Genomic DNA, 269,857 nt, shown 5'->3' with positions numbered 1-269,857 from the left:
AAACCACATTTCAGTGCATGTTACTGGTGGCAGTAGTAGTATCTTTAAGGCAAACTTGTGAATTGGAGAGAATGCTTGTGTAAAAGCAAATATTAACTTTAGAGCCTTTCCTCACAGGTTTTTCATACTTACATTGAGATTAGGAATACAGTGTATTTACTCTGTTCATCTTCTGTGGTCGATGTTATGGTAGATAACATAATACAAATGGTTGATTTCTTACACATTTACTTTATGCAATATTCTTCCTTTAGAGAGGATTGAATTTTCATTGTGCTCCGTTTAGTTACCTAAATATATACATCCAATGTCATTTGATGCACTTTAGCACACCTTACACATTTGCAACAGGCTGGAAATTATGGCATATGACCTGTGATCGTCTGGAGTGGCAACTGGACACCAGGCAAGATAGCCTAGATCATCTCAAATGATGCTAGACCAAAAGAAGCCCCTTTGACTATAATGGTAGCTGAGATACTTCCCTCACATGTCTGCATCTAATCTTGAACAAAGTCCACTGTTGGTGTCTAATCTAAACTAACCTTCAAGGTTCCCTGTAGTGGAGATATGTTTCCTTCCATCTGTTATAAACACACATCCAAGGGTGAGATTAATTGTTTTGTGGAGGTGCTGGTCTCCTTTCATTGACTTTAGAAGGAGCTTTGATTACTAGTTCAAACTTCTCACTTTGGATAGCTAGGCTGGAATTTATCATGCCTAATTTGGGATGTCTCCAGTGTAGGTGTTTGCACGTGACTTTTTCTAAATTCCCACTGTAGTCCATGGAGTTCTAGGAAATTATTTTATCTTGAAACAATCATCTTTATTGGTCAGGGGAACTGATCAACAGGACTCGCTGACAGTATCTTCATTGACTGTAACAGAGATCAGGCAGCTCATGTGGACACATTTCAGGCAAAGATAGGTGATCTCAATGCGATAATTAGTGTACCAACAGATCATATTTGCACAGTTCATAAAATAAGAGATGATTTTCCATTTTCTTTTCAAACTCAGCTCAAATTCAAAATTGATTTCTTCTTTTTCAGGTAACACATTGTAACAGTGACTGTACAGAGCAGATTACAATCTGGGTTATACCCCACAGCATCATAGTAATTTACACAATGTGGTCTGCATTATCTCTAAATCAGATTAGGGATCTGTGTGCAAACACACAGTCAATGAAGTTATTTTATTATTAGATCTGAAATGCACATTACTTTTAGTAGCGCTGTTCAGGGGAGAGGTAAATCCATGTCAGGTATTGAAACAGGAAAAGGAGGAATTCAAGTTGCTATTAGATTCTAGTTTGGGTTTTCTGACCTGGCTATTATGAAAAATATTTCTGTAGTAATGTTAATTTGTACAGCCAATATACTGCTCCTGAAGCCAGGAAGATGTATTAAACATCACCCTTATGTTGCTATACTTACAGAAAAACATCAAAGAACCACAGTATTTTAAATATTTTATTTGCTTGCCCAAAGTCTATGTAAAGTACAGAAAGTAACAGATGTGATGATTCTTCTAGCTTCTTTCATGTTCTTCAGATAATTTCTGATAATCTCTGAAGTTCAGTACCCTAGGACTCATAGAGTAGCAGCCTGATGAAAGCTGAAAACTTTCTGAGGAGGGGTAAGAAAGAGATGTGACAAATTTAACCTAGTGGTAGATAATAAAAATATTGTAGCTAAAAGTAACAATCATTAATATGTAGGTTTTACTTGCAACATAATTTTGCAAGTCTGACACGGTTTTGATATGTATTGTCTTTCCTCGTGACTTCCACACCAAGGTACTGAACACAGAACTAATACACATGTCTACAGGCAAAACCTCCCCCAGAGTAAATGAGTTTCAAGAGTCTGGGAAACTTGCAGGAAAGGACATCAAGTTTGCTTCATTGACAATCCTGCTTTTTCTGACTTCTATGAGTACTCAAAATTGTGACTCGAAAGTCAAAATTTGTTGCCTGACTTGTAGATGAACTAGTATTAGAAATAAATTTATTGACTTCCATTTATCACTTGATGACACAAGTCAGAATAGAGTCCAGAATTTGGATCAAATTCCCATTATTGTTTTAGCTCCATAAAACAAATCTAAACATTGTTACACTTGCTTGGTCACAAAAGTGATCAGTTATAATTCTGCATACTCATGCGAAGAAGATTTGAAATTTTTATGAAGTCATTTTACAAATTATCTCTGCACATTAAAAATTAAAGATCACTTTTAAGAATACTTGTGCTGGTACCTCCTCAACTATCCTCAATGAAGCTTACATGAGTAACAGAGTAGAAACATAGAATCATAGAATGCTAAGGGTCATAAGGGATCTTAAAGATCATCTAGTTCCAACCCCCCTGCCATGGGCAGGGACACCTTCCACTAGACCAGGTTGCTCAAAGCCTCATCCAACCTGGCCTTGAACACTTCCAGGGAGCTGACATCCACAACTTCTCTGGGAAACCTGTTCCAGTGTCTCACCACCCTCATAGTAAAGAATTTCTTCCTAATATCTAATGTAAATCTACCCTCTTTCAGTTTAAAGCCATTACCCCTTGTCCTATCACTACACTCCGTAATAAAGAGTCCCTCCCCATCTTTCCTGTAGGCCCCCTTTAAGTAGTGGAAGGCTGCAAAAAGGTCTCCCCTCAGCCTTCTCTTCTCTAGGCTAAACAACCCCAACTCTCTCAGCCTGTCCTCATAGGGGAGGTGCTCCAGCCCCCTGATCATCTTTGTGGCCCTCCTCTGGACCTGCTTGAGCAGGTTCATGTCTTTCTTATGTGGAGGCCCCAGAGCTGAACACAGTACTTGAACACAGTAATGCATTGTTCAAAGAAAGAAGTGTTCCAAAATTTGATCCTTCCTCACAAATGACAGAAATTTTTTGGAACAGTGCTAAATTATTAGGTGTGGATTCTGCCACCACCACATTTCCTGAGTGGGATCCTGATCTGTATGGTGTCTGCAAAGCCAATGGAGCTATTTAGTGCACCAGGTACTGTTACTTATTGAGTCCTGTTGTACAGAGAATAACGCACATCTGTTAAAGTAAGTTGTTATACCATGTATTATTACAAAGCATTGCATTTGAGTTGACCTGGAGATCAATCAAATTCATAAAATTTGTATTAATTTAGGTGACTAAATGCAGTTCTTGCATGGTGAAACCTCTTTATGTAGCAACATTTTCTTTTTCCATATAGTAATGTATCCATCTACCTACATCAAAAGCCTTAAATTAATTTTCTCCCTCTCTTATTACAACTCAAAATCCATTTTCCCTCAATTTACATTTGAAGAAAAAATTATAAGTGCAATATAAAATGTAACTAACCATCAGGGTAAATAAGTGATATGCTTATAACATGATTTGAACGTATACTCAGGAAGAACATATCAGCTCTGTGCAGATTTATGCATCTTTGAGGAAATTATTATTTCCTTTATATAAAAGTATTTATACCAGCATATAAGATATAGACACTTTAAGAAAAAGGAAGAAGAAAGTCAGATAGACCCTGTGTTCTGCACAAGGTAACTAGTGAAGGCAAAACCAGGGCCTCAGGGACAAAGTGTGTTTCCAGAAAATTTGGAGTGTTTTCAAGCATTTAATGTTATCTTGATTAAAAAGTGTTGTGTTTTCTGTTTATTAAAAGAAATTAATGTATTCCAGAATTGTTCTTACAACAGAACTCTGATTAGAAAAAAGCTTACCCTTATGTAGATGGGTGAAGACCACTTGTAAATTCTGTTTCAGTAAAGAGGGAAGTGGAGGTGTGGTAAAGTCTAAATGAGACTGAAGCGATGCATTAGCCTTATTCTGTCTCTCTGTGCAAGTGAAAATTTCACTCTCAAGGAAGAATTAAAACTCAGAATTCAATCCTATTACTGTTGACTTCAGTGAGATCAGGTTTTCACATCAAATTATTGGCTGAATAGAACAATTCTGTCTGGCTCATTCTCAGAGGCAGAAATACACTTCTGTCTCTCCACTTTTTCCTTTAAGAATACATTTAGATAAAAGATGATTACTTTTATTTCCCAATTGTATTTTTTAAAAAAATGCACAAGTCTGCGAATTTCACGATGAATAAATATCTACAGAAGATTGTATATATATCTTAATATGTATATAACACAATTTTGGTCATCTGAACAATTTCTTGCATTTAAAGGCATTTACAGATTCAATGGAAAATGTGGAAGAAAATTTATTTTCAGTCATCTATTGATATGATGCTATTTTAACTGGATCTTGCACACCTAGTCTATAATAATAAATCAACATTTTGCCTCAAGTTATAATGAGCATGCAAAGAGACCGCTATGGATGTCAGTTGTAGAACACATAACTGATTCCTGTTCATCCTTTTTTTAGTAACACCTCGAGCTGTAGTAAGAAAAAAATTACTAAAAACATTTTTTAAATCTATATTTTTATAAATATTTTTGTGGCATAAACTTACTCTGGGGTAAGAACCACATTAAATCCATTGCCAAAAAACGGATACTCTGAATTTAACAACTGGAGTTGGAGGTTGAAACCACAAAGAATGTGACCCACTGTGTCTCCAACTGGACCTGGTCACAGAGTTGGGACTGTCACATTCACTAACTGTAGAGACTTTTGTGTTCAGCCCTGAAGCCTTTAGTCCTTGGGGACAGCTGGGAAGGTCCTATGGATATATTATTGGTGTCCACTCACAGAACAAGTTAATCTCCTGTCATTGTGCAGGCACAACTCCAAATAGTTCAATGGCTTCACAATGAAGCCTTGAAATTGCTGTATAAAGAATCATTCTTTGGGAGAATAAAGAACAGCTAGCCAAGGTAACAGCATTTTTAAAATCATATTTTATGTCTGAAATACATACCAACTAATTTTACTCTTCTGTAAATTTATGGAGATTCCCTTCTACCTACAGTTATGTGATTAAATCAACTAAATGTGTGCCAACTGAAATTATAGGCAGTGGCAAGTGAGGTCCATTGATGCCAGATGTGTTATTTTAATTACAAACTAATGAACAGTGAGTTTTTGTCCTTAGAAAAGAAAAAAGAATAAAACCACCACCAACAAAAAAAGCCTGTGAAAGCAAGCCATGTGACCATAACTTTAAATTGCTTCACAAAGAAGCCTTGTGGCAGATCACCTGTTCGCATTGTTTAGTGTAAATGTAACCATTTCATCCTGGAAAAAAAAACTCAAAAGGCCTTGCAAAATTCAGAAAAATAAAATAATATTATCCTGTTCCAAGACAAAAGATACGCTACTGCAGAAACGTGCACTTTGCAATTCCTAACTTTCAGCAGTCCCCATGAGACACTGAAGACACACACAGAATAACATGAGAGCAAAATGTGGAAGATGATTGCACAACAATCTCCAGACATGGAGAATTTCAGTTCTTCTTATTTTGTCCACAAACCAGAGCTTACCTGATTACTGTGAACACAAAAGAAGTACATGAATATGCCAGGCCCAGGAAAGACTCTGGAAATCCAAGTTTTTGCTGCAGCTGCTGCTGTCGAGGATGGTTTATGGGAGGATAAGACCATAGCTATTGCTAATAGGAATGTTTCTCTAACAGATAATGTCACTGTCTCCTCCTTCTCATCCTGTGCTGACAGCAAATTTCCAGGGCTCTATTTTTTGGCTCTTCACTGCATTGCATTTGTACTTCTTTCTCATGCTGCTCCCTTTTTCTTGTCAGGAGCAGCTTGGTCCAGCCTTGTTTCCCCAGCCTTTAGAACTATTTGCTTACACGGCTAAAGAGCCTTAAGCTATCTCTACAGCTGACAAAAAAAGCTTTTCCAGGTAGAACAACCTCTCTCACAGCCTGTTGCTTTCTATGTCAGTACTTTTTCTGTTTTTGAACAATTACTACCAAAAAGGAAAAAAACCCTCACAACCATTTTTAAGAGTTTTTAAAATAAAGACTACCTCTAATTTGACATGTTCATATCTGTGCAGTAATGAGTATATGAGTAGCTGTAAATTTTCTCTCACAATCTCAGTAATACTGTCAGAATCCCAGAATCATAGCTTAGGTTGGGAGGGACCTCCAGAGGTCATCTTGTCCAATCCCCTGCTCAAAACAGATGTAAATAGGTCAGGTTGTTCAGGACCATGCTCAGTCAGCTTTGAATACCTCCAAGGATGGAGACTACACAGCCTCTCTGGACATCCTACACCAATATTTGGTCACCCTCTTGGTATATTTTTTTCCCCTAATATCTATTCGGAATCGCCTGTATTGCAACTTGCTCCTATTGCCTCCCATCCTATCACTATGCACCTTCAAGAAGACTCTAGCTCTGTCATCCTCTGATCAGGTAGTTGTAGATAGCAGTAAGGTCTGCCCTTCAGCTTCTCTTCTCCAAGCTGAACAAATCCAGCTTTCTCAGCTTTTCCTCATATGGCCTGTGCTCCAGGTCCTTGACCAGCTTGGTGGCCTCTACTGGACTCGCTCTAGTGTATCAGTACCTATCTTGCACTGGAGAGCCCAGAACAGTACTCCAGATGTGGTCTTAAAAGCACTGCATAAAGTGGAAGGATCACTTCCCTTGACCTGTGGTGACTTTGGTGAATGGTGACTTGGTGACTTTTCTTAATGCAGCCCCCTACTGCAAGCACCTGTTGCTGGCTCATGGTCAACTTCTTGTCCACAAGGACCCTCATGTCCTTTTCTGCAGAGCTGCTTCCTAGATGGTTGCACCACAGCCTGTAGCGTTACATGATGTTATTCTATCCTAAGTGCAGTATCTTGCTCTTACTGAACTTCATGATGTTCCTTGCAACCCATTTCTTCAGCCTGTCCAGGTCCCTCTGAGTAGCAGTCCTGCCCTTCAGGATATTGACTGCTTTCTCCAATTTGGTGTTGTCCACAAGCTTGCTAAGGATGCATTCTGTCCCATCACCTGGGTTGTTACTAAAGACTTCAAGCAGCATTGGTCCCATTATTGAGCCTTGAGGGACCCCATTAGTTACTAACCATTAGCTGGACTTTGCACCACTGATCACAGCTCTTCAGGTCCACCAGTTGAGCCAATTCTCCACCCATCTTTCTGTCCACTTATACAGCCCTTATCTTACAAATTCAGTGATAAGGAGATTATGAGAGATTGTGTCAAAGGCCTTGCTAAAATCAAGGTGTACAACATCCACTGCCCTCCCTTGGCCACAGCACCAGTCACCTTGTCATAGAAAGCAATGAGGATGCGCAGGCATGATTTCCACTTGGTAAACCTATGCTGGCTGATCTTAATCACCTTCTTGTCTTTCATGAATTTAGAAATTACTTCTGAGTGGATTTGCCCCACCACCTTCCTGGAGACTGAGGTGAGATTGACCAGCCTGTAGTCCCCTAGATCCCCCTTCTCAGCCTTCTTAAAGATGTTGTGACACTTGCCTTTTTCCAGTTATGAGGAGCCTCCCCAGTTGCCATGACATTTCAAAAATTATGCAGTGTGTCATCACAATGTCATTAGCGAGCTCCCGCAACCCCCTTAGATGCATCCCATCTGGTCCCATGGACTTGTGTATGCACAAGAGGCTGAAGTGATCCCTAACTCTTTCTTCCTCTACTGTGGGTACTGGTTTACTCCCACGCATCCTGCTAGAAGGCTCAGGGACGTGGGATGCCTGAGGACAAGCTTTACCACTGAAAACTGAGACAAAAAACGCATTGAGTACTTCAGGCTTTTCCTTGTAGCTTCTCCCTAGGTTCCCTGCCCCACTGACAAATGGGCTCCCACACTCCTTACCTTTCCTTTTTATACCAATGTATTTATAGAGACCTTCCTTGTTGCTCTTCACCTTGCTCCTTCCTGGACTATGTACCGTGTGAAGGAGATTATTGCACAGATTCAATTCCAATCTCTGTGCTCCAGAGTCTGAGAAGCCTTTCCCTTTCCATTCTATTTCCAGCAGCCTGCCATTGGAACTGGGAGAAGTAGGCACTGTTTTCTATGGCTTCCTATAGTGAGAAAGGTTAGGTGGCACAGGATATTCTTGATGATCCAAATTGAATGCATAGCCCAGTAGGAGAGAGACTGTATTGGCAAGTCATCTAGTATTCCTTGACAATGACATTTTGATCAAATGCTAGAGCGTGTTGAGAAGTAAATCTTTCTGTGAAGAAATGAATCAAAAAGAAAGATCAGGCTTTGGGTTTCTTTCATTTTATATTTCAATCCCAATCTAGGGACTTCTAAAAGATATTTTTGACATTGAAAATATTATTATCATATCTTGCACTTTTCATTACTCTCAAGCAGAACTTCACCGAAAGCCCATTTCATCAACCTGGTTGAAGCAGTTATGTGTCTTAACGTTAAAGCATCCTTGTCAAAAGTTGTTCTTAGCCATAGTAACTGCTGCAAACCTTTTTTCTATTTCCTTTATAATTCACTTTGTTTAAAATGCAGGGAACCAGAAATATTTATATGAAGTATATGCAATATATATAATTTTAAAAATACAAGATAGATTTTCCATGTTGTAATGTATTCACCAACCCCACATGCCTTAGTTTATATATGAAAATTCATAAAGCCAAGAGCCAGTGATCCCAATGCTTTTCAAATAGTAAGCCCTAATTCAGTCTTTAATCAACTGCAACCTTTTTGTCATGCTTTAATTGTTATGTCATTGGAAATCAATGTAAATTTTGTGTTCAAAGGGCTAGATTCCTGCAAGGGTTAATTAGTCTTAGTCCAGCACTTTACACAATAGCACAGCAGGAAGTAGGAATTTCAAGCAACATTACATCATTAAACATAGTGCATCAAAAGATTTTTTTCCCTTTGCTCTGAAGTGGCACTAATCTTAAATTGGGTGTCACTGCAATACCATGAAAGCCTGTTCTGCTGCTAAATTTCAAGCAGACATTTAGTATTTTAGAGTATTTTATATAATTATGTCATGGATGGAGTGAGCGTGCACTTCACTCGCAAAAGAGAAGTAAAAATATAGTTTATTGATACAGAATAGGGAGTTAAAGTTCAATGTGACAGTGTTTTAACAAGATTTGATGGCAAGGTACACTTGATTATTTACTGCATAGAGGACAGGGTCAGACAAAACTGTCAGGGAGACCCTCCCGCTGCATCATGAGGTTCAGAAAGGACGCCCTTGCTTTCTAAAGTCCTTCTCAGAGAGGAGTCTAGGTGCGGCTGGATCCAGTCCTAGTCCCAGACTTGGTCAGCGGTTTATGTCTGAAGGATGATATGTGCGCAATCAATCCTTTGTATCACTTAGCTAAGATTTCAAAGTTTAGCATGCTATTAGTCACTTACCAAGGATCTGTTGCAGCAAGAAATCTCTCAGCCTCGAGGAGGAACCTTGAGAGGTGTCCACACTCAAGGGGAGATCCTGGTGTGCAGCCCGCTGCCGTGCAGGAGAGCTCAACGGGCCCTGGGCTGTCCACTATTTAAGGAGCAAGATGATTGACTTATGGTCATATTTGCATATCAGCAAGGGGTTTAGATTCCTGCTTCAGGCAGCCCTTGGCTACTTTGTTGCCCTCCGTCCTCAAGGTCCAGCATAAGCTGGATGCAGCTATCGGGATGACTCCCACTGATGGTTATTGCTTGTGCAGGGAGCAGGGGGGGACCACACCGCCACAAATTAGCAGGCACGAACTATCAAAAAGATACCACAGTGACTGAACTGGATACTCTTGGGCCATTGGTTACAATGCCCAGCTTTCAGCTGGAAATACAAAAAGTGAATACAATGGCTCTAATAGCCCTCTCTGGTGTATATCATCAATTGATATGGCATTCAAGTCATCTGTATTAAAGGAGATTCTGCATATGGGGTTTTTTTCCCAGATTTGTTTGCGTGGAGAACAATTTAAAAAAAAACAAAAAACAAAACTTAACATGACAATGTCCCATATAGAGACACCATCTTTCAAATGCATTACATGCAAGGAACCAGGTGGCCTCAAGTACCATTTCTTAGGGGAAAAAGTATACAGATCCTGGAGTTTTATGCTCCATCTCATTCTCTAGCTATTTTTCAAAAAGATACACTTGCTTGTTGAACAACTTCTGCTATCATCTTAACTTTTCCTATGCAAAACAAAATTGCATGGATTGAACTGAAACCTATGAATCAAAAATTGTGTTATTTGAAACAATTTGATGTGCTACTGATGCATTTAGTTCTGCGTCCCCCACACTCCACCCCAGAGGACCACAATTTTGTTACAACAAGGCTTTCATCCCATGCCCTTTTCAGTCTGACCGATTCTCCCTCATGTGTTCATTTTCTTGGAACTAGGAAAGGATTTTACAGGAAATTTGAATGTGGGTCTCTCAGCTAAATGTAATTAAAAAACATATCAGAAACAGTGATGTCTTCTTCATAGCTTGAAATCTGAAGTTACAGAAATTGCCAAAGATCATGAATGCAAACCATGATCCATTCTGTCTTTAGTCCAGTACGCAGCAAATAGGAGAGGGGGAATTTTTGTTGCTGTTGTTCTTATTAAATAATACATCTGTGTTACTCAGATTCCTTCCAGGAAGGCTCTCTCTAATGAAAAGAGTGGTTAAATGTCTCATAATTTTTATTTGTGACATATGAATAAAGATCATAAAAGGTGTCTCTACAGCCATGGAATTAAATCCATAGTATGGGAACCTCCTAGATGTCACACACCATCCACATGCGATTACTTGCGTACACTGAATACTGTCCAGAGCAGTAGAAAACTCTATTAGCATAACAAGTCCTACATGGCTCACTGAAAATGAAACCCAGGTAAGCAGATTTTCTGCCTTTGCTTTTTTTCATTGATCTCTACAGATTTGCTGACACTACAAATCCTACTGCCTTAGAGAGCAGAGATCCAAGTAAAAGGTCAAATTATGCTGGCTATGAGGATGAATTTGTTGTGAGCTGCTGTAAGATAAATGGTCAAATGAAAGACATATTTCTGCTCCTCAGAGTAATGAGACTCTGCTTCTGGAAATGGCCTCTGTTCCCATCACATTCACAAATATAGGCACCTTGGAGTCTCTATGAACTTCTCACACCCTCCTCTGGGAGACAAGCAGATGTCTACAAAACCAGGTTGCTCAGAAAATGGTTAAGTAGGCTCAGAATTCCTCAATGGCTATGTCAGCAATATTTACTGTCCTCCTGCTCTAGTGCTGCCACTAACATTTGTATCATGAGATTGGATGCTAAAGAAAAAACCTAACTATCATGAGATACGTGATAAAACCACGAGTGTTAGAAACAATCAGAATAAAATGGGAGTATTTTGTTTCTTTTTTTTCTAGATGATATTTCTTATAAGTAGTTTGAATGGGATGCCTTATAGTTTAATGACACAAAGCTAAAACATGCAGTATTTTCCTTGGCTCCATGGAAAACTCAAGGTAGGGAGTATTGGTTTGATGTCTTACAAGTGTTAGTATTCCCAGCTTAGTGAAGACCTCCTCATGATCAAGGTAAGGGCAAGAAGTCAACACTTCAGCCAGCTTTCACTTCTGGCTTCCTAGATTTGCTCTGCTGAGGTGCTGGGCTCTGCTCCCACCCAAACCCTAAAGGCACTCCGTAACCTCAGGCATTTATGGGCCACACTGAAGCAGCTGAAGAGAGGATGGCTCCACAACGTGTGGTTCCATGTTCCTCATGATTCAAAGGAACTTGAATCTTTTTGGGAGCTGTGGTCCCCACTTGGTCCTATACTGCCCATACATATGGGTGAAGGAAGATGTAGCATGCAAAGCTGCTGTAAGAGTTTAGTATGGTAGCAGCATATACATAAAGATAGCTAATAAATATCAGCTACAGATATATATGGACATATAATAGCATACATAGACATACAAGTTCCTTGGAGTTGTTATGCCATAAAAGACTCAACATAAGCAGGATGGGATTAAACTGTTATTTATCCAGTTGCAAAACCACTGTGAGCCTTTAGGAGGGATACAATTAAGAAAGCAAGACATACTAGCTGTGTTGGAAGGTCTGACCTTAGATCTTTAACTTGTCCCATACCGTGGAAAAATCTCACTTGAAATTTCCCACTCCATCCTGTAATCCTATTTTCTCAAATTTAGGATAAAATGATCACTTACATTGGCAGAAATGGGATAAAGGGATGAACAGTTCTATAACACAAATGACATTTTACCCTATTTTATCTCTCAACAAGAGCACATGGAAAGTATCTTTTTTTTTTCCACTGGAAACACAAAGATACCAAAGTACACTTGTAGTCACGAAGGTAAAAAACTAAGTTTCTTTCATTCTTCCCCTAAACATCACTGCCTATTTATATTTTAAAAAACATCATAGGTATTAACAATATGTACTTTAAATTTTATAGGGCTTTTTGTATTAAGAAATTAGTTATTTCTTTAGAAGTTCTGTATTATAAAAAGTGTGTGTGCATTTGGAGGGTAAGCATAATCCTCTCTCATTAGGCCATAAGTAGTTAACACATCCTTTGTTTCCAAGTGGCTGACAGCTCACCTGTCTGTTGCCTTTAAGCAGTTTCTTCCTAGTGTCAATTGGATAAATTGTAACACATAGTATTTAAAAATGAAGAAAAATTATTTTGGAAAATATCTTAAAAGAAAACACTCGTCAAGCAGGTTTTTTATCACCTCATACTTAATGTATGGCTTCTTTTGCCTTTAGACATGCTGATGACAGACCTCTTAATCTGTGGTGTGAAGCACCAGAAAAAGAAGAAGCAGGCACACAAGTGATGTTTAGGAAAGCAGGATAAAATATTGTTCATATTGTTCATATTTCTTCTCTGCTATATGAGATCTGACAGCAGTAAGGACTGAATCATTTCCTATGGTTCTTCAGAGACATTAGCTGCTGGAAGGATAATGGCTCTCTCTTCATGCAGAGACAAATGCTACAGATTTGACTGAGGATCCTCTAGTAACTCAAGTGTTAAACTAGCTTATTTTGAAAGGATGAGTAAACTAAGCCTAAGAGATCTTTTTCAGATGCTCTCATTCAAGGTAACTATTGCATAGCTTGTTATGGAGCCCCTGTAATTCTTCGTCATAGCTCTTTTCATTTATATTTACTGGATTGTCATAGGCTGCAAGATTGACCTTATGAGTTTCAAAAGCCCATGATTCTTTCTTTGAAGATGCAAGTACCCTTTGTAAAAACTTCACATCCTCAACTTTGAAGTTCAGCAGCAGTCTACTATTTTTACACTTCATTTAAATGTTAATACATTATTTTCTAAACTTCAAGCTTCTAAAATGCTGCATGATTTCCAGACTTCACGATGAAGGTTTTCATGTTGGAATGACATTTCCTCTAGTTTATACTGAAAGAAGTCTCCATAGTTACATAGAGAAAAGAGGAAGACAAGGGTTTCAGCAGAAGAAAATATACCTGTGGTCACAGCTGAGTTGTTAACTGATTAGCTACACTGAAATAGAGGCCAGTCATTCTCAGGTTGCATTTAGTGTTTATGAAAGGCACTTGGAAAAGACCATTTAAATCATCCATGCAGCCACAAAACAGGCTAGAAGCCTCATCCCATGCTGTATAAGTAATATCAATCTATCGGTACAGTTGATGTATTTACGCAAGACACTTGTACAGTTTCCAGACCCAGGTAGGTCCAAACTGCCAATGGTACTGGTAACAGTGATGCTGCCTTTTGGTGTAGGAGGGAGTCTCCACACTACAGATTTCATTTTTCAGTAGGGTAGCAGTAATCATACATGGCTACTATATGGCATCTGTTCTGCTGCAAGTATACGTGCTAAGTAAATAAAAGGCAAGCAAAACCATCCTGGGATTTCATCCTGTCATGGTAAAATGGGAAGGAGGTCTTTTGACCAGAGTGGAATCAAGTAAAAATCTTCAGGAGCTCAAAGGTAATATAAAAAAAAAATCACCTGCCAATTCCTTTCATTATTTTCTATTTCCTTCAGTCAGTGAATCCACACAATTTTGTCTCTGTTTTCCTGAAACAGTAGGAGATGTATGGAAGATCTAGCTACACTTGGCGTTTCTCCCTATATTCAGGGCTCAGCTACAAGGGCACAATGGTTATTGTTACTACACAGACTTCATCCAAAAGACTGGATTCTGGACCATCCATGAGCACAAGGTGCTTTTAGATTTGCCTGATTCTGTGAATAAGGCTGTCATATGAGCATCCACCAGACAGCATGTTAATGTCTTTTTGCTAGTGGATTAAGCCACCTATCAGGCATATTAAGCCACCAAGCTCATCAAGGCATGTAGGGTCCTGCAGATATCCTGGTGGCACCTCATAGTTGCCACAAGGCCACATTTGTAAGCTGCATGATGAGTTTCTGGATAGTCCTCAAGATGCAGTGAGTAGGTTCACTGGTTTTAGCTTGATTTTGGTTCACCTATGCTCCGTCATCTTAACAGGCTCCTGATATTAAATATCAGGTACAGTCTTCCTCCATAGATGAGTAGAAACTCCAGGGAAATAGATAATTCTAGAATCATGTTGGTAGAAATCCATAATAAACAAACACTACCAATCCAGTAGGATCAAACCTATTTTTGCCTTTCTTTCATCTTAATTTTCAGTTTTTAAACTCATGGGCACATATACTCATCTTTAATCTTAAATTGAGGGTATTTCACAGGCTAAATGATATATCAGTTTCATGAAGGTGACTGGGTTTCCTTTCAGATTAAAGTACTATTTACTATGATCAGTGTTGTGGTTTAAACCCAGCCAGCAACTAAGCACCACACAGCCGCTCGCTCACCCTCCCCCTGCCCAGTGGGATGCAGGAGAGGATTGGAATTAAAAAAGTAAAACCCATGGGTTGAGATAAAGACAGTTTAATAGGACAGCAGAAGAAGAGAAAGTAATATAATAATAATAATAATAATAATAATAATAATAATAATAATGTACAAAACAAGTGATGCACAAAGCAATTGCTCACCACCCACGAACCGATGCCCAGCCCGTCCCCGAGCATCAGTTGCTGCCCCCAGGCCACCTCCGCCAGTTTCTATACTGAGCATGATGCCATATGGTATGGAATAGCCCTTGGGCCAGTTGGGGTCAGCTGTCCTGGCTGTGCCCCCTCCCAGCTTCTTGTGCACCTGGCAGAGCATGGGAAGCTGAAAAGTCCTTGACCAGTGTAAACACTGCTTAGCAACAACCAAAACATCAGCGTGTTATCAATATTATTCTCATACTAAAATCCAAAACACAGCACTATACCAGCTACTAGGAAGAAAATTAACTTTGTCCCAGCTGAAACCAGGACACATGCATTAGAATATAGCCTCAGATATCTCAGGTTATTCAAAACAGCATTAAATACCTATTTTTAGGCAACTGGATGATATCTTGGTTATCTACTGTAGGGTGAGCTGAACTGGTGTACAGATTCCTCTGTGTAATAAGACCTTGGACACCCAGATCACATGCAGATATCTACATAAAACCCCCTAAAGTGAGATGTCTCAAGACTGATATCTTACCCTTTCCATAGAGAGTAATAATTTTGCTTCAGGCCCTTGTAGCTAGAAAGGACCTATTCTATGAAACTGGGATGAGAAGCAAGTCAGGTTATACGTGGTTTTAGCTTATTGCAGTTGGACTTGTCCATCAGCACATAAGTGGCTGAAAAATACCAGGAATATTGCTTTGAATAATCACCCAAACTGTTGTCTGATGATGTATCTCCAGATGCATGTGTGTGGTGACAGAGGCCATGCCGTACAGGGCATGATTTCCAAGTCTTGTGGTATTGGAGCAAGTTGGCTTCAACACTGAGCACTTGGGAGTCACCCTTTATGCTTCGCAGGGGCTTGTAGAGAGCATTTCTCTCCCAGATGGTGTGAGTGCAGCCCTCCTCTAGAAAGGATTTTTATGGTACTAATTGCAAAGTGCAGGAGAGCATGGCCTATAGCAAACTGCACCTATGTCTGACAGAAATGAAGAAACCTATGAGCGACTAAGTAGGTGTTTTGGTAATTATGGGTTCAGCTCTCTTTCCTGATGTCCTGGTTTCAGCTGGGATGGAGTTAATGTTCTTCCCAGTAGCTGGTATAGTGCTTTGTTTTGGATTTAGGATGAGAATAATGTTGATAACACAGTATAGAAACTGGGGGAGTTGGCCGGGGGGCAGCGATCGCTGCTCGGGGATGGGCTGGGCATCCGTCAGCAGGTGGTGAGCGGTCGTATCACTGGTTTTTTCTCCCTTGGGTTTTGTTCCTCTCTCTTTCTCTTGTTGTTTTCCTTCTCATTACAATTCATTATTATTATTACTATTATTTTGTTCCAATTATTAAACTGTTCTTATCTCACCCCACGAGGTTTCTTACTTTTGCTTTTCCGATTCTCTCCCCCATTCCACCGGGGGGGAGTGAGCGAGCAGCTGCATGGTGCTTAGCTGCCGGCTGGGGCTAAACCACCGCAGCATGTATGACAAAGGGCCTGTGGGAAATGTGTACGTTTCTGGAGAAACCCTAGGGCATTTCAGATCATTTAAAATGCCTTTGCATAGGTTGGTCAATTGGGCCCCTCATGTCTGGTCAGCCAATTTGCTTTCAGTCCTCTGTGGGTTTTATGGGGACCTCTCATAGATGTGAGCTTAGACACTTGGCTCATATATGAAAATTTTCATTTTGATGTTTTAATTTAGAACTGAACCCTACTGCTATTGACTTCAGCTGATGTCATATCTGATCCCACCAAATTGTCAGGTATCAGATCTGATCCCACTGAAGTGTCAGCACCATACGCAGCCCTGAAAACAAGGGGTTAAGCAACAGCAAATTTTCTGGTGGGCAAGAGGGACTGATGGACAGGCAGCAAGACCCCTCCTAGGGCTGTTTCCTTTAATCAAAAACAGCAACAAAACCAAAACAAAAACTCATCAGAGGGGTAATTTTTGCACAGGAGTAATAGGGAGGTCTAGTCATTATAAGCAGAATTACAGAGCCCTCTGCAAGGTAGTCATTATAAGCAGAATTACAGAGCCCTCTGGAAGGTAATTAAATGTTTCTGACATACTGTGCAGTTGTAATTGAGGTCTGCTGGGGCAAAAAGGCTTTGAGCAGTTATTATTTACTCACTAATTTAGAAAGGTCCTTTTTATTTACAACCATTTGGGTTTATTAAGTAACTACATAGAATATTTATAGTATCTGCAGTCTGTTCACTATTCGTTTGGAAACAAATACAGCACATCCACAGCAGGTAAGTTAAAACCCTGTATTATGTCATCAGGATGGAGGCAAGAGCCTTTTACACAGCATTTAGAGACACTCCCACACAGATCTGAATCATACTGTGTGCGAAGATGTGGGCAGCTCTCCCTGTTGCCTCTCTCTCGCTGACTCAGAGGGGCTGCTCACCCCCAGAACAAGGAGGATTTTCTGCAGGGAATCTAGCAAGGAATCAAGCTAAGTCAGGTAGGCAGCTGATATGTAAAAATCAATGGAAATGTTTAGAGTTTTAAAGCTTTGCAACGTTCATAATGAAAGAATTACTTTCATTAATTAGCAACATTATGTAGCTTTGCAAGGTAAATAATGAAAGACTGACACCAAAGAGCACCTCGAATTTACCCTGCTGTCATGTAGTGGGCTGCGGAGATTTGGAAAGCGATGGGTAACTCCACAGGCCATGGACCACTTAGCTCTGAGCATCGTCTCTACATCCCTCAAAACTGGGTCTGTTCTATACAGTGTTTTCAAATTTCTCTATATTCCTAAATCACCACTTTTCTTGGAGAAAGCAGTTCAGATAATGAGTAGTTTGACAGCTTCATTTTACACAAACATCTTTAATGCAAACACCTAGCAGTAAAACAACTACATTTAATAAGTGAATGACTTAATTAAATGACTTTCATTAAATAAATTTATTAAATTTAATTAAAAATAATTGACAACAATAATTATGTCTGATGTAATTTAAAGCATGTCAGTGAGTTTTCTGTCTTTTTCTTACGAAAGGACCTCAAACCTCTAAAACGTTTTCCAGCAAAACCATGGACCCCTACAAAACCAATTAGGCTAACTGAAAACTGGGGTTTTTTTGTCTGTAGTCACCAGTTTAGAAGTCTGTACTCACCAGTGATGCAGAGACCTCAGGCTGAAAAATCACATCCAAAAGAGAAACAATTCCCAAGGTTGAGAAACACAACACAGGCTAAAAGCTTAATAAATTTAACTCAGGTGTCAGTGATGGGTAGAGCTGATCTGTGGAGGACTTGACACATAATTCAATAAAACGTCAGCACTCTAAGGAAGAAAAAAGAATGGTTCCAAAAATAACCAAACGAAATACCTCCACTCTTATCAAGAAGGGAACTATCTTAAAGTTGGGCATGAGGTTTATATCACTGATGTTCTCCCTTTAAGCTGCCTGTTAGGCTAGATTAAATCCCAACAACCACTCAATCCTGACTTTTCCATAATTTATAGCTCCAAGTTAATTTGCTGTGTATTCACTTGCTGTGTATTCAATACCAGGCTCTTTTCCCCAGAAGTTAACTTGTGTTAACTTGCTGTGTATTCAATACCAGGCTCTTTTCCCCAGAAGTCTATATATATATATTACCTGTATGCAAAATACCATAAGATTAGTGTCACACATCCTGCCTTTGGCTGTGGCTTTGGATGAAACTTTTTCTGTCCCTGGCCTATGCCCAACGGCTGGTCGCTGCTCTTCACATCCATCGGCATAACTGTCCATGTAATTGCTTCCTAGCAGAATTCATTCAATACAATTAGGACTACAAGAGATCTACTTTAAACTGTTTAAGAGAAGGTAGATCATGTCTAATGAATTGGATTAGGTAGCAGTTCCACAAGCACTTATGCTGGCAGATCAAAGGTTCAGAGTCAGCATCAGTAGCTCAATGAAGAATGATGCAAGTGAAGCTCTACAAGGCGCTGGAGACATCTGACCTCAGATGGCAGACAACATGGAGAATCTTTCTTTGTATACAGATAACTAACATGGTATGAAATCACACAGGACAATCTGCTTTTAGTCTCCTTTGTTAGGAGTAAGAACTTGAAGAAGGAGAATTGGAGTGATTTGGATTGTGATTCCACACAGCAGGAAGAACCAACATCCTTCCAGGTGCCTTCCAGACAGGCTGGACTGCTTGGGCTTGGTAGCAACCTGTCCTCCAACCAGGCACCTCTGCCTGAGACTAGGAAGTGTAGAAGCAGGTAAACAAAATATTATTACATGCTGTTGAAACATCTTCACAGTTGCCAAAGGGACTGGCTTGGACTCAGCCTTCGGTAAAAGTATGAGTTCAATTTCCTTTTTATTTCAGGGATTTGAGGAAAAGAAAGAAAAATAATGTTTATGCAAATTTAGAAAAACTCAGCTTAGAGTGCAGCCCACAGCTCTGATAGCATTTCTTCTTCTCTGCTGTTTCCTTAGAAAAGCTAGGAGGTACCAGAATATGTCTTCAGACTCTTGTTCTTCTCCTTTACTTCTGAGATATCTAACCAAGAACAAGCTCTGCTAGTAAGCAGTAGGTGGTATGTGTTTTCTGACAGAGTAAAGCTAAATCTTCCAACATTAAGTAGGTAGACTTCAGAAGTCTAATAGTAACAGTTTCAAGAGACAAGAGTCCAGCCACAAGGTCAGGACTGAAAAGGTGATGTCACTACATCAAAGTCTGAGGGCTCAAATTTGCACTCGTATAGTTCAGCCTGTCCAGTCAAATGTCAACACAGAGGGACAGTTCCTGCTATTTATCTGTCTGTCTTTTAAGAAATTAGTGATTGCTGTATAAGTGCTTGGCTACAATGATTAAATGCACACAGGGATTCTTGGAGGTGGTCTTGCTAAATCATTGTCTCATAGATGAGTCTCAAATTAGAGCAATGCTGAAGAAGTGATAAAAAACAATAGAGCTTCCTACCACATCATTTGTTAGAAAGAGATGTGAAACTGATAAACTCTGAGGAATGACTGGCCAGATCATCCCTTACACTTTTTGCAGGGAGCTAAGATCCACCTAGCTGAAGACTTTATACTCAGTCCACACAGGCAAAAGCCACTTGTAATTTTTATATAGGGTCTGACAGAAAATCAGATCAAAGGAAGGACTGGGGCTGGAAGTAAACTGGATTCAGGCTAAGAAGATTAAAATTACCTGCCAGCAACAGAGCTCAGATGTTGGTGGTCACTCAACCAGCCAATACTGAACTTAGAACAGAGAAAGGGAGTAAGGAAGAAGGAATTACATTTGTGGCCCTGTGGATTTATCATGATGTTAAGAAGGACCCAGGAAATTCTCAGCTGAGCTTTGCTTCTTGCCTGGGTGGCTAACTGGAGCGAAAATATGCTCTACTGGCTTTCATTTCCATGTCCTCTTCACTGCTTGTCATGTGTCGGGGGAGCTCTTTCCAACTGCTCCTGACTCTCTTAGGGGTTAGGCTCTACAAGCTGAACTCCATCCCTTCACTGTGTATGCAGCACTTTGTCAAACAAAATACTCGCCCAAAGCACTGATGGGCAACAAAAGCATCTATATGGCAACACAGACATGTCTGCGTTAAGTTTAGATTTCCAATCTGCTGTGATGTTCTTCACCAGGCAAAATGATGGTTTATTAAACTATTTCTTTGAATAAGTTTTACACAGTTGAAATGGATTTTAATAATAATTCTTACTTTTTCTCATGTATTTTCTTTTTGAGAGAGGTGATTCTCACCCTCTACTCCGTTCTCATGAGCTCACCTGGAGTACTGCATCCAGCTCTGGGGTCCCCAACACAGGAAAGACATGGACCTGTTAAAGCAGGTACACAGGAGGGCCACAAAAATGATCAGAGGGATGGAACACCTCTCCTGTGAAGACAGGCTGAGAGAGTTGGTTTTGTTCAGCCTGAAGAAGAGAAGGATCTGGGGAGACCTTTTTGCAGCCTTTCAGTATTTAAAGAGGGCTTATAAGAAAGCAGGAGAGACTTTTTGTCAGAGCCTGTAAGTGATAGGACAAGGGGTGGCATTTTTAAACTAAAAGAGGGTAGATTTAGACTAGGTATAAGGAAAAATTATTTACAATGACGGTGGTGAGACATTGGAACAGGTTGTACAGAGAATTTGTGGATGCCCCATCACTGGAAGTGTTCACGGTCAGGTTGGATGGGGCTTTGAGTAACCTGATGCAGTGAAAGATGTCCCTGCCCATGGCAAGGGGGTTGAACTAGATGATCTTTAAAGGTCCCTTCCAACCCAGATTATTCCACGGTTCTGTGATTCTTTTCCCTATTTAGGGATAAATTTACCAGATTTTGACAACCCAGGAACACTGTATGTTAGACTCCAAAGTGACAATCCTGAGTTTCATTACTCTGGAGTGGTTTCTTCTCATCGGACCGGAAGGGCTATCAATATCAAACGGCTTTTATCTCCACACCCAATGGCTCACTGACTAATAGTCCTCTCACCCTACATAAGAGGACTGCAGTAATTTTTTGAAGAATAACATCACAGCTTTGAAACTACTGCATAAGTTTCCAAACCATGGAGATCTTCATGTGGATACTACTTTTAGAATCACTCAGTTAATAATTATGGGAGGAAGCTTGCAGACCACTTGTCAACCACTGGAGAACGAGCACTATGTTTTTGCAGAGGCTCAAAATGAAGCATGTCCCATGAGTAACTTCTGGTGTTGTCATTCCCAACTCAGAAGCCTTCACAGTGCTGGACAGTGGGCACCACTCTATTGGATGATTATCAGTCCCTTAGCCAAATTTATTATACTTTGCATCTACTTTTTACTATTTGGCTAAAGCAAAATGAAAACAAAAGCTTGCCATTATAAATAAACTGTAGGGAAGGAATCATGAATCTCTTCAGTTGACTTCTCTGTATGTGGAAAACATTCATAAAGCTATAGCTGTCTAAAACAACACAAAAATATCATATGCCATCACATCCTAAAGTACTCCAAATCTTCTTTTCCCTTGTATTACACATGGGAACCAAATAAAACTTTCTCCAGATCAAGCTGCCTGCTAGGCCTTCCCATGGGGATACCCCACCTCTCAACCAGATTATTGTCGTACTTTTTGTGTTCTTTAGACTATCAGATATCTTATACATCAGCACATCCAAAGGTGACATTTCAGGTCACCTCTGCAAAGGGATGCAATTACATATTTTGATGTGCAGTAAAAAAACCCTGCTGTCAGATAAGAGACTGAAAATATAGAGTTGTATGATATCAGGTGCTGATTTAGAAACAGAGAATGGACCAGCAGATAGTGTGAGAGGAAGGAAAAAATAAAGGCTATTATTTCAAGTGTTCTATGTCAGGGCACATACAAGGCTTCTCTACAGTTCAAGGATATCAGTCTCTTTCAAGAATCAGGCACTCTGCTTTTCCCAAAAAAACCTCACCACCGTACTTTTGGATCAAACTATGTGCTTTATAAATAATTTTCCCCATTGACCATCTCATGGGTTCTTCATGTCTTTTTTTTATTATATGAGCAATATCATTTCTTGGTTTGCAGTCAAAAAACTTCTGGTATTGCAATAAAAAGCAGCCAATTTCAGTCCACAACAGAAAGCTGTTGACATACTATCTAATGCTGCAGTTACTGAACTTTACTAAAGACTAATTTACTCCATGATGTATCTGATGCAACAAAACTGTTGTTTGATGGAGTGCTGCTTGTGTACTTCTGTCCTGTCTTGTTTAGCTGCTACATATTAAATATCAGCCAGACTTTCAAACTACCTTCCAGAGTAAAAAGTCTCATTTTGCCCCGACCATCGAGAGGTGCTCTCAGTAGGGAACTAACAGCTTACCAGCAGTGAAGCAAATTTGGTCAAATCAGCTTCTCACTTGCTGCTGTTCACCAGGGAGAAAGGTATGGGCTGAGATCTTCCAGCTGCATTGAATACTTCTCTTTTTCATTCTTCATCTGGATATGGGAGGGATTGGGCTGTAAATCATCTTTATCATGTGGCCCAGACCAGACTGTACACAAAGCTTCCAAAACATAGTAAGACAAGTCTTTGCTCACAAATGAGCACACTGGACACAAAGGAGGTTTATAGACAAAAGGTTGTAATCAAATGATATACTTTCGGGCTGAACTGTTAGTGGTATAATTGAAAACAAAAGAGCCTCAGCTCTTATTTGCCTCTTTGGCACCAAGCTAAAGACAGACCTCAGGTCTTGAACCAGGCTCAAAGAGCAAATATGTACTTGGTCTGAAGGTCGGCTCTGGCTTAGAGATGGAGACACTGGCCTGAAAAGCTGCAAGATGCCATGGCTCTGAACTTTGCAGACTCTCAAGGACAGCACACGTGAGCTGGATACACTTGCTAAACAGAGGAACAAGAGAAGCTGCAGACCTACAGGGGACAATGACTGCTCTTCTTTCCCTGTTCTGACACAGAGGTGATGAGTGGCTGTCGTGGTTTAACCCCAGCTGGCAACTAAGCCTCACACAGCCGCTCGCTCACTCCCCCCGCTGGGATGGGGGAGAGAATCAGAAGAGTAAAAGTGAGAAAACTCATGGGTTGAGATAAAGACAGTTTAATAGGTAAAGCAAAAGCCACACACGCAAGCAAAGCAAAGCAAGGAATTCATTCACTCCTTCCCATGGGCAGGCAGGTGTTCAGCCATCTCCAGGAAAGGAGGGCTCCATCACGTGTAACGGTGACTTGGGAAGACAAATGCCATCACTCCAAATGTCCCCCCTTCCTTCTTCTTCCCCAGCTTTATATACTGAGCATGACGCCATATGGTATGGAATAGCCCTTTGGCCAGTTGGGGTCAGCTGTCCTGGCTGTGTCCCCTTCCAGCTTCTTCTGCACCTGGCAGAGCACAGGAAGCTGAAAAGTCCTTGACCAGTGCAGCAACAACTAAAACATCTCTGTATTATCAACGCTGTTTTCAGCACAAATCCAAAACATAGCCCCATACCAGCCACTATAAAGAAAATTAACTCTATCTCAGCTGAAACCAGGACAGTGGCTGTGAGTTTTTATAGCAAAACAAAACACAAAAATAAATGGCATTTTTCACCCAGCATTTACATCCTTCTGTTAGGACCATCCTGACAAGCTTTGAAACTTGTCTTATTTTTGTGACTGCTTGGCCTTTACGAGGTTTTGTTCTTCAGTTGTCATGGCACTTAAGGGGTCTAGTCTAGAGAGAGTGAGGTGCTGTAGTACAAACACACTGCAAAAAGAGGGTCTTGTCCTACAGAGCTCACTGTTAAATTAATTTCTGAGAAAAGGAGCTAATAATCACTTACTATGCTTACATTTTTTCTTCTTTGGGCTTTTACATTATTAAAACAGGATAGTGTCTTTATTCATTTTAGTAAGTTATCAGAAAAATGCATTAACCTGAAATTAACCTGAAAGCCCATAACAATTGGGTAGAAAAGCTTTCCACAATGCAACAAAACCAATGCTGAAAGAGAAGGTAACAGTGACAGCAGCAATTTGACTGGAACCAAGAGTCATGCAAAGGGCAGAAAATATAGCCAGGGAGCTGCGGCTGCCGGTAGCTGGAAACATCAGAAACAGTCTGTCGTGGTTTAGCCCCAGCCAGCAACTAAGCACCACACAGCCGCTCGCTCACTCCCCCCTGGTGGGATGGGGGAGAGAATCGGAAGAGCAAAAGTAAGAAAACTCGAGGGTTGAGATAAAGACAGTTTAATAGGGAAAGCAAAAGCCGCGCACGCAAGCAAAGCAAAGCAAGGAATTCATTCACTACTTCCCATGGGCAGGCAGGTGTTCAGCCATCTCCAGGAAAGCAGGGCTCCATGACGCGTAATGGTTACTTGGGAAGACAAATGCCATCACTCCAAATGTCCCCCCTTCCTTCTTCTTCCCCAGCTTTATATACTGAGCATGATGTCATGTGGTATGGAATAGCCCTTTGGTCAGTTTGGATCAACTGTCCTGGCTGTGTCCCCTCCCAGCTTCTTCTGCACCTGGCAGAGCATGGGAAGCTGAAAAGTCCTTGACTAGTGCAGCAACAACTAAAACATCTCTGTATTATCAACACTGTTTTCAGCACAAATCCAAAACATAGCCCCATACCAGCCACTCTAAAGAAAATTAACTCAATCTCAGCTGAAACCAGGACACAGTCACATCATCTTGATAAACATCTCACTGTTTAATAAAGTGCCAGTTCAATTTTAGAAACGTAAGTTTGTCTCCTGTTATCACTCAGCATGCAACAAAAATAGTCCTTACCTCACTGTACATGGCATTATAAATTTATCAGTGTTTTTATATTACATCTCCAGTACTTGTTTACAACTCTGATTTCAGAGAAGTTGTGTATCTTACTTTTTATATCTGGTCACATTCCTAGACTGCCAACAATGAATGCTGTTGCTTATCACTATAAAAATAGTTGTGATCATCCAAAGAATGCTCTTTTCACTCCTAACTATAAAAAAAATTAGAGGCATGATTGAAATTTGGAGAATAATATTTTTTATGAAATTTCCAGCAGCTTTGATGAGGTTGAGTTAGCATAAGAACATCTCCCTCTCTTTAAGTACTTCACAAGCACCTATACTGCTAAAACCAGTATTTTCCTACGCAGTCTGAATGATTCTGTTCAGGTGCTGAGAAAAGGGGAGATTTTTCAGACTCCACAATTTAGGAATCTCAGTACTTAAGGACAAAGGGAGTAAATGTTGTTTGTTATGTCTCATAACTGGGACATTCATTTAAGAGTCTAAATATGAAAGTAAAATTTAAATAACCAGACCAAACCAGTCAGTGTGTACATCAGATTCTTAAAGGATTGATTCTCAGTAACATCTCAAAGAACTTAGGGAACATATGTCTGAAAGACGTAAGCCTGGCCCTCTAAATCCAGTCCTTTGTTATCCCACATGCCTTCTCATATGCCTTTCATAATGACATATGTGATCTTTAAATAAGTTGGGAGTTTGTCCCTGTGACTCATATTTGAAGGCTTTTGTAGAACTGGTGGTGAGAAGCCCTCCCATGCAGACCCTATGACACTCACTAATTTCTAAGAATTTGTTGTGTTTGGTGGCATTGTTCAGTCAACAGCAGAACTGGAAAAAGAGTCTTCAGATCATTTTGATTTTTGAAAATGCTGAGATGTTTTACTCTATTGCTGATTTGGATTGTCTTACTTAATCCTCTTACTCCAGCTGAAGCAAGTTGGGGAAGTCTTTTTGAAAATTCCAGCTTTGAACTTTAAAAATCTGATTGTAAATGCATAGAAGGCTGACTATCCTGAAGTGGTCAAATCATGTAGCAAACTATTAAGAAAATTTGCTAACCTACATTCCTTTAGGTACATATATTAAAGATCTTTTCTGGTTCTATAAGCTCAGCTTCACTCTGTGATAGCTCTTTGCCTATTAGCTATGGAGCAAGAGTTGTTTTGCTCTACCTTGCACACTTATTCCTCATTAATGACTTTGTGCTGAAAAGGCAAAACTAGAAAATGCTATATCCACTTTTAAAAACTAAAGCATTGGGAGGTAAGCAGTTTATGAAAGTCAGATAGAAAAAAAGACTAGAACAGAGGAGTCTTGATTTCTTTTTATAGGAGAAAGCATCCCCAGTGCTTTCAGATAAGCCAAGGCCCCACTGCAAGTGTTGTACATTCACACAACTGCACAGCCTGTCATTTTTAATTAACTCACAACTTGTTTTGCTCAGAGGCTAGTGACTGCTAGGGACCTCGGAGCCCCATTGTGCTCTGACACTATCCACACACAGCACTGTCTGACCTGCAAAACTTGCGTCTAAAGGCTGACAGCAGGTGGAAGAAAAACAAGATTATAATCTCCCTTTCATAAACAGGAACCAGGGTTCAGGAAAGAGCAAGCGTTTTGCTCAAAGTGGTGCAAAGTTGCTGCAAAACTAGGAAGTGAACATGGATTTCCAAAGCTGTAGGCTACCATCTGAGAGCTGGAGTCAAGGGGAATCTAACCTTTGAAAAGCAAATCCCAGTAATTTAGTTAGGTCCCCTGTTACTGAGTAATATGAAATAATTGTGATACTTGATATAACAGTACAAACTGTACCCACCTTGAAATGTCAGATATCACAAATCAGAGCTTGGCATATGGAGGTTTTAGTATTCTGCTTCAGAGACACATCCATACTGCAGTCAATGTATAGGCCACAACAGAGACAGCTTTGCACTAGGTACTGCAGGCACTGGAATTTTGAGGACCACATTTATTCTTAAACAAATCAAGAGTTTGATTAAAATAACAAAACAAACCAACAACAAAAAACCCCACAGCAAATACAGAAAGTGTGTAAATAGCAGTCTGTTTTGAACTCCATGTTGCAAGCACTGTATGGCTACCACCACCTGAGATAGCTATTTCACAGCTAACTCAGGCATACATATCTCCACAGATATACCTTTAGACTGCTCTGCATGCCAAAGCTACACTAGTAAGGATATCTTATTCTTTCCTGTTTATGCTGTTCCAGTTTGTATAAATAACCAAACCCTCAGCACAACAGGCAAAGAAGTTCCCTACATATAGTGGTTAAAGAAATCATCTATGATGTGAGAAACCTCCTCACCTCCTCAGGCCAACAGCTTCCTATTCCTTTTTTTTCATATCTAAAAAGAGCATCTGAACCATCTGTCACCAGTACCCTGACAGGTGGAGAGGGAGCTGATTGCTGGCACCAAGACGTCTCCTGTTATATGGATGGAGTTAACATATGGTAAGGTTTACAGCTTGATCACAAGTTTCCTATACTTGATGTATGAGCTTGAGCTCAGTTACTAGATATTAAATTCACAAGGGAGCACTTAAATCCACAAGAGAGCAATCCAAAATGAGAACAGTCATTAGACCATATCTATATTCTGCATATAGTTTTAGCCCCACTGGTGCAAGAAACACATCAATAAACTGGAGCAAGGTCAGCAGGGGGCCATGAAGATGATGAGGGCTGGAGCACTTGACCTGCAAGGAGAAGCTAGGGGAGCTGGGCTTGTTCAGCCTAGAGCAGAGACAGATTCAGGTGGACCTAACAGAAGCACTCCAGTATCTACAAGGTGTATATTTGACATCTCTCTCATCAAGATTAAGAGTGATAATTTTTCAACAAAATTAGGGGAACAGTACAGTACTTGAGGAGACAGTACAGTACTTGAGATGCCTAATTATTCTACTATATTCTTTCTAGTCTCTGCCTAAAAGTGTCCAGCAGGCAGAAATTTACAGTTGGATTAGAAATACTAAAGACACAGAACTAAAAGACTGAGACTTAACTCTGCTTGCTGTTCAGAAGGAAAGACGGCTCCAGACAGCCTCATAGTGCAGGAATTACAACTCGAGGCACAAATCTCTATGCTCTGTTGGCTGCAGGTAAAAGTGGTGTATGGTTTGGCTGAATACAGTTACTTGGACTGAACTTATAGAAAACCAGGCAAATTATGCAAGATGTGCCCCAGCATATGTGAATCCTCTTGACCTGACAGATGTTGAGATAGGTTTGATATAAATGAAGACCACATTCAAGACAAAAGCGAATCAAGGAATAAGGACGGGCACACCTTCCTTTTCCCCACTGCCTCTAGAAAAGGTCACAGCTATATCGGCATCTCCACTTGGCACCAAACATATCACAGAATCACGGCATGGCAGAGGTGGGAAAGGACCTCTCAGGTTGCTCAGGACACCAAGTCAGGTTTTGAATATCTCCAAGGATGGAGATTACTGTAAATTTCAGTGCTTGCCACCATCTAGTCAGTCTATCGGCCTCAGGTGGGCTCACAGTGCTGGGATTCCCGAGGACATTTTGCATCAGTGCCCCACTCTTTTATTCTGTGGTGGAACCAAAATCCCCCGGTCCCCAAGGGACTGAGGATGGGGCTCTGCCAGTCCAAATCAGCCAGCTGCAGCTTGCAAAGCCAGGGTCTACTCACTGCAAATAAGATCATGAAGTTTTACAAGGAAAGAAAGAGAAACAAAATAAATCTTTGCATTCTTCTCCATTCTCCCTGTGGGCAAGTGTTAAATCAATATCTTAATTAGCTGTAATATGTCACTCGCTCTTACTTCCTTTCAAAACAATTGCTTAATTTCCTTATCACAGGCAGTGGGGGAGGGGGGCCAGCAGAGCCAGCTCTTTGTATAAGGATGGGTAACTTACACTGTGAGTAAAGATAGTTCTTGATTACTTTGACCTTTCATCATTATAAGTTTGCTTAATATTGTAATTAAAATATGTGCTTCATTTAACCAAGAATGTGATAAAAAGTAATTCCTTCAGGGGTATTTTTATACACCAGAGATGACTGAGAATTCAGTGAATGAGTGATTTTCCTTTTTCTTTTCTGTATCCTCTTTTTTCAATGTATTTTAATTTCAACTCGTGAGAACTATAAAGTTAGGCCAAACCTCAAATTATTACATCCTTCTGGGATCATCATTTGGGATAGATAAGCCACTAACACTTAAAGAAGGTGTGAAGGAAGAGGATGAATCAGGGCATCAAAAAAATGCTCCACTGTTTGAGTAAGGGAGGCAAATCCAGTACAATAACTGAAGGAGCCTGAGATATGCCAAGATAAACTTAGTATCCTGACCGCTTGTCTAAAAATTAAAAAATCACCTTCTGAAATAATCTTTTAACCAGTGCTGGAGATTTGCTTTTCATTACATTCATCAGGGTAAAGATTTGTCTGAATGTTCAGAAATTCTCTTAATTCCCCTTCCGATATATTACATTACCTCATGCGTGCAAAAAGCTAAAGTAAGGAACCCACTGTTAGCTGCTTGTCCCAATCCTTCTTTCCTAAACATACACTTCCACAAAATTGTCTAGGGATGTGGAAATGCAAATTGGAGACTTTCCTCTGTTCCTTTCTTACATCCTTTTTTTTTTTCCCCAAACAACATCATTTTTTGGCTTTGCAGGCAGCAAGTTCCACAAAGAAATGACCTTATCTGTTTTTGAGGCAGATGAGCAGGACCAGTAATCAATGTGTTGAAATCATGTGAGTTGAGCATAAGATCAAGCATCCTTATTCTTTGTCTAAATAGAGCTACACAATTTTTTTGAGTTTACTTTGAAGTACTGTGTCAGCATGGCCCCATAAAGGAAAACCCTGCTAAAGCAAGAGATTAACAAATGGTAGTTTTATCTGAAATGACCAGACACAGACAGAAATAATTTATGTACCTATGTAGAGAGACATGAAATGGTAAATTACCCTGCTCGTGCCACCCCGCTCTTTTTATTTAGAATGTGGTGAGTTTAAGTGTCTCAATTCTAAAACTGTGTTATAAAGCAGAGGAACCACACTTAGGAGCTTGTGAAGTTTATCAGCAAAGCATAAAGCATTACCTAATCCCCAAGAAGAGCATGTATGTCTTCTCTAATTATATTGCTTTAAACGCATACAAGTCAAGTGTGTGCCTTGCTTTGCAAGAGGCATTCTCCTTGGCAGCAGACGAAATTGCCCCAGCCTTTATTCTGGCACCTCCACTCCTTTGCACTAAGGCCTTCTGACTAATTTTGTGCTGCAAACCTCTGCTTGCTATTTCTAGTAAATCACTGCATTTTCATTCTCCTTTTCCAAAGCAGAGCAGTGTGAGTAAACCAGTACTTCTCACTACTAGAAGCATGATGTATCTAACACCAAATATTAATTAAATATTAAACCCTGTGGAAAGAAGGTCCCTAAAGCAAATTGATTCTTAAAAATGGGTCTGTTTATCTTAGTGAGACCAGACAAAATTGTTCAACCAGCAAACCTCACCAAGACGTTTGTCAAATATGAAGCCTCCTGACAATACTCACCCTCATGAGTGGTGAAATAAAGTTATTTTTAATGGCAATAAATTATTTTTAAATGGAAGAAAATGTCAAATAATCTTTTCTTTAGACAATGTCAGTATAGTGCAAAGCTACTGGCCATGTAAGAGATTGCATGGAGTACAATGCAAACTACTATTTTAAATCAGTCTCTTGCCAGGAAAAGAGTGACTGGTTATTTGTATTAGCCTCACTGCAAGGCTAGCAGGAATCTCAGCTGGACCCAGTTTGTAAAGTGGGGAAAAGCATGTTATGGCATGGTCTGAGTTAGTTGTACACATTTTCCAAAATAAAGACAGTCAAGCTAGAGCTGGCTTCAGAAATCCTGTGGAATTGAATAGACATAAGACTGTGTTCTAAGGGAGGAATTCTTTCCTGCAGAGCCTTGAACAGACAGTGATGTCCCATAAGTAGCACAGGTTTTCTTGAAGACCAAACCATTCAGTAAGAAATTAGATGCCTTCAATGAAGGCAGACTCCAGACCCTACAGTGATGACAACTGCACGGTCTCGGTGTGCTCATAGGCTGCTTTGTAGGGTGAGCAATACCTGAAGACCATAGGAGGAACATGCTGACTGACACAGTGGTCCCCGTTGTCTTCTGGCACACAACAGCCACACAGAGGCCAAGGGATGGCCCTGAAGTAGGTGGGTCAGTAAGAGTCATGCTCTTACAGAAACGAATATTACCTATGGCGAGGGAGATGGGAAGTTTCTTCCTCTGAACAGAGCATTAGTGTGATCCAAGGAGCATTAGTGGGATCCAAGCCAGCTTACATTTATTTGAAGTGAAGGTGATTGTTAGTTTACTTTGGAATTACCTATAGGATTATCTATAGGTGTGTAGCAGTACTGTGCCTTATGATTACATAAGGAAAGGTACCCGAGCCTCTAGGGTTTTGATCATACCTTGGTTTTCCTCAGTAACTAAATCCAAAATCCCCTCTGGTTTTCTTGGTTCCTTTATTTAGTTAGTTTATTTCTTTGTTCAAATTTATAGACAAATAATAAAGCTGCCTTGCTGGTGCTCTAGGAACTTTGTACATTAAAAATAGAACACATGAATGCAGCAAACAGACGGAGCAACCTCCCAAAACACAGATTGATATCCCAAATCCTGATAACTATTCTCTTCCCAAAAGCCAGAAAAAGATATAGGTTTTTCATATGTCCTGTTTCAAATCAGAAGTTGAAGTGATTTGGCAAGTTTTCAGACCTAACTCAGAAAATGCAAGTGTACAAAGCCCAGAAGGAATCTGTAGAACATCAACTATAGAAACGAGCGCAAAAGGTAAACTTTGAAGTGGGAAAATATGAGACCTTCACATTTTAGGGACATTCATATTTTCATATTATTTGAGACTTTCTGACCAACATAGTTCCCCACAGAAAATTGTTTAGCAAAATATTTTTTTGTAGGAAAACACTTTTTTTTCCATTTTGAAATTTCTCACTGGGAAACATTGAAATGGCTTTTTACATTTTTTATTTAAAATGTTCCTTTCAGAATTGATAGTTTTATTTTTATTTATTTTTAAAATTTTCTTCTCTCTCGTCTCCTCTTCCCCTCTTCTTTTCTTGCCAGTAAATCAAGGAATTTCCAGAAAACAGGGCATAAGAAGCCACCTGGGTTTTACTCCTCTTCCAAAGGAAGAAACACCTCACCTAAACCCCACCTGACAAATGACTATGTAACCTGGTTTTGAAGGCCTCCACATTCATGTTACCCCCAAGGTAAGCAGCATGTGCTCTCAGTTTCACGCTATGAAAGCACCAGCCTGGTGAGCTATAACACAGCCCTTGCATTATTTCAGACACATTGAATTGCAAAGGAAGATGTCATATAAGATCATGATTATGCCTTGGGCTGCAGGGGATCAGAGTAGACTCAAGACCAAGAGTTGTGAAGTGCAGACAGTGTCCATCTGCTCTAAACAAGGTTTGTCCTCAACGGTAAGGAAGCAAACCAGTGTGCGTGCTTGTCTTCAGACCCAGAGATCGGTCCTTGTCTCCTGTTTAGCAGAACAGGTATAAACTCTATGTTCCTGCATTCTTTTCCCAGCTAGTGAAGATTTCCCACTATCATAAGACTTGTGTTTTGGTTGATTGTGCTTGTTTCTCACAAAGTCTCACCCACATTCTTCATTTGGTGGCCCACTCCTGTGTCATATGTATTTTTTTTCTTTTCATCCCTACCCAGAGATTTTCAGCACTACTCACCTGCTACATTCAAGACCCCAGACCAAGCCTATGTCTTTGAAATGCAAGGAACATTTCCTTCCTTTTCTCCATGCACAGAGTATACCCTTTTATATTAATACGCCAATTATGTCAATTTTCTCACCAAGTCTATTCTATAAATTAAATCATATTCTGATCATCTGCATGAATAATTTCAGGTTCTCAGATGTATTTCCCATGTTTTTTATCTTATATACAGAAATCTAAAATGTTTGGCAGCCTACACTACAATCCCCTTTGTTACTCCTACAACCCTATAGTGAGTACATATCTTTTCTAGTTTCTTCACCTTTGTCCGAGTCAGCAAGTCAGCACTGTTTATATTCATTTGTAGTCCACTGTCCCATACTAGTCTTGGTCTTGAATTAAAACTATCCTCAATAGATTTGCAAAGCAATCTTCAAAGTTTCTCTTCCTCTTCTATTTGTTTTGGACTCTGTCATCAGTCAATGAATGACTCATGAAATATTCTTAGATGAAGCAATGAAAGCCCTCCTGACTGCACCATCTGCTCGGCCATACATTTGTCTACTGGATGCATCTTTGTCCCTTCACTGGAGGGACAGATGGGAGTCCCTAGTCCTTCACTTTTCCTGCCAGTATCTCGCAGTCACTTTGGATCAGTGTAGGATGATTAGAAGGGCTCACATGACCAAGCAGAACCATGCCTTGGCTGGTGGTCTGGATGTGCCGCAGCAACCTTCAGTGATATTTCACCTCCCAGGTACTCTCTGGCACATCTCAAGGAGTCTTTGGGCCTCTGAGCAGAAGCTATCCCCTACCTTCCTCACATGGGATTTTGTAGTCATCACAGCCTTTTGTTTTTCCCTGGAAACGCTGACAGCTCTGAATCTCCCACCTTTTGTGGTGTGCGGTTTCTGCTCCACCACAAGTGGAGATAGATATGCATTTCAGAGCTGTGTTTGTGCACACTCTCAACGGGTACCTGGAGCAGGTTCCTGTTCTCTTCAGTGGTTGAGTCTTACTCTGCTGCCAGCCCTGCTGCAGACCCTGCAGCTGCACACTTCTCTGTCCTTGAAACCTAGAATTCATGCTGTGCAGCATGCGGCACCAACTGCACCTGCAGGGGATGTCGAATTCACTATTGTTACACAGTCCGTTCAGATCCTTGTTGATTCCCCTTGACTTCCCACATTTAAACTCCAGGATCCCCTCTTGCTTAGTTTCCTGTTCCCTGGGCTGCTGGCATTCAGTTTTTCTTGCCTTGCAGGGTCCCAGTCCCTTGCTTGGTGGCTGCCGTGGTTTAAACCCAGTCAGCAACTAAGCACCACACAGCCACTCGCTCACTCTCCCCTCCACCCCCAGTGTAAAACCCGTGGGTTGAGATAAAGACAGTTTAATAGAACAGCAGAGGAAGAGAAAATAATAAAAATAATAATAATAAAAGAATGTACAAAACAACTGATGCGTAACGCAGTTGCTCACCACCCACTGACCGATGCCCAGCCCATCCCTGAGCATCAATCACTGCCCCCCGGCCAACTCTCCCAGTTTCTATACTGAGCATGACGCCATATGGTATGGAATAGCCCTTTGGCCAGTTGGGGTCAGCTGTCCTGGCTGTGCCCCCTCCCAGCTTCTTGTGCACCTGGCAGAGCATGGGAAGCTGAAAAGTCCTTGACTAGTATAAGCACTACTTGGCAACAACTCAAACATGAGTGTGTTATCAACATTATTCTCATACTAAAATCCAAAACACAGCACTATACCAGCTACTAGGAAGAAAATTAACTCTATCCCAGCCAAAACCAGGACAGTGGCATAAGTAAATCAAAGATCCTTGATCCCAAATTCCCAAGCCATAAATGCACTCACTCACTTAGGTCTCTGCCTCTTCGGGACTGCAGGCTACCCAGCTGAGCTGACTTTCAACCTGCCCTGGAAGCTGTCCCTGAGTGTGCAATGGAACAGATGACATATAAACAGATATTTTCTCCTCTTCTTCTTTATTTTACTACCATGTTATTTTTGAAATTTCTCAATTTTGGAAACAAAAAAAAAGATTCTGGTCAAAAAATAAAATTAAGCAGGTTTTTGGCATTTTGTAACTTCGCAAAATCCGGAAAGTTTTGAAAGCTGAAAATGGAACTGAAGACAAAGAAAGAAAATAAAACGTATGTTTTATTTTCTCCCTTTCTATACCTGTTCTGTCCATCCTCTTTTTTTTTTCTTTTTCTGCTTTTCTTTTCCAGAATTGGCCACTTAAATGAACAGCCTACATTTTAAGAATAGAACAGAGCTAGTCTATCGCACTTCAGTATGCACGAAATGGACATTAAAAAGAAGTATGATCACTTTAAGCTACATCATCTTTTTTTCAGCTCTCATCAATACTAATACTTTCCTGACTTCTCTGTAACCAACATCAGCCACTGCAGGTCAGAGCAGTGATGTTGTGCACTCCCAAGAAATTCCCTCAAACAAGGAGGTGCTTGCAAAATGCACTCTCTTGCAAACATTTGCAAATGCTTGCAAAATATCCCTCTCTGAGGGCTTCAAGACATAGCTCTCTGCAAAGCACATTACAGTGACTAATGGAGGCAGAAACAGCATAGATTGCAGCCACCATGGTCAGACACCTCCTTGGTGAGATGGAAATGAGAAAGTAGTGTGCCTTTGTGTGAACCCTGGGGATGCCTAGGGCAGCCAGATGACTTTCAGCCGTCTGCTCCCTGCAGGAAGAATGCTTGTTATTGTCTGCCAGGGGGAACATCTCCCCAAAAGCAGGCATCTGGCAGAGCGAGCCCCACATGGCACTGCTCACACGCATCGGCTCTGGGGACATCTTCTCCGTACACTGACTCACGGCCACCGTGGAAGTGGTGCACCCTCAGTTCTCCTCTTTCACCCCAGTTCACCTTGTTCCCCAGCACTACAGAAGAAAATGAAGACAAGCTTCATTGGCAAGGCATGATGTTTTTTAAATTATATTAACAAGGTTTGGAAACAATCACCTATAAGAAGAAATCATAAAGCATGATTCTAATGTATATATGTAAAGCAAACATGATGTTTTCCTAAATCCTTCTGTGTCCTATCTTTTCTTTCACTCATGCCACACATCAGCTCAGGTTAAGTAGTCCCATTTTTGGAGCAAATCTGCTAGTAACTGGTAATAATTGGATTAGATAATACTGATTATTTTTCCTAAATTTGTTTCTCACCATTACAGCAAAATTTTTGCAAAAAGCATTATGGGCAAGTATTGATCAAGAGGTAGAGATAAGGATCCGGACAAATCTGTGGTATCCAAAAGCTTTTGTTTGGATACCACAATTCTCCAATTTGGAGAATGATTTGAAAAAACTTACTTTAAGCATGTCTTTTACATGCTTTTCTATTGCATTTTTGTTTTCTAAGTGTTTCTTAATCTAATGGTTAGGCCTCAACTCTTACTGTCTAGATTAATAATTTTTATTTATATTAGCATTTATTACTGTTTTCCACAGCTTTATTATTAGTACCCTTTATCTTGAATTTCATTACTAACCAAAACGAAGTCTAGTAAAGAAATAAAACATGCTAACAAAAATAATCACGTTTATATTCTAACCAATAAATAAGACCTCTATAAACTTTCTAAGCAGTCAGATAACTACTGTATGTCAGCATATCTACCATGCGACTCCCTCATACAAAGCAATTTTCTTAGCCCTAATTTTTCCCAGTTTGCATTTCCAAAAAGCTGAACTTCTCAGTAAACACCCATTTGTTATAAGTGACCAGCTGAAGTTCTCAATGAATCCCAACCTTTTTTCCCCTGAAAGTACTAGACTTGGCTTCCTGCTTTGATCTGTTATGACTCTAATATAATTTCTTAAAATCCAGGCTTTACATGTTTTAAGACAGATCTCATATCACATCTGTTAACACAGAATTTGAAGCAATCTCAGACCAGGTACCAGGCACTGCTGACAGCTTTAGGGGACTGAGGGTCACCACAGGGCAGTGGTTCATTGCTATCATAGGATTATCAGGCAAGAGCTGGAAACCACACACCTCCTAGGTTGTAAAGCCTAACTAATCAAAAGTAAGCACTCTTCTTGTTGTATCTCCTCAGTTTTACGAGTCTCTCTTCTCTCTTTATGAGACTGAACAATGGCCAGGTAACCCATCGTACCTGACAGACAATAACATTGAAGAGCTCCAGAGAACCCCAATGAAGAAAAGCTGTGCTTTTCCTGAAGGACAGGAATCCCAGGTATCCGTGGCCTAGCTCAGAAAAGAGAGAAGCTGCAGAGAGCAGTGTCTTTGACAGAGTATTTATTCTGTGTTAAGGGATAAGACAATGTTGTTTGACTCTTTTTCTACCAGCTTAGCTTGCAAGTCTTCAGAGGTTAATCAAGCTACTGCCATGAAAAATCTCCCAACAGCCATCCTACAGACCAAAAGAGAGTGTGTCATGTTATGATAATCCTTTTTATAAGTGAATAAAAACATACGTATCTGAGAGAGAAGGATAGATATTGCCTTTGTAGCAAAGTGTAGCTTAGCTGCTCAGACAGCCCATGAGAAGTATTCTTTGTCCTGGTAGGCAAATCTTATGATCAAAGTGCCTTTCTAATTGTACGTGCTGACACATTCGATTTCTTTGGCTTGTTTCAAAATCCAGCTCTTTGTCTGGTGTCTAGGTTTTGGATACTAGCAGTCAACAGAATGAACTGTCTGGCCAACCCTCATGTAAAAAATCACAGATGATATCCCCCAAACACAGAGTTTTATAAATCATGAGATTTAGAAGATAACACTTGGAAGCCCTAGTTGTTTCTGCTAGGAGCCTTCCGTCTTTTAACCTTCAAGATTTACACACTAAAGTGTATGACTGAAACAAAAAGGCTCTCTTCTGCCAGTTAGGATAGGTCTGAGTGTATTTACACAAAACTAGAGATCTTCTCTTTGGATTTTCCCAAAAAAGCATTCAATAGACCCCAAAATATCATATGGAGGAAAAAAAAAAAAAGACATTATAATGATTCCCATGGACCTTCAAAGTACTTTGTGTAACAGATTATTAAGAAATGCCTATGCTTCACCTGCCAAAACATAGGGTCTCTGGATGTGATTCAACTTAAGGAGCTGGCAGACTACAAGTCTGCCACCAGAAATTATATTCAGCATCATCCTATCTTCATCAATCTATCTTAATATCAATCTATCTTAATACCTTTGTGAATGACATAGACAGTGGGATTGAGTGCAACCTCAGAAAGTTTGCAGATGACACCAAGCTGCGTGGTGCGGTTGACACACCTGAGGGATGGGATGCTCAAGAAGTGGGCCCATGTGAACCTCATGATATCCAACAAGGCCAAGTGCAAGGTCCTGCACTTGGGTCGGGGCAACCCCCAGTATCAATACAGGCTGGGGGATTAAGGGATTGAGAGCAGCCCTGAGGAGAAGGACTCGGGAGTACTGATGGATGAAAAGCTAGACATCAGCCAACAATGTGTGCTTGCAGCCCAGAAAGCCAGCATATCCTGGGCTGCATCAAAAAAAGCATGGCCAGCAGGTCAAGGGAGGTGATTCTGCCCCTCTACTCTGCTCTGGTGAGACCCCACCTGCAGTACTGCGTCCAGCTCTGGAGCCCTTGGCACAGGAAAGACAGGGACCTGTTGGAGCAGGTCCAGAGGAGGGCCACGAAAATGGTCAGAGGGACGGAACACCTCTCCTGTGAAGAAAGGCTGAGAGGGTTGGGGTTGTTCAGCCTGGAGAAGAGAAAGTTCCAGGGAGACCTTATTGCAGCCTTTCAGTACTTAAAGGGGGCCTATAAGAAAGATGGGGTCAAACATTTTAGCAGGGCCTGTTGCGATAGGACAAGGGGTAATGGTTTTAAACTAAAGGACGATAGATTCAGATTAGATATAAAGACATTTTTTACCATGAGGGTGGTGAAACACTGGCCCAGGTTGCCCAGAGAGGTGGTAGATGCCCCATCCCTGGAAACATTCAAGGTCAGGTTGGACGGGGCTCTGAGCACCCTGATCTAGTTGAAGATGTTCCTGCTCATTGCAGGGGGGTTGGACTAGATGAGCTGTAAAGGTCCCTTCCAACCCAAACTATTCTATGTTTCTATGATTCTATTATTCTTTCTCCCAAGGACATGTATCCTAGATTCTTCAAAACCAAAATGTGATTTCATGTAGTTTTCTCTTATCATGCTTGACTGGAAGTGACGTTATCTCCTTGCACATGATGCGTCTTCAAAGCAGACAATAAAATTGTCCCCTCCCTCCTGCAGTACAGCTGAGATGCTCAGATAACCTTGCACCTCAGCTTCTATCAGTCCCAAATACTGCTATCAGCGTTACTCACAAAAAGAAAAAAGTCAAATTGTCAGAAACTGCTGGCTTCTAACTCTCTGTTTTCATTGCAGGCTGCTTTTTTATACTTACTGCCAAGGTGAATGTTTGTTATGGGATTTTCCCTCACTCACTTCAAGACTGTGCTGATCATGTTCACTTCTAGCCTAGGAGTTTCTCAGCTGCACATCACAGCCCACTGCACAACAGATACCTCTGTGACCAAACATGGATAGGTAAAACTGCTCAGCCTGGATTTTCCACTCTATATCTCATTCCTTACTAGGGGCAAAAACGAAGGAGCATCCCGCACCATCAGGATCCAGGACTGGTGAGAGCTGCCAACTGTATAACATAAATCAGTAAGGGCTCCACGTCATATGGGTTTGCATTACAAAAGGTCACACCAACTTTCTGGCATTCAGAGGCATTAATCAGGACACTGAAGTGAGTGAAGCTTAGTGTTCATAGCATTAAAATCTATTCCTTTGCTCATTTTGCCAGATACTGTTCCTATCTGGCCAGGACATAAAGTCTGTCTATTCTGATTAAACCTCACAATGTACTGAAGCAAATTATTACTGGTGTTCTTGATGGAAAGCTCCTTCCAAAAAAAAATGCCTGTACACACAGATCTTACCAAGCACTCACTTGATACCAAAATTAAATGATCACAGTCACCCAACCCCATAAGTTAACCCAAAATACAGTCTCATGCAAGTGTGCCCTCCTCCCCACCCCATCATACCATGCTCTCCTTCTTCCCCTTAACCACATATGCACTTAGGTACACACATTTCAGTGACAGCTTCACCTTAAATTTAGGTATGTACAGATTTTTCCCATACCTCACACCATTTGGAGTTGATGGGACTGTACTCTCACTTTGAGGAGTAACCCTTTAGACTACAAGGCTCTAGAGAGGTGATAGTTTGTTATCTTGTGTTGATGTTATGTGTATTTCCTAGTCCCAGCACCAGAATAATAATGACAATCTCCAGTTTGCCTTCTAAATGCTATTTCCTCATTTATCCCTCTCTTTAAAAAACAAAAACAAAAACAAACACCCCCCCCCAAAAAAAAAACCAAAACAAAGACACAGGGTGAATGCTGGAAAATAGATTTGCCTCTGCCTTGCCTTCTGGGCTGTGGGTATTTTTGGCTGCCATTTGCTTGTGTGAGTCCTGGAGCTTGTCCTTGTTTACTCCATTGAAGTAGCAGCTCCAGCAGAGCTGGAGCACATCAACTCTCATTGCTGTTCCTGTGGTAAATTCTTCTCCAGCTTTCAACTCCCCTTTGGTACCCTTCATTTGGCACCTAGCTCTGTTTTCATGTTTTTTTCTTGTCAGCAAGTCTCAGACCATTAATTCCCTACAACTCACAGACATCAAACTTTCATACTGCCAGGACAGTGTCATGTCATGGAGTTCACTTTGCCTATGGATTGTCTAATGCTCCCCCAGGAGTCAATTCAATTTAACACAGTCCTGCAGTAATGGTTCACAATGATATGGATCAGATGCTTTCTTAGTGCTGGACCTCAACAAGCTGGAGAAATGGGTTGACAGGAACCTCATGAAGCGCAGCTAGGAGAAGTGCAAAGTCCTGCCCCTGGGGAGGAACAACCCCATGCGCTAATATATGCTGGGGACCACCCAGCTGGAAAGCAGCTTGGCAGAAAAGGACCTGGGGGGCCTGGTGGACACCGGGTTGAATAAGAGTCAGCAATGTGCCCTTGCTGCAAAGATGGTGAATAGTATCCTCAGCTTCATTAAACAAAATATTGCCAGGAGGTCAAGGGCAGTGATCATTCCCCTTTATTTATCACTGGTGAGGCCACACCTGGAGTACTGTGTCCAGTACTGGGCTCCTCAGTATGGGAGAGACATGGACATACTGGAGAGAGACCAGCGAAGGACCACAAGGATGATTAAGGGACTGGAGCACCTCTCCTATGAGGAAAGGCTGAGAGAGCTGTGACTGGTTAGGGGGATCTTACCAATAAGGTCTATAAATACCCGAATGGAGGCTGCAAAGAGGACGAAGCCAGGCTCTTTTCATTGACAGGATGAGACGCAATTGGTACAAATGGAAACACAGGAGGTTCCCTCTGTGTTTCATTCACCTCCTGTGAGGGTGACTGAGCACTGGCACAGGTTGCCCAGGGAGGTTGCAGAGTCTCCATCTTTGGAGATATTTAAAAAATGTCTAGACAAGGTCCTGGACAATTGGCTTTAGGTAGCCCTGCTTTGGCAGGGGGATTGGACCAGATGACCTCCAGAGGTCCCTTCCAACCTCAACCATTCTGTGATTCTGTGATTCTGTCTGAAAAGGAATAATAGCTTATTTCCCTTATATAATCTTTCAACCAGCCTAAGTGAGAGTGTCAAAATCAGGTCATCTTGTCACATTATTGGAAGCTGTAGGGGGAAGGGTGGGATCACTACATTGGGATATTGTGGGTGTTTTAGTGATTGAAAGTGAGTATTACGTGCAAATGGGATGAGGAGAATCAGGATTGCCAGGTTTTATTGCTAGTTTCACTGCTGCTTTGATAGATGAAATAGCTTAACCTCTCTGTGCCTTATTTAATCCACATGAATAATGCAGACACATTTTATTCCCTTATATAACTACCACGGGATGAGGTTTATCAATTAATGTCCTTAATACGCTTTGAGGTCATTATGTGAAAGGCATCACACATAGTACTAACATCAATTATTGAGGTGGGTATATTAACAGGAGACAGAGACTAGCAGGAGAGAAATATTAAAGACCGAATTAACTTGTGGCTTTATGGGGCTGTACAACTGGTTGACACAAATATTACTTATTAGTTAAATGTAGCCTATAGAAATGCGTATTGTACGTATGGACATTGACAAATGCAGTGCCCATTTGAACAAGGCACAGGTTGTCTCCAAACCTCAGAATAAGAAACTGAGTCAAAGCATAATTAAGGGTGTAAGATCAAAAGTCAGTCATTAGTGTTAGTTGTCTTCATTAAAACAGCCTTCCTCATGCATTCACTTCAGCTACATATTCTTCTTTCCTCTGACTAAAAATCAGCAGCACTGCTTCGAAATAAATATTTGAGCATTAAATCATTACAGACTTTTCTTAATTGAATTCTAATTTTTTGCCAGCAAGGCAATTCATTTCAAAATAGCTCAGCCAAGGACAAATTCAGTCTGTGGAAATGGAAAATAATTGGTCATGCTTGAAGAGAGTGGGAGTAAAGCAGCAACAGGTCTTTTATGTTTGACGGTTTGTAGAGAACCAGGCACCTTGGCTAAGGGGAGTATTTGCCACAAAAAGGACAAAACCAAGAAACAGCATGGAGGTGAAGAGACCACAGGAGGTAATGTCTGAAAGGGGAGCTCAACATGGTTTTGAAGCTGTGTTTGAAATACTGCAGCTAAAACTTTTTGAAATGTTCTGTCATAAAGCCAGTTTCAAACACAGCTCTAAATTATTGACACTGTGTACTAAATTACTATCAGTGTAATCTTTACTTTTTTATATTTCATTCTGTAAGAGTTCAGTTGTTGTTTTTTACCATTCGGAGAAACAGTTTGATGAAATTTGGAAGACTAAGCCTCAAAGAGAGGTAACATACAGTTAGATGTGTATGAAGGTGGAGCTATTGTCAAATGGGCAGTAGAAAAGGGAGATATGCAGGTTTGGAAAAGACTTCTAGTATCCTACCCTGCTGCTCTCTTTCAGAAGATTTTGGCTTTTCAGTTTAAGAAAACAGACAATAATAGCATTTAAACTGAATTTTTGAGACCCTGTCACAATCTTTCACATGCTTATTCCTCACTTCAGGATTCCTGCCAGGATGGCAAATCCCAAAATGTTCCGTTTTTTAACTCTTGGCAAAACTATTTGATACATGACAGGAAATCAAGACTGACCAAGTTGTTACCCCACACATAGAAGGCAGCAGTCAGAAAGCAACTGAACCATAATGACTTCTGGAGTCTCTTGGCAATGCTCTTACTGAAACTTTACATAGCAGTTAAGATAGCAATGCTTTTAGCTATTCCCCCTATAATTACCTAAAAGGAGGACACAGCCCTGCAGCCAAAGCAGCATGCATAAGAGAGGAGAGTAAGGGTTAGCATTTAAAGTTTAGCTGAACACTTCCAAAATTTCACAAACTTCTTGTTCTAATTTCCTGACCTCTATATGTTTATGTATTTTCTGTTATTGAGACTTGGGCTTTTTTAATATCAGTGATCTATTGCACTAATACAACAGTCTCCCAGAGTACCTATGACACCTGCCAATCTGGGACTAGAGAAAAATAATGAAAAAGAAGGTTTTCAGTCTAAGTAGCCTACATCTAAATAGTCTAAGAGTTATTAAATGCTGTAAATTTTTCAAGGTCCACGCATAGGAGTCTACTGACTACGCACAAATGTACTTTCATCCACTTTCAGGTCATTCGCTTATAAAGCACTGAAGATTTAAGTTCTTTTAGCTAGTTATTTTAATTTTGTCTTAAATGTGTGATGAAGGTTTGATTTAAGAAGTCTCTTGCATTGGAGACCAATCCCTCTGTGATTAAAGGCCAACAGAATATATAAATTTTTGAGCAATACAGTGTCTAATGAAGTCATGGCAGTTACAGCTGTTGTAGGTTTAACCAAAGAGTTTAATGAAGGACAGGTATTGCTTAAACTGGATTCCTGTCCAAACACGTATGTTATTCGGAAGATGCGAGTATTAAATTTTACTCAACAAAAGGGAAGGTATTCGGCCTGAGGCAGCCTGTAAGTATGTGTGTGACTGTTTATGCAACTCCTGATCAGGTTTTGGCTAACACACAGCTCTCGCTAAGGCCTGATGTATGCTGGGAGCAGCACTGTTAGGTCAAAGCAAGAGCAACACATAGGCAGGACACAGTGGCCAGGAAGGGTTAAAGATCATTATGCAGCCATTATCACCTGCAGCTCACTGTCTCCTGCAGCAATCATCCTTGCATATTGATTGTTTAGAAGTTTCTTCAGAATCCACCAACTTATGGAAATGTTATAGACCAAACTTCCAAGCTGGAAGGTATAACGACGTCAGCTTACCCAAAAAGCTTTTCCAGCAGATCCAACAGCAGTTGGACTGATGCGGCTTTTGTGCTTCCCAGTGTGATACAAGGGACACCTGCACCGTGATGGAAGAGGAAGAATGAATGCTCACTGTCAGTCAGGTAACTGTTTTGCTCACAGGCATGTGAGTTGCAAGTTAAGAGTTGCAAGTTATGAGTTAGAGACCTTGTGAGTTAGAAACCTCATGAATTAAGTGATGAAATAGTGAATTCACATGTTAGACTAGCCTGTTGGACTGAGCCTTTGTTTGAAGTATTTACTTGTTTTCTTTCCAAATGAGCTCATAAAATAAAGTTTAATTTACAGAATATATTGTCCTGTAAGTTTGAGAGACCCAAACAGACAGTGACATATGTGTTATAGGGGTTACATGCTTAAAATTAAATCCTAAAGTTAACACACCAGTTTATGTGTTATTGTAAATTTGGGCAGCCTCAGCAGTTGATAATATTTAGAACAGGTACATCGGGACTTTATGCAAATCTACTGCATTTTACAATCTGCATATAAACTATATTTAATGAGAAAGAAGGAAGTCTGCAGACAATTATCTGCAGACAATTATACCTAAGGAGGTATGCAGAACTCTGCATATCTCCTGTTATTCATACTAGCTGTATTTTAGCCTAAATAAGGATTCAAAAAGTTATTAAAAAAACCCCAATATTTATATAAGGTATTGTGCAATATTGAAATTGGCTCTTGGAAAATATTTATGGAGACACTGACCATGAAATTAATTTTCTTTTTCGGGATTTAAGAGGAATCAGAGTTGTGAATCTTCTTAGGACAGTGTGCAGGAACTGCTTACAAGTTGCTAAAACATTATGCATAAAAGACCTTAATTTAAATAATTCTATTTGGGCATATATTTTTTAAACTTGTCTTTATCTGAGTTCTGCTGTAGAGGTGCAGCCTCATACGATTTAAGAGAATTCCCTTTCCTGATCCATCCAGGGAGATCTCTTGGCTATCCCCAGGGTTTTGTCATGAGTTGGCATCATACCTCATCTCACAACCTGCCATCAACAGGATGGTGCTGAATCATCACTGCTTACTGACTAATATGTGTTGTGGTCCTTCTGGCCTAACCCATGAAGGATGAGAGGCGTGCAAGCAGCATAACCCTTTAGCTCAGGACATCATTAACTTATACCAGCAGCAGCCAAGGCCAGAACTATCATTTAGCTATGGTGCATCCAGAATTATTGCTGTCAGATGCTTTCTGCCCTGCTTTGGGCTGTCTGAGCAAGAAAGACCTCTACGGCCTTCCCAAGCTGTCCACAAAATGTGCTGTCCCATTTGATTTTCTTAATCCCTATTGCTGCTATTTAGGCTATATAGGATGGGGACACCTGGTACTTCATTTCCTCATGTTACAGACAAATTAGTTCTTAGTTGGCAAGTTAACCTGCCTTGATTATATAGTCTATGGGGAGAGATGGGATCTTCCAGTGATGCATTTGAGCACTGAAATTAGACTCTTTCTTTGAGCCACCTTTTCCATAAAGTCAATTATAAGACTTTCTCTTTAACTTTTCAAGGTTAGGAAGTTCCATAAAGTTAGACAGTTCCATACCTCGTACATATTAAAAATGTGGCATTTATTTTTTCATTTTCTGTTTGATTTTTTTATTCAAGCCCAAGTAGTGTGAAAATGCCCTTTAGAAATCTGCTTGAAACAACAGAAAAACTGTTCTGATGCACCTTGTAATTTGGCTGTTTAACAACGTGTCCTCTCTCTGGGAGTCTTGTCTTCAAAATAATGTTCCAAATTAGTGCTCCTGAACTTCAGAAAAACTACCTCCAAAAAGATAGTCATTTAATGCAAATTACCCAGTGCTAGCTGCACCATTTTTTAAGTTGGCCTTTTCAAACACAATCAGTGGGCCAGTCACCTTCAGAAGGTGATGGCACAATACATCTTAGTATCTGTTCTCCAGAACTCTGGAGTAAGCGGATGGATAGATTTCACTGAGGTAGCTTTTAAAATGTCAACAATAAATTCAAGTTATTCCCCCTTTAAACCACTTTTTCCTACTTTTTTCAGGTGCTCACTCTGCAAAGCATTCTTATGGAAAAAACTATCATCAGAGTTCAAGTAAACTTCTGGCTGTTTTGCTGGGCCTTTGCAGTTGTAGAACTGATCACAGGAAAGAGTGCATGTTAAAAGGTTTGTCTAAAAGAGATAATGGAATTCGAACAATACTGAAATGAATTTTCTGAAAAAGGACTGTCCCTTCCCAAAGACTGAATTTGTGTTTACTTGGACAGGACTCAACAAATCGGTTGAAGTATATTTGGGTTTAATTCTATCATATAAATAGCAAAGGTTAAATAAGCCAACTGTATAACCCAACACAAAGTTGTTTGCAAACTTTCATAAGGTAGGAGCCTAAGGGACCAAATGGCTCATGCATGAAGATTCAACCATCAGCTTGTTGACGGCTTCTGTAGCTGCAGCTGGGACACGTTGGATGTCTCCAAGTTGGGAAGAGAGAGCAAATAGTAGTGTATTGGGTTTATGTGGCAAGCTTTTGTGGCAAGTTACAATGGGTGTGGGCTGCAGAGGTGGATTCTGTGAGAAGATGCCAGAAGCTGCCCCCATGTCAAACAGAGACAGTTTCCGCTGGCTCCAAGACACCCATGCTGGAGCAGGCTCCTGGCAGGACCTGTGGCCCCATGGCGAGGAGTCCACACTGGAGCAGGTTTGCTGGCAGGACTTGTGACCCCGTGGGGGACCCACGCTGGAGCAGTCTGTTCTTGAAAGACTGCACCCCGTCGAAAGGACCCATGCTGGAAGCAGTTCATGAAGAACTGCAAACTGTGGGAAGGATCCACATTGGAGAAATTCATGGATGACTGTCTCCATGGGAGGGACCCCACGCTGGAGCAGGGAAAGAGCGTGAGGAGGAAGGAGTGGCAGAGATGACGTGTGATGAACTGACCGCAACCTCCATTCCCCATGCTTCTGCACCACTTGGTGGGAGGAGATAGAGAAATTGGGAGTGAAGTTGTGCCCGGGAAGAAGGGAGGGGTGGGGGAAGGTGTTTTAAGATTTGTTCTCATTTCTCATTATCCTACTTTGTTGTTAACTGGCAATAAATTAAATTAATTTCCCCAAGTCGAGTCTGTTTTGCCCGTGATGGTAATTGGTAAGTGATCTCCCTGTCCTTATCTCGACCCTTGAGCTTTTTTGCTATATTTTCTCCACCTGTTTTGTTGAGGAGGGGGAGTGATAGAGTGGCTTGGTAGGCACCTGGCAGCCAGCCAAGGTCAACCTACCACAAGCAGTTAATGTCTCTTACCAGAACAGTAGCATAAGGAGGTTTGGCATACTCACCCTGAGAAACAACCTCACGTGTACCCATGAGACTTCAGCCTGTTGTATCAAAATCACAACATTTCATTCAGCTTGGAATTTCCTCCTTTTGAGGAAGTCTGAAGAAGTAGGTGGTATAATGGTTTGGTCAGTAATCAAGAATGTTAACCCAGATAAAAAAGAAGAACAGAACTGAGGTACTGCTGTTTCCCAGCAGACTGTGTCTTCCCCTTGGAGGGACAGTGCTTTGGAGGGAATCTGTTCCTGTTTCCTCTAAGCCAAGGGCAGGCTTTTGAACAGGAGGCAGACTGGAAGCCTCCCATGGTGTACCATATCCTAACCCCAGTGATCATTAGTAGTTAAATGTATTTCTATCCTCTTCAATCCACTGCTTATTTTACATTAAAACATTAGCTAATTAGTGACTATCTTTGAACACCTGAGTTAGACTCATTAAGCTAATTTTCAATAAATCAATAACAGAGACAAAATTCCTGTTGGTTCAGGCAGGCTTTAAAAGAGGTAATTTGGGAAATGATTTTTCAAGGGTTCAATTCTAGCAATTGGGAAGAGCACAAAAAAAGTTCAGCTTCCATCAAGGCCATAGATGCTTTGATAGAAACACTGAAGTCAGATTTTCAAGGGAGTTCAGCATCCCAAATTCCCAGCCTTTCTGAAAACCTGCCTGCTTTCTTGGTACTGAAATACCTGCTGAGCACTTACTTCAGTCACTAGCTTTTAGAGGCAAAAGCTCTGAGCCATCTACCACTAGCAGGAGGGGACTGTTCACTACATATGCATTACCAAAGAGAAAACAAACAATTTTCTGAAGAAAAAAGTCATTTTAAGGAATGATTTTACATTACCTCTTCTATCTATTAGGAAAAAAGGTGGAAGGCAGGTGGAAGAAAACTACAAGGAGAAAAAATAACTCTTTAGGGAAATGCTAATACCTAACATCTGCACTGATATTTTTTCATCTAAAAGGGTGTTGTGTGTGCTACAATACTATAAATGAAAGAAATAAAATCTTGATTACTTTCATGCCTAACTGCTAAATCCCATTAGTGGGGAAAAAAATATGTTTGACTACTTTTTCTGAGGTTAAACTGCTGACCCTTTCATGCTTAATTTTCAAATTATATGGTAAAAGTCCATCATGGTCAAACGCAAAGACCCCCACTGATTCTGAGGAAATTGGTCAGGCCGCTGGTTGTTTATAAAAAATTCCCTAATAACTTACCATCAAGGAACTACCTACATACAAGCCAAAGCCCTGAAACTGGGAAGTATTCTTCTGTGCCCCAAAACAAGACATGGGCTTCGGGTGCTAGCTTCCCAAAAGTTTGGAAAGGAGGCAAGACCATAGCCCCATTTCCCTCCGTGGATTAATCCTTCACCAGTTACACCAGTAGAAGTTGTTCCAGTGGCTCTGATAGAATCACTTGTAGGAATTGTATCAGCAAGTAGAACAGAGAAATACACTTCACTGCAATGGCTGTTACTTCTGCGTTCCCCAAAGAGACACCCTGACTGAGCTGAAGTGTGACCCAAATATAGTCATGTTTCACTGAATGCCATAATCAGTGCTACTATAATTATCCAGATAGCAGGCAATTCCATTCAATCTAACATTTCATCTATGCAGTCTAGTCTAAAGCACATCTTTGCAAATGCTGAGTTTGATGCTATCCCGCTATGCTGTCCAGACAGCATTCAGAATTAAGCATGCTAATTGAAATAACAGGTGAAATTCCCAATTACTCTTAATGCCTCCTGATGATTTCTGTGGGCATGTTGTGGTTCCCTGCTGCAATTAATTGGCTAGTTGCAAGGAGATAGACACCTGAAATGGCAAGTGCTTTCCACCTTATTGTTAGCACACTGGATCATTACCATGACTTGAAAGCATTTAGATGTACAAGTAACAGGATATTACTGTCAAAACCCCAGCACAGTCACTGGCTAACATGGAAGAATATATGAGCTTTCATATTTAGGACATGGCAAAAATATCTGGTTACACAATCCTACCATATATAATGTTCCCTGATTCTGACAGTTCATCCTATCACTGATGTTTGTCAGTATTCACTGGGATAGTTCAAAGAAAGCAGTAGGATTTGCTTTGATGAGAGCTCCCAATCATCACCTGAGTCTCTTGCTGATTATCGTTAGATTTTATGCTGCTTGACAAACAGATTAGCTCTGTACATTAGAATTACTCTACACTGTTAATTAGAGAATGAATTTATTATTCTCAGAGCATCAGAAGTAACCAGTCCTATGAGTTTTTGCTCTTTTATCCCTTATAGTCCTTCTTCACCTCATTCCAGAAATAAATTTCCTTCTGAAACTTGCATTAAACCCTTAAAGTTCTACTGACATCATCCAGAGAGTACCAAGCTAGTGAAGACAGCACAATCTGGCCTGATATTTTTCTTCACTGTAGACAAAAACAAGACTACTGTTTAGTTTCTTTCATAACTTGCATACCAATAAATTATCTGTTCTTGTGTGTCCGTCCCTGAGTGATTTTATCCACCCTTTTTACTCACGTTCCCTCCCATGCTGTTGAATTATCCGACCATAACAACCTTAAAACATAAACTTGTTACCTGATGCTATGAAGTGAAACACATTCTGATAGCTATCTTAAATGGGATGCAAATGTGGTAATTAATTAGAACAAAGCAACTCTCATGTCATTAGCACTAAGACATGCTAATGATGCTAAACTTACCTTGATTGCTTGCATCAATTATCTCCTTAAGTGTCCGTGGAAACTTAAATATGAAGACTTCACGAAGAAAAAAAAATGAGAGAAAAAAACCTCCTTCGACACTTTAATTCTGTCAAAATGTACTGTTTGATGTGTTTTGTGCTTGTTATATTGGAAACACAAGGTTGAATCAAAGGATCATGATTCAGTTTCAAAATCAAGTGATCAAAAGTTAAGGAAGAGTTAAAAAAAAAAAAATCAAGTTGTCCATGCAAGGTTAGTTCTTATGTACCTTACACTAAGTCTTCAACTGGTCTCAGAGAGCTCTCCTCTGGGGATGGAAACAAGCTGTATGGTGGGAGGCTGTTGCTTGTAGGACTTGAAAGTTGTGTAGTAGATGAGACCAAGGACTTCAAGATAAAATGGGTAACATGCCCATCCCTTTCCCTGCCCCAGATAGGTCTTCTGACCTAGACATTCACTGTATCAGATCTAAGCTAACTTATTCCCTCCCCTGCTCCATCTGCATGTACTCTGCTTGGGAGGCTTTCATCCTACTTTTGTCCTTCACCCTCATTTTTCTCCCAGTCCACAGCTCACATCTTTCCCTTTGTTTTCCTTACTTCTTTTCCTCCTTGGTCCCAGCTGAGACTGCAGGAGAAGCAGACTCCCTGCTCTCATTTTTAATGTCTAGCCTGAGAGTTGCTGACCTCTATCAGTTCAGCAGTTCTTCTACTGAAGCCTTGAGGGATTTAGGAAATAGAGGGATGTAAGCAGATGAATCCCTGTTGAACTCCACTGAAAGTTTGCTGCTGAGCATGGACTGAGTAAATTCTTTTATAAAGTCCTGAAACAATTAACCAAGCACTAGCTGTGCATGCTGGAATCCCTCCATTCTGGGGCTCTCTGGGATGCACAAGCATTGGGAGATGGTTGCTCTCAGGACATAGGCTGTTGCATACAGTACCTCTTTCATGACTCCTTAGCCACTAGCTATATCTTGTCTCTTCCAACAACTTCTGTCTGCAAGGAAACTTCATTCATGTGCTTACCTCCATGGCTTGAAGCTTAAAGAAAATTAACTCACTAATGTTGTTGGTGGGATAAATATTGCTATTGCCTTTCAGCCAGAAATAGTCCTACGAAGAAAAAGTCCCAGAGATTTGCAGAGAGGGAGGTTACAGACCTCCTCAGGGTCAGGGCACAGTTTCATAGCACTTCCCTTGCACCAGTGTACAAGAGAAAGACATTTTGGAGGGAAAGTATCACTACCACAAGACATTTTTCTGGTTTGGATCCATTCAGCTTATGGACAACCCTATATCTTTTTCTAAACCCTCTTTAAGAAAACACTCTTGAGTAAAGTTAGGATACAAAGTTATTTAGGTTAAATTGGCAGTACTGAGCCACTGAGTTATTAAACATGAAATACTTCTAGACTTTTTCCTATCTCATATTTGATCTTGAACTAGAGATATAAACAGAAAAGATGCTTGAATTCCTTTCATGGACAATGGATGTCCATGAAAGCATACAGAGGAGTGAACTTCAACATTTAGCTACTAGAACTGAAAACTCCTGAAGACTGTAGGATATTCATCCCAAAGACTATACCCTTATACACAAGTTTACCTGGAAAACTGAACTCATCACAAGCCTAAATCCTTCCTCTCCTTTCCCCCGCAATTCCCCCGCCCAAAATCATTAAACAAAAGCTAGGAGAAAAAGACTGCATTTGCTCCTTATTGCTTAGCTAAATCCCTTCTTCTGTGGCACCCATCATACTGCTTTAATTCAGCAGCATTTTCCAGAGGATTAAGTGTGACATTGTCAGCTAAGGTTGACTTTTGGATTCTAAACCTACCTTTGCCACTGACTTTTTGTACAGCCCTTGCAACTTGCCTGTGACTGGACTTTTATGCTTTGCTTGCTTATTTAATTGGAGCATCTTGAACATGAGGGCTGTGAGGCTTGGCCCTTGTTCATGGATCAGGAACCTGCGTGTGCGAGTGGCGGGTGCAAATGAGGACAGGTGAGGCTGGCTTCCATAAACCTCTTTCCTCTCCATTTAAATCCAACTGCAATGTGACAAAAGAACAGGTGTCAGCTTGTTGCTTTGGTTGGAAATAATGACTTGGCAGCCAGGCATGAATGATTTTATCACCCAAAGATGCCCTCTGGAGAGCAGAAGGTGCAATTCTGCTGAAAGGACAGACTTCTACCCCTTCTACCAGGAGATGAGCAGGCTGAGGGTTGGAAGGCTGCAAATATAAAAATACTCAACTTCAAAGGCAAGATGACCACTGGGAAAAAAAGTGCTGGAGTGCTCCACTGCAACGCCCATCACCAACCAGTAACGTGAGTGCTGGGTGGGTTTCAGACTCGGGGCTTTCTAACAGTTTTCTGTGAAACATAATCACTACAGTGACAACAGCAACAAAAACCAAAGCTTTTCCTCTGTTCCTGATGAATTTATTGGGAGTTTTGAAACCTGTGCAAACAGAGCTAGGACTGTGCTTTGTGAAACACTTCTGTTACTTGAACCAAAGCCCCTGTTTCCTCAAGAGTACATTCATTTTCTTTCACACCAGGGATTGCACTGCGAGGTCCCACAGCATGTGCATTGAATGACATGTACTGCACCCTAAAAAAGCCAACCCTTTCTCTCTCCATTAACCACAAAGAGAGCAATGAATGACTAGCTCAGCTGTAGATGTCTCAATTCAGCATAATTTTACGGTTGGACTCTATCTTAATGGTCTTTTCCAACCTAAATTACTCTATGAAAACGATTCTATGACAACCAAAGTTATATTCACCAGGGATAATCACATAAAAAGCACTAAATATTCTCAGGCCCTTTGTGAGCTGTGCTCCCCTTCATGTGAGTTTTGTCTTCCCTCTTCTTTGGGTGGCTGTTTGAGATGGACTGAGTCACCACTGAACACCTTGGAATATCTTCAACAGATAGAAATAGGATTGTTGAAAACTAATTTAATTAAAAATGACAGGAACAGTGGGTTTATCTGTCTAATCTGATTTATTAGTGGTCCCTTGCCAAGTAATTTGGATGAGATTCCAACCACATGAGCACCTTCATGTGCTTATGCTCTTACAGACATTTAAGAAGAAATGGTCCTTTCTCACAGAGTTTGCAATATGAGAAAAAACTAATGAATTCACTTTCTTTCTTTTAACCCAGTTGGTCCTTTAACCCACCACTTAACGGATTAAGCATATAGTTAATTTGGGAGATCTAAAGAACAAAGAGAAAAGCAGGTTTAAGTCAAATTATCTCTGAAAAATTTTAATTTCTTCTTCTCTGGAATTACATCTAAAATTAAGGGTTTCTTATAGAGAAAATTTGTAACAGGCATGAGGTGCATGAGGAGAATGGACTGCAGAAAATGGTCAGGTTATTAATTACCATGTAACCCTGTAATATAATACTACCATTGCCACTACCAAGCCACAGGCTTTGTACTGAGCTTTTAAGGCCTCAGGAGAAGGCTGGTCAGGCTTGCTCTACCTGAGCTTTCCTTGACCTGCACAAGCTGCACAAGCTGGACAAGCTGGAGCTAGACAAAACTGGCTTTAGGGCTAACAAAGAGAACAAAGAACAAGTATTTCTAACACATGTAAAATGCACCATGTATAGTAAATTTGGATGTAATGTGGAGTTGCAGAGCAATGAAGAAAGAGTAAGGTGTAAAAGTGTGTTAGCAAACACATAAACATTGACCCTACATGGGTCCTGAAATGAGGGAGAGGAAATCACCACCATGAACATCTTACTCCTCTCAGCAAATGATTGATGCTGACAACTGGCCATGTTCCCCTTCCTTTGCCACCACCACCAAAATTAAACCATTGACCTTAAGACCCAGAGGAGCAGGGGAAGGGTGAGGCAGAAAAGGTCTAGAAACTAAGACGGGTGAGAATAATAATTTTAACTGTGTTACTATCACTATTATATTATTATTGAATCTTTTTCTGCATTAAAAGAATATTTATGTAATAATTAGATCTGGACTATTATTGATTCTTGGATTAGACTATTAAGCTTTCAATCATATGAACAATAAATTCTTGTTTTATATATAAGGTAAGTTTCTTCTGAAATCCCCGATGTCCTACGCACCCCCTACTCCTTTCTCATCCTTTGCTCCCCCAACTGCACCCTCCAACTGGTGGCCACAGTCAAAATGAACCAATGTCAAATACAGTGTTATTTCCAGTGATTTGTTCTGGGATGGTAGATAAACTTTGCAAATGCATCAGAGCAAAGGGAAGATTATTACCTGCTTTATTAATGCTGGAACCCTACTCAGTTTTACTATCTGAGCATTATTAGCATTTCAAGCCTATCTCATTCCAACAGAATGTAAAATGTAATAATAACTACCTGTGAAATTCCCATAGCTATGTCCTGACAGCAGTACAGCAGCAGCATTTTTTCTACTCTTATTTATTCCTCCTTATTATACATATGCATCTGTTCCAGTGCTCTTTTCCTGTTTATTTTAACTATAAAACTAGCCACATTTCAGGAAATGAGAGTTTTAATGCTGTTTATATCTGGAGCAGGACAGTGATCAAAATAAAAATTGTATTTTCAATGCAGACTCTCTTAAAAATTACCATTCTCCCTGTTTTCATACCTCAGTGCTTATGGCAACATGGGGAGTAAATACCACATATGCAGAAACCCAGAATTAATCCTTTAATACTTTTTCCTTACCTAAAGCGTATTTCTTACAAGCTAATTCTAGCCCAATTTACACATATACAACACTACCTTTCTTGATGTATGTGTACAGAAAGGAAAGCTGAAGGATGTAGGAAATCTAACAAGACAAAATAACTTATGAGGTGATTTGCAATACATTATTCATTTAATTAGAAAGATTAAGAGACATGATGTCTGAAACTCCTGTGCGGGGTAATTTTTTAAAACATCCACCTCAAAATAAAGAAATAATTTAAGGTGTGCAGGCTAAAGCTGTGCACTCCTGTGGGCAGAGATAATTATTTTGTTCTTTGCTTATTCAACAATTATATAGAGGTCCTAACCCATTAAAGTCTTCCTATAACCACAGTCACCACAGGACAAGCAAGTATATATAAATATATATACACACATATATATATATATATAAAATACTTCTTTCTCCTCTAGTACAGACTTATCCCAAGCTGTTGGTTTATTCTGGACTGAAGAAGGCTGCAGCCTTGCACATGATGCCAGGGATTGTCCTAAAGCATACGATCATGTTCAAGCTTCATGGCTCTGTAGTGTCCCAGTTCCATCTGAGGCTACAGCCACCTGGATCCTATTGCAGACAAATGCCACATACAGGCCAAGACATTTATTTCCAAGTTTGCAACAGGTTAATGTTTGCAATCGTTTCTTCCTTCAGTAACATTTCAAAGGTTTGTCCTCAGTCTGTGATTAGATTTTCTGAAAAAAACCCCCAAATGTTTCAGCTACCCTTTCCTTCTTAACAACTTCTTAACAACTTCTTTATTGGCAAAGCATAGGGATCAGGCATGTAAAGCATCCCCTAGGGTGCATGTTGGATTTTCAGGAACAGGATAAAAAAAATCATTATTTGTCAAAGTCATATGTTTTCACAAATATATTTTGTTTCTGGCTATCCCAGTTGGTTGTTAGACTTCCTATGGCTCACCAGCACTTGGCTAGTTCTGAGCACCCCAAGTATTGCTCAAGAAAGCTGGGGGTTAGGGTTAGTGCAGGGTCTTCATCTGACCCCAGTTCAACCTCATAGTGAATTATCCAGGGCCCTGGAGAGAAATAAAAAAAACTGGTCATATCATCATGCGATTACTCACTTTTGCACCCTGAACTCTGCTCCCCAATATATATGCTTTAAAAAAGAGCATCCCCCTACACCCTGGGAACTGCCTGAGCCCATCAAGGCAATTCGTCTAGCCCCACCACTATGCCTTCTGGTTTTTGTTGCCATGGGTCTCCCACAGGTGAGTTATTCTGACAACAGCAGGCTTTTCCTGAGCATCTACTCTGGCAGCAAGTGGGGATGTGGCCGCAGGGCAGGCAAGGGGCTAAACGCATCCAGTGGTCAGGAGTGACTGCCTGGGGAACCCAACGCACCCCAGAAACATCAGGGCTGTGGACCACATCCAGATCACCTGAAGTGTCCAGGGCACAGGGCTTTCTCTGCCACAAGAAAACGTGGTTTGTCACACCACTGCTTTACAATAAAGTTCCCAGCCTTAATCTGGTTTTGCCCCTTTATTTTAAGAATAATCATATTCTTACTTAGGAGCTGCTTCTGACAGTGTGGTGAAGGCCATAACAGAAAAGTCTGTATGAAATCACTTTCTCCAAACAAGAAGTGAAATAATTCCATTAAAATTTTAAGTCAGGAACTGAATAGGTGTTTGTCATCTAATTTCTGCTCTCCCACGCATACTTCCAGTGAAGTCAGTGAAAGTTGAGGCACCTAAAAGCTATTTTGGATTTACTTTAGTCTTCTAGTCTGTCAAGAAGGACAAAATGGGAATTCTGTACTTCTCCAATAGGACGCGATCTCATTGTAATCCACTTATTTCTGCAATTACATGTAGCTCATTAGGAGTAAGTTATTTAGCTTATTTGTTATCTCTTACCAAGAAAATCCCATTAGGCAGCTAAAGTCAAAAGTTAGCAAACAAGCAGTCAAAATAAACTCTTGTTATAACAAACCATTTGTTGTGTGCTGACTTTTAACAGTTATTCATCTTCAGACTTCATCTTCCACTCAAGATCCTTCACCCAAACTTGTATTCTCATCTGCTCAAACTTCTCCTAGCAAAATCTTTTGCAGAGTTGACACTCCAGAAGTTGTTAATCTGCTCTTTGCGGCTGACTCTCAGCTTAAGGTTATTAAAACTACAGTAACTCCTACACAGTTGTACAGTTGTTGACCCACATTGATTAGTGGTGCTGTGTTGCCTTTGATCATGGATCGCGAAAAAAGCAGTATCCTAAAATTAAAAATAGAAGGGAGGAAACAAATGGACAATGAAACAGAAGTGAAGACTGTTGCCTCTCCCTGGCAGTGGTTACACTGATGCTGACAATCACACAACTTCAGCTCCACATAACCTTTTCACCTCTTGGAGATGTGTCTGGGTGCAGTGGTTTGTGAGGCTGCTGGGCACCTCAGCATCCAGACTCAGACTCTCTGAAGGGCATTTCCCACATGCCTTGCACAGTCTTGTCCCTCTTTTTCCCAGCGTCTTGCCTTGCACCCTTACCTTCTTCTCTTGCAGCAGCTTCACACCAGAGTCATCCTCTCCTCTCACGCTGCAGGAGGATGACAAAGCCTTCCTACTGTCTCAACTTCAGGTTGTTATTTCTCCAGCTTGTTTCTACCAGTCAATCCCTACTCCATTTTTCCTGTCTAGATTTATATCATGCTTTTAAGAGATATAACAGCTAAATTAATGGCTTCAAAATCATGCCATAGATCTTCCTGAAAATAGACTTAATAGGTTTATTACAGCCTATTACCAACGGCTTTCTCTCTGGATAAGGTCAGAAAAACTGAGCATTCAATAATTTATATTCTGTTAAGGGAAAGAAACATCACTAATTAACATGTAAAGATCTCCATTAGCAGTTAGTTATTCAGGTCAGACTTCTCTACTTGGGAACTTCAGGATAAAGCATCCTGTTATCATATTTGCCCTCCTGGCTAAATTCTGGTTACCTAAGGGAAATATCTCCTGTAACTTCAACCACAAAAGGCTGGAGCTGAGTCATCTTGTCTAAACTAGTTATCCACAAGCCCTCATTGGGCAAAAGAGATATCAGAGAGCCCCAATGTAAAACAGAATGATCCTGTCTATGTTTCTCATCTGTCTTAGGATGGCTTGAGCTATTCTCTGGAGGTGCACAATATTCTGCCAATAACCTGAGCAGGAGCCCATCTTAGTCTGGATGTCTAACACCTGGAGGGCTCAAACTAGGTGAAGTTAATTGTCCCTTAGTGTACTGCATATCCTGATTAACAACGTCACATGCAATGACATCAGGACTCCTAAATTCTCCATTTCGCAACAGCATATTATGTATATAAGCTTAGTGCCACCGGACAGCCCAGTGGACTGTGCTGGAGACCAGCTATCAAGATAAGAGCAACAAAGCTGGTGAAGGGTCTGAAGAACAAGTCTTATGAGGAGCTGCTGAGGGAACTGGGGTTGTTTAGCCTGGAGAAAAGGAGGCTGAGGGGACACCTTATCACTCTCTACAACTACCTGAAAGGAGGTTGTAGCAAGGTGGGTGTCGGTCTCTTCTCCCAGGTAACAAGTGATAGGACGAGAGGAAATGGTCTCAAGTTGCGCCAGGGGAGGTTTAGATTGGATATTAGGAAAAATTTCTTTACTGAAAGGGTTATCAAGCATTGGAACAGGCGGCCCAGAGAGGTGGTGGAGTCAGCATCCCTGGAGGTATTTAAAAGACGTGTAGATGTGGCACTCCAGGACGTGGTTTAGTAGGCATGGAAGTGTTGGGTTGACAGTTGGACTAGATGATCTTAAAACTCTTTTCCAACCTTAATGATTCTATGATTCTATGATATATTCCTCCCCTTATGAGTATTCCTGTTTGCAATGACCCCTGAGCAACACCACTATCCCCATACCCTCCCTAACCCCAGTACAACTCCATACTTGCTGTAGCAGATCCCTGAGTGATGGGCACAAGTTGATGAGTTGGCTGATCATGCATGGGAAGGAATGCAACCGTTTTCCTCCCTGGGCTCTGCAGGGCTAAGGGAAGAAACTGTAAATTTATTCTTCCCTTTGCTTCCCCCACCTCCCTCTGTCCCCCCACCCTGCCTTATCATCAGCAAAAAGGACCCTGAACACACAGCGAGCAGAAATCTGCTACTACTTTTACACAACCCCTTTTCAGCAAGCTATTTTTAAGAGTGTGGTCAGGCTGTAGTGCTACTGTCATGACTGTGATGTATGACCGCACAGCACCAAGGGTGGCTAACTGCAAGGTATGCTATATACACCCAAAAGACTGATGTGTTGGCGGCAGCCAGTGCCAAAACCACCTTTTTTTTTTTTGTCACCAGAGGGATGCATTAAAGAGATTTCATCCAATTGCTCTACTCTTTGTACCAAGAAAGCAGCCACTGAAAAGCAGATTTATCTTTTTGCCTTTAAGGTTTTTTAGCATTCACAGGATAAGGCTTTGTGCCCACCTGACTTCACACATGCCATCCTATCCTGTCCCAGTACTTTTTTATGTCATTCAGGTGACACAGTTTTAGACAGGTTGCACCTCTGTCCCTGGGGTACTGGAATTCCTTCGGGCCTTGAGAGCAGTTCAGGAGCATTTTGTTTGAAAGGGCTTTTGCCACAACCTGCCTATCAACAGCTGTTCCATGAATCTGGAAGTGTTTTACAGAATAAATCAGTATCTTTGCTCCCTTTTTACACATGGGGAGGGGAAGTCATTTAGGCCCTACAGAAGCAGAACTTAGGTCCTCTGAATTCAGTGTTCTGCCCTTTTGTCCACACAAGCTCCTAATGTTAGATCAGCTTGATTTTTCTTAAGACACCAGAAAAAAGTCCCTGAGGGACTGATGCAAAGCACAAAACATATTTGCTAACATTAAGATGTATCTGAACCCTGCAGAATGTAAACCGGTAACATTTTATGGTTACTTAGTATAAATGGCAATAGGGGAATTTAGTTTAGTATAACATCATTGGACTGACTTATTGCCGAACATTATTTGCCACATGACAGAGGGAACAGCATGTTACTGAATTGATTATACCCGAGTTATCTACTAATAAAACATAAATTAAATTTGATACGAAATAGAAAGTGGTATATTTCCCATGTCACAATTGTTATGTATGTAAGCCTCAGGTAATATTTATTCTTAGAAAACATTCATTTTTTTTTCTGCTGCAATACAGTGATACATGTTAAGTGGTTCCATTTGGAAAGGTTAAATTGTTGTAGTATTATTGACATGTACTGCATAGATGTAATTTCAAAATGACCTCAATTCTGAAATTATCATTGCTCCTCTATTTTGCTGTGGGTTTGTTTTTATGTTTGGTTTTGGTTTGGTTTGGTTTGGTTTTTTAATAAGAAAAAGTTGCAAAACACTAAGCACATGAAAAAAGAAACTTTATGTTACCACCACAGAAAATATGGTCCTGGATGTGTGCATTTGCAGGAGCGGTCAGTGGGACTCTGACATTGACTGGGTCAGTATTTCTACTATGATAATAAGGAGTTTGATCAGAGATTGGAATTACACTGGCCAGGGCATGTTGTCCACATTGGACTACATTGTGTAAACAGCATAGAAAAAATATGTGCCTCCTTCCAAACGTTTCCAGTCTAAATGAAGATATTTTGCAAAGTGACAAAGATTCAACTCCTCTGCCTTCTCCTTTGAAAGCCCTATGGAAAGTAACTAACTTGGAGGTAAAAATGCCAAAAAAATCTTCATAATACAGATTGAAGAAAAGTTCTTCCTTCTTTCATTGGGCCAGAAAATGAGAAATACCTGGCTTATTTCTTCATGCAGGACTTTCACTACATTTGAAAACTTTTGCCACGGGTATTACACTATAAAACTGAGAGCACAAAGACACTGCAACAAAGTCAGTGCTGATGGAAAGCTGATATTATTTTTACCAAAATGCTAACTAAAAGGTGACTGAATATAAGAACAACCAAATTAACATCCTACCTTGAATGCAAAAAAAAAAAAAAAATCTCATCACCACCTGGCATGTGGGGAGGCAAAAGCCACGGGACAGGGGAGAGGCAGTTTTCTGTCACAGTTTTTCCCAAGAATATGGTGGTGGGAATTAATGCTGCATTGTCAAATACTGAAACAACACCCAGTAATGACAGAGAGCTTCATTATCAAACTATTAGTGAATCAATTAACAACAACCCTCTTTTTGCAAGCTATGAGGTCAGGGAAAATTGTGCACAGAGGGCTGCGAGAAACAGCCCTGAAATGGATTTTGTCATCTCCAAGGGATCCTTTCACTATTCTTGGCATGACATAATACTATTACTCCCTTCCAGAGGAGTAAGAAATATTTAAAATACTACCAAAATATTTACTATGAACTCACCTAAGGAAAAGGCCACCCATTTTATCCAGGAGGTCATGCATGAGCTGATGCTGTACAATTCCTCAGCTCTCCTTAATCAAGAACTAGTCACTATTTTACCCTCTCGTGCCTCAGAGCCTTCATGGGTGTGGCTGAAAGTTCATTTTAGTCATTCTGCCAGAGAGCCAGACTTGCTGTCTGCAGCCTCCCAAATCCGGTAGCTAAGGCTCTGCCCTCTTTCAGTCCTGCACCTACGAAATCAAACTCCAGTTGGGACGTTACCTCCACCGCCTGCCCTTTCACACCTGTGACCTTGGTGTCTTTGCACCCCTACCATCCTTGAAAATCTCTCCAGCACCCATCTGTGGATAGTTCATTTTCCTTGTGATATACCTGTGGAAAAGCCACTATTATCTCAGTTTCATCTCTGCTTGTCTTCTTTGTGCTCCAGTTGAATGAGCCACCGATTTATGAAACCCTCTGGCTGCTCAGCACTGCTGCAGTCCTGGGGGATGTGGACTATTCAGAGTAAGAAGAAACACCACCAAATTATTCACTCTTTCCCTCTTGTGCTTGGGCTTTAAACATCTGGCACGCTGCAGTAATCGTATTGTCAACCACCCTGAAGAAGATGAATCAGCCGTCCCTTTCTGCCAAATCACACTGTAAAAAAAGGAGGCGGGGGGGGAGTTAGAATTACAATAAATAAATGCTGCTACTTTTGCTTAACTTTTCATTTTAATTTTTCCTCTCTGCCCCAGAAATTAAGTTCTTACAATTATTTTGCCTTTGAGAGCAAACAATTGACTCAAATATGATTTTGTCATAAAAACAAAGGAGAAAGAGCAGAAATGTCACCAGCTTTAGAATCTGATAAACTTACAAATGCAATTACTTCTAACTGTCATAGTGATTTTCTAATTATTATTACAGGGAACTAGATTTTACTGCCTTTATGCACAAGCACAGCAAAGTGTGAGAAAAAAGTGCTCACCAGTTCTTTAAGTGTCCCATGATATGAGCTCCAAAGGAAGAAAAATCCCTACATGTCATTACCAAATCTCCTCTTCCCCAGTCTCCTCAAGAAAGCAAATGATCCCAACGACATTTGATTCCAAGGGAGCTCATTTCAAAATCTGCACTGGGGGACTAGGACTTTATCAAATGTCCTGAAGAAAAAAGATAAAAGCAAAAACTGAATAAAAAGGAAGGACACATTTGGGAGGGCCCTCCCCTCCCAAAAAAGTCTGCTGCAATAGGCAGTGACAGAAAACAAAGTAAAGCCCATTACTGAATTAACCATTACTGTTCATAACATAATGTCAGCAACTTGACAATTTTTAATAGAATCCAACCACTATTTGTAAATGTGCAGTCATACAGAATCTGTCATCTAGAAGGACCCTCTGGTTTTTATCATATTGTATACTTTGTCCATTTTGCAATACAGTGAGAGAACAAAGGCAGAAGGTGGGTCTTTCTTTTCAGAAAAGGATGGGATTTAAAAAAAATGTCTGAACAGAAAGAATATTTTGGGTATCCCTGACAGATGGCCACAGAAAGCACAGTAAGTACTCAAAGGTGTTTGTTAGTCCAAGGGTAGATCCCCATGCTTTTAGTGCTTAAAGCCAAGTATCTGTCCCCTGGAATGTGTATAGTCAGCATCTGTTACAGAGAGGAGTAAAACAAAGAAAGATCTGAACAGTTTAGGGAAATTCTGTCATTTCCACATTTGGCTTTATAAAAAACAAGAGAAAGCTACCCTCTCTTCTTTTTTTTTCACTGAATGAATTTGGAAATGTTAACTTGCATTTTGATGTGCATCATCAAAATAACCCATTTTGGAATTCACAATATTGACACTTACTGTTTGTTTCATAGGACACACTTAAATAATTGTTAGAAGTCTTTTCAATTTTAATAACATTTTTGTTTCAGCTATTGCCTTGTATAAGCTGTTCATCTGTCCTCATTGCCTCCCTAATCATATTCCCCGGGCTACTTTCAAAATATCCCCAGTGCCCTTGATAAATCTCATAGCTAGTCAGACAAAAAACAACACATTATCTATGAGTCTCCAGAGACCTATACCCAGAAATAAATAAAACAGATCCCTGGTAACAGGGATCCCCAAAGGAAATGTGCTACACAGAAATGCACTCCATTGTTTGTAAGTGATTCAAAAGTCAATGCTTCACAACATTGACTTTATTGATGTATTTAGCCATTAGAAGGACATTTTGGCTAAAAGCAATCTGAAAAGAAATGTTTCATTCTTATTTCCATATGAAAAAAAAAAATCAAAATTTAGGTTTTCCTATGGCAAACTTAAGGCAAAAAAAATCATATTTTGATCTGAATCTCTTGACTATTAATGTCAGAGTTCATGGATAACAAATGGACAATTCTGATTGTATCTTGTGGAGGGCAGCAAGATGTGTATTAGCAAATCCTTTATGATGAGTTATCTGAGTGCAAATGACCATAACTAATTATTCTTTCCTGCCCATCCTTGTATTTCTCAGAAGTCAAATAATTTCCAGCAGAAGGCCAGAAAAACCCAAATTCAGGTGAAGACTGTGACACCTGAGATATTTCTTAGGTTGAGGCTTTCCAAGGAAGAAAATTCCAGGTTTTGGATCCAGGAATGTCTAACATGCAACTTGAAGTCAAGCATCTGAGCTGGTGTAGAGGTGGCCGCTGTGCTGAGTTCCCTCTTGGCATGGAATTTTGTGGACTCTGCTCATCTAATGTGTCCTTGATGAGTGTGAGCTTTGTTTCCAGCCTCATTTCTACTGCTTGTAGAGCCCAACACTAAGAAACCTTCATCACATAGGCAACAGAGACAACAAAAACATGCAATGTAGGAAAAAAGAAGTAATGTCCTATCTTGGTAGTGTGCACTGAATCTTCACCCTGCTCTAACCTGATCCATAGCTGAAACTCCTCCTCTATATTCTTCTCTCTTTGGTAAAACTTGTATTTCAGACTTGACTTGCCAATAAGAACTCAAAGTGAGTGCAGGTCTCACTGCTGGAAAGCCCAGAATTTGAATTCAACATCAGCATAATAAATCAAGATCCCTTTGATTATAAGAGTGGAGTAGTGGAAACCAATGGTTCTTCCACCACAATTTTCGGCTTCTGTGGATAAGACAGTCATAGGTCTATATACCGGAATGATTTTTTTGTCTGTTTTAATGACTTAAAGGGAGTGTCTCTATTTTTTCTTGGGCAGATTGGTTCTGACTCTCTGAGTAATCTTGGACCAGTCATTGTAACCACTCCATGCTTCTTAATTCACTATAAACAGATACATCTCTTCCAAAACCTAAATTAACATAATGCTTTTACACTCATTTAAACTGAGTTGATGAGACTCATTAAAGGTGTAAATAGGCGGATGCCATTGAATTTTATTACTGTTTGTAGAACCTCAACTGAAAAATGCCATCTTTAACTGCAAAATATCGTCTCATTGAGATTGAGTTTCAGAAATAAATTTTTCCCCCCAAGCAGCACTATTCGTGGCAATTTTATACTTTTAAAAACACAGCAACAAAATACTAATGGTATTGCTTTTGGCTGTCTGCTCCTTCTCTCATTCATACATCATTTAGCTTCCTTTTAGGTGTTGAAAACATCAACTAATCTGTAGAAGGAGACAGCTGGTTTGAACTGATGGTTTCCTATAATACTATTTTTTTTTATTCTCTTGTGCGCCATCGTGGCACATCAATAATTTATATAGCATTTAATTATGCAATAAGGCACAAGTGGGCATATTTTCTATAGCTACTCTATGCACATCAACAAGGCCTTGTTCCCTTTAAGGCCTTGAAGCATGTATTGTAATGGACCTATAAAACTTTCCCTAGAGTACCTTATCACTCTTGCTTTATGTTCTTTTAATTTATTTTGGGGGCTTTTTTTTTTTTTGAAAAGGGAATTTTCAGGCCAAAACTAGAGAATACTCTTATCACTTTGGCTTCATCCTTTTATATAGCGAGTACATTAATAAATAACACAGTGTTGTCCTGCACTGAATTGTTTTTCTAAAAATCTTGCTCAGGCTTCACAGGAGTATACAGGAAGCGGAACATGGGATCTCAAGGTAGAAATATCAGAAGTCATTAGGTTTGTTCCTTGCTACTTTAGACAAGACACCTGTAGACGGTCCCGTTCTTGGTATTTCCTCTGTTTTCAACAGGATCCTTGGAATGCATAAGGCTGTCACTATCACGCTCTAAATCACTCCAAATCTCAGGTTTTCCCTCCTGCAGTGGGCAAGGTGTGTGTTTGCTGACTGAGAAGACTCATGTAATTCACCAGTAAGCATAAACGCTTGCATCCTGTTTGTGTGTCAAGCAATTTTTTTCTTCTCATAGCTATTCTTCCACATCTGTGAAAACAGGACAGATTCACAAAAATATCTTGAACTGAACTTTCTTTTTTTATTTAGAAGTGAATTTTTTTTTCAGAAAACATTTCCTTTGTGTTCACCAGAGGGTTTCTTTTATTAAAAAACATAGTAAATATTATGAAGCCAGTCAAAAACTTCCTATCAGTCTTCCCAACAGAAAATGTCTTCAGAAATGCAATTGCTATTCTGAGAAAATATTTATCTCTAATGAAAAGCTAAAACATTTCAAAGAAAACTGACAATAAAGATTAATCTTCTCATGTGTTTGAAGCTAAAGCTTTCCTGGAAAAAATGAAACATTTCCCAGTCAAATCCACTTGTCGTCCAACTTGCAACTCCCTTCCCCCTTGCATAGATGAAGCAGTCACCTCTTTTTGCCCATGGTTTGAGTTGTTTTCTCAACTATCATAGAAATTGCTCCCTTTTCACACCAAAATAAACATCCACAACACTAGGGCAATGCCTTTGTGACACACAAAGCATTGCTGTGGCTGTTCAGTGCTGAATTTTCACACTTAAGAGCTATTTCTCCATTAAAACTACTATGGATCCCGTTTGCCCTGACTACTTAGAGCCTCTGCTAAATCCCTCTCAGGCAAAAGTTGCTTCATGGATATCATGCATGGTCTTTTCAGGTCCACATACAACTCTCCATCCCCTGACACCGACTGAACCCTCTGTGCCAGAACACTGCAATAGAATATGCCTTGGACTGAGGTGTCCTTGTGTGCATGGTCGGTGCATGTCCTTGTGTGCATGGACAGCCAGGGACTGGTAACAGGGTCCTTTGACAGCCCCAGACATGGCATGCAATAAACCAGGGCTGCAGTCCATCAGGGATTCAAGTCAGGAGCAAAACAAGATGGGGCCAGAGACGGGGCTGGAGACAAATCTACAAAGTGGGTCAAAGAGGTCCATCTAGGTGGCAGGACCAAAGGCAGGGCCGGAGACAGGGCTACAATGTGGGTCCAAGGTGCCCATCCAGGAGATGGGGCTGGAGACAAGTCTGCAGTGTGAGTCGAAGAGGTCCATCCAGAAAAGCAGCAGAGCTGGAGACCAGCACACTTAGAACGCAGCTCTAGCACAAACTGAGGCGCCCAGCTGAGCTGAAATGGGGTCCTGCACCTGGGGACAGGCGTGAGGGGAGCCCCATGTGAGGCTGGTCAGGGCCAGTGAGGCCCATTGGTGCCCTCAGGGCCCTGATGTTAGGGATCCTCCATGCGATTTCCATTTCTGGAACTGATTTGAATGATCTTGGACTAATAAATTAACCCTCTGTGTTTCACTGTATTTTGTAAAATAAGCATAATAAAAGCTTGCACTAACTACACAGAAGGGTACTGTGAGACTAATTAACTGTGTTTCTGAAGAACTGTGATATCCTCAGGCCAAATGTATGTTATTGGCAATGTTTCTTAATCTTATAAGTGCCAATCTGAGCAATAGGCACCAAATTCTTTCCTTCCCTAGAGCCACTGAGAACAGCAGACCAAGTTCTGCTCTCATACCTGATCACATCATATTTTAACCCAAATCTCTTTGGGATTACTATTAAAATTCAGACATGTTTCAAACCTGCAAAATCTTTTAAAAAAAAAACAAACCACAACTTCCAGGGACAAAAATTGAGCTACGTTCACCTAAACACAGTATTATTCTTGGCCCAGTTTCAAGTAAGCATCCTCCTTTGCACCTGTGACACATTTTCTATGTATAAAAGTGGTACAACTAGAGGTAATAGATGAACATCTGTGATATTCAAGGAATTAAAGCAGGAGGAGCCAGCTGCAGCCAGCAGAGCAAAGCAGGAACCATAGCTCCTGGCAATTGTTTCCCATGCTGGTACCATTGCCACTGTATGACCTGCCACTTCATCTCTTCGCTCCACTTTATTTTATTTTTTTTTTGTCCTTCCTATATTCTATTTAGATGGTAAGATCTACAGAATTAGTGCCACCTACTTATGTGGGTATAATACTCTCTACAGTTGCACCCAAGTGTGCTTGGAAATGCTTAGGGTTACCATACAGCTTACTACAAGTAAGTAATGAGCATGGGAAGAAAGCAAGGGGTATGTTTACCCTGTACATATAAAATCTGTATTCTGCAGAGGGAAATCTACCCGAAACTGGAATCAGAACTCCATGAGTATGTGGAATAAGCGCAGAATGACAAAAGAAACACAGCAAGATCACCACAGAAAAGAGAGGTGAGTGCATCAGGGCTTTGCAATGCTTGGAAGGGAGGGAAGATGAATGCAAGAAGGTTTTTTTGCTTTATCAGTGATATAGTTTTATAAGAATAGGGAGAATCAGGAATACGTCAGAAGGCTACAGAGACAAAGTTTGGCCTATCACCCTGTGTACCAAGCTACAAGCCCAGCCTTGTATATCAACATACATAAGTGTAGAAGAGTTATCTGGATTCCAGGTGCATAGCAATATAATGTTATGGATCTTCCACACAGATTTTCCACAGCTGAAATTCGCAGCAAAAAAGTCCGAACTTCTTTGGAAACAATGAGTTACTTCCTAAGCCCTTGCAGAACACTGTGACAGGCTGGGTAGTAAATTGAATCCCTATTCTCCTGCTCGCACTGGGGTGTGTGCCAATTTTCTTGTTACTTCTGTGTTGTCTCCAGTATTATTTAATTAGAAAAAATTTTTGACACATGAACACATTTTGGGGAGACAAAAAAAACCCAAAAACAACAAAACTAAGCAGTTCTGCAAAGGGAGCTCCATTGATTCTGGATTAACGTTTAACATTTTAGAACTTTCTGCAAGAAGTTTCCTGTGTTATCACTATATGCAGGACACATCCCAAGCAGATGGCATTTACAGCACTTTTCAACATTTTAAGACTATTATTTGTGGAAAGTAAATTAGAAACTACATTTTATTTTCTATTGAAATACACAACAGGAAACATTTCCGAATTACTTTTGGAAGATGCAGGTCCCTATAAACACAGAGCCCTCTTTGGGACCAGTGTGTTCTAGGATGATTACTTGGCTTGTCCATCTTGTTCTTGTACTTGGCCAAACGATTAGTTTGGCAACATGAGATTTTTACGCTTTTCTTTGGGAAACTTATTGCTGTCTGACTGAATGTACAATGAAGATACGTGAATATTTAAGCTGCAACAAGAAGGTAAGAGGGTTAATGATTTTGTAAGTTGCATTTTAAAAAAGCATCTCCTTGGCCTTGATGTACAATGACATTAACTAATTGACTAAGTTAGTGAGCAAGATTTTAAAATAAAAAAGCCATATAAATGTAAATAAAAACCCTGATGTTGATTCCAATGCAGGAGAGAATTTAGAGAGGAAAAGGACATATCAGGTTCATCATCCTCACATGACAAGACATTGCAGGACACATATATTTTTAGCAATGCTATTAATAAAAGTGAAGTAAATATAAGTATCTGTCTAGAGAGAACGCAATTAAAAATAAAATTTATTTGCTTACCCATTTTTTCACCTTTATCACAATACTTGCAGTTGCCCAGTAACTGTAATGGAATGAGGGGATTAATGCCCAGTTTTCAACGATGTCCTCTTCACTGCGGGTATAGAGTTGGCACTCAGCTCTTGCTAGAGCATCTCTGGGGATCCTCAGTACAGAACTATTAAGTCCCATCACAATTCATTTTTCTAATCACTGAATCATCTTCCCAATCTCCTCTTTAAATATATACCAGATGTATTGCATTTGTCACCATGCTAAGCTGACAGGAGTGCTTTGTAACACACGTCCTTTGCCACAACTGCAGAGAGGTGGTATGTGAACCCAGATTTCTAGAAAGAAATGATCAGTGAATTAGCCATTCATATTTCTCTGCCCTAATGATATGTACCTACGATGTAGGTCAGCAAAACAATGAGCTTAATTTAAATCTCAGTGATGATATTAGGAGCATTTCCATTCACATGTCACTTGTCTTTGGGTCAGGCACTCATATATACCAGTAGAAAGCCATTCTTGTGATCTTTGTCCATGCATCTGCCCATGGACTAAGCCATCGTCAGCAGTTCACATCTCCCACTCCCCCTCATGAGACCTAGATGACAGGGAGAAGGAGGATGGGAACAGCCTCAAAACCTTGTGTTTGTGACTCAAAAAAGTCTTAAATAAAGGTATTGTCTAATCATAAGAAATTGGGCTAGGCAAGAGAATCAAATGCCAGCCCCATCTTTCCAGCCATTTTTTTTGTCAGTAATGCTTACATCTGGCTTGAGAAGTTTAGAGTGGAGAGTCACCTGAAACTGCAGGTGCCTGTATTTAAGCAGATCACCTTGGGATCCCTTTATAGCTGATGAAGAGACTGCTAAAACAGTAAAGAGGAATCCTGATTAAAAAAATCTTTTACCCATCACAGTTAAAAAGAGGGCCCAAGGTGACTAGCTTAAGCATAGACACTTGCACTGCCCATAAGAGAAGCTTAGTGAGATGCATTACACCCTTCTGTGGGCTTGAATTTCTTTCTGTTTGCCTTGAAATCCCCTTTAAAATATTGGAAAGCAAATATTTTTTTCCTGTTTAATTTGGATTATACTATATTTCAGGTTTACACGGCAGATCAATTTAATAATGTATAATTAAATTCTTATCTATATCACCATGTATAATTGTGTGTATATTATGTCAGAGAATAAAAAATTACTACAGACTCTTGATGTTTCTTGTGCTTGAGTGTCTCTTGGTAACTTCTGCAGGGGCCGCTGAATATGAGCCCTGCTGGAAAAAAAAGAAGGCAGAGCAAAGAGGAAGCAGCAAAGTGGTGAAAATACACAGCAAAAACAGACTGCTGGTGGAAGAATACAGTAGTCAGCATTGTGTGCAGTGGCACCAAACTGCACACCAGCATGTCCCACCGTGCTGAAACCAGCGGGTTTCAGCATCTTGAGATGCCAGTGCAAGCTGGATTGGCAGCTACAGCCTTGGTTATTCTATGGGCAAAACCTACTATGTCAAATGTCCTACAAAAAGGAGGCCTTTGGGGCTCAGAGAGTGAGTAGGAATGCACCCAACCACTTCTTGCAAGTCCTAATTCACAGTACACAACTATGTCTCATTTCCACTTGTGTTTGTCCTCTATGAGTGAGCTCGGTCCCTGCCACAAGGACAGCCTGTGGATGCTGAGGATGGTGCAGATTCTCTGGGGCACCATTTCAGCTCATCACAGTGGAAGAACATAGGTGCAGCTCATTTGTACAAACTTCCATAAAGACAGTATTACAAGCTCCTCTGGCAGTTGTCTCTCCTGTTCGCTCCAGTTACTTATCTCCAACCAGAAAAATCTCTTGATAATGCACAAGTCGGATCTGAGATGTTTCAAGAGAGAGTGCAGCGCATATCATGACTGATGAACTATAAAACCAGCACTGTTAAATGGATAATTGGTTTTTTTCAATTCCCTCTTTAATGTTTCTTTGTTTTCAATTTAGGCACAGCTAAATTAATTTTTATTGTGGATGAATTTATTTGAAAAATAAGAATAATTTATCAGAAGGAGATTTATTAGACTCTAACATAAGATGATCATAGCAGCAAAATTTCATATCCAAAGATCCATTAAAAAATTATGATAATCACTTTGCCATGAGTAAAGTGCCATTTGATTTGAAAGTGTGAATCATCTAAGAGACATGACTGCAACTTGAAGACATCAATAAACACTCAGAAATAAAATATAGGATACCAGAGGCTAATGAAATAATGATGTTCAAACTTTTCTTATTACTGACTGGAATGACAACGAAGGCTGTGCTGGCCATCGCAGAATGCCTTTACCAGGAAAAAAAGTCTGAACAACGAAAGCTAAAATTTTAGGGAAGGCGAGTTTAAATTAGCACACTAACTTCACTAAATCATACTAATCAACATCACTCGAGAATCACACTTCAGGTTTGTCTGCCATCTCTAGATGAAATCAAAATTATTTTTGACAGCAGTGGTAATTTGAGGAAGAATTAAAAAAAGGCTGAAATCCAAAGATGCAGAGAGGTTGTTTTGGGGCTTGCACAAGCCTTAACCTGGGATGGAAGGGTGTGAAACACTTTTTTTTTTTTTAAGCTAATGGTAGGATATGGAACACTACCAAAGCCTAAATTTGACTGAAAGCACTGGGCAGTAAGAATATTCTCCGTACCAGAAAAAGACATTTAAAAAATTATTAGGAAATATCAAGAGGCTGTTTTGTTCTGCCTTTGCTCAGCACAGTAGCTATCCAGACTATGTTATTCTTCTGAGCCTCTCATCTCTAGTTTGCAGGCATGCCTCACCTGATATTTTGCCTATAAGCCTTTTTCAGTCAGGGACAATTACATTGCTTGTCCCCACAGAACCTAGGGATGTGGGGGATAGGATCACCAAAGCCTCCCACCTTACCATCACTGGCAGCCTTGATAGGAATGCTAAAGCAAGGTGGATCCGCAGCAGATCTACCTTCTGTGTCCCTGTGTGCAGCTGCTTGCAAAGCACTCCCCAGCCCCTCCCATGAACCTATTACGACCTAATACTAAAAGCCACCAACTATGATGTGCAAAAAAAAAGCAGGCAAGATTGAAAGCATAGACAGTGCAATGACCGTGGTGAGGCAGGCTGTCCCCCTGCAGCCCATGGCGGTTAACGGTGGAGCAGATCTCCACCTGCAGCCCATGGAGGACCCCACACCAGAGCAGGTGGATGTGCCCAAAGGAGGCTGTGACCCTGTGCGAAGTCCGCGCTGGAGCAGGCTCCTGGCAGGACCCGGGGACCCGTGGAGAGAGAGGAGCCCACGCTGGAGCAGATTTGCTGGCAGGACTTGTGACCCCGTGAGGGACTAACACTGGAGAGGTCTGTTCCTGAAGGACTGCACCCCATGGAAGGGACCCACGCTGGAGCAGTTCATGAAGAACTGCAGCCCATGGGAAGGACTCATGTTGGAGCAGTTTGTGGAGGACTGTCTCCTGTGGGAGGGACCCCACGCTGGAGCAGGGGAAAAGTGTGAGGAGGAAGGAGCAGCAGAGACAACGTGTGATGAACTGACCGCAACCCCCATTCCCCGTCTGCCTGCGCTGCTGGGGGGAGGAGGTAGAGAAATAGGGAGTGAAGTTGTGCCCGGGAAGAAGGGAGGGGTGGGGGGAAGGTGTTTTAAGATTTGTTCTTATTTCTCATTATCCTACTCTGTTGTTAATTAGTAATAAATTAAACTAATTTCCCCAAGTCAAGTCTGTTTTGCCCATGATGGTAATTGCTGAGTGATATCCCTGCCCTTATCTTGATCCACAAGCCTTTGGTCATATTTTCTCCCCTGTCCAGTTAAGGAGGGGGAGTGACAGAGTGGCTTGATGGGCACTTGGCGGCCAGTCAGGGTCAACCTACCGCAGTAGGAAAAAAAAGAAAAATACTATGGAAACAGAAATGAAGAAAGACAGAAGAAAAAGACAAGGAGAAAGCAATCAGTACAAGTACAGTGAATTCAGGCCTAAGAGAGAGAATGCTTTTACGGAAAATCTAGTTGAAAAGACAGTTGTGACTTTAAGAAAAGGAAATGTTTCCTCTTGTTTGAATCTTGATATCCTGGTTTTGTCTAGGATAGAGTTAATTTTCTTCCTAGTAGCTGGTATAGTGCTGTGTTTTGGATTTTAGGATGAGAATAATATTGATAACACACTGATGATTTAGTTGTTGCTAAGTGGTGTTTACACTGGTCAAGGACTTTTCAGCTTCCCATGCTCTGCCAGGTGCACAAGAAGCTGGGAGGGCACACAGCCAAGATAGTTGATCCAAACTGGCCCAAGGGCTATTCCATACCATATGGCCTCATGCTCAGTATAGAAACTGGGGGGGAGTTGGCCGGGGGCAGCGATCGCTGCTCGGGGATGGGCTGGGCATCGGTCAGCGGGTGGTGAGCGGTCGTATCACTTGTTTTTCTCCCTGGGTTTTGTTCCTTTCTCAGTCTCTTATTGTTTTCCTTCTCATTACAATTTATTATTATTATTGTTATTGTTATTATTATTGGTATTGTTATTATTTTGTTCCAATTATTAAACTGTTCTTATCTCAATCCATGAGTTTTCTTACTTTTAATCTTCCAATTCTCTCCCCCAGCCCACCGGGGGGGAGGGTGAGCAAGCCGCTGTGTGGTGCTTAATTGCCAAGTGGGGCTAAACCACAACACTTGAATACTCAGGAGGACTACAAAGGTGTAGCGAGGTTGTGCAGGGAGAAAATTAGAAGGGCCAAAGCTGAGCTAGAGCTCAATCTGGCTACTGCTGTAAAAGACAACAAAAAATACTTCTTCAAATACATTAGCAGCAAAAGGAGAGCTAAGGAGAATCTCCAGCCCCTAGCAGACAGGGGAGGGAACACAGTGACCAAGGATGAGGAACAGGCTGAGGTACTTAATGCCTTCTTTGCCTCAGCATTAATAGTAGGGCCAGTTGTTCTCTGGGTACCCAGCCCCCTGAGTCGGAAGATAGGGATGGGGACCAGAATGGAGCCCCCATAATCCAGGGGGAAATGGTTAGTGACCTGCTGCACCACTTAGACACTCACAAGTCTATGGGGCCTGATGAGATCCACCCAAGAGTACTGAAGGAGCTGGCAGATGTGCTCACCAAGCCCCTTTCCATCATTTACCAGCAGTCCTGGCTAACTGGGGAGATCCCAGTTGACTGGAGATTAGCAAATGTGACACCCAGCTACAAGAAGGGCCGGAAGAAGGACCCGGGGAACTACAGGCCTGTCAGCCTGACCTCGGTACTGGGGAAGCTGATGGAGCAGATCATCCTGAGTGCCATCACATGGCATGTAGAGGATAACCAAGGGATCAAGCCCAGCCAGCATGGGTTCAGGAAAGGCAGGTCCTGCCTGACCAACCTGATCTCCTTCTATGACAAGGTGACCTGCCTAGTGGATGAGGGGAAGGCTGTGGATGTTGTGGATGCTATCTAGACTTCAAAGACTTCAAAGACTAGTAAAGCCTTTGACACGGTTTCCCACAGCATTCTCCTGGAGAAACTGGCTGCTCATGGCTTGGACGGGTGTACTCTTCGCTGGGTAAAGAACTGTCTGGATGGCCGGGCCCAAAGAGTGGTGGTGAATGGAGTTTACTCCAGTTGGAGGCCGGTCACAAGCGGTGTTCCCCAGGGCTCTGTTTTGAGGCCAGTTCTGTTTAATATCTTTATCAATGATCTGGACGAAGGGATCGAGTGCACCCTCAGTAAGTTTGCAGATGACACCAAGTTGTGCAGGAGTGTTGATCTGCTGGAGGGTTGGAAGGCTCTGCAGAGGGACCTGGACAGGCTGGATCGATGGGCTGAGGTCAATTGTATGAGGTTCAACAAGGCCAAGTGCAAGGTCCTGCACTTGGGTCACAACAACCCCATGCAACGCTACAGGCTTGGGGAAGAGGGCCTGGAAAGCTGCCTGGCAGAAAAGGACCTGGGGTTGTCGGTTGACAGCTGCCTGAATATGAGCCAGCAGTGTGCCCAGGTGGCCAAGAAAGCCAATGGCATCCTGGCTTGTATCAGAAATAGTGTGGCCAGCAGGACTAGGGAAGTGATCGTGCCCCTGTACTCAGCACTGGTGAGGCCACACCTCGAATCCTGTGTTCAGTTTTGGTCCCCTCACTACAAGAGAGACATTGAGGTGCTGGAGCGTGTCCAGAGAAGGGCAGCGAAGCTGGTGAAGGGTCTGGAGCACAAGTCTGATGAGGAGCGGCTGAGGGAACTGGGGTTGTTTAGCTTGGAGAAAAGGAGGCTGAGGGGAGACCTTATTGCTCTCTACAACTTCCTGAAAGGAGGTTGTAGCAAGGTGGGTGTCGGTCTCTTCTCCCAGGTAAAAAGTGATAGGACAAGAGGAAATGGCCTCAAGTTGCGCCAGGGGAGGTTTAGACTGGATATTAGGAAATTTTACTTCACTGAAACGGTGGTCAAGCATTGGAACAGGCTGCCCAGGGAAGTGGTTGAGTCGCCATCCCTGGAGGTATTTAAAAGACGTTTGGATGAGGTGCTTAGGGACATGGTTTAGTGGTGGTCTTGGTAGTGTTAGGTTTACAGCTGGACTCAATGATCTTAAATGTCTTTTCCAACCTATACGATTCTGTGATTCCGTGATTCTGGGAAACAGAGGTATGAACACTCTTGGCTAATAAATGAGGTTGAAGTTATTAAATACTTGTTTTCAGTATCAGTTCTACCTAACACGTAGAACTCAACAATGAGCAGAAGGAAGAAATAATGACATGAAAAATACGTCACTGGGTTTAAGCATTTACCCTGTGCCGTAACTCCAGTGAGAAGGTCTGTGGAAGTAAAGATTTTCCTATTTGTTTAAATGGCTTTCTGTCTGTTGCTAAATTTTATCTTGAAGCTCTAGAAAAAAAGAATTACCTTTTTTTCACTCCCGTAGGGGAAAATCTTATTAAGAGTTCATCTCTAAGGAGCAAGGTTTGCAAATGATTTTTGACGAGTACATCTGTTAGAACAATGTCAAGGAATGAGGATAGTGTCCATCTGTGTGATTAAAAACCAGCCACTGTAACACAAAGGAATGGAGGAACCCCAACAACGTAATCAAAGGAAATGGACCCCCTGAACCAGCTTCTCCCAGAGCTGTTGCAGGAGAGTGATCACTCAGATTTGGCAACTTCTAACAGTATGACAAAAGAGAGTCTTAGAATTAGGAACATCATTACAGAAGACAAAATCTGATGAATCTACAAGCAGCAAGCGCAGACCAGAGGTACTGAGATTTTCAAATAGCCACAGTTATGGATTATTAATGTTGTGCCTGTAACAGTTGCTAAGGGTGCGACTATCTGGCTTCCAACTCATGAATACTAGTAGGAATCTGTGTTCATGTCCTACATGAAATCTCACTCCCTTTCCCCTACTGGGATCACAGTCTGGCTCCAATCCTGTTTTTGTCAGCTGTCCCTGCATTTCCTTTATCAATGGGTGTCCTTACAATCCTGTTACAGTGTCCTTATGCTCTCTAGTCTATTTTGTAAAGTATGGTCCAATATCTCAATAGCATCCTTATGGGTGGATCCACCATCCTGAAGCTGAACAGTAATTGTTACACTAGGTCTGGAGTGCCTTCCAGTTTTTGTCTCCTTTATGCTAAAATGTCTTTGATATTGGACTGTGTCCAGCTGAGGCCACCATAATGGTTAGGGGACTGGAGTACATGGCATCCAAGGAGACACTGAGAGGTGGGCTTACTCATCCTTAAAAAGAGAAAGCTAACCATGGGAGGAGGATCCTGCTGTCTTAACTGCCTAACAGGACATATAGAGAAGACAGATACAGACTGTTTAAGGAGGTGCATAGTGATAAAACAAGAGACAAACAACAAGTTGGAGCATGAGAAATTCCAGATAGATAACAGGGAAAAAAAATCTCCATGAGGATGGTCAGACATTGGAACAGAAGCCCATACAGGCTGTGGAGTCTTTGTCCTTGGAAATATCCTGACTCAACCTGGCAAGGTAACCTGCCTGAAGACTGTCCCTGCTTTGAGGACTACACAACCTCCAAAGGTCCCTTCCAATTTATGTGCCTCTATGAATGGATAGGATTTCAGAAGATGGGATCCAAGCACAGGACAGGGGTTGCGGTAACCCTCCAAGTACCCAACCAGCTACTAAAATACTAGCACTGCTTTGGGAGAGCTGATATTTTGTTCAACAATTTACACCTACATAACGATCATGGGAGGCTCAGGGTTGGATGGATTATGACCAGATAATTCAGGTAATCATAATCATCCCTCTCACTCCCTGTGCACCACTTTGCTTTCTTCTATCGACTTCTCAGCACCCGTCAGCCACTTAGCTGTTCACATATTCACAGGGCCTGTCTAAAAGGGCCATTCCTTTGACTACAGACTTTAAATGCTACTGCAGTATAAATGTCACCATCTTTAATGCTACCCACAATACTGCCCACTACTGAGTCTCCTGCTGCTTTTTTACTCTGTGGCTCTTTCCATTTTTTCTGCTCTGTTTCTGGGTCTGGACCAATTCCTTCTTTAAAACTCCTTTTGAAAGGTTCAGCTTGAGAACACTATTCATTTAACTACCGACAGCAGGTTCATACCTTCAAAAGCACTGCTGCAGAGCGCAGAAAGTCACTAATGTTCCTTGACAAAAGGCCTCACAGTTTTTAAAATGACTCAAGGAAATAACTACCTTGGCTCTTTTTCTCCTCTCTCCCCAATGATTCAGATACACAAATATGTAGCTAGATGTGTGAAAAGCCATTCTGTAAACAAAATTATTTAAGCAAAAGGAAACCTGTTGCTTTGGTTTTATACAAGTTCCTGTGTCAATCCTGTGGGACAGGTTGAATTTAACCCTGCTTAAGCTTGCGTGAATGAAGACAACCCTTATTTGCTATCCGAGATGCTGTCATGAACTCTATGGAAGAAGGGTACCCCTGAATGTCCAACATGGGCTGACACACAGAATGTATCACCAACAGAGAAGCTTTCAGAGAAAAATGTACGGGACCTGGAAGGATGCAATCATCTGTGCAAACTATTCAAGGATTAAATTGATTGCTGCTCGATTAATTGGGCCAGAGAAAGGAGATAACAGGCTGGCAACTGAACACTGCTTGGAGGGATGCAAATTTCACAAAAAGGTTGGAGTACAGTGCAAAATCATTTATAACAGTGAGACAGCCTATTCCACTGGACTGCAAAATTGAAAGAGCTGAAGGAGGGTCTGAAAACTTAATGCAATGAGTTCTTGATAGCTCAGAAAGACTGATAATAAGAGAAAGGATCCAGCACCTGGTTTTAGTCAAAAAAAACAGATTCTTGTAACCTTCTTCACACTAAAAAAATTCTTATTCACAAATATTGCCACCAGGTCTTTAAGTCAGAGCTCTTTGTGGAAGGGTGGGAAGGATTTTTGGAAGCCTTTTTTGACGTCTCTTTTCAGGGGATGATTGATTCATGTCTGATGTCATACCCAGTATGACTTGGCTCTAGCTGAAATGAGCAAAAAAAATATTCTGTGATAGTTTGCTTTAAGTTTTTCCTTCCCTTATCCCCTTACAAAGCAGCATAAAGTAACACAACCTAATAACAAAGCAAAAGTACCACCTCCCTGTTGCAGAGTGTATATGGGCTGATCATTCTTGCTCCCCTCCAACAGGAGGATCTCTCCAGCAAATGGTTTCCCATCCCCATGTATCACCTGCAGGGGAAATAAAGTTTGGAACTAGCCCCAGCATCTGGCTTACAGACTGCAATGCCATCTCCTCTAGGAGAAGGAGTTCCTCCTGGTGAAGGGGGGACTTAATGTGAGAAAGCAGATTTGGAGTAAGTCAAAGCTTTAGAAAAGGAGACAGTGACTGTTTCTGGAGGCTGCTCCTCTCCCAACAGGTATATAAGAGTACCAAGAATATTTGGCATGAATTGATGGCCTTTACACTGGGTGGCTAGAGAAGCTCATACTGCTGCCTGTTCATTAGCAGTGCAGAAGAGAAGGCCCCTTTCATCAGTGATTGCAGACTTTTCACTAGAGGGAGAAGCAGTTTATGCTCCTTAAAATTGCTTATTCCTGAAGTATTTCTCATTATAAAAGGCTGCAGAGAAAATTACAATTCTGTTAATTTTTTTGCACTATGTGAGCACAAAATGAAATTATTCCCTTAATGCATTAATGTGATACCTGCAAATAAATGTGAGATAAGATCTGGGACAATACTAATGCTGCCTAAAAATCTGTGAAGCTCTGATGAGGAAATTGGGCAGACTAATGCAAAAAAAAGTAATTTGGTTCACATGCTAGAGCTAAGTCAATGTGATTTTTATTCCTTTTTCTTTTCCTTCTTTGTCCCTCCAGGGAATATTTTATTCATTATAAAATGGGGTTTTGCCAGGACCAGGTGTTATTAAGTAAAAATCCCTCATGTCTGGATAAGTGTTTTACTCACTAAGCTATTACATAAAAACTTGGTAGTGCAAATACTGCCCTTACTTTCCTGAAAGGAAGGAAATGATGTATTAGCCATATTTTAAAGGATGATAGTTGCCTAGACCCAGAGAGAGTACAGGACACATTCAGTCTCCCTGAGATAAGAAACCTAATATTCAGGGTTTAAGTGGGATTGCAAGCACATTTTTCTCCTCTGCATTGCACCTCCCTCAGCTCTGTGAATTCAACCCGGTAAGAGAGATGCTCAGTGGTGAGGGAACACCCCAGATCAGTCTCTGCAGATCTGGCTCGGACAAGACACTCAAGGTCATAGAGAAAGCCTGCAAAAAAAGCCAGGCTCCTCATCTACAAGAAGCACTTCAGAAGTACCACACTGGACTTGTTAAGATACTAAGAAGTAGGAGTCACTTTCAGCCTCTTTCAGGCCCACAGCTATTTGCAATACAGCTCTTACGTCTCCTTGTCTTCCTCTCTTTACCAGAGCCACGCTAAGGATGTTTGTAGTGCTATACCCACAAGAATTAAGGATCTATTTAACCTCTTTGCTAGGAACCTAGTGCCTAAACTCTTTAATAGTCTAAGCTCTTTAATAGCATACATGTAAGCAAAGTCACCAATTTAGGTAGCGATTCCTTGGAGGGCAGGTTGCAAACCTACTTTTCTACCAGGGTAGAGAGCAATTCAGTGTAGTAGGGCATGGGCTAAGATGCTCTCATTTTAGGGTTTTATAGGCTGGTTTTGCTCTGAGTCTCTCCTCCTTTCCAGGTAAAAACAATGCTTCCCGTTGGTGCTTGGGCACAGCCTGGCTCTCAGAATGACCAGGATTCTCCAGCCCCTGTAGAAGTTAGCAATGACTACTGGGGCATGACTCTGGTTTCTGTCACATTTTAAATTGTTAGGAGATAACTGTAAATAGCAGCAATGTGCCTTCTGCTGGCTATACAAAAATCAATGACCATTAACATTACTGATTGCATGAGAAGATGGTTTAAAAAAGTTTGCTAAATGCCCTCTTTTCCTAAAATTCTGATCACTGCTGGTGCCCTCACTGCTGCCACTTTGACAGCAGTCAGCAGCCTGTTAACACAGACACGAGCTGCAGAAGAGGAGCTGAAAATACCACTTACTTTTTAACAGCACAGTACTCCTTACCCTAATAAATACTTTTCATTTATATCATCAACAGTTTATGCTACCTGTCTGTAGTTTCAGTATTTGAAGTCAGGCAATAAAATATATGCAACTTCAGATACAAAATGCATTGCCAATGCAAACAAGATTTGACAGAGATCCTCTGGACATACTTTGATGGCTGCCTCCAGTTAAGCCTGAAGATTTTGTCCACCCTCTGAAAAGCAAAGTGATACAGAAATAACTAACCTAGGAAAGACACAAGCCAGCAAGTCCACAGGCACATAGTGCCATGAAAACCCAGACCAAAGCAAGGAGCAGATCAGATGAGAGTTGGCCCTGTGCTGTGCTGAAGATAGCTAACCCTGGTTTATCTGTCCCATGTGAGCTAAGTCAGGGTTTTATTAACCCAGGCTTCCCCACAGTACCAGCTTCATGGTCAGCATGGACCAAGTGGGGGAGTCTGCTTGCAGCCTCTGCCTTGCTGACATACTATGGAAGTGGCCAAGGAGCTTTCCAACCTACTGCCATCAGAGGTCCATCTCCCTCCAGCAGATCTATCTCCAGATTTACAAAAGAGAACGCAGAACAGAAGCCAACACCCTGATCTCATAAAAGGATGACAGAAAAGTAGAATGGGAAGAAAGAAACTCCCTCTTCCTCAACATTTGCTAAAGAAATTGGACTGTTTCTCACCTAAATGTTTCCCAAAGTCTCCTGTGAAGTGCCAGCAGTCCTCTGAGCTCAAGAGAAGTCAGTGAAACAGCTCTGCACTTAGTGGAAAAGCCATTTTGACTGAACAAGTGTATTTCCATCAAAAAAAAGTGTATTACAGAAATTGTTTAAAGTCCTCAATCTTGGGCACATAAGTAGAAAGGAGATAAAGAATGTAAGCCATTCATCATTTGTTTACAGATGCAGCCTCCCCAAAGGTCTAATTGTGCTTTAATGATAACAAATAAATATTCAGTAATGGCTCATTTACACTAGCCCTCGCAGAAGGCAGCAGTGACTAACAATGTTTTAATAAAATGTCACACACAGCTTTTCCTTCAAAATATGCCAGAGCCTGCTGAAGTCAGGGCAGTGAAGTTTATCTTACCTAAATATAGATTTCCAGATATGTTAGGTTCCACTTATAATCTATGGGGAGAAACATCCTTTCAGATCATGATTCCTCGAGCCTATTTTAGTCATCTGCTTTAGTACAAGATGCATCACTCCAACAGGGGCCTTTTCTCCCTGTGGCATATAGAGGCAGTCTCATATGACCAGCCAGATGTGGATATCTAAGTGCAGTCAAATGAATTCCACTCTCCCAGTCTTTGCATTGACTTAGCAGGCTCTGGATGAGAGGTCAAGCAATATGTTCTAGTAGGGTTAACCAGTTTTGGAGACTTCAGTCCTGAAAATACACACTGCATTGCAGTATTTCACACCTGAAATAAGCAGTGTCCTTTAGCCAAGCCACAGGCTGTTTTGCTGGAAGACATTCTTTCCTTATTGCATGCCTTATAATAGTATCAAGTTCACTGCTGGTTTTGACATGTTATATTTTTACTGAACTTTCCATTTTCTGTTTTTCTCATTTCACTTTGCCTCCTAATCCTCTTTCTGTATGATTCCCTCTACCTTTTTCAGAGTCCTGTCTTCACTGGCATAATGTTTTCTGTTCCCCTTTTCTTATTGTTTTATCTAGTATCATTATTTATTGATTTTATCAACAATCCATCTGTTTAATACACTTCTTAAACTCGTACTTTCCAAAAGCTTTGGAATAGAAAATCAGATCTATTCTTGCTCTGCAAAACACCTATTAAATGTGTTAATATATGTTATATTTCTAAACAGTACAATAGATAACTCATACACTTACAGCAGAAAATCCTTTACATTCAGACTATTTCCCATGTAAAGGTAAAACCTTTCCAAAAAATACACACCCCTAAGGGAAAATAAATTATTATCCCTTATCACTTCTATCACGTAACTTTTATTTCCTGGCTCATGTGCACACTTCCCTCAATTATTTTTGTAATACAGCTCAGCTCAGCCACTCAAAGCTCTTAGAAATCAAACCCACTTTGTTTAGTTTCTCTCCTGCTTAAGGAACAGAGATTCAGCTGAAGAACCATCCTCAAAAATAGCTTTGCAATCTTCAGAATCTTGCATATCAGCCCTAAACACAACTAATAAAAGTCCATCTGGCATCCTAATTGCTCCTTACCTCTTATCTAATGCTTGCAAACCAGCTGCAAGACTCTGTAAAACTTTGAAATATATTTCATCTCTGGTGGGATTAAAAACAATTACTAGCTTTCTGTATGCAGTACAGAATGCAGGACAAGATTGTTCCTGGCTAATTAAAGGTAGGGGCTTGGACTCGGGGACTCTGGGGAGCTCTCCACACCACGCTCTGTAGAAGACCCCCAAGCTAATTTCAGAAAGGTGCACAAACAAGTCAGCAGAGCTCTGCTGCTTCTGGGATAAATGCATACACTGTGTTTTGCCATGAAGACATGGGAGCTCACTCAATGCAAGCTCAGCTCTCTCTACCAGCAAGCTGCAGTGTACACTATAAAGCATAGCCCTAAACTGTGGCCTTTGCACTAATGTAATAAGAGCAGAGAACCCCGTATGTTTCCTGCAGCTGGATGGGCTCAAATATAGGCTCAACTATTTTCTAAAATGTTAAAACAATATCTCAAGGGTTCTCTTAGGTCATTGCTAAAGAGGATAAAGGGCCTTATTATCATCTGTGCGTTTAGGTACTTGGAGCCTGATATAGAAAAGCACTCAAGTGCCTGCATCCAGCACTGAGCATCTGACAAAACCCTCTCTCAGCAACTGCCTTCTCCTGCTGCTGGCTACAGCCTCCTTCAGATCATTTTCAGTGTGTGGACATGCAAAACCTAAGACAAATACCGAGAACCCTTAGCTTCTATAAGCCTAAGCTCCCACCCAAGCCCAGACAGGCTGTTTAGCCCTCTTACTCAGGGGATCTTCTTGTGGGCGTTCTCCAAGCACACCTACCCAACCAAGCCAACCTACCCTCATCCAAAACCCTCCAGGAGCATGCCTTCCATTTCATGCAACAGCCCAGAAACAGAACAGGGAGCTGGCAAGAGGAAGGCTTGTTCATAAATCTCCCACCTGATTTTCAACATACTTCACCTCACTACCCATTTGAGCACCCGTGCAATCAAAGTGAAAGTACCTTGAGGTCAGACCCTGAGTGCTTGCTGCTCTTGCTAGTCCGCTTCACCTAAAACACTGTCATTTGGCCACAGCGCTCAGCCATGGCAGAACACAGCCTGCAAATCAACAGGTACCAGAACAGCAAGCTGTTTGCCACGGGTATAAGAAATAGTGTGATTAGAGGGGAGGGAAGCAAGAAAAAACACGTCCATGGTGACCAGCATCTGCCTGTTGCATTTATTTGTACAACACTGTCCAAGCTTTAACTGGAATCCTATTGTTTCTGGACACAGTGTTTGAATAGCAAAACTCAGTCTCTGACCCAAAGCATTGAGACCCTTCCTTTAAACCCATGGTAAAATGTAGGTAGGCACTTAAACTGAAGAATGCAATCTTAAAAACCTGTATCAAATTTTAACCAGTGCATTTCCTTAGAAGCTTTGAGTTCACACTGACAGCCTTGAATCCTGCACAAAGCATGACAGTATTGCAAAATACCTTTAATTCAAAAATATGACCAAGGAGCGCTGCTGGAAAGAGGACAAGTGGATTTCAGCCCTTTTTGGTGCCTGAAAAGGCTCAGGCTATCCTGTGCTACCTTCCAGTGGGATTCATAAGCTTCCAGGCAAGCCTGCAGCTGCAGGCTTTTCTTCTCCTTGTAAAAGTGAGTCACTGCATCCTAGTCATAGTATATTTAGGCCATCCCTGACATATCACTGTCCAATCATTTTTTTAAATCTTTCAATGAAGTTTTTAAATTATGCCAATTTAATGATGACAACATTTCCCCATATAACTTGTGCTGATGTTTCAATCCCCTTACAGTTAAAAATCTTTTCCTAATATCTCACCTCAATGTATCCAACTGCACATTGAACCAATTCTTTCTCCCTCTGTCCCACAGTGGGGGAAATCAAACACTGCCTTCCTTATAACAAACTTATTGTATGCAGTTGTCATGTCTTTTCTTTTCAGGAATAAGCAGAGTAACCTGTTCAGCCTTCACTTCTGCTTTCTACATCTATTGTTATTGGTACCATTTTCCTACTGTCTTCTGGTTATGTATATGTTTCTTTCCAAAAATGCACATCAGTACATTAAAAACATTATGTTAAATGAGACAACACTGTCAGAGGCCAAATCAGCCAGGATAAAGATAAGAATGAGAAAAAGCAAATATGGATCAGTTGCAGACTGTGTACGTGCTGTCCAAGGAGAGCACATGCCTTCTCTGCAAAACCGTCCCATCTGCTACTCACGTTAACTCATCTCACACTGCCCCAGATCCTTTTCTTCTGGCCTAGGGCTTCACTACTTTCCCAGTTCTTTTCTGTGCATTTTATTTCCTATTTGTCTATGTACTTCCCTCAACATTCTCTTTTTTAATTTAATTTTGTAACTTTGATTTCAGACCATTTTTCTAATTAAAAGACCTGGGAATTCTAACCCTGTTCCCAACGCTGCCTACCGCCATTCCTGGGCAAGTGGCACCTGCAAATTCAAATCATCTCCTTAGGCCATAGGAAAAGATGATTAAAATTATGAAAATATTTCAGTTTGTTCCTGGACTTTTCTTAATGCCAAAAGCTGTCTATCCACCCTATAGTAACATAAGTTAGGCCATATTGCCTTCTGCAACAGGAGAGTGCCAAAATCATTTCTAAAGCTAAAATATCTAATAATGGATTCCTTCTTATTGCCTAGGCCAATTATACTGAAGGAAATTAAATTAGCTTGGTGTGACACAGATTGCTATTGACAAAATTGTGCTGTCTCTCTCTTATCTCCCTTCTCGCCTCAGAGATTTACAAATTTATCATTTAATCATCTGTACCAGTGTCTTTCAGGATTTGAAATAAGGCTGACTAGTCCATTATTCCCCAGATCCTCTTTTTCCTTTCATTTTTTAAAGACAAGAGGTATGTTTGCCTTTCTCCAGTCCTCATCTGTCCTCCATAGCATCTCAAAGGTAATCAGTAAAAGTTCTAAGATTTCTTCAACAATCCGCAAACAACAGATTTTACCAGATTAATTTGTCTAACATGTTTTACAGACGAATTTAGTATGTTTAACCTGTCTCATTACCATTGGTCCTGCTTTTTTGCTAGTTTGGGCCCTGTTCTGAACTTCACTTTGTTGATGCTGTGTTAAGGATTTAGTTGCAATTCATTCTTTGCCTGAAAACTGAAGCAAATGAGGTCTTGAACATTTCAAGCTGCATTGTGTTTTTTCTCATTTGTGTCATCTATTTAAAGCTAGTGAGCCTCTGCAGCTCTCACCCCTGCTTTAGACCCCTCCTGTCAGTCTTATTTCTAATTTGCCTTATTTTGATTAAGGCTTTTAGGGAAAGTGATGACTGAATCAGAGCAACAGCAGCATCAGCTATTTATAAGGTGCCATTTGATATTCAATCTCTCATCACCAATAAGGCACTCGGTTTGTGTTTGTATCCTCACTGGAGCTAATGTCATTTCCCAACATCTCCACCCAGGGCAAGGTCTAAAGGGTACCTCTGCAATTGCTTTACAACAGGTCTTTAAAGTATGGAGAGATGGATGGATGGAGACCCAGGTTAAAAAATTCCATCTTTTGGTCTCTGATTGAGTTCAGTATCCTAAAGGAAAATACTGCTTAATATTAAAATAATAGTTTCATGTATTTTAGCATTTCACAATAAAATGTTGCAGTGTCACTAGGGCTAATATGGCACTGAGATGTTCAGATTCCCCAAAAGATACAAAAGATGAGACAAATGGTAAAAGTAGTGCTTACCCTTCCAAGGAAAACATGGGCTGCTTTCTCTCAAGCAGGGGCAGTGGTTGCTCACAGCAAGAAATCATTGCTCATCAGAAATAAATAATTTAGAAATTATATATATATATATATATAAGTTTTGTTAAACTTATATATAGAAATGTTGCCAGGGCATCAATAGCCTAGAATTAAGATAATATCAGAGAGAAGATAAAATATGTAGCAGAAGTAGCATTCTGGCACAGTGGAGATTTCATACATCCTGTATTCAGTCTGGGAGCCACAACCTGGGTTCTTCTGAAAATTGTCCAGAGCAATAACTAAAAGTAATTCTTCTTGCAGCACCTGCTGCTATACTTTGGAAGGATAATCTGGATCTTCCAGCAGCAGATGGCTCTTCCACGGCTTCATAGTTTCTTGTTGAACCTTTGACCTTTCTGAAGATTTTCAATAACCCAGTTAAGTCTGAAGCAGAAAAAATCTAAGGCTCATGAAGAAGTTTAATCCCTCCTAATAATCCAATCTTATTACATTTACAATCCTTCTGTTGTTTTTCTTTTCAAAAACAAGGTAGTAACCTTTTGCCATCCAACCTCTTTTTTGCTTCCAAGGACTTCATAGGAGCAACATAACCATTGCTCATTTGCTGCAAAGGACCTGAATTACAAGTGTGCTGGAGCTACTCTTCTTTCCCACCCATGCAATGTATGTTCTTGAGTGCTGATCTAACTCGTGCAGTTCCACAAGCCATTGTCAACTTCTCTCAGAGTGCTGCTTCCCCTGCTGGACTAGTCGTCTCCTCCAGAGAGGAAACATTGAGTTGTTTTTGAAGATAATCATCTTCAAGTCAGTGAAAACAGTCTAAAACAGGCATGTAGCATCTCTTTCCCTCCCCTACTTGCCAAATAGAGAAAACAAGTGGGAAAAGACTTTTGGAGGGCATCTCCTTATATTCTAAAACATGGGGGCTAAGACAGGTGAGATGAAGTCCTCATCTCCCATGCCTTCGTCTTCCCTTGCCATTGGCTGTAAAATGGGCCTGGATGTCTTGCTCAAACTTGATAGTTATTTTCAGATAGCCAAAGTTAGGTGGGGTGAATGCCAAACCGGCTCCAGCAATCACCAAAGTCAACAGCAGTCTTTCCGCTGACTTCTAACAACTGATTGGCCAAACCTTGCAAGAATTTGAATTTCTGAAGAAAGTTTATGAGCAGTGTTAGGAACTGTGGGAGTAGTTAGAATAACTCATGTACCACAGGAGCTGTTCAATACCTTGCAGGAATGGCTCAGTACAAGGGTGCAGCAATAACAGGATGGCAAGTGTTGACTTGTTCTTCTGACTTGGCTGTTCTCCCACTTTGTCCTCTTGGTACAAAACTCTTGGAATCACAAATTTAAATGTATTTATTTCTTCAGTTTTACATCGACTAATTAAATGTTCCTTTCCAACTCATCACTGAAGGCCTTCAGTCTAAGGCATATACATGTGATCAAAATTATATCACTCTAGGCATTTGGCTGTTGTGTAAAAAGCTTTGTATTGCGAGCTGTGTATACTTCCCAGCCCTCTCTCTCTCCCATCAGCATTGGTTAAAAGGGAAAAGTTATGGGCATAGTACTCCTCTCTGAGCTGTTGGAGCACACAAGTTCATTCAGTTAGTCCAGCAAAGGTACAGCATTTATTTAAACTGGCCACCAGATTAGCTCTTCTCTCTGTCAGAACTGAGGGTCTAGAAATTCCCACTGACATTTCTGTTTTATACAGTGCAAAGTAGAATCATTCTCGCCTAGTTTTGTGCATTACTCACAGTTGTTTGCACTCTTTTTACACTGAATGGAGACAAACAGGTACCTTCACAGCGTTGTCTTACCCATGGATTGCATGATTTACTTTCTGAGGTGCCTGTGTCTCTCCATTGACAACAAAGGGAGGCTCGTGATTTATTTTTAAAGGGCTGCCATTAAACGAGCTGAAAATAGCTCATAAGTGGCTTCCCTGTTTACCACTGCTACTACATTGCTAGACTTTGTTGAACATATCTCAACAAGTCCTTGTGACAATCCCAGGCTGCTGCACCTCCTTATTCCATGGAACATCCCTTCCATGTCCCAAACTGACGACAAAGCTGACAACATATATGCTGTGTCAACTGGTGTGCCTTCTCATACCGCTTCTACTACATGGCCAACAATATTGCTGCAGAGCAGGAATGATATTTATCTTGACAAGGGTATGCACATGGAATCTACTTTTACTAATGACGAACTAAAGCAAAGGGCATATCTGAGACTCTGCTCAAGTTATGAGAAACTATAAATGCCTGATTTGTATCTTTTCCAATTTTTAAAAATTGAACTTTACATTTCACAAAGGAAAAATCAGGATGCGTTGATTAGAGAACTGTTAGCACCAGAGTCTTATTAATAGTAACTACAGCACAAAAGCAGAAGTTTCCAGATTTTATATAGCATTTCATTTGCTTGATGCAGATAAAGAGAAATTATTCATGAGGCAATGGAAAAAAAGATGTAGGAGGGTGAATCACATTGGAAGAATAGGAAAAAATGAAAGCGGGGGCAAAGTTTCTTGAGCATGCTGTGTCATCATCAATGAAAATTACTTTAATTGCTGTATCAGTGGAACACTATTAACTCCTGCTTGGCTGGACATAATGCATGGTGGAGGAGGGAATATTTCAGTCAAATTGAATGACAGCAATTTTTGGAGAAAGAGAATGGCTCTCCTTAATTATTTTCCAGAAGGGAACTCACTGACATCTTTACATCTATCTCTCTATTTGCAGCCAATTAGTGTGCAGTTGCACAACTGGAGCCAAACTCCTCCTGCTGCTAGCACTGCACAGCCCAATTGCCTAAGACTGAAAATAAGTGAACACAGGGAGAGCATAAGTTCTCTGGAGAATAGGTTTACTGAAACCTTTCCAGCACCTGATCTGAATCAATATCCAAAACTGGGTGGTATGTTGCAAAATCTACAATGAACCTGTGAAACCTTTCAGGATTTCTTTCTTCTCATTTGTACTATTGTGGGGCACAAAGCAGACATGTGGCATAACTCAGAAAAAAAGCCAACCCCAAATTGTCCGGTTTTCTCAATTGTCCAGTACTACGTGGATCTGGGCTACGTAACACATGTCTATGTCAAAATTCAGGTATGTAAAACCCACAGGATGCCCCAAGCACATTTCCCTTTACACCAGGCTGGAGGTCCAAGAGCAGTGCTGAGAGCAGCCCCCAGGCTGGGCGCTCCCACCACAATGCCAGGACCAGGTTCCCACTTCTTGTTTCCCCTCCTGATCCTTGCTACTCAGCGCAGTATGTCCATGGCAGATCACTTCACCATTTCACTGTGACAATACAAAGGACATCCAAACTTCTTCATACTAATATTGGGAGTGGAGTATAATGGGAAAAATATTTCTCACAAACCCTCCACACTCTCCAGCTGATAACTTGTGCCCTTCATTCATCACCTTCACTTAATGTTACAGAGCTCAGTACAGACCAGGTCACCCCAACTAACTGGCCTGTTGCAAAGTGATCCATTTCTTTGTGTTAGCCTCGGCTCATTCTCTGCTCCTACAGTCTCTAGGGCTGTCTCAGTGTGCCACATCCCAGGGTGCACTTTGGGACATGGATGAAATCTTTGTTATGTTACAGGAAAACACGGTGCCCTTGAGAAAGGTGGTCTCAATTTAAGCTCAAGATTGTGATTTGGGAGATCCTGCTGCAAACTGCCCTTTGAATGCATCATACATCTCATTGTATTTCACATCTTCTGAAGAGTCTGGAGAGTTTTGCTGAGATGTTAGTACGCAAGTACACAGTACTTCTTGCAGGATAACACCTAAGATATTTTATGCACAAGTACCTTTGCAATAACAAGAAGAAAATACTTCTGTCCGAACCTTGTTTTTAAAAGAAAATATGGATTCCAGTGAGTCTCAGGTAGCTCAACACATCATGTCCATATAGATACAATAGAGATAAACCACTTTGCATCAACTGAGCATAGGGCCCTCAGAGCCTTTGGCTTACAGGACATGAGCTGATGCATGATGCTGAAAGTGTGTCAGAAAAAAAGGTCCAGAGCTCAGTTTCAGTGTGGAGAAAGGTGCAGGCAATGCAGGGAGGAGTGGGTCTGATCGGCTGATCTTGCTTCTCCCTACTACAATGAATATCACACTTGAGATGGAGAGAGACCAAGGGAGTCCAGCTAGCCGGGACATAAAGGTACACAAAACATGAGGAGGGAAGGGAAAGGAAATTATTAACTATGATAGTTAAAAGAAACAGTATTACTTGGCCAGAAGCCTCCAGGTAATAAAGAATTACCATTTCTTAGCTAATGAGAAATTACACCTATACAACATTTGAATGAGAATGCAGACCACTGAAAGTAATTCTTCAAGAAAGGATGTCAGAAAAACTTAGGAAATGGACATCACTGGACCACATCACTGCCAAAAGAGCAGCTCTGCTGAGAAACCATCAGAAGTGGATTTACAGCAGTCCAAACTCATCCCATCTCTGATCATGGGAGGTGTTGTGCATATCTAATGATGCTTTTCTGGGGCAAGGCAGGGCTTTCTTGTTTTTTTTCACTAACTTGTAATTATTCCAAGATCTACCTATATCAAAGTTTATTAAAGAGATAGATTCAGGTCCAACAGGATGGGAAGACCCAAATCTGTGTTATTTCTCAAAGACTTTAAGTCAAAACTCATCGCAAACATAGGAGTACTCCTCTATGCAAAGGTAGTCTAATCAGTTTCCCATCTGTATCAAAGAGTGACACTGGTAAAAGACTCAGGTTCACATAAAGCAAGGAAATTAGGAGCCCTTTCTAAAACATCCCTCTAAGCAATTATTCCTTTTTTAAAGAATTTGAGGATGCTTTGAACCTAAGAGAGAAAATTCTGAAAGTTATAATCTTCAAATTTTAAGGGTCAGGAAAAAGAAAAAAAAAGAAAGAAAAAGGAAAACAAAAAGCAAGAAATCAAATAAATAAGGAAGAATGCTTACAAAAGCCTTTAAGGGGATTTTATGAGAACACCGGTCCCTTGCAAAAGAGTATAGGGCAGCCTGGGGGGGGGGGGTGTGTGTATTAATTCCAAAAGCCAGAGAAAATATATAAACTTGCGAGTGGCCTCACAAGGTCATCTGTTCTAGCAGCCTACCAAAGGAGTTCATCTTCTGATTTGTGTACTATTCTTCTAACCCTAACACTGACTATAGATTTAATAGCAGAATAAAATACTCCTCCCAGCCTGCTCCTGTATTCAGCTCACAGATCATGAACACATTCAGACATGAAAGGTCAGAATTCCTACAGGAAAGAGCTCATATTTAAAATTCCCTTATACAAATATTAATTTTATTAAGATCTGTCAAAAAAAAATAAGATCATTGAGAGCAAACAGGAAAAAGTCACAATTTATTAGTAACTTAAGTTATAATTTGAGTTGAGACTTTATTAAAAAAAAAAAATTCCTGCTCTGCAATTATCTGAGGAGCATGAACGGCCTTCTAAAAGTTCTGTGTTTTACCATATACACCTTTACTAGAGTGACAGGTCTTTTGAGATACCTCCTGTTAATCCCTGGATGCTTACTTTTCCCTATAAATTCAAGAAAAACTCCAGTACTCCCTAAATCTTTATTTTCCCAATGAATTTTCCCAAAACACTGAAACTTGCTACTTTATGCCTCAAGGATACTCAAGAGCTTCTGCAGTCTGGTAGATAGATTACCTCTGCTTCACTAGCAGCTCTACAGCTGACCTGCTTACAAATTTAAGCAAAATATTTCCTCTTGTTGTCTCTCTAGTTCCATCCTTTGTGTTTTCTGTATAGTTTAGCAGTTAGATTTGGAGGGCAGGGACCAGCCTTTCATTGCCTAACTTCTCACAACAGTTAGTGGAGCCCTGACCCATGGACTGTGTCAGCCCCAAACTGCCCCAAACCACCTCACATTGAATCTTCAACATTCAGTAGTTTCTGTTTCCAATGTTATGTTTTCTCCCTTTCCTCCTCCCCCACAAGATGTACCTAGTTTTACTTCTGCTCTCACTCCCATCTCCAACATCTCTGTCTTTGCCCAGCTCCTCTCAGTGTAGGACTTTCAATTGCATTAACACACATTCTTCTTTTCCTTCTGCATCATTACTGAAGAAATTACTTGACAACAGAAATTACAAAGATCTTTGGCTTATCACCTTGCTCGGCGAAAAATATTACCCTTAGTCCTAACCTGACCCTTCATGTCATTTTCAATCCCAGAAGAGCTCATATTCAGACTTATCTGAATTCTTTCTGAGTGTGAGTTTTTCATACACTGTATTTCATGCTCACTGCTTAATGAAATGATGTGCTGTAATCCAATAGCAAAATAAACTAGATCAATTGCTTTGCTTTCAATGACTGTCTTAGTAATTCTATGAAAAAAATCTGGCAAGATTTATTCTTTATAAACATACTCATTTTTTTCCTCATGCTTCTAAGGACCAAATCTTTTTCTTTGTTAGGCTGGTAACCTATTTCTCTATTAGGCTGGAATACCTCCATAAAAGTAAATAACATTATGCCAACTTTGCACTAGGTATTTTATCAAAGTTTCTTCCTCTTCTTTATAGCCAAGAAGTTTTGGATACTGACCTTAATCAATATTTTCCAAAAGAACATATTGACTTTTTCTTGTTTTGGAGTTTGGCTACTCATTTTGAGACATCTTGGATCTCATTTGCAAGTATATTGACACCTTTGTTTGTTAGACACACAGAAGTACTAGCAAATTTAAAAACATAGCAGCTTTCCTCCTTTCCCACTGTCCATGAAATACAAATACAGCTTCACTATTTTGCAGGTATATTATGAGGAAAAATATGCTACTGTAACTTAAGATCTCAGATACTGTGCTAGTGAAGCACATACAGGTAGACAGCTCCATAGACAATCTATTTCTCCCTCCCTTCCCTTACACTATTGAAAATTATTACACTTCATCTGTGGTTATATTACTTGTGCTAAAACAAAATATCATTTTTCATCCTTCTATACTTTGTCCTTCACAGACTCAGGATGGGTTGTTGTCCCAGAGGAAATCACTGAAATGAGGAACATGAGAAAGATTAGGTTTATGCAATACAAACCTGACTCAAAACACTATCTATCCTTTTGTGCCATGGAGGCCATGTAGGAGGGCAAAATATACACTGTAATAGCTGCGATTTTTAGTTTGTACTCATTAGGATAAGAAGCTGATATTATACCTGGTGCTTTTTCTTCCACTTTAACCAGCCATCCTGGGTCTTCTGAATCTTCCTCCTCCTCCAATTGTGAATGGCACTTCGACTCCAAAGTTACAAAAAAGTCTTCCAAACTTGAATCAAATCCAGACTAGAGGTGTTTCAGTAAATGAAAACATACTTGCTTTCGTGCAAGACACATCGTTTGGGAGTTGAACATTAGTCTCAGAACAAAAGCTCTCTTCTTCATTCAATATTTGCATAATTACTTCAAAAGGTGGCTGGACAGATGACCTGAGCTCAGGAGAAGGAAATTACTTGGAGCCCTTCCAGCCCTTTCCAAAGAGAACAGTTGTTTCCAGACCATCAAAGAAAGGAGACAATAGGCACAGCTACAAGCTAAATCAACTTTTAAGCTGCTAAAACACAGAGGTTTTTTTTTAAAAAAAAGTTTAATTTTGTCTCTATATAGAGTAGTAATAATTATGCCACAGGTCTTAAATCTATGAGTTGATACTTCTTGCCATCAAGTCACTGTGTGGAATATACCTTATTCCCACATATCATTTGAAAAATAATCCTAATTCTCAGAAAACCAGTCAATTAACATGAAGACTGCTCCATGACAAGCTAACGATAAGCCTTCGAGACCTGCTGGTCTCTGGCCTTCCCATCAAAGGGAACATTTCAAAGGTGCTTCAGCACTTTGTGCTGCAAACATCACCACTCTTGTAGAAATGCTTTCCAGACTTTACATCAATCAATAGAAGAAAGATCATCAATGCTTTGTTCTGCCTGTGTGAAACTAATGGCATAAACCAATTATTTTTACTTAACAGCTACAGCCCAGAGAATTCTCTGTCTAGTTTCTTCACATTTCTTTTCTGGTTTTGTGGTAATAAGATCAAAGCCCTTGTTGAAGGGACATTATCAACACAAGTAGTCCTTTTATTTTCAAAACCAAGTTAAAAAAAATGCAGTGCCATATACATCTGCCCCATGTTCTTTTAGTAATTTTTTTGTTCTCTGAAAATACACTTTTCTATTTTATAGCCTATCTGTTCCCTCACTTTCCAGATGAAAGATTATAAATACAAACAGACTCTGGAGTAAGGCCCAAGAACAATAAAAAACGCCAAGTAAACTAACTTAATCCACCTCATCCCCCCAGTTATCACAGTTGGTGTTGACTATGTAAACAGGTTCCTCCATGAAGAATAAATCTAATGAAGCCTGATATCACACAGATATGTTTAATGATGCTTACAGTCTCTTGTTTTCTTCCCTCCTTTAGCAAAACTCCCCATCCATCTCCTAGAAACTGAAGGAGCAGAAGTTGGTGCAAGCTGTGGTTGCTTGCAAGGTTTGGGAGGGTTGCCGCTGGACCAGCACACTCCACGGGCAAGTGTGATAGTCAGAGCAGAGGGCAATCACACAGGATTCATTTAAATGCCTTTCCCAGAGTCACAGTTTTGACAAAACTTTAAAGAGTATCTTTGACAAAGCTTTAAAGGTGATAGCTATGCCCTCTGCCAGACTGGTGAATTGGCCAGAATGTGTCGAGGTCAGGTGATATGACAGGCAAAGATCCACATATGAAACTATGTAATCCATTGACATGCCATATCAGGCTAAAAATCTCAAAATTTCCAGAAGAAAATGTCACCAGGGAGAAAATAGTGCAGTCCATATGCAAGCTACTTTGGAGAGAGAGAAGAGAAAATTGTCATATTTATCTATCAAAAAGAAAATTAAGCGATAATTCAGGTGTGATTGATTCACACCTCCTTGAGGAATGGATGCAAAGGATTCCCTCTGTAATAGATAAATGCCATAGCAAGGCACAAAGATTATAGACTGAAGCTAAGACTATAGGGCTGGAAATAAAATGCAGTTTTTAAGAAGTGAGGGATGACTTTTAAACAGGAATTGACATGGCAATTAGAGTAGATGCAGTGCTGAGAAGGTGAAGTCTCTATCATAGCTTTTAAACAACAATAAGTACTATTACAAAGATATTTTCTATTCCACCCCAAAGCCACTGCAAGAATTATTGGATATTCAAGACCTTCCATGTTATGATAAAAGTTCATTTTAACTATCATAAGGCCATATTTTGGCCTTAGCATCTACAAATACACAAACCAGAAATACATAGTATTTCTCTCAAAGAGCTCATATCACGAGGGATTCTGTGCCATTGCGCGTGTCCATGCCAACATGCAGGGCTTAAAATAGGGCCAGCACAATGCTGAGTTACCCTAGTTTGACCTTATAGTGGTTCAAAATTACCTGTAGTGGCCATAGCCTAATGATCTCAAAGCAGCTTGAGAATGTGGGTATACCCTCTTTCAAATTCCCTCTTATTCAATTCCCTCTTATTCAAATACCCTCTTATTTCTCCTACCAGGGGACCTAAGGCACAAGGGATGTAGGGAATTTACCCAAAGTCCCCCAGGAGATCAGTAACAGAGTTGAGGGCTTGAACCTTAAACCTTCTGTCCCTGACGGTGGCTCTGTGAGACCAACAAAAAACATTGTGTGTTTATACAGCACAGGTCCATGCAGCAACGCACCCTGGTTTCTGGGAGCAGTATTGTCCGGTAACACCGCCCCAGGGCTGCCACTCCCTGGCATCTTCACATGTACCTCAAATTCTCCTGGCCTGGACCTTCATCCAGACTATCCAGAGCTTCTCACTGCCTTGTCAGCCTGAAAATGTTTTCACTGTCACAGCTGGGGATCAATATTAGACTCTTCAACATTTTCATCAAGGAACTACAAGTAAATATAAAATCACTGCAGATAAGTTTTGTAGAGTTGATGGAAAAAACGACTGAGTGGAAAACAGTAACAGAGACAGGACATCATGCAGAGAAAGCTGGTGTTGGGAAAGTGATTTCATTCAAATAAGTGCAAGTTCATATGCCTGGGAAAAAGAAATATAATAGTTATGCACCAAGGGGAAACAATAAAATCTGTAAGGGTTATAGTGGACAGGCAGTTCAATGTGAACACACACTGCGTATCTGTGGTGAAAGACTACAAAAATGAAAGATCACAAAAGGTTATTCTTCAGTGAGAGACTTACGACTTCAATCTGTTTTCAAAGATAATCAATAAATTATCTCATTCAAATGTTAGAATACCTTTATGGGAGAAAATACAGTGTTCTGTATGGGCATTTATTAAACCCCCTGAATGGGGCTTTAATCTGGTGGGGAGTAATTTTTTATTTTTTATTTTTTTTTTTAAAAGATGCCTGAAAACATAAAGGAGACAAACATAAATTAGAAACTACAAACAAAATTCTAGCAGCAAGGGGGAATAAACTCTTGAGGAAAAAATAGCACAGAAGTATTGGATTTTCATCCTTTTGATGTTCTCACATAATGACCTGAAGCCTTTTTGTTTAAGGGCGAAGGTTACTGGATGTCAGGTAACATTCTGTAATGCACCAGGCTCAGGTTTGGTGATCTTCTGATCCCTTTTTCATCTTTAAGCTCTATAAATATGTGAATATTGTTGCCTTTACACTTCCACAGTTGCTCCTTTTCTTGTTTCAGTCTTTAGCCAAATTGAGAAGGAATCCAACACTTTTTGCCTAGCCTTACTAAAAGCAGAGCATGTTTTATTAATACATATCCACTTCTGCTCCAACAGTTGAATTATCCAGTAATGAGCAAAAGAAGATGTCTTAGTCCCTTACTCATTCTCCTGGGCTATACACCTTTTCATATTTTTTGCAAATGCCAGTTAAACTCTGCAAAGTATGAAGTGAAACCAGCAAAGTAGAAGTGTATTTTCTGTGTATTTATACAGCATTTTGCAAAATATATTCTGTATTTTTTTTCTTATATTGCCTAGGAGGCTTTTCAGCAGCATGTCATCATCCTGAACTGCATTATTTCTTGTAGATCTTTATTTTGTCTCTGTATGTATTATAACTCAAATAAAGACTGATTTCATAGAGAAGTTTTTTAAAAATGCTCAGATTTCAGAGCTGTAGGTAATACAATTATTACAGGGAAGTCAGGATGCATTTATCTTTCTCAAGCTCCAATTAAAGACACCATTTAAAAGGCAGATGATAACAGCAGTCTCCAGTGAGGCTGCGGGAGATTTGCAAGAAGAGAGGGGGCAAAAGAAGGGTCAGCTCAAAGGAAAAATGTATTCCCAATGAACAATTCAACCAGCCTTAATCAGGATCTGCTGACAGAAAGAGGTATTAGACTGGATAAGAGCTTCCAAACTCCCAACTTGCAGATATTTACAACTAAACTAGACAAAGCAGGGCTTTCAAGCAACAGTTAACTGCTGGCAGGGATGAGCTAGATGCCTTATATTTCTTCTGTTTCTGCTTTCAAACTACATTTGGATACACAACAATAAGCTCATCAAACTAGTTCTGAGCATGGAGCTTCCTTCCTAACCCTGAGCAATCCCATCAAGGGCAAGAGCTAGCTGCGCTGCTGCTGCAGGAGTGGGGAGGAAAACAGCGCAACATTTCTGGAAGAGCATGCAATGGGATGTGTGATAGAGGAGCACATCAATACTTCATTTGGTGAAAACAGGGAAAGAGACGATCACAGCAGGAGGAAAACCCAGCACCTCAGCTGCAGAGCTGTGCAGATCTTGTTGGAGACACTTGACTGTGTAGTGTCATAGGCCCATCTCCAGTACTCTCTACAGCTGGGGCAGGAAAAAGATCCTCAAAAGGCCCTCAAGTTTCTCCAAAGTGATAAGCAGAGTCCAGAAAAATGACCAAGCTAAAGAGAAAAGATGTCTCCATGGTGAAGTAAAGAAAGGTGAAGTTTTGCCAAAACAAAGTTCACTGACATGCCATGCCCCAAAACAGCCTGTGTTCTTACTATGGAAGTATTGAGCCCTAAAAATAAGATTTAATCTATGTTTAGGCTTTGCTAGGAAATTCTACCTAGATGGAGAAAACAGAAGAACTCAAGGCCTCTGGAGAACACACAGCACAGATGGAGGAAAGCATACTAGTCACACCATCAGGCATCTGCACCCAAGCCTAATATTCACCTGCATGGTCCATGCCCAGTGACTGTACTTCTTGAGTACCCTGTTTCTTCCTCCACCATTTCTTTGTCCTCTATTTGTTTTCCAGGCAGGAATTACTTCTTGACAGGAACTTAATGCAAAAGGGGCCTCAATGTGTGATGGGAGCCACCTGTCTGCTAAGGAATTGTAACAGCCTATCTAGAGACTAAGCGGAAAATACTGCAGTTCTGAAGCAGCCGTATCCTAAACAGCTGCGGTAAAACATAAAGGTGTTTGGTTCTTGCCAGGAGCAGCCTCGTGGAAAGCCAGCCTTTGAGAACACAGAGAGTGCATTTACACAGCTATTACTCACAGATAACTGCAAAATAAATTAAAATTAAACTCACCCCTAGGTAATAAATTTACCTTTCTCAAAATTAATAGCTTAGGAGTCCATAAATATTTATGAGAAAGGCGGAAGAAAAATAGAAAAAAAGTGAGGTAAAACTCACAATTTGTTCTCTTGGAGTATTGGATTAGGCACTACAACTGACTGACTGTGAAATTTAGTCTTTTCTGTCTTTGGATAACACCTTTTAGTTCCAGGGTCTTCTCTCCATGTCTCTCCAGAACAGAAAGCCCAAGAAATGAGCAATTACAAAGTCTAGAAAATTTTTCAGTTTTCCAACGTTTGGCCAATACTTCAGGATCTGGAGTGTCCTGCAATATGCTACAGGAGAACTTTCTTGATTTAAAATGTTTTGAAGCACACATGATCTAAAGAAAGTACCTAGTTATTCATGTACCCATAGCTAGAAAGAAGTAGATACCTTCTTCCATTATCTCCGTTCACCGCAATAAAACAAGGATAGAAGTTCTGACACCCCTATCTGGGGTTATGAAAAGCAATAGAGCCAGTGGAAATGGATGTTTGAGACAAGCAAACATCAGGTCATGGTTCCTCAAGATGATCTGGCAGACAGATTTGTTTCCTAATGCCTGTATTTGCACCCGCCATGTGTTTTGTACACCAGCAGGAAAGAAAGAGGAGAGGACAGGCCGAGATCTGCGGGTGTTGGTCCAATGCATGCTAAGGGCTGTGCTTGGAGTCCCTTGTGTTGCATTGCACTGTTTTTGTAGTACAAGTCTAAACATTCTTAGATATTTCAAAAATATTGTTGAACCAAGAGCTCCTCACATGGCTGCAGAGAGAAGTGATTATTCATGAATTAAGCAAATGAAGAGTGAAGCTACACTTACAGATGAGATATTCAAAGAAGGATAGAGGCTTTACATGCACATTATCCTTTGCTAGTTACAAATCCTTCATACTGCTAATGACAATATGACCCGATATCACTACCAGAGTTTAGGAAAAATGTGGGAGAATCTTACTGAAAGTTTCTATGTTGTTCTAAATTTCTGTTAAAAAAAAAGGGGAAGATACAAATAAAGGCTAGGGAGGTATTTTGTAGCACGCAGCAATGACATTTGTTCATTACATGGATGAAGCAAACAGAAAATTATGTTGCCTGCCAAAGTTCGATGGAGGTAATCAAACATGGGACGACAATACCCACATAAATGCTCATGTACTATTTTACAGGGGAGAATCTGTTGTATAGGGAAGGCAAAAGCTAATAAATACCTGTAGCTTGCAGCAAACATTGCCTGAAGTGAGCCACCCATATCCACATTTATGTATGCAGAGCACTGAACGTCTGCCATAATTATCTGATGGACAGTCCCTTCCTAACTATAACTGTGTTAGTGTAAGCCAAGATTTTCAAAAGCAACTAGCAGACCTGGGGATCTCACTTGTGTGCCTGACTGGAGATACTGCAACAAAGAGCTTGTATTTCAGACAGTGCTCAGTAATTGCCCCTCTAGGTTGATGTTTTGATAGGAATACATTGTATTATTGCTCTTGAAGTGTCTTCCTTCAGTAGCAAAAAAGAAGGGAAATAAGAGCTTTACTTCATTTGATTTCACAATACCATGATGGCTTTGTATCTTTTTATCTTTTGATTCATATATTTTTATTGAACATTACTACTTCTCTTGCCTGACCATCTCAACTAACTCTAACACAACATGGAGAAGGAGACGTGACCTATACAGTCCCAACCAAAAAAAATAAACAATTTATCTTACAAATACAGAGAGATGTGGCAGTAAAGACTGAAATATGGCAGTCAACAACCACTGCAAAACCAGAAGCTACACAGTTTGAAGGGAAAGTCTCTAGGCAAGCCGGAGTCTTGTTTGCTACCATAGGGTAGTTCACCTCACTGCAGGACAAACTGCACATTTCTTCATCTATCTAAGTCCCCAAAGAAATAAATTGGGGAAACGTTGTTATATCAACAAATTTTGCTGCCATTGCAATGTCTGTAAGGCATCATTTCTCTTTGAGCTGAACAACATGACTGTGGTAGGAAAACTGTGATGCCAGTCTGGCCTCCAGCAGTCCCAAGATTCATAGCCCTGTTCTATAGCAAAATTTAAGAGCATTATCATTCAGGACATTGAGAAGGGTCATCCTGCTATATTTTAATTAAGAAACGTAGCACTACAATTTAACAAAGGAAAAAACTTCCATACTATGAATAAAATATCTCCAATGCGGAGGCCCAGGACTATAATTAAAATGTTTGACAAGCTTCTTACAAAATGCAGCATTGCCTCCAAAACAAGAAAATGCCAGCATTTACAGGACAAAAATCATAGAAGCTGTAAATAGCAGCTGCTACTGCATGTGATAGTGCAAGGCGAGGCATGTTACAGAAATAAAATGTAACATGGCAGAAATGCATTTGTAAAGAGGAAAGATAACCAGCTGAGCTAGCTGAAACTGATGTCAACAGAAGCTGTGTGCTGAATAGAGAGGTAGGGAAATCTCAGGAAGAACAAGAGCTTGACTGTCTGATGCAGATTTTTGTGAACAAAGCAAGATCCAGCAAACTTACGTAGTCTGAGGCTGCAAAAAATAGGTGGGAAAGATGGGGAGTCCAGAAGCAGCTTGTAAAGGCCTTAGGGATGAACTGGGGCCACTGCTTGTTCCTGTGGGATTTTCTCAAGAGCAGATCAGGTCTTGTGAGGTACGGTCTCCATGGGTTGTCCCCATGCACTTGGCCTACATCCAGAAAGGCTTTCCAGCTTCCAGCCTGGATCTTCATCTCAGCTTTTTCAGCTGCATTTCAGCTGAGACATGGCCCGTGCTGTTCCTGCTCTCCTCCTACCTTCCCAGCCCAAATGGTGGGTTTTCCAGAAGAGAGGCATGACCCACTCTGGCCAGGTCTTTGACCTGGGTGACTGGAGACTCAGACCCCAGGGCACCTATAGATATTTGAGATACAGCCTGAGTGCCCCAGCGAACAACCTTTGGGGCTTACCTGAGGGAGCACAATGAAGCAAGCCTTTCCTTGAGCTGTCTGTGCTGCAGTCACAAGAGCACTGGTATTTTAAGATTTTATCAAGGGTACACCTGAGAGGCTTCTTCCATGGAGTCCTCATCTGAAGAGCTCCAGCTCTTCTCCAGTTTCTAAGCCAAACTTTCTATTAGTGTCTCAGGTTATTTCAGGGCATGCCAGGAGATCATCTTTTCTGTCCGGTGCCTTGAGCAACTTTGTAGGACTTGGCAGGACATTTAGTGTCTGTGTTGTAGGCAAAACCAGCTTAAATTGTGAATGCTAACAGGCAGCAGATAATTAGGTATATATGTGTGTTGGGGGGTGAACATCCAAAACTGGGCTTTTGAACTCTGAAGTAGAAGGCTGCTACTTGCTTGCTGCAACTGGTATGGGCTGGCTGTAAATTTTGATAACACCTGGACTAAACAGAAGTGGCAAATCCTGAATCCTCCAATTAATAAAGAAACCTGAGATAGAACCACCAGTCAGGAGGCTGATTATGCATTGTGCTTCTGCACATAGACTATTCAGATGAGGAAAACTAGGGAGCAGTGGTGGAAAAGAAGTCTTCCCGAAAAGTAGTCTTGGAAAGAAGAGGACCAGGGAAGTTGTGGATGCCCCATCATTGGAAGTGTTCAAGGTCAGGTTGGACAGGGCTTTGAGCAACCTGATCTAGTGAAAGATGTCCCTGATGATCTAGATGATCTTTAAAGGTCCCTTCCAACCCAAACCATTCTATGATTCAATGATTCTGTGAAGAAGAAGGTGAAGATCCTGGCAGAAGAAAGGATCTTGGAAGTGGGGAAGATCCTGTAGATGGGGGAGATGCATGAACACAAACAATGGGGGATGCCCAGGGACCTCAGCCAGTAATACCCAGGACTGGTAACTGCAGCACCAACCAACAAAACTTTGTGCCCAACCTCCCAGCTGAGAGGGGAAGCCAGGACCTGGTGAACGTAGAGCTGGGGGGGGAGCAAGAGAATGAATGTGTGAGATAACTGAGTAGGGTAAAAGCTCTCAGCTCGCCGGCAAATAAAACCCTGTATCCAGATCCACTATGGGTTGTCGCTTACAACCATTATGCTTGTGGGCAGCAGGCACATGGTCTCATGGTTGGTTGGGTCTATCAAGCCAACGGGGACCTCGCCAGGGATTCACTGTGCCTGTATCCATTATGTCTGTGTTCAGAAAGCACACAGGTCCACTGGCTGGCTGAGGGCTGTCGTGCCGCTGTTGCACGTGATCTTTGCGACACCGTTGTTAGAGTGATCTTTGGCACCACTGGAACAGAAAGGGTACATGTGGCTCAGGAAGCCTTCCAAGGAATTTTCCTGCTTCTCACCTAAAGTAACAACCACAACAACAATTGAACATACCTCGTTTCGTTTCTTAGACAACTCCACTGAATGCAGGCACATGTTCTTATTAGCATCACTGCCAACTGAGCCCTTAAACTCCCTCTGATTCTCATAATCTAAAATCAGCTGTGCCAACTGGGTTCAACAAAACAAGCAGAAATTTGAGATTCTTGAATAAATTTAATTCAGATATGCATTTATGATATAGAGGTGTTTTGAATGAACGAAGCAGAATGTAAATAACAGCCCACAGCATGATGACAAGCAGCATGACTTAGTCAAAAACTGAGAGCCAGGGACAGAGCAAGCCTTGCCCTCTGAGCCAGGAAACATGACTGGATGCAAGGCATAGCAGTGACTTGCAAGAGAATTGCTTAGGCAGGAAGAGAATGGGTAATTTTAATAAAAATATATGAAATATATTTATGTATGTATAAAAAATAAGAACCTTTCGTCCAAGCTGACGTGACTTCAGCAATTATAATAGTAATATAGAACTTTAAATGGCAGAGAATTCAAGCTAAAAATTAGCAAAGGAAGGTACCCCTAAGTGACAGGTAGGGTGAAGCATTAGGATGGGAAGGCACAAAAGTATCCATGGCCTCATCAGACTCAGGAGGGAGAGCTCTCTGACGCAATAACCCTGCAGACGTAGTGTATATACCACAGGTTCTGACAGAAACTTGAGACAACAAAGAGCTGTCAACTGAGAGGGGAAAGCAAGGAGATTAATCTGATCCAACTCTCCATGCAAAAGTTTTGAAAAGTCTGATCAAGGTTATGGAGATTAAAGTAAAGTAGTACTTGTGTTGTAAAATTTAATAAATATGCAGGAAAACCCACATATTACATACTCTTTCAGGGGTGGCTTGTAACACCAATGAGGTGACAGAGGCCAAGTTCTCGCTTGACAGACTTATTCCCTGCATACAGCTGAGCCATATTTAGTCAATTCAGTGATAATAAGTTTGCTGAGCCCTAGGCTGACGCCGTCCAGAGCCTGCCCAGCGGTGGCAATGAACGGATCCTCTCCCTTGTGTGCCAGGACAATTGCTCCAATACTTTCCATCAGCATGAATGCATTAACAGCAATAGCGTCATGGGCTTTGAAGAAGATGGTGTAGCACAAATGACACTGAGACACTAACTAATCCTCACAACGATTTTATTAACCATGGTGAAGTATGAAAAACAGAGAACCGGACCTGGTTTCCCAGGACTCTGGTTTCTCAGGGCTGGCAGTTGAAAACAACAAAAAAACCTGTTCTGTTCTGCAAAGCAATTGTATTAGATGTGAAAATGGTCAAAAAAATGAATAAACTCTGAACTTTCCAATGGCATTTTTATGTCAACGTTTAGAGGAATGGATACTTTAAAGATAGGATTTATTTGAATTTTGAGGTGTTTGCAATACCATTTTGGAAAGCTGCTGAGAACTAAAATACAGAACAATCAATTCTCCTTAAGTATCTGTGTGCAGACACAGATGGGGGTGCTCCCAAAATAAGACTTTGTTTCTGAGTGCCTATGCTAAAACAGAACTGAAAGGACTTCACTGACTACAGTACTTTGAATTCACTCCTTCAAAATCAAATAAATCCATCAGGCCAGGAGTCAAAGATTGGCCAGCGGACACGGAATTGAATCATTTAGGTTGGAAAAGACCTTTAAGATCAAGTCCAACCATTAACCTAGCACTGCCAAGTTCACCACTAAACCATGTCCCTAAGCACCACATCTCCACGTCTTTTAAATACCTCCAGGGATGGCGACTCAACCACTTCCCTGGGCAGCCTGTTCCAGTGCTTGACCACCCTTTCAGTAAAGAAATTTTTCCTGATATCCAATCTAAACCTCCCCTGGCGCAACTTGAGGCCATTTCCTCTTGTCCTATTGCTTGTTATTTGGGAAAATAGACTGACACCCACCTCGCTACAACCTCCTTTCAGGGAGTTGTGGAAAATGATAAGATCTCCCCTCAGCCTCCTTTTCTCCAGGCTAAACAACCCCAGTTCCCTCAGCCGCTCCTCATCAGACTTCTGCTCCAGACCCTTCACCAGCTTCGCTGCCCTTCTCTGGACACGCTCCAGCACCTCAATGTCTCTCTTGTAGTGAGGGGCCCAAAACTGAACACAGCATTCGAGGTGCAGCCTCACCAGTGCCGAGTACAGGGGCACGATCACTTCCCTAGTCCTGCTGGCCACACTATTTCTGATACAAGCCAGGATGCCATTGGCTTTCTTGGCCACCTGGGCACACTGCTGGCTCATATTCAGGCGGCTGTCAACCAACACCCCCAGGTCCTTTTCTGCCTGGCAGCTTTCCAGGCCCTCTTCCCCAAGCCTGTAGCATTGTATGGGGTTGCTGTGGCCCAAGTGCAGGACCTTGCACTTAGCCTTGTTGAACCCTATACAATTGATCCAGCCTGTCCAGGTCCCTCTGCAGAGCCTTTCTCCCCTCCAGCAGATCAACACTCCCGCACAACCTGGTGTCATCTGCAAACTTACTGAGGGTGCACTCGATCCCTTTGTCCAGATCATTGATAAAGATATTAAACAGAACTGGCCCCAACACAGAGCCCTGGGGAACACCGCTTGTGACCGGCCTCCAACTGGAGTAAACTCCATTGACCACCACTCTTTGGGCCCGGCCATCCAGCCAGTTCTTTACTCAGCGAAGAGTACACCCGTCCAAGCCATGAGCAGCCAGTTTCTCCAAGAAAATGCTGTGGGAAACGGTGTCAAAGGCTTTTTAAAGTTTAGGTAGACAACATCCACACATATGCACACAGCCAGCAACAAAGAACACAGAAAACACAGTGCTCACACACCCACAAACAGCACCAATGGGCTAATCCTGTTCCCCTCTCTGGCTGATAAGGATGAAAGGCTGTTAGTTAAAAAATATAAATATATATGTACATATATACACATATATATATATGTAGAGACACAATACAGACCTCTCCAGCTCTGGTTTTAGACATTCAGTCTCCAGCTGTTGACACTGAAGAAAACACCTATACATGGAGTTTAGTGAGAAGACAGGAGACCACACTGGTCAGGCACAGGGCATGGACAGACAGACACCTGTACTGACCTGTACTGTGTGGCTCACATGTGATTGAGTGGCCCCTTTTCTCTACATTCATAGATTCACAGAATTCCTCTATTTTTTCCGAAACACTTTGATCCCTCCCTTTTCCCACCTTTGGTTCCTACCCTAAATGTCCATAACAAGTTGTGTACAATCCCAAAATACACTTCCCACATGTCCCACGGGGTGTCCATGATGTCCCTCTTACCTTTCACTCTACCTAAGATGATCTGAGTGGAATCCTTCAGGTTTTTCATTTACTAATCTCATTCCTCACTTCTAGCTGGTAGTTTTCCAAGTAACACTTTCCCATCCCTGTCAACAAGTTCAGATAGCACAAATCCTATTTGAATTCGTCTTCATTTACCTATACATTTTGAAAAGAAACAATACATAAATGGTGCAGTTCTGCAGGAGGCACAATGGAATATTTCAGGAGACCAATCCAGTGATGTCTTATGCTGGTTGGAAATGTTTTAAATGTATTTCTTTAACCTGGAATTAGGATATGTGCAACTACAGTATGATCTGAGGTAAGCATATGGAAAATATTATAGCAAAACTGGTAGCAAAATATTTAAAACAAATTACTCCATAGGTCTGCATGTTGAGGTCCTTATTCAGGTGTTCAAAGTTTACTACAGAGCTGGGTCACCCAGAACACGGACATCATGATCTCGATTTTATACTATACCTCTAGCTGAGAAATCCACCCCCCCCACCACCCCACGAAAGAGGGTTCCTGAAAACCAGTCTAAAAAATTCAAATCTTTATTGCCATAAGCAATGACTGAAACAACTGGGAATGCACAAGAGCATCAAGACATCCATGTGTGATTTGCAGATATGGCAAGGGACCTGAGTCCTTCCTGCTCAGCAGTAGGAAACAAGGCAAGACAGAGTGGTAAACCATCACTAGCATTTCAGAGTTATGTACTCGTTGCCACTGCAAGCAGCATGACTTTTGGGGGTATTCAGATCTAGGTTAAATTTAGATAGCATAGCATGGACATAGATGTCCATACGTGACCTGGGTGTCTAATCTCCTACAATAGTCATTGAAGCCTAGACAGCAAGTCAGCACACTTGAGAGGCATAGGAATGGATCAAGACCAAGCCTCAAGACAGGCATTTAGTGTCATTTGTGATGCCACATGGGACTTCTGCATGGAGGTGCACAGATAAGACCAAAGATAGGACTTATGGGAAACCTGTGCTTTTCTGGAGTAACACCTGAAGATGGCACCAGGCACTATATTTAGACAAATTAATTCCCCCATAGCACCTGCTCAGCTAAATTACTCTAAGCTCCATTACCTACGCTGTCCAGGGACTCACTCCAGCTGCCAAGCAGAGACATGCACTGCCCATTGGGATGCCCTAGTGTACCTTGCCTTGTCTCCCACTGGTGATCAGGAAGGGCTCAGGTCTTTTGCAACATCTACAAACTGCAGATGGATGTCTAGATGCTCTCATGCATCTCAACTGGCACCAATACCTGCATTTAACCAACTTACTTGAGTCCTAGATTCTTTCTAAAAGTTCATACTGGTATTTTCTAAGACTATGACTCAGGTGCCTGACCACAGCTCTCTATTGCTGTTTGAAATGCCCTTTGGTATCTAAGACATCTGTAATTACAGAAGAGGTCAGTATGACACAGGATCTACAGGAGGCCCAAGCCTTTCTTGGACAACAGCAAGTCAATGTCATGCAAGATATCCCACAGTGACTAAAATGACAAGATGTGCTTATGTGTGGGCAACATATTTTATGCCTGAATATTTGTATTGATACTTCTTCAGTCCAGTTCAACAACAGTTCACTATTTTGTCTATATGCCTCAAGCTCATTGCAAGATCAGGGATTGAAATTGGAGAGGGATGAAAATTATTACACAATCTTACTCATTTCTGATTGCTGCTTCACATTCTGATTCACATGCACCCAAATCTCTCACAGAGGCTTTTCATATCTTGGAAATTAATTTCCCTCCCACATGCTACAATTTATAAGTGTTAATTTTCAGCCTAATAAATATGAGTATTTGAAAAAGGAAAACTATATTCTTGCATTCATTTTGTGTTTTACACTTGTGAAATAGGAGTTTTGTCTCACAGACATCTAAGATATACAAAATAATCTAAAATGTGAAGTGTTGGCTATAATGTGCATTCCTGTCTAACCTTTTAGAAATTACTTCTTCTCCACATATTAGAGGAGAATAATGATATCTAGTGTTCCCAATAACTAGCCACCTAGGGCCAATTTTTAAAAGAAATAAACAGATTTAAAGCACTCATAAAATTTAGGAACTGAAAACTCGGGTTAAAAGGACTTGGACTCTCAGAAGTAGGAATGTGGCTGAAATCCATCTTTCCAGTCTAACAGCTAGTCTTCTCTCTGCTGGTGGTAGGGGACTTTCAGACCATTCTAGGTTTCTTATTTACAAAACAGGTTTTTTGGTGGATCACTCTCAAGGACATTTGTATACTACCTCTGTCTAAATTGTATTTATACAGGCAACTCTATAACGGGTTGGGTGTTTCTGGATGCCTCACTGAGCACACCTTCAAAGGGCCTTGTATTAAAATGGGGAATACAAGTACTTTTGTGAAATTGGTATCTCATAATTTGTGAGAACATGAAAGCTTATGCTGCCACTTTTGTTTCCAACTAGTAATTTCAAATTTAGATAGAAAGTACAGAACTTTAATATCAATTCCTTCCAACGCTCCATACTTAAAGTTAAGGCCAAGTCCATACCAAGTTTGTAAGGGCTTGTCCAATTTTAAAAAGTCTGGCTTTTTCTTTGCAGTTTTCCAAATGGGAACTGGAATTTCAGTGGGAATTCCTAGCTGCCTTTGTACATTTAGAAATTTGCTCATTTACTAAAGCACCTCTAAAAAGATGCAGAAGCCTAACTTTGAGTGTGCCCTCATGAAAAAACTTGGAGTGGAGGTGAGATTTTTCAGAAGTGCCTATGTGACTTTGAGGTGAGATTTATTATCAATAAAAAGTCAGCGCTTGAGCTTGCCTGACAGTCTCAAGTCACTCACTTGCCATTCCTTGGATAACTTCAACAGAAAAACAAAGGTAGACAAATTAAGACAGATATTTCTTCTAGTGATGTAGTCGTGGTGACAGGCAGGAAACAGTGAGCTAGCAGGATAATATTATTGTGTCTTTATTGATACAGAAGATTTAAGTTACAGAACATTAGGCAAACCCACCCTCTTACTTGCCCAATATTTGAGGATGAACAGTTACAGACAAGAAAATGATCATTACTTATACTGCAGCTAATGATTAAATTACATTAAAACTGTTAACAATATTATACTGTAAAATATAAGTGCATGTACAGTATATAAATACAATAGCTTTCTGTTCCTTGTCAGGAACATAAGCCAATCACATACATTTTTCAGTTTAATTTAGCTTGTGCTAAGTACATTTCCATCTTAAATATATATTAATGTAAACCATACCTATTAAATCTCTCAGTTTCACTCCCTGCATCTTAACTTGCAATTTATATTATAGTACTTTAAAAGCTGAATGAACACTCTTATTATTCGGAAGAGGTTTCTGTCAGAATTTCCTATCTTTTAAATCTTTGGCAATGTTTCACAGGAACACTCTTATTATTCAGACTTAGTAGTTTTTCACTACGTGACATTTTAGTCTTATGCAAAGCAAGATGCTCTGATTCCTGACTCTCTCTATTTGAAAGAGCAGGCCCCAGAAATGCACTGTATGAATGTTAAAACAACAAAAATCCTACACTGTAGGAGAAAATCGACATTGTGCAAAATATATTAACAAACATTTTAAAGATTCAAAAGATACAGCATTGTTAGACATGGCAACACTGGCTCACTGCCTAAACACAGTACTTCACACGTGGTCAGTCAGCGGCAATACATCGGTCTGAAAATCTGCTCCTTGACAGGCTGCTCCCCGGTCAGACACAGCAGTAAGGTGCGTAAGGGTTTGTATTTGGGCCAGGTTACCCAAACTTTGATGGGTAAGATTAGATTCCTCAAACCTATCAACCTTCTAAACAAATTGCCTGACTTTCAAAAAGATATGCTGCGTTCACCTGGGTACCAAGGCCACCTATTTAGGTTCTAGGTTCCCAGCTCAGCAAATCTTCACTGATAGCACCATGTCAGTATTCACTTGCACCAGCCAAAAATCACCACCAGACTCTGAACTGGTCAAGTCCTTCTGCACCCTGGCAGAAGCACCTTCTCAGAGTTGCTCACTAGGACACAATCAATGCGGAAGAGATGATATGAATGGACTTGACAGTCCTTTATTCTCCAAACACACATTGGTAGAAGATGTGAAACTAACAGGAAAAACAACTTTCATTTAAATCCTATCAGTCCTACTAAAAATGTTCCACGTGGAAGTATTTAATGTCAAGTAAAATATGCTGCACAGAAATATATTCTATCAGTGTGTAGTGTATGGTTTAGGTAAACAACAGATTCATTATGAAACAGATGGAAGCACTTAGATTCAATGTCTTTTAAAACAGCTCAAAGACTAAAAAACCTTTAAGACAAAAAGCTGAAGTTACCTTTTGCCTCTCTGCTAACTACCTGTGTTTGCTCCTCTGTGGCACTTTCATACAAAAGGTTAATTCTATAGTATCACACCTGCAGAGACTCGTCCCTTTAAAGTGTCTGCCAAGTATTTAACTTTGTCCACAATAAAATGAAAACAAGACCATTGCTCAGAACTATTGCTTGAACAAATACATGCAGTTTGAACTACATGCTGTAACAAATGCCTATCAGAAATGCCCTCATCAACATGGAGATGAAAGTGCTCCAATACAGTCACCACATGGTCGATGACTGGGGAAGTATTCTGAAGAGAAAATACAAATATAGATATACCTAGCACTATATTATTTTAGGACTGTAATGCCAAATGGTAAATTACCAAATGGTAGATTTCTGAGGAATATACTGAAAGCAAGCAAAATATTACATATATTTATATCTTAATTTGTATGAATACAGTAGAGAGGTTTTGGCATACCATATTTTTTGGGGAATGTTATAATTAAAAATATCCCTTAGAAAAAGGAGTTTCTTCATAACAGGAATGAGTATGATAAATACAGTTCTACTATTGTACAAAATATAGAGTGTTTTTAGAAAACAAGACCAAAAATATAGCTTTGGCATTTGGAGTGAAAGTCATCTATGAAGTGTGAGCCAGAAAGTCAAATAAGAACCCTGAAGATCAGGATTCCAGCTGGGGACTCAGCATGCAGGCTTGCTGAACAAAACTCATTTCTACCCAATTACCAACTTAACTTGTTCTTTTTTTTCTTCCAAAATGGACAAAAGAAGCAAAAATCAGTAAAGGGCATGTTACATTCTATTTAAGGCACAACATAAGAATGCAAAAATAATTATTATATGTTCCAATAGAAATGTAGATAGGCAGTCTACAGACTTCTAGCAATAGGTAAAAAAAATACAGCATTTCATACATTTGTATAGTTGAAATCAAGGACAAAGAAATGGTGTAAAAAATGGGTGAGGACAGCAGTTACCAAAATGTACAAAAATAAGCTACTTATCATTTGTGGTGTTGAATGTTTTTGCATTCTTAAAGAAAGTAATATTGCTCTGATAAACAACATCCTGTAACTTTTCATTCAAAATCCAAAAGGGATCTATAATTACATTCTAAAAAAATATCATATTTTCACATGTATACCCTATGTCTCATATAAGCTGTACCTCTCTACAAAGTACCAATAGTTAAAAGCAAGTCCTGAGATGACCCACATCTTCAGACAACCTGCAGGCAGGTGGTGCACTGTAGGGACAAAGGGCTCCAAAGCAGACATCCCTGGTGCCCCCCAGCTCACAGTGCGGTGGAATCACAAGTTCTTTCACAAATAACCCACAGCTTATACGTATGAAAGTATGGCACAAGCTCCATTCTAGACAGTACTGTCTCATCCTTTCCTTTCTCATACACAAATTAACATCATGAATCTTTAAGCTGCTCTGGACAGTCAGACCTCTGTGGCTCCACTGAGCATCACAGTTGCCATTTCCCTGGAGCAGGGGTCTGGCCGTGCTGAACAGCTCATTGTACAGGAACATAGAGTAACAGACCATGTAAGATGGCAAGAACACTCCTAACTGGCTATCTTTTGGTCTAATAAAAGATCCAGCCTTTACCTCTAAACCTTACCCTACAGTCTTGTCCATTCTTCAGCTTAAATGTTAAGACAGTCGGCATGAAAAAAAAAAAAGCCTTTATGCTTACTGTCATGTAACCAACCACCAGCAGTGGTCTGCTATACTAACCAGGGAGGGCTTGGTCCTTCCAATCGCTTGAAAAACTCCCCTTGGAGCCAACGTGAAAAGACTGAACAAGTGTCACAGTCATTCTGCACAGTGCACTCTAATTCCAAACATACTGACTCCCAGGAACCAGAGCCAGGCAACTGCAACTACCCAAAAACTTTTCCACAGCAAACATCTAAGTCCCCAGAATGGAAATGAAAAACACAGCTGCTCTTTTCTAAAACTATAGTGTCTCTGGTTCACCGGGGTGCAATTCACCCCATCAGAGACAGCCAAGAGAAGGTCTATGCATCACTGAGCTCTCACTCCAACCCTTACAACAGAGCTGGAGTGAAAACAGTAGTGCCTAGACTTGGTGCCTAGATATGATGAATGGATTGACTTCTACCTTCTCTGAGGAAGGCATCTTGACTTCCTTAGAAAAATTCTTCTTTTTTTCTTGCAAATAACCTAAAATCATATTTCCTTCCTATATTCATGTATATATTTTAAATCCTGACATCAATTCAGTTTTTCACTAGATGAGCAAAGGTTGAGAGCAAAGGGGTTAATTCAGAGAGCAGGTGGGAAGGAATGAAGGACAGAACAAACAACAGAGTGAGAAAGGGCTGCATGCTATTTTTCAAAAATTCATTTGGAAATGGAATTTGTCCCACACGTGGGTCTGCCATCCATCTAGGATTTCTTTTTAAGGAACAAAATAGTTCACAGTGCCTGGTTATTACTTCAAACCAACCACCAAGTTTGTAGCATTTAAATCCGCAGAGATGCTCTCTGTTGCATTAGCTAAAACTGTGGATGCAGGATAAATGATTTCTTCAACCGTCACATACGTCCCTGTTAAAAATCCAACAACTCCAATGACAGCTATAAAAATGTCTTTAAATATCGTCCATAAACTTAAGTTTTCCTTGTAGAAAGTGAGGATTTCAACCAGAGGCGGCAGAATCAGTGCCAGAGTGCTGCTGCTGACGGCTCCGACAAAAGAAATCACCAGGTCTAGGCGAGGGATCAAAACGGCTACAGCACCTAAAACACAAGAACAGTAACAGTGGCTTCAGATTCAACATCCTCATGAAAAACAAAACTGTGACAAACACATAACCTAGTGGTTCATGCTTTTTAAAAAGTTCTACCATTCACTATTTTTCCAGCTAGAAGTAGTGTACGATATATAGATTAATGCATGTATTTGTGAGTAAGATACATCTTCATGCTCATGTGAGATACTCAGTTTCAATTCTGAATTTCTGCATGAGTTGGCAGAGCTTCAAGTGAAAGCTTTCTTGTACTTACAGTGTAAATAAATTTGGCCTGCAAATCATAGAGAAATGAGAAATATGAAATTGTATGGAGATGTTTTACTTCTTTGGTTGTTGCTGGGTTTTTAAGACGAAAGAATAAAGTTCAGGAAGAGCAGGGGAAAGGGCTGTTGCATGCTGCCCAGGAGACAGTGAGCAAAAATATATTACTATTATTTACTATATATTACTAGTAATCTAAAAGTGACATAAAATTATTCAAAATGAACCAAACCCACTGGCCACTTGGCAGTCTCACAATCATTTAAGTCACTTTTACCTACAAACTTGCCTCGTGAAAAATCTTGGTCTATACAATTTGTAAAATGCCATTATAATAGTTGCCCAGTTAACTAAGCAAGAACTTAGCTCTGCCAAGGGAGAAGTCTGCACACAAGGCCCACTAAGCTTTTTAGCACGGCATGGCTGGTCTCACCTCCTGAAACTACACCATTCATAGAAACAAAATCCATCATGTTGAACCAGAACTGCTTCTGGTTTAACCCCTTTGGCTGGCAAGCCTAGGCAAGGTACCCTAGTATTAACTCAGATAGACCAGTTGTCATGTAATGTTTTCAGTTCTGTATTAGAAAACAGCTTTCAAAGGCCAGCTGAGCACAGTTCTCTATATGATATCCTGTATGTGGTGGAAATGTCTGTCTTTTTTCCCTTCCATGAATACATCGCCTTCTAGCTGTCAGACGTTGTCGTAAACATCCACAGCATCTGCCTGCTTGCCATTTTCTATCACTTCTCATCAGGACAAGGAAGCAATCAGGAAGAAAGGGAATGGGGAAAACTGGTGTAAAAGCCACCAGCAAATCAAAAATACCACATAATATGTTTTGGTTCTTCCATACGTCCCTTCTTAACTCTTAAGCCATAATAAAAGCATGTTTGGTTTTAGAGCAACTTCTTCACCAACCAAACATTATGTAAACAATGCTTATGGCAATAAACAAATGGAACAAGCAGGAAGGAAATTCTCACATAACACGTGAGGATGAAAACCAGAAGGTGCGTATCAGCTTTATAATTTCTCAAGATGAGCTTTCTGTTTGCAGAGCATCTTTGCTGTGGGCTGAATGCCACCAGCTGCCTCGGATTCTGACAACATCTGATTATGAAAGGCAACATACTCAAGTTATGTTAGTGCTGATCTTCTCCATTGAGAATATATAAATTGAGGAAATCTGCATTGGCAAATACACTCACAATTCACTTGCAGAACACAACAGTTATCTGCTGCTACCAGGTAACTATTCACTACACATTTCATTAAAACCTCTAACTACAGACATCTCACGTAAAAAGGAGGTAAGACTGAAGGCATAAACCCATAGAGGGATAAAGGACTCTCCAGCCCATCCTATTTGAAAGAAGCATATCATGTACACATCTGCCAAGAAAAAGCAATTAACTTGTTCTTGCTTGTCTTGACTATAGTTTAACACTTTGTGATTCTACAGAGATATGAGAGGCACCATGTGGCCAAAGGAAGCATAGGCAGAGACAGAGGTGTCCTTCAGGACACCCTGAGACTCAAAAATAGATAAGCCAAGTCTTTTATCCTACTGATACGATGGACCTACTCAATGCCAAACTGTTTCTTCCATTGCATGAACATAACATTTAAAGACTAGAAATGCCACATTCTTATGCATCATCTAGGACAAAGCTGAATGGAATGAGAAAGGAATTATGGTAAAGTTAATAAAAGTCACAAAGTACCTATGTCTATAACTTTTGTGGCCGTAACTCCACTCAAGCCATAAAAGTAGGCACTGTGAGTGCCCAAACAATATAGGATGAGCGCTCAGTCCAGACTGAGCGGCAAGCTTGCTTGATACTTGCACAGCAATGCACAGTTCATAAGTAACTGAAAAGTGCAGATGAAGTATATTTGCAATGACTGGTAAAACTCTCAGCTAATGAATACATTGAATGTGTTCTTCTGAAGCAAAAGAGAGGGCTGCACATTTATTATCTTGCCAGTTTAATAGATGTAGTGGGTGTATTCATTAAATATACATTTTCAACTTCTGTAATAGACCTCTTTCAATTCTACATGCATCCAGAATTTAGAAGGTACTCATTAATTTATAGTTCATAGTTTTGTTTGAAAAGTTCTGCTTTATTACAAATAATGAGAATATTTTTCATACTTTTTTAACTGGAAAAAAAAATAGCTAGTTTATAATTGCTTCAGGTTACAGAAAAGCAAAATTCTGTGTGTTGGTTCAGATCTCGTCAAACATTTGTCTGGCTCACACAAATTTGTATGAATCTGGATATTGCTGTGGGAGGAAGTTTGGAAATGTGTTTCAAGGTTTTAATTAGTGCCTTATTCATTCTCTAGCAATCCAAGAGAAATACAGCCCATGTTTATTACCTACCAAAGAATGTCCGCAAGAGTTAAGAAAGGGGCTCAGTTTCCAGGAGAAGTAAACAAAGGGCATTCCTACAGGTAGGGAGCCTAACTTTTCCAGCCATGCATAGGTTTTAAAAATACAATATCAAGAAGAAGTTCTGAACCTTTATCAACAGTCATGAAACTTTCTGGTTTGGAAGCTCTGGGAATCTCAACAGAAGAAGTAAGTCCTACGATATTAATATGACACTTATTTTTGGCCAACAGTTAAATTGTCTTCAGGCTTGAATGGAACAGCAAGAGCTATATGAACAAAGCATCCTGCAGAGATAACGAGAGACTGCAACATACTAGTTCCACCTTAACTCTGCAGTCTAATCTCAAAAACCAGTAATAACGGATTATCCAGCCCACGTCAGCCATGCAGTCACCTATTTCTGTCCGTTGGGGCTTTGTTGGGAAAGGAACACTATAGTAGAATGTTTCTATCTTCTTAAGGGACATATCATCCCAGTGGAAAGATACCCTTAATTTTACTCTGTTTATATTATAGTGCTGCTTCTTTTACAACTTTCTCTCCTTGTTACAGAATCAGGACATTACTAGCCAGACTTGCTTGCTGAGGTAATCTCAATGAGACCACTGGGAAAAAAAAAGGTTTTGCCATCTCTTTATTACTACCCAACCTAAGTGCATTCTAACTGCAGATGAAGTCAAATATGTGATTACCATATTCCAATAGTTCCTCTAGTAATCAAATATTGAGCTACCTTATTTCTATCAAAAAGTAATGCATATGCCATGCTAAATCCTTAAGCAAGATGGGCACTGATGTAATTAGGATCTATTGATCTAAGTAAAGATTGAATTATAATTTTGGTCCTGTCCATACACAAATCAAAAGCAAAACATATTATGACTTCATCAGGAGATTTTAATGATACAGCTCACTTAAAAAGCCTTTTTTCCATGTTTCTAGTAGGATTTAATTTACTTATAAGCATCTTATAGGATGCCAGAAAGCAATTTTGAAATTTAAAAGTCTAATAATATTGATAATTTATACTAAATTTTCCTTTAGCCCAAAAATAATGCTGTTTAATATTTCTTTACTAAAATCATTGAAAGAAATTACTTTTCATGTAGCACCAGATTTTAGATTTTATCTAAGTATTCAAACATAATTCTGACAAAAAGCAGGTCAGCAGTATTTATACATGTGCATCTGAAGAAAAGAAGTAATACATATGTTACCAGATGGCGCAAGCAAATTGTTGTAACAGCAGATTTTATAAATCTATATGGTCAAAAAGACTGAGGGCTTCTTAAGTATGAGAAATGTTGGCTATTACTAGGGAGTGGTACCTTCACACAGTTGAAGAGCAAAATAATTGTCTCAAGCGATATACAACCAGGTTTCTTCAAAGGCAGTGACAGTGCTGAAGAGGTCCCTGTTCTGCAGGAAGTCAGCACACCCCAAACTTACTCTCTATTTGTACCACTTTTCCAGGATCACATCAGAAGACTGGAGCATTGACGTATTAAAGATGTGTGTTTGACATACATGCAACTTTCCAAAAGCACAAAACAAAACTGTATTTTTAACAGACAGATGCCTATGGTACGGCAAAGAAGAAAAAATGCTTTCTTCCAGGAAGAAAAAATGCCTACAGTTAAATGTTTGCCAAAGAATTCTGGCTGTAGGCAAAATAGCACTTCAAAATATCAGCCTGAATCCTCCTTCCTATTCCAATATTCCAGGCTGTGCAATCTGTCCATCTTTCCTTACTTTCCTTAGTGCTCAGCCAGTCAAACTAGCATCTTCTTCTTCCCTTCATCTTACTGCACTGTTTCCTGGATCCCCTTCCATAATGCAGCACCTTCATATTTTCTTCCAACTCACTCCTCCTTTTCTGCACCACTCTTCTCCACATTGCCCAAGTTTTTTTCCTTTACCTCCTAAGAGAATAGAAAACCATTTCTCTGCTACAGACTACCCCAGAAAGCTTAGCAGGTTTGGCTGCGAGGAGTTTACGTGTGCAGGCTGGACAACTAGGAAGTCAGGGTATCTACATCATCTCAAGTGGTCATTTGATCAGGGGGTCTGTGTTGTGTTTTCCATGCAAAGGCACTTCCATGCTCTGTTACATGAGTTATATCTTCCACCTTGACTTGAAGGCAGGTAAAACAGTGCGTGCTACCCCCTTGGACATCAGCTGAACACTGCAGACTTATTTAGAGAACCACAAGAAATCATTTATGCCTCTTTTATGAAACAGTAACATACTATGTCACAATTAAAACAATTCACATTTTAAAAATAAATGACAAAATCTAACAGAACTTAGTATTTCAAGAAAAAGCGGTTCATTTAAATAAATAACAGAAAGTAATGCCTTCCCTGGGAGTTCCAGAATGGAAACTAAGCTATGTTTTGATATGTATGTACAAAGGAATACAAGACCAAGTAGAAACCTGTTATTAACCTGAAGATAAGCTAATGCAAATAATCACACAAGAGCATTTGCGAATAACTGACAGAGCTTTGCACACAGGTAGAAAAATCTACATATTGATGGATGCAGTTTAGAAAAAAGGATTTTAGATAAAGATCCTGATATTACATAACTGTGAATTAGAAAATTATTTTTTCTGGCTAAAAATGACAACTAACATAGGGTTTGAGGTGGTGTTTGTTTTAGCTGTTCTTTGAGACATCAAAAGACTGTAAGATACATACAGAAGATAATTTCTTTAAAAATTATTTAGATTCAATCTTCGCCAAAAATAATTTTCTTAACCCAATTTCTTGAAAAGTGTGCTTTTAAATACAAGCTCAATCTCAAAACCAAAACCAAACAGAAAAAGAAACAAAGCAGAAGATAAATTGCAGTTATACTACAAGGTGACAAATTCTACTTTCACACTGGAGGCAAAGAGAGATACAGCTTGCACGCACGACAACCACACACATCATATGGTTTGGCTTTATTCCCTTTGGAATGAAAAACTCCTTCATCATTATCTGCCTCCAACATACAGTATGCAGAGATAGAAAGTACTTCACATCATTTGCCCTCACACTACAACTCACTGTTTATGATGGCTTTGTCCTATGTCAGTAGGAAAGACTAGACTCATACAGGACAAGATGGTTTAAATAACCTTACCCTTCACACTGAGAAGTAACCAAGGACACTGTCCCGACACACAGCAGAGCCCTAATAACCTGTACAGGGAATGGGCAGATCCATCCCTTCCCCAGAGCCCTCCACATCAGTTTCTCAAGGATGTGTAAGTAAATTCATTTATTACAGCACTTTGCATCAGAGATTTCAAAGCTGTTTACAAAAGCTTTTCTATTTATATTCTTTTTATTGCTTCTGCAGAAAGAAGCATAAAGAATTACATCAGACCAAACAGCGACTTAACAGAGGCATCAAGTCCACAGTTTTTTTACCAGATTACCTAAAATACCTACACCCAAGCTAGGACAGGCACATACCACTGGTACGAGAGCCCCTCTCCAGAACAGCGTTCCCTCCATGCTCCACTAATAAAATCTCTCCCAGCTAGTTGTCTGTGCATTATACAACCCCAAAATTCAGGTAGTGTAATACGCTCAGACTTTAGTTTCCAGGATCTGCACCCATTTTAAGCAGAATTTGGTGTCACAACAATCTCATGCAGGAGGAGGCTGTGTGAACAGGTATAGATTCACAGGGACAGGGACGGAGTAGCAGTGACACAGCTCTAAGGCAATTCTTCCCCCCGTGCACCTCCTCAGGACCACTCAGAGTGACTTGCTCACTCCTAGTCAAAGCTCAAAGCGGTAGTTAATAAACTGCTCGGCCTCCTCACCCTGTTCTGTCTGCCCCTCATCAGATCTTCAGAATTAATGTCTTTTTACTAAGCACCCCTCTTGGATGGCAATATATAAAGCAAACCAGGCGGCGAGACACCAAGGAAGGTCCTTGTGCCGCAGGTTGCCTGGAGCTGCAACACCAAGTGATCTTCATAAAACCAGCAAGCACAGGTGCTTGGCGCAGCACACGCTGGATTATGCGCAAACGTATTTCACCATTTAATTAACTGCAATCCATGGGTTCACAAATGACATGTGGTTAGACTGCTACATTTGAAACACTGTATTTATTAATTTGTCTCTGCAGTAAATTTAGACTTTTGCTACCCATACTTTATCATACAAATCTTTTTAGACATACTTCAGTGAAATAATGTAAACAACTGCTATATGCAGCTAGATTCAACAAAGGAATGTAAAGCATGCAGCAAAACTCATTAATATGGAGCTCTAAATGGATGATCCTATACCATTATGGTACTGACATGGTTCCCACTGCCAATCACTCTCCTTCAGACATCTGATTCTGTGGACCCACCAGAAATGAGTCTGCAATTAAACTTCTGTCCTCTTTGTCTCAGTCTCTTAAAATAAATTGTGACTCTGAGACAGCTGAAGGGCTCCCAACAGCAAAAGCAAAAACTAACATTTGCTCATCCAAGGACAAGACTGTTTTTGCTATGGGGAGCAGAGGTGAAGAAAAGAGTTGAGAGCCGCGGCAAAGCCTTGAAGAGCCAGCCACGCTGCTTGCGATGCTGCTGGAAAGTCGTATTTCCCGCCAGTCACCGTCATCACTCCATACTCCCCAGCCTGTCTCTTGTAGGATGCACTATGTATATCAAGCTATGTCACAGGAAAGTAGGCAGTGATCCATGGCTACTTTGCTGTCTCATAACAAAAGCAAGACCCAGGCAAGTTAAAAATAAGTTAAAATAATTTTATATAAAAAAGTTTGTCTTGCCCTCAACCTTGAAATAAAAATTTCATTATATACCTTTTGATTACTACACAAAGTGAGAAAAAAATAATGTAATTAAGATTAAATTGAACATTCTTACCTTTAATCTTAAACTACTGTACTTTGCTCCATAAATACTAAACATGTACATATGAAGGAGAAACATTGCCAAAGACACCTCTAAGAATAGTTAAAATTACTTATTTTTATCCTTCAGGCTTCTTGTCCTATTTAATAATCAAATTTTACATTTCTTTATTAAAGATTATTAAAGGAACAGCTGATTAAGACAACAAAAAATATTTATGTTACTGTGGAATCCTTTTGTCAAAATAGAATCCATCAGGATGCCAAAAAGCATAATAGCTGTGCCAGATAAATTCTCTTCTCTAATTACCATCTAAGGACTAAAAAAATCTATTAAATAACAGATTAAGTTAGCTCTCCCTCCTCCCCCCAAGTATTAAATAAACTACAGAACAAGGAGATTCTGTTTGGATAACTGCAATAAAACTTCTGAGCTAAGAATCTCTAACCTGTGTTTGGGGGTGTTGTATGTGCTACAGCTTCCATTAGCTGGAACACATTAATTTGCACATTTCCAAACAAGAAGACTTATCAGGAGGCCAGCTTGCCTAAGGATGGAACTCATGACTCCAAAAAGACAGCATATAGGAGATGGAAGCAGGGACAAGCTACGAAGGAGAAATTTAGAACCATCACATGAACATATGTGGATGGTCTCAGGAAAGCTGAAACTCAACTGAAGCCGAGACATTCAAGGGATGCCAAGGGCAATAAGAAGAGCTTTTACAACCATGTTGGTAACAAAAAGCTGAAGGAGCGTGTGAGTCTGCTGCTGAATGGGGTGTGGGATTTAGTGACAGTATGCACAGGCAAGGCTGAGGTACTCAGTGTTGCCTTTGCCTCAGTCGGTCTCCCAGCCCCTGTGATCAGTGAAAGAGCTCAACGAGAAGAACTACCCTCAGTGGATGAGGATTGAATCAGGGATTACTTGAGAAAAGTCAAACCGTAAAGGTATACAGGACATGATGGGTTGCACCCAAGACTGCTGAAGAGAACTGGCCAATGTCCTTCTAACACCACCCTATATTGTCTTTGAAAGGTCATGGAAATTGGGGGAGATCCCTGGTGACTGGGGGAAAGTAAATGTCGTCAAGAAAGGCCAAAAGAATAATCCAAGGAAATATAGGCAAGTCAGCTTCACTTTGGTCCCTGGAAAAATCATGGAGCAAGTCATCTTGGAGCACATTTCTGGGCACGAGAGGGAGAAAAAGGTGACCGGGAACAGAAAATGTATTTTCTGGGGTAAATCATGCCTGACCATCCTGATTGCCTTCTCTGATACAATGACTGGATTTATGGATGAGGGGAGATCAGTAGATGTTGTTTACCTCAATGTTAGAAAGGTCTTTGACACTGTCTCCCACAATATTCTTGTATCTGGATGGAGGGAAACCAGATGGGTAAAAACCTCATTGGACAAAAGAATAGTGGTTAATGGGTCATACTCTACCTGGAGGCTGGTAAAAATCCTACAGCTAGTAGGGAAAGTAAAAGCTTCCCGTAACTGATAAAAACATGAAATGATCACTTGAAATGATGACATGAATGCTGTTCTTTAAGCCTAGAAAATGATAATGCACTCACTACAGTACTAATTTCTCACAAAAACATCCCTGTAGCACAAAGTAACAGTGCTGAAAGTGGGCTGACATAATATTTAAGTCCAAATTAATTTAAATAATTGATTTTTTTAATCATGATTCAAAGCTGGATTAAAATTTATATTTTAACAGTGACTTAACGAGGGGGTGGGTTTATTTCTTAAGTAAAATGGCTTAAAGATATAATAATTCCTGCTTATTTATAACTTCAGATGATACTTCATATTATTTAAATAATAGCAGTGCTAAGTATCTTACAAACTAAATACTTTAGTCCCCAGAGAAATTTTAGCCACTTTCAAATGGGAAGCCACACTCTGATTTCACACAATGTTAAAAGATTTTTCATAACAAGCAAATGCTTGGATCCTCATGTAGTATTTAAGTATCTGAATTTGCCTGCTTATGTTGGGCTGTAAAAATGCAGAGTTTTTTGGTACGATCATTGCATATGGCACGTACTAGATTATTACTGACATGCTAATAAATAACTTGTGAATTTACTGCAAAATATCAAAAGTAAATTAAAAAACAATGCCCATAAAAAGACAACAATCACTGCAGGGGGATGACCAATGCATTTCCAAAATAATGCTTTGCAACAGTTGGCATCACAGGCACGAGTTAGTTAAAGCCTGCTGTGTTGATTGATGATATAGAAGAAACAAGCTACCACGTGCCTTGGCTTCCCAGAGAGAATCACATGCAGTAGCTAGTTGAGGTTCAGCTCCCTGTGTTGACAGGCTTAGGTAGATTAAGTACTGAATTATGGCCTGCAGTCCAAATCCATCAAAAAAATGCAGTCATCTGCAGATGTTTTTAATCTTAATTTGTTGGCATTTCACCTCGCAAAGTGAAGTTTGGAGAGAGCAGCTTGCTTCATCATGTAGGAAAAATTGGCTGCCAAATGCATAGCTGCCTACAGCTCAGTACAGGGAAATTCAGGCGCAGCGTGTCTGAAGCACCGTCCTCTCCTAGAGTCAACTCAGCTGTGCTCGCTGCAGGCTGGGGCTGACTGCGCAGGTCACTCTTTGCCAGATGTCTGGAAACATCCCCTGTACACTATGCATGCCCAAGAGAAGGGGTCACCCTCCTTAGCATTCATTCTTAATTTTTTGTGACCCAAGTAAATCAATACCCAACATAAATACGTGATGGCATATCATAAGCCTGGACCGCTATATACTATCCTTTAGCTATAATTTTCAAAGAGCTAACCATCATCTTTTCAACTTGATGGGAGAGGGAAAATAACAACCTAATGCTTACAGCGGTTACCCAGGAATAGAGGCGCTGAGGTTCGCTGCCATCCTCAAGGAGCTGAGGTTTAAATCCCACTTTGAGTGTCCCAAACACTGAGTTTATAGTTTTCACCTACAAAATCACCTTTCAATTTTTTTTCTAAACATAATACTGTTAATTACATCACCCAAAGAAGTTTGCCAAAAATTTAATTTTACTCCTGAGTCATAAGATTATTCAAGCTGTGGTTTGTTTGTTTCTTTTTTTTAAAGGTCCCTAAATTGCTGATTCACTGAATTTTGCCAGAGGAATTCTCAGATTTTCTGCAGGGTTTTTAAAACACAGCTCCATTTTGACATTTCTAAAGGAAAGAAAATATTTTAAAACCTCTGTGTGTTATCAAAATACAAACGATCTAGCTGCCAAAGTCTCATTATGACTTCTGAGAAAGCAGTTTTCTGAAATAAACTTGTTTTCTACTGTTCCCAATTTTACCAAACTTAAAGTTACATTTCAAATCAGCTTTTTACTTATGAATGAAGCAGTTTAGTTTCCTGCCCTATAACGGTCAACAGAAAACAGCAGGCAGTCTTCACGTCAAGAAATTTTCTGTTAAAAACAGTACTCGTAAGAGCCAGTGATTTGATGGATCTGCATAGGTGTCGTCATAGGATGTAGGTTGCTCAGAAACTGCAGCGCACCAAACAAGCGCATCTGAGAAGGAAAAACAGCAAAGAAGCAGAAAGCATCTGGATGGACTACAGACTGGAAAATTAACATTTTCAAAGTCTATCAGGAGACAAGCAGTGCAGCTGGTCTAAAGAAATGGTCAATGAAAGTGATTTTCAACACTGTAAAAGTACCAGAAGAAGACGATCTCTCAAACAGTTTACAAATCCCCCATGGCTGTAATGTTTCGGATTGTAGGTCCTGTAATTTTGTATCTCTCCATAAGCAAAGGGAAGGCACTGTACCCTTAGAAATAAAGCTTTTAATCTGCGCATAGGAAACCTGTTTTCAGCTTGTTTCACTCGCATTGGTCTCTTTAGTAGTTTTGGGTGTATCACTTCCCCTCCCCATGCCTCAGCTTCCTTATCTGCAAGATGGCAACAATAATAGTCAGTTCCTTTGTAAGGCACTTTGACAGTGATAGACAAAAACAATACAAAAATAATAAACTTTAGTATCATAGCAGTAGCTGTTAGAGCTTTAATACTTATGCTGGAACTCTGATATCAAAGAGCATTACTCCTACTTGTCCATGTGCCTACACGATAAATGGTAAATAAGGAACTGAGCTGATGTTACGTGATCAGACACTGTTTTTTGGCTATCCTCAAATGCTTTGCATTCTGTTTTAGGGATGGTTTTCTTCCCATACCAAACTCTACCATAACCCTTGGGTAATGCTTTTAAGTGGACAGTGAAATAATTCTGTGTAAGTATACTTTATAAAGCAGTATGGACTCCCACAGGATAAAAGGCCATACTAAACATCAAGCACAAGATATTACTGTACTATAATGCCTTTTTTTAACTAGCAGGCATTACAACCACTGCTGCCAACATCCTTGAAAGTTTCAGTTACCCAAAGTAAAAATGGTGCCTGCTGGTAGCGTTCCAAATAAAGATGCAGAAACCTGGCAAGTCGAGTAAGTATGCTTCCAGTTATAGCTCATCTGAGATGAGTGGGAAGCATGGTGCTGGTGTCTATCCTACAGCTCTTTATATAATCAATATCTAACTTTCCACAGGGAAAAAACGCAACAACTTTTTTTTTCCCCAACAGTTACTGTCAATGTTTAAACTCAATCTCCCTTTCGTTCTCAAAAAAAAAAAAAAAGTCTAAAAAAGGTAAGATTTCAGATAAAAGTCATTAAATAAACTTTAATTTAAATTAGGTATTAGGTTTTTACTTAGCAGCATAATTAAACAATAAACAATTAAAGATAATAGGATTTTCTTTTTCATGATATAAACTACTCTGTTACCCCTAAGTTTACACGTCATGTTTACACGTCAACATAAAAGGACGTGTAAAAGGAGACACAGAACACAGGCATTGGCTTCAACTGACCTCTTTCAGCATGGGCTGGATACAGCTTTCAGAGAACATTCTCCCTTGAACTTAGGAAAAAATACTGTGGTTCAGTACTGCAGGAGAAAAGGTTTTATGAGAAAACCCCATCCCCTTGAAGAACATGAGCCAATTCAGGCAGTCCCTGAAAACCACCATGCTTCTCTTTCAATTAGCACTACCTATATGACGGTGATACCAAGGGACAGCATCATGCTCTGTGGAATCCTGGCCATCTGGGACAAGGCCCAAAAAAGGAGCTGGTTTTCTGCTACACACATCCACAGGTGCTATCGCAGTAACTAACCTGAGCACCTAAAATCTCATTTCTCACATGAGTCTCTTTGGGATCCTGAATTTCATAATCTCCTTGTTTATAACCCTTCCAGACCCTGAAACAAAGATCTTTTTTGATGCTGCTTAATATTTTCCTGTAGTGCTGAGCCCAGCACAATACCACATCTCAGAGAAGTCAAGCTTGCCAGCCATTTCCCAGGACACTGCCAAGCATCAGGCGAGAGAACAGACTGGGAAATAAGTATCACCTGCCCTCTTTTTAAACCAGTGTCAGAGAAAATATGAAATACAAAGGGTATAAGATCAAAACTATTCCCCAGCTGAGTCCCCTGATGTCCTAGGCTACACGTTAGTCATTGACATTTCACTGACAGATGCAACGCAAATGAAATTACACTACACATCTACTTACACAACATTGTAAGTGTATGTGCCTCCACTTGGTCACCTAAAACTTAAGAGAGTCCCTTACAGAACTGAATACCGTCCTTACCGAGAAGATATCCTACCTCCATAGGTGGCTGAGTACCCTCACCACTGGAATTCTGCGCTTTCCAATATTCTAATATGAATTTGTGTGATGTCAACTTCCAGACAAGTATCCTTTGCTATCTGTTTTTGATTATTAAAGCTCTATCCACTATCAAAAATCACTTAACTATTTCTTGGTTATAGATCAGAAGCCGAACATTTTAATCCTTCTTTGGTCAAGCATACTTCCCATCATCTTCTTTGTTGTATATTGTTATTAATATATGACACTCCTCTGCCTAAAAACCATTAGTACTATGTCCTTTCCTCAGACACAACACAGTACTTTGAGCTCAGGTTCAACTATTTAATTACATTATTATCACCCCCTTTCTTCTTAGAATGTCATCTTCCCACAGCTGTATAAGACACTATTCAAAATGCCTATGTGCTATGTATTCTTCATTATTTGTGTGTTGCTCTTTGTATTGTCTGTACATTCTATCAGCTTTAATTCTAATTTTCAGAGGATGGGCAAAAGCACCAACTGGTGTCACATCTAGTATTGATTCCACCAGATACCCTTTAAAAATAGCCTGAATTCTGTATCTGGCCTCAATGACAGCATCTTTATGAGATATCAGATAATCACTATTTAATTCATCTGAAATGGTTACTTTACAATGATAAATTACCATAATTTTGTGTGATGAAAACCTAAATTTACATCTGTGTCTTTATAAATTATTTTTAATCTGGTAATCCCATATATTAAAAAAATGGATTTAGTTGGCAAAATCAATTTTACATAAAACTATTTTAATTGCCAGCAATCATATATTCAACTTTTTCTTATTTGAGACCTCTCAAATAATATGTCCATTTTGCATGACTGTTAACACTTGTCACTTCCTAAGAGCAATAAGTAAATTTCATTGTCGCATCTTTGCTAAGATTCATCTTACTTCTGATAAGCCCAAAATTAGGCATCTTAATTAGATCAACTAATAAAGCCAACAAAAAAATCTTCCAAGTATGGAATACCGTCTCCATACTTTGATACAAATACTTGCATTAATTAAAATTTATTGGAATATTCTTGTGGAAATTATTATGTACAGTTGTTCTCTATGATCTTCATATTACTAACAATAGTGTAAACTAACACAAAAAAGTGAATTATGGTATATCTGAAATTCATCAAACCCCTAACTTTTTACGGTCAAAAAAACTGATGCAATGACTTCATCGTTAGCTCTGGACCACACTATTCATAATGTAATATTCAAATTTAGAGTACTTTTGTTAAACAAAATTAACCTTGTGGGGTAAGTAAAGATCTTATACTGATTTTTGTTCCCAAAACATTGATGTGGATGTTGGAGCACTGCTTTACTATCAACTTAGATTGAGGGAGCAGTTTCTTCCTTGCCAAGAGCTTTGTAAATATTGATTTAAGGATGCAATTATAACCATGGAGTTAGAATATTGATCTACCAATTGTCAGTATAAGAATCAATTTAGAAAACAAGTGAATTATTAAGAACATAAAATTGCCACAAGTTTTGTCAATTAGAAGAGATGATACTGCTGTTTATAGATCAGATGGGGAAGAATTTCCTCTCATTAGTTTTCCTCTAAAGAAAAAGTCATGAAAGAAACAAGAAAAAGGAATTATGACAATACTCACAGGAGAAGAGTAATATCAAACTGTATCAGAATGGACTAAGAGGATTTTCCAACATAAGTAAAAGAAATGGACAAAAAATATAGCAGATGTGGATTTAAGTAAAAAGGGCTTATAGTAAGGCAGATCAGTATTGACTGTTGCTTTTTGGGATAAACAAAAACTGATGGTTGGAACAATCTTGAATGTAAACAGCATATCACAGAAAATCATATTTTATAGGTTAGGCATGGCTGAACACCACAGAGCACTGTGGAGGACTGTTAACATGGTCAGAAAACACAGGAGGTCAAAATTTTGCTCTCAGTCCCACCAGCAAATATCCATACCTCAGTGGTAATGTTCCGTATTTGTGTAAATGAAAGTTTAGTGTGTACCCCATGGACTGAATTACCCAGTACGTTTTTTGGGTAGTTATACTTAATTATTTTTTTACTTATTTTATATGATTTTCATAAATTATATAATATTGATTATAGTTAATTATAAAAATACTTAACTTTAGTTACAGTATGAAAAACAAAAAGGTATAGCAAAAATAAAGAAAGTACCTAATTGCACTGAATATGGATGGCTTAGGCACACATTCAAGATTGGATTGCTCTTCCAGACTTGATCTCAGGGAGGTCTATGAGATCCTCTCCCAAAGACCTTGACAGATCTATTACAAATGAAATGAAGAACAGTTTTTGTACTAAGGAATGCTCATATTTTATCCCTCCCTTTTGTTATCACAAGATATCTTATACACTTTCAAGATAAGTGATTCTTTTTGGATGAGACAAAGCACTCAAGAATATAGTGTAAAAAAGAAAGTCATTCAATGAGGAAGAAGAGTAAATGATAAGGTCTTATCCATCCCTTCCCTTTATGGCATGAATTTAGCAAGTATATGACATGAGAAGATCATACAGCCATTCACAAGCATCTTACTTTTCAGAGCTGCAATATTTTAATAAGGCAGGGAAAGGAAAATCACATAAAAAGAAAATAAAACAGTAATGTGAAAATGTAACACCGCAAGGATGTAATTCATTTAAATATGCTATACATTTTTTCTTAATTTTGCTCTGACATTTTAAGGCTGTATACCTTTATTATGACAAGCGATCTTTAAAGTCCTAACTCTGCAGCAGGCTGGGGAAGTCATTATAATGAAGTCACAGAGGACATAATTCTCATACAGTTCCATATGTATCTCAAGACTTAAATTTAACTTTGCTGCCCATTACACATGGTAAGGGTAGAGGAAACAAAACAAAATAAAATTTTTAAAATTGCTAATTTTGATCAATGGCAGTTCACAAGACACAACAAGCTGCTAGCAGCCAGCAATTCCTCTCCAATCCTTTCTAAAACAAGACAGACATTTGAAAGCCTGTTGTGAGGATCAGCATATCAAGCCACTAATCATTAATAACATTAAGGCATCATTAATATTTTAGCTTTTATGCTTATTTGAAGCACTAGCAAAGAAAATGCCTATAGTGATTAATTCCAGCTATGAAGTAATTTTTAAGAAACAATTTAAAGCAAAGCAATGTTTCACTTGTATTGAAAAGAAAAAGAAGCACTAGGATGCCGGTATACAAACTGGCAGAAAAGTTATACTTTGATGGCCTGAGTATTTTCTTTATTGCTAATGGTTTTCCATATACAGTGAAAAAGCTCTCAAATATTTTCAAAATGCTTTCACTACCTTTATCCTTTGCAATCTTCAAATTGCTTACTTGCCATCTGCCTATCATTTCTAGCATCTTGAAAGAAAAACACTGCACATTTGGCTCTCTGCACAAGAATCTATCTACACATGAGGAAAACTGTTTTTCCTCATCTAAAAATTAGGAAATAATTTTGAAAATAAAGGGCTTTTCTGATTAGAAGTCTGCATTCAGGACCTCCTGCTAGTTGCAATCCAACCTTAGCAGCAGATGTCCTGCTGGGGCTCATTTCCAGAGACTTCTAATCAATTTCTGAATTTTTTTCACTCAGTATACATTAAATACGGTATTCCACTGTTCAAATTTTAAACGATCTCTCATGCTAACCTAGCAATACAGATGGGTGAGAACAGTTTTCACTCATTTTCACATGAGCTCACACAAGACTGCAGTCAATCGGAGATGCTGACTGCGCTTCCCCTGCCTTCCCTGGGAAAGCAGAGTTTGCTCTCTACCAAGTAGTGCTGCTAAAAGGAATGCAATCAGTTTGACTCCCTGTCACTCTTAAATTTGGATAAAATCTTACCTAAATGCCCCTTGTCGGTTGAGTGATATCCAGGGTGCCACACACATGTAACACACAGAAGTGTGTGTCAATTCTCCAGTGAACTCTCTGCATGGACAGAGTCCATAGCAGGGAATTCACTGCACCGCAGTTTGCCTCTACTAGAACCACAGCTGAGTATCTTGCTGGTCTACTGTTAGACAGGAAAAATAATTACCACTAGAAAATTAAAACAAAATGTCAACAATTTGTAAACCAAAAATGTACCCAGATATGTTTAGTAAAGTAATTTCCTTCTTGCCCAGTAGCCAATTTTTTCCATGTGCTGTATTTGTGGCTAAGACATTAAACCATGTGTACATCATTGCTTGAAACATTTTACTAATCAGTTAGTTCTCCTAGTTAGATCATTTTCTTCTACAAGCTTATTGTGAGGACAGCATATCCAAAGAGAAATGAAATCCCATAGATCATAGCTGGGTCATGGTTCCCTTTTCATTTTGTTTCCTTGTTTAAATTAGAAAGCAACACTCCAAAATGGCTTCTGTATATAAGTTGCAAAGACTGATAATAACATCGCTTAGCATTTTGATCCATATTTTAAATAAATTCCTGAAGGGAAACAAACACTTTCAATGTTTTTGACAATAATTTTCAGTTTCCTTTCCTTACAGAATTACTTTGCTCCCCAGTCATATTCATTCCCTTGCTTAGTAGCGTGCTTGATAGGTCTTATTTATAGCATGTATCTGAAAACAACTTGGAACTGTATCTAAATTACTTTCAAAATCTTATTAAGTAACATCATAAGTCTCTGTATTAAGTACATGATAGACATCACTGTCAATTAGTCAGCGAAATTTATTTGAGCAGATACTGCTTAGCTGGTTCTGTTTAATTTTTTGTACCTACTTTTTCCCAAAGTTGAACTACCCCTTAACTAAAATGTTTACCTTTACTGAGCTAGCTCCTCAGCAGGAGAGGACAATGTTCAGCATCTTCCAACTTAGTAATTAGCCTGCATGTCTCTACCAGCTACGTAAATGTCCTTCAAAGAGGAAAATTAATTAAGGGATTCACTAGCTATCCCATCCTTCTTTTAAGCCAGAGCCACAGGGAAGACCGCTTGACCAAACACTCATGTCACTCCAGGCTGACTGGATGCCACTGAAGATACAGAGACAAGTTCGTAAGAAGGAGTAAACAATTTGTGATAAATCCCAATGGAATGAGGGAGAACTATGAAAGTTAGGCTTCCCTTTCCTTCAGCCATGTTCGTAAGGGGATACTGCAAGAAATACAGATCAACTCAGCAGCACAACAGTTGGACAGGGTAAAGATGTACAACATAAACCAGCCCTAGGCAGAATCCTTATGCCTAAAATTCCTGGGACTTTACCGAGTAACAATGTCAAACTTCATTTTCTGCTATGCAGAGAAATAAAAAAACCTAAATAAATAAACAGAAACCTCATAAATGTATGTTTTCTTTAACAAGAGGGTTTTAAAAAGTAGACTTATTTCATTTAGTGCTCTAAAACAGACAAGTCATCCTATGGATAACAGACTCTCTTATTCTTTTGCTGTCAACTGGCTTCCACGAAGAGACAGGCACATTCTGTGAAAATCTATTTTCAGTCATAAAATTAAATGATTTTTTAAGAATTTCTGAGATGTAAGCTGTAACCTACCACTGAAAGGACAAGGAAACAGCAATACACTGAGAATTAGTAACAATGCAAAACAAAACAAAACCAAGCCTAAAGGAGGGCTTCTGCCAACGACAAAAGCAATCACTTCAGCTAGCTGCTCAAACACTAAGAAAAAGAGATTATTAAGAATAAGAGATTACTATGTAAGTTATATTCCCACAATAATATCTTTATCTTCAGAATACAGTTCTTTCATTCTTTTATTGGCTCTTCCTTTCCATTATTATGGTGATTTTATCCTTATTCATGCTTTCAAATGGGCTAATTTTCTTCAAATATTAGCCCTTAAAAATCTTCTTCAAAACCCCTCCATTAGAAAACTGAAGTCTTTTGTTTTCTTCTTTAACTCCCATACCAAAAGCAGTTCAGTACAACTTCCTCCTGAGCTATGTGCTTTAGCTCTGCTAAACACCGCAAAAAAAGTTTTTGCCCCAGAATGGCTTTAACCTTTGCTACAACGTCTAAGATGTTTCCTCTAATTAATGACAACTTACTGTTGCACATTTACTAACTTATAAGTTTGGTAGATTTAAAAAAAAAAAAAACCCAACCAAAAAAACCCCACCCCAAAATCACAAACCAACAAATTCTGTACAGTTTTCCCCACTTGGTCTTTAGAAAACCCAACACTTTTTAGAAAAGCTCAAGCATTCAACACTAAGACCCAGTGCACCTTGCGCATCTTTAACTAAAACAGAAGCCTCAGACCTGGAACGTTGGCGCTAGTTACAGAATGTTACCTCGTGCCGGAGAGCAGTGACCCCGAGAAGTACCTACAGGTGACAGGGTGCAGGAGAGCAGCATGCCTGGGAAGTACCTACAGGAGACATGGTGCAGGAGAGCAGTGATCCTGAGAAGTACCTACAGGCAACATGGTGCAGGACAGCAGCGACCCTGAGAAGTACCTACAGGTGACATGGTACAGAAGAGCAGCATGTCTGGGAAGCACCTACAGGTGACACGGCACAGGAGAGCAGCACACCTGGGAAGTACGTACAGGTGAGGCTGAGCAAGTAACTTGTGAGCAAGTCCTAATAATACTATGGCAAAAGGGCTACTACGCTCATTGCAGATGCACACAAAATTGTAAGTCAGGACAGAAAAAATATGTTACTTCTGCGCACAACATAACTGAGACTAGGAAAGGGGGAAGTGGGCACAAAAGAGTTCTGTTAACTAATTAAATTTGGTACAAACAAAACTGACAGCAAGAAGCCAAGGCCAGGTATATCTGGAAAATACTTCATAGTACAATATTTCCATCTTGTCTTCAGTTTAGGACTGCATGCTAGTCTAAGAAATGAAGTGTAACACAGATTACTAAAACTAAAACAAAACAAACCAATACAATTCATCAGCCAGTGTTACTCATGCATTCAGACAGATCAACTAACAGTCTCTTCTGGTGTAATGTCTAGGGACAGGAATGCAAAGAAGTCATTGACATCAAGGGATGAAAATAAGTCAGAACTTGAGGTTTTAAGAGAAAAAGATCAGTATCTACTAAGAATAAAGAAAATCAGACAAATAAAACTTCATGGGTTTTAAGCCATTAACTTCTGACTTTCCTGAACTATAAGTGTTCATACCTGCAGCCAGATATTCCCTAAAATAAAGTTAACTTCGTGGTAAAAGCAGTATTTTTTATTAGACTAGCTGATGTAGCTGGAGAAAGCAAGGAAGTTTGGAGGATTAGAATCCCTCTGCCAAGGAACAAATGATGACAAAGTCCAATTTGGAACTTGAGCTACATAATTGACAACATTAACTGGAAAACCTTTAAAGAATTTACTCCCAGAAGCTTCAGTTTATTTTTCTACATAAATAAAAGCATTAAAATTTGAGACACACACCCCCCCCCTTCTATAGGCAAGTTTAGGTATACAGACCACACTAGAACTTCTGTTTACTATGGGGCCATGTTTAGGCTTTTTTTTCTGGCCCAAGTGAGGAGTTCAGCAATTCTTTCTCCAAAGGACAATACACTGATCATCCTTCAGAAGAGATTTTCCTATTCTTCATCACCAAGATGAAGAGTAGCTTTCACCCACGGAGCATTTCAGAAGGGATGATAGGAGGTTCTTACTCAACTCCTCAAATAGTTAGAAGATGGTTGAAGAAGTGATTATTGTAGCTCTACAGAAACTCTGCGGTCCCATCAAATTTGTCCACAAGCTGTGACCTAATGGCCCAAGCTTTAATAAAAGGACTAATGGGGCACACAATTACTCAAAAGCTATGTCACGGGCAGACTTTAAAGCTTCTTAATAAACAGGGTGGGGATCCCAAGCAGGAATAGGAACAGAAATCCACATTAGCTACTTATTCAAAGTGATTTGGCGTCTTATTCTTAGTTGTCACACTGCAAATAAAGTTACAACTTTTCAACAGGAAACATAGATAAAACACACCTATTTTTAGAGACTAAATCATCAGTACCTTAAGCTTTAAATAGGATATAAAAGTTGCACTAGGCTTCTAACATAGCAGCCCAAGTTCCAAAGGGAGATACACCCACTCAAGTTAGGGGTGGGCAACAATATCTTTGTTGGCTGCTGTAAGAAACTGAAACTTAAACCAAATGCATTACTGCAAGGTGCAAACTGGCATCGTGGATAGTTTTCTGTATGAAGTACAATCTCTGCCTGTAATTTAAAAATATATGAAGCAACATACGATTAAGGAATGGAACAAAACTCACTGTCAAAGATATTTTGACAAACAGAGCTTAAGACTCTTAATTACTTACAGGCTGCATTATTCCATCTACAATCAGGAAACATATTCTCTCTTTGTCTCTATGATGTCAAAAGGGAGTACATAAATTCCAGCTTTTCTTGCAATCTTGTTATTGAATTTACTAAATAAAGTAATTCTAAGTAAAATAAAACAATTTTTACTCTAACTTTCCTCTTGAAGGAGGTTAATAAATTACACTTTAAAAATGTCTTTGACAAGTCAGCTTAAATTTTCAGAAAAAAATTTTCAGAAGAAAATTTAAGCGAATGTGATAAAAAGACATGGTTTAATTTCCTCCATAGATAATATGCAATCAAAAGAAGCAGTGAGGAGAAAGCATCTGAGGAGGAGTTGCAGAGACAGCAAGATGATGCACCCAGAGAGCCTGTCAAGAGCGCTGTATCATGCAGTTCTATTGCAGTTTAAATGGCTTTCTGCTCACATTCTCTCAGTGTTGGTAAAGAGAAACGTATTTCACTTTTTCATTTGAACAGACACCACTTTTAATTCTGGCAGACTTGTCACTCTCAGTTCAATATACTGAGTCTGACAGTTATGAAGTGGCATCAGTATAAGTAGTTGAAAACAACAGTGCACCAACTGATTCAGGTTCTTGTCATAGTACTGCTTTTCTGGAAGTCCTGAATTAGCTGCAGTAAAAGAAATGGAGATCGAAAGAGGTGAAACAAAAGAGAAAGTAATGATTCTCAAGGAAAGAAAATATCAGAGTGATAATGAATGCAATAATAAGGTAAGATATTGTGATGATTAAAATTTAATGTCCTGGTTTTGGCTGGGATAGCGTTAATTTTCTTCCTAGTAGCTGGTATAGTGCTGTGTTTTGGATTTAGGAAGAGAATAATGTTGATAACACACTCATGTTTGAGTTGGTGCTAAGCAGTGTTTACACTGGTCAAGGACTTTTCAGCTTCCCATGCTCTGCCAGGCGCACGAGAAGCTGGGAGGGGGCACAGCCAGGACAGCTGACCCCAACTGGCCAAAGGGCTATTCCATACCATATGGCGTCATGCCCAGTATAGAAACTGGGGGAGTTGGCTGGGGGGCAGCGATCGCTGCTCAGGGACAGGCTGGGCATCGGTCAGTGGGTGGTGAGTGGTTGTATCACTCGGGGGTTTTTCCCCAGGTTTTGTTCCTCTCTCTCTCTCTCTCTCTCATTGTCTTCCTTTTAATTGCATTTTAAAAATTATTATTATTTTATTTCAATTATTAAACTGTTCTTATCTCACCCCATGAGTTTTCTTACTTTTGCTCTTCCGATTCTCTCCCCCATCCCACCGGGGAGGGGAGGGTGAGCGAGCGGCTCCGTGGTGCTTAGTTGCTGGCTGGGGCTAAACCACAACAGGACATCTATAATATCACTATGGCAGGAGTTCACTGTGCTAAATGCCATATAAAACACTATTAATTTTATTTCATACAGCTCTCTTTCCTTCCAGAAAATCTCTCATGCCTTCAGGTGAATGAGAATCTCACTTTTAACTTCAGCACAATTTTCTTGTAAATAGATATTAACAGAGAAACATGGAAAGACTGCAAGAGGTAATTTTATTTTTAATCCTATCATAGAATAAAATTGATGCAGAATCATGCTATTTTTTACAAGCTGCTTTATACCTATTACATAGAAGTCCCTGCCCTGCAGAATTTATAATCAAACAAAAAGCTAAATATAAGATGTAGTAGTTGCACATCAGGACAGAAACACCTGCCTACTTCAATGCTAAGCATTTTTATATTTTGTTAGAATTGTATTATAGTGTCAGAAATAAAAAGGTAGTCTACTCTACATTATTGTTCAACTGCCCATAAAATTGTACACTTACAATGAAACCTTTCAGAAATGACACTGAAAAGGATCCAAAACAATTTCATTTCTCCATTAGAGAAAACAAAAATCAATTTAAGAAAATCTTTTCCTGTCTAATACTACAGTTTAAAATGGTATAAGATAGAAACTTCTGAAATTTAGTGGTGTTGCTGGAGACCCATACTTTTAGAAAATCTCTACTTCCATTAAGTATAGAGCAGCCTGAAATGCTTGACAAGCTGTAATCAACATTGCAGCACTGCTTAGTTATGTCTTAACTATGCAATGTGTGATGTAGCAGCTGCAGAATGGTGACAATCAAACACTATCCCAATAAGCACATTTTTTACACCAGAAGTGTTGGCACAGTAACTGTAAAAATAGTACAGTAGAACTTGGACAGTCTGGCCGTTATTCAAGCTCCTACCAGATTAAAGACAGAAAAAAAGAATAACTTATCAATGTGAAGCCCAGGAAGTTTGTTTGATTTTCTTCTAAAATTTAATTCAATATTTAGTTACCAGTTTGAGAATTACCTTAGGGATGAGACTTATCCTGCCTCTTCTGCTCCTCCATTGACTACACTGAGTTTCAACTCAAGTAACTACCCAGTCTGTACCCTAAAATAAGTTCGCCTAAGCACCATTCCTAATACACATAACACCGACACCCATGTCCAATAGAGATTTGCTTCTGCACATTAAGGAATGAGGTACAATCTTTTTGTTTTCTTGACAGATACATAATCAGAAGTTCTAAAAGCTTTGTAACTATTTTTATTAAATACTTTCACTTATGTCAAATGAATAAATAAAAATAATGCAAATTTCAAGGCCACAGCCCTTCATGATCATGTATGTATGTTATATTTTACAGACTTTCTGGAATTAACTTCATGGTACTGGATATTAAATACTCTAAATTTTAACAAGTTTCACGTTACCTCACCACATTCTTGTACAGACTGGACTATTCATGGCTGACCTCACTCAGTTCTGCTAACAAAAAAAGAAAAGTATGGGATGAAATCCCAGTTAGTATGACATTAGAACACTCAGCAATTTGCATTGATAGTTGTTTGAGTGGATATTTTAAATAAAAAATTCAAATACTACTGACTTTTGAGGAAATTTGACTAAAATTACTACTTCAGAGTTGGCCTAGACGTATACTGAACTGGAGAAAGACTAACTGAAATCATTGCAACATGATTTCATCCTACACATTTGCTGTGTCCAAATTTTCAAACTCAGGTCCTCAAAAATATTCAATATTAAATCTCCCCAGTACTGTATCTCTACATTATGGCATCTAAATAAGCAGACTGCTTTCCTCACAGCCTAATCACCTGCAGTTGCATAAGACAAACTAATGAAATAAATCTTCCTGGCACACTGCACAAAAATATCAGCTGTTTAAATCTGAACATCAGAGTGTTTTCATACAGTCAAAGCTAAATACCACTTAGGCACCTCATCATATCATAAATTGCTTCCTACAGATGAACTGAAATTTAAAATTACTTACAAGTATTAGCACAAGGATAACTGAAGACAAGTGTCTCAACGACAGCATTTAGCCTAAGTGTCAGACACAGAGCAGCGTGACTTGAAGAACAAAAAAAAAAAATCCTCAGGGATTTGGAATACTCTAGGATAGAAATAGAAAAACATCAGAAAAAACATGTCTCGTCAGCATCTAAACTTTCTCAAATGTTTTTAATATTTGAAGTTTTTAGATCTTACTTATGGAGATCAAATTCTAAGTTATATTTTCCCAGTTCTACAGAGTTGAATCTTTGGCTGAAGCCAAGAAGTGAATGGGTACATGAAGGTACCTTAACATCTCATTCAGTATTAACAAAGTTGGCACTTCAATGCTAAAGTACATTTCTTGTACATTACAAAAAGGATGATGAAAAACTGGAGAAGGTGAAAACTGGAACAGCAGAGTTTATTAACATGCAGATCAGAAGGAAAAACAGGTGAAGGGAACAATTTGAAAACTGATCTCATTAGTCTGTACTGGGAGAAAAGATAATGTAGAAATACAGTTTGATTTTGTGGAGGATGGTGTTTCAAAAATTCAATGACTAAAAGCCAGACTAAATTGGACAGGAAGTGAAAAATAAAGCTTGACAAAGCTATCTGGTTCATAAGCCTTTGTTTAAAATGAAAGAATATTGCATCTTACTCTCATAGACTTTCGTGACTTTGATTTGGGTTAAAATATCAACCCCATTCAATGAAAGATAGCTCAATAAATGTGAAATGCTTCTGTTAAAAGAAAAAAATCATACCTGTTAGCTGTACCAGGGACAGCTGAAGAGACTGTAAACTGTAGGAGTTCAAAATAAAGCAAGGACTATGTTCTGCATCCTTATTGTATAGATGCATTTTTAAGGCCCTGGTCTTGAAAAGCATACTATGGAAGAATTAGTACTGTTGAGTTCACTGCCCTCGTGGTCTATTTATGAGAATGGGAGCTCTTACTTTAAATTTTTAATATAAATGCTTTTCACAAATCTTTGGCAGCCAGAAGAGTATGTAGGCATAAATAATGAGTATGACATTATACAAATGTATGTATTTGCTCTTTAGATAATAGAAAGAGCATATGCTCATAGAAATATGCTCTTTAGGTAATAGAAAGGATTAAGACTATACAGGCAACCTTGATTTCATGATTTCTTGATGTCAAAGCTTTATAGCAAAACTAAGGAATTGTACAGGATATCACAATTCAAGACCAGACTTGAATACAAAACTGCATGCTGCATATTGAATATGCTTGACTTTTTTAAAATAACGGCGACTTTTCCAGATAGAAATCCATTCAATTTTTCAGCATTCGCGCTATCATGGACATACAAAACATTCATAGCCAATATGGTTTCTGTATCATCCATACAAATGTATTTAATCAACAGAAAAAAGGCTGGACAACACTAACAAGAAAAATCATTATTCCTAAGTTTTATTTGAGAGTATTTTGGTAAATGTTCATTTTCTAGTTTCTGGATTCGATTAAAATGTAAAAACCCCATATTTAACAAATTTTTCATTTTCCTTCCTCTTTGTTTCAACAAAAAACTAAAATCACAGACCCCATTTTCAACTTAAGTAAGCATCTATACTGACAGAGCCCATCATCACACTCAGGTGTTTTCTGCTCACACTAGCTTTAAATAACTTCCTCGTCAACCTTAAAATGTTTAACAGTATTTATTTCATGGGCACAATTTAAATGCAGAATTTCCATGTAGTTTGTTTTAACAGGAATGGTGAAGTCATTCAGTTAAAAAGAAGCACACAGAGTAAACAGCAGGGAGAAACTCAAACTCACTGCCTTTAAAAAAAACGTGCGACAAACTTGTGCTTTACTTGCTGTAAGTCACTACTCCTTCAAATGTTTCAACCAATATTTGTGAGTCTTTTCTCTAAACTGGATTAGGGAAGCAATCTATTTACCATCTCCCACTGCAATTATCTTGCAACCTGTCAATGCAATGCAAATGCTTTTGTTAAAGCTACATATTACACAAACCACTAAGTGCTCCATAAGGCTAGGCGTATCATTGAAACTCCTCTAATTTCTCCAGTTGTCAGCATAAAAGTCAAGGTTTCTGTTTCTGCAATAGCCTTAAGCTTTCCCTTGGGCATGATAATTCTGCAACTGACCCATGGAAATCCTGACAGTTTGTCAAACAAAATTAAGACCTCAAGCCTAGAAGGAATGGCCAACTGTGCTTCAAAACAAACTTTCAGATTGAAAAATGCTACCCATGACGCTGCAGTCCTTTTCTCTGCATTAGGATTCTCTGCTTTCCTCCAGAAGAGTCAGAACTACTGCTAACTACGGACAGGGACTGCCCCTTCATGCAGCCATTTTCCTTTCTCCTTTTTTATTTTCTTAATCTAGCCATCACAAATGGCAGTCAAGGCATTACATGGTGTTTTAAGGTCGATCAAGACAATACCATAGTTGTATTCCATTTCTAAGGGCCACAGGTAAACTCTCTTCTGAACTACAGTTAAGTGCATTTAAGAACTGCTACCACTAAATCCTACCCTCCAACACACCTTGTCCCACAGGATTTCCAAGCCATCAGCACCAGGAATGCATAAACATCCTTCACAGATCTACCAGATATTTGCAATAGGTTTTGCCTTCCATGAGTACCTTGAGAAGCCAGTGCTAAGGGCAACCAGGAATTCTCTGCTGATCAGAGTGTAAGAGGAATGAAGTTTCCACCACATTTTCCAATGTAAATGGAAGTCTCCTGAAGAACTCAATTTAAATCAATGCAGTGATAATTAATATGCAAATGATACACATCTATTCCCTCAGGATGCCACAATTCTTCTTCTAAACAGGAATGTGCTGGATATGAACCATACTGAATCTATTTCTGTTTATAATTTTGTTCTTCTACAAAAGCAACCCAAGAAGTGTCTCTGCTTTCAGAAGCATTTCTGTTGGCAAGGACTAGTGTAGGTATGCATCACCTGTTTCTCTTTCATCCCTTTGTTCGCTCCTTTCATCTACCAACTCACAGAACTTCACAGAATCAGTTTTCTTTGCTCCTTTGGAGTAGGAGAAGGTATGAAAATTATTTCATTTTGATTATTTTATTTCATTTGTGGATATTTCTTTTTGTGCAGAAAAGAAGACCTGGCCATGATTTCTTCAATGTCACAGGTGTCCTTCTTTATCAGCTAAAGTAGATATGCTTAAGAATCATGATTGATTATCAGTAAGAAACTCCTGGGGAAGATTTTCAGCTTCATTTATTGGTTTAAGCAGCCTGAATTCCAAAAATGCAGCAATTATGCCATGGCTCTAATGTATATAATATGTTTCTTGTTACATAGTAATTTCTAATTTGAGGGCAATGAAACATCTCACAAATACTCTTTAATAAGAAATGTCTTTTCCAACTTGTGCTCGGCATAGGTGATGCCAATGAAGACCTTCATGACATTAAAAAAGAAAAATCACAATACTATGAAATATTACAATACCATTTACACAACAAGGTTTTGAAGTGAACAGTTTCACAAAATTGCTAAAAATCTCTCCCCAGAGAACTCTGCTCCCCTTGATAATCCATTCTGCTCCTGAAGCTCACAATACAGCTCTGCTCCAGACACTACTAGACATCTTGCCTCTCTGCTTCCCCTTCTTTGTGTTCTTACAAATTGAGCAACCGGATATAAATCATGGCCTTACTCAGATTTTTGTGCCAAGTTTTGTTCCCCTAGCTTTTAAACAATGTGCTGTAAGTTATTTTAATTCCTTGGCTGAAACAAATAGTTTCTTCTACAGAGATTTCACATATCACACTTTTTTTTTTCTTTCCTCTAGACAAATTTGCAGTATATAATCACAGGTATTTTCATTATACCATTACTGTATTTAATTCCAATATTAATTTCAGACAGATATGCATGAATGTGGATGCAAAACAAACAGCATGACATTTTAGGACAAGTTTGTGGTAACTAAGTAATCAACATCATTATGTATTTCAACTGACCCTATTTTCTGAGGGCAGTCTAGCCTGCAAGACCAATAGTATTTTACAAATGCTTTATCTACCATGAGTGATGTTTACCTAACTAATATTTTCAAGGTGCTCTACAGACATGACGCATGCGTGTGAAGCACCAGCATCAATTTTCCACATTGGAAATGCCCTTGGAAAATAATTTCATCACATTATTGCAGAAATAATTACAGAGAACTCAGTGATCTGTGACTGAGGCACTCCAACATATACCACTTTAGCAGGACCATCTGACAAAACGCAGCAATTTTTAAAAGAATTAAAATGGGAACACTTTACTGAAAAAGAGAAAATAGCAGAATTGACTCTTCCTGAAATGAGAAGTGAACCATATTAAGATTTGGTCACACTAAGAAACAAGCATAAGATGAAAGGAAAGAAGTTTTCACATGCCTGTACTGGGCTGAATTTGGAAGACTGAATCATCCACAATAAGCCCCTATACATAACCATCTGCCTCATCATCAGATATTTAGAAAACATGAAACATGCTTATATAGAGAAAACAACCTCGGGAATGTTTTAGACATATTTTTAAAAAGAAATGTTTGTGTATTTTTCTGTCTGCAGTCATGTATTTCACTTTACTAATTATTATTTGTTTCTCAAACTTTTTGTGGCAACCATGACTTTGGCCGAGTACATATGAGACCACAGCCCTCAAAGCAGAAGTGAGCCCCCTCTAGGATTCAAAATTGCATTCGTCTCCTCCAAAGGAAGCCGATGGCACCGATGCTCCTAATTTTAGCATGAGAGGTAGGTGTCTAGTGTTGTGCTGAATGAGTCTGGTCTTGTGATTTAAACTAGATAAGGTTGATCTGTGTAGCTCGGAAAAAAAAAAGCTAAAATGTTATGCAATTCTAACAGACACCAAAACAGCAAATTTTGAAGTTGTGAAGTCTGCAATTTTGAGTCTTCCCTGAATGATAACAGGCAACTCATCAGGAAGCTGTAACTTTTTTCAGTAGTAAAAAAATTCGCAGTTCACTTTTGCAACACCATTCACATTGTCTACATAAACAGGAACTGACAGATTCAGCTCTAGGACTGCTTTTTGCTTATCTAGGTCTCAAGGCAACACAAACCACCAGTTAAAGGGAAAAAAATGCTATGGAAAGGGGAAAGCCTTACCCTCCTCAACAGGATGGGAGAAACAGAAAGAGCAGCCTAGAGCAGACCAGGAAGATGGAGCTCCAGGTCCTGTTTAACAGCACAGGAAGGTACACACAGCGTACACCCACTCTTCACTCCTAGGAACTACTCAGAAACTACAAGTATTTGTAAAACATGACATACTCGATTCCAACAGCTGCAACCACTGCCTGAGAGCGAAGTTCTTTTATCATCTCTGCTGGACAGTGCATGTGTCGACTTTACAAACATTTCCAAATGACTGCAAAGCTGAAGGATTACATCTATCTTGTTGGCTAAGGGTGGATGCACCAATTTTGCTGAATAACCTCACAGTAATAACAACAACAACAAAAAAAAGAACAGATAAAGAAATTTCCTCCTTCATCTCTCACAGATATCAGGAACTAAACTATGAAATCCATATTCAAACATCTGCTGGATGTCAGAAATGCCAATCACCAAACAACCACCACTTTTCTTCAATTACATTAGTTGGGTGGCTCAGCACTTCAGAAAATCAGGTAACTGTCTAGATCTAGGCTGTATTAATTGTAGCATTTCATTCCTTAAAATGTTGTCCATCTTATAAACCTAGACAATAAATACAGAAATATAAAAGAATTTATAACTTAAACACATTCTACCATGTTAAATACTTACTATTTGGCTGGCCATAAATATCAAAACTTTTTATGCTTATATGATGAGTTCACCATTATAATGGAAAAGGAGTATTAGGAACTGGCTCCCTCGTGTCCCACACTTCTCTCACTAATCAAGGTGTCATTTTCTAAGGGCTTATAAGTTGATTTATATATCCATTGTTCCACTCTGTTGTGGTTCAGTCTTATACAGGAAATACTGGGATTTAAAAATATACTCCTTTTTCAGCTAAATCTCATATTTACCCTTCTGACCCTATCTTCTTAGGCATTCTCTTTATTTTACTTCTATACAAGACAAGAATGTCTCAGAGCGTTAGGCTGAATTTTCAAAGTGCTGAAGCAGCTTTGAGAAAAAGTAGAACTGGAATTTAAAGAAAATTTGCTCTTAAAACACTTAAATGCATTTTAAAATTGTATTTTTAGATCCAAAGGATGTACATCTGCATAGTTCACGAACATACTGGTGTGCGTTTGACAAAGGGCCACAAAGATGACAAGGGATTGGAGCATTTTTCATGAGAGGAGAGGCTGAGAGAGCAGGGACTGTTCAGCCTGGAGAAGAGAAGGCTCAGGGGGGTCTTGTCAATGTGTCTTGTCAATACCTGATGGGAGGAAGTAAAGAATATGGAGCAGGAGTCTTTACAGTGGTGCCCAGTGACCGGACAAGAGGCAATGGGCAAAACTGAAATAGAAGAATTTCTTTTTGAACATGAGAAAAAACATCTTCACTGTGAGGGTGATTAAACACCAGAACAGGTCACCCAGAGGGGCCGTGCAGTCTCCGTCCTTGGAAGCATTCAAAACCCACCTGGACACAGCCCTAAGCAGCCTGTTGCTACTGGCCCTGCTCTGCACAGGGACCAGAGCAGATGACCTCCATTGGTACCTTCCCACCTCAGCTGTTCTGTGATTCCAGATTTGCTTTCATGTTTTGGAAGATTATTTTGTGATTTACTTTATAATGGAACTGCTTATATACAGGTGCTATACATATCAGCTTTTCCAGATTTTTCCTCTCCCCCCCCCCCGCCCTTGTTGGAAATAATGCCTGGAAAGGCGCATAAAATAACATGCACACTCTATACACATATATATGAACACTTGGAAGATCAATATTTTCAACAGCAAAAAAACCTTATCAACTTAGAATAAAAATAATTTGGCCATATGAAGTACATAGAGTTGCATGGACAGATTAGAAAAGCACAATTAATTTAAATGGTAATACTGAACACAAAGTAAAACAGAATAAAGGTTAACTTAATAAAGTCTAGACTGAAGAGCACAAGAAGTACTTGCATTAACTCGGTAATAGAAGCACTTACCTTTTCCAGTGTGACATTATAGCTATTGAAGGTTTAACAGACTGTGTGTTTTCTCTAACCTGATTTTTGTAAACCTATAAAATAAACTGAGTGAAAGGAATTTAACATACTGGAATCATGGCTTTTACACCACATTAGAAGACTTTAAACACTTGTATGGTTGTAACATATGTACAATTCTGAAAGGCAGGCACTGTGAATACCAGCATTATTAACAACACAAAAATCATATTTTATACTATCCTAGACACCCTGTGTCTCATTATCTCAACTCAGAGATTCTTTGTAAATGACCTAAGAGTTTCCCTTTGTCTCTAGAGCCTGAACCGTTCAACTAGCAACAGGGGAAAGGGGGATCAACTGCACTGTAAGATCGTCGAGCAAAACCAGAGTATTTGTAACGAGTCATATGTGTGCTAAATGGCACCAATTCTCTAGAACTCCGACGTACCTAATAATTAGGATACCTCTTGAGAGCACTTGGACAAATAAGTAGGTGGCAAGAACATAAGATGGTAACAAAGGAACATCTAATTTTCCCAGTATGTATATGCATCACAAGCTCAGTGGCCATCCCTTACAGAGCAGATAAGGCACAATTAAGATAATATAAGTACCGTGTTTTACATCTTCACTTGACAAAAAAATACACACTAGCATTGCTACTTCACAGAGGAAAGGTGCTATTGATGTAGTACAGGGAAAACAGAAATAACTGTTTGTCCACATTAAAAAAAAATGAAAATGAGATTTAACGTTGATGAAGCCTCAGAACTAACATCTGGTTTCCAATAGTGGAATGTAATGTTCAGTTCTTCCATGAATATATCATATCCCAACAGAATATTGTAATATGAGAACATAGGAGAACATTTTACAAGTCAGGAAATGACAAAGTGAAGGTTTCTCATCCAAGAACAGAGAAGATTCTGTTGCTACCAAAAGATGGTACAGAATTGTGTTGTGAATAAACAGAAGTATTTACTCTTTAAAATCTCCGATACACTTAAAGTAACTTTTTTCAACAGTTTTGTATGCAATTAGTTAGCATCCGTAATGATATTTTAAAATATAATTTAATTAAACACATAAGCCATTAAATATGATTTTGTTACTACCAGAAAAAGTCCACAGGCTTTGTACACACCTAACAGTGCAGGGTCTCTGGACTTGTCTGGGCCTGTATTAGCCTGAGCTGATTTTAGCTTGTTCTAACTGTAAGAGCAATTCTCTAGCCATCAAACAGTCAAATTGACTTTTGCCTAACTTGTTCTAGCTTAGTTCTGTAAATACAATATGTGTTAACAATTTAGCAAACTCATGTACTTGCTGATTAACCCTACATTGTCTGTAGCAATTTCACATTGTGTAGAGCTTTTCTGTAATAATTCATTTGGACTATGAGTGTTAGTATCATTATAACTGGATTAATAACAACTGCATTGTATTTTAATTATACTAATAAAATATTAATTAGACTTAATTAATAAATCCTTGCATCTGTGTATAATGTATTCTGTCTTAGCCCCCAGCAAAATTTTGAGTGTAAAAAGAATGAAATTTAGGAATAAATTCTAATTGAGACTTGAGCCAACTGTGTGTATCATTACATGCTCTGCTATTGTATCACAATAAAGAAATTACTGATCACAGAACTTCAGTCTTAATACACTGTATGTTGGTTTTACAAAGCTAAAACAGTGGCAGTTTCAGAAGAAACTTCAGATAATTTAATTCAGATCAACAGCATTTTGCCATTTGCACTAGTCCACTTCCACACCTGTACTTACCACAGTAGCTGTTAAATATTTTTCTTTCTGACATACCATCTCACATGCACTATGACCCTTGTCCCCTCATAACAATGAGTATCTTTCTCTTCTCTAAAATAAGGATTAATTTTTTCCCATTCTTCCCCAGAAAACTGCTACAGCTCCCACATTTACTCACCCATCTTATGCCTCAGGATCTATAAAAAACACACATGAAGGCTCAGTCCCAAAACCTTCATTCAGTTCATTGGCTTGGGATCAGGCCAATATCTAGGAAGATTATTTTTGCTAAACAACGAATTAAAATTTTCATTTATTTATTTTAAGTTTTTTTACTATCTATTGATAAGCATCAGCATTTACGGAACAGAAAAACCCTACAATTACATTATAGTTTTCAGCTTTCTCATACAAGCAGATCACTGGAATGAGATGGAAACTGAAAGATAATTGCGATTTGATCCATAAGACATAATTACTATCTGATTATACAGCATTTCAGTATAAATACAGGGTAATTAAACAAGACTTAATTCAGATGTTGCAGCTGCCACTGTCAGCACTGTGCAGTATAGCCTGGTTTTGACTGTTTTTTCTGCCTTCACTTCTGTACTGTGAAGGCACTGTCTTTAAAAGAACTCAGTATTTTCCACTGAAATATACTTTTTTCAAACAATTGATCTTCTTATCATTTAAAAAAAAATATTCTCACAGGTCCTGGATTGTAGTAGTGCCCAACCACTTACAGACAAACTTCAGGAGAGAGCAAAGCCCTGCACTAGAAAGCTGGAGATACACAACAGTACTGTTGAAGACCCTAAGGCTGGGAGTCAAACAAGTCTTGTTCCGTGGTCTAGGTGCTCCTCATATATTTTTTTTTTTTTTTTACAGTTTGGGAGTCACTCACTAGAAGTATACAGAGTGGTTTTAGTACAACACTACTACAGCACTTGACATTTCAGAATAAAAGCTGAAAACCACCATACATGCATACCCTGTGAACAACCTGGAATGGATGGGACTTACTGGCTCCGATAGCATAATGCCTGAAAGAAATGTGAAAAATAGGAAGTTGGAAGAAAAGAAAAAAAAAAAGGTTCCTCAGACTAATCTCTGCGTTACATACTTTGGAAAGGAATTCTAGTACATGGAATCTAATCACGTTCCCAACATGAGCAGTGAAATTATAAGGGAAAGCATATTATAAGGGAAAGCATTGCTTAGTTTTGAATCCGCTGCTGCCTCTTAGAAGGATAAGAAGCTATTGCCTGTATCTGTAAAACAAGTTATCTGAAAAGAGCAACTGATCACAGAAGTTTAACATCATTTACACTACTGTAGAATGTTTGTTTCCCACTTGAGAAAAGCTCAGACCCTGAAGCCTACGCTTTTAAATGAGATAACCAATTGCAAAATGTAAGATCCAAATTTTTTTTCCCCAAAAGGATAAGTACAACATTGAAGAAGATTGTGCAATTTGTCTCTTAATCTCCAAATAAACATAGCAGATAATGCAATTAATTTTGGAATGTAGAAGCACAAAAAAAAAAAATCATTTTTGTTCAGAACAACAAAAGATTTGAACTTGTAAAGAAAGAAGCTAAATCCGATATAATCACTTCATGTATTGACCAGCTTAGCACATAAAATACTAACACTTATATTAAACTGCTTTAGTCTCTCCATCCATGTGAATACCAGCTAATTACAAGGGAAGAGAGTTCATTGCGATCAGAAAGAAACATTTCCAGAACCATCAGCACTCTCCCACTCCTGGAGGCAACAGGTCTCCAGGAAAAAATGAAAGTACCATCTTTCTCCCGCCATTCAACTGTTTGGCCCCGCTTCTCTGTGCATAACCTTTCCTCATAAAACGTTCCTTCCCTGCCTGAGCTCCAGAAATTCCCAAATCCCCAACGGATAGTTTTAAGCTTTGCCATCATCTCTGCTCTTCTCACTGAGTTAGAGGTCAGGCAAATAGATGGCGTACTCTGCAGCTCCCCGCAGTGGTGCTGCGGTCAATACCAGCACCCACTATTAGCAAATAAAATTACCAGCATTTTTTCATACTCTTGCTCCTTTGCATTATAGTTTGCTCCATTACAGCTCTATACTGATTAAAAAGTTTCTGATCAAAACCAAAGTGTAATCTTCTGAAAAGGCTATGAAATTATGAAATTAAGGGAACTACTATTATATACCCAATTACCCAGTTTCATTATTTTAAAAAGCTATCATGTGCTAAGAAACTCAATTCTCAATTATGAGCTGTAGTAAACTACTTCATCCTATGTTCTAGCTCAATTTAAGGTCAAACTAATTTATATTTTAAGTAACTCATTGGTTTTTCACTTTAAACAAGTCCCAGGATTCTGGTGCAACCTTAGAGTTCAAAAAGTAACTAACTAGATAATGAAATTATCAACCTCAAAAAGTTCACATTCGTCTACAAACAAAAGATTATACACTCAAATCAAAACAATTCCTTTGCTCCAAAATTTAAACAGTACCCTCTGTGCAAAAATACCCCAACACAAGACTAAATCAACACAGAAAGACTTCCATCAAAATTGAGAAAAGCAAAAGAGAGTTTAGCTTTGTAAACTTACCGGTACTAAAGATGGAAGAATTGTTTAGATACAGAAGATGAAAATGATGTTTGTTTTTATAAATTCTCATGCTCTCAAAACACATTCTTATTACTAATGATTCAGTCCCAGTATTTCTGCAAGTAAAACACCTATAAATATTAAAACAGTCACTCTCCTTCAAAATTACTTTCTTCCATGCTTCTTTATTTTAACACTATTTATGGTGGGATTTTTTTAGAAAACATTGAATTTTTATATTAGGAAACAGAAATTAGATAACCACTTATGTGAAACTCCAATTTTCCATGGTTCCATGCACATGAAAAATGAAAGAAGATTTTAAACTGTTGTTCAGTGTAGGAATTTCAAACAAAAGAACTTTGCTACCAGAAAAAGAAAGGCAAAGGAAACAAATAAATTGGTAATAAAAGAGATCTTGAAAGGACATACAAGCACAATCTCTTCCAAGCCATCTCAATACATACAAGTAGCCAGTTGAAATATTTAATAGCCCAGGCAACACCAGAGATCACAGCACAAGGGAGTTCCAAGGAGAGAACAACAGAAGTATAACAGCTTTTTTAAAAGAGCAGGTGTTTTCATGCAGAAAAGAACAGTAATAGTAGAATTCTTCCTTATCTTTTAATTTCCTGTAGTCCAATGAACTTCATCAAAACACAGATAATACTTTCCTAATGTTAGTGTCCTCATGCAGGAGTTAACTCTTCTTTGACTGCGAAAAGTAAGTGATGCTTGAAGCAATTATTGACACCTTGTGCATTATCCAACGCTCTAAAATATGCACTATCCTTCTTTGGTTATATTGTCAACCACCAGTTTCTGTAAAGTCTCTTCAAGGTCCTCTAATTTCAGAGCTACTTGAAGTGCATACGCAAGAAATACAGTATCAGGACTTTCAATGACTCCTGATTCAACCAAGGAATCGCCACTGACAAGGGACGTACTTTTCTCATGAGCCTGTCTGCCAACAAGGAGAGATTTCTGGTATCAGGACTGTGTTATTTGCAGATTTTTTAAAGTAAATTTTACAATTCCACTTCAACTTCATACAGCGCCTTTGCAGAAGCTCTGCCACTAACCACTGGCGTGGGGCTGAACTGAACTCTGAAGACTGAAGCAGCAGGATATATACTTCTCAACCCATTTTCCTCAAAGTACTTTTTGCATCATCTACACGTACAATAGCTGGGAAATTCTCAATAAACTGACTCTGCTAACAGTACACAGAGAAATGCCAGCCTTTGATGAACAACTGTTGGGTAGTTACTTAATCATGTGTTTTCTTGCCTGTTCTTGTTTGTTTTCTATGGAGATCAAAGGTCTTTATTGACAGGGATACATATGTTCTTCTCTGTGCATAAAACATATAGTCCATTCATACATAAATTACCATCTATAATGGCACATGCTTTGCCCTTCATCACCCTTTCCAGCTTAATATACCCACCAACTCTGGCCACATCTTTCAAAAGGTACAAACCCCCAATTATTAATATAAAATATTAACTTCTTTGTGCCAGTATTTTACTCTATTTACAAATTTTTCTTTAACTTATAATATCTATCTTTTCCAGTACCCATTGTCCAACATCCACTAACATTTTTAAGTACAATGAATTTGTGAAAGGAGAGAGGTATCATAAACTGCCTTTGGTTGAAGAAACGAAAAGTTATGGGTATTCCTTTAGATGACAATGATGAAACTGAAATTACATGTTGGTTTTTTTCATTACTCCAAATACGTGTCAGATGTCTTTGCTGCCTATTATCTAACTTTGGTTTTTTTCTCTTTATATATATATATATGTATTAATACATGCGCCATCTAAATCCTTCAGTATCAGATAAAAATATTGTTATTGGTATCTCAGCAAGCAGTTTTGTTGAAATTTATTGGTATAAATACTATAGATATTTTAAGCAGGTCAAGGAAAAGTGGTCTTAAGGTAGGAGAAAGACATTTACTGCAAGAGAAATACAGAAACTGCCTTGATATTTTAGTGCATGAAATGCTGCTATGCAAGCATACCACCAATTAGGGGGAAAAGTTAACTGTAATTTTAGCTATTATGTGTGCTTTTGACCCCAGCTGTTATTTTGGTGATTTATAGTCTTAGTCTATACACTACAGACTATAGCCTATAGTGTAAGAAATGCTCACCTACTCTCTACTGCTGTGCGAAATACTCAGTGAACCTGGCTTTATACAAGAGTGATTAGAGTCTGTGTCATAAATTTTCTCTCTTTCTAATGTTTTGTGGTCTGCATGAGAAATATACAGATATATATCGGAATATATGCAACAAAACAAACTGTATTTTGCATTTTTTTTCACTGTGATATTATTAGAGAAAGTTACTTTGATTCTCAGCTTGCGGGCTAACTTTATAGTTGTACATAAACCAACAGGCAGCTTTACGGAAATGCTAACCCTTTTCAAAAAATCCTGTTTTGGAATAGCAAATATTAATGATATCCTAAATCAAATCTCCTCCTCCAGTTTCCTCTAAAGCATCAAAAGAGATTCAGCATGTCTAATGTTTGCTAACACAACACACAGAAAATCAGCCTTGATGAACTATGCTGAATATAACCATACCAGTTTTTCTAGGATCTTTCATTTGCAAACTGTAGCTCCAAGTGACAGAGCTGAAGAAATACGTTACAAAAACATTAGCCAAAACTTCTCCCTGTTCCCTTTTATTTAAGAAAGGGTCTTCAATATCCAGTAGAAGCATTACCTTGCCTGCCTGCCTAAGCATATAATCTGTTATTATGTACCATATTACTGGCAAGTAAGATGGGCAATACTCAGCATTGTGAATTGATCTGAACTCGCTCCATGAATGCTATAGATTCATGGCTTTTAAATTTGAGTTGCAGCACCAAGAACCACAGGCTGACCCAAGATCCTTTTGAGAAAGCCTATCATGCTATTTTTTTTTATTATACACAAGTCCTTTGTTACAAAGAACTTGAAGGCTGATCATCTTTAGTGAATTTAAAATGCTACACTGCACTTCAGTAACCAAATCAGTAATAATGTATTCTTGCTTTATTTTGCTATCAGGCACTTTGTTCATATTTAATCATAGCAATTATTTCTATCGTGCTTACCCCCTGTAATTTTATGTTATACAGAATGACAGTTATTTGAGCTAAAACAATTGCTCAAAATAATTTCTGTGTTTATTTTTATTGTGATTATTGTTATTCCAGCTCTCTCGTTGCAAGAGTAGAGCACTCAAAGTTATGCATATACAGACCATTTAATATCTAAGCTGTTCTTTTCCTTGGGGTTCAACCACCTACTAAAGAAAAAAAAACAAAAAAAACCACTATGCAAAGAACGAAAAAGTAAATGAAAATAGTAAGTTATCTTCTTATCCCTCTGATAATTGCCCATAAAAATTGTAATAGTAACATGAAAAAATAGCTACTGTATTATTTAATTTTGCATTGAACTATCAGATTTTTTTTGCCAAGAAATGGCTTTTAAAGATAGGTATATTTACCAGCATGTATTAATAAGAAACTGAATCCCACAGAGCTGAACCTGGGCTGAAGTCAGAGAACACTTGCTCTTCTACATATATTCTCTCTCACCTCAGTACATCCTTGTCAAAATACAGAGATCAGAACTGCACCAATACTTAAAGCCGTGGGAAGCCAAGTTTTATATGGCAGCAAAACGATGCCGTGTCTTGTTGTCTCACAATTTCATTGGCCTTTTTGCTGCCAGTGGATACTGAGCTGATGGTTTCAGAAACCTCTTGACAATGACTCCAAGATCCCAGTTTTAATGGGTACTTCTAAGCCCAGCACTATTGTAAGCACAATTTAAATTACTTTCCCCTTGATGCGTTACCTAGCAATGTATCTAAAATGAATTTCATCTGCCAGCTATCTGCAAGCTTCTCATCTTTGCAAGCTCCTTCAACAGTTCCACACCACCGGCATGGCATTCTACTACCCACAAGGTCTGATTATCATCTCCATCCCCCCCCCCCCTTTTTTTTTTTAAATACACCGAAATTAGATGGCCAGCCTGCCAGTCCTATGGCACAAGGACTGTTTGTAATGTAAGTTCACACACAGTTTTGCATTTTAGTACTAAGTTCCTTCAGGACTGTCAGGTGAATAAAGTTAATGGAGAAAAACAGGAATATAGAAAGAAGCTAGTTCACCTCTTGCCATAGAGGAAATCTACACAAATATAAAAAAATAGAATTGAATTCTTGTCACCTGAATCTGGGTGCCTACAGACAAGCTAGTTGTGTAGACTCCATTATATTAGGTAGAGATATAGTCAACATCGTAAATTAAACTTTGGGTACAATGTACCTAACCAAATACGAAATTCTTCTTCAGAAAGCAAGACACTACCCCCTTACACTCCACTGACCACATGGATTAAAACTTATTTCACGGTAGCAGGAACCAACGCAACTGATTTAGATGTAAACACATGTAGAGATATGCAAGACAAATTGCATTCCTAGATAATCTTCCAATAGTTAAAACTGGTTGAGAAGACTTTTGTGCTTTATGACTGAATTTATTTATGACAACTTTATGCTTTATGACTGAATTAAAGACATTGATACTTAAAACAATGTAGGATCTCTGTCATTAAACGCATGACAGTACATGTATATCTAATGAGGCTCATGAGGATCTAACTAGACCATTATACGCTTTCCTCCCCTTGTGAGTTTAAGCTCCCTCTTAATTTATATGAGAACAAGTGTTGCACCTATGGATAAGACTATAGAAATGCTGGCAGTGAGAGCTTAAGAACAAAACAAAACACAACAAAAGCAATTCAAGGGAAAGACGGGAGACTGCAGAAGTACGGAGCACTCACAGATGCAGCTGACGGCAATAGAATCTGCATTGAAGCCACATGAAGAGCTGTATTACATTATATAATGCCAAGTATTCTGAAAAATAATATTCTAAATGCTTAAAATTGAGCACTTATAATGAAAGAACACTTAGCTTTGACCTTATTTTTCCATCTTAACACTCACCTTTCACTTCACCTGTAGAAATTCTGAAAACACATTTGTGTTTATAATGCATTTTAAAACTAGTGTAAAGAAAAAAGACCTTGGAAATTATTCAATTTCCAGACTAGATTTGAAGGGTAAGTGGATAATGATTTGCAGTTTGTTAATAAAGCACCATTCATATTATGCCCTAAATGAGGGAAATATTCTGTAGAAAATCTACAATCTCAAAAATTCAAAGAGTGATAAATACAGTTGAGTCTCAGAGGACATCAGAAGTAGCTATGATAAATAGAGTATCTATATAGAATCAGAGATGACTGAGTCTACACCCACAAGAGAAATAAAATGTTAACCCAGATCTGCTTACTAGAAAGACCACGCAAGTCTGTCACAGAGCATGGCCTTTATTAACTCACTCATTAAAAGCTAAGAGTTGAAAGACAGCTAGAGTTGAAAGACATGCAAACAAGCAGGACATTATCTTCTCCATATTCTACAATATGTACTATTAAATGACTCATAAACAAAATAGGAATAAACAAATACTATTTTTAAAAACACAATAGTATTATTCTTCCCTAATATCTCATAAAATTGAGCTGTGCAATAGGCCTTTTTGCAAGAATTTCATTTTTAAACATATTAGCAGAAGTCAGAGCAGAGATGCCATAGCTAATTTACATTTTCCTGGGGCAGCATCAAACCAATTTGGAGCATCTGACAGGACAAAACAGACTTGATGTGAATGTTAAACACAACAGTACAGCAGAGCTACAATCAAACCAAGGGTTACCAGTAAGTCTGACTGATAGGATAAGATTTCCAGAAAGTAATAACACATCTGAACTCAGTAGTAATTGGGTTTTGTCCTACACTAAGTAATCATACACGATACTCTTCAGTAATTGTCAGCAACAGATGTTCAACAAGAATTGTTTGCAACACTGAGTAATTAAGAAGTGTTTACAACTAGCATTATTCGATAATATAACTGGAATGTTACATGCACAAAGAGTGGCTTAGTCTCTGCTGAGAACATGGTGAGTCAGATGCACAGATGCACTTATGGGAGACATGCGTTAAATCAGTGTTCCTGAAAAACAGGACTGTTATAGTCTAACAATACAATTTAGTCGCTGTATGTAAAACCAATAAACTAGCTAAGTGGGTCTACAACACTTAAAAATAAAATACTGATCTTGAAATAATTACTTAGGAAAAAACATGTGTATTTAATTTAGTTAATATTTTATTGTATAGTGAAACTTGGGAGGAATAAGCCAAAACCTTGAGGTTTTGAATTTTTAAATTTTGTGCATGACTTAATTTTCAGTAACATGAGTGAATGTCCAATAGATGCAATTCTCATAATTAGTGATCACTATTCCTAGTGTCACAGATGTGCATATATTTCACGTTCAGAGCAACAAAATGGAGTTTTAGCTTGAGAGAAGATGAAATGCCATATAGAAAAGTGATCCTGTGACAGTGTGACTATATTAACAAAGATCACACCTGGAATTCAATACCCAGTTTTAGGCCTCCTCGGCACAAGACACATTGATACGAACTGGAGCAAGCTCTGCAAAGGGCCACCAAGGTGGCTGAGGGGCTGGAGTAGCTGCCCTATGAGAATTTCCTAACTGGAAACTGCTGCATCCAAAAAAGAAAGAATTCCACTTTAGGCCTCATTTTGACAACCAAAAAAAAAAAAAAAAAGACACCTGAACTACTCATTAGTGACAGGTTAGCCATTGTATCTTCCTTGCTAACTACTGAACAGCTCTCTCCAACAACAGTCAGTTCTTAAACTTCAGTCATCTAACACTTCTATCCTGAAATAGGGAAAAAAATGTTTACTGTCAGAGCTGACAATCACTGTAGAAAATGGGAAACTAGAGAAAGCAATGCTGACACTTGGGGAATGGGGCATAGGATCTAGCCCCAGGACTCCAGTCCAGAATGAAAGACTTTGCTTTACCATCTTGGGAACCATGGCAGCTACCCAGGTGAACGTGATGCTGCTATTACAACCAAAAGCAATAACATGGTCATAAACATGAAAGAATATAAGTAAAACTAGGGAAGTTAACGCTCTGTACTGAAAATTGTTTCTGTTTCGGCAGATGTGAAAGAGACTGTATGAGTGTTAACATTCTTTTATACTCTGCATAAAAGAAGATTATCTTAAACAAGAGGTATTGGAAAATGCCTCCTACACTCAGTCTATTTAGTTTACCAAAGAGTACACCAACTATAATTATAGCCTGCTTGCATTAATATGAGGAACAAAAAATGTGGTAAGAAAGGATCCTTAAACCTAGCAGACAAAAGACAAGCAAGCACAGTAACTTAAAGTTGAAACTTGATAAATGCAACACAGAAAAAGGACAATTTTTAAATACACAAATAAAACAGCATGGGTAATAAGCCACTAGAGTCACCTTTATAACCGAGACTGATATGCCCGACACTTCAAGCATTTTTCTCCGCTTTGAAGTGGACAAAACTGGAGTTACACAAGATGGCAGCTCCTTCTAGCAATTAAAAAAACCTATAAAGAGCCATTTCTAAAACACTGACTCATGGAAAGGTGCCTGGTAAGACCCAAAACACAAAGGGTTCTGGTCCCTTTTCTTCTACTGAAGAAATGTTAATGTTGCCAAGCAATTCACAGTTTCTCATAATTAACCAGGAGGCAGGTTAATTTATCACTACTCCACAGTTTATTTGGCACAAAGCTGAATAAGAATTAGATCTAAGATATCCAGCTCAAAAGAGTCACAAAAATTAATTATTTTAGTTTTCATTCATGATACTTTAGCCTTTCCTTAACCTCAGCTAGCTGCCTTGCAGATTCTTTCTAGCTCATTAAATACTATTTTGGGTTGAATTTGCTAAAAAATTATAAAAAATTACTTCACTGTCCAGACAGGGCTTTAATTTAAGCAATGATATCCAAAATGATTACCCTGTTTTCCCAAGAGTGACAAATCTAGAATATGTGCTTCTGCAATCAAAACTTATTCAGGTCTCTGAGCTGCACGTTAAGTCTACTGGACATTTCCACAAAATATGTAACTTCTAGACGGCAACCTTGAAACAAGATTGAAATTTCAAATCAAACTCCACATACCTTTAGAATGTACCATTTTACATTTAACTGAACAGTAAATATTTTTAGCCTAGTCTAGATGTCTAAGCAGCAGGTCTTAAAATTAAACTGTTACCATATTCTCAGCAGTGCACTTTGCAGCCAGAATTTGCAATCATTTTGCCTCCACATTCCAATAAGAAATATAGTCTCTAACTATCAAATAGGGATAATTAAAGGAAACATAAACCATGCAATTGCAGCTCTTTTAGACAAACCACTTAGACTTCAGATGTAGAATATATTCTGTCAAGTTGATTACTTGTCACATAATAATAGAGGTTCATTCCGTGCATTTATACTAATAATGCTCTGCCTCCCTGTCCGATATTACAGATTAATTACATCAGACAATTAAAACAAAGCATAAAATAAAGTGAAAGGCATAAAAAAAAAGAAGAAAAAAATAAAATAAATGCAGGAAAGTTACAAAACAAAAGGGTTTCAGATACTGGATAAACAGTGGATAAACACAGAACAAGAGCCTGAGTGGCTTTTCCAACAAGTAGTAAAAATGGAGGTAGAGATCTGAAAGGTCAAGGAGGATGCAATTAGCAAGATCATGGGCTGTAGACTGAAAAAGCAGTAGTTCACAGAAATAGAGCTGAACTGTGCAGAAGAACAAAAGTGTGACATCTGGTCTTAACCCAGCAAAGACAGAGGGATTTAGCAAAGGCTACAAAGGTAGAAGTGTGACAAGGAGACAGGAGTTCTGCTAATCTAGAGCATGAGAAGCAACACTGGGAGTCAGGGAAGAGGGAATGAGAGCTGGCAGTGTGAGACCATGATACAAGAGAACTGGATTTATTCCTAACAAAGAGGGCAGTCAGACTTTTTGCAATATATCAAAAATCATGTCAACAGTAAACGAGGGACTGAAAGCTGCCAATGGGAGAACAAAAATCTGAATACCTACCACATCGCATATAGTATAGTGTATATATATGCTAGTTACACTATTGCAGAGTGTGACTTTCATTCTGTGTATATTATATATTATAATATGTATGGGTTTATATATATATATTAAAAAAAAAAAAATCATAGGATGTAACTGTTCAAAATAGGTGTAAGTAACTCCCAGCTGCATAAGATGGATTCCTACTAGAAGAACTGTCAACAGATGTAGAGATGGAAGAGTAACCAAAAAGGTAATGACTAGCTCTGTAGATTTAGCCAGCGCTCCTGATCTGCCACACTCACAACAGTGTTAAAAAGGCAAAAAGATGCACAGAGATCCCACTCTTCCCTGTTCTCAGAAATGGCAGCCTCCAGTAAAGTGGCCTAGATGCAGTATTTCTCTGTTATTGAGGCACAAGCTAAATCTGTTCAGATACCATGATTCAGAATATGGTATAATCGATCACATAAATAAGACTTACCCAGAGAAAAAATTGCCTCCATCTACCCTCTCTCCCACCCTCCTTCCCCCCCAGTAGGCAGGAGCCAGATTCTGAAGCCAAATTTACCATCCTAGGGTCTTTGGATCCAACAAGTTATTCAACCCTATGAAACATTTTCCCTTTTTAAGACGGTTTTGTCCAACTACAAGTTTCTCATTGATTTACTTGATATTGGAATTCACCCATTTCATAGAAATATTTGCACAGGAGGCACTATTAGGACTTTTTGTTGTTGAGTCTAATAATATGGTGCAGCATGCTTACAGCAACTTTCAACAAGCTTCCTGAAAACAATGCACAGTCATTCCTCCTTAACTTGTGAAGTATGGGCTGAGTTTTCCTTCCAGGAGATATATGCATGAGTAATCCAAAATGAAATATGCTATCTCAGTATTTTCCTGAAAGGAGATTCTGCTAGTGTTGCCACTCAACTTCCTCATGGATTTCTAACTTTTCTCCCAAAATTGCCTCCCTCAATTTCTCTTCCACATGTCCCTTCTGCCCTCCCAACAAGCATTATACTTTATTAGCAGTCCAAGTTGAGCATTCAGGCTAAACATCTAATGCCGAACAGAACACACTATTAAATTCTACCCGTCTTCCCAGCAGTGGAAACACCTGGTTCTCCAACCTATACTTATGACAAGTTTTATGAAAAATTTGTATTAATTCAGTCATCATTCAGACCACCAGCCTTCTTTCAGAAGTGGCTGAAAAGCTTGAAGTTAAGCTAACTTTGAGCACAAGGTTGGCCTAGATGACTTTCAAGGGTCCCTTCCAATCAAATCCTTCTATTTTATTTTATGATTTTAAAAGCTACTTGTGGGGGGTATATTGATTGTAGATGGCCAACTGTACACACCTAATTCCTTTGGAAACCTGACTTTGAACCAACTAGTCTTCAGTAGGGGAAATTATGTTTCAAACTAATCAATGTTTGTAGCTCAATCGTCTTACTTGATTAGACGCACTTTCCTTGAAAACCTTGAATTAATTTTTATTAAATGGTTTCACACAGTGAAGGCAATAAGCTAAAATATATACAACTCAGAGCTGGGGCAAGTGATTCTACAGGAAGAAATTGCTTAGCATTTTTTCTGTCCTGGATTCTTCTTTACAATACAAAACAACCTTGGCATTTGGCACATCCTTCTACTTTTCCCTTATTTTTATAAGCTACTAATATGCCTGAACACAATACCTTGTACTTCAAGTAGAAAGCACCTGGCAAGAAGTCTCTTCATGATCTTGGCATATCATTCACATTTACAAGATTACAAAATACTGAGTTTAAGAAAGAAGAAGAAACTAAAATGTTACTTTAAAAAGAACTTGAAATATTGACTCTAACACTGCAAAAGCTGTTTAACCTCTCAAAACTGAAACACAAGTATTTACAGACCTAGATATAAAACTTTCTTTTACATATCACAAATGTAATGTTACTGCAAATATCTTAACCGCTTGTCAAGTTCTACAAAATTATGAAACCAAACTAAATAAAAAAATTAAAAAAACATCAACCAGCTTTTAAGAACATTCCCCCAAGAATGTTTCCTCTCCTACCCCCAGAACAGATGAATGTCCTACTTTCTGGCATGTCAAAGAAAGTACTAAACTGATATATAGGAAATGTATAGTTTCTAAAAGGCCACTACACAATTATACAAAAGAAACCACTTGGCATCAACAAAATTCTTAAAAAGATATTTTGAAATTAAATATCTCCGATTTTCTTTCAAACATTCACGTAGGTACCAGCAATAAATATTTCATGTAATCACGATAATCATAATATAACTTCTTATATTTTCAGAGCATAGCATTGTTGTCATAAAGATTTTTTTATCCAGAAAGGGGATATTTATACAAGTACACAATTTATCTATTAACTGTATTGCAGTGGTCCAATAACGCGCATGCGTGCCATGCCACTGAAAGGACAGTAAACAGCTGGAATAATTCAAGAAAAAAAATAGGTGTAGCACACTAATTCCACTCTCATTTCAAACAGGTATTGGATTATATGCAGTAAGTAACATTTATTTGACATGGAACTTTCACCTGTAAGGAATTATTTTTCCTTAAAAACTATATATCCATACTGAATCAGATGGAAGAGGTTTTTCAAATTCAGCTCCCTCATATATCCATACTTTCCTTGTCCTTGAAAGACCGTAATTTATGAATTACCTGGCCAGAGTCTGTTGACTATGGAATAGACTAGTGGAAAGCAAGACAGAAAGACTGCACAAATCATAACACATTTCAGAACTGCATAATAAATTTGTGTACTCTGCTTAACTTTGCTTAGACCAATTACATCGTTTCCATAGTAATAAGCTTCAAAGGAAATAAAACAGAGTATAAAAATACCGAAAAGCAATTAAAAATAAAATAACTGTGTGACACACATGGTGCTCAAGATAATGAGAGGTCTCACTTGACAGTTGTACCAGTGGTCTTGGTAGTCCTGGATAATTGATTCTGAATGTCAAAGGTCTCGCAATGTCCAAGAGCTGTAGCCAAAATGGTAATTCATGCAATTCTTTTACCTGCTTCATACCATACATTAATATAACATGCATTATAAGGTATCCTAGTACTTGCAAGAAGACAGAAGACATCTGTGTCCTGAAAGCTAAGTTAATTTTTTTACTCAAAGTGTAGAAGTCTCAGCTTGCCATCTTGCATTGACTGTCTTTATAAGCCATTGTCTGTATAAACAACTACACAGCCATGCTACTCGTCTTAACTGAAGTATTTTTTTCTCTGTAACTTAACATTCATTACCTTTATAGAACTGGTCTGCAATTTGGTAAAGCACCAAGATGAAAATTAAAAAAAAAAAATTTGCTAAGAGAATTTTAAAATTGCCTTGCTCCTAAAGAAAACAGAAATAGAATGAAACAATATGTACTTTTTCAGTCTCGTATCCCAAACTGCTGCCTCCTCCCTTTTTTGCTTTCTGTGGGACATAATAACAGAACTCATCCCCTATGGTTAGCAATGCCATCATCTGCAATTACAGAACATACCAGATACCAACTTAAGCAAGACAAACACCTTATGAGACTCAGCTAGAGGACAAAGCTCATGAAGGTAAAAAAAAAAGAAGGGGTCAAGGCAGGAAGGTGAGCAACCATACACAGTTTTTTTCCTCAACCAGTCAGGACTGTGGTGAACAGAAGTCATCACACATGCTGCTCTAATCTGAAAATTAGTCTACATCTTTCTTTGCTAGAAAACTGTCTTTAATATTAGGCAGTAGTTTTTAGCACAGTGCAGGCATACTTCTGATATCCTTTTCATTTAAGTCCTCTTACTAGAGTATGTCTGAAACACTGCCTCAAAAATCAGCCGAAATAGAACACAAATTAAGGCAGTTCAACCTTAATGCAGAATCAAAACTTCCAGTATACCTTCTGTACTCAGTCATCTTGTCAAAACTGCCCTCTGAGAACATGGAGTATCACTAGGTAAGACATTCAGCTGAAACACCGTGGAATATATAATACTTGAAAAGTAGCCTGTTGCAATTTTCAAGCTTAAAATTAAAAAGGGACTGCCTGATATCTTATGATTATCAGTTACGTATGCTTTAGTTTACCACAGAAACACCTTGCTAATGAGTTACCAGTTTATAGGACAGTAACATGATTCAAGATACTTTTTACGAAGGAAGAACTATAGTCTAGATAACCTTACCAAAAAAGCCCATGTGAAATAAAAACATAATTTAACTCCAAAGAACAAGACACAATTCTTATTTTGCTGTGTTACAGAACAGCGATTACTGCAAGTCAAAACACAATATATTCCATCACTTGCTGCACTGAAAAATACACAACACAGTTAAACACAGAACGTGGCGGTTTGTGCTGATTAGTGAATCCGATCTGCTCTTTCCTGATTGAATGCCAGAGCCAGCATGAGGGAGAATATAGTATTACATGCCAGGGTAAGATAAAGAAAAACAGAGAGAACAGAAGAGTAAGATATCCTACATTTGTAAGCAGTAAACTGTTAATTTGACTCATGTATCATAAAATCGTACTGTGAAGATACTACTCTTCCCTCCTCCATCTCCTAAACTCTAGAATACAGCTCTTCTGGTTGTGTCAGGACAAAGGTCTGAGGGCCACAGTGCAAGTCAGGTCTAGGAAAAGATCCAGGTTAAAAATAAATAAATAAATAAATAAATAAATCACTACCTCTACACTGTGGGACCTTATCAAGTGAAAAAGAACAGATAAATATTGAATAATATTCAACTTGGATCCACGAAGTACGCATAGTATGGCACCCTATTACTTTTGGTATTCCCATTAACACAATATACCTTTTCAACTCTGTGTTGTTGCATATGAAAAGGGAGGAAGGAAGACATATGCCAATCTCCTAAAAATAATGGGGAGATTTTTAACAATGTCAAGCACCATTATCTATTTCCTCGTAACTGGGCACTAGGAAAAAGGGGTATTTTTCCATTTGCCTCTTCCTTTACTTCCTCCTTAGGAATCTTTGGATCTTACAGAATCTTTGGATCTTACAGAAGATCCACTGGATAGATGTAAAATGCATAAGGAGGACGTGCAAAAATAGCTGCTCCACTCAATAAGACAGAAAAATCACTGGCTCGTGTATGACATTTAAGAAGGCACCCCATAAATGATCTTCTCTTCTAAGCCAGTTCATGCATAAAAATATAACAGACCAAAATAACAGAGAGATACAAAGTCATGAACATATTACAAAGTTCACTTTCCATTAAGTAGAGAATATTTATATTTTTGTTATTTGGACAAACAATTTTCATATCATCATTTCATTATATCTGTAAGCATACAGATGGAAAATATAAAGTGGAACAAAAAATGAAACAGGCTTGATTAGTTTTAAAATTATTGTCAGAAAGGGAAGACAGAATTGCAGGCAACTGAGCGTGATATTCAGCATCACTTCTCACTCTTCCTGAGAAGGATTCATCATACCAAATGCTAGATATATTTCTCACCTATATTCCTTCAAATAGCCCAAAGAAGGAAACAAGCACTTATTTGGCCCAGTTCAACTCATCCAGAAGCAAATATGTAAAATAGATTAGACAAATTGTGCCCTTCCAAGCACCCATTTCTCTCCCTTGCTTACAAGGAGTCTAGCTACGATGACCACTGCAGGTGCAGAGGTCCAGAGAACAGACTTCTGCATGCTAAACTAGATGACTCTTAACCCATGTAGCTCTTTGCAACTTATGTCACATGTCACCTAAAATCTTCAGAGCACACATAGGTTTACACTGTAAACGGTATTATGAATCTTTAACTTGCACTTCACAATGTGTCGCTGTAGCATAAGTAACGAAAAACATCTGAAATTAGTAAGCATAGCCTGGTAATTTTTATTCACTGTATTTGCTGAAGGCATGAGTTAGAAAGAAACCTCTAAACTGTTCAAACAGAATATAATTCTCATCTTTTTCCTGGCTTCCTTTGCACTAATAACATCTAAACTACAAAAACATATACTAAGTCTTAGTTTTGACAATACTTTTAAAACACTTTTAACCATGTACAGAGTGATTTTGTTAATGCATTGAAAGAGGTTATGGCCTATGCATGAATCCTTATTGAGGCCCAGATATAAAACACCCAGATATATAGATTATATATTACAATGTATAATTTCAGTATTACATACTGGCATCTGAATTTGCTGCACTGTTTCTATTACTATACTCCTTCATTGCAGTACTTTACCATCTCATAGTAAATACAGGTATATGGCTCTGGAACTCTTCTAAATACTAAGTATACTAAGGAAGACCAACTGAGTTCTTCAAGTATCACAGAATGTCGCAGCCTAAAACTAAATCCATCTCTCCCAGATAGCAGCAGGGTAACTGAGCATGTGTGTTACTCCTTCTCATCAAATTTAGAAGTGTATCAAGAAATTTCCTGTGCTAGAATTTCCTTTAGAAGAAAAAAAAAAAAGTTGAACTTCCCATCTTTTTACCAAAGGTTCAAGTTATAAATTTAGAAAACAGCAGATTCATTAATTTTTTACAGCTAAACTGTCACTGAAAATTGGTAAGATTTATGTTCAGGAGATACTGGATAGGGAATAAGCGAAAAGATAGTGCTGTGGTATTGGACAGGAAAACTCCATGTGGGATTTTACAGGTTAAAATTATATTGATATTGAAACCTGTCAGATGGAAACTGGCATAAACCACAGAGAATAAAGTTCATCTCATTTAAAATTACACATCTACAAGATAAACTTGCACATGTAAAAGTATGGTGCCATGCAACTCTGCCTTCATTGCAGTGCATAGACCAGGCTCCTAATTCACTGCTTCTCTCAGCGTTGCCATTACTACCCATCCGTCACCAGGTATCCCAAGGAACCCAGCCCATATTAGTGCCTGGCAGAAAATCCATAAAGCATTAGAGAAAAGGTAGCTTTACAATTAGAAATAAGAAAAATAAACATCATCAAAATTCATACAAAAAAGTGTCAAAAGCAAGCTGGAATAGATTAGATTTTTAAATTTTGCAAAGGAGCCTGTAAAAGGAACCATAAATTAAAAAAAAAAAAAAAAAGGCTCTGCTATAAACCCATTTTCAATTAAAATACCATAATGCTTTTCCACAAGAATTCCTGCAGAGTTGTAAAATACATATTTAATGCAAACACTAAACTGTGGCAGGTAATGAGGTCTGTTTACTAGGAAATAATTACTGCCCCAGAACTGGATCAGCTATTTCAGAGTACATAAATGCACTGCTAAACTATTTGTTCTTAACTGTTTTTATAAAATAATAAATGTCTCAAAAAGAAAAAGCAAGCAAATTTTATGACAAAGACATTGCTGTTTATTTTAAAATCTTTTTAATTTTTCTTATTACCAATCTTCTAAAATTTTCTATTTTTCACCTCAATCACAAAGCCCATACTTTTCGTCCTGTCCCATACCTACAAAAAAATTTTGGACAACAGCTGCATTTCAAAATCTGAATTTATTGACAGAATTCCAATTAACACCTGACCCAAAGGAGGTCCAATTGACACAGCAGTAATTAAAAAAATAAATAAAACAGGACACCTTTAAAGTTTTCAATAATTTGAAACTTCACAACCTTAACTTTCTGTATAAGGTTTTGAAAATATAATTATTTGCAAGTAATATGTTTTTTGGGTTCATATCAGAGTCACTGTTAAAGAAGATCTGATGTCAGCTGAAGCGATGGACCAAAAGGAAGAACCAAACCAGTTGGCTTCATAAGGCTTTAATGAATACCAACATTAGACCATTCTGCTGGACCCTACAGTTACTTCTGGAGCAGTGCTAGTTTTAGAAAGAAAATCCCCAACCCGTTATCTCATACAACTTATATTCACAAGTTAACATCTCTAGAACAACCAGCAGTAAGAAACACTACTAGCACCATTCAAATAATCCATAACATTTAACTAGTAACCATAATCCATATACATTTGCTATCCATATGTTAAAATCAGGTAAAAAAAGTTTAATATTTGTACTGTGAGAAAGAACATTAGTTATTATACGTACATAAAGTGATGCCTACACCAACAGCAATTCATAAGATGTGCCATAATTCATAATGGAACATCAAAAGAAAGAAATCATAATCAGGATATAACCCTGATATTAAGTGATCCATTATTCTTGCAAAGATACTCAAACAGGTTGGAAGAACCTAGATTTCACATATCTATTCCTCATGCCTAAGTATATGCCTAAAAACCACACAATGATGCTTGTTCTCATCTCTCAACTGAAAACCACAGCACAGGATCTTCTACTAAGAAATAAGAATTATGCTCATCAGCTACCCATATCCAAGAAAAAAATATACAAACCAACACTGAAAAAAAAAGAAAAAAAATTGAATTAATCAAATATTTCATTTTCTTCCTTTGACAATTCATAAACAATTATTTTATGTTTAAGCCCACTTCAAGGGGCCTGTCCACACAAATATTCTAAATCCAGTCCACACAAATATTCTAAATCCCACTTGGAATTTTTTTTAAATCACAAAGTTAACTGTCATTATAATTTACCTGTCATTAGTATTACCCTTTAAAATGAACAAACTCTTACTAAAAAAATTCTGTGTCTAATAACTGATACACAAACCACTTCTATATAAATGATTATCACTTAATCCTAAAAGCATGTATTACAATCTATATACATCTTAAAATTCCTTCACGTTACCTCTGCTGCAGCTATTATTGGCGAGTATTTTATTGGCACAATATCATTAAACAGTGTAAGATATCTGGTAAACATCATGTTATCTTGTGTCTAATTGTTCAGCATCAAGAACTGTTCTTTCCTAAAACCAGGTACAGTTAAAATGGGGAAATATTTAGACAAGCATAACTGATAAATTCAACTGAATAATGCATTTATTCTCTTGGTAAAATTACACATTAAGCTCAGGCTAATTTTTTTTAATGGAAAACAGCTCACTAAGAGCTCAGTTCATGCTCAGCTGGATCAGATGGATTCAATTAAATTTGTTTCATTTCAAGCTAACAATCAAAACAGCTGACAATTCAACCGATATCTCCACATCCACATTCAAATGTAATACTTCTTAATTTTCATTTTAACAGGAGCACCGTGGCTGCAGGAATGCAGCCCTAAATTAAGCTATTAAAAAAAAAAAATAAAATCTATATTTCTTGTGTGGATGAAAGAAACTATTAACTCTCAACTCCAGTTTTCTCCATTATATTTGCTGATGTTCTTCAGCAGGTTTTACCGATTCACAAAACAAATTCTTTCACTACTATCTTGAAACTAATAAATCAAACGCAACTTATTCTTTAAAAGCTAAAGTACTGCTTAAATTGTTCTTTTGTATTTTATTCCTTTACTTCTTCATGGATTTGCTGCCACCATTCAGATGAAAATTATTTTCTCAATACTTTTTTTAATTATTATTCTTCCAACACCTCTAGCAAGCACAATTTAATTTTAGTGCCCTTCTGGCAGAAGACATGAGTAAGCCTCTGCTAGACAGTAAGCGAGAAATTTACATTTACATTCTACTAGAAACTTATATTCTTGCCCATCCTAAATTTTTTAACCACAATTTTCACTGAGAGGCATCAATAGAAGTGAATATGTTTGATGCTCTTTAGCATCAATATTGACTAATGTTTGGCAGTTGAAGCTGATGATCTCCAGATCTCCTCTCAATCTCCATGTGCTCAGCATACTTTGAAGCTGTTAACACAGGAGAATTATTTCAAGCTTATTTCAAGCAATACACTAACCAGGACTCATTTGGGTAGAAGGTTTTTTTTTTCTTGTTCTCCCAGACACACTGGTGTCTCAAAAGATAAAAGTAAAATTTATACTGTTCTATGTAAAGATATTAATAAAGTTTTTAAAAATTCAGCCAGGATGGTCCAGTTCCTTCAGAAGCGAACTAAAAAGCATCACAATCAAATGGTTAATCCCAATGTGCAGTAGCCACAACCCCATCACAAAACAGGCTCAGCTAAGGGCTGAACCATGGGCCCGGTGCCCAACCTGTGTCCAAGCAGATGCAGCAAACAGATCCAAACTATTTTTGTGACATGTTTTATAAGATATAAAATCAGGGTAAATACTTTCAACATTATAAAAATTCCACGCTGACAAATATTTCAAAGTACTGAAGTTATCTGACATTCAAATACCACAAGTGCTAAGTAAAATCTGTGAGAAAAATAAATGAAAAGCATTTACACTTAAAATAAAAACACACATGCGACAGTAACAGAACTTACTGAAGCCACAAGGATGTGGCTGTACTGTCTGAGCATGATCAGACAGATTTTCTGTCCTCTTATGTCTTACAAGGAGTGTCTCCAACTATTACGATGAGCTGAACCAACCCATCAAAGACAAGGCTGGCAAGTCATCAGGCAGAGGCTGCAACACATGCAGCTGCTGGAGATCTTTAGGTACGTGCCTGGATGAACTTCCAGGCATGACCTGAGGGCAGCCAGTGAGTATCTCCACAACACTGCACCTCCATATCTGTTCCCACTGCTTTCCAAATCCTATGGTGGCTCTCGTCCAATTCCTTCCATTTGTATGTGTTCTTAGTTCCTCACTTTGCCCCCCACGGTGATGCTTAGTCCAGCTTTCAATCATATTTCTGCCTAGCCAGCTACAAGACTAGCTCCTACCTGCTTTCAACAGCTACCAAACCCAGTCTCCAGCTCTAGTCTAGACTTTCACCACAAGCCTAGCTCATCCTTCCAGTCAGTGCACAAGGTGCTCACCTGGGTTTGTAAGACAGCCGTTCAGTGTTATGATTTATGAAGTATGGTGTGATTTTCCAACTTGCTACACCGTACACTATGAAATCCAAGCAAAGATGAAGAGATGTACATCTCTTGCAAATGAAATGGAGAGAAGTGTTCAACATCAAATGAAGCGGAAACTCCCCCTCTCCCTCCTTGTTCTTAAAATTCAAAAGTATCGGACTTGCAGTTTTACCCATGCAATACTAAGATGCTATTTTAACACTAAACTAAATTGGAAGAAGGGAGAAAAGCAGTAGGGAACAAGGCCTTTCAAGTCACTTCCACTCACCGTTTCCTTGTTCAAAAAGTATAAACAAGGGGCTATAAACAAAGGAAAAGCATGCTTTTGCCAGTCCAGCACTCTCCCAGCAAAAATACTCCTTAGTATTTGCTTTTATCTCGACTAATACTGTGTCAGACTCTTGAAAAAGTTGCTAAGAATAAATGTGAGATTTCAGACACCTACTGCGAATATTGTTCTTAAATCTATTTGTAACTTTCTTTCCAATATGGTAAAAAACAATCTTTTGAACAGCTTTACCAATCCTGTCTAGAAAAAGAGTTCAGGCGACCTCACTGTTCCTCGGGAACTGCTCAGTAAGCAAAGACTGACCTACTCCCAGAGCGACAACCGCCCAGCCCAGCCATGCACATCCCAACGGCTGGGTACGCTCCTCCCCTGCCCCAGACTTGACGGTTTGGCTCGACTGGTGACATCAGGGGTTAAGTGTATTTTCCATAGCATGCTTCAGGTAAGGTCTCTTTTGTGAAACAAGAGCAGAGGAAGCAGAACATGCAAATCTAAAAATACATAATATACTTGTGATCGTCCTTCTGCAATGCTAAGTGCCCCAAAGTGAGCAAGTAAATCATGAAAAACCATAAGCAAAGCAGTCATAGGTTGTCTGGATGCATGCTACATCTCCAGTCATTTGTCAAGTTCTTACTTAAAACAAACCTTACCAAACAAAACAAAAAAAACACTCCAGGGAATGCTTTTTTCCCAGCAAAGTTTCTGATATACTGCAACAATAAAACAATGACCTCATTGATTTTTATTTGAGAAATGCAAAAGCCAAAAAAAACCAGTAATAACTGATTTTTCAAGTCTTCGCTTAATAAGCTAATGTGTTATTAGTAACACAGCTGAAGTTTCTTTTTACAGAATTATTTTCAAGCAGGCAGAGTCCCTTTAATCAGTGCATGACCTCTGAATGGTCCAGACATTACAACATATTCTGTCACTGATACCAAAACCATTTCATTTTAAAATCTCAATCTAAAAGGTTTTGGGTTTTTTCTTTCTAATAAAGAAACACTTTTCTGAATTATTTTAGGAACCATGGTCTGCACCTAGTGAAAGCAAAGCACTATTTAAATCAATTCTGGTTTATAACCAATGCTTCAATGAAAAATGACAAACAGAAGATGAATGTAAGCATGGGAGCTTACACACACAATTGTCGGTGAAAAAGTATTACAGATACTGCATGTATAGAATTTGTAGAAACTACTTGAAAAAAACTGAAATGACAACTAGGATAAACACAATATCTCACACAACAGCCTAGCAAATATCAAACATTTAAGAGCAAACTTTTAGTTTTACTTCTCTGTGCCTTATATCAAACAATTTAATACTCTCAAATATCCCAGGAACACCTGTAACACTTCAGCAAGTCCATTTTAGAGATTCACATCACAGATAAATTTCAATGGCACAAACCAGGTCCAATTTTAGTACACATTTTTCTAAAAGAAATAAAGATACAGCATTCACTTCATACTGAATCATTTTAAAGGCAAAATATTTACTACGCCTTCAGAAAAGAAAGGCCATTAACTGCTGTTTTATAATGAAAAAAAAAAAATCTGAAAAAATCACAATGCACAATTGCAGGAAAACAAAAAGAAGAAAGAATACATGTCAACATACCTCTGGGAAAAAGGAATCCACACAATTCATGCTGGATTAGATTCTTCCTGTCCCAATTCACCCAACTGTAGTTAATTACAGCCAATACGCAACCGCTCCATTTTCAAGTCCCACTGAGAAGGTACCCCACCTCTGATTTGCTTCCATTTCTTTTTACCTTTCACAGACTCCTCTTCCAGATTTTAAAGCTAATTATCTTTCTTTTTCTACTTCCTTTTCTTGGAGATTATTCCCCAGTTTTGCCTTCCCAGACTACCCAGTAATTACAAAGCTCAATAATAAAAATGAGGGGTAAAAAAAAAACCAAACCCTAGGGCTGAATATCATGGAGTCATTTATAATTTTCCAAAGTCAAACAGGCAAATGTGCTTTTAAACCTATTTACCACAGGCTCTTCTCATCAGACACATCTCTGCAAGCACCTTTTTTACCTATAAACTCTCAAAACCTTCAGCTGTAAACAACAGTTTGGATCTACAATAACTTTAGCTTTTCAAATGTATTGTCGTATCATTACCAGGGCAGGTTATAAGGGGCACATAAAGCACAAGAGAGAATGAGTGGAAGCTGAGGGCCTCATGACACCAAGATATGGTTAAGACTGGAGAGTTTACTGGGGTCCTGGAGAGCCAATAAAAAGCGTTTTGGATCCTGAAGCATTTTGACCTAGATGTCTCCCAGGTATTACAAGAGTTATTCATCTATCCTCAATCTTAAAATCTTAACAGGTTTGCTATGCACCATGAACACTTGAAGCAGAACACAGGCTATGTGGCGCTTCAGGAGGTCTGCACTTCATTATTCAAGAAAGCTTTTCACTTTTTTTTTTTTATTTCACATAGCAGATGTATGTATTTTCAGAGCAGCAAGTTATTAGATCAATGGTATTTCCCTTTGCTTACTGCAGTAGTTAAATCGCACCAACATTAAACTTTTTATCTCAACAGGCTTGACCTTAAGAAGGTCTCACTGGATGTTCAAGTTCTCTTTGACAACAGACAATTATTACTTGCCGTCCAGCACATTAGCCACTGGTCAGTACTCACCAAGAGAAGAGAGCCAACAAAACCTAATCTCTACTTTTTCATCAATATTTTCCCCCTAAAAAACAAGGTTTGCCATTTTTTGCTTGTTTGGCAGTTTTGATTTTTTTTTTTTTTTTAAGGTAAACAGCTCATTTCAGTACAAATGGCAGAGCCAAGAAGCCAGCTTTGTACTGGAAACAATTTTTTATAACATCTTTGAGAAAAGCTTCCTATGTTATTCAGCACTTTAGATGGGAGCTGTAAAGACAAACCTAAACTTCCTACTCAGTTTGTTATCTTCAGGAATATCGATTCCTAGATGAGATCATGCTCCTCATCCAGTGAGCACTGCTGATTACTACTAGTGTCTATGGTACCTAGACTCCCTGTGAGAAAGGCAGGGACACAATAGGAGGGATGAGAACAGTAGGGAACAAGTGAGAAAAACAAAAGGAGTAACAGACATTGAGTGCAGAGGTACAAAACTACTTTGGAGCATTATCATCTAAAATAAGTGACCATGCATGAACACTCTGACCACACATCCACGTTTGTCAGTGCTATTGTATGGATACAGAGCAGCACACCTTAGGCTTAATCCTCAGACTGACAAAACAGTAAAAGGATTTCTCCATGAGCAGCATGTACTGCAGATCACATAGAGGAGGACTGACATGAAACAGCAATGTGTGTCTATTACTTAAAAACTTTTATTCTAAGAAAATTATTTTCAAGTTGGCAGCTTTAGAGTATTATTGGCAAAAGATATGGATGTCAAATAATTGGTCACGCCTACTAAAAGAAGTGTGGTTAAAATACAAATACAACATTAGATTCACTTGTTCATGAAAATCAAAACATACTGAATCATTGAAACAAAATTTCAGGTTTGCTAGCCTCTGGAAAAATAAATAACAAAACATGCATTTAAATAAGCAGGCCCCAACAGCGTGTAATAGCAAGCTTTTTTATGAACATTCTGCACATACTTACAGGTTGAGCAGACTAATAGTGCTCTCACCACAAGCTCACAGAGTAACTTCCACTTCTGCTTCACTTTGGAGGTGACAGCTGGAATGAGGATCTCCGCAGGGACGTAGTACTGAATCGAATAGGTCACAAAAATCCCAAAGGAGTACAGAATTTTTACAGACTGATACAACCTGTTCAAAACATTTACACATGTTCATGTAAGTTGCAAACTCTTCATTAAAAAAATTAGCTTGCTAATTTTTTTTTCTTTTAAAGAATTTTCTATCATATGACATTTGAGAATTCATTAATGGTTAAGCAAGCAAACCCCCACATTTCTAATTAGATACAGATTCTTTACCTCATATGTAAATTCAGAGTATTTAAGAAGCTTTAAGGCCTATTAAAATATAACCTGTTCAGTGTTTGGTTTTTTTTTTTCTTCACTTTAAGGGTTACAAAAATCCTCACAGTTGGTAAGTTGTTAGCTAAAAAGACTGGTAAAGTGACTATAATTTTTTTCCCTAAGTATTTTTGGTTAACAACAGTGGGTTTTTTCTAAAATTGTACATCAAAAAACATATGGTAAATATAACAACTCCCTCCAAACAGAAGGAAGATCTGGACAGAAAGATTATTTGGCTTTTCAGAACAATAGGTTCAAATTTTGCTTCTGACACCTGAATGCCAGGGTTTTTCTACTTACTCTGAGAACTCCCTGCACGTTAGACAATAGAACTAAATCAACACTAGGTCAGCCTCCGTGAAACTAAAAATCAGCTCAAATCCCAGGAAGCTGTATTTATAGCTTCCAAGACCCCAAACCCAGGAGTGTTCAGTGGCTGTGTCCCAGCTCCACAGGGGGGGGAAATAAAAAGAAGAAATCCAATGCTACCGCACACTCTCCAGCATGCCAGTCTCTCCACAAACTGTGGTTCTGTGCCTACAGGCTTGCTTTGAGGCAGAACGTGACTTACAGAGTCCTTAAGCAGTAGGCTGAGGACCATGATGACAGAAAGTAGCCACTACTCATTTCAAGAGATAAGCCAAGACACAGTCAGTGATCAATATTATACTAATCTTATTAATTTAGTATACTAACACAATTTACTATACTAATAAAAGCCATGTTACATGTACAGGATTTCATCCCTCTCTCGGCAAATTATTTCTTTAACAGAGAAGCTGCAATAATGGGCAAAACAATACAACAGAAGTATTTTAATGTGCGAGAAACCAAAAATTCAAGCAATCCTGTTTGTGTTTCTTAATGAAAACAAAAACTGATCACGCACTATCATTTTGACAATTAGTCTTTGCTATCAGATAACAATTGATCAAACACAAAATGGAGTATCAGGTTCTTAACACAACTAAAAAAAAAACCTTAGTAACATAAGCAGTAACAGGAAAATAAAAATCTGTTTGAAGATGAATAGCTGTAATTGTGATGTAAGCAATGAAGTCTCTGTTTAAGAGCAATGTGGTGATTTTGTGTGAGAAAATCCTAGAGAAGTTCTTTTTTCCAGACAGCTTTGATGCCTTTCCTGCATATCAATTATTGCTTCCAAAACTGTATGCACTCAGGAGGGCCACAGTTCCAGTTTTCAGAGCCAAACTAGTCATCCTGTTATAGAGAACTAAATGTTACACAGATTATGTTCTATCCTGTTTTAATACCTTGCTATGAAATTCTCCAACAGAATAAAAAGAGGTGCAAAAATTAGTAATAGTTATGGTGACGATGATCACGATCAACTGAAGGAAAAGTGCAAAAAGATACCCATGTGTTAGGCGCTTCCATGAGTGGTAGCAGGATTCTGTCTGATGCTCAAAGTATCATTATGGCCACATGGAACTAAGGCAATATATAAATATATATTCCCAGTAAACAAAAAAGGTAACATTATCTGCTTGCCACAGTTATAACTGCCTATGAAACTGCAGAAGATAAACATACTGCCAAAATATGTACCCCAAAAAAACCATAAAAAAATCAGTATCATGCAACCATAAATCAATAAACTTAAAGAAGAGCAGGTTACACAGCAGGCAGTTATTTGGGAAAAGAAAATTCCAAATTCACATCAAATATAATCTAGACATTGATAAACCTTTCACAGTGGAAGGAAGCATTGGACATTTTAAAGACTAAAGCCAGTATCTTCCAGATTTCTGCATATTCACAAAGTGTTCCTAAAAAGACTTTTCACATTGGGAAGAGGACATCTCAGGAAATTTATTAAAATTGAAAGGTGTACCTTTAAGGCTAGAAAATATCCATAATCAAATTTACTTGCTGTCCACGCCCTCCTGTTCAAAAGCACTAGGTACAGAACACCGTTAAATTACTGTGCCATGTCACAAAGGAGTGACACACAACCAAAGTTTAGTGTAGGGTTGCATCAGATAAGAGGTGATGGAAATGCAAGTAACGGCCCTGATACCTAAAGTCAGTAATGATGGGAAAAAACACTGGTTTGTACCAGAATTTCATAGGGTTTATAGCAACACAAAGGAATACCAAGTTCTACAGGTCCAAATTGTGCCAACCTTATGCCAGTGGTGGACCGGCAGAATACATTACTAAAAAAAAGAAATTGGAAAAAGAAGGTATGCTCATGTAGAAGAGGGTTCATTTTGATGCAGGAATATCTTTCCTAACATACAGGATTAGAGCTGCTGTAACTAGACAAACATTTTGGGGATCAAGATAATTTTTTTTTTAAGTGACTGTGTATTTTTTTGAAAAGCTACTGTAGGATGATTTGAAATTCTCTGCCAGAGAAAGACAAGCTGCTGTCTTGCACCACTCCAAGAATTCCATTACATAAAAAGCAAAATTATCTCTACACAGACTGGTAAAAGGCACAAGCTACATTTTAAGAAGAGGGAAGAATGTCTATTCTCACTAGTCTCTTTTCATTCTAGTGTTATTCCACCCTGCATGTCATCAAAGCATAGATAAAAATGTTCAGAAAATGCAACATAGTGGACAGTTTCTTCATAAACAATATAAAGCGCAGCTACATTTAACTTCTTTTTTCCTAAAGTGGTTCAAAATACTCTTTACTATTTTGAAGACATTAACTGACTTCAGATCATCCAGCTTTAATCTTCATGTATTTTTTTTCAGATCTGTGCTGAACCAGAAAACCCTACCCTATGAGTAAAGGAAAAGATTATTAGTATTTATCAGAAAAAAAGAGTTATATCAAAGGTGAAGACAAAAAAAAAAAATATCAAGGAAAAAATTCACATCTACCTTCATAAAAACTGTATCTCAGTAAGAAATATAATAAAAGCGGCTGTGAGGCTCAGGGATAAAATAAGGAAAATATTTGAAAAAAATGCTTGAATGGATTGGCAGCTTAACTTCAATATAATTTTGCATGGACTTGTGCATCTTGCTTCCTTACGTATGTTGGAAAATAACCCATGTATTGGCACTGTCTTGCCAAATTTTAGATAACAAATTCCTTTTTTCCTCCAAGATAGTTAAGGTTTTTTAGATATCATGCTCATGCTCTTATCTCACTTATCTTAACACAGTGAAATCCATTGCTATATGGTTGTAGCATTATTGTTTTTTCCTTCATGATCTGTCTGAAGGTTTTCCTACATCTCCAGCTTTTTGTAAACAAAATGCCTGCAGATATACTCCAAGATAAGGTCTCAGAGAAATTAGTTTGAGAACTTTTGTTAAGTTCTCAAAAAACTAGAGTAAATCTTCCAAAAAAATTGAAGCACGGACACTTTTACCACTGTAACTTGGGGCTGAATGAACAAGCAACAAAGAATTATCCATGCCACCAACAGTTTTAAATTTAGATGCATTTTTAATCCACACTGCATAAACTACAAGTATTTGTCATAGGTCTGTTTACAGCCAACTGATAAAAGTTATGAGTCTCTTGGTATGATTTGGTTTCTAAGAATGCAAATAAGAACATCATCAAAGCTTTCGGGTAAAGTTCTGGTTCATTTGCCATGGGGTGTTGTGTGTACACAAGTGAAAGAGGAAATATTTTTCAACCTTTGATAACAGAAGATGAGGCTGAGCAGACCAAAGCACTGCATATTTTTTTTTGCTTCAGTCCTGAAAAAGAGGTTCAAGTGCAACCAGAAAGCAAAGGCAACTTGCAACAGTAGGAAAAGAAAAAACAGCGGCAAGAGTAGGGAAAGAACAAATTGGACTTTTGTCTCTGTATCTCTCAAAGCCTAGCAGGGGTCGCTCAAAGTGTACTCCCATTGAGTATCATAGCCTGTATCTGTTATTAGTAAATAAAATCCAGCCAGGACTGCTTTTGGCCCCTCGTCCTGTGGCCAAATGGCATGGCATGGCAAAATTTGTATCCATACAGCTCAGCTCTTTCGCACCACAACAGGATGCCTCCATCATCCTTCCTTCAACATTTTGAAGGAAGTGTTGAACACACAGTCAGTAATGGTTTTAGTATACTGGAGTGCTTTTGAGCAGAGGAATACAGCTGATGAACTTGAACAGCCCTTTCAGCCCGGTCTCACGTGCTTCTCATCTCACACCTACAAGCCAGTTCATCAAGTTTTTAATTTTTGATGATACCGAAAGATTGCTAACAAAAAATCAGCTTTTTTATTAGCTGAACAAATATACAGAAGGAGTTAAAAGTGTATATATGGGGCAAAAAGAAAAACACACTTTGACTAAAAATACATTTTGACTAACAGATCCTGAATTATTTGTACCAAAGGTTTGACCACCACTGCACACCACTCAATAAAGCCCCAAAGGCATATTCAAAGGGACAGAAAAACTATTACATCACTTTACATGGTGAAATAACGGTGTAGCTAGTTTAGAAGCCATTGCTTTTGTGACATACTTCTTTCTGATTGCCAAACAGCTTTAAGAAATTTAGAGAAAAAAACAGTCACTTTTCTATCAGCTTGGCATCACTGTCCTTATTCCAGAAGCTTAGATGGATTTTACCTGGTTAACAAAAGGAAAGCTACCTATAATTAGCCTGTAATCCTCAGGCTTCAGATCACCCCAAACTTTTATAAAAATAATTTAAAAAAGATATTCAAAAACAGGATTCAAAGCTTTAAATACACAGTAGTTCAAAGTAAGTGTCTCCATGACACTAACTATTTTTCTAGCTCTATGAGGATTCAAATTAGGAAACAACTTTTATATTATTAAAGTGATTTTACTAGTAATTTAATATTATAGTCCAATCAGATAAAGATGGGTCCTTAGGCTACCTTTTAAAAAAATTCTAAATCATTCATATGCACTAAAAGAAGTTAACAAAAGTCTGCCTCTCTTCAATTCTACATTTCAAATTTTGTTGTACCTCTTTTAAGGGTAAAAAATTGGGAACTAGTGTAACAAAACTTGCATATCAATGCAGCTAGACCCAACAGGGCATTAATTATGCTAAGTTTCCACTTGAACTAGTAGCATGTAAGGAACTTTAATATGCTATAATATTTGTATGGTAGTTAACATTTGGGATTCACAGTAAGGGAATTGTTGCACAAAGACTGTAACTTATGTCTTAAGGAAGAATAGACAGTGGAAAGAACCTTCAGCCTCAAGATGAGACCCCAGCCAAGGACAAAGAAGAAATTTTATATGATAAGGGTGGTGAGACACTGGAACAGGTTGTCCACAGAAGCTGTGGATGCCCCATCACTGGAAGTGGTCAAGGTCACGCTGGATGGGGCTTTGAGCAACCTGATCTAGTGAAAGATGTCCCTGCCCATGGCAGGGAGGTTTGGAATAGATGATCTTTAAAGGTCCTCTCCAACCCAAACCATTCTATGATTCTATGAGACCCCAACCAAGGACACTACTAAGTACTAAAGAAGAATTTCCCATAATCTGTATTTGCAGATGTCGCAGGACTTGGTTCGAACTGATGGTCACGTGACAATAATTATGCACTTTTTTACTATAAATACGTGCTGTTTTAGGCAAACGGTGCCCCTCCATGGCTTGGGTCAGGAGGCACCTCATTATCATGAATAAATCAGGTAAACTACACCCTGTGCCTGTGTGTCCTCTGCTCAGTCAGCAATGAACTGAGTAAAAAGATTCGTGTCACTAGGTACTCTGCATGCTTCTGAGGATATGAAAAACAATTACTAAGATATTGCAAGCAGCTAAACATAACTGCATGTAAAAAAAAAGAAAAATTATTTAATGCAGTAAAATAGAATTCTTTGATTCCAGAAAGAAGTTGTTGTTAAAGATTAGCAAAAACAAGCTGAAAACTACTCTCTTTTCATAAAGTCAATTGTCAACATATTCTAATGAATATATTATGCTGAGTGACAATTTGTACTCCAAAACACAATCTAAACTAGAACTACAACAAGTCTCTTCTCCAAAAGCTCCAGTCTAGCAGAATGTTTTTAAGAATATGAGCAGTCCTCTATTTAAGCTGAAGGACTTAACTGGTCTAGGGTCTGTGTATGCCTTCTGGTCAATTCATCTGCAAGAACATCAAATAAAACTCAGAAAGCAGCACAATTTTAATTTTCTTTCTCAGGAAAGGCTTATTTTTTAAGACAGGGATTGTCCAGCTGGAATTAAACACATAAGCCAAGTCTCACTGCTAAGCTACATCCCAGGCTCTTTCGCGTGACTGCTTTCTTACAAAAACTCATCCGCTCCTTGCATTTCTCTAGTTCATTCCAGCCACTTACTGGCTTTTTATGTGAGGACCAAATAACGAAATATTGTCATATGGTTCACTGGAAATTTGTTTTACTAGCACAGTTAATTGCACACATTTGCTCATCAGTACTGTATCAGATAGACCCACAGTACTGCACAGCAATAGCATCGTACATCACAACCCATGGGCGTACCACTGAGCTGCTTCTCCTTCTAATTCTGTTTGGTGCTCTGGGGTACTCTCCAAGGTAAGAAGAAAACAGATGACTTTGTTATCTCTACATATGTGCCCTGAGCAGCTCTGAGGTTATTAAACTTATAAGGCCAATTCTCCACCTTATAGAACACCAGTTTCCATCTCTTTTATTACCTCTTTCTTTGCATTAGGTCTGTAAAGCCATCAGGATAAATATCATCTTATCATCACATCTGCACTGTAGCCAAGAGCTATTTGAAAACTCATATTTAAACAGCCCTGTTAGACAGCAGGGCTGCAGAGTAAAACAGAACATTACAGCAGAATAAAGTTCATCCTGTTGCTTGCATGAGCACAATAAAAAGCAACAGAGTGAGCAACCTTACCTCCTTCCACACTCCTCTCCCTTCTTTTTTAAGAGCACTTCTCTTAAGGCACAAATAAACCCAGAACTACCATTTAAAACAAACTTTTCACTAATCATATCATCAACGAGCAATGCCATGTAATATTACAAATAGAAGTATATTCCCTTTCAGATGCATCATACAGACAGAATGGATGCAGTAAATGTTTGAAGACTTCTGTTTTTTTTAATGTATATATATATCCAATGGAAGGACACAATTAAATATATATCATGAGCAATATGCTCCAAAAAACAGAACCACAGGAAAAAACAGGGGAAAAAACCAACCACCACCACAAAAAAACACAAAACGGGAAAAAAACTGAGGCCCAAATCTCTGTTTTTACAATAGGAGTACAAAACCAAAACATGCAAAAAAGCAACACAGAGACATGAAAATTCCAGCAACAAAAAACCATTCATCCTTCAAGACACATTTTATTATAATTTAATGTACTTATCATTGGAATCAGTCAGGCAATTAAACAAAATTTTTTAATAATATTAAAAATGCATAGCTCATACTGACTCCAAGGAATGAAAATCGAAAAAGAGAGTGAAAAAGTAACACTTGAAAATAAAGAACATTCTTTAAATGTGTTCTCCTCTTTTTCAAAGAGTAAAAAAGGAGTCAGCATTCAGTTCAGCAAAGCAGTTTTTGTTTCACATAATTTGAGTTTTCCCTACTTCAGTATGTTACAACAGACACCGAACAAGTAGATGCAAGCATATAAAACGTAAGACATTACTTGATCAGAATAAAAACATTAAAATATTTTTCAGCTTTTACACTTGTGCCCTGCTGAGATACCTAATTTTAGGCCCATCAGACATAAAGGTAGTAAAAAAATTAAGTTATATTTAAATTAATAGTTACAGTATATATCCATCCATAGATAAATACAGAACTAACAATGCACCAGTTGAAATAGTATTCAGCGTTTCTTCAGCATGTGACATGTGGAGCTCTTGTAGCATTTAAAAAAAAAAAAGCTAAATAAAAATTATAATATCCCTGAGATACTGGCAAGCATAAGCTTCATTTTCCTGATAGGAAGCCATTATTATGCATTATCCATTGACTTGCATCTGAACTACAAATCTCCTCTTTGAGTCTTCTATTCCAGTTTTTTACCTACTAAACTCAGTGACTCCACTAAAAAAGGCCACTGTATTACCAGGCTATCCAAGGTAAAACTAACTGGTTTCAGAAGTGCAATATAGCTGGTTGCAAACTGCATATTCCCTCCTTCAATACACCTGGAACTAGCTCCTGCTAGAGACGGAATACTTTATTATAAGATCATTGATCTATTTCCATATGCAATTCACTTTAATATGCAAGAAATTGCTGATGAGGATCATAGCTCAACTGCAGAAGGCACAGAGATAGTATATACAGTACACTTTTAAAAGAGTTTGAGCACCTATCAGTTATAAGCATGACAGCACCGAGGCATGGAACATCCTTTGCAACATTTTTGCCTTCTAGATTACTGGTTTTACGTGACATATGCACTTACCATACATCTTGTGGCAGGTTTAAAGTTATGCTGCCTTTGATTTCATCCCCAAAGCGCAGATACCCTAGAGTGGCTAATGAGATATACAAGGTCATGACTATTCCCATGCCAATATTCAGCGCCTGTGGGAAACGTGTGGTGTCCTTCATTCTGTTTTCCAATGGGAGTACCTGGAAATAAAGGGAGAATTAATTACACTTTATGTCCTCACAGTAAGACTACTTTTCTCCCTCCTTTCAAAGCCAATTTCTGAAATCTAGGTGATGTTACTAATACAGATTACTCTACAATAATGTTTTACAGTCTGTTTTATGCACACAATGTTTTATGCACCCAATAGAAATGTTCAATTACTGAAAAGCACCTATCTTGGTTGGAAAACAGCATCAGTGTGGAAATGTAAAGCAGTATTTACAGGTTAGAAAAACCGACAAGAGAAACTTATGGTGCCCATGAAAATACAGGGGCAATATGAGCAACACGATTTTTTTTTTTTTTTAAACTGAATTGTTCAGAATCCAAGGATAATTCTCCTATTTTTATTAGGTATGTCTGCACGTCAGTCTCCGTCACAGACAAACCTACCATGCACATGGCTGACACACAAGCTCATGCTCAGTCTCAGCTCTCCCCAGACAGGAAGCTTGAGTCCACGACTACCAGAAAACGGACCCATGCTCTTTTTCATTTTTCTGACAGAGATAGGGCCAGGCACACTAAGCACCGCTTTTCCTAAATGTAGTGTAGGTGCTTTGAGCCCGAACTACAGCCAAGCGAGCTTGCTGGGCTTGCCATCACTTCAAAGTGAAGATACAGGCATTACAACCATTACTGCATGCAGTTTGCTGAAGAGATTGCCTTTTATGTGTACTATATATTGTAAAGAATAATAGACTTAAGTTTTCAGCCACCAACACAAGATTCCCAGGCAAGGTAGGAAATCCAAGTAACAAGCTCACATGCTGCTCTTCCCACCTCAAATTTCATCAGCATAACACATCCTTTTATGTCTCCATTAAGACACAAACTGAAGGTACATGGATGCTTCTAGACAAGCATACTTTCCCATGTCTTTCAGAAGAACTGTACATTCATCTCAGATATTCAATATGGGATATAGTTCAAGATTAAAACACCTAATTTTGTATGCCTACATATAAGTAAAATATCTAAGCTTCTGTAATGAAGATTGGTAATGAAGAGCTAGCCAATATAGTCAATGGAATAAAGACCACAGTTCAGCTCATCTTTCAGTAGACATGCAGGTTCTATTTGATTAACAGTATGCCACTGTAATTAAACAAGCTTGTTGCCTCTGGGTAACACTTATGTCAAATCTAATACAGACAAAACAGTTTCAGTGCAACAGGGTTGCCCTGTAAAAACTACTGTCCGTCATACAAAATTGCCTTTTAAATGACTGAATATTTACTGTTTTCAATTTAACCAATGTAAATTATGAAAAAAGCAGATTTCATCCACTAATTAACAAACAAATTGGTATATTTGAATTGCTGCCATATTATTTTCTATAGGGCAATGATTCCTTTCCTCCCGATCACCCACTGATATTAATTTCCTGACCTATCGTGGAGCATCACCACTGCCTATCCACCCCACATTGTTATATTTCTCCTACGCTAGAAATCCCGAGGAAGTCATTTTATACTTGGGAACAAAGAGTTCTCTAAAAAGGTGCACATTTGGAGGCATTTCCAAATTTTCATCATCTTTAATTAAAATACATTATACATCTTCAATTAAAACACTTTATACATCTTAACTGAGGATCTTCTTTATATAATTCAGAGCCTCCACTGCTGATGTTTTTCCTGCAGACAGCAATCTGAGCTTGCACTGTAACTTAATCTGGTGGAGAATGCAAAATTTAAACCAGGAAGAGCAGCAAAACTTAAATCAATTTTTAAATGACAGTGTTGAGCTGCAGGAAACATACAAAAGGAGACATGTGGCTAGAAGTATTAATTTACTGCCACACAGACAAAATATGTCCATTCCTCTAAATGAATTAAGCTTCTGTGTCCGTACAGTACGTATCAAGTAATCTTTTTATATTTCACATCAAAAACTGCCAGGTAGGACAGACGGCACTTCAGATTCTTTTGTCCTCAGTTGCAGTTAGATTGTTTTAACATCCCTCCTTATTAAGAGCTTTGAAGGATGCAAATTACAGGCAATTTTTCCCATCATCTGAGTTTTTCAATTCTTGACTTCCTACAAACAGATAGCATTTGGGCCTGGACCAGTAATAAAAATGCTCATTCATCATGTATCTGTTAATTCTCTGGTGATTATAAATGGAATATATTTTCTGCATAAGTTCCGCCATGTTCTACAGCTTCTGGGAATCTTAACAGGCATACATTGTTAAAGTAAGATCTTATTCCAAGCTACGTTATCTCTGCAGTGCTTTAATGGCTATTGCTTGCCTAGCTTACAGATATCATGAGTCTCTTTAATAACTTCACTGGCCCAGACATTTGATTTCCAGAGTCTCCGGCATTCGTCTCATACATTTCTGGCAGAAGGAAGGCACTGAACTCAGACACACATGCCAGCCATGAAAACAATATCGTGTTTTTCCACCATGACTCCTGGCAGGAAAGGGATCCTTGAGACTGGCTGCCCCTCTGAAGGACAGCAAAAGCAATCTGTAGGAGACTACTAATGAAAGAAAAAAGTTTCCTGTGGTTTCACAGTCAGAGGGAGCTCAAATTAAAGACTACAGGACTGCTCATTATGATACCTTATTTCAGACAAAAGCAGCCCTGTGGGCTATTCACAAAAATGCAGAAGAGAAAGAAACTTCCTACTTTTTGGCTACATCTTCAATTGAAATAGCAGAACGTTACATACGTATGACAAACACTGGCTATGGCCATTCTGAAAGAAAGACATTAAAAGAAAAGATATGTTTCTATGACTGCACCAGATTTTAATAAGTAACTATTATTAGTAATGACATTTTACACATACACAATGCTTTATATCAAATGCAGAATGGTTCCACACCCTGTCCAGAGAGCAGAGCAGGAGGAAGGAGCATGCAGCACCCGGCGGCATCAGGAGGTAAGTGAGCAGCAGTTGAGAGCAAAAAGACAGCATAGGAGTTTTCCTGCTGAGCAGGAAATGCTGCGAGGCAGTGAAGGGACTCAGGTCCAGCCTCCCAGGGACTTGACTCCGAGGGAGCTCCAGCAACCAGGACCAAGGCAGTTGGCACAGCCATTGCTGCAGGAGGGGGTGCACAGGAAGCCTGGAGACATTGCTCAAGACTGGGTGAGGCTGCTGAATCTGAATAACAGAGGTGGTGACTTGCTGCAGGGCAAGGTCCCCTCCACCAGCTTGAGGGGCCACCCCTGGCATGTCAGGGGATTGGACCAAGACAAATTCCTGAGGGAAGACACCATCCAGATCTGAGCCTACAGGGACTATGAGGTGCTCCTTCCTCAGGGCAAGTCTGAGTGTCTCACCTGCACAAAGCATGCTCTGAATTACCAAGCCAGCATGGATTTATCAAGGATAAACCACACTTAGCCAATCTCATGGCCCTTTCTAATGAAAAGATTGGCTCTATGGACAAGGGGAAAGCAGGGGATGTCATTTACTTCAACTGAGCAAGGTTATCTATGCAGGATCCCACAGCATCCTTTGTAACCAAATTAGAGAGATAGGGATTGGAGACTGGTAACTTATGTTGCTCCTGCAGGGCTGATAGTAGGGGTAATGCTGATTAATATCCTCATTAATGACCCAGATGATGGGATAGAACATACCCTTAGTATGTTGGTCGATGACATTAAGTTGGGAATAGTAGTTGATACAAAGGAGAGTAGAGCCTCAGTTCAGAGGGACCTCAACAAGCTGGAGGACTGGGCAGAGAGAAACCTCATGAAGCTCAACAAAGACAAAAGCGAAGTCCTAAACATTGGACAGAGTAATGCCATGCAGAAGTAGAAGCTGAGGGCTGTCATGCTAGGGAGCAGTTCTGCAGGAAGGGACCTGGGCATCCTGACAGACAAGAAGTTGAACACAAGTCAGCAGCCCACCTTTATGCAGGCTGTGTGTGCACATGGGCTACAACAGCAAGAGAACAGGCAGCAGGTCAAAGAAGGTGATTCTTCCTCTCTGTGGCACTTGAGAAACTGCACCTGGATACCATGTCCAGTTTTGGTCACCCAGTACAAGACAGATATTGACATATGGAGGAAGTCCAGCTGAGGGAGGTCAAGGTGACTAGCAGGCTGGAGCACATGAGAGGCTGAGAGCCGAGTTAACTCATCCTGAAGAGATGGCTAGGGCAGGGAATCTCCTTGAAGCCTTCAGCTAACCAAAGGAAGAGAGGGCTTGCAGAGAAGACCGAGCCAATTTCAAAGAGGTGCACTGTCAAAGAATGAGAAGCAACAGTCACTAGTTGCAACAAGCGGAATTTTCAGTTGGACATAAGGAAAAATGATTTTATAAAGAGAACAGCTAATTGCTGGGACAGGCTTCCAAGAGAGATTGTAGAGCCTCCATTCTCAGACACATTCATAGCTCAGCTGGATAGGGTCCCAAGGAAACTAATCCAACTGAAGGTAGACCATTTTTTGAGCAGCAGTTTGGACTTGACCACCTCCAGAGGTCTTTTCCTACTTAATTTTTCTGTGGTTCTATGGACGAACACTGTTACCTCCAGCAAGATGCTATGATTTCTCATAGGCCATATGTGAAAAAAATTGAAAAAGTGATTATTATGAAAAATTCAATCTAGACATCAATATGTGAATTGAAGTAATGTGAAATCAATAGAATAAAGAGCAAGTACCATTTACAATTCCTCACAGGCAACCTACAACTATTGTTCTATTCTATTCTTAACAGCTGTTTATATTTTAGTTTTTAATCTTTTTACATTTTAACAAACTTCTTTTTACAGGCAGATAAGATTATGATACAATTGTCTATTTGAAATTTAGTTCAGTGACACATACTATATTCAATGTGCTTGAGTCCAGAGGAAGCATTCAAATATAATTTTTTTTTTAATTTCTACCTGTACTGCAATTTTTTATCTTTTGCATTTAAATCCACTCAGTCTGAAGACCCATGTTTCTCCAAGAAAACAAAGACTTAATTAAAAAAATTAAAAAGCAATTTAAAAACATTATAGGACAATTCTCTTAAGCATACTAACTCTTGCTTTTTAACTATGCATTAAATCAAGTTTATTCATTAAACTCAATGATGTCACTTCATGTACACTAATGAGTAGGTCAAAATAAAACATACTACATCTAAACACGTGTTCCCGCACCATCAACCTCACTTTAACATTACAACCTTCATTTATACTGAATTTAAGGAAAAGATATGCAAAAAGAAATACAGGATAATAATATCATTAGCCAAAGATGCATTAACATACTTAGATCTTGAAGCATGCAGCCTACTCCAAGCTAACAAGTAGCTCTATTGATTTAAGTGAGGAATGCTGCTGAGTTGCCAAACAATACGGTTTTCCATGCTTTCAGTCAGCGTTGGGTTTTGTAGCCATGAGAAATTATATTTTAAAACGCTAATTTCTCCCTGCTTATCCTTGAGTTAGTATCAGGACTAGATCCGCCTCCAGACTGAACAGATGAGGATGCTAATGCAGCTTCTCCTGCATCACTCAGTCCGCACGAGAGTGTCCCTTCCCAGCCTCAGCGACGAGCCTTCCCAGGTTCAGGCACTCTCTCTGAGCAGCAGCAGGCATTTCGAGTCAGTTGTTGTCACTGCAGGAAATGCTTCCCTTGGCAGAACTGACCCCCAAAGAAATTATGCAAAGAACTTGAGCCAGGTTTTATTCAGTATCCAGTATCACATATTCCAGACAAGCTGAAAAGTTTTATACCTCCCAGGATTAACATGAAGCCCAGTAACAACCAATTACACGTATATTACACAAACTCCCTGCTCCCTAAGCTGTTAAATTCCATCAGCATCCAAAAGATTCATGAAGTGTTCATAAGCAGACAGAGGCTGACAAGAGGTATGACATGAGCCAGTACTTGTTCTGACACTATGTCACTGTTGGGCAGCTGCTGGATAGATTTTTCACTCTAAATTTCTTTCCAGTCCCTGTTGCAACAACTTCAGAAAGCCTAACATTTTAATTGAATGCAAAAGAGATAAGGTGCTTTTCACAAATACTTTTTAGTTTTGGTTTTATTTCTTCCTTTTTGGAACACTGAAGCTGAACACGCTTTCTTGTCCTTTTTTTCTGGAGCCAGAAATTAATTTCAGTCTTCAATTCTTTTAAGTGATTTTCTTAAAAAGCTAACACCCTACCTAGATGACTGAATAGCTCTGAAAGAAAAAAGGCACACTTCCAATTCTCTCTATCTGTCCAATATTTGCATCATAACATCTTCTCTCAAAAGGGGTGCTGCATTAATTCAGTATCTCACACTAAGGTTTCGATGTTGCTCTACACTTGTTCAACCAACCATTTCTGCTATAACAGGCAGTATCATTAATCTAGTCCAATAGCTCCCACACTCTTCAGACCTATAACCTATCACCATATATACAACCACTGCACAGCCTAGTGATGGGAAATACTATGGTGAGGGAAAACTTTGGGGAATAATCTTCTCTCCCAAGCAAGGTCACCGGGGGCAGATGCTGGAGGCGAGAGAACTGTAAGATCCATTAGATGAGTTAAGTTTCAGAGTTTTGAAGATTTTTTTTTTAACTTCTGTTTTTTAATGGATCTTTTCCCTGCTTCTGATTTCCATGCTCTGCTTCCTTCACGCTCTTTCTCCCCCAGTTCACACTAGTTCCCGACATAGCCCTGAACACCTATGTAATCAGATATCTTAGCCAAAATGGATTATTTTCATAATTTCTTATTATCCGTCATTTTTCTCCCTCATTAATTGAATAAATTCTCCATCTTTTTCTCTGTCCCCTGCTTCACAGAGATCTTCCTATAATTTCTGAGACACTGGCACATGTCACTACTATTATTTTACTTGGAACTTAATATTTAATTCCTTTAGTAACTATCAACCTTTCTTAATTTACATAAAAGCATAATCCATCTTCCTTTAATCCACCAAATAAAGTAAAAACTACCTATAATTTACTGGCAAAGAAGCATAATCAAATCTTTGAAATAACGTGGCTAATCTACCATCATCCCTTATGCAAAGTATCTTCCCTTTCATTTCAAGCTACATGCAGTAGGTATAAACATCCCCCAGTAATACCACTGTCTCCTCATTCCTTGCCTTGAATATCCTGCTACACTCAGTCTTTCTACAACTAAGCTGCAAGGGACTGTCTAATTCTAATCAGAAATCTCTACTGTACGTTTTACATGACTGAACAAAAAAAACCCACAAGAGAATTCAGCCTGCAGATAATCAGATAAACTGTGATTTAATTGTCATGGCCACTAAAAACTAATCTTGTAATGGATAACTTAAGAGCAGACATGCTTAATGTTTAAATACATATGGTCATCTTTCCCTTTTTTGGGAAATACCACAAAAATGGCAAGGATTAAGCAATCCTCCATCCCTTACACTTCTAAAATAAGTATTTCAGGTAGAAGAGACAGATATACAGATGTTTTGATTAGATTAAGGTACAGAGAACTCACAAATTTTGGAAAATTAAAACCAATATATTTATTAACATTTACTCAGGAAAAAAAAATCCATCTATAATCTTGTTCCACTGCAACAAAATAAAGCTCTGTTCATTCGAAGCAAAAAAGCTGAGGAAGCTGGTATCAAAGGTATTCAAGGTATGTAAACATAAATTCTGCTACCTAACCCCCAAAGACAGAAGACTGAATCCTCAGTAAACCAATGCAGCCAAGGCCTGGCCCATTCCTTCTTGTCTGCAGAAGGTACCAATGAATTCATTTGTTCACTGAAAGGTGGATCTACAACCCTACAGCGTACTGGGGAACTGCCTGCAGAAGGTTTCTCCAGGTAAAATAATGATCATAACATATGCCTATTACATTGCCATGTTTCGCTTGCCTGTCCTTGTCCTCTTTCACTGTACAGAAAAAGTCTTATGCAATACTTTGAGCAACAAGCTTTTATTCCATCACTTTTAGATACATTTTTAAAGCTTACTCTCTTGAGGAAGATACAGAACATCACTATTTTGTAACAAGTGCAATAAACAATCTGATTTTTCTTAACAGATCCCTCATGACTGCAAGTAAAAGGGTGACTACTATTACCCAAGGAAAGATGCAAGACAAATGGTGACTGTACATCAATTTTTATAGTAAAAAGTTTATTCAAAATAAATAAATCCAGAAGCAAAGTTCTCATTACAGAACACTACCTTCTGAAATCTGCTGAGCAATTTCAATCACTCCAAAAACCAATCGTCTCAGATTCCAGCAAAGCAGCTTCCTACCTGTTTCACCAGGGAAAAGAATTACTCATATCCACAAAAAAACCAATTTATTGCCCAATTCTGATGGCCTTGATTTAACAATGCTTGAAGAAATTATATAAATCCTACTTAGCTTGCCATCTGAACCCAGCGTTTTCTCCAGAGTTTTTTTTTCCTTTTTACTTTTTTATGCTTAAGAGCTTATTTATCACTCCTTTATGACATTTATTTAATCTTTAGCTTGCTCTGAAATTTAACAGAAGCTACACAATTTTGTGTACTATCGTGTCTTATCTGACTTTATTCGTGAATGAAATCTAAAATACTTCCCCAAAATGCAAACTGAAAACTAAAAAGCAGCATCTTAGTTGTGTCACTAATATTTTAAAATATTTGTCCTGTCAAAAATCATTGAAGTGCTATATGCTTTGCTGTTCTTTACATTACTATGCAATTTTATCCAGCAAAAGATATACGTCAATAGAAAATTATGTTCCTAATTTATCAGACAGTTCCAGCCACACTCTTTAGTTTTACTTCCCCCCTGCTCCACCACTGCATTTGGAATTGTAGCCTACAGACTATACAGTACTATATTCTAACATGTCCTCCATAATTTATGCTACTCTCAAAATTTCTACAGGATAAGTGATAAAAGAAAACAGGAGTCAGAAACACAACAAGCGTTGCTGGAAAGTATATTTCACTGCAATAATACATAAAGGTACAGTACATGATCAAGTACTTCTGGACTCTTTCTAGTTCATGAGTTAAAAATTAAGTTTCCCAAAGCTGTAATGACACTCAAACCTTTATGCCAGCCAAGGATCAAACCCACATCAAATTTAAGTCACCTTAAAATAAGTTATAATGATCACAAAGTTCTCACCTATCCATATCTGCTTCTTTGTACGCAGGAGCCAAACAATTTATGAACTTTAATCTGTTTCAATGCAAGTGGTTTAAAAAAAAAAGGTCTTCCCAAAAGGTCTTTTGACTTTTATCCAAAATGCTCTTCCACCCATATGTTGCTTTAGCTTCTCAAGTGACATGGGACAAAGAATACATATATCACAAGGTCCTGCATGGGGCTGAGCAAACTCCATGACTGCAGAAGTGAAAACATAAATTACAATGTTTTCTATCGAGGATTAATGAGTATCACAGGAAATAAACAGGATTAAGGATCCTACAAAGTTTTACAACTCTAAATACAGAAAATTCTCTATCCTGGCACAAGAAACATTGAAAACAGCCATGCACACTCCTGGACCGAGACAGTTAAAAACCAACAAGACCCCAACATGGAAAGCCTAGCAATAGAAAGGGTTTTGCAATTCATGTCTTATATTTTAACACGACCATCGTCAAAAGAAATAACCACCCTATTCCGAAAAAAATCAATCCATCCAAAATAGAAGGGAGGGAAGACATCGACAACTGTATTTGCTCTTCTTAGAAGAACAGGAAGTTTCATACACTTCCATTTGACATGAGAGCACGGCGCCTTGACAGCTAAACTACTCATCGCTTTTTCTGTGAAGCAAACAGCTAGAGCACAAGACAAGTTGGAGAATACACAACAAAGACAAGTTGAAGAATACACAACATACCACTTCCTACTATAATCTTATTTCAAATGCCTTTGCCATTACAACATTTTTCCTTTCCACCTCTCCCATTTCCTTTAGGATTTTTTTTTCTGCTGCTCTTGACAAACCGATATGATTTTTAAGCCACAATTTATTAGGGAGCCACTACTGATGCTTGCAGAAGTGTTCAACAGTGGATGGATTCAACAGCTCTTTCAAATCTGGGAGAACGTGTATTCATAACAATTTTTTGGCTTAGGAACACTATTCGTCAGTGAATATTCAAGATTACTGAGTTTAAAAGTCCTTTGACAAAATCATAGGTCTATTAATATCTAGTATTTTGAGCCACACAATAAAATAACTTTTTTTCTTAAACTGTTATCTCCACCATGCTTGATCCAATAAATGTAAATTGTTCTATGACTTGCAGTAGATTTAATTTACAAAGCAAATATGTTGGCAAAATATTTAGGAGGTAAACTAGAACTTAAATTTTATTTATTGTTATATATAAACACACACACGCGCGCACACACACTGCAATGCTACCTTCATCAATGAAAAGGCTGTTCGGGGGGGGAGGGGGAGCTATTACACATGGTAAAGTTAAGATGCTGCCAATTAAATGACACATGTGAAACTCTAAAACTAAGGATGCAAGTATTTATTCTAGTTAGCTGCTCTCTCCAGGAAAAGTTACTAATATTTTTGCATCTTCACAGCTATATTCAAAAGTTTTGTCACATAATGAAGACTCATATTTAAATATTACTTAGACAATTCCATACACTGCAGATAAGTACTCACTCAGGACATATCGGAAAGGAGGAGGAAATCTTACCTGAGACCATTACAAGTAAGTGCAAAATAGCAGTAGCTTAGAGGGATTACAGGATGATGGGCTGGGGGGAACGAAAAAATCTGACACCAAAAAAGCAAAATAAATTACATAAAATATTTCTACCTGAAATTATTTAACTATGCTGCTTAATTATATGTACAATTAGTCGAAGAAGTATGTGTCTCTCTCTGGCTCTACTGCATGTATACTTAAGACACACAAGTTTTCCACCTAAGACAGGGTCACATCTAAACAGAAGAATTAGCTTTTGTGCCTGTGCTGGTTTTGGCTGGGATAGAGTTAATTTTCTTTATAGTAGCTGGTATGGGGCTATGTTTTGGATTTGCACTGGAAACAGTGTTGATAATACAGGGATGTTTTCGTTACTGCTGAGCAGTGCTGACACAGGGTCAAGGCCTTTGCTGCTTCTCACCCCACCCCACCAGCGAGTAGGCTGGGGGTGCACAAGGAGTTGGGAGGGGACACAGCTGGGACAGCTGACCCCAACTGACCAAAGGGCTATTCCACACCATATGGCGTCATGCTCAGCATAGAAAGCTGGGGGAAGAAGGAGGAAGGGGAGGACATTCAGAGTGATGGCGTTTGTCTTCCCAAGTAACTGTTATGTGCAATGGAGCCCTGCTGTCCTGGAGATGGCTGAACACCTGCCTGCCCATGGGAAGGAGTGAATGAATCCCTCGTTTTGCTTTGCTTGCATGCGTGGCTTTTGCTTTACCTATTAAACTGTCTTTATCTCAACCCATGAGTTTTCTCACTTTTCTGATTCTCTCCCCTATGCCACCAGGGGGAGTGAGCCAGCGGCTGTGTGGGGCTTAGTTGCTGACTGGGGTTAAACCACCACCTCACTGAAGCCATGCATATCAGACCCCAAAACCCACCTGCCACAAGCTGGCAAAGCAGAACATGACAGCTTGGCACACTGTCACTCTTGCACTTTTCCCATTTCTCCAAGTCACCAAATCATGTAATGATTAAGAAACGTTTCAGGAGAGCAAGCAGTAAACATAAATGCCTTTATTTTCCTATTTGTGTAAATGCATGTGTATGTTAGGTTTTCTAAGGAAAAAGAAACATTTGAATGTTGCAAGCATCAGGTATGGGATGCTGCCTGAAAAAGTTATACTCAGGAGTCTTCTGTTTGTGTTAGTAAGACTCGCCGTAAATATAGGAAGTATTAACGCTGAATATGCACGAACGAGTAGTTCTCCAGGGTAAAAGGAAGTTTCTCCATACTCGGGAAGTGCAGGATATCGGTAAGGAATATTTAACTTGATAAAGAGGTAATGTCAACTTGTCTGAGATTTTATCAACATTCAGCTGAATATGGCAGGTGATGAATTTTTTACAGTTTGATACAACATTTTTTTATCTGCTACATCTAACAATATTCTGTTTCTACACATTTCCCCATAATCTTTTTCCTCCTCTCTTACATTAATCATCCTCAGAAGACATCCAAACCAAGTATTTTGCACAGCAGCTGTAACACACCTCTTGCTGACAAGATATTTAAAGTCTACATTTACCACATACATTTAGGAGTAGGTCATCTTCACAGTCATCAAATCCAGTCACCTACACTTGGGTGTCCAAATGTAAAAACATCCTCTCAGAACTCCCACCTCTTACATTTTGATGATACAAGCCTTTGCATCATCTCAAAAGAACACCAATGAAATTGATACACCCTGCCCTAGAGATGCCCCAAGCAGATTTAGATGATGTCATGTTACCTGTTAAATGTCTGTTTCTGACAAATACAGTCTGGTCTTAAAGGCAACAGAAGAGTGCCGTTGGGTTTCATTCATTTTTTTAAAGGATAATACTAATCTGGTGAAAGAATTTTTGACAATGAGAGGCTTTTATCTCAAAGCCACAGGCCTAACAAGCTCATCTGCATCACTTTCAAAATCCAAATAACGACATTTTAAAATTATAATCCACTTAGTTTTCTCTTTTTAAAATCTCCTGGAATTGGTTAGCTGCTGCTTAATGTCGTTCCAGAGCCTGCCTTTTGGTATACAAATACCACCCTGCCTTCTGCTGCGAAGCTGTGATATCCAAGTTCAAAGGCAATTTGAATAGACATCTTCAAGTAATAGGCTAAAATATCAGAAGCCTTATTTTCCAAACCTGAAATTAATGTTGGAAAGTAACATTTTCTCTTCGCTAGGCTAATCAGTCTGCAGCACTCAACAGGGAAAAACCAAACATACTCAATTGTACAAACTATACTAAACTTAGCATATTTATAAGTAAAAGAGAAGAAAAATTATCTTTCTTGTTTAAACGTTATGAATCTATTTCATCCTCCTTCCCCCTGAAGCTTATATTAAAATATCACTTCCACATTTGAATATGTTTTTTATACCTGGAACAAGAAAGCCAACCAGACTTTCACTGCACCACTTAATATTCATTAAGTGTAACTGCTATTATATAAGCATAACATTATGCAAAGCTATTACCTGCACGTGGTAATACTGCAGATGTATCCAAGCCCAAAGGCTTTGGTTTTACACTCTTCTGAAAAGTATGTTCAAGGGGTTTAACTACATTTTGGGCACACTCAGGAGCACAGTCCGAAGTTACGTTTTAATTCAATAACAAAAATTTCACATTCATTATAAAAACAGACCTGCTCACCTTTGGAATATGAAAGAGGCTCTCAAACATGGTTCTCACAAAATAATGTTACATGTTCTGTGAAAGACACATTCACTCCATTATATCACCTGCAGCTCCTGTATTCAAGAAGTAGTGTTGGTACTCTCTTCTCTTCTGTGGCCTGAACACCAGCCCCACAATTTGCCAGGTAGCATCATCTGGCACAGGGAACCCACAGCCAGGGAGAAGCTAAAGCACAGATGGGAAAAAGCAGCTGCAGATTCTCCCATCCCTAGTAGAGCCCTGTACTCAAAAAGGTCCACAGAGGGCTGAATATAGTTTCTCCAGCTCCTAATCAACGTATTATTGCCTTCTGAACAGAAACCCTCACTTTAAAGATTATAACAAAACAGAATATCTAAAATGGTCTGTTATATCCACTTAAGAGTACTGCATTTCTGTTGCTACTACTGTTTCACAAATTGTATTGATGCCACTAGTCAATACGATTTTCACAAGGTCACCCTGATGATCTTAAAATCTTAACTCACAAGTGTTGAAATCCCAAAACAAGTCTCAACACTAGGAATGATAACCACCAGATCGACAGTACTGAGCTCTCAGCTCCCCTTTGCTAACTCAATATTAAGGGATCACTGGGTAACCCTGCTGCCAACGCCTCCTGTTAGCACACAGCGATCATTACCACATGGCTGCCAAGACATTCACAATTTGCAGCAGGTACCTTAATACCAATCAGCAGTGACCCCATTTCTACAGACAACTCAAACAGGGAGCAAAGAAATTAATAGTACAAGCAACAGATTGTAGCACTTTTTAATCCTGTTGTTACATGTATCAGAGTTTAGCATACATTAACATTAATCAGCCCTTTGATGGTACTAACCTTATTCCTGCCGCAGTAGTTGTAGCAACAAATGAACAACTTGCCTGGACTTTAGCAAAACGACAAAACTGTTCAAATCTGCCATCAAATAAGAGATTGGATTGCTCTCGCAGGCAGATATGAAGAGCTCAATTCATCACATTAATATCATCAATTCATCATATTAATTATTTTTTATTTTAAGGAAAATATCTCAAAATAGTTTTATAACACTGGCTGATGAAATCTTTAACTAGCTCTTAGTATTACACGAGTACTAGTTTCTAGGCACTGCCTTGGTTTATTTGAGATTCTCTGTTTCAATTATAAACAGGGTACCTTTCCTTCTTTGAGTTATTACAGACACAAATCAGTAAAATTAAGATTCTTAAAGTCTATTTATCTAGGAATCGACTATAGCTAAAGCAACAATACTCCAAATTACTTCCATACTGCTGATTTTCTTATTACACAGGGACAGCTAATCAATACTAAACTAATGACGGATTTTAACCAAAATCTATGTTCCTAAACTCACCATCTAAAAGAGAAATACACTCTGTCAAGATCAAGAAGAAAATCTTACTAGGAATCTGCTGAATTACTGCACCTCCCTGAATCACGTTCCCCATAGCGAACTGGACTTTAGACTCCTCTGTTTAATTAGTCTCACTAATTTTAACAGAGTTACTGAAAAACTATGGTCATACTTTAAGTGATGACAAGTGCTAAACTAAAAGAAAAGAAGAAAAAAAAAATCAATATATAAAAAGCTTTTTGAAACAATGGGATGAAAAAATATCAGTGCTAGACTATTTCCCCTGCAGTCTATTATTTGGTTCAAAGAAACCACACAAACATGTTTCCATAACGAGTATGGCATTATGACCTGCCAATTATTTTTTTTCTACATTAGCCACTCCCCTGTTAATGAAAACAAAGTCAATTAAGTATCTTTGACAATAAATCCTCCTGACTGCTATGCCTAAGGTGTACTGTTTTGTACTGTGCCTTATAGATCATTTATTCCTCTGCTCAATTTGTTGATCATTAAATATTCCTAGCAGGAGAGACCATTTTACACAGAACAATGGTGACAGAGAAACCATACCGAGGGCATTTTTCCTCTCTTGTCAGGTTCTGCTTAAGATGACTTAACAAGCCCAAAAAACTCAGAATTTCATCTGCTGTCCCTGTTCATAACATTCGATAATCTGGGAGCTCTCACAGATGAGTACAGTGTGAATTAGCATAAAGTATGTTTGGAATCAAGGAAAAGGAAAAATGAAGCCTCGTAAGTGTTTAAGGCTAATTTATTGCATAAAATGAATCAAAGATAATCAACTTTTCTGATAAAATTAACACTTTAAGTCTTCTGTTTATAATGTAATGTTCAGATAGCTTCACAGAAATAGGTGTTATTTGCAAGACGTTCCAGAATAAAATCTGAAAATCAAGTCTCTAACATCAAGACCAAGATTAGGGAAATCCGTTTTGAGTGCCTGTAGTCAGAGAGCAGACGGAGGACCCAGTCTAATTCAATGGTGTGGTTTCTTTTCCTTATCAGAACTATTCAACCACATGGATATAAGAACAACAGTAATTAAGACACAGAGTAACAGGTTATCACAAATCAGCAGCTGACTATGTGAATATTCTTAATCCATTGTAATGTGAATTGAAACGCATTAGCTTACATCTCAATGAAAGATTTTTAAACGTGTTTCGCTTCACATTTGCAAGAGGTCACAAACACACATACAGATATATCACAGTTCAGTCTGTGATGGTAACTTACTGAGCTGTAATAACTAGTTATCAATTAAATCAATCACCGAGACTTGTATGAAATATTAACTACTTAAAGTGGAAACATGTGTCTCACTTTTTTTTCACTGCACTCATCTTTTTTATTTCATGCTTAAACAACTTTATTTAGTACTGATTATTCAAATACATAAAATAATTTTTTTCTTCAAATCTTCTTTATGGTGCATGCAACTACAGCATAAGAATGCACAGGAAACAGTATTCATGTTCAAAATATCCCTGAGAGGCACAGACATACTAATATCATTCTATTTACAAGGAAGAAACATTAAGCTCTAGATTTTGACTTTGACTATAATTTTAATTTGTAAAGGTAGCCACATTATTTTAATGGCCTTGTGTAATGTACATACACACACACACAAAGTATATCAAACCACAATGAACATAAACATTTAGTTTGTAACCAGTAACAAAGTGAAAAAACTAAAATACACTCTTCATTTGCTTTGAAGCATAAGTAAATTATGATCAAGTAAGAAATTGAGACAGCCTATACCAAAATACAGGCAATAACTGTATAACACTAATATCTAACAATATCAAGCAATATTTTTATGTTTTAAAGGTACAATTCAATGAACCCTACGATTATATGCTTTTGAGTAAAAGAAGGAAAAAAGGTTGGAGTTCTTAAAGATGTCATTAGTAACAACCAGGGATTCAATCAAGCACAACGCTCTAGGCAGTTCTTTAAAGGTTTACATCGAAAGTCAATGTTACTACTGCTGATATAAATTTAAGGAGCTGTCTAATGTGGGATCTAATGTGCCAGAAAATAATTACCATAAAACAATTCCCTACCTATAATTCAATAAACTACCACTACTGAATGGTAAGCCTTCCACACTTTCCTGAGGCTCACAGGATCGCATTTGGGATTTCCTGGCTACAAATACACACACACATGCTATGCAGTACATGAGCAACAAATCTAATACAACTGGGATATGTATCAGACCTACTGTACATTACTTGCATTTACACACATGCAGTAAATGCAGTCTGTCCCGGACAGACTATACAATTTATCAGATTCACTGAGCATGGGTTTTTTGCCCAAGACCTGTAGGCATCAAGCAATCCCAGACAAATGGCTGATTTCCTATGGCAGAACTTCCAGATGACACAAGGAAACGTGTCCAGGTACACTCAGGTATATGGCAGCTAAACCTCTGCATCGATCATTTCACAGTTTCAGAAACAGTCAAGAACAGTTTGAGAAACGGAGACTCACAGTCACTAGATCCACATATGCTGTACCGTGTGTGAAAACACACTTTTGTAACATAATAGGAGTTAGAAGTTTTCCCTATTCAGCTCTTCTGGCAGTGATAATACAGCAGGAGGGTGAAATATTCTGGTTTAATGCAGTGCTGACAGTTCCAGAAAATAAAAGAGTTTTGAAAACTCTCCTGCGTTACGTCAATGACAATCATTTCAGATTAATAGCATGCTGGGTTGGGGTTGATTTTTGGGGTGTTTTGGAGGGTGGGGGTGTTGTTTGTCTGTTTTTTAGCTTTAAGAATACAGTAACACTTGCTGAAGTATGTAATTATATTAGTAACAAAGAAAGCGTATATAGGAATTTCCCAACAGTTTAAAGACATTATGACCTACCATTCCCAGAAACCTGTTCGTCTATGTTTTTAAAATATGCCAAGTTAACTATCTTGCTAACCTTGCTAGCGTGAGATACAATCAGAAAGCCCTTAGAAACAGTAATAAGTGAGTAAGATCTTTTAAAAGATCCACTTTTTAAAACAAAAATTTTGGAGTGATAAATCTATTTAATTGACATCTTTCATGAAACAATGATGAACTGAGGTTCATCGTCAGAAGGCCATGAATCAAAAAAATATTCTGAAATTTCTATCCTTTCTCTTATCATTTCCATCTCTGTCAAGTCACATCTATAGACAAGTTTGAAGCAGGAAGAATAATACATTTCTAATAAATCACTTTGTCCTCTGTGATCCCAAAGGAAAAGAAGGATGCTGAATACATTTCTATTTTTACACCCTCATCACTTAAAACTGAGCTGCTGAATCATTATAATTATAGTACCATCATATTATTAGCTGAGTATTATATTATTATATAGCATATTATGATAGTAGTTATTATTACACTATTTTCTCAATCTATTTGGAACTAAAGACATCCTTGTAATTTGGGAAGGTGCTAAGTGTCCAAGTAGCAATCAGTATTGTGGAATAATTGCTGGAGGTGACTTAGAAATTAAACTTATATTCACACTTTTGGGTAAAGCACAGCATTGAAGAAGCTTCCCGGGTGGAATGCGGCTGACATGCAAGGAATCCCTTCCACGGAAGTTCCCTAGGCCTGCAACCTTAGATGTCAGCAACGCCAGGGGAACTTGGTGTGCTGGCTCTAAAAGGAACTGCTCGGAGGGTGGAGCGGTATGGAGATGCCCCAGCCAGGCTCTGTGATAATATGGGAACTTAAAGGTATCATGGAACTGATAAGCTGCGTATTTGCTACCCTGGGCCAACAGTCTGTCATGTTTTTGACAAAATGCTGTCCTTCTGGTGAACTTTGCTCATTATAACATCGTTATAATACCAAAACACACCTCCATCCCAAAAGCTACCCACCTCCAAGGTGGGACCACCCCTCACTGAGCCTGCGCTTTGAATTTTCCTAGTTTATATCTTTAAAAGCAAAGCAAGAAAATTTTACGCCAATCCTAACAAAAGTATGTATGACTACAGTCACTCAAGCTCCACCTGAAAGGTGAAGTATACTATAAAATAGCTTAAGAGAGAGAGAATGTTAGGGAAGATACCATCACGTACCACTCTGACCTCTGGGATCAGTCGACGGGCTGAGCCTTTCTTCCCCCCATTGGGACGCCTTTGGGTAAGATTCGAACACTTGGTTATACCAAGTGCCTCCCCAGGAAACTTAGAAATCTCTATAGAGTCACTTTATATCTTTTAACGCATTTGTAGCCGGCAGTATTACTCATACTCTTGGTATTTACATGTGCTTTGCAGACAGTGAATTTATCACCAGTAATCCAAAAGAACCTGTGTATCTGTTGCTTTAATAAACTGCACTCTCCATTAATCTAGCCGTGATAGTTCTCATTGAATGCGACCAGACTCTTTAAGTGTGGCCGTGGTAGTTCATGCAACACAACTAGACTGGGGGTGCATCGGGTTATTTGTGAATCTGTAATCGTGAAAGTTCAGTACACTGAATGCGACCAGACTTATAACATTGTCAAATTAACACTGTCGCCTTAATCAACTTTGTGAAGCTGTTTCAGTGAAAGCCCTGAGAGGGCTCTGACAGGCAAACGTTGACTCTGATGGGTGGTTACATATACAGTCCTTAGAAAAGAAACCATTGACCAAGTCTGAGACTAGGACTGGACTTAGCCACACCTAGACTCCTCTCTGAGAAGGAGTTTAGAAAGCAAGGGGGTCCTGTCTGAACCTCGTGACTCAACGGGAGGGTTCCCCCCCCGCAGCCACGCCTCAGACTCCTACACGACAGTAACTTTTAACGCAACAAGTATTCACCAAACTTCCCTTTGATGGGGATGTTGTGTCCTCAAGTTTTGCCTTATTTGACAAGATAAATTAATCCTTTTCATATCAACATGGCAGATTAGTGCTTCAACAAAAACAACTAAATAACAGGAGTAAACTGCCTGCATCCTATCATCTAGCACAGATTCATGTATTTTCAAGAGTCAGTAAAAAGCACTTACCACACCAATTCCTTCAAAAGCAAATATTGCAGTCCCAAAAAACAGCGGGTATTTCTTCCAGCCAACCACAGGAGGCAGTTTTCGAGGATCGACTATATCCTGAAGAAAACAAAGCAAAACAGTGCTATGTAAAGCACATTAGCTGCTCCTACAATTCTGATTGATGCGTTATGCTATACGAAAGAAAACTCAGTAGATGTTGACAGTGGCGTATACATTGCTATTTACAATCCCTGGTTTTCCCTCCAAACTTAGTCCTTTATACACATTCATAGCCACCTTCCCACCCACACACAGACACTTGCAGATATATTTATTCTAGGTTCATATTACTGACACTAGAAATTTTCACATTTAAAGTATCACACTGGTGTATATGAGTGAGCATCAATTAAAACAAATGGGAAAGCTCACACCTCAGGCTTAATCTTCTGCAAACTTATGCTATTCTCAGAGTATTGCATTTTCTAATCTGCTTTCATACTGCATAGATATTCTTCATAACCATAAGGGACAGTAAAAGAAAATCTTTTTAATACTGAGTTCCTGCAGAACAATTAATTATTCTCTATCTCCTCCAAGCTCTTCTACATAACTTCTCCTGTCTCCTTGCCCAGCCAATACCTCTTGTTGGCTTTTCTGCCTTCCTCCCCATCCTCTGCTTCCCACTCACTTCATACACTCACGTGAAAGCTTTCTCAAACAACTATGGCACTCACCACTTATCTACATCATGTGTGCAACAGTGTCTATCACTTATCACTTTTCAAAAATCATAAGAAAGAAAAACGTAGAGGTTTCTAGATGTGATTTTTTGTTAGTCATCAGTTTAATTTGTTCCATTATGAAATGCCTCCAAATAAGAAAAACAGAAGCAAGCCAGAAAAACGCAGGAACTATTCAACTTCTCAGAAGATGGAAGTCCACAATATGTATTCTTAAAGGGTAAGTCTTAAATTTTTCCTGATTGTAGTGGAGAGACACTAGAAATAAATGCTGTTGAAACTGTTCTGCTGCTGCAACAAAATTACTGACCACAGATTAAAACCTTGCAAGTTCTGTGTGCAACCCATAAAAATTCACATGTTATTTCACTCAAGGACTCCAAGTCATTACAATACATATTTTTATTATCTTAAGTGCAGCAATATAATCCTTTCTTTCAAAAATACTCTAAAACTCGTGTTTAAAGCATGTCTCAAGTATTAAGGCACCTCCTTAAATTAAGATGCCTTAATAAAATACAAGATAATTCTGCCTTTCAGAAATTGTCAGCCAGTATATATCTACCAGAGACCAAGTGCCACATGCAACAAATACAACCTGCCACACTGAAAAAAAGATAATGAACTTTTTTTATACTCACTCTAACAATATACTGGTAAATGATCACCAGGCTGACAGCCATGGACAGATTGGCAAGCAATGAAAGCAAGGACAGGCTCTTAAGGTCACGAATAAAGACTAAGAGGATCATGAATGGCAGGAAACACAGCATGTATATTCGTAAATCAGTACTCCTTTTCTCAGAAGAACTGCTGGTGGCACTGACGTTTATGGGAGCAGTCTTGTTTTCCAAGAATCCTTCATGGACCTGTAGGAAAAAAAAAAATCAAAACATGTTAAACAGTGGTAGCACTGAGTCTCTGTATACGGTCACATCTCTGTTTTTCTATACGGGAATTTGTCCCTCTGCCTTACCTGCTGAGTGTCAGGTGTTTCAGGACCCCTGTACTCTCAGTGCAGAGGGGAAGACAAGGCACTTTTAGCAAGTGTTTCGTCCTTAAGACAAATAATGAAGTCAGGACCTGAAAGATCTGAAAGCACCTTTATCCCACCACTGACTAAAGAGGAAATCCACATAAGCAGTTTACATCAGATTCCTTTCAGAAAGGGAGAGTTTGGTAAAATGAATGCAAGTGAGATGGACCTAGACCTAAATATTAGAGTTTGAGTTTCCCTAAGGAGAGTGACGGAGTTAGATGACCAACTGCTATTGTACCCAAGTTCAGTGCCTAATAACTTTATGCCTTTGCTATGTACATCACAGCATCATACATACAAAACAATGTTAGAATATGAACCTGCCTGTCTTTCTTTTAATTCAAATTATTTTATTTTTCACTCTTTACTCTTTTATTAATCGTTAACTCAACTTTAAAAACCATGAGCTCTGAGAGAGCTGAGTGTCCTGTATCCATTAAATTGATATAAATTAATGCCTATAGATAAATAGTAGTACAGAATGTGAAAGTGTACTAGGTTTTTTGTATATAACATTGCAATAGTTGCCTATGTTGCAATTCAGAAGACCGAGTTTGGCACTATTCACAACTCTCATTGCTTCTTTTGGAAACATGTTAATGTGGCTGTAACTGCCAAAATTTGTTTTGTGGAAATATATTCTGTGCTATGTGCACACCACAATCAAAACATCAAGAGCTGGTGGTTATTCTGCTTGCCGCAAAATAATAACAGTTCAAATCCATTTGTTTTAATTCTTATTATGCCTCTTCCATACACTTCCCTAGGAGTCTAGCCTTTTCCCTAGGACTGTAGCCTTTTCCCTGCCATTGCATTCACCATCCTACAAATCAGCACGTGACTGTGCTTAATCTGTTCATGCTGCAGAAAGCCTCTGGCTTGATGACTACGAAAGATACCTAGACAGTGAAAAAAAAAAAGTTCCTTATAGCACAAAGAGACTTAAACAAAAATGGGAAATCAATATATAACAAAACAACTGAAGACAATACTCTGACTCCTAAGTACTGTCAGACAACCAACTACTATAGCCACAGTCTTAAAACTTAATGTAGAACTGAACTCAGAGGAAGACCCTACAATCCCAGGAAGCGTGATTGCTACAAATGTAGCAATGCATAAATATTATTATCCTTATCACACAGTTCACAGGCATGGTCCCAAGACTGATTAATTTATGGGCAATTCTTTCAATGTGGTTTGTTCTTTAAAATGTCAGTTATTATTTGTGCAGGTAAAATAATAAGATCATAGATCCTGCCTCAAAAATCCAAACACGTTAAGCTGGTACAATAAAAGGGGCAAGTATTACCGTTACAATGTAAGTTTTTATGTAGCCACGGCAGTCCTACGCAAACACCACAATTACCAGTACTTAATAGCATCTATTTTATTTTATAGGTCACAGTAACTCAGGGCTATTAATTTTTTACTTCGAGGAAGAGGACAAAGTGGAGAAAAGAGGACAGGCTGGAGATACGGTTGGCAATTAAGCGATCATTGGGACTGTGATACTTTCATGAGGTAGAGGGAGTTGGTTGATAACGTAAAACCAAGTGTATGCAAACCAAGTCATTCAAATTGGCAAGCTTGCCAAAACTCGGACTTTACAAGTCTAGGAGAAAAAATAAATTGCACAATTCCCTTTATTTCCATTGTTTCAAACAAGCCACAAACTCAGGAAGACAGAATTAATTTAAAATTCTTTTATCTGTAACAAAAATCACTAGACGGATTTTTTTCACTATGAAAAAGGGAAAGATAAAAGATACAATTCTGCAACCACATGTTTTCCAGAAATCCCACTATAAATGAGAACGAAGGACACCAGTCATTACAGAAACACTGACAGTTTCCACCTTGCAAGAATCTTAAGTGTCACTTACAAGACATTTAACATCTGTTAGTTTTCATTAAGATAACATTTTTAGAAAGCTACAAAGAAGAGCTAAATACATTTAGAACTGAATTCCAGTGAATTCACACAGCTACAATAACTCCACTTTGCCAAGCAATATGTCAAACACTTAACCAAATTACTTCCCTAATGCCACATGAAGTAAAGCTCTCTGTAGAAGTTTCCTGCTTTCCCACCATACTTAAAATAGAAATACAGAACAAGCACTTTAACAGCCTTTCACTTTAACAACAGTCTCATGTGTTTACTTGCTTGCGTGCATTCGCAGGTAGCCAGAGCTGCTCTGCACACAGGGACATGTAATAACATTTTCCAAGAATTACAATGTGATTTGCGCATGTAAGTCCCATTGAAAACCTCAGCTACAATAAATATTTAACCTAGCATGCCTTCAATTTATACAAATATCTGTAGCTTGATGAACTATTAGAAAAAAAACAGTAAAATATTTATTCCTTAAAAATATATATTTTTTTAATGTATATATTGTATGTATATGTATATATATGTTCGTGTGTGTGTGTATATACATATACATTTATATATATACACACACATTTATTTTTATATTTTTATATATTTTTTATATATATATATTTATATATATAAAAAAACCAGCAGGCAGGATACAGTTCAGGTTCTAGAATACATTTTTAAAATAGCACAGTAAAAAGCAGTTTCTACTCAAATAATTTCAAGCATTCATCCACTTCAGTTTTCTCTTAAGACAGAGGCATCCCATTTGTATACACAAACCCCAATAAAAAGTTCCTAAAAATCAGAAATATTTGTTTTTTTTCTATTAACGCCACCAAATTCCAACTAGATATTCAACTGGAGTTTACTGGCTAATACAGCTGGAAAAAGCAATGTACAATATTTATATAATTCTATTCAAATTTAGGTCTACTGTGACCCTGATGATGGGCTTAAGATGAGATCACACCTCCATGTTGTGTTAGGTAAGAGTGGTCATACAAAATAGCCTTTATAATTATCTGCCTTTTACTTCCACAAAAATACTGAGGAAAGCACAGAGAAAGAACACACGATAGCTGTGTACAAACTCTCCACAACCATCATCAGCTGAATGAATATTGATGCAGAATCGGCAAAACACAGCCAACTAAAATAATCAGACTGTGACTCCCTGACCCTAGCTTCCCACCTCCCACTTGCACGTTTCAGATATGAATTATATTCCCACAATGAACCACAACACTGTAGTCTGCTTTACAATACTGTAAGCATAGTACCCCTTCTCCCCTCACTCTTCCCTGCCCCAGCATTCACCAGAGGAAGGAAACCGAGGCCAAATGGATTCTCAAAAACGCCATGACTTGCAGGAGCCTGCATCAGATCCTCTTCCTTGAAATACAGTTTAAAAAAAGAAGTCAGGGCATCAAAGACATTCTAGCTGGGAGGAAAAAAGAAGAAAAAAGATGAAATTTTGAACCAAAATGAATATTTTGAGTAAACCAGATTTGCAGTCACAGCTGTCTTAGTGCCAGCTAAGAAAAGCATCTACTTCTTGTATGTTTTAAACCCAAAAGCTGCATCTCTAGGTGGGGAATAAACGCCAGTTCCACAAAATTCATTAAGTCTTCCTGCTGCCCCTTCCTCTCTTCCACACCATCTCTCATTTGAGTCACTTTGTCTTGTCAAGTCTCCTATCTACTACACAAAATATTGTATTCTCAAGTCTTCTCCATTACCCCATCCAAAAATGGAGGTTTGGATTCATTGAATCATAGAATAATTTAGATTAGACAGGACCTCAGGAGGTCTATAGTCCAATCACTTGCTCATAGCTCCATCAGCTACGGGGTCAAACCGGATTGTTCCTCTCCCCATTCTCCAGCTGGGTCTTGAAAACTTCTAAGGATGGAGACTGCACAACCTCTCTGGGCAACTGGTTCCAGTGCTTGACTGTCTTAAAGTTTTTCTTTGCCTCAGGTTAGAAACTCCTGTGTTATTTTATGACCACTTTCTCTTGTCCTCCCCCCTTGACCTCAGTAAAGAGCTTGGTTCCGTTTTCTAGAAAACCCCTTTGCAGTCTTGGGGGGCTGCTGTTAGGTCCTCCAAAAGCCAGTTCTTTTCCAAGCTGAACAACCCCAGTTTCCCCAGTCCTCACAGGGCAAGTGCTCCAGCCCTGATCATTTCAGCAGCTCTCCCCTGAACTCACTCCAGTTTGTCAATGACTTTCCGGTACTGGGGATATCCAAAACTTGACAGAGTATTCTAGATGTGGTCTAACAAATGCAAATAAAGGATGATAATCACTTCCCTCAATCTACCAGCAATTCTCCTGTTCATACAGCCCAGGATGCTGTTGGTTTCCTTTGCTGTCAGGACACACTGCTGGCTCATGATCATGACAACTACCCTCTGAGCCTGACCATACAACCAGCTTTTTTTTTTTCCCAGCTAGTTCGCCATCCATCCATCCAGACCATAACAGCCTTACTTGGATACAAGGATTTTGTCAGAGACAGCATGAAAAATCTTGCTAAAGTCAAGGTGACATCTAGTGCTTTCTCATTACGTACAAATTCAGACTTTTTTTCTTATAGAAGGCAATCAGGTTAGTCAGTCCCTTGGTAAATCCATGCTGACTAGTTCCAGTCACTTTATTCTCCCTCATGTGTCCAGTAACGTGCTCCAAGAAGACTCAATCCCTGATTTTCAAAGGGATTGAAGAGAGGCTGACTGGCTTGTAATTCTCCAAATTATTCTTTTGGCATTTTATGAAGAGAAGTACAACATTTGCCTCTCCTCAGTTCTCAGGGACCTCCCCCACTACAGGAAGACCTGTATGGTCTTCCAAAGACTTCAGGCTTCTCCTAGCACTCTTGGATACAGCCCATCTGGTCGCAGACTCCCTCCTTTATCTTCAGAGCACAGCAGTAACACTGCTTTAACCAGACTTTGACAGTATAAAGCAGGGTAATTCCTTACTCTCTTCCCATCTTTGTTCTGTGTGATCACAGCTGTCATTGTATAAAGGTATTTTGTAACTCTACACAGAAAATGGAACAAACCTTATTTATTTGTGATAGCCTTCACCCTAGTAAGATTTGACCAAACCCAGAGGATTATTCTGCTATAAGTCTTTAGATAAATAAAAAAAGAAAATCAGAGCCCTACCTGAAACAGCCCTGTTTCCCAAAGCCTATCCTATGGAGGATTACGGCTTTGTATAGAGAAAAAACATGTGAAATGGTTAGTTAAGTTCCACTTATCCCCTAATAACTGCTGAAAGTGCACACACTTATCCCAGGCAGAGTATTTCAGAGATCAGCTTGCCATCGGACAAAGAGGTTACTGTGAACTGTAACACCACTAAAGACAGCAGTATTGTCTGGGTGAGGAGGTTTCTGAAATTTACTCTCCACTAGCTATTACTTGTGTGCAGCAACATGTGAAGCCCATAACTTCAAAATTAATATTTCAATTTATTAAAAAAAAACAAAACTTCTACAAGTTTCAGTTCAACTGTTGACTGTCAAGCTGTTTTCATTATGTCCATTATACACAGGTTTTTGCATTACTAAAATACTTCGGGGGTGAATTTTATGTACACATACACACACATGTATATACCATGTAAATGATAATATGGACACAGTTATACTGATATAAAAGCAAAGGAGGACAGTTTATTCCCTTTTGTGGATATATACACCTTTAAATCAACTTCATATCAATAAAGCAGCTTTAACAACGTCAGTCAGGGCAGTACCACTTACGGGTTTAGGCAAGGCCACAGGAAATATCCATACTGCAGAAGTGGATTTTGAGACGTGACAGAATAGTGGTTCTATACATTGACTCAGAAGAGGCACATTAGATAAGATCCAGCAAAGGTTAATCTTGTAGGAGAGCTAAACAAACAGGCAAGAGTGACTGATGGGTAGAAGAAAGCTGAGTCAGAAAGTAAAATCCAAAAATTATAAAAAGGATCACTAGTTTCCCACTTAGAATGGAGCAATTGGCTGTGGGAGATTTGACAGTAAAGAGCAGCAGAAGAAAACTCTAATGAAGATGAGATTATACTGATTTGTTCAGGTGCAGGCTAATATTACCATCACTTTGAAAGTGTTTTACTAGATTTAAAAAAAAATTAATCAGATAACACTTAAAAGTGTTCTAACAAGTAACAAAATACAAAGCAGTAGGAGGACTTTTTTTTTTTTTTTTTAAACTCTTTCTCATATGCTGTTTAGCTCAGTGCAAGTTTACTGCTGATTGTATTAGGATGGACTATGACTCACTATCTGTCTAACCTAGTCTTCTAAATATTAGAATTAATATAATCTCAGATTCCTATTCTGGACAACAATCACTTTCAATCTCCTGCTGCTCTCTGCTAGTGCATCACTGCATACGGCAGTCATGCCGGACCAAGAACAGCAGACATTATATCTCGCTGTCTTTTTCCTAAACAAAGCAACATAATCTGAAATATCACTGGAATATCAGCCAACTTAGACAAATCTTTTCACTTATCCATCCAATGGATCTGTTCTTGAAAAAGGCATACATACATATTCTTTTTTGTATGTCACAGAGCCCAGTGAATATTGTTCAACTTCCAATCTGAACACACATTATCTGCATTTTGTTCTGTGCTTATCATGACTGTACCTGGGAATTCCACAAACATTTCCCTAAACCACATGAGGAAATATCATTATGGTTTTAGAAGGGAAGTAACAGCCACTGAAGTCTCTAGGCATAGTGACGTCCCCAGTCACAAGGCGACTTTATCAGAAGTCACTTCAGTTATTCAAGCATTAACTTACATGATGGTGTCATGTCTGAAACAGCTTTCTTTACAGGAGTGCTTCACCTAATGTGTCATTTACATAGCCCAAGCACAGCATGCACCAACTTCAGCTGTACCCAGGAAGATCAAACACTTGTGCAAATCTGGTTATCAGATTCCTTATGTCAGGCACTCAGAAAATGACTAATGCACAACTAGTGACTGCAGAAAATTCAGTTCAACTGATGATCACACTTCTTATGAGAACTATCTCAGAAGCAAGAAATAATTCTGTTTCTTTAGTCTCTTCAACCAAGACCACTGTTTCCTTATCTGTATCTCAAAACCAGCTCTTTCTGTCATACAGTCTACGGACTTCTCAACATCTAGTGGGATAAAAAGAGTAGCCCTTGAACTCATTGATTCCTCCAAATTCCTTCCTTATTCAGCTCAGAGCAACAGCCAGTACAATACACAAGGCCAGATCTGGCACAAAACACTTACGTTATCAGGCAGATAAAGGCTATATTGTAATCCTGTAATTTGTCATGAACAGGCCAAAGAAATCTTTCACAGTTCATTTAGTTCTGGTATTCCATTATTACTCACTACCCAACTTTGCATCATTTTTAACACTTCTAGTTTTATGTCTAAGTACAATTTCCTAAGTTTTGGGAGTTTTTTTCCTTTTTACAAAAACTGGAAAAAAATCAAAATTCCATTATGTAGCATCCCACTGATGGGTCATCTTCAAAGTTCTGAAGATCTAATAACGTGCTCCCACACAGCAAGAACATGTTTTCATTTTCTAGCTTTATCAGCAAACAATAAGAAAAGGACACTTTTCCAGAGAACTCAGCAAATATTCACAAGCGAGTTGATAAATGCCAAGACTCTTGACTTAAGGTCTTCCGTTGCTCAAGCAGGAAAAGCAAAGTAACTATGGCATGAAAGGGGATCATGCTCTTTTGGGCACAGATTCTTTTTTCTATCCCAGTGTGTTCCTGCTCCAGTCTTGCGGCCGTCAGCCTCCAGCTGTTTGTTCCAGTTTCACCATTCCTCTCCGATTCTAGGCACCTTCACTCGTAAGCCCCTTATTTGCATGCTGCCAGACTTAACCAGAACTCTTGCCACCAACCTGAGTTTCTTTGGTGCCCCAGGAAAAGATTTCTTCAGAAAAGCTTCATTTGAAATTTGATATAACTGGAAATAGGGTCTTGTAGCACAAAGTGTCTGTAAAAGACTAATGTAATGCAGCCAACATTGCTATAATCCCACAGACACTAATCAGAAAAGATTCAGCACCAGAAGCTACACTGCATATCCGTTAGTGAGAAGGGTATATCAAACATTTCACAGAATTCGAAAGATTAAATAAATGTTTAGACTCACATGCACCACTGTGTGTCTAGCTAAATATTCACGTCAAAGTAATCTGGATTGATGAATATTCCATTCATGTGCCAGAACCATTTTAAAATGCTTTGTCACATCTTACTTCTCTAAAACAGTAAAGTGAAGGAAGAGACTATTAAATTTGGGTTGGTACTAGTTTTAACTAAGAATATCAAAAAAAATATCTCAGTGGAAGTTCCCACTGGTTCCAGTGGGCTGAATTTGCATACACCAACATGCAAACTTCATCAGAAGAGTACGGAGCATAACGCAGAGGTATTGTTCAAGGAGTGGTATTAGTAACAGTATTACTATGTTTTTCCTTTATCTTAGTTCCCCACCCCCCCATTCCCTCTGTTCACCTGCCTCATCCTTCCACTACACCAAATAATTAGATTTAAAGCAGTAACAATTTCCGTTCTTTGGTGCCCTCTACGGGACCGATTTCTGCAACATAAAGCTGCCAGGAAGAAACCACAGCCTTCTCCCTCCCAGAGGAAAGAGCACAGGGCAATCTGAATCAAATACACTTGGAAGTGGGATTTCTGAATTGCTGATGACTTTAATTCATTTACAGGGTACATGTCATGGGTCCCTGCAGCCACTGCTTTTGCAGAGGTTGCTTTTCTATAAGATCTTTCAACCCTTCTTCAAGAAAGCAGCAACAAGATTCCTGAAAAGGCTTTGGTTTTGTTTGTTTTTTTTCAAAATCTACAAAAGCCAAGGTCAGTAAGTGTTCAGTCTTGCCTTTTACTTAAGGTTAAAACACATATATAACAACTGGTTGATCAGATACGTCTTTGACAGGAAAGGTTTCAATGCAAACTTACATTACAAAGGATGCAATAAAAATCCCCACTTCAGAAGGCCAGCAAAAGGACACCAGATGTAAAATAGGATTTTTAGGTATTGAGATAGACTGTGACAGTGGGACTGTAGTTTTTAAGGTTGGGGGTTTTTTTCTCTCCCAAGATGCAAATTACAGAGTATCCAGCTTCCAAAAAACACAAATTCACCTCGTCTTGAGAGGATCTTCATCCCTAGAGCTTGGAACACTTTTTAAACACAATACAAATACTCATCTACAAGGGGAGGAAAAAAACATACTATCTTCTATGTACTAACTGCCCAAGGGGACACTCTTCTTCCTAATTAAAGTAAGTTAAGCTATGCAAAGACACCTTTTGGATAGAATAAGAGTCTATATGGATGATTAATGCTCAGTAACCTGCCATATCTTATTCCTCACCCACTTCACTAATTACAGAAGCACACATGTTTAGACACAGGCCCAGATTCATCCTCATTAGTTTTATGTCAAGTGACTAACCATAATCTTATGAGCAGAAAACACAGCAGAGTACATTGGTAGAGTCCTGGCATCTTAATAAGCCCTTAATAAGGAGGAGAGAGCACCACAAGCTCAAAGTGCCTGTGGCTCCTGTCTGAGCAGCTAACCTGTGCTGGCTGACCTCCCACGGACCACCTGCTCAGACACACAGACCGCTGACTGCAACTGCCGAGTGTGCAAAGAGGAAGGACCAGCAGACATCAGGGACCCCATCAACAGAAAAATCTCCACCAATGAGAAAAAGAAGAGCTTAGAAGGACTGGAGACCGAGAGACAAAAAACATGGATGAAAGCAGAAGCAGCTGTCATGAAAGTAATAGGCATAGGTTTTTGATCAGGGACGGATGGTTGTGGGGGAGTAAAGGGATATTTTATCAAAAGGTTTGGGGGGTGTCTGCAAGGTGTATAGGTATTTGTGGTTGTGGGGGTTCACTTGCAATTTTTAAATTACTTTTTTATAAATAAGGCAAGACAAAATATTTCAATTTTTAGACATCCTTAAATAAATCAACTTGCACAAATGAATCACAGTATTTTTCTAATAATTAATATTCAATTCATTTACAAAACATTGAAATGTGTTTGCATATGTTTAATACTACATAGTATATGTGTAATAGTATTTACAGTAAAATACATGAAATGCTACATGAGCAGTGCTATTCAATATTTTCATTAATAACACAGATGCTGTAGTAAGCAGGGTTTAAACATCTATTCCAGATGGAAAGTGAAAGAATATTGAAGAACAGGACTGAAATTCAACCTTGAGAACTGTTAAAAATCAATCTGGTAAGGAAAAATAAAGGATTCTATAGGTAAGCAGAAACCACCTGTACAGAAAGAACAACCAGAAGAATTGCCTAAAATGCAGCTCTGCAGTAAAGGATCGAGAGATCACAGTGGATCACAAGTCAATCATGAGTTAGCAATGACATGCTACTGCAAGATGATCATTATACTGAAGTGTCAAGTCTGGAATATGATCTGTAAGACCTGTGAAATAACCATTCAGCTCTATTGGTCACAAGCACAACTTCAACTAGAGTAGCATAACCAACTTCAGGGATAAAACTTGGTAAAAAAGAGAGAGATGTGGCCAACTGCAGAGCATTCACAGAAAAGCAAGAAGAATTACTAAATTCTATCATGGCTCCCCTCTATTAGAGGGGAGACATGATAACAATATTCAAAAATATAAAAGGTATCCACAAATAGAAAAGAATAAATTACTTATAGCTAGAACACAAAATAAAGGACTTACAATGCCAATAAGAAATTTTAAGCTTCTACAAAGAAGAAGCTGTCTAACAGATAAGAAAGCATTGGAACTGACTACTTAGGACATTGCGGAAATTTCAACGTCAGGCATTTTTAAGAACAAAAATCAGGATCTGTTTAGATACAATGGATTCTGTGGCAGATGAGACCATTCTAAAAAAGGGAAGAGACTAAACAACAATCAAAGAAAGATTCCAGTTCCATGAAAAGGGAAAAATATGCCCAGGAGGTCAGGGGAAAAAAAGGAAGTCAGCAGAAGGCCTGGGGGGAAAAAAAAAAAAAAAAAAAAAAAAGAGGGACAACTGGCTCCTAGACCAGTTTCAGCCTTATTTTCTATCATTTCCACAATTCATTTTTAAATTCAGCAAACAAATCAGAGGGCAGTGAAGCCACAAAAAGTGGCAGTGGCAGGGCAGTGAAGCACAAGATCTGAATTTAGTTCACCTTGCACATTGCTCCTTTTTACCAAAAGCTCTTTTGTGGAAACTGTGGTAGAATCCATTCCGTGCATCTCTCAACTTTACATTTTACAAGTAGTTCTGTTGGACTTTATAAGGACAGGAAATAAAAGTGAGGAAAAATGAATCTAAAACATAACTGTTTCCATACAGTAACATGACTCACTTGTTTCACATTTTCTGCCAAGAACACAACATAAACGCTACAAAATCCCAGCTGTGTTATCACTAGGAAAAAGTCGACAATACACCTGAGGAAGAAAAAACAAACATACATTATACTTCAGATCCAAACAATTAACCCATTTCTACCTAATACGCAATTACTACTCCTTTTTACAGTAGTCAAAATGCTAGATTCAAATGCCACATTAACCTCATAGGCACCGCAATGCAGGTTCCTCTTACACCAAAACAGTGGTTTTGTCTGTGTTTGTTTTTTAAGGTAACAATGAGCAGGCATCGAAGTTTCTCAAAAAAAAAAAAAAGAAGGCCCTCATATTTTAAAGGGGCATTAAATGAAATTCAAAGACTTAACAATGTGGTACAAATATAAACAACAGACATACATATTCAATGCACATATAAATTCTGCTGGGGTCCGTTAGCCCCCAACACAGCAGTTATCCACCAGGACCAGACATTAAATGTCTTATACAGCCTAAATTATATAAGTTTCAACAATTCAAGATAACAAACATTTTCACATCTAAATGGGTCTATATCAATGTATCCAAACACATTCAGACACTGTATCTCACTGAAGAAACACTCTAAACTATGATTAAGATTGTTTTTGAAAAATGTTACACACAATGGAGGCCTGAAGACACACTTAATGAAACTCTATGCTAGAGTCTGGCATACAGCGGAGATCTGCCTCAGAGAATGGATTTGCTGCAGCACAGTGCCTCTGGAAATCAAATCGCCATTTGTGGCTTGTAACTCTTTGGTGTATTACAGAATTGTCATTACATTTCACCAACCAATCTTCCCTCTAATTGAGCTCTACTCCATTCCTATGAAGTCATCACAAAAGATCTTAAAAGACTAGCTCACCTTTTTCTTATTCAAAACAAAGCAATAGCCAAAACACATGATGCAAGATGCTTCATCCTTGAAAATAACAGGACCAAAAAAAATTCTTCCTCGAGTGAGGAAGAAAAACAACTTTAAATTAACGTTGAACAACATGTCTGAGTTTTTGAGTTTCACTACTGTGTAGTCATATCATAAACAGCTATACAGCAACAAATGGCAAAGAAAAAATAATGGTCTTTTTTTAAAAGAGGGATAAAGTATTTAAGAGAGACAACAAACTATTAATATCTGCATGTCATTATTGCAAAATATAGTAAATATTTCTCCATTATTTATGTTATATTTAAACAGGAATTAAAGAATTGCTTTCCTTCCTTTCAGAATAAATATATTGAAGTAATTTACATTTGCATCATCAACCTGCTTAAAGAGTGAATTCTGATGCAGAGAAATGTGTCTATGGTAAAAGAGAATGAAAACTTAAATTACTTCACTACATTAGACAATACAGAATGCATTTCTGGTTATACCACATCTCTTCATATATTACTAAACAGAGGTCTTTTCTTCACAGCTCTCGTAGGCCTGAAAACTGAAATGCCTAACAGAGAGAGACGCTCCCCAGTCCCCTCATGTCACCACTACTAGCTGCAGGAAATAACAAGTAACACTGCATAAAAATATTTCAAGCACGGAAAACACATTCTTAAAGCAGGTAACATCTTAGTAAAAAGGAAATCTCCTAACCATCCCAAGTGCAGCCATTAATTTTTAATAACAAATTTACTGAATTAAATTCTAATGCAAACTTACCGTCCCCAAGAAGCTCGTTTCTGAAGAGCAGTCAGGGGCCCCACTTCCATGGCGTAACTAACTGTATCACTATACCCCAGTGAGGATTTTTTCATCCTGAAATCAAAGAGTGAAGAAAGAACGGAGTTACTAGAAACTATGAAGAGCTAGATCCCTACCTTGAAAACGCTGGTGGCCTCCCAGTGTTATAATAAGTAATCACCTATGGCACCATTCTGCAGCTGCTGAATTTTAGAGGTATGGTTTGGGCTTCTTTCCCCCAGGAAGGGTTATTCAGCACCCCACAAGCATGTGAACCACAATGCTGCTTCTCTCTAATTCGACAGTACTACATCAGTTTCTTACAGAACAACTTTCTTGATAAATTAATCCAAAATTAGATTCTTAAAATATCAGCTTAAGAAATTAATCTCAAACCTAAAAGTCACAAAGAACTTCAACAGGATTCAACAGATTTTCACGGACAAGCAGTCAATCACAATTGTTTCAGTGATCTTAAGTTTTATGTACATCTTCAAAGGCCATGCAAAACTACAGCAGAAAAGCAAAGAATTCAGGAATGACAGGACCCCTTCACAGTACAATATCACATTAAACTGATAAGAGTTTTTCCAGCTACAGGGACACGAACAGTTTTTTGTTTCTTTTCAGTTCAAAAACTTCATCGCACTTTTTAAATAGGAGACCCTCCCACTGCTTCTCTAACACCTGACAGTAAGATTAAAATGTTTAATAAAAGTCACTATTAATCAAAATACTCTATCGGTCAAATTTGAATAACTGCTTCCCCCCCGGTATTGTACATCTCACTTGGAGGAGTATCTAGTGTTTATCTGCTCACCAGAATCATTTTAACACATTCCTTCAGCACTACTACTTCAACTTTGAAGAATCAAGTTGTCACAACCCAAAGAGACAGAGCTCACATATAATCATGAAAGACATTAACGGCAATTCTTAGTTCATCTTTCATTCCCATAAAGTACTTATAAATTGGTAATTTATAAACTGGACACTTTTCAAAGCTATGAAGATTCAGAAGCTATAAAGGAAACTATGAAGATAAAGAAGGACTAAAGGACTGAAGCTAAGCAATCAAAATCGCAATGAGAAAGATCTGATCATTTGCCAGCTAAGACAGGGAACAAGATACCAGGCAATACAAGTTAAACCAACTTAATTTTGCATATGAGCAGAGAATAAATATTTTTTCAATGTATTAAAGCAGTGTTGCACAAAGCACAGCTATCATTTACAGTTGCAGGATAAGCATTTGAGTGTTGTTTCTTTGAAGTACAAGATTCTGATTTGAAGAAACTGCTACAGCATCAGGACATTCTGTAGGCCACAAATTAGAAATAGAAAAGAAGAAAGAAAAATTAATACTCAAACTCAGCAAGAGAATGAGTAGTTCCACATTTACCTCTGACATAGACAGTGGCTGCAACGTACCAAGATGTGCATACAATGAACAGATATAACTCCTATGAACACAAGGCTGATTGGTCCAATCTGGTATGGAAAAAAAAAAAAGGGAGGACATGGGAGATAAACAGAATTTTTCATAAAAATATGCTGGGGGAAAATCTTTACATGCAAAAATTTCACATTGTAGCAAATAAATAAAGAATTAAAAATTTTATGCAACTGGATTTTTTTCCCCCTCTCAGAGGAAGACTTGCTGCTGATGTTTTATGGCATTCCTTACTTTTAGTTCACTACTTGACAGAAGGCTACTCAGGGGCAATCAAGCCATATATACCAAATGGGCGAGAACAACTTCACTCCTCTAAAAGCTTCATTAAGATATTTGTCAAAGAAATTTGTCAAGAGAGAAGACTGCATATTGAACCACTTTAAAGTGGCAATGTTAATGACAATAAAGGTTTCTTTTAAATTAAATTAAATTTACCCTGCCTTAGGAAATGTGTTGTTTGTTACCTGGTATAAACTAGCCTGTGCTATACCCTGTTTCTGCGGAAACATAAGATTGATTTAACAAGCTGACGCCACATCCTAGGACATATGATCTGGCTAGAGAGAAGTCTGGACAAAGATAAGACAATTCCATAACAATTCCCATGAGACATCATAGGAGTCTGAGTGAATCAAAATCTCTTTTTCTGACAAAGATTTTGTTTTCCACAGAAAAACACTTTTGCTAAGCAAAAATACAGTACATGCTATAAAGTCTGCAGCGTGAAGTAGCAACTTTAAAAAAAAAAAAACAACTCTCAATTTTCAGTAATAACTTCACCAAACCAAAGAGGAAAAATAGAACACAATTCTGTTGAAGTTGGTAGTGACAAACAAAAACTATCGAGATTTTAGTTTTCCAGGCTCAGACACATACCCATAGATCTTTCTAGATAATTTTTCTAATCTATGAAAAATAGCTGAATTCTTACCACAATGCCAGCATTTTTTATTGCAAGTGGAAGACCAAGAAGCCCGGTTCCAATGTTGCCCTTGAGAAGGTGCGTAAGTGTTTGTATAAACCTGAGGATAAAAATAGAAAAAGTCACATTAGAAGTACACTCAGATTGGTGGGGGAAAAAAAAAACAAAACAAAACAAAAACAAACCCACATTCTCTATCATTTATAACATACAGGGATAATTTGTGAACTTCAACTACTTTAAAGTAGTCCAGCACATTCAAAGAATGTTCTTATTAATCTTTAGATGTGAGCTCCCTCCAACTGAACATACAAGTCTGATCTTCAGTTCCTTCCTCCAGCTTGTGAAAGTTTATTTGCTGTGCAATTTTATTGTGTCCGAGTCAAAATTACCAATTTTCATCAATGTTATTTTAGAATCAATAACATTCAAAACAATTACTAGCTACAAATCACAGTTCTGACAGCCAAAGTGTATCAAAAGGAAAAAAAAAAAACCAAAAACAACAACCCTTTACAAGATCTTCTAATTAAACTTTAACATAGATTATTTCCAAATTCTTCTGAAGTTTCTTTATGAAAAAATAAAATCAATCAAAATCTTCTTTAAACAGTGGTTGGATTTTGAGTGAACCTATCACTTTACAAATGGGCACCCTGGAATATTTTACAGCCAGTAGGTCGTTAGCTTCCAAAGAACAGAACACCTACTCAAAATGGGCTGCTTTTTGGCAAAACTATGCGAAGTCCTAAAGTGTAACAACAAAACTGTACTGTGGGTGAAAGAAAACCCCTTAAGACTTCAGTAAACTACTCATGAGAAACAAGTTGGAGGCAACATTTTTTAACAAGCTGATACGTAGGAGTAATGCATACGTAATGCCTTCTTCATTATCAAGCTGGTAATGCTTCTCAACTGGCAGGAAATTATTTTCGTGCTCCTCATCTGAGATGCCATCTGAATTTTGTTCATCAATTAACGGCTTCATTACTTCCATGTCTATACAATAGAGTTAACACAAATTAAGCATTAGAAACAAACTTATAGTTTAGCAGTAAAACATGACTCAAATATTTTGCCATGCCATAAGGTTTATGGGCATTACTAACTACGACACTGATTTAGGCAGATAGATACATGCACCACAAGTTTACACAGGAAACTCTCTCTTTATAGGGGCACAGTCTCATTATTATTATCATCATCATCATTATTATGGCCAAACGCTACAGTTTTTCATTAAGAAAAACAACTTTGTATCATCAAAATCTTGATGGTTTAGATCATTCTGCAAGCTAATACAACATACAGCAAAACAGAAAAGTCATCCGTTGTTACAAAAGGATGAGATTCATCTTAACTGCTATTAGCTATTGTTAAACTAAGCTACTCTCCATTTCTTATCAGTAGTGAGTGAAGGCACCCTCCCAACTCATCCCATGCTAAAATGGACAGGTAAGATAGGCACCCCAGAAGATGTCTCCAGTCACTGGCAAGAGAACCAAGGTAACAGAATTAGGCTGCATGCTTTGAAAGCTGCAATTTCATGAACCTTTTAAAGTAGCATAAACTGCCACCACAGTCAACAAATGTAATCCTGCCATCCAGCTAAATAACAGCATCAAGCAACAGCAAGCAGCCAGCAGTGAACAAAATTGCTTTCAGGCAAAACTAAAAGCTTACGCAGTTTAGTGTTGATTAAGTTACAACCATTTTTAAATTAACCACAGTTAAGCAAAATAAATCCTGCAAAGAGCAAAAAGATTATTTATCTTACACTTGCCTACCACAGTATCCAGTCATAAAAGGTGTTGAATAAGCCTCAACTTCCATCATTTTCACAAAAAAAAAAAAAATCCCTGTGATTTTAACATTCCCTATTTAAAAAAAAAAATTACTGAGTATTTCTAAGTGTGCAAGAGCATACCTTACTGAATTATCACATTATTCACGGAACTCTGAAAACATTGAAGAATACCACAAAAGAATACCACAAAGCTACATCAAAACATGCTTCACTATTCAGCAAGCAAAAATATGTCATAGTTTGAGTGAACATTAAATACCTTAACCATACTAAGCTTATTTATTGTGTAAGAAAAATATAGATGCTAACTGAATACCTGTGAAATCTGCAACACTGCTGAGAATGCAGAAGCATTCAAAAGAAGGTATGGACAACTGACATCTTTAAAGTACATAGTGGTATATGAACCTACCAAATACGAGTTTTATTTTGGGGAGTTATTATGCTCAATCTGATAAAAACTACTACTTAATTTGAATACAAGATACATGCACAAAACCAGACAGGAAATACAGAACGTACTGAAAATTAGCCATTGTATTGGGTTTGTGTGGCAAGGTTTTGGTAGCGGGGCAGCTACAGCGGTGGCTTCTGTGAGAAGCTGCTAGAAGCTTCCATAACGCCCAATAGAGCCAATGCCAGCTGGCTCCAAGACAGACCCGCCGCTGGCCAAGGCTGAGCCCATCAGCGATGGTGGCAGCACCTCTGGGATAATGTATTTAAGAATGGGAAAATAAAACTGCACAACAACAGCAGCCAGAGAGAGGACTAAGAATATATGAAAGAAAAAACTCCACAGACACCAAGGTCAGTGAAGAAGGAGGGGGAGGAGGTGCTCCAGACACCGGAGCAGAGATTCCCCTGCAGCCCGTGGTGAAGCCCATGGTGAGGCAGGCTGTCCCCCTGCAGCCCATGGAGCTTAATGGTGGAGCAGATCTCCACCTGCAGCCCATGGAGGACCCCACGCCGGAGCAGGTGGATGTGCCCAAAGGAGGATGAGACCGGGTAGGAAGCCCATGTTGGAGCAGGCTCCTTGCAGGACCTGTGGACCTGTGGAGAGAAGAGCCCATACTGGAGCAGGTTTGCCAGCAGGACTTGTGACCCCATGAGGGACCCACACTGGAGCAGTCTGTCCCTGAAGGACTGCACCCCCTGGAAGGGACCCACGCTGGAGCAGTTCATTAAGAACTGCAGCCCATGGGAGGGACCACACACTGGAGCAGGGGAAGAGTGTGAGGAGGAAGGAGCGGCAGAGCCAACGTGTGATGAACTGGCCGCAACTCCCATTCCCTGGCCCCCTGCGCTGCTGGGGGGAGGAGGTAGAGAAATCCGGAGTGAAGTTGAGCCTGGGAAGAAGGGAGGGGTGGGAGGAAGGTGTTTTAAGATTCCGTTTTATTTCTCATTACCCTACTCTCATTTGATTGGCAATAAATTAATTTCCCCAAGTCAGGTCTGTTTTGCCCATGATGGTAAGTGCTAAGTGATCTCTCCATCCTTATCTCGACCCATGAGTCTTTCGTTACATTTTCTCTCCCCTGTCCAGCTGAGGAAGGGAGTGACAGAGCAGCTTGGTGGGCACCTGGCATCCAGCCAGGGTGAACCCACCACAGCCATTCAACAAATCATTAAGGTTTTTATGAAACCTTAAAAATGTCTAACCCATCAGCAGGGCACTGAAGCCAAACCTAAGCAAGAGGAACTTACAAAGAAAAACTGCAGATCAAGTGTAATATATCCTATAAAGCAGAAGGCAGCTAACCAGGTAGTTGAAATTAAAAGTACATAGCTCAAACTCTCGTGAAAACAGCAAACGGTCATCTGAATTTAGTGTCAATAAAGTTGAAAGCCAGTAATGAAAGCACTTGACAGAAGCAAAGATTCCCAGTGGAGAGCAGAGGTCAGAGACTCAACCAGAAAGCACACTGTACAGCAAATTTATACTCAGTGGTATTCTACTTATATAAGTGTCCTGGTTTCAGCCGAGATAGAGTTAATTTTCCCTATAGCGGCTGGTATGGGGCTATGTTTTGGATTTGTGCTGAAAACACTGTTGATAATATAGAGATAATATAATATAGATAATATAGATATAAATATATAGATATAATATAGATATAGATAATATAATATATGTTTTAGTTGTTGCTGCAGTAGTCAAGGACTTTTCAGCTTCCCATGCTCTGCCAGGTGCAGAAGAAGCTGGGAGGGGGCACAGCCAGGACAGCTGACCCCAACTGGCCAAAGGGCTATTCCATACCATATGGCGTCATGCTCAGTACATAAAGCTGGGGAAGAAGAAGGAAGGGAGGGACATTCGGAATGATGTGATTTGTCTTCCCAAGTCACTGTTATGCGTGACAGAGCCCTGCTTTCCTGGAGATGGCTGAACACCTGCCCGCTGATGGGAAGTAGCGAAGTGAATTCCTTGCTTTGCTTTGCTTGCATGTGCAGCTTCTGCTTTACCTATTAAACTGTCTTTATCTCAACCCACGAGTTTTCTCACTTTTACTCTTCTGATTCTCTCCCCCATCCCACCAGGGGGGAGTGAGCGAGCAGCTGTGTGGTGCTTAGTTGCCGGCTGGGGCTAAACCACGTCGACAAGTCAAGACAGACTTAATCGTCTTTCACTACATGGCATATAGTCTATGAATTGATCAAAAGAAGGGTCAGCAAAGCAGCTCCTCCCCTCTACTCCCACAGCATTGTGTTGACTAGTTCTTGAGGATGCCATGACCACCCTCTCTCAGCTCTGAGTCACTGCTGGGCTCATCCGACACTCACCAAGACCTGCGTACTCTAGTTCTGGAGTAAAAGTCTGTCCCCTCAGGGGTCAGAGGAAGCAAAGTGCCAACACTGGAAGTTTCACCCAGTAGGCAAGTGATCAGACTCATTTTCATTTTTTAAAATATTGAGTCTAAACTAACCATCTGAAGTGTTTCCACTAGGAACAAGCCAGACTACAAGCATATAAGTCTGTGATCACATGAGTTTCAGCAACATATAATAGAAATCATCGTTAAATTACTTTTCCAGTTTTGGCTCCATCACATTTTGTAGGATGCTATTTGTAATGCTAAACAATAATGACAACATGCAGCAAGTAAGGTTCCTATTTAGCAGTATGAGGGGACCAGCATGACTCTTAAGACCAACAGCACTGGTAAGTATCAGCAACTGCTGAGTCAAGGGAGAAAAGTGAATTTCTCTTCTTCCATTCCAGCCTGATACTGAAACGTTTGATATATACATACATCCACACTGTTTACCATGCAACCAGATCACACTTCGAAGACTCTGAATTTTATAGACGTCCCGTTTTACTTTTCTCCCAGCTTCCTGACCCTTCTTCTGATCACAAAGATAGTCCTTTAACAATGGATTTAGACATACTCAACCATTCCCCTCATTTTTTAAGTAATAAGAATTTTTCAAAGACATTATTTTGTCCCTCAAAAATTCATCTGCCCGTGCCTAAAGCTAGTCATGTAAGGGTTATTGTTATCACTATCCCAGCTCTGATAATTACTTAACTTACTGTTGTGTCTAGAAGTGCTAAGCAACTCACTGCTCTGCAGAAACGCAAAATAAGAAAACAGCCTCTGCCCTAAAGAGTTTACAATCTAATCATCCTCAGTTCACCTACTGTGCTATTTTTTAAAGTTATTTTTTTAAACCATTTGTCATTTTTAACTTTTCCTGTGAAGTAGTTTTGTAGCTTACTGAAGGACTGCTTCAGAGTAGGCTGTCCTTAAACAAGATTGCTTTTGAGTGTTTTCATGGTTTATTCTGTCATCTATGTAAATACCAGCCCTGATTATTTCACTACATTCCACAAATGCATATGAAACATTGTACCAAATAAGCCCAAAGCAAAATACACGTATTTGCAATAACTGGTAGATTTAATTCACACTAGAAACATCTTCAAACAAACAAAAATTTGAAGCACTACAGAACAAGATTTCAGTATCAAAATCTTTAACTGCAATAAATTTTAAAGATATTTAGAGAACTTTCAAAGAAGTTCAAGTCTATTTTTCCTAGTTATCGGTATTCCACCAGACACTGTCAAAGAAGTTACCTACTTCTTTGTCACCAAAGAACAGCACAGACTTGCAAAATGCACTGAATTTTTCTGGGTTCTACTCTGGCAGGAAAATAAAAGAGCAGCTATTTAGAAACTAATGCATAGCATCTATGTGAATTCTAGGTTACATCATAAAAAGAAAGGTTTCTTCCCTGTGTACACTAGAGAGATACACAATTCAGTTCTTACTTTCCACTCTACCATTACAAAATAAACAGAGCAAAAATGTTTACTATACTCTTACTAGACTCTTGGTCAAGATGACCTGAACACGCATACGTTCGCCATCCCTGGAGGTATTTAAAAGATGTTTGGATGAGGTGCTTAGGGACATGGTCTAGTGGTGGTCTTGGTAGTGTTAGGTTTATGGCTGGACTCGATGATCTTAAAGGTCTTTTCCAACCTATACGATTCTGTGATTCTGTTCAACCTCACAGAGCATACTTTAATCTGGAACTCGCCTTCCTTCCTTTCAGGATCTTCAACTTCATCATCCATTGTCACTGCAGCCAAGGCTGCCATCCATCTTCTTCCATATTCATGAGTAGCAGAACCAGCAACACGTTTTCCCTAGCTGGCTCATTAAGCATGGCATGAAAGAAATCATCATCCTACAAACACTCCAGAAAAATCTTTAATTCCTTGGGCCCTGCCACATTGCCTCCCTAGGAGGTATTAGGTAGTAAAAGTCCCCTATAAGGACCAGGACCTGTGAACAGAAGGCTTCTTTCCGTTGTTTAAAGAAGGCTTCATCCACCTCTTCTTCCTGACTTGGTGGTCTGTAGCAGACACTCACCTTTCCATTCCTCTGGCTGGCCTTACCTCTGATCTTGAGCCATAAGCTCATTTGTCCCACACAGCAGTTGACCAATTATGACAAAAAGCAAAGCATTTTTTGATGTAAGAATTAATGGAATAGAAGGAAGATATATGCAGGTCAGACAAAATATACTATCCTGATTTATTTAAATTCATTGTATTTGTCATGGAAGACTACGAAGGATGACAGATAACCCGTGAAATGGAGGAGATGCTGTCTTTCCAGACTGAATCATCATTCAGAGAGAAGCCAGCCTCTTCATCTATGAGACTAAATGCCTGACCATTACCCCTTTTCTTCATCTTTGTCTCAGTTGACTTACCTGATCTTCGTTCAGGAGCGAGATGATTGCTTATGTTTTCATTACTGCCTTCTCAAAGAGGCAAGAAGAAAGCTCACACTACAAGATTTACACCAGTGATCCATTTCAAGAAGCCAGCCTCTGCCCTAGCTGATGAGCCTGTTCCTGCCTCTCCACCCTTCACATCACAGATACCGTCCTCGTATATTTAAATTCTTAAGTCCCTTCATGCACCACCACTTCCAATGCATTAATTCTTACGGGGAAAAAAATCCTTTGCTATTTGAAGTATCAGTAACCACTATGCTTTTCAGGGATGCCTCCTGGACAAACAGCAGGTCACTTGGGTAGTAGACTATTTCTCTGCCTGATATCGATAATAGTAAACCTGAGTTTTAAGGCGACATCTACATGATCATGATGCAGTTTTTAAGTCTCTTTCACATACAATTTTCACTATACAATTTACTCCTCGAGACTGCAACCAACCGTGACCTAGTATAACAATCCAAAAGAAAGATAACCAGCTTCTCCACCAAAAGACATTATATGCAAATTTTTTTTTAGTCTATACCTATAGTCAATATAAACCTTTAAAGGTTTATGACCTTTAGATATCATCTTGTTCCATGCCCCTGCCATGGGGTGGGGACACCTTCCACTAGACCAGGTTGCTCAAAGCCCCATCCAACCTGGCCTTGAACACTTCCAGTCAGGGCATCCACAACTTTGCTGGGCGACCTCTTCCAGTGCCTCACCACCCTCAGCGAAAAAAATTTCCTCCTTAATGTCCAATCTAAATCTACCCTCTTTCAGTTTAAAACCCTTGCCCCTTCTCCTATCACTACAGGCCCTGGTAAAAAGTCTCTCTCCATCCTTCTTATAAGCCCCTTTAAGTATTAAAAGGCTGAAATGAGGTATCCCTTCTCTTCTCCAGGCCAAACAACCCCAACTATCTCAGCCTTTTTCCGTAGGAGAGGTGTTCCATCCCTCTCAGCATTTTTGGGGCCCTCCTCTGGACCCACTCCAACAGGTCCCTGTCTTTCTTGTGCTGGGGGCCCCAGAGCAGGATGCAGTACTCCAGGTGGGGGTCTCACCAGAGCAGAGCAGAGGAAGATCACATATGGTGGTAATTTTTATACCATTTCCTAAGCTAACATCAGTATCATCATATCACTTTTTTAAAGTTTGCATGAGGAGAGATTTTGCATTTCCAATCGTGTACTACTACCACACAGAGAGAAAAAGTTCCCCTCCACAAGCAAAAAGTATAGCTATGCACGAGTCACATACACTAGCCTTTACTGGCCCTGAATTTTTGCGATGGAATATTTTGTCCTCATGCTATTTCTTCAGCTTTCACTTAAATGATTTCCCAGATAAATGACCTTCAAGCATGCACAACTTTTACAACATGTTCTTCTTTTTCATCAAGGCATTCTCGGCTGGATCCACTAAATTATCTCTGTATCAAAATACCACATAAAAACTTCAGGTTTGATTGTTTTCACTTTTTTGCACTTGCTTCCATTACATTACATTTCTTCTCAGCCTTGTAACTATTCATTTTTTCTGCATACAATACAAACATCTATAAGATTTTCTTTGTAACTTCTCCTTATGCCTTTTGCTATATGCTCTTCTGTAATTGAAGCTTTCTCCAGACAGTGTGCCCTCTCAAGATTCATTGGTAAGATTCAGGAAGTCCCATAAAACTGCAAAAAACACAATGGAGTTCTCTGAACTACAGCACAGCACACAGTCTCTCACAGGCAAGAAAAACAACTGTAAGCATGTGCTCTCGGCATATTTTCTTATTCCAACTTTAGACCTCTTCAAGCATAGTTGTGCTCCTTCATCACTGCAAAGTTTTCCACACCACACAATCATCTTAACCAAAAAGGAAGGCAACAGTGAATTTAATATAGGTCCCACTTTTTAACTTAAGCCACTTGGGTAAAGTACCTGACCATCCTTTCAGGGTAAAAATGCTGCCTGAATATGTTGTCGTGGTTTAACCCCAGCTGGCAACTAAGCACCACACAGCCGCTCACTCACTCTCCCCCAGTGGGATGGGGGAGAGAATCAGAAGAGTAAAAGTGAGAAAACTCGTGGGTTGAGATAAAGACAGTTTAATAGGTAAAGCAAAAGCCGCGCACACAAGCAAAGCAAAACAAGGAATTCATTCACTCCTTCCCATCGGCAGGCAGGTGTTCAGCCATCTCCAGGAAAGCAGGGCTCCATCATGCCTAACGGTGACTTGGGAAGACAAACGCCATCACTCCGAATGTCCCCCCCTTCCTTCTTCTTCCATACCATATGACGTCATATCATATGATATTCCGTACCATATGACATCATGCTCAGCTTTATACGCTGAGCATGACGCCATATGGTATGGAATAGCCCTTTGGTCAGTTGGGGCCAGCTGTCCCAGCCGTGTCCCCTCCCAACTCCTTATGCACCCCCAGCCTACTCGCTGGTGGGGTGGGGTGAGAAGCAGAAAAGGCCTTGACTGTGTGTGAGTACTGCTCAGCAATAATGAAAACATCCCTGCATTATCCACAGTTTTCAGCACAAATCTAAAACATAGCCCCATACTAGCTACTGCGGAAAAAACTGACTCCATCCCAGTCAAAACCAGCACATACGTTTATCATGCTGGTTTGAATATTTCCAAATCCTGGGGAGGTATAAGCTACCTATTTTTTAGTATCTGTTTTCCCAGACCATTCTGCTATTTTATTAGTGTCACTTAGGCAATACAACATCCCAAATTCATACTCAAATGCCTTCCCAGCTGAAAGCCATGAGCTATCACTGATAACGACAGAAAAGCAATGCATCATAAAAAATATTTACTTTGAAAAACTACATTAAAGTTTTATTTATGAAGTGGCTCGATGTAGAAGGCAACACATTTCATATAAAACTTGAGTCCCAATAGCATGGAACCCTCTATTTGAAAGGAGCAGCTGCTATTCCATAGTCACTACATGCAAGAACTGAAAGTCTTCTGCACACATACCACTTTCTGATACATATTACAGTTACCTACATTCTGCTTGCAGCACATCATGCTAATCTGTCCATCATCACTGGTCTACAGGTTGAAACGAACTAAGACTTGAATGTCTAGAAAAGTTAATAGAATGTCAGGATCTTAGGCATTTCTTCAAACATGCTTGTTTCAAACACAGCTAAGCAGAAGAAGCCAGACAACACTCACGTGCCAAGCTGGTAAGTGTCTAAACAATGTTTTTACAGGGAATTTGCTGATGTGAAGAACGTAGCACCGGCTGTTCCAGAAAGAAGGGAAGATTTCACCTTACTTAAACATTGAAAATGTGTCTATGACCACAGAGAAAGAAGGTGATTTTCCCCATATGTCCCACTAAAAAGCTTTTTAAAGCTGCATTCAATTAAAACAAACATCTGTATATGTTTCTTTTTACAATCTTTGCCAACCTTAATTGCATTATGTAACTGATTTTATTGCTGTTAGTTTACCACACTGCTGTACTTCTAAAGCACTGATCAAATGGATAATCCATAAAAGAAAAAAGAAAAAAAGTTAATCTAATGCATCTCAAAAATACAATCAGGCCTTCCAAAGCTCCAACATCATTGCCATCAGATTTTCTCTGATGTGGTAGCTGGTCACAACCGCAGCAAAATTGCACGCAACTAGAGCACAGTAGGAGGCTTAATTAATTATCTTCTATGCCTGGCCTTTTTTACCAGATGAGACGCATTTATCCTAACTCAGGTATTACACAGACATTTATTTGTCTGAGCATATGCCTGGAAACAAAAAAAATCATTTTTTAAAAACAAGATTCAAAGCAGCAGATTTGAACTTTATATAGACAACAGTAGAGAAAAACATTACTATTTTTAAATACACTACCCCATACAACACAAATTAAAGTTATGTGTCCTTTATGTGTATAGGTCATAGTAAGTCTTGAGAAATTTTGTGTACTGCCACAGACTAAATCTCTTGCCTCTAAAATATATTTGCAGGTCAGCAGAAAAAACAGTAGAAATCCAAGACTTCTTCTGAAGAAATTAAATCTAGAGTGAAAGAATCTGATTTTAGACCAAGCACCCAGTAGAACACTGTGCCTGTAAGACTCCACAGAACAATAACCCTTTAAAATATACATCCATTTATGCACGTTTTTTGTCCTGTGGGACCAGTACATAACCATGATAACAGTAGCTTGAAATCTCTTCAACCGTCCTTTAGCATACCAGTCCTGCACAACAGATAAGGAGGGAACTAGAGTAGATTAGGTCAACTATTTACCCATGTTCTCAGAAATAGTTTAAATTAGACCTCAGAATATCCACTTCCTATCGGTACACTCAGGCTGGCAGTTCGCTGATCCTGTTCTAACATAATAGCTCATTTGAGAATAAATTCTACTAGAAGAGTTTTAAAACACAGGTAACAGCAATCAGCACCAACTCATATTGTGGTAACTACACTTGCTACAGGTTCCCCCGAAATACTGCATTATATAAAATACTCCAACAATGATATTTGGTCACTATTGTAGCCATATAAATGCTCTTGAATTGCCTCTTTTCCCCATCATCCCTCCTTTATCCCCTGACTGGTGTATAGCTTTGGCCTGAAACATATGAATCCATTAACAGTAATAGTACTGGGACATAATACAAGGTTTGGATCACGCAACTTTCTAAGCATGGCTTTTCATGTGATAATAGATCTCTACTGTTGGAATTCTGTGGCTATGTCCCTACTGCACAGTCCATACTCACACTGACATCCAGATTTCTGTAACACCCAAATTTAATGGATCCAAACTTGTGGTCTAGAGCACACCAGGCAAGAACGCTTGAGCATTCTCTGCCCTATAAAGCAGGCACGTACTCACAAAGTAGAACAGCAAGTGCTTCGCATACTTGGACCTAGCCTGAAATTAACTATTCTGGAAAGTCCACAGTCACTGACAGAAAATCACCATGGAATACACACACTGACTTTGATTTCTTCCTGGAAAAGTCCAATATGTGCAGTTTAAAAATGATCTCAGACTCCAACTACAAGAACAGCATATGCATGCCATACCTGAATCACAGGTGAAGTTGGCTGCCTGCTACCTCACAAAGCACATGGTGCAGAGGACACCTCAGCCTGCCTTAGGTCCATGCTCCACCAAGCTGTCCAGACTGCGTCCAAACACCATACACTGTTAAAGATCCAATTCAGTGCTCAGTCACAGGACTCACTGAAAATTTTGTATCATCTTTATTCAGCAGAACTAAGAATGAGGAAATTCACTTCTACACACCCTTTTGTTTTTACTTACCCAAAGTACCAGTCAATTTTCAGCCCTGTCTTTCCTGCAGCTAATATGAATTCCCTTTCTCCTCGTGCCACCAGAAACGTCTTTTCAGATCAAATGTTATCTTCAGATTGCCTTTAACAGTTATTTAAGTATTTGTCTCTGTTTCTGCTTTCTTCTCTGAACACCTATGTAAGAAGGACACCAAAAAACTCTGCCGGTACTGCTACTATCAACCAAGGTGTATTGAGTTTGCATGGCAAGGTTTTGGTAGCGGGGGGGCAGCTACAGCGGTGGCTTCTGTGAGAAGCTGCTAGAAGCTTCCACCACGCCCAATAGAGCCAATGCCAGCCAGCTCCAAGACAGACCCGCTGCTGGCTGAAGCTGAGCCCATCAGCAACAGTGGTAGCACCTCTGGGATAACGTATTTAAGAAGGGGAAAAGAAAACTGTGCAACAACAGCAGCCAGAGAAAGGACTGAGAATATATGAAAGAAAAAACTCTTCAGACACCAAGGTCAGTGAATAAGGAGGGGGAGGAGGTGCTCCAGGTGCCGGAGCAGAGATTCCCCTGCAGCCCATGGTGAAGCCCATGGTGAGGCAGGCTGTCCCCCTGCAGCCCATGGAGGTTAATGGTGGAGCAGATACGTGGCTGTGCCCAAAGGAGGCTGTGACCCCACGGGAAGCCCACGCTGGAGCAGGCTCCTGGCAGGACCTGTGGACCCGTGGAGAGAGGAGCCCATACTGGAGCAGGTTTGCTGGCAGGACTTGTGACCCCGTGAGGGACCCACGCTGGAGCAGTCTGTCCCTGAAGGACTGCACCCCCTGGAAGGGACCCACATTGGAGCAGTTCATGGAGGACTGTCTTCTGTGGGAAGGGACCCCACGCTGGAACACAGGAAGAGTGCAAGGAGGAAGGAGCTGCAGAGACGATGTGTGATGAACTGACCACAACCCCCATTCCCTGTCCCCCTGCGCTGCTGGGGGGAGGAGGTAGAGAAATCCGGAGTGAAGTTGAGCCTGGGAAGAAGGGAGGGGTGGGAGGAAGGTGTTTTAAGATTCCATTTTATTTCTCATTACCCTACTCTGATTTTGATTGGTAATAAATTAAATTAATCCCCCAAGTTGAGTCTGTTTTTCCCATGACAGTAATTGCTGAGTGATCTCCTGTCCTTATCTCGACCCATGAGCCTTTCGTTATATTTTCTCTCCCCTGTCCAGCTGAGGAGGGGAGTGACAGAGCAGCTTTGGCGCATCCAGCCAGGGTCAACCCACCACACAAGGCAACACAAAGTGCATTTCAACTTCTCCCAAAATTACCACTGCAATGTTAAACTGATTCCTTACCCCACTGGAGAGTTAAATCACTGATTCATTACAGCTAAACGTCACACTATAATCATGCATAAACATCAACATTATATCCTCAAAGTCCTCTGAAGAATTTCAATCACTAGTCAACCGCTAGTTACACAGCGAGATTAAATCTGTAGTGTTTACATTGTTATGACCAGTTATTTCCAGTTTTGTATCTTCAAATGTATTTTTCTATCTCCTAGAATTTGCCAGCATCTTGCCAACATTTATGGACATATTGCCAAAGAAACCTTTGAACTGTTACTAAATGTACTTAATTCTAAAGCCTTTATAGCACACTCAAGTAATCCCTTCGTTCAAAAGCTCTGCAAAGAAATTAATTTTTGCCGAGAACTTTTAGTTAATTTTTCTATACTGCTCAAGCAATTAACAATTCCAAAATTAACTGAACCTCTTAGCACCACAAGGGACAAAACTAATCTCTGTCATTTTCATTTTATGAGTGAAACAGAGACAAAAGGATGAAGCAGTTTGCCAGGGCTGCACAGCAAGTTAAAGGCAAAGGACATATTAAAAACAAAGCCAAATACAACCTCCCGTTGTTCCTTCAGAGAAGGTCACCTCCCAGACAAACTCCTACCTAAAACCCCTTTTCCAAATCCAATTTGGCAATATGATCTGTTTTTTTTCCATGAGGGTTTTGGAGTCAGTGTCATCAAACAGAAAGAACTGGATTTGACATACAAGCATAAAAAGATTTGGGGGACAGGATATAGCTCATCATTGTTTATGTCAGCTGCTTTTACTCATTTATGGCAGAAGGAACACATAGGTCTTGTTGGAGCACCACTTCACATGTATATTAAATGCTTGGCAAAAAGCAGTAGGCAAAGGGGATCTTATAGCTACTTCACTGCTTAGTCACAGCTTCTACACAAGAACATGCTAGCATGGCCAGAAACACAGCACAAGACTCACAGTCCTGTGAAATGTGTTTATTAAAGAGCGGGTGACCCAGTGCCTCTGTAATAGGGATACAGATTCAATTTAATAAGCAGCTCTTTTGACTGCTGTATAAAAGAGAAAAATCAGAACCACATAATCTACACACTAGCCTAAAATGGGGGTTTATGCTCATATTTTCTCACAGGCTATAGAATGCCATATTTATGACCCTGAGGGCATGCCCAGAGCCTCTATCACCTAACCAAGCCTGTGGCTGCTCTTATGGGACAAGATTAGTGATCAAGTCTCTCAATAGCAGAGCTTTTCAATTCAGCGTTCTGAACCAGGGCTCTCAAGAAAAAATTAGTTAAAAGAAAACATTGTCACTAACTATTTTCAGAACCTGCAACTGGCTCAGTAAGCAGCTCGCCATGTAACTCTCAGTTACTCCCTCAACCACAGAAAGAAATACCTATTTCTCCACTCCCCAAACTTCAGCCTGTAAATAACCTTCCCAGCATTCCTCCAGAAGGCATCAAACTATAAAGTACAGCGTTGTCCACCAAACACACGCGAATCCGGCAGGATCTGCCACGTTATTCAGTCATGTGCTTCCACAACCGCCAAGGAAATTATGGATCAACACAAAGTGACTATGAATGGTAGTGCTAGGGGCATGCTTGTCAAGACTGAAAAACTTTTGTAGCTTTTTCTAGTTCAAGGGGGAGCTAACAGATAATCCCATTCAACCACACACAAGCCAGCTCTTTTTATTTTCTACTACCACAACTCCTACTGCATACAAGAGACAAAAGAACAAAAAAAAAAAAACCTCAAATGAAAATGTATTTTCCAGAATCAAAATTTAAAAGGAAAACTCATCTGGTTTAAAAATTCCTATTATATACTAATAATTACATTTTTCAGAATAGTAAAAGTTAGCATTAGCTTTTGTTGTGTTTGTTTTTCAAGAACTTTAAAGCTATGCTTGGTACAGTTATTTTTCTTTGGAAAATATATCTTTGTGTCATTTATTTCTCTTCATTACAGACTGTAACTTAATAAAGTAGATTTATTCTGCTTTATGCTAGAATTTATTAATCTTGAGAATGGTTATTTCTAAACAAATGCTGAAAGTCAATAATGCCACTCAGTAAGCAGAAAGAACTGTTTGCTTTTGCATCGTAACTGTCAAATCCAGAAGGCTAATAAAATGAGACATCTGAATTATTAAACCAAAGCGTACACTGGTCTCCATAGGTTATTATACACTTTCAGAGGAGCATGTTTATCCCCACTCACAATGGATCATTTATTTGGAAAGATGTTAGTCTTAAATAACCCACTGTCCTGTCTAAACCAAGCTACGCATTTCTACATGATTAACACACTTTCAAGTGATGACACATTGGTAAGATTTAAATTTTATTAAGTATTCAATAGGACCAAACCATGTACAAAACTTCTGAAATCTTACTAGGTGTTGATCTGCATTTTTAAACAGTTACTCCCATTTCTAACAGAGAAACTGTCAGATCTGTGAAATTTGGGGGGGGGCGGGGGGGGGGGGAGCTAAAATTTCTTTCTGCCACCTTTGCTCCAGAGGTGGCAATCTGTCATTGCAAGAGGGATCAGCCTCTGGGACAATAAAATCTGAAGCACATCTCCTGCTTCCCATCATTACCACTGGACAGCACGCATTCTCGAGATTACAGTGGTACACAGCTTTGACATGAGGCTTTCAGTCTGCCCAGTCCAGCCCAGAATCACCTATACAACTAAACCCACTACGAGTTATCTCTTGTCCATCTACGGACAGAAAAATTGAGAGGTGAACAAATATGCGCCCTCCCACAATCAGATTTAAAGGTCCGAAGAGTAATCTCCAATAAATACAGCTAATATATCAACACACACACACACAAAAAAAAAAAACCCACACAACCTTTCATCGTAGATAAAAGCATCACCTAACGATGCAAAGAGAAAGTATTTCCTGAACTTCTATGCAACACCGTGACTTCCCAATGAAATCAAGAGCCAGCCAAGTGAGACTAACGCCTTCAGGGAACCGCCCCTGCCGCCCTGAGCGGCGGGTTTCCGCGAAGCGGGGCCGCAGCCCGCTCTCTGCCCGCTGCCCCGCTGAGGAGAGCCCCCGGCCGGGTCTCCCGCTTTGAGGGAGAGGGTCTCCCTCCCTCCCTGCGCCGCGCTCCGCTTCCCTCAGCCCCGCCCGGCCCCAGGTGCCGCCGGCCCTGCTCCGGGGCGCTCAGCCCTCGCCACCCGCCTCCCCGTCCCCGGCGGGCTGCGATGGGGAGGCCCAGGCCGCCGGCGACCTGACGCGGAGGAGAGGCAGGACAGGGCCCACCCCTCCCCCAGGTGGGATGGTTCATCCCGCCCGCCTCGATGCGCTGAGCGCTGCAGCGCATCCCCCGTGGGCCGAACCACTCCGCCTCGATGGGAGGGGGGTGGAAGTTGGCCGGCCGCTCTTCACGCTCACGCTCCCTCCTCTCCGCCCCGCGGTGAGCCACCATCCCGCTGCCCCTCGGCTGCTCCCGCCGCCAGGCCGCAGAGCACGCCTCACCCAGCTCCTCCCTGCCAGCACCGTCCATCTCCCCGCCAGCTCTCCGCTCGCCCTTCCGCCAATGTGGAGCCGGCCGGCGCGGCGAGGCGCTGCGCATGCGCCCCGCCCGTCGGGCTGCGCCCCGCGGGAGCGAACCATAGATACCAGCCGGAAAGACAAGACCTGCATGGGGCAGGGTGGGTGTTGGTCCTCCAGGCTGGGTGTGCAGCGGGCAGCCATGCCGAGCTCCTTGTCGCCTCATGACTTATGTCCTGCGCTTTCCTCTATGCCCTGACCCAGCAGCAACCCCGCTGCTGGGTGCCCTGTTAAGTATCTGTCCTTTAAAATACATGAGCCTCTTCCTACGCTTGGGGCCTACCTGCATGGGCTGGTCTTCGGGAGTCAGCCTCGCATTGGGCCTCCATTGCAGGAGGCTTCCCCCTCACGCCCTCGGGCCTCACTCTCCACAGAGCTTCCCTCTGCCTCCTGGGCACCTCGGCCCAGCCGTGCTGCAGTGCCCCTGCACGGCTTCCCTGCCACGGGATGCCGGAGGCCTCTCATGATCGACCGTCGGCAAGAGCGGCAGGGCCTGAGACAAAGCGTGCGGCTAGTGGCTTGCCATGTGCAACAGCTCGTACAGTTACAAAACACTGGGTAATTTGTGTTTGCCCTCCAGTACTAGCAAATTAACTCATATCCTTGTTTTTCCTTCAGAGCCTTTCAGGAGCAGCTGCTCTTAGATCAGCACAGGCTGCCTCATGGGAATTAGCGTTGCTCCATGGGTCTGCTGCAGCCCCACGTCTGACGGCCCCATAAAGCCCTGCTGACATCTACCACCCTCTGCAAGGCTGGGGAGCCCAGCTTCGGAAAAGGCACTGCAAGCACAGAGCCATAATTAATAACTAAAGACTGAAAACAAGGGTGGGAGTCAAGAGTTCAGCAGTGCTTGACAGCTCAGCTTGTCAGTGATTTGCAGTTTGGCCTCCTGAAAGCCAATCAGCTTCACCAAGTTCAAATTATTTTCCCTATGTGAAACAAGAAATGATTCAAAAAGGACACTTGTGAGAATCGTAGTTAATGATGGATCAACTGTTGGAACAAGAACAGCTTCACTGATAAACAAAATAAACGTCAGGGAAATGCAGATAGTGAAAGTGTGAAGCAGCATGGCTTTAGAAATCCTCTGCTTATATACATATACGAGCATATTGCATCATTAATGTATATTCAAAATTTGTATTCAGTTAAGCGTGTTAATTCGTTCTACCTTGTCATTGCATTTCAGGACTTGGCTCAGAGTAAATCCTGTGTAGATGTTGAAAAGACTTATGGACGTAATACATCTTTATTTCACATCCTCTCCAATGGAAGACAATTTGTTTCTAGTACTTGCCAGTGTTTGCATCAAAGTTCCTTCTTCAGGGAAGAGGTTTCTTAGGTGTTTAGAGAGATTTTTCTAATATGCTCCAAAAATTATATCAAGTATCTGAGTAACAAGTGGTGATCAATGAATATTCAGAAAACACAGGAGATATTATAATGTGATGAATATTCGTAATTTTGGAATATGCGTTTTGTTTCTCATTGGTAAGAATAGAAGTATTTGCTTTAATGCAAACATCTGGTTAAATTCTGATCATCCATCCATCAACGCAAAATTACTTCATGACGTGAATATTGCAGTCACCAAATGCTTATTTACTCTAGGCTTCATATTCTGAATAGCATATACAGCTTGCCTCTTAGAAATCATGGATTCAACTCATGTTGGCTTTTTGGTTCAGAACAAGACCAGATGGAGTACAATACCTAGCTTCTTACATTTTTAATTTTTTTTATTAAAAGCTAACCCTGAAATCTTCAAGGGCCATTTTCAGGAAATTTTTTTGTCTGCTTAAATGCTCCTTTTTAGAGTAGCTGATCTGCTAGGTGTGTCTAAATCCGGGTTTAATCTCTGGCTAAATTTCCACACTTTTTTAGGGAAAAAAAATACAAGAACAGAGTAAATATACAGAAATACTGTTTTAATATACAATCCCTCTACACAGATGTCAGCTAGCTTTAGTTTTTGGACTGCTCAAGTCTTGAGGGACTTTTCTTCCATTTCTTCATGGAATCTTTTTTTGCAATCCTTTATATTTGGCTTCCAGACCATCCGGTGGCAGTGACTCCCATACTTTAATTATGCATTGTGCAAAAAAGTGTGCCTTTTGAGCCTGCTACCTGATACTCATCTGATAACCCCTAGTTTTCTAATGTAAAAATAATTATTGCATTTACCCTTCTCTAAGTCATTCTTGGTTTTACAGATCACTGTCATACTCTCTCTCCTATCTCTTTTCCAGGTTGAAGACTCCTAGTCTAAGACCCCTCATAGAGAAGCCATTCCATGCTTTTGATCATTCCTGTCCCCTTCCTCTGTCTTTTCTAGATGTCCTGTTAATTTGCATATGAGGACACCAGAACTGCAGACATACAAGGACACTAAAAACCCTTCTGTGTACATCTGACTGTTTTTTACTTCTGTTTTTTGTAACAATTTGTATTTTAACTTTTACTCAGGTAGTAAGTTACAAGGTGATTACTTTGTATGATGTTTTAATGAGCCATCGGCAGACCTCAATTATATTGCCATCTGTCTGTCAGTAGACTATAATCCTGTCTGATGGGCAAATGGTTGGCGTTCTTCCAAGATTTGTATCACTGGTTAATATCTAAGAGCGCATTTTTAAATCACCTTGAATGTGAATACGGCATCCGCATTTCATTAGATCCTGGATAGCATATTGCTCATCTGTGTATCAAAAAGCAATAGCTCCTGTCATTTCATCACTGATGTGAAAATATGTATATATCTCTTTACCTCTTTCCAATTCCTTGGTCACAATCGTGAGCTTCCTTTCACACAAATTCCTTAAGTTCTGTGTTCTGGTCTGTAATGGCCCATTTCCAAGGATTCCTATATTTGCTTTTTTCTTGGTACAAATATCAAGCACTGAACATCCTGAACTGTCATTAAAAAGTCAGTGTCTTAATGATTATCATCTTAAAAAAAATGCAGTTAATAGACTGGGAGACTTAAGGTTTTTTTAGAAGGAGTTAGTTTGATGTGTGTTGAATCAGGGACTGTTTTGTAACTCCATCTTGCTATGAAGTTTCATGCTATGCATGGAACAGCCTGCCTTTCTTTGCCATGACAAGTCTTTTGGAAGGAGGTCCAGAGGTTGATTTTCCATTGCATTTCATAGAATCACAGAATCACAGCATGGTAGAGATTGGAAGGCACCTCTGGAAGTCATCTGGTCCAACCCCCCTGCTCAAGCAGGGCTACCTGGACCTGTCCAGACAACTTTTGAATATCTCCACAAAGGGAGACTCCACAGCCTCTGTGGGCAATGTGTGCCAGTGCCCGGTCACCCTCACAGTAAAAAAGTGTTTCCTGATGCTCAGAGGGAACCTCCTGTGTTTCATTTTGTGCCCATTGTCTCTGGTCCTGGCACTGAGCACCACTAAAAAGAGCCTGGCTCCATCCTTTTTGTATTTTCCCTTCAGGTATTTATATATGTGGATAAGATCCCCCCTGAGCCTTCTCTTCTCCAGGCTGCCAGGCTGAACCGTCCCAGCTCTCTCAGCCTTTCCTCAGAGGAGAGATGCTCCAGTCCCTTAATCATCCTTGTGGCCCTTCGCTGGACCCTCTCCCATATGTCCATGTCTCTCTTGTACTGGGGAGCCCAGAACTGGATACAGTACTCCAGGTGTGGCCCCATCAGTGCTGAGCAGAGGGGAAGGATTGATCCCCTCCCTTGACATGGTGCCAATGCTTTGTCTAATGCAGACCAGGTTACCATTGGCCTTCTTTGCGGCAAGGGCCCATTGCTGGCTCACATTCAACTTAGTGTCCACCAGGACCCCCAGGTCTTTTTTTGCCAAGCTGCTTTCCAGCTGGGTGGCTGCCAGCATATACTTGTGCCTGGGGTTGTTCTTGAGGTGTGTGGCTGAAGATGGCAGTCATGTTGTCAATGTCACCGATTAAGAACACAGATCATAAAAGGACCATTGTGTTCAACAGCTATGCTTCAAACTCCAGAACTGCTGTTCACAAGTTTGATTGCTGCAGCTGTGATGAACACAGAAATGTTAGATGGTCCCCACTGGAATCTGTAAAACATAGCTGTTCAGTAACAAAATGTTAAAAGCCTGGTGTGTGTTGACTCTCTAAGCTTTGATGAAGAATAAATATGATTACAGCAGATGCTGCAGTTGTCAAAAGTGCTGTTGGTGGTTCATACTTCAAATAGAAATTATCAGCACAGTTCAAATATCAGAAACATTTGAGAAAGCTGCCAGGCTTTTTCCCAGCATGAATCATTATCATGTGGCTAAAGGAAAATATTTTTTCTGTCACTTAATGAAAATAAAAGATCTATATTTGCATACAGATCTGTATATACTGGGACTTATCAGTCAAGCGTTGCCAACATCAAGGTTCACTTTTGTTGTTTAATTTGGTGGGCTGCCAGTGTCAACTTTCTTTCAGTACAGTTCAAAGTTGAAGTACAGCATCCCTTCAGTAAGTAGGTCACTTGGGAAAATATCGTAAATATTCAGATGCTTGTGAATTTTGTCAGTTCTTATGTCATTTATCTTAAATATTTAAATAAAAACAGATGCAGTGCACGACAAACTTACCAAGTTGCACTAAAGGAGATCATATGATAATTTTGGGCAGTGTTTCAGATTTACAACACTCTTCCATTTTAAACTGCTAATTTCACCAGTGCTACAAACTGAAAAACAGTGCTTGAATTCTGAGGGTGTCCTAGAAGTACAACACTCTGTTTACTCTAAGCATCTGCATGGACCTACCTTTATGCTTGTGAAATTAGCTAGATGTCTAAAGTTCTGCACATGACCAGAGACACTTCAGGTCTTGACATCTGTCTCCAATTTATGGTCAGTTGTGTCTTGCACTAGAGTATTCAGTAATAAAAGCGGACCAGGTAGGTCTTACTTTGTGGCCCTGTTCTGAACCTCTAACCAGATTTCTCCAAGACTATGTCCAGGCACCGTCAGGGGACAGTCCTCTTCAAGTCAGCTCCCAAAAAGCACTGTGGACAAGAACGCACAAAGTCTGCCTCCTTCCATTTCCACAGTCCCCCAACACTGTTCCAGCAGACTTTGCACCTTCAAACAGCCCACATGCAAAACAGTCCTCATGCAATATTTCCAGGGCATGTAGTATACACAAAAGAACTGAAAATAGATGACAGAAGAAGGGAAAAGAATTGTGGTGGTGTAAGACAAATCCCTCCCATTTAAAAAAGGAATTCTACCATTCATAGTTTTCACAGCTAGATATAATACATCAGCCCAGGTCTCTTTTGATACCCACGGCTGTAATATCACAAAAAGACATGGCCCACCAGCAGAGCCCTAAGGTAGCTGTCAGCCACCCTCCCACTCCTATGATTCACATCAGCTTTGGGAACTAGTACAGCCTATGGCATAAAGCATTACTCCCAGAGCCTGCTCTAATTTATGAAAAACCTCCAGAGAACTACAGCTCAGAGCAACTGAAAATCCACATCGCACCATGCACTGCAGGGACTCCTTTCATGCATCTTGGGGGGATTCTCTCTCCACCAGCTGCAAAGCTTTCATGGCCCTTGTATTCCTGTGAAGTAGTGTTCAAAGAGGAGTGTGAAGGGGAGGATTATCTATTATTGAGCTTCCTGAAGTAAAAGTAGTTGTAGGACACCGTAAAACCATAGCCCGTTAGTGATTAAAGGATGATACTGAAAATATTTTTTAAAGCTGCAGGAAATGTTAATTAGAGGAATTAAAAAATAGCTGCATAGATCATTTCCATTTAATTCTGAGGAAGAACCAAATCAAATCAAACAACAAAAAAATAGCACCTCCTGGAAAGAGCCAGAAAGTACTAGATGTTAGGAGATCTGTGATCATCAGACAACTGAGCACTGGAGTAAGTACATCTGTAGGATTTTGCCAGGATCAGTTTATTATTCTGAAATTTGCAATTGCTCTATATGTACAAGTACCTGCAGTGGTACTGATTTGTTCAGTGAATATGGTAATCCAGCTCTTTTTCATCTGCTCTTAGCTTTATTTAATGTTCTATGAAAACTAAGAAGTGTACCATTTGGCATTTATCTTAGAAATTCAGGTCAGCCACTCATATTCAGGAAGCATTTAGAAGCTGTCCTTCCATCCATGGAAGCCATCCTATTAAACAGGGTAAAAATCAATTGCATGCACTGTCTTTATAGCCAGACTCAATATGAGTAATTCAGAAATTAATTGATGGCCTGTTTCTGCCTGCATAATAGATTCAAACTGCGAGCAAGCAGTAGTCCATCTGGACCGCTGCAATATAGCTGTTGTACTCGAGAATAGACACCCTTTCTGCTCCTTGCATGCAGACTCCTGCCCATTGGATCTGCATAAGTACAGATTCAGGTTCTGCTCCTTTTTCCAGCTGCTCTGCTTTACACGTTGGAGGTACTGCTGAGCCCACTGTGGTGGGTTGACCTTGGCTGTCCACTAGGCGCCCACCAAGCCGCTCTATCGCTCCCCCTCCTTAATGGGACACGGGACAGAAAATACGACGAAGGGCTCGTGGGTCGAGATAAGGACAGGGAGATCACTCAGCAATTACCGTCACGGGCAAAACAGACTCAACTTGGGGAAATTAATTTAATTTATTGCCAATTAAACAGCAGGATAATGAGAAATAAGAACAAATCTAAAAAGCACCTTCCCCCCACCCCTCCTTTCTTCCCAGGCTCAGCTTCACTCCCGATTTCTCTACCTCCTCCCCCTGCGTCAGGGAATGGGGGTTGTGGTCAGTTCATCACACGTCGTCTCTGCTGCTCCTTTCTCCTCACACTCTTTCCCTGCTCCAGTGTGGGGTCCCACCCAGGGGAGACAGTCCTCCATGAGCTTCTCCAACATGGGTCCTTCCCACGGGCTGCAGTTCTTCACGAACTGCTCCAGCGTGGGTCCTTTCTATGGGGTGCAGTCCTTCAGGAACAGACTGCTACAGCGTGGGTGAGAAAATTAACTCTATCTCAGCCAAAACCAGTACAGCATCCCAGGTATGTAAGAAATGGTATCCAGAACACGATGAATGAAAGTGGATGTATTGGATTTGCGTGGTAAGATTTCGGTAGCAGGGGGGCTACACGGGTGGCTTCTGTGAGAAGCTGCTAGAAGCTTCTTCCCCCATGACGGGCAGAGACAATGCCAGCCGGCTCCAAGACAGACCCGCCGCTGGCCAAGGCCAAGCCCATCAGTGACGCTGGCAGCACCTCTGTGATAACGTATTTAAGAAGGGGAAAAACTGCTGCACAACAGCAGCCGGGAGAGAGGAGTGAGAATATGTGAGAGCAACAGCTCTGCAGACACCAAGGTCAGTGAAGAAGGAGGGGGAGGAGGTGCTCCAGGCGCCGGAGCAGAGATTCCCCTGCAGCCCGTGGTGAAGCCCATGGTGAGGCAGGCTGTCCCCCTGCAGCCCATGGAGGTTAATGGTGGAGCAGATCTCCACCTGCAGCCCATGGAGGACCCCACACCGGAGCAGGTGGATGTGCCCAAAGGAGGCTGTGACCCTGTGGGAAGCCTGCGCTGGAGCAGGCTCCTGGCAGGACCTGTGGACCCGTGGAGAGAGAGGAGCCCACGCTGGAGCAGGTTTGCTGGCAGGACTTGTGACCCCACAGGGGACCCACGCTGGAGCAGTCTGTTCCTGAAGGACGGGGAGTGATAGAGCAGCTTGGGGGCACCTGGGGGACAGCCAAGGTCAACCCACCACAGTGGAGGAGGGATGAGGGGAAAGGAGAGCAGTAGAAAATTCTCATGCTTTTTCATTTTCTAGGCAGCCCATTTGATTCGTGGAATGTCAGTGTCACAAATGAGCAGCCATCATTTCAGCTTTCGGTGTAAATACAATGAAATTGTGTCTTCCATTCATAGAGAAGTACTGCTACACTGTAATTAGAAACAAATCTTACTACATTCTGACAAAAACATTTTTCTCCCTAAAGATCTAATTCTTTGGACGGCAATGTTTGCTTTTGAACTGTCAGTTGCATAAAACTGCGTATCCCAAACCCCATAAATAAAGCATTTAGCAGAATAAAAGGATGCACTAACAACTGTTGTCTTCTTCTGGAGTACTTACCTTGAATGGCATTCACTTTATCAATACAGTGAACACCTCCTCTTGTACTCAGAAGTTCATTCTGTTCTTTACTTCACAAAGAAATTTTCAAAATAATAAGCATATCCATCTTTTACAAGTGCTGTATATTTAGACTGAGGTAAATAATAATAATTCATATTCATTTAATGCTGAATATTATACTTAGCTCTGGACTTCTGACAATAGAATGGAAAGCTGATTCATGCAGTACTGGTATCCATTTACAGTTACAGTCCTGTATGTGACATAAAAAGAAATGACACTTTTATCTTTATCCCTTTTTTCTCTTCACTAACCCTTTTCATCATTTCTTCCTCTTCTTTTCTCAGCTTAGGGTCTGAGATAAGCTTGATATCTGAAACAAAATAACAAAGTACTTAACAGTTACACAAAAGTGGGACTACAAAGAGGGACTGAGGCGAGAAAGAGCTGCTTCTTGGTGGAAGCCATTGCTGCTTCCAGTAATGTCTCTGCCTCTATTGGTTTGCATTAAAGGATTGCATACAGTCTGGAAATAAAAGATATATATCTTTGGAAATCCACCAATTTACATCACCAATTTATGGTCTACATAGGAAAAATTTGGTGGAGACTGCTATTGAATAGCAATGGGCAATCATGACTTTAAAATTTGGAAGGTGATAGCCTGGTGCACGTCCCAGTTTGTAGGTGGGCTACATGCCCCATTATATAGCCATTTGGACTGTGTCTATACCAGTAAGCTTATTAGATGGTGGGTACAACCACTGTTCTGTGATTATCTATATTAAATTCCAATAAAAAACCTGGCATGGTTCTGAGCTGAGCTTGCACTTTCCCAGGCACAGCTTGCACGTGGACCATTCCCAACAAGGAGATTGGATGTGGCTATCACATTTTGGAGGGTGATGGACTTTAGCTATATGGGCTGTGTTCTATTCGTTCTGTTAGTTTTTCTTACCTCATGCTCAGAAAAAAAGACCCTGTCCTGTTTTGGTTACTAGTATAGATTTTGTTCACTGGTATAGATGCATTGAAGAGGCTCTCAGCAAGCAGGTGGTTCCTGAAGGAGCCAAGAAGTTGCAGAGTCTCCTTTGTCTGTAGCTGGAACAAGAGCAGAGCATGGGCAAGGTGGAGAGAGGAAGGAGATGCTTGCTGTGCAAGTTGCTTCTTTCCTGTGTAAAGAAATGTTGTGAATCATACCAGGAGTTACGGGTTAACCATCTCTGGTGTAGCCAATGGACACAGAAATGGAGGTCAGAATCTCCCGAGTCCAGTTCTCCCTGCCACTCCCAGTAGAAGTGTCTGTAACGCCTTTTTTCAGTCATAGCTTGCTCCATAGCACCAGACTCAGTGGTAGCCAGGCCAGTGATAACCACTAGTGAAAATAGGACATAGTTAATTTTACCTTGGCCTGTTCAGACAAATTAAGATGGTATGAAAATAAAAATATTAGCTGCCGACATTTACCAGCTGCTTGTTCTGGTAGCACAGCAGTGGGAGGCTTTAAGGAAAGTATGGATGCGATTTCTGCTCAGTTCATCCAATCTGGGTCAACTTCCCCTATGTACACTACAGCCTTATAATTACTAGCAGTTCAATAGCATTTCACAAATGAAAGTGTTGTGTAAATTGTTCCCCTGTTCAGCACAACACCTTTGCTCTTAAGGGATAATCCAGGCCAAGGAAGCAGCCTGAGGTTCCATGAAGAAAGGCTATCACTTCTTGGGGAACGGAGGGGAGAGAAACAAATGAACCAGGTCCATTTGTATATTTGTGTTCTAGGTATGCAGTAGTTTGTCACAATTTGGCCAGAAGTAAAATTTTGCTAATGAAGGGCTATTAATGTAGAAGAGAGGCAGAAGCAGAGGAAGAGACCAAACACTGGGGGGCTAAGAAATGATGCTGTACAAATCCTTCCTTCACTGCATAATAAAGCTGGTTTAAGAACCAGAAGGAGAGAGGAAAAGCTATCTTCATGCCTAGTCAAAGAGTATGAGGGCTTTAAATGCTATTTATTCCTCCACGAAGACCTCAAAACGCTGTACTGAGGACACAGAAGGCTTTTCAACGTGGGTTAATGCTCCTGTGTTAGCAGCACAGTGGGTCATGTAAGAAAGGTGGCTGCCTCAGCCTTCCTAGATATCACAGGTACCACTGAGGACAGCAGCTCCTTTGGGACATCTCCATATACCACTAATCAAACTCTAACCTCTGCAGCATTATTAGAGGTTGGAGCTCCAGGGTCAGACCAGGCAATTATTTCGTTTGGGGGATGCAGACACACCTGTCTGAATTTGGGCAGCAGCAGATAATGAACAGCATTGAACAGCAGGGTTGCAGTGGTTAGCCCAGGGATGCTAACCCTTACTGTTAGCAAAGGACTGCACCTAGGAAATCATTAAAATATCTGGAGTGGAGAAGGGACTAGACTGTACATGTTGGGGAACTGAACTTTGGAAGCCCAGGTTTGTTTCTGGTCTGCCAGAATATGCTCCTGCTTCTCCAAAGTACAATCCACCTTCTCCATGTATCGTATTTAAAGCATCATTTCAGCAACAGGTATCCAAGATCTATTAATTACCAATCTTTTCTGTTTGACTAGATTAAGTACATTCTCAGACAGGGAAAAGTGCTTCAAAAAGGCTTATAGCTTTGATAAATAACCAGTTTTATGGTAGTTTTGGTGGACCAAATGAGTACAGAAGTTAAAGGCATCAGTAAGACTCATCCCAAGGAGAATATTAGAATACTAAACGATATGAAGGTCTGAGTCAAGAGATTTGGGCATGCTTCATCTCATGGTAAACATTATTAAAACTTCTTAAAGGAAAGATAGTTAAAATATTGATGACGTTTTAATTTTAACAACATGACTTAATGTCTTTCTCTTTTGTAAAAGAGAGGATTTTTTATGGAAACTTTCCTCATATGACTGTCATTTAGATAGTCTTTTGTAGGGAGAAGATGAAAGACAATTTCACTGAGATGGTCTGAACTTGTTAACGTTGCTTTCCTGTTTTCTTGAGGACAAAGCAAGACAAATTTTCAAAAGGAGAAAGAAAAAAGCAGCAAGTATGGAAAATACAGTGTCAGGGAGGAGCAGGAGCAACAGGGCAGTGCCCCCCCCAACACGGCACCATCCCACAGTACCCGGCCAGAAGAGCAGAGCAGGGCCAGCAAGTCAGCAAAGCAAGTCAGCAGGTCAAGATCAGCAAAAAACAAGGGCAAGAGCCTGAGCCCAAGCTGAAGGGCAGAGGTCCCCGGTGAGGCCACGTGAAAGCTGGCCTTGAGCACAGGCAGCCAGACTCCAACACGGACCTTGATGTATAGGTTCTGGTTTTGGTGTTCTTATTTGTACCTTTTCTACTGAAGAATACATATGTTAATATGATTCAATTAGCTGCTCCATGCCCAGGAAAACTCTGCCGGCAGAGTTACTGAACAGACTTTCTTGGCTGAAGAAAAAAAAAAAGATAGAAAAAGGTAAGATAAGAATAAAAGATAGAAAAAAGGTAAGAGGGGGAAAAAAGGCACAAGAAACTCCAGGTCAAATATCAAGACACTGCCAAAGCTGGCAAAGGTGGGGATGAGGGATCCTTCAGGTCCCTCTGTCTGTCTCAGTGAAGTTACCGTAACTCCCAAGATGGGGATGTGAAAGCACACTGGTATTGCAGTGCACTTCGAGGTCCTACCAGGATGTTATAGAAGTCATTTGTCAGAGGTGTCAAATTATATTTCTTTCTGTCTGTGCCACTATATTAAAAACTTCAGCAAATGGTTTTGAGTTAAACCGCCTTTTTTCTTATTTTATTCATCCGTTACTCTTAATTTCTTACACGACCAGCTTAGCTTAGTCCACTGGTTAGTCAACCCACACTCCTTTTGGCTGAGATCAGTATGTCTTTTTGTTTCAAATTATTACATTTCTTCGTCTTTTTGCTTTGGTCAGTTTTTACAAATAGTTTTAGGCAACAGGCTGGACCAAATTTCTGTTATCCTGGCTAAAGTTAAATATAAGGAGCCACACAAAACTGTGAAAAAGTCAGATTTTTTCTTATTAAAAAGTGTACCCACAAATTGCTCAAAGACATTTCTATATTGTACAGTATTATGATAGGACAGTCTATAGTATTAATCTCCACTGGGGAAGAAAGGAAGTTCCATTATATGCCACTTAAATAAGAAAAAAAAGAGAAGCTGAGGAAGAACTGAAATACAGAGGAAAAAAGAAGCTTGCTTGAAGCTACACAGAAAGTCTGTGACATTGTAAAGACTTGAATTCCACGCTCTTAACACACAGGTGAATACCACTCCTGCCCCATAAAAGCTTTTGGTGGCTGTATTTTTAATAGACCTCATGTAGATGAGATAATGTGAAAGATGTTCCTTTCCATCAGCGCTGCAGATGAAAGTGGAAAATTTCCTACGGCAAAGCCATTTAAAGGCAGAGAATTAACACTGTTATTTTTAAAATATCCCGCTCCCTCAACAATTCACCACCACCACTAAAATTCATAAAAAACCTTTCCTGTGCAGTGAATAACCTGCTTGTGTACACTTGTACAAGTGGGCCCAGATGGATTAGTGTGCAGCTCCAGTGTGGCATGTCCCAGCTGGCAGTGGCAGCTGAGGGCTCCCCAGGTGCATCCCATGGTGCTGATGCTCCCAGTTCCTAACCAGCTCTTGCCTCCCATCTAGTGGCTATATCCATGCACCAAGTATTTTACTCTCATTTTTTTAAATTAATGTACGGAACAAGTAAGAACCTTGTCTGTAGTAGAATAATGTAAGGCAATAGCCCACGTTCTCGGAATTTTCTAAAGAACTTTTCCATCTATCGGTAAATGCAGTTACTCAAATACTGTTGGTTCCTTCAAAAGTCTTCACAGAAGCTTCAGAGTTAGCAGATTAAAATAATAAATCTGAATGTGGAGTTCTAGTACTTCCATGATTTTGAGCCCTGTAAGGAAGCCATGTCCACAAACCCTTCACTGCCACCATTAAAACAGAACGCTTACTTTTCACCTCAAAGTGCAAGGTTAAAATCTTGTGTGGAAAACTCCCTCCAGAACAGTGTCCTGTAAGGAAAACCTAAGAAATTGAAAGAACAACAATAAAATCCCAAGAGCGAGCACAGACTCTTGACTTTACATCCTGCAACAACCATAGAACCCTAGACCAGCCCAGGCTGGAAGGGAACTCCAAAGGTCATCTGGTCCAACCTTCCATGGGAAGGGGACCCTACATGAGATTATCTAGCGCCCTGTCCAGTCGCATCTTGAAAACCTCCAGCGAACAAGGAATTCCCTTCCTCTGACTCTGAGCTGACCTCCCTCTTTCGCACAAGCTGTCTCCCAAGGAGGCAGAGTCTGTAGCTACAGCATCTGAACGAAGAACCGCACTGGCTGAAGTCAGACTGGAGTGTGGATCACACCTCCAGAGCTGTGGCAAGGATGTAGCAGGAAGGATGCCAAATGGCCGAGCCCGGCTCCTCGCTGCTCCCAAAAAAGCAACTGCGTGTTCACAGGAAGGGCTGCAGCTAGAAATAGCACCCGTCATCTGGGAGAAACTGCTGTCTGTGGGAAAGGGAGGGCAAAGCAGAGGTGCTGCTAGGGGATAACAGGGTCCAGGGGCGGTCTGGGCAGCCAGGGGGGTTGTTCTGGCTGCCTTGGTTCAGCTGGGTTCTTACCCATTTGGGATAACTACCCAAATGAATACAACTTTTATTGGACATCTATAAATATTAATCGTTCACCCTGTTGAGTAGTATAGCAGGCAGAATACAAAGCAGGGAGTTATCCCATGTGAGAATATGCTGACCTGTATAGCTAATCCATCGGTATTTCTAGTTCTTCAGTAGGAAATATCTCCTTTGGGGTTTATTCCAATGTAGGGCCTGTCTATTTCTGAATTATATGTGGCATCTAAGCATGGCTCAGAATTGATATAATCTGAGATAGTTTGGATTAACAGCATGTACTCCTATTAGCAATAATAGTAAATTAAACAATGCCAGAGCACAGTCTTAGACACAAGCAAGTGATTGTTTATATTGTTTAATTGTTAGGATAGAGCCTGGGGTATTTTTATGCTCAAACTTTCCTAAATAACTCTCAGGCATAATTTAGGACTTGGCACAGGCCATGCACCATTCTCAATTAAATGGTCGCTCTATTTTGGAGGGAAAAAAGAGTTTGAAAGTTGGCCCCGGTGTCGGAGAAGGCATTTAATGTGGGATTACAGGCATTGCCTTTGGCTACATCCATGCTGCTGGGAAATAAAAGAGGCAGACTGAAAGTTTAAATAATGTCCCCCTGCATACATAAGCTCTAGAGTTTGATGAGCTTCTGTAAACAGCTTCTCTTCATCATGGGTTGCAGAAATCAGATTTTTTTTTTGCTGAAGCAAGCAGCTTGCAGAGTCCAAAAGTGCTACCAGCGACTGGAGCAGTTGTGTGTAAAAATCCTCCTGTCTCCTGAGAACGCAAGGAAATAGTAAAATTTATATGTAGCTTTAATTTCTGATTTGTCTTGCTATTTTTTAAATAAAGGAAAATAAATCCCCTGGTGATGTGTATTCTTCAGTAAGGAATAGTGTTCTAGATCTTTATGGAGTAGTGGTATAGGGAAGCATTTCCTTTATAAAGCCAACAGTTCAGTTCAATTTAGTTAATTTAGTTCCAAAGAGATCTAAGTAATAACTCTGAGAATGTGTCCAATATTTTTAACCAGTCCTGGTTAGGTTGTATACCTAATAAAGACCATGGATAAAGAAAACCATGCTTTTTGCCTAGGGAATTACAAGAGTGACTAATGTATCATAGGCGTGTAAAGAATTAATGCTGGATGATTATAAATGAACGCACAAAAAGTTGGAAATTTCTAGAGTCCTCTAACTACTTGCTCTTAAATGCACCAAGTATCCTGATCTAAAACGTACTATCTATCTGAAGTACCATCGGCCTGAAAAGAAACAAAAGTACTGAAAAGGAAGTACTGCAAATGATATGCTAAAATTTCTAAAACTCCCTAAGAAGTTACCTAGTTAAATTTTATTCCAAAATCAGCCATTTTTTCTTTCACTTTGCAAATCTTGCTTGATCTATTTCTGCTTTTAAAGTTAAATGGCAGCTTTGCAAATGTATAAAACTGACCCTTAGTCTCGTTTACAACCCTTGTTCTCTTTTACATCTAACATGATCTAAAGGAGCTTCATCATAAGCAGTCTGATCTAAAGTGCTCCAAAGATAATGGGAACCTTCCTACAACTTCAGTAAGTCAGGCCCTAAATAGTGACAGATCCAAAAGACTGAAGTACTAATATGAATGTCTCACTTCATTAATGAAGAATCTTATACTTACTTGAGCCCAAGGATTTTTATAAATCGCTCTATGAGTAAATATATGCAGAACTAATATTTTGAGCCAGTTAATGTAGCAATCATTTCCTGCATTGCAACTAATGAGATTCCATTGGAATAAATACTATCATAGCTGATCCAAGGCAGAAGTGTAATCAAGCAAGTTTGGGAAAATAACATACTATCATCATAAATGCCAACCAGATTTGTTTAATAAATTATACTCCAGGCAGAGTCCCCAAACAAAATATCCTTAGAGCCCAAAGATCCTTGAATCCAGTTTCCACTAATGAAGGATGGATGTGCAAATCTGTAACCTCTGTAGTAGTCAAAGGCCAGATCTAGGTCCCAGGAGAAGATGTCGTTTGGAAAAAAATTTAAAAGCACGTTAAAAATCACCATGGTATACTTTCCTTTTTCCACTGCAATCAGCTGTTCTTCTAGAAACTGAGTTCCTCTAGACACTGCTACAGTGGTGGCCATGGTGTGACTGGTGCTCTGCTTGAGATAGAGTCTGAAGCATTACTGGCAGCGAAGTCCCGGCTGTCTCTTTATCTCTGGTAGTAGTTTTGTGTTGAGATTGATTGGAAAATAAAAAGATCCTTGCAGATTTCAGCAAATGAGGGTCTTCAGTGTGATGTCGACACAAAGATAGCATACAGCTATCGAGCTCATTTTCACATGTCAAGCCCATTGAGTTTATATCCAAACCATACAACTTGTTACGTGTTGAAGCCTGTCTAAATGGTACGTGGTTTTCTAGTGATGATAATGGTTTTGTGCTGATGTGTACTGTAGTGTAAATACAGATAAGCAATGCTATTTCCACTGAGAAGGAGGAAATATATCGCTATGTTATATTCTATTAACCTTTCTAACTACCTCTAAGCAATTAGCTCCAAAGACTTTTTAACTCCTTTTATCCCTATAAAGGTATTCTGTCCTATGTCTTTGTCTTGGTTGCATATTTGATTAAATCACATTATACTCTTGGGAATCACTGGTGGTGTTGACACAGGAGACTACTCTATTTTTCTGGCATAAATAGTGAGATGCTCATAGGTCCATTGAGGGGAGTTTGGGAAGCAGATATACTTTCATGTTTTTAGGTTCCACTTTGAATAAGTAAGGAAAAAAAAAAAAGCCACCATTAGATGTTAAAGCTAGAGATTAGCAGACTGAGAAGAAAGCAGAAAACTTGGAAAACCCTAGAAGCTGAGACTTGGTGGCATTTCAAGTGATCCAGAGTTTGGGTAATACAGCGAAATATATTCCTTATAGAAGCATGGTTTCCAGAATTGATTTTTATGTGAACTCAGCATCATTAACTGCTATTTCTTTTCAGAACCTGAGCATCAGCTATTTTTCATATTAGTGTAGCATTATGCAGGAAACTGGAACTCTGTTCTTGAGTGCTGGCCCAACATCTTCACAGCCTGAAATCAAGCTCTCGAAATGAAGTTTAAGTGAGCTCAAGATTTCTACATAGACACCAGATGTGTTAAAGCACAAGCCTGTGTAAGCAAGCCCTTGAGAAGGAAAAGCCATAAAACAGCATTCTGATTTCTGCTGCAGAATAATTATTGAATCTCTGTAGAGCTGAACCAGCTACCTTTGCTGTGTTATGAAGATTTAGACTCTATCCATAAAAGATAGGACTTTGTATCAAAAAACAGCTCTCATCTGTGCTGCTTGCAGTTATGTTGTGGCAAACATAGGGTTGATAGGTAGTGTGTGAAGAACTATGTGCATGCCCTTCTTGGTGCCTTTCTTCTGCTTGAAAAAGCCTACTTCAGATATACACATATTCTGCAAAGAACGTCTATGTCTAGGAGCTGTACGCCTCTACATCTTGAGCTGCTCCATCTCAAACTTAGGACAGTCAGACCAGTAGATATGGGTAGACAAGTAACAGCACTAATTAGCAGTATCCCTTCTAAAATATTCTCTCCCATCATACAGAAAGATCCCTTTGCAACATCCACGCATATCCATCCAGGTCACTTCAAGCAATCCTAAAAAAACCCCAAAATTTCAAGGCCTTGCCTGATCTTGGAATTTGTTTCCATTCAGCAATGAGTTGTCAGTAACAGATATAAATATGCCAGTAGTTATAGCCATTCTTGGGCTTGTAAGACTTGGTTGGTTCATCATTTAATAATCAGTATCTTTATTCCAATTCATTGCTGGCCACAAAATACGGGGGCCGCTTCTAAGCAGAGAGAAAAAAGCTTAAACATTCCTAGATAGAGAGCGCATGTCTAAATACTATCCAGATACAGCAGCACAGGATAGTGACAGCACATATTTTAATATAAGCCAATAGTGCTTCCAATGCCTGTGTTTGGATAGTTTTCTGGAAGAAAATTAGTTGGAGGTTCCAATGGCATTTGTGTGAGTGACGTTTGCTTAAATAAACATGTTTGCATTTCTTTAAAGATAAAGGTTTATTTCGTGGTTACTAATTGCTTTTATTAAGGTTCAGTCATAGCTAGGCCAGTTTCTTCAATGATATCCTAATGGGTTTAATCCCTACAGGATGAAGACATAACCAAACAATAAACAGGACTGTTTGGTCTTGGCTGCTTGGTAATGTTCTGCTCCTTGAGGAGTTCATGGTTAAGGAACAGTCCTAATGAAATACTGTAATGGCTCCCATTATAGGAGTTAAACTGTACAAATTAGAGCAAAATGGCAAATGTCTCATGTGGAGGAAAACAGCTGCTAACAGTATTGCTCTGTGGTACCATTTGGTGACAGCAGTAAGGGGATTGCTAAAGGCCCTATTCTGTCATCAGTCGGGCAGTGTGATTGCAATGGTAGCATAAGCATCAAGGGAAGGGTATCCCGAAGTGCTAATGTGATGCAGGTGGTGAACCCTAGCAAAACTGTTCCCAAGTCAATAAAAGATGTTCCTTTTTTTCCCCTGATTCTTTTTTTTTTACAGACTAGAGGACGGGGGACTCAGTGGGACATTTGGGCTGCCTGCAATCATGGGATGGACTTGCCATGTAATGCCATTTGCAAACTCATTGAGCTCGGTCGTAAACTAGTGAGATTTCTTCTCCTGCCGATTCCTCCTGGAGGATTGCCCCGCTCTGCTAAGTGGGAAGAGTCAAAGAAATTGAAAATCTACATCTGAGACTATATTTCTTTGATTAGCATTTTAGTGAATGTAGAGTACAGGTAAATCAGCATTGCCACTCCTGAAACACAAAACTCATGAAACAGCCGGCAGGTACGTAACACTCAGCGCCAGGGAATGCACAGGCGCTTGAAAGGCTGAGTCCCACAACACTCTGTTGAGATATTTTGGTAGGGTTTTTTTACAGATAACGGATGTCAGACCTTGGCAAGTTGCGTGGCTTGCTCCAGCTCATACAGTAGTGTCAGTAGTGTTTCATTAAACTGTTGGGAAAGGAGAGAGAAAAAAACTGAGTTGTGACTGTTAGACAACACTTGTTAGGGTAATGCATTCTCTTCTTATCAAAAAAATTGTGGGAGGGCATGGAAGTGTTGCACAAGAATTTAAGGATCTTCAGTTAAAAGAATCTAAGAGGATCCTCAGCTTTTCTGAGGATCTGACTCCGTAAATCAAATAAATCATTGAAAGGAGCTGATTCCTTAAATCAATGAAATCAGCAGAAATAGATAAAGCAACATTATCCACAGTAATATAACAACACCTCTTCAATTCCAAACGTCATGTGCTGAAAAAAATGCCTTTTTTCCATTAAGAAAAATTGTTTTTTAAAAACAAAAAAAAGGTTAAAGAACCTACTTTTAATTCAAAGTACCTCCTCTACAAATGTGAAGACAGTGCATTTAGCATGCAGTGCAGAAAGAATTTTTCCTAAGTGATTTCCAGGGATGTTTTATTCTGTTTTAATTCCAATAACTTTTTTTCTGCACATTTTTTCTTTTTTTCCTGCACATTTTTTTCTCACATACTCATAGTAATGTTCATGTCTCTATGCATGCCTTTCACACGCACAGGTGCACTGGGCAAGAATTTATACAGACTATTCCCTCTCTTCAAATTCTGCCTGCAAAGTGCTTCTGATTGATTGGCTTATATTTGGAATACCAAAACTATCAATCTAGTATTTATGGCTGGCAAGGAATGCAAATTCATCTCATCACTGAGCATTCATGTAGTACCTGTCTCCCATCTAATCTTTAAACAGAGGTTTAGTTTATCCTACCTTTGTTCCTTTTGCATTGTCACTGAAACAGATCATTAAAAAAATGGTTAAAAAGTAATTTTCAATAGAAATCCTCCACTTCTCAAATATACAACATCTAAACACTTATACTCCCTCCTCAGTTTGCTTAGCTCTTCCAGAGTCACGTTTACTCCTTACAGTCAGCTTCTGTTCCCAGCCAGTGCTCTGGCCAGCCTAGCCCTGAGGGGGTCCCTGGCTGATTCCCATGCTACAGCACAGGGAGTGAAGGGAGAGAGATGCCAGGAATGCCTGCGGATGGATGGGGCAAGCATAGCACTCTCTGCGGCAAAGACTTGTTTCCACTGAATGCTTTCCCAGTGGAGTGCCTTTCACTGGGAGAAGATGTTTAGGCATTTAATTATTAGGGTCAGTTATTGCTGTGATTTCAGTTAGTCTACAGTTTTCATGTCCTCAAATCCAAAGGTAGCTTCACTAAAAATAATTGTCCTCAGTTGGCTGGGAAAAGCAACTGAGCGATGGGGCTTTGAGAAACCTAGTGAAAGATGTCCCTGCCCATGGCAGGGAGGTTGGAACTAGATGATCTTTAAAGGTCCCTTCCAACCCAAACCATTCAACCCAAATCCAACCCAACTATGATCCTATGATTTAAGTCATGTTATACCTTCTATTTCAAAACAGTTTTTTTCCATCAGTCATCTTTAAAATTTGAGTTTGCAGACAGTACGTCCTGTGAGAGATTTTGTACGCTACATAAGATGTGTGTATGTGTGTTTGCACATGTGTGTGCACCTGGTTCTGTCTTGATCTCTCCAATCTAAGGCCATCACAGATGTTTCCAGTATCTCTCCACTGTGATGGAAGAGGTAGCTCCCATGCTGCCTTTCTCCACAAAGCTCATCCCACAAGGGAGCCTCTTCTGCCTTTCCAACCTGCTATGAAGAAAAGGAACTTCTTCAGGAACTGTAAGTGTGGTAAATCTGGAGAAATATTTCCCTGGTGGGTCTATCACACACTTCCTAGAGATGAAACATAAAATGTCCAGTTCTACTCTCAACAGTGGGAACCGTCATTCCATATTAAATGGGCTAAATAAACCCTGGGTTTATGACAGGTTATGTTATTTAATGCTCAGTGAACTGGTCTTCCACCAACAGCAGATCTGCAGTAGATAGGTCACAATAACCTATTGTCTCTCACCTCTGTACTGTAACTTAACCTGGAGTTGAAGGGGGCACAGGGAACAAGTCAGAGAGTACTTATGACGGAGGAGTCAAGCTGTGGCGTGCTGTGCTATTTGGTCCTCAGTATTATGTTTGAAAACTCCTTATAAGTTACAAGTAGTCCAAATACTCCTTAAAAGTTAGGTGAGAAGCTATTTGGACAGAAATTATTTTTACAATACAGTCTTCCAAACTCACATGGAATGGAAAGCAAGTTCTCATATAGCTTTTGCATGTTAGTTCTGTTTGGTTCTTGCCTCCTTTCTGGAAAACAATGCATTTTTTACAACACTGGCCACATAACCTTTTGTCTCTGTGCCTAGGAAGAATGCAGTTTTCACTGACTGTATTTTAATTTCTGTTTATTTGCACAAAATGTTTTCCCTCATATGATAAGCCATATTATTTTGCTACACAGGCCTAAACCTGAAACAATTTCAATGGAGTTCCCCTGGGGACAGAGGAATGGAGCGTTAGGATCACTAATTGTGTTTCTAAATATATCTCATAGTAGCCTAACAGGCTGTAAAGAATTCCGATATCTATAAGGAAAAACTGGACAAAAATAAAATCTTATTGACAAAAGCCAACACATGGCTAATACAGATGAATGGTGGAAAACTGCCAGTAATGGCAATGTCATTTTCTTTCCAGCTATTCTTGGGGGCAATGCTCAAATTATTTCTCTAATTGACCCTCTTTGGAAAGAAAAAATCTTTTCCTGCCAACTATTTATTGACCATATATAAGAAATAAGGGAATATATATAAGAATAAGGGATATAAAGAAATTATATTGACATAGGTTAGCCTGTAGGGTTTAATTAACACAGCTGAGAAGTCTGATGCCCAGAAGACATAGCTCCTTTCATATGGAGTAAGCTGGTAGAGCCAAAGCCGAGAGGAGAGCCCAAGTGCCGATGATGAATTCTGCATATGTCAGAGAAGGGCTGCTGGAGACCTTCTGGAGTTAATCTATAGGGTTAGCACATGCTCCTTGCCAAAACATACCACACGGCCCACAGCCTTGTGGAGTAAAGCATCGTGTTAGGATCAAAGTGAAAATAACCAGGCAGGGAATATTTGTGAATCTGTCTTTTGCCTTCTACGGAGGACAAGGAAAGGACTTCAGCCTACTTCATTGTACATCATATATGCACATACATGCAAGAATCATCTGACCTCATCCTTCCTACTGCTTTGTTATCCAAATCCTGACTATAGTCCAAGTAACCCACCCAAGCCAATGGCTTGATTGCCAGCCAAGGACAAGTGAACAGCTAGCCCTGTGAGACAGAGACGTGTGGTGGGTTCTACTGGTCCTTTCCGAGGAAACGAAGAATCCTGGTGGCCAGATCTTTCATTGCAAGAGTTTTGCAGGAGATGTTCAATAAAGTGGTTTCAGGTAAACCACCAGAAGTGGTTTCAGGTAGCAAAAAGAATAGCTGCTCCCTCCCTTCCAGAGATTCTTACCCTTAAATATTATTTTTTTGCTTTCTTTGTCCTCACTTTAGGAGAGTACATGACAGATGTAAAACGGTAACCTTTCCCCAGGGGTGAGTTACAATAACTGAAATAATACTGACAGCCAGGTGAAATTGCTTCAGCCCTTCCTTTGGAGTCCGCTGGTTCAGTCTCAAAAATATAATTCATTGCCATGGGAGGGACTGAAGCCAGTTTTGAACAAACCAGCTGAGGTACCAAAGGTTGTTTAACGACCCTGTTTGGGCCTGCAGCAGGCAAAGAAAGCAGAACAGACAGGGAAGGGACAGGAACGTGCAAGGGAAAAGGGAAAAAGGCTGGAGAAGCCTGGCAGGCAACCAGCACTCCTGGTGAGTTGTCAATCAAGTGTCTGTATGCAAGAGTTGAATTGATTGTCCTGCATTTCATTTGTGCATGTGTATGCTAGTGTGCTACTGCGTGGTAGTTGTTGTGGGGGTTGTTGTGGTTTAACCCCAGCCAGCAACTAAGCCCCACACAGCCGCTTGCTCACTCCTCCCCAGTGGGATGGGGGAGAGAATCAGAAGAGTAAAAGTGAGAAAACTTGTGGGTTGAGATACAGACAGTTTAATAAGTAAAGCAAAAGCCGTGCATAGAAGCAAAGCAAAACAAGGAATTCATTCACTCCTTCCCATGGGCAGGCAGGTGTTCAGCCATCTCCAGGACAGCAGGGCTCCATCGCGTGTAATGGTGACTTGGGAAGACAAACGCCATCAGTCCGAATGTCCCCCCCTTCCTTCTTCTTCACCAGCTTTCTATGCTGAGCATGATGCCATATGGTATGGAATAGCCCTTTGGTCAGTTGGGGTCAGCTGTCCCAGCTGTGTCCCCTCCCAACTCCTTGTGCACCCCCAGCCTACTCGCTGGTGGGGTGGGGTGAGGAGCAGCAAAAGCCTTGACCCTGTGTAAGCACTGCTCGGCAATAACGAAAACATCCCTGTGTAATCAACACTGTTTTCAGCACAAATCCAAAACCTAGCCCCATACTAGCTACTATGAAGAAAATTAACTCTATCCCAGCCAAAACCAGCACAGGGTTATAAATCCCCTTTCTGAAGGAGTAATTTGCCACTAAAAGGAAAATTGCTGGTCTGAACAGAAGCTAAGTGGCAACCTGGGTTGTAAATCAGGATGCTTACAGCTTATGCAAGGTGACAAGAAAAAGCTTTAAAAGAAACAAGGTGGTGGTGGCAGAGATGGATACACAATGGCAGGCAGACTTTGTGGATATGCAAGTTTTCCAAACACAGTGATGGTGGTAATAATGATAGATATACTATCCAAGCATGCCTCAACTTGTGGTCTAAAGGACAAAACAGGTTCTGAAATACCTGGAGATTTTAAAACAATGTTTAACAAGAGGCAAATCCCTCAGAAATTACAAACTGACCCTAGAAAAGAATTGTTAAAACACCCTTTAAGCAAACTGTAAAAGCTGTATAATGTTCCCACAGCCAGCTGGCCTGTGCTGCTGTGTGACCACCCCAGCGGATAAAAGATCCATCACACCTGATACTGTGTAAGAACCATCTCCTAACTATCAATCATAACTGTCAACAGAAGATGGTCCTATCTGACCATTTCTCCTTCTGCAGGAAGAGTTTACACTATTTGCAGGTGTCTCACCCATGTAGAGTTTGGTCAATTTTGTAAGAGGAATCACCTGAAGGAGTTTCTGGGATGGCCAGATCCTCCACCCAGGATGTTAGTCAGCACACCGAAACACACAAATTGTGCCTATGGATTGATCTAGACAAAGCAGGAGATACCATGGGGAATCTCCATGGGTGTTTGAAATTCCCACCTGGAGAGCTCTTGTGGCAATTAGTGAAATGCTTGGTTGTGCCAGTTGTTTGAGCCAGGAGTTCTCTGGTGGGTCCATTGTCCACAGTCAGTCCATTGTCTCATCAATGCAGAGACCAGCTGGGATGCTCCTGAGCCACTGAGGGAGTGAAAGACTTCAGTGTACCCAGTTTGTACCCAGGTACACTGCAATTTTTAACTATAGGACAAAGTCAACTTTCATCCTTGTATCCCTTATAATTTAAAGTCTTAAGCTCCCACCATGATAGTGGAACACAATTTTCTGTATTGATAGTAAGACAGAGCGTGGTTCCCCGTGGTGGGGAGGCAGGATCCCTCTCGGGTGCGGTAGTCCCCATGGGGCTCCCCTTGCAGGGGCTGGGCACTGGTCGCATCCATGGGGTGCTGCAAGCCCTGTCCCACCTGGCTGAGGTGGGGCAGCACTGGCTCTTAATTTCTTGGTAGCCGTGAGCAGCCTGGACTTCAATCTAGTCCAACTGGCTGCTGCTCCAGGATGAGGCTGCCCAGCACGTAGTGCTGGACATGGTCATCTCTGACTACGTGCTGGAGGCTGTAAGGAGAGGCAGGATGGTCAGCAGCACAGGCAGGAGAGGCCAGCAGGGTGCTCCCACCCTCCCAGGGCTGAAACGCTGCCAGCCCTCCTGTGCGCCCGCTGGCCATGTCCAGCCCCTGACTCTAGCCTGGAGGACCTGGGACCCCCCGTGGTGCCAGAGAGGCACCCAAGGACAAGGAAGTGACCGGGGACATTGGTGACTTACTGTGGTCCTTCTGCCTGCTCCCTGCATTGTGCATAATGGCATCAGCTGGTGTTGCATCGGCTGTGCCTCTGATGGAGGTCTGTGAGGGCACTGCCTTCCTCCCACGCTGCTCCTCTGCAGGTGAAGGAAAGGAAGATCAGGAGCCATTACGTGGATCCTGGATGTCCATGCCGTTCTGCCCCCCAGGTTTGTAACACCTGTGGCCTGGAGAGATGGGTGAGGAAACCAGGAGGGATCACAGTCAAAACCCTGATCAGTTCCCAGCCTCTCCGTTACGGCAGTTCAGTTTCTCATGGCAGAACCAAAGTCCCTTCACTCGTCAGCACAAGTCCCTTCACTCGTCAATGTTGACATCTGGTTTTTTTGTTCACATCCTTTGAACATCACAGCTTCTTTTACTGTGTAGCCTCCTACACCATAGATGAGTGCCAGCAGTCACGTTAACCTGCTTACCGGTAGCTGTGAAATGTCAGGTAGTTGTTCAACCGCCCCGCTCACAGTGGTATTGCTTCCCACAGCCCCTTTCACTCACTGCTGACTCACAGTCCTCTCTTCATCATCAACACATTGCCAGAGACCTCAAAATAGCACTGCAAACATTTCTGCAAGCAGATAAATAATCCCCAAATTTATGTAACGAGCTAGAAAGAGATTCAAGAGATCATCATGAGCAAAGAATGGATTACACTGAGGAAAAGCACCAGTATGGCCATCCTGGTCAGCTTTAGACTTGTTAGAAAGACAAAAATTGAATTTGTTTGAACAAATCTAAGAATAGTGCAGCCTTACCTAAGGTTAACCATGCCACACATATGCCAAAAAGAAACAAAAACACCTAATATTCCTAAAATACTTAGTATTTGTGTAATTATTCACCATATTATGTTGAAAACCCATCTGTTACAATGAAGGGCATAAATAACATATTCCCTCAGTAACATACACTAATAGATTATTCTTATCAGGTATTCAAAAATTCTCAGAGGACAGCAAATCTAACTCTGAATCAGAGACTGCTGGGTTATTTCAGACATTGTTTTTGCTTATCTGAATATTTTTGGCAAATTTTCTATTTCAATACACTTGTCATTTAGAAGCATATTTTCCAGTAAATTGATTGAAAATTATTTGTATGTAACTTAGCATCATAAAAGCAAAAGCATCCATTTATAGTAACAGAATCATCCAGTTGGAAGATGGTCCTGGGATCCTCCTAACTTGTTCTTACGGACTTTGAGGGAAGGCAGTTTGCCAGCCCAGTATGTTCCAGTGCTTCACCATCCTGACCACTAGAATGTTTCTTTTTATCTTCAGTCTGAATCTTCCATGCTCAAATGCAAGTTTATTCCTTTTTGTCCTAGCAATCATTCCCTCATTTTTAATATAAATACATATACAGTATGTATTTGTAGGTATATAGTCCATACTATATATGTGCTATATACTATATGCTATATTATATATAATATATACTATATAGTGCATAATATATACTATATACTACAAATATGTAGTATATATGTGCTATATACTATATGCTATATTATAGTTATATATGCTATAGCATATATATATGCTATACTATATACTCTATGCTAATATACTATATAGCACATAATATATACTATCTACTTTATATCTATATCTACATACCTTATATTGCTATTTGCAACTATCATGGCAATAAACAGGTATGAGGCATCTAAGAGCAGCTGAAAATCCAAATAGGTATTTGTGTTTTCAGGCATGTAAGAATGCTGTAAAATATGTTTTTAGATTTAGGCTTCTGAACAAGTTAAGCCTGTATGAACCTGAAATTGTTACAGGTTATGCAGTAGTGAAACTCTGCATAGCACAAAAAGTGAAGGAAATTTTGCTATAGTTTATTTTTTTACTTGGGCTAGGCTAGATGAGTCTAGTGCTGCTGCTTCAGCAGGATGTCGTGCAGGAGTGGACAGCCACAAGCAGATATCAATAATTTGCCAGTGCCTAATGAGGGGACGTTTCTCACTCAGAGACTGGATTTTGGCAGGTTATTTGAAGTCTTGAAGTATTTGGGCCAGGCAGACAACAAAGAGCATTCCTAAGTTAAGGTGACACTATCCATCGGAGTTTTAAAAATTGAAGTACTTCAGTACAGTGGCAAGATTTTATTCTTTAAATCTTTTTTCTTTAAAATTGTTAGCCTGTTTATTCTCCTAATTACCCTGGCAAATAGTCTGGCTTGTATGTTTCCTTTTCCATTAAAAATCTTCTTATATTAGTTCTGAAACAGGGTTATCTTGCACATTTGCAGGGAAAGGCATTGCCCAGCTGATTAACTGTGGAACTGGCAATATGAAAGGAAATAGATCATAGAATCATAGAATCGTAGAATCATCATTTAGGTTGGAAGAGACCTCTAAGATCATGAAGTCCAATTGTTAACCTAGACGAAGTAAGATTTTTCTATGCAAATTTGCCTAGTCCAGGCAAAACTTACTGGACTAAGTAATCAGTAGAAGATAAATGCAACAAAGATAGCTGCAGCATTTCCAGATGAAAATGTGTTGTCAAGTTAGTACTAAGAATAATAATAGCGAGACTCATCTGATACACAGTCACTGTGTCTTTTTAATTATCACAGTTCTCTCTCCCTCATTTATTGTCCTAACAAAACTGTTGAAGAAACCTCATTTAAGGCTGGAACCAATACAATTAGAAATATCAATTTCAGTCTTAACTGAAGTCACCCAATTAGTTAGTATAATTAATGGCAATTTTTAAATCAGTTCCCATTAGAATATGGTGGAACCTGACTCTCACGGGATCAATAACCATTTTCTGGTTTTCGGTAACCAGTGTCTGGAATAACAAAAGGTAGAGGAATTAAATAGATACCGACATGATTTGAGGACTGGAGGTTTGGAATTCCCATAAAACATGTATTTGGATGTCAGAGTGGTCACGCTGGTTACATATACACAACCAATGTTTTCAAAGCTTTGTACTTGTGTGTCATCTTACACAAGACCAGACTTTCAAAATAACTTAGCTTCCATTTAGGCCCAAAATACATGGTCAAATATTTTTGGGTGCATTTCAAGTGCTGAGGTTTTTTGAGACCTTATTTTCATGCCTTTCCTGGAGCTTGAAGCTTTCAAAGACGTGGTTCTGATTATGGAGCTAATTCTGGTCTGCCAAAAACATTTGGAAAAATCCCAGCTAGCTCTCTGCAAGGCAATACCGAAGCGGGATCTGGGGAGAGCTCACTCCTGGGACAGCTGCCAAAACACAGTATGGTCTCAGGTTTTGCCTTGGTCCTCCAGTGCTGTTGCAGAAAGACCAAACACCTCCCAAGTGCCCTCATGCCACGTGTTAGGCCTGGCAACATGTACCTGCAGTTTCATGCTATGAAGACAACAGACCAGTAGGCTCAGAATCAGCTCTTAAAACATTACAGATACCCCAAAACATGAATACACAGAAGAGTAACCTCGTTGCAGGGCTACAGGGGCACCAAATGGCATCCAAGGGAGACCTGTGCCCAAGTGCGAGGCAGTGTGGATACAGATGGGTAACTTGCCTTCAACTATGTGGACTTGGCCCGAGAGTCAAGGATCACACTCATTTAATCATGTAAATGTGACCTCACCATGCAGTCTGGATGGTAATGAGATATAGGTCTCAGGGCTTAAGCCCTCTTCACAGCCTGAGGACACAGTTGAGGTGTACCCTCTAGTTAGTACCAAAACTTGGGAAAAACCCGCAGGAGCAAGATCTACAACAACTGAATCATAAAGCAGGATAAAACTGCTAAGTTAAGGTTGCATCTTCAGTTTTGGAGTTCTTTACAGTTTAACTACTTTTATTTTCAAACTTACTCCTCATTTAGACGGTGAAGCTCTCTAGAGCAAAGAGAATTGTTTAGTTATGTTTGGAGAGCACCAGCCTTACTGGGCTGTAAGCCCAGAAGTAGTGCTACATAATATAAATAAAACATTTATAGTAGCACCCTTTATTTTTACTGATTTAATGTATCATTCATGAATAAAAGTTTCAGTAGAAATCCAGGTAGCAATCACCTCTCATCTTGCTTTCAGTGGAGTTTAAAGGGTCAGATTCTGTGCCAATGCTACATTCATTCTGCTGAAGTAACTGGACTGGTACTAATTTACACCAGCTGCTGCTTTGGTCCATTTGTAAAAGTACACCAATTTGTTAGACACATCCATGGTCGATGGTACAGGTCTTTTATGTACCAGCCCAGCTGGTACTATTTCTTCCTTGTAATTTCTTATTTTTAGATCAATACAGTGAGTACCATTAAGTATTCTTTAATTTTAGGCTTTTATGCCCCATTATATTACTTTTAAATTGTCAGCCAGATGATATAACAGGTAACATGATGGGCAGGTCCGGCACCAATTAAGACTTAAAAGCTAATAATGGTCTAAAAATATAGATGATTGGAATTATCTGAGAATAATTTTATCAGAGCATCTTTAGACATGTGTAGGTCTTTTATTCTAGCCGTAAATGATCTTATCCTATGGCTCTCTTGCTCTCCACAAGTGCAGCTGGAGGTAAGAAGGATACTCCCGTTTTGAAATTGGCAGAGACCAGCGGAGTGATCCTTGTTCTCTAACTAAAAGTAGGACAAAGATTCCTTCTCAGCTGTGTTTGTTGCACATTGATTGGAGACACCTTATATCACTCCTGCATGAAAAAAACCCTAGAACTTGGAGCAGGTAGAAAGGAGACCGAGAGATGCACACTGAGGCTTTCAGCTTTTACATCTAGCAGACTAAAAAAGTTTAATTCCTAACAGAAAATCCAGACAATGAGGATAGGACAAATACCTATGACGGCAGCCAAGTTTAACTGTGCTACAAAAAGTTTGTGCCAGTGTAAATGACTTCACTTAAACAACTTCTGACTTACAATGACATAAGTGAGATCTAGATATTCTTGGAAATACATTATTTATATTTGATGTTTGATTTCCAAACATATATTTGTTGAATTCATCAGCATTTTGATTTTTTTTCCCCCCCATACTCCCTTCTCCAATTTTTTTAAGTCACAGGAAGGTGAGGAAATAGAAGATTTTTGGTTTGTTGGCCAAAAGATTCAGTGGAATAAAGCTGCCCAGGAAGTTTTCACCATTTTTTCTGCTTTTTTTTCTTTTTTATTTCTGTAAATTTATCTTCTCTGTACTTGGAAGAGTTTCATTTCCCTCTTGCCAAGCTGTTTTGGGGTTTTTTTTTCAATTTAAAAGGGGCAAAAAAGAAAACTGAAAACTGGTAAGACTGTTCATTCTATTACATCTACTGTCAGAAGAGGGGAAGAGAAGAAAGAAAATAGTATGAAACTATTTTAGTATGAAACTATTTTAGTAAAATAGTATGAAACTATATTTATATAATAGTATGAAACTATGAAAACTTCTAACGTATTTTGGTTTTAAAAGTTAAAAGAACAAGAGTTTGTTTGTTTCATTTTAAAGATGAATAGAAGTGTGAATGAGGAGAGACAAAGCATCTCAGTTGAAGGAATCCAGCTGAGAAATGAATTTCCATATGAAAGTAGAATGATACAGAGATTCTTTGCAATATTTTTGTTCCTCTGACCAGAATAATTTCTATAATTTCTCTTGCTCCTGTTACCCTGTACAGGACTTTGCATGAGCAGAAGACAGTCTCTATTTTGTTTAACTGGAGCTTTGTTATTTAATCTACCCAGAAATGATTCAAAGTGTTGGGCATAAAAGCCCTATAATAGCTGAATAAAAGAAATTTAGTCTCCAGAGCTTCCTAGCTGTAACTTAGGTGTTTCTCATCTCTCTGTCACTATAAAGCAACTTCAAAAACTATTCACCCCTATAAGGTGGAATTGGTAGGTAATTAATACCTCTCACATAGCAATAAGTAAGTGATAAAATCAGTGTTTAGGCTACTTAGGCTATTCCTAAAAAGAAAAGAAAAGGAATCCTTCCCAGAAAAAAAAGTCTACAGCAGGAGTTTTCTATGTGTGTGTGTGTATGTGTTTCAAGAAGACTCTAGTCTGACAAGAAAATTACATACTTGGCAAAGAAAGACTTAAAAATATGGGGCTTGCCTTGCTGGGTGGGTCTGAATGACTGATTGTCATGTGTAATGTTTTGAAAGGTTTGAAATATGTAATTTTGTAAGACAGTGCGGCCTAGATCCTGCCCATCTCTGAGAAAACAGCCTAATGAAGCCCTGGGATAAGAACTAGCAGTTGCCAGTATTCAGAATAACCCGCAATTTGCCGCCTTCTGTTGCAGCAGTGGCTCCCGGAGATAGCAGGGATACATTTTGCTATGCATTAGGCAGTGGTGTTTCTATTGCTCTCTTTACCACCCATTTACGGGTCACACTGAACAACTGAGGAGGTAGAAAGTCTATTCGCATTTTATTCTAGAGCAGTTCTAGAAGCAAAGCTCAGAGCCCCTGTCTGATTGATAGTTCGAGATTGCATCTTTTCATACGCTATATAGTACTTCTAACTCCCCAAGAGCAGTTCCTTTAAACCCTTTCTAATTAAGTGACTAAACTGCACAAAAGACTAGAGGTAAATGAAGAATTTTTATGCTATTTTATACAGATGTTAGGTGGTGTGTGGAGCAGTAAGCATCAGGGCTTAGTATAAAACCATATCTTGGTTTGTGAGGGCGGTCGCAACGAGTTGTAAGAGCAGCTCTGCCTACTCACCAAGTAGTACCTGGAGA

General features: G+C 39.5%; 1 protein-coding gene across 2 annotated transcripts; it reads right to left on the bottom strand.

The window, feature by feature from the left end:
• Positions 1-110,450: 110,450 nt before the first annotated feature.
• Positions 110,451-238,186, bottom strand: SLC36A4 (solute carrier family 36 member 4). Of its 2 annotated transcripts, XM_072850739.1 has the most exons (11): positions 238,098-238,186; positions 221,798-221,921; positions 220,932-221,022; positions 219,947-220,035; positions 218,524-218,619; positions 216,836-216,920; positions 205,101-205,328; positions 203,735-203,833; positions 183,807-183,976; positions 175,033-175,202; positions 110,451-114,652 (listed from the first exon to the last, which is right to left on the bottom strand). In XM_072850739.1, exons 1-11 carry the CDS (start codon positions 238,123-238,125, stop codon positions 114,345-114,347), a joined length of 1,488 nt encoding a protein of 495 aa, XP_072706840.1. In that variant the 5' UTR covers positions 238,126-238,186; the 3' UTR covers positions 110,451-114,344. The 2 variants fall into 2 exon arrangements, with proteins under 2 accessions (XP_072706840.1, XP_072706841.1); XM_072850740.1 differs by lacking the exons at positions 219,947-220,035; positions 220,932-221,022; positions 221,798-221,921; positions 238,098-238,186 and adding an exon at positions 218,726-218,815.
• Between the last annotated feature and the right edge of the window lie 31,671 nt (positions 238,187-269,857).

This window comes from Ciconia boyciana, chromosome 1, assembly GCF_034638445.1.
Source record: "Ciconia boyciana chromosome 1, ASM3463844v1, whole genome shotgun sequence".
Taxonomy (NCBI): domain Eukaryota; kingdom Metazoa; phylum Chordata; class Aves; order Ciconiiformes; family Ciconiidae; genus Ciconia; species Ciconia boyciana.
The sequence above is the reverse complement of the archived record's forward strand: the minus strand, read 5'-3'. Positions and strand labels throughout refer to the sequence as shown.

What these genes read in the sequence shown, in the direction of transcription:
- SLC36A4 (XM_072850739.1), bottom strand. Translation starts at nt 238,125, where the DNA reads ATGGACGGTGCTGGCAGGGAGGAGCTGG. An exon ending in TTTACCAGTATATTGTTAGA is followed by an intron (nt 203,834 to 205,100) that starts GTGAGTATAAAA and finishes TGTTTTCTTCAG; the next exon opens with GATATAGTCGATCCTCGAAA. An exon ending in AACCTGCCACAAGATGTATG is followed by an intron (nt 175,203 to 183,806) that starts GTAAGTGCATAT and finishes TGTTTTGAACAG; the next exon opens with GTTGTATCAGTCTGTAAAAA.